Source organism: Lampetra fluviatilis, chromosome 21, assembly GCF_964198595.1.
Source record: "Lampetra fluviatilis chromosome 21, kcLamFluv1.1, whole genome shotgun sequence".
Lineage (NCBI taxonomy): Eukaryota > Metazoa > Chordata > Hyperoartia > Petromyzontiformes > Petromyzontidae > Lampetra > Lampetra fluviatilis.
The window spans coordinates 479,618-755,897 of NC_136295.1; the positions used below are offsets into that span (position 1 = coordinate 479,618).

The 276,280-nt window shown below is 48.0% G+C and overlaps 3 protein-coding genes across 9 annotated transcripts; 2 read left to right on the plus strand and 1 right to left on the minus strand.

Annotated features, from left to right (window-relative positions):
- Nucleotides 1-8,931: 8,931 nt before the first annotated feature.
- On the minus strand, nucleotides 8,932-52,224 carry LOC144938095 (uncharacterized). The gene is made up of 6 exons (XM_078865792.1): nucleotides 52,084-52,224; nucleotides 41,445-41,897; nucleotides 39,048-39,146; nucleotides 33,782-33,898; nucleotides 30,898-31,537; nucleotides 8,932-14,273 (listed from the first exon to the last, which is right to left on the minus strand). Exons 2-6 carry the CDS (start codon nucleotides 41,848-41,850, stop codon nucleotides 13,430-13,432), a joined length of 2,106 nt encoding a protein of 701 aa, XP_078721918.1. The 5' UTR covers nucleotides 41,851-41,897; nucleotides 52,084-52,224; the 3' UTR covers nucleotides 8,932-13,429.
- XXYLT1 (xyloside xylosyltransferase 1) lies at nucleotides 52,156-76,751 on the plus strand. Of its 5 annotated transcripts, XM_078865815.1 has the most exons (7): nucleotides 58,674-59,321; nucleotides 63,767-64,033; nucleotides 67,156-67,673; nucleotides 69,294-69,397; nucleotides 69,851-69,998; nucleotides 74,742-74,874; nucleotides 75,808-76,751. In XM_078865815.1, the coding sequence occupies exons 2-7, from the start codon at nucleotides 63,960-63,962 to the stop codon at nucleotides 76,202-76,204; spliced, it is 1,374 nt and encodes a 457-aa protein (XP_078721941.1). In that variant the 5' UTR covers nucleotides 58,674-59,321; nucleotides 63,767-63,959; the 3' UTR covers nucleotides 76,205-76,751. The 5 variants fall into 5 exon arrangements, with proteins under 5 accessions (XP_078721945.1, XP_078721941.1, XP_078721942.1 ...); XM_078865816.1 differs by lacking the exon at nucleotides 58,674-59,321 and having other exon boundaries at nucleotides 63,467-64,033; XM_078865817.1 differs by lacking the exons at nucleotides 58,674-59,321; nucleotides 63,767-64,033 and adding an exon at nucleotides 65,177-65,258.
- A 29,352-nt stretch (nucleotides 76,752-106,103) lies between these two features.
- On the plus strand, nucleotides 106,104-207,941 carry LOC144938118 (uncharacterized). Of its 3 annotated transcripts, XR_013637815.1 has the most exons (17): nucleotides 106,104-106,366; nucleotides 137,723-137,798; nucleotides 138,769-138,902; nucleotides 139,762-139,858; nucleotides 141,470-141,990; nucleotides 143,997-144,071; nucleotides 147,125-147,202; nucleotides 152,280-152,439; nucleotides 154,397-154,518; nucleotides 157,151-157,216; nucleotides 158,673-158,816; nucleotides 170,939-171,049; nucleotides 176,164-176,262; nucleotides 178,475-178,595; nucleotides 195,327-195,460; nucleotides 196,489-198,479; nucleotides 199,928-207,941. XR_013637815.1 is itself a non-coding variant. In XM_078865820.1 (16 exons), exons 3-16 carry the CDS (start codon nucleotides 138,783-138,785, stop codon nucleotides 198,247-198,249), a joined length of 3,609 nt encoding a protein of 1,202 aa, XP_078721946.1. In that variant the 5' UTR covers nucleotides 106,104-106,366; nucleotides 137,723-137,798; nucleotides 138,769-138,782; the 3' UTR covers nucleotides 198,250-207,941. The 3 variants fall into 3 exon arrangements, 2 of the variants coding, with proteins under 2 accessions (XP_078721946.1, XP_078721947.1); XM_078865820.1 differs by having other exon boundaries at nucleotides 196,489-207,941; XM_078865821.1 differs by lacking the exon at nucleotides 143,997-144,071 and having other exon boundaries at nucleotides 196,489-207,941.
- Nucleotides 207,942-276,280: the final 68,339 nt, after the last annotated feature.

Genomic DNA, 276,280 nt, shown 5'->3' on the forward strand with positions numbered 1-276,280 from the left:
TATGTCCACAGCAAACGCAAAGTCACTAAGCCAGTTCTTGTCGCTTAGCTCAGGGAATTCGTCAGATTTCCCCATCAACTCCAAAAATGCGATGATATCTTCTTTCAGCTCCCACACTCGTTGTAACACTTTCCCCAAACTTAACCAGCGGACACGAGAGTGGTAGAGCAAGTCCTGATGATCCGCATCAGTTTCCTCCAGGAACGTAATAGACTGACGGTGCTGAAGTCCCCTTGCTCGTATAAAATCACAAGTTTTACGACTGGATTCATGACATGATTAAGCTGCAATACAGACTTACACAGGGATTCCTGATGGATGATGCAAGGAAAATAAGATCCTGGACAGGGTTTTCGTCTTTCACTTTATCCTGGATTCTTTTCAGCAGGCCAACATTTTTTCCAGTTAAATTTGGCAATCCATCCATTGTGACATTGACAAGTTTACTCCAAGGTAGTGTCATTCTTTCGATGACAGCAGATACCTGGTTATACAAGTCATCTCCCCGCGTTGTTCCTTTCAGGGACTCCATGGTCAAAAACTCCTCTGTTTTCGCAAAACTGTCGTCAATGCCTCGGATAAAAATGAGGAGCTGAGCAGTGTCTTTTACGTCCGTACTTCCATCCAGTGCTAGTGAATATAATTCAAAGGAATCAGACTTTTTGTTTAATTGACTGCTTATATTTTTATCAATCAGTTCCACACGGCGAGTCACAGTCCTGCGTGATAAACTGACTTTATCAAATTTGCTTTTGATCTCCGGACACAAGATGTCTGCTGTCTGTACCATGTATTCTTTTACAAACTTGCCTTCGGAGAAAGTGGTAATGAGTGGTAATGTTGGTGAAAAGAAGTTTTTAAAGAAAATGTAAATCGAAGTGAAGAAGGAAATTATTGAAAAGTTTATATAATTAATAATTTTTCAAACTTTAATTGTTTTCTTTGCTTAAAACTCTTAAACAATTGTGGGGTCTCGTGAAATTCGGAGAGAACTCGGAGTTAAGTTTTGTTTGTTTTGTTGAATTACACAAAGCGTAACAGTTATGTATATAACTTTTGTTATATAAAATTCCTAGTAAGATATTAATTTTGTGATGTCATAACCCTCCCCCTCATTCAAGCCATAATTTAGAGAGCGAAAGCGCCGAGTACGTAAATCGCTAACATAAGAACCCGTTAATCTCTTCTCGCATCATTCATACGATGATGCGGTGAAGTAAACGTTCATACGATATTACAGTGAATGCTTCCAAAAACAATACTGTACCCAAATATTACTGTTAACTTACTTTCAATAGAAACATGAATTGCTCATACGAATATGCTCTCTCTCCCGGTCAAAGTGCGCCATCTATTGGGGAAATGGGGGCATTACAGGAGGAAGGTAAAATTTAATTTAATAATAATATTTGGACAAGTTCGGTGGGCCGGATTAAAAAGCCCAACGGGCCGCATAGGGCCCGCGGGCCGTCCTTTGCCCATGTCTGCTCTACACGGACATCCCGCAGCACTACGTCTATGTTCGAGACAACTGGCAGAAGCAGCAGAGAGGAGCTGACAAGATCGTGTCCCGCATGTACACGGTCAGCGTCAAAGATGAAGAACGTTTCTTTCTTCGAATGCTGCTGTTGCATGTTTGAGGTGCGACCAGCTTTGAGTCACTGCGAACCGTCGACGGAGTGATGTACGAGAGCTTCAAGGCAGCAGCTTCAGCACGAGGATCGCTGCTTGACGGATGCTGGCACCTACATGATGCCGAAGCAGTTGCGCGAGATGTTTGCTTTCATCTGCTACTTCTCTCAGCCCGCATCACCTCTCAAGCTGTGGGAGGATCACAAATTAGACTTAACTCTCGACTACATGCGAAGAAATGCCGACGACACCGCAATCAACAAAGCACTTCACGACATCAACAGCGTTCTGCAGTAGCGCGGATTCTCTTGCAAAGCTTGCCAACACCAAAGGGAAACCCACCGGAAGTAGATGTGTATGACCAAGTTGAGGAAGCAAACGAGGGCGCACGACGTCTCGCGATGCTCAACTGGAAGCAGCTTGACGCGTTCAACAAGAGAATGTGACGAACCGATGCTTCTATCTCGACGGTCCTTCCTCTACACAATTCTAATGGCGTACATCCGGGATTGAGGACAAATTGTACTGCCATTTGCAACGACAGACATCGCCGGAACAATGCTCAAAGGAGGACGTACTGTTCACAGCAGATTAAAGCTTCCAGTTCCCTTGCTCGACACTTCAGTCTCTTCCATGCGGCCTGCATCGCCACAAGCCAAAGTTCTGCGCAAAGTATTTTTAGGTTTTTTCGGTAAAGTCACGTAGGTAAAACATTAAAATTAATAAAAGTAAAATAAAATAAAAATCACGACGTTTCGGAGGCAACACAAGCTTCCGTCTTCAGGTGGAACCGTCACAGCCACGACAGCTGTATCAAGTAAATGAGAGCTACCACTCCGTTTATATAATGGTTGGAGAAGGGGGGGGGTAAGGGCCAAGTACAGCACACTTTTTATTAATATGGTAAGGTGAGGCTTAAGAGGGTGAGCCTTTGTTATGGAGAGGTACGGTTTGTGACTCAACCTGTGACAAGGAGAAAACCACTAAACATGGTAAACCTGTAATAGTTGTCTGTCAAATAAGATTGGCAAATGAACATAGTTAAATCTTTTTTGCATGGTTAATCACATCTTTCCAATGATTACTCAGTTTGTAACCGTCATCACGGTTGAAATTATGTCTGTGTTTGTATATTTGTACTAGCATAAGTACCCGGCGTTGCCCGGGTGAAAAATATATTTCTTAATAACCTTACATATATACACACCCTCACCACTCACCCTCACCATTCACCCTCACCACTCTCCCTCACCACTCTCCCTCACCACTCATCCTCACCAATCACACCCTCACCAATCACCACTCACCACTCACCCTCAACACTCACCCTCACCACTCACCCTCACCATTCACCCTCACCACTCTCCCTCACCACTCATCCTCACCAATCACCACTCTCCCTCACCACTCATCCTCACCAATCACACCCTCACCAATCACCACTCACCCTCAACACTCACCCTCACCACTCACCCTCACCATTCACCCTCACCACTCTCCCTCACCACTCTCCCTCAGCACTCATCCTCACCAATCACACCCTCACCAATCACCACTCACCACTCACCCTCAACACTCACCCTCACCACTCACCCTCACCATTCACCCTCACCACTCTCCCTCACCACTCTCCCTCACCACTCATCCTCACCAATGACACGCTCACCAAACACCACTCACCACTCACCCTCAACACTCACCCTCAACACTCACCCTCACCACTCACCCTCACCAGTCACCCTCACCACTCAACCTCCCCTCACCACTCACTAATCAGCACTCACAATCGCCACTCACAACCGCCCTCACCATTATATTTTTGCCCCAGTCAACGCCGGATATTTCCCATTCGTAGCAGTTGATATCAACTCTATAAGCAACTTATATTAAATAGGAAGCGCGATCCTAAAGTAATTTACAACCTTCGATTAGTCCTTTGTGCGATTCAAAGAATCGATTCCTGGCATGTTGGGGGTTTACATTTTGAATGATAGAGTTTCATTTTCATTGTTATTTTATTTTTTTATTTTTTCAGGAGTTTTTAATTACATTTTTGCCCCGGTCAACGCCGGATATTTCCTGTTCGTAGCAGTTTATATCGACTTTAACCAACTTATAGTAAACGGGAATCGTCCGAATCTAAAGGAATCTACAACCTTCGATTCCTTTGCGCGATTCAGAGAATCGATTCTTGGCGCGTCGGGTTTAAAAGTAATTACACAGTTGTTTTTTCATTGGTATGTAATGTTTGAAAGTTTTCATAAGATTTTAAATGTATTTTCCCCCCGGGCAACGCTGGGTATATCGAGTTTATACCACAAATGCGTGCGCATATTTTTAACGGGAATTAAAAATGGCGTCCACCCGGCAGCGAATGCGTCGCTACCCGTTGCCAGGGGCAACCGCCGTCCAATGAAACTGCGTATGGTCCGGCGACACACAGACACACACACACAGACAGACAGACAGATTTGCGATTTTATATATATAGATGGCTTCGTGTACAAACCGTTGATGGTAGCCAGGAGGTTTGCAGAGAACCTTGGTCTCGGAAAAGACAATTTCATGAGAGCCCACCGAGTTGTAGCAATGATCGGCAACGGCCGAAGAATCAGTTCTGCCGTGTTTCAGATCTGACTTGTGCTCGCGGACACGATCAGAAACATGACGTTTCGTTTCTCCAACGCCTGCTATGTATGGTAACGTGATAGTTTTGGTCGGAGTTTCACTCTCACATCCGCTGCTGTGTCCTCACCGAACTCCTAACAGATCTTATTTAAAGCCAGCCTATCACTAAACTCGGAGAGAATAAGGTTACTCCGATCTGAACTCGATAATTTAGACAAGACTCTCTTACAAACACATTTAATGTTAACACAAAAAATGTCACCTTCCGATTGGAACCACGTTGATAACATGACTTCTGCTTCTGCTGACTCAATGTCAGCCAAATGCAAAGCTAACCTGATTTCTAAATTCAACCTCCTATCTAAGAAGAAACCAGAGCCACACATCGCAAAGCTGGATGTTAACAAGACCGTGATTAATCAGAGTAACATCCCAATTTCTGACAATCTAAAAACGGTACTGGCCAAAGGACTACATTTCGCCGTCACCCCTAAATATATACCAGTAGAGGATATGATTTCTCAGATTGATGTAGCCCTCAGAGGCATGATCTGTTTAGAGTTTGGTGAGGACACATCAGCGGATGTGAGTGTGAAACTCCGACCAAAACTATCACGTTACCATACATAGCAGGCGTGACCAAAAAGATGTCCAACATTCTAAACAAACATAAGATCCAAGTCCGATTCAGTACAGTGCATAAAATCCGTGATTTGATTCCATCTGTGAAGGATGTCGTTCCTGACTTACAGTATCCTGGAGTCTACAAATTGAGTTGGATTTGTGGTGATTGCTACATTGGAGAAACGAAACGTCAGGTTTCTGATCGTGTCCGCGAGCACAAGTCAGATCTGAAACACGGCAGAACTGATTCTTCGGCCGTTGCCGATCATTGCTACAACTCGGTGGGCTCTCATGAAATTGTCTTTTCCGAGACCAAGGTTCTCTGCAAACCTCCTGGCTACCATCAACGGTTTGTACACGAAGCCATACAAATATACAAACACAGACATAATTTCAACCGTGATGACGGTTACAAACTGAGTAATCATTGGAAAGATGTGATTAACCATGCAAAAAAGATTTAACTATGTTTATTTGCCAATCTTATTTGACAGACAACTATTACAGGTTCACCATGTTTAGTGGTTTTCTCCTTGTCACAGGTTGAGTCACAAACCGTACCTCTCCATAACAAAGGCTCACCCTCTTAAGCCTCACCTTACCATATTAATAAAAAGTGTGCTGTACTTGGCCCTTACCCCCCCCCCCCCCCTTCTCCAACCATTATATAAACGGAGTGGTAGCTCCTGCAATCTCTCATTTACTTGATACAGCTGTCGTGGCTGTGACGGTTCCACCTGAAGACGGAAGCTTGTGTTGCCTCCGAAACGTCGTGATTTTTATTTTATTTTACTTTTATTAATTTTAATGTTTTACCTACGTGACTTTACCGAAAAAACCTAAGAATATGAATCCTTGCAGTCACGAAAGCTTCAAATCTAGAATTCTGCGCAAAGCCTGGCTCATCATCATCGACGAAATTACTATGCTACCGAAGAATGGACTTCGCTGCATCGACAAGCTCTTGTGCGAGGTGATGGGCAACGAGAAACCATTCGGCGGCAAAGTCTTCGTTGTAGGCGGTGACTTCCGACAGACTCTTCCCATTGTGCCGCGAGGAACGCGAACAGACATCGTTGAGTGCTGTATCAAGGCAAACTGGTTGTGGAAGTACTTCACGCAGCTCATGTTTACAACAAACATGCGCAGCGAGAGACAAAATGAGCACAACGAATGGCTGCTTAAAGTTGGAACAGGCAGCTTGCCCCCAATGCTGGGAATATTCGAAGAGGGCACAATTCAAATCCCGGAGCAGATGGTTGCAACGGGGGATTTAATCGAATCCATCTTTGGCAGCATTGGAGATATGTCTATAGACGACCTTTCGAAGCGAGTCATTGTCGCACCGACCAATGCACACACTCGAAATGAACTGCAAGATCATCGGACAGATGCCTGGCGAGCCCGCCATCTACTAGAGCGGCGATTCAGTCGTGAGCGAAGATCCCAGTGACACAATACATTTTCTTGTGAGTTTCTCAACGACCAGACGCCATCGGGAATGCCATCACACGTCCTGCTGCTGAAGAAGGGCGTCATCATCATGCTTCTGCGGAATCTCGACCCAAATAGATGACTTTGCAATGGCACGCGACTGATTGTTGAGAAATTTCATCAAGGCGCGGATCATCTCCGAGTGTAACCGAGGCGATTCGGTGTTGATTCCCAGAATCGACTTGGCCCCCACCGACACGACTTTGCCATTTGCTTTGCGACGACGACAATTTCCCATTATCCCTGCATACGCTATCACAATCAACAAGTCGCAGGGACAGACGTTCGATTACATTGGAATTGATCTGCAGACGGCAGTCTTCTCGCACAGCCATCTCTATGTCGCCCTATCTTGATGCCACAATCCCAAACAACTGAAAGTCCGCATCGAACCGAACCCCCAGCAAAGACATCTACTTAACAACGAAAGAAAATTCACATGAAATGTCGTTTTCAATGAAGTCTTCCACATGTAAAATTATATAAGCTTTTAATGAATAAATAAAATTCTCTAATTCAAAACATAATAAAATTCAGAGATGTTTAATTTCAAAACATCAAAACGGAGCATCGGGTGCTTGCGTGAATGCGTCTTCGTGTGCAAATTTTGTGACTTTCCTGGCCGAAGGCTGTAAATGGTTGAGGGGCGCCATAGGCACCCCCAAACAACCTAGTATTCTAATAAACGCACGCCCCCCAGTTAACACGCCAGCAGCTGCACGAACACGCGCGCACGGTTATATTTTAATATGTGCACGCTCCACAATTAATTCTACAGCGGCGGTGCAAACACGCACGTGCCGGCGGGTGGTTATATCCTACCCCGCGCCCGCACTAAAACTCACGCTCAGCGGCTGCGCGAACGCGCACGCTCCTGCTGGCGATTATATTCTAACATGCATACACACTGCGGTTCCGTGATTACTCTTCTGTGCACACCACCACTCACGCTAACGCGGTGCGCAGCAGTCCAACCGCGCCCACACCTGCAAGCGATTATATCAACGAGCACTCGTTTGCTCCTCTGCCCTCACTCGCCGCACGCCCGCCCACACAGCTACTCAACACACACATCACACTGCACCGATGCTCTGTGCTAACGTGTATTCACGGCGCAAAACCCTGCACTGCTAGGAGGGAATATTCTGCGAGCAGAGCCTAGCCTACTACTGCTATCCAAGTGCCCAAACACTCACACGCCCTATCACGTACCTCCATGCTGTACTCACGGCGTCGCGCGGATGCTGTGAGAGTCAGAGGGTGACGAAAAAACATTGTCTATTACTGCCTCGTAAGCAGCACTCGCTGGCATCCCACGGATGCTGCGAGCGGCTCGAGGAGGCAGGACGACCAAGCTGTTGAAGATAAATTATTAAGAAACGCTTTTCGCTCCCCTTTTTATCCCCTTGACTTTTGAAATCCATACTCTTTGGTTCTTTCGGTAGTCACGTAGGTGAAAATAAAATAAAATAAAAAATAACTAAATCACGACGTTTCGGAGGCAACACAAGCTTCCGTCATCAGGTGGAACCCCAGCAATTTTTTTTACTGTAGTGGGCAGAGAGAGCTGCATGTGACAAGCGATTATATTGGGTAAGAGCAAGGGAGGAGGGATGCAGGGGGGGGGGGGGCGTGTGGAGTCAGGGGCGGGGGTTAAGCTGTTGTCGTTACCCTAAAAATCGCTTGTCACATACAGCTCTCTCTGCCCACTACAGTAAAAAATAATTGCTGGGGTTGTTCCACCTTATGACGGAAGCTTGTGTTGCCTCCGAAACGTCGTGATTTAGTTATTTTAATTTTATTTTCACCTTCGTGACTTTACCGAAAGAACCAAAGAGTATGGATCCTTGCAGTCACGAAAACTTCAAATCTAGAATTTTGAAATCCAGTTACGTCATCCTGCGCCGCAATGCGATTTGTCCTGGGAGGATCGGCCAATCTCCTGGCACCGGGAAACCGCGGGACTTCCCACCTAGGGGCCCTTCGGATGAAAACCCGTTGTGCCAGGCGATCCCCTGCCGGGACACGACGTGTTTGTGCGCTGCGTGCGTGTGCTCAGGGTGGGGGCAGGGGAGAGTCGCGGCGCTTGCGGAGTTGCTCCGCGGCCATGGAGGTACACTATATATTTTGACTTAAGGGTTTATTTATTACTAATTTCTACTCATGCAAAAGCATAAAATGTCAATTCAACTCAGTTGTCAACATTCTTAAAATCTCCCAATTTTCTTGGTCTCAAACTGGAGTCTGTCGCTCTGCCCGACCTGAAGCACCAAGCCTATGACACTTTTCTGCTCATCAGCGGACGAAATGTAAAATGTAGCAGTGGCGGTATGGAACTTATTCATCCTGCAGCAGCTCACGTTCTCTGCAATTTCCCCTCTGCGTAAAAACCGCAGAAGGAATAGCAGCCGCTGTGAAGAGTGTTTGGTGTTGCAAGAAATGCCGATATGGCATACTGTCCCACTGACATTATTGGCGATTGCCTGTGTTATTAATGAGGGAGCTTAGCACATTCACACAAATCCAAAATGTCAAACAAAGATGAATTCGTCTTAAAACGTTTATTTTATTACCAATGTCAATTACAGTTTTGGAATATTAAAAAAATTTGATAACATCGTGACAAGTAGTAGTCTGAACTTCAGATTTATAACCGATTAATATTACAAAATATCCTTCGAACAGTCGTCGTATTAAATTGGTTTTAAATACGGTACTGATGGAATAAAACAATGTGACTGAAACCTGCCCAAGCACATGACACAACACAAATTAACTTTTCCGAGAGTTTAAATATCCACGAGTCAAGTTAGAAGTCATCCTAATGAGCATTATTAGTAAAAGTTTACCGTCTTTAAAACCCATTGTCGGCTCAAACTATCAAATGGGTTAACATATGGGTCACCATAACATCCAAGGGGCACAATACAAAACTTCCTGTGTAATAACATACAGAGTGCGGATTTAACAAAACACAGATGTACAGCATTGCAAAAGCTACCTGCCTTTTCCAGACCACCAACTCCAGAGAACTGACCGTGGCCATTTTGTCACTTAGACCAACAATGGGCACAGAGCAAACCAGTTGACAATGTTCATTGCAAACTCAAGTTCAGCCTCACTTGTGAATATTGGCAGTGGTGCACCAGTCGGGGACATAGAGAATGTTGCCACTCCTGCCAGCAATTTTACTTTTTGAAATCTATATTATTTACATTAGATTCCAAGAACACAGGATGAGATGTTACTATCCTTTGTGCAAGCACTTCCAAGAGTTCATGAACAGTGAGCCTGGTGAAATTTGGGGAGCGCATCTACAGTAGTGTACCTTTGGTTCCTAGGGTGTTTCGGCCTTTCACACTATACACCCTCCCCAAAGGCGGCCAGCGACAGGGTGATCAATCCTACACTTGCGTCCCATTCCCAATTAGTCATAGGAGTTGCCTTGTTGTTGATAGCCAACATCCCATGGGTTACGTTAATTAACATTAAAAAAATCTTAACTAATATGCTGTGATTTTTTTTCATGTAAATGTTTTAGCATTTTTGTAAATATTAAACTCACTATCTGGTGGGGCCTTCTCACATTGCCACCCCACATAGCCCATTTCTCTGGGCCGATGTTAACTACCTCGTCATGTTATACAGGCGGTCACGAGTTAGATCCAAACCCCGATGATGCCTGTATATTTGGAGTTGGCATGTCTCTCTCCCCGTGGTCGCGTGGATTTTTCTCTGGGTTCCTCCAGTTTTTTCCCTCTACATTTAGAATCAACATCATGAATTTAGAGTATTTGGCTGCTATACGATTCCACATGACAAGCCAATTTCTTGAGCTATAATTTGTGATAGCCAGGTCCCTTCTGAAAAAGAGTTACATAGCTCAGTGAGCCTTACCTGGTAAAAGAAAATATTTTTTTAGTTCAGTTTAATGTTGCACCAACTGTGCTACGATTTACTGATGGAAATTGTCCTCCATCCGACTGCGTTGGGTCGCTCGCCACACCTCACACACGACTGTACTGCAGACCTGGACAGTTCTCCCGCCCCTACGTCCACACGGTCACAGAAGAGCGCCTCCACTGCCACACCACTTCTGATAGCGATGCAGCAAAGCAGGCCCGCAGGAGGCTGGAGTGCTTATGACACACAAAGTGCTTGAGACAAAGCACAACACCTTGCCGAGCTTGTAAGGGGATCACAGACCATCGCGAGAACTGTGGTCATCCTCACGCAGTGACTTTGGGCTACCCACCGAATGAAGATGATCATGGCATCGCATGCTTTAAACTATGCCTTTGCAACTGTCTGGAATACTCTCCATTTGACATTACAAGTTCACTGGGACTGTTCACTTTTAAATTTATAATTGAAAACTCGTGTGTTTAGGACTGCTTTTTACGTATCGTCTGTTGTCCCTCCCCAAAACCTGATTAGCGCGGTTAGCTATGTACGGTACGAAAGAAGTGCATCACTCAGGTATTTTGAGCTGGTGGTCTGCATAAAGGCTGAGAGCATGTGTACATGCAAGGCTGCACACCTCTGTGTTAAATCTGTTTCCAGCCGGCATTAATATTTGCATTGCGATATTTTCTCGTCATTTACATGAGCATTGTTGACCAATATAGTTGAACACCTCGGCTTACAGGCCTCACAGACAGACATTGGGCAGCCCCACACTATTGGAGACATGGGCTTACGAGAGCTCGCTTGCATGTTATATCAAGCTGCAGACTGCCAGATGAGCCCAGTCATTACATCGTAAAATCTCTCCAAGTTGGACTCCAGTAAGCCACAATGGACAAACTCAGACTGAAACTTTGTTCGTACCCTATTCCAGTTGTTGCTGCTGCTACATGGTAATATTTGGCATTTTGCAGTTGGCGAAAGGAATCAGCAGTCCACACGGTGCAGTTCATTGCAGTAACCAGGCGTCTACGGTGTAACCAGGTCCCCATCGAACATGAGTGTTTATTACCCATTTTATTTTACCTGTGCCAAAATAAAAACCTAAACGAAGTAAATTGAGTTTGTATTAAAATAAATATTTAACAAACATTTCATTTGATTCATAAAATGAATGCTAAAAATGGAGAGCACTGCGGAGCCCGCAGTGGAGCAAGACAGTCGGTGGGGCCCGGTCCCCGCAGTTTCCCACGCACCACCCCCGGCGGCTCGCGCAAGATTTTCACTTTCCAAATCGGTGTTTAAAGCCAGTCGGGGGAATATACTCAGCCTTCCACCTCATCACGGTGAGGATACGCTTCTCTGAATAAACTGGAGTGATTTTATTTATGCAATTGTAAATATTTTATTATTCTGTTTAAATTCCTTGGTGTTAATTATACGTGAATGGAGCAAGTTCCTTAGTTCATTATTCTCAGCATCAGATACCTCCCCCAAAACACAGATAGGCTCCCCCAATGACTCCGATTACACATTTTGTATTTTCTGCTCCAATAATTTATGTATGCAGCTACTTTCAAGTGCTAAACTGCAGTTCCCTTGCAATTATAACCATATTATTACTACTACTCTTGTTTACCTAGGAAAAGCCGGAGTCTCAATACTTTTAAGGAAGGTCCTGCCATGTTTTCGCAGAAGAGGGCAATGTTGCTGTGTGTGATTCCAGTTGAGTAACTTACAGGTAATATTTCAGCACTGGGATGTTTGGACAACACTGCTTACATTGCATAATTTTTTTTTTTGCTATCGGAAGAAAGTGGGAAACTCAAGAGAAAAATCCACGCAGTATAGGTGGAGAATAAATAAACTCCATATAACGTGGTGCCCAAGTCGGGAATGGAACCGAGGCTCTTCTTGGTTTGAGGCATGGGTATCACCACTGCGCCACCCTGCCGTGTTGTCTGGGCTTTCTCGGCAGCCTGTGGTTGTGTCCATGAAATGCTGATGAGTTGTTCGGAGAGGATACGACATAATGCCATCATGCAAGGCCTTTCGTACAATGGAAAAAGCTTATTTTAAAAATCTCCAAGCATTAGGCAATTTCAAATCTTAACGTCTTACATTTTCACATTGCCAAGTCGCTGTACACAGTGGCAATCACCACGTGGAAGTTCCACGATGCTTCGCGTAAGTGACGTCGAAAAATGTAATCTAAAATTAAAAGATAAAAAAATGTAACTTTAAAATGTACAAAAAAATTACAAATCGCAGGATATACCTGTAGCAAGTTTTCTTCAGAAGTCCGTTACAACAAGCCTCGACTTGCCAGTGTGCCAATTGCAGGCTCCCTCAGCCTGTGCACACCTGCTCAGGGGATAACGATCGGCTTTAATCTTTAATGTGATATTTATCAAGCCTGCAAAGATCTGCAGGTTACCTGGAATAGATTCCAACATTTCGTTCGTTTCTCAGTCCGCATGTCTTAGTGAGGGTCCCAGAGGCAGCAAATTGAGGGCAGTCCAGACCTCCCTTTCCCTGGCGAGAAACTCTAGCTCTTCCTGGGGAATTCCCAGATGTTCCCAGGCCAGCTGAGCAACCTCGTCCCGCCAGCTGGGCCCGACCAGGTTACGTGGGTCACCCGGCCAAGAGGCGAACACAACCCCCAGGCCTGGCTCCAGGGGTGTGTCCCGGTATCCCTTGTCCGGGTGAGGTTCTCTTATTTTGGTATTTTTTTACCATTCATTATTTAATGACAATTTGGGGGAAGTCACAAATCATACACACACATTTCTGGGGGAAATCACAAATCATACACATTTCTGTAGGTGTGAATGGCTGATATACTACATGACTTAAGGAAAGCATTTAAAATCTAAGAATGAAACAATTCGGGCAAAACACATTCACATACATTTCACTCTACCAGACAAACAACACTGTTGCAATGGACTTCTGATATTAGCCAGCAAGCTGTTGGAATGATTGTCTGAACAATGGCACACTTTGCACATCCTGCATCATATGCCCAACCAAATGTAGAGTTCTCACGTAACATTTAGTAGCAGACAATACATCCATTATAGGAGAATGCCCAAAAGCCCCTTTCTCGGCAAGGTAGTCTCCCGGAAAATACATTACATTACTTTTAGTTCTGGTTGCAGGATCCCTGCAGTGAGGAGCTGGGTATCTCATTCATGTGGCTGCCAAACCCCTGGGCCATGCCGAATGCCTCGGGCATCATGGAGCCGTGCATCGCGTGCTCGTGTCGACCGTACTCCAGACCCATGTCCCGCCTGTCGAACACGGCGCTCATCGGCTCCGACTCCTGCATGGCCGCTGCCGCTGCGGGCATCTCCACAGCGCCGTCGGCGCTCTTCTGCAGCGTGGGAGGCGACGCTCGCTCCGCCCTCTCTCCATCCTCTGCCGTGGCTCCGCGCCCGTGGCTCCGGTAATGCTGGGCAAGCGTGCCGATATGTGAGAAACCTATGCCGCACTCCTCACAGATGAACAGCTTCTCGCCGCTGTGCGTCTTCTGGTGCCGTCGGAGGTGGTGCTTCAGCTTGAAGGTCATCCCGCACTCGGTGCAGGCGAAGGGCTTCTCGCCGGTGTGCATGCGACGGTGGCGCGCCAGGCAGAAGGACTGTGAGAAACGCTTGCCGCACTCCTCGCACGCGAACGGCCGTTCGCCCGTGTGCTTGCGAACGTGGACCATCAGGTGGGAGCGCTGAGAGAACTCCTTCCCGCAGTCCTGGCAGCGGAATGCTTCCTTCCCATCCACGGCCGACAGCTTGCGGGAAAGCCCTTTGCGGGCGTTCTTCCGCCGCGCAGGTTTTGCCGGCGGCCCAGGGCGATCGTCCTTGCGCAGGAACGGTAACGGCTCTTGGTCCGCCCGGCCAAAGCAGAGCTCCTCCGGTGTGCCCCCAGCCACCCCGCCTGGCAGGTCGTCATGATCTGAAAGGCCACCAAGGTTGCTGTTATACAGGATGTTGCTTCGGGCAAATTTTCACACATGCCATGGTGTAGCTGCGCTTTTAATCATAGCCAGCGCAACAATTCACACGTCACAAACACTATGGGCACACAGTGTAAGCAGGCTGACCACATGCGCTCACCCGCTATCAGCACCGAATCAGTGTACAGCATTTTTATGTTTTATTTTAGGAAAGTGTCTTTCGTGAGGCGGGGGTGATTCTCGTTCATACATATCAATATAAACACACAAGCAAAGGTGCAAAGGGGCAAGGGGAGCTGAGTTGAGTGGCTTGCAGGAGGGAGAGGTGAAGACATTCTGCCTCATCAAGACTCACAAGGGCTTCTATATTAAGCGCCGTCACGATGACAAATGCCAGGCTGACATTCCGCCTTAAAAAGTGACCGTGGAGCTTTCTATGATGGGTTTCCACCGGTGAGGATCACAAGAGAAAACAAATCCAAACCGAAGCTTCGTGCCGAACCAGTTAAGTGTTTCAGTGCAGAACTCCATGACAAGACACAAGACAACGCTTTAGTTCGGCTGCTTAATGGGACTCGAAAAATTTGACATCATTTAAAAAAGTTTTGATATTAAAACACCAGAAAAATTGCATGGTAATCATTCCTTGCTTGTTTGTAAACTTTAACTTTTAAGTCAGTCCTGTTCGTGGTATTTCCAACAATTAATAAGCTAGCATATTGATATATGATCAGCATATGAACATATACTTTTCGTGAACATAAATGAGCAGAAGCGCCAAATAGTTTGATCCATATGCAGCAAGGTTCCATGGTTTAAGCTCACACGGGCAGCCATGGATTAACACCGACAGCATCCGCCACCACATCCATCGCCACAAAGACCCCCCATGTAGCCTTAACAGACTGTTGGGGCAAGTGCTGTTAGCGAGCACCTATGAAAGATGGCATGGGGGATGGGTGGCCAGCACCACGCCTGGATACGTTTGTTTCTCCAGTGTCGATGTTTACACACTGCACCAGGTACTCATTTGAAGCTGAGTGAACCTCGGGGAGGCCCAGGAGCAGTTCAGATGATCTGTCACTGGTGTTGGCTGTAAGCGGGAATCGAACTCGGGTCACCCAATTCGTAGTGCAGCGTCCTCACCGCTACTACACGACCGCTCCCCCCACGTCACGCTGGCAGGAGGGACATGCAATCACTTAGATTTGCCTAATCCAACTGCAGTTCAATATCAACAATTATTTTCAAATATTTATAAAGTTCCATCATCTCTAATATGATTTATAAACGATGAAACTACTTGAGATAAATATCTTTTTCATGAGCTGTCAAGGGCCATTGCCCAAATCATCCCCTATTAAGAGATTTTTCCATGTAAGCCCACACAGTGTGACATGTGTTGAGTTTTTAGAGATAGAAGGGGTGGCTCAAACGGTCTCACCAAATGTTTATCTTTCATAAACAAAATGCACACCTAAGTTATTGTATTGTCAATGTATCTCAAACCACAAGTGATTTGCTGCCTGTCAGCTACAACGTATGCTCAACACCCTGGACGCCCTTGCAAACGAGATCTTCCATTGCAAGGGATTTCCCAGGTAAAATATTTTAATAAAAAAATAACCGGGTAAAAAAATAGGGGCAGAGTGATTGCAGCAAAACGTTCCAGTGTCCTGTGCCCTCTCTGAGGAAGAGCTGTGACTCGCTCTGGGAAAAGCAGCCACAAAGGTCAACAGTGACACTCTGCTGTGTTTATCTATGCAGTCAGAAACCACGGGACGTATATCGCGGTACCCAAGCTTTAACATGCACACAGGTCTGCATGCCCATACACTGACAAAATACAGCATCGACCATCTTTCATAAAAGCACATAATACTTTTGATGAGTGATAGCTTTATTCCAAAACATTGTGCCACTGTACAGTTGAACTCCAATTTTCCATCAACTAATTGTTGCCATGTGGATTATTTACAGGTCAAACAATTCTGCATTTTCTTTGCTAATTAAAATCAATCACATAAATCTAATGCTAACATACATCGCAAGGAACACTTCCACGTGTCTCAGAGCCCTGATGTGGCCTCAAACTATCACTAATACAATCAGCGTTCAATTAAACTCACTGCCAATGCATTGAATTTACATCCCAGAGACGAAACATACTGCAAAAACGTGGAATTTACAAAATGTCAACTTATTCTTAATGCACATTTTACAATCAGCACTAATGAGAAAAATCATTGTAGAAATGAAATGCATAATCTTGGCAAGAGCTACATTTGCAATTGGCATTATCATAGGAAATTAATTGACCTTGCCAGAATCAAGGTACCCTGTTCACCATCCTGGACGTTTCTTTACACAGCCTGAGGAATTTGAGATTATTAAAATAAGTAGTTTTGCAGATACTATAATTTCAAACTAAACTTAGTACTTAATTAAGCACGTTGTTATTAGTTTGATATTCACACTAACATAAGATGCACGCATTTAAAATTGTATTCTTCTATCACCAAGTTCGAGTTAAACACAATCCACTCAAAATTTTGACTTAAAACTTTCGTGACTGCAGGAATTCATATTCTTGGTTCTTTCGATAAAAAGCAATTAAAAAAATTAAATAAAAAAATTAAATAAAAATAACAATCCACTCTCTAACGTGAAACGCAGCGTGACATAAAATGACGCGATCTCTACAGAAGATACAATGTCACGTGACACCGAGATGTCAATTTAAGCATATCTAAGGTATGATGTTTCAATGCTAGAAGCTGAAGTTGAACATCTCATTTCGGCTGGTGTAAAATCAACAGTCAATTGCAGAGGATAACTCCGCACTGAAATGAGCGTACTTTGATCTTGATGTGATTCAATTATCGAAGCACAGCAGCTGAGACTGAGAACAAATGACAAACCATCAGCAAAGTGGCAGATGCTGGTGACGACCATCGCTATTTAAATTCAAGGCTCCCCTGCCTGAGTGACGTGACAGGTCGTTTTTACGGCATCCATCTACGAGGGCCGGTGCTCGAGCCCTCAGCAATCGGTCTCATCGACTCCACCAGCCGGAGACAGTAGCCCAAATCTTCTTGGTTCTTTCGGTAAAGTCACATAGAAGGGAAATAATAAAATCAAAATAAAACCTAATAAAATAATTCTCACGACGTTTCGGCTACAACGCAAGCAGCCGTCCTCAGGTGAAGAACAGGTCTATCGGGAAGACAGCGTCTGAATGAAACACCCCAGGCTTGGAGCGTATATTTAAGCTGGGTTGGAGGGGGAAGAGCGCCTTGACAAAAAAAAATTGCATATCAAGAGGAATTTAGCATATTTATGGGAAATGCAGATATGCGATTAGTCACTACTTGTGAAATGCGTAGGAGGTGGGCGGGGGGTTTCAAAGTCATATTATGCCCGTGCATTATGCAAGATTAGCAGCATCAAAGGGAGGGGATAGGGGTAGCATTAATAAAGGGAAGGAATGTTAATAGTATGTAGCTGCAGTAACTAAACCACCACGTAAAAAACTAAAGTATAAACTACATAGTATCATCAGTATACTAAATATACTCTCCAATAAGCTGAGCTACTAACAGTAAGTAATCCATTACAATTCTATGTCGCAAAAAATATAATATGCTTCCATCTAAACTTTTTTCTCTTACATCACACGGGTCTACCCCGTACTATATACAGCCATAGACAAACCCAACATTAAATTATAAACTGTATTACTATACACCACCCTATACCTTCGACTATACAATGTAATATTACACTATGTATTATCCCACCCTACTGTATACCACACTGCTGTATATTCACTATACAATTACGATACTATATATTACCTTATACATTGTATTAAACATTACAATTTTATACTATTTATTATTATACAATCTGCTATACACTATACCATTGACCGTCGCGTGAAAGATACTAAGAGGAAGCAACGAAATATGTCAATGGGAGAGTGGTGGTAGGAGACTTGCAGCGGAGCAAAGAATCCATTCTCTGCAGACAATACAAGATATATAGTCAATGCCAGTTAGTGGACTGCAGTCTGAAAGTCACCGTAAACGCGAACACAATCAGTTAAGATCCGAAATGGTTTATTACGTCCTTCCAATGATTGCTGAGCCAGAATCCATCTTATCGGTTGAAATTGTCTCTGTGTTTGTATATGTGGATCGCCTCATGAACGAATCTCTCATGGTAGCCAGATGGCTTGCAGATAACCTCTGTCTTGGAGAAGTCAATGTCATGTGAGCCCACTGAATTGTAACAGTGATCTGCCACGGCTGAGGTGTTTGTCCTACCGTGTTTCAGGTCTGCTTTATGTTCACGGATGTGGTCCGAGACATGTCGTTTGGTTTCTCCAATGCAACTGTTACCACAGAGGCAACTTAGTTTGTAGACGCCAGGGTACTGTATGTCTGTAACCACATCTTTTACAGACGGGACCAGATCACGGATTTTATGTACTGTGTTGAATCGGACCTGGATCATGTGTTTAATCAGGATTTTGGAGATCTTTTTTGTGACCCCAGCAATGTAGGGTAAGGTGATGGTTTTGAAAGGCTCCTCAACAGGATCCTTCTTGATGGTTGGAGTGATGGCTTTGCGGATTGTGTAGTTGAAGTAACCATTAGCCTTAAGAGCTTGGCATACGAGTTTGAGATCACTGGCAATGTGTTCCTGGTCGGAGATGCATTGGGCTCTATAGTATAGAGCAGGGGTCTGCAACCTTTAAGACATAAAGAGCCACTTGGACCCGTTTCCGAAGGAAAAAACAAACTGGGAGCCGCAAAACCATTGCAACTATTAAAACAAATATAACACTGCATATATTGTTTCTTACCTTATTGCTATATACAGGATCGTGCAGTCAGCTGTCAATCTGAATAAAAAAAGGACTTTTTCACTTAACAATGTAAAATATATTTTTGCAAATTAATAGCTAAATTACCTGGTTAATGGGATTTTTGCTCCTGAACCTCAGTGCACAGTGTCTGCACATCAGGGCTGTAAGACGTCACCTTCATTTTCACACAGGCTTGCAAGCTGTCATCTGTGAGGCGTGATCGATGTTTGTTTTTAATATAGTTCATGTTGGAGAAGACCTGCTCACATACATATGTGGAGCCGAAGATCGACAGGACTCCAAATGCATACTTTTTCATGTTTATATAAGTGTTGGGGATGGCATTCCATGTTTCGAATACAAGTTTGTCCTGTTTGGGAAGGTTTTCAATATCACTCCATTTATGATTCTGAGCCAGAATGGCCTTCTGACGGGCAACATCCTCAAGAGTAGCGGTCAAGCATTTGAACTTGGACACCCATATATCTTTGTCGGCTATATCAGCCAGTTCCATCTCAAGATCAGGTTGACTTACACCTGCAAATGCAGTCATATTCAATAGGGATGGATCGATCGCCAGGGGAGTGACAGGGAAGGATAATGTCGTTTTTTCCTCTCTGAACTCACAGAATCGTTTCCCAAACGAACTTTGCATTGTGGTGATTGCAGACTTGAAATATTCCAAATTTATCGTATCATGACTTTGTTTGAACTCTCTCAAAGAGGGAAAGTGAGACAGTGTACCTCTCTGTAAATCTTTGACAAACACTGTCAACTTGCGCTCGAATGCCAAAACCTCCTCCAGCATGTGCAGGGCTGTGCCTCCTTTCCCCTGAAGGGTTGTATTTAGCGTGTTTAGATGTGCTGTCATGTCTACCATAAAATGTAATTTTTCCAGCCACTCTGGCTGTTCCAGCTCAGCAAAGGTGAGCTCTTTGCTGCCCAGGAAGGTTTTTACTTCTTCCAAACATGTGACAAAGCAACGGCAACGTTATTGCCTGTCACCGGGCGGGCAGTGTGGAGCTGAGCGGCGACCTGTCAGCAGCGGCAACGCCAGAGCAGGTGTCACAGTGCGCCTCCTCCCCTCGCTAGCATCCGCCCCGGAGCCGCGGTCAAGGTTCAAAAGAGCCGCATGCGGCTCCGGAGCCGCAGGTTGCCGACCCCTGGTATAGAGTATTGATGAGGGAATTCTTCTGGGATGGATGGTGGTGGGAATCCGGTTTTAGGTAAGCATCCGTATGGGTGGCTTTCCTGTAGACAGAGTGGCTCATTGAACCATCAGGTCTCCTTTTAATTAGGACATCCAAAAAGGAAAGCTTGCCATCTTTTTCGACTTCCATGGTGAATCTGATGGCTGGGTGTATGGAATTGATGTGGTCGAGGAATTGGTCTACAGCAGGCCGGCCATGTGGCCAGATGACAAAAGTGTCATCGACGTACCTCTTCCATAAGGTCGGGCGTAGAGTGGCAGTCTGGATGGCGTCAGTCTCAAATTTCTCCATGAAGACGTTGACTACAACCGAAGATAGGGGGGAACCCATTGGGGTGCCCTCAGTTTGTTTGTAGAAAGTTCCATTCCAGGTGAAGTATGTATTGGTTAAGCAGTGTCTCACCAGGGGGGGTACCCCAGTATTCAGTCCTTGATGAACCAAGTCTTCAATGATTGCGATGGTGTCAGGTACAGGAACTTTGGTGAATAAGGAAACCACATAAAAACTGACAAGCAGGTCGTCTGGGGACAGGGAAATTCCCTTGATTGTCGATACCAGGTCAGTAGAGTTTAGTACCGCAGAGGTGGTTTTTCCAGTGAAAGGCCGCAGGATTTCAGACAAAAACGAGCCAGTTTGTAGGTGGGGGAGTTTATAGTAGAGACAAGAGGTGTATCTTCTTTATGTATCTTTGGCAAGCCATATAACCTTGGTGGCCTGGCTGCAGAAGGTTTCAACGAGAACTGTTTGGTTTGATCAATTAATGCGGTTGAATCAGAAATGATTTTGTTGGTTTTAATGACGAGGCTGTTGGTGGGGTCTCTTTTTATTTTTGTATAACTGCCATCGTTGAGTAGTTCTTGAATTTTGTTGTTGTATTCTATTTTGTCCATGATGCCAGTGGCATTGCCTTTGTCGGCTGAGAGGATGACAATGTCATCCCTCTTTTTTAATTGAGCTAATTCAAAACGCTCATCTTTGCTGATGTTGCTAGCTGGAATCTTAGCGTTTTTGAGGGTTGCAGCGATTTCAAAACTTGCTACGTCTGCAGCGATGTGACCCAGGCCCTTGAGATCCACATCTACTCGGGCAATGATATCATTAACTGATATGTGTCTAGGTGTGACTGCAAAGTTTAGTCCTTTAGCTAAAACGGATTTCAGACCATAAGAAATAGAACTGTTACTGCGATTAATTACGACTTTGTTAACGTCTAGCTTTTCAGCTTGTATTCTCCGCAGGGAATGGATTCTTTGCTCTGCTGCAAGTCTCCTATCACCACTCTCCCATTGACATATTTTGTTGCTTCCTCTTAGTATCTTTCACAATGGTATAGTGTATAGCAGATTGTATAATAATAAATAATATAAAATTGTAATGTTTAATACAATGTATAAGGTAATGTATAGTATCGTAATTGCATAGTAAATATACAGCAGTGTGGTATACAGTAGGGTGGGTAAAATAATACATAGTGTAATATTACAATGTATAGTCGAAGGTATAGGGTGGTGTATAGTAATACAGTTTATAATTTAATGTTGGGTTTGTCTATGGCTGTATATAGTACGGGGTAGACCCGTGTGATGTAAGAGAAAAAAGTTTAGCTGGAAGCATATTATATTTTTTGCGACATAGAATTGTAATGGATTACTTACTGTTAGTAGCTCAGCTTATTGGAGAATATATTTAGTATACTGATGATACTATGTAGTTTATACTTTAGTTTTTTACGTGGTGGTTTAGTTACTGCAGCTACATACTATTAACATTCCTTCCCTTTATTAATGCTACCCCTATCCCCTCCCTTTGATGCTGCTAATCCTGCATAATGCACGGGCATAATATGACTTTGAAACCCCCCGCCCACCTCCTACGCATTTCACAAGTAGTGACTAATCCCATATCTGCATTTCCCATAAATATGCTAAATTCCTCTTGATATGCAAATTATTTTGTCAAGGAGCTCTTCCCCTTCTAACCCAGCTTAAATATACGCTCCAAGCCTGGGGTGTTTCATTCAGACGCCATCTTCGCGACAGACCTGTTCTTCACCTGAGGACGGCTGCTTGCGTTGTAGCCGAAACGTCGTGAGAATTATTTTATTATGTTTTATTTTGATTATTTTATTATTTCCCTTCTACGTGACTTTACCGAAAGAACCAAGAAGATGAATCCCTGCAGTCACGAAAGCTTTAAATCGAAAGTTGCCCAAATGTCAAGCTGCTAGATCTATAACACAGCACCCCAGCGTGGTGGACAGTTGGAGGAATGCTGACAAACACAATTTCGCTCTCACTTTGGCTCTTCGCGCTCACCGCTGCGCAAAATATCCACAGAGGCAACAGAACGCTGAGAATAGAACCGCATTCAAGCGAGACCCATTCGCAAAACAATATCAATATCTTACCACAGGACTCGAGCCTAAACTCTAGAAAAGCTCTACCAGCTGCTAAAAACTACGCCTAAGAATAATGAAAACTCTCTTGGAAAATGTTGGCGAATAACCTGGATAGTGCACCGATATGGCACAAATACTACACGAAAGACCAAACTAAGGAATCAGCTCACTGGACTTAGCTCTATCATGACATTAAGCCCGTGCAAAACGCAGATCAGAACAGGAAGAGTCTGCACAAAAGGACGAGGAAAAACCCCAAAGCTGCAATTGTAATAACCAACCACGAGCCATGGACCGCCTACTATCTCTATGCTCGACATGCTCCTTCTCCACACGTCCAACAGACAACTGAATTTGACTGGCATGGTAAGACACCGTGACCAAATGTAGCCCTACCAAACAAGTGGGCCGTGAAAAACACCGCAAAATAAGCGTTCTGGGGATCCCAATTCATGCCAAAATACCATCGATATTTATCGTTTCAACTTGGACCATGCAGCATTCACTGATGCTTGAATAGAGACAACTCAATGGGGTGTGAGGAACCACAGAAAAACAGGGGAGGCAGCCACATGCAAGCTGGCACCAACAATTAGCCCAAGCTCCGCACCTCTTTGTACATGAAGGTGATATCAGCCAATTAACGAGTGTTTACCATACGTGAGGAACCGGAAGCACCAGCAGAAAACCCACACACGTGAGGGAGAAACGCTATCCCGTGCAGATGGAATAGGTCGAGTCCACATTTTTGCTATACTGCATTCTCCTGGTGAAACAGGGTATAAGTAGCACATCTTGTGGTGATCCACCTGTGGCGTAGTGCGTGAAGCCTTCCCCGTGAGCTGGAGATAGTGTGGTCAGACCAGTGTAGGAACGGGTTTTGGGAAGAGAACAAGCCAACCAGTTCTAGGGCAGCGTCGGCTCTTCATTGACGGACCCGTCTCACGGGATTGGCCCAGGGACCGCACAATGGGCTGCGCAGCCCTATAAAAGGAGTGCCCAAATCGGCAGTGTGGGGGCACGCAACTCAGGAGCAGCGGCGGCAGCAGCAAGAGTGGCTGGGCGAGCTCCCACCCTCAAAGAGCGACACGAGTGAGGACCAGGGGATCGTCACCAAGTAGGAGCTGAGTGCTGTCTCCAACTCGATAGAATAGATATCGGACAGGGAAACATTAGGTGACGGTATGATTATTGTTATGTTTCCAGCGACCGATCTGGGGAGTGAACCAGGGCCGGTGGGACGTCTAAAACCCCCAAGAGCATGCCAGGAGCATCAGGCACAGGGAAACAAGCGAGCTGCAGCCTGGCACTGACCAAGAGTGAAGTCGGGTGCTATCGGGTTACCAGGGTGGCTGCTTGGGTGGCCCACGGACATCTTCCACTGTCAGAGGACGGGTACTCTGCGAAGCAGAGTTGCATAGGGGAGAGAAAAACCCCTGGAGAAGGAACGAGGTATCTCTGAAGCAGAGTTGCATAGGGGAGGTGGACGACCCCCCTTCCCCAAAAGCTTCTGTGTGTCTCGGGAAAGCGGTAGGGACCGTAGGTGTGAGTGGATGCGTGTGGGTGATCTGGTATTGTTATTTGGTTGATGTTCGTTGTGGTAGCCTGCTCCACGGCATAACTCCTCTGCCTGGGGTGGTCGGTGTCAGCTCGGAGTAATAAAAAGCTGACATCCCTAACAGCCAGGACTCTGAGTGGTCGAACACCAGCACAACGCGATACACCCTGACCATCAGCCCTCCGGATTAGGCAACGTGACACTACCAACCCTCGCTGCTGCCTTCGCAGTGCTGGATTTACAGGCCACGTGCATCGCCGCAGCCACTACTGCCGGGCTAGACATCGGCACGCTTGAAATCTAGAACACTATGACAGGCATGTCCTTAACATGTCTGGTCATAAAATTACACATACATTACATATTATGAATACTACAAATTATCGTGCATTGAGATTGTTTTACTTTACTTATAGTTAGCAATCACACAAAACCTTACGAATGGAAGTGTATGTCCTCTTCCATGTGACGATGAACGTTGGAATTATCTCCGTGACCATGGCAGACCTTACGACGACATTTCCCCCAAGCTTCTCCAGTTACAACAAAAGTCCAAACCAATTTAAGAGTACAAGGTGACAGAGTTGACAAACTTGTATAGTGTCAGCTCACTACCCGTACAAGATTTAATACCTTCTCAAAATCAAATCTACGCAAGTTAACTTAAAAAAATGGCCATTTCTGTAAAAAAACTATCTTCGGGCAGTTTAAAAAAACCACAACAATGTATATTGCACTGTGTACTCAATTAAGGAAAGATATTTATTGAGTACTAATGGGCAGTACCCGGCATTGCCTGGGCGTAAAAGACACACACATGGACCCACACATGCACTTACACACACACACATGGACCCACGCACACACATCGATTCACATACATAGACACATGCATAGACCCACACACACATCGACCTACACACACGTGGACTTACACACAGACATATTGACTAACACACACACATCGATGCGCGCACACACACATCGACTTACGCACACACAGACACACAGAAACATTGACTTATCGACTCCCACATACACACATTGACATACACACTCACATATCGACGCACACACACATGGAACTACACACACACACATGGAACTACACACACAAACATATGGACTTACACACACAAACATATCGATGTACAGATACACAGCGACTCGCACACACACATCGACTTACACACAAACACATCGACTTACACACACATACATAGTGTCACACACATGGACCTACACACATATCGACTTGCACAAACACATCGACTAACACACACACACCCACGAACTCACACACACACATCGACGAACAAACACATCGACTTAAACACACACATACATAGACTCACATGCACATAGAATTACGCACACACATGGACTTACACACACATCGACTAACACACACACATGGACTGACACACACATACACGGACTTGCACAGACACAAGGCACACATACATATGGACTCAAGTACACATGGACGTACACACACTAACCTTTATATATACTAAATAAGTTTGTAATAGTTTTCTATGTAAGTGACTTTAGAGAAATAAGCAAGGGAGAGGGGAAATGCACGCGTGCATAATAAGTAATTAGGAGCGACTGCGAGGGTATTCCGCCATTTTGGTGCAAAAATTTGCCGCGAGCAAGAGCGGCAAACTAATGAAAGTCAACGAATACAAAATAAACCTAACCTACCTGGAACTGAGCAAATGCGCACCAATCAAGCGTAATTGACATAACGTCACTACTCAACCCCCCTACTGAGGGGCAAGTGTAAATGTTATAGAATGATAATGTAATTGAGTATATTTATTGGTTTGCTATTTGTGCAGTAAGTGATATTCGTGGCTGCTTATGCCTCAAGAGTCCAGAAAAAGGCTATTCTTCATAAACAATGGTTCATCCCTGTCATTAAATCTTAACCTATAAAAGGCAATTTGTAATGAGGAAACAGTCCTGGTAGAATATGATTGAAGGGAGCTGTAAATCTGTGTTACCTTGCGCAATGTCCACACGAAAGAGAAATCCCCCTTCATCCCCACCGAACACGTGAGTTGGTATGGTCGAGCGCGTGCTATGTAATAAATAAACGAAAACAGCACTAAATCGCTAATTAAACTACTTTAAAGGTGAAGGAATGTGAAATCGGAATAGCACTGGCTCAGCACGGGGCTTATGGCGTGCTACCTGGCTACTTTTTTTAAACGTAAACCCCACGGTGTGCGAGCAAAATCCTTCGCAAGTTTCGGCCACACACACACACGGACAAACAGACAGACAATGACATTTATAGGTAGGTAATTTACAGAAAATATGTCATAACAATTAAGTCCGCGATGAGAAATACAATTTAATCTATGATCTAGTTATTAATGCTTCTTACGGGGATCGTGCCGAGTTTCGAGTAAATGTAACCCTTACTCTGCTATTGCTTGTGTCGTCATCCAATGCCAGTACCAAAGCAATTCCTTTCCATTCATATTTTCATTAATGTGTATACCCAATGTTAAAAAGTGTCACATCTTATGACAGTTCACAATAAGCACCTTCCAACACCTCTCAACCACAATCATAAGTCTGTAATCTAATAAACATCTCTCTGTGTGTCTATGTTGTGTGTCTATTTCTCTGTGTCTGTCTCTCTCTGCTTGTGTCTCCGTGTCTGTGTTTTGTCTCTCTCTCAAATTTAGTTCTACCTGATGACGACTGCTTGTGTTGCAATCGAAACGTCGTATTCTATTATTTAATTCATTTTCTTTTTACGTGACTTACCGAAAGAACCAAAGAATAATTCCTGCAGTCACGAAAGCTTCAAATCAAGTTCTAACAAACACTTCGGTATGAACCACAAAAACCCCATCATAGCACTACACAAGTCGGAGTGTTTGTTGCATTAAACCCACTAGACACTGCTATATGCACGAACATGGGTCTATCTGCCAGGGCGCTGGTGGCTATACTGCACGTAGCCCTGCAATACAACACTGTGGAGGTAGCGAGGGCTGGTGGATCACACGCACATGCATTGTGAAACCCAATCCCTGCTCAGAAACCTCACCATCTCCTGGTTTGTCAGGGGTTATGGTAGAAGAGCAAGTGGATTAATGTCTGTCTCTGCAACGATTGGTGTTATCCACCCTTGCACAAATGCATTTCCTCTGGGTGCCCTGATTTACTCCCACGTGTCAGCGCTCATGAGTGGAGAGTTGGCCAAACATCCCAATTTAGGCCCAAACATCTTCGGAAAAAAATTGTTGCTGCCGGTTGCGGTTGTCTTCCGAAGAACTACTCTGGTTGTTTCCCGCGCAACTCGATGCGAAAACTGCGCTTACAAATCGTAAGGCGTTGTGAGATGCAAGGCGCACGAAAACTTGAGTTATTTTTAAAAAGGCGCCTTCCTTAAAGCGAGGCACATGCTAAACACATTGTTATTCTGCGATACGACTTTCGAAACGTGCAATTAGAACAATCAGGTTAATCTAAAACCATACATTTTGTGACACTTTAAATCTTCATCCGTGAATGCAGGCTGAACAGGTCCAGCACGTTTAAGTTTTTGTTTTTATGCGAAAGTCAGGCAGAGCCTTATCTGATGAGGTAGAGAACCTCACGTAAGCAAAATACTGGGCCCCAAAGATGTTTGTAGTCACACCCTGGAAAAGTTGAGCAGTCCCTTGTCAGTGGATTAAAGCAGTCGAAAGGGGCAGTAGGAAGAAAGGAGACCATTCAGGTTGCGGGGGTGCCTGGTTACGTGTAGCTTTATTGGTCATTAGACCGACTTTGAAGGTGACGAGACCATGACACTGGAACAGCCGATGTGGACCCATGTCCTTGACACTAGGACCTACCATGGAGCTGATCTGTCCATAACAGACTACCATCAGCTTGTCATCTGCAATATGTGCCCTGCATTCTTCCACTAGAGTGGTAGGTGTCTCAGCTAGTTGATCAAAGTTGCAAGCGAGAATTTCATCATTGCTTGCAGCAGGGGTTGGCATCGTCCCCCCCAAACCACTCTGATGACGAGGGGAAATGGGTGAGGTTCGGGACAGTGGCTCATGCAGCTGCATTGGCTGACAGAGGAGGTGTTCTGGCTTGCTGAGAAAAAGCGACAAGCCCACTCCCACCATCCACAGCATCCCACGTCGGAGAATTAGGTTTACCGGAGCCTTCTCTCAGAGGGATCAACCTCAACCAAGAACACAACACCATAAGAATATATTGCCCGGCTCAAAGGACATGTGCAGCTGCATAGCAGTGAAAACAAAGCGTACCGCCTAATAATGTCCCCCAATGGCAACATAGACAGCGCAAACATGGGTTGCTCAAATGGAGCCCTGTGGCACCCCACAGAGGAATAAAACCCAGACTATTCACTGTATCCTACCCTCGAGGTAAGGCCGAAACCACCTTAGGACAGTGCCGGACAATCCACAATTGAAGTTGAGGTACTCCAACAGCACGACATGGTCCAGTGTCGAATGGCATGGAGAGATCACGAGAACCAAGATAAAACGTATATTCCGATCTCTCGCTCTTTGGAGAATACAATATCAAGAAGCCATCTTGGTAAAAATCCTCTTCTGAAATCCTGACTGGAGAGAATCATGAAGCATAGTGCTTCTTTAGTGCCCATTCTGTTTCTCTTCCCTACCCTCGCCCCTCCACTCCTTCACCTACCCTTTCGTGATCCCCAAGTATCTTATATCGTGGTCACTCATTGCTCAACCCTTGCAAGCCCCTGCCCTCTAAATAATTCCATTTTGTCAGTGTTTTTTAAAACTACATCAAACGCCTTGAACGAAGGCGCTCCATAAGCATTAAATTAGATTAGCATTAGATTCGACACTTGGATAGACAAATCATTATCCAGCTGCTGTGCAACCAGCTTCTCAATAACCTAACCTAGAAAGGGCAGGTGAGACACCAGTCTGTAGTTATAAAGAATATCTGGCTCAAGGGAGGGACACTTCAACGATTGCCCGGACCAGTCTGATGTTATCCATGTACCCCACTGGACCATTATCCAGACTACAGTTGGCTGGCCGCTATGTCTGAATGATCCTCACAACATCCGTCATCTGGTCAGCCAGTCAAACCGGACAGACTGGTTACAAGTGTAAAGACAGTACAGGGGGCTAGCGGCCACAGTGGGTAATGACAGGGGAATTGGCAAAAGGATGAGACTAGGGGCCACAAGGGGTAATGACACGTTAACTGATAGTGGGCACAGGGGGTAATGACAGAATTAGCATGGGAAGAGACTAGGGGCTACAAGGGGTAATGACAGGTTAAGGAACAGACAGACAGGGGAATGATCTGAGGTCTACAAGAAGGATCAAGAATAGGGGCTGTTGCCAAATGATAGAAGGGGACAGGTGTGAAGTAAGGATCGAAAGCCAGCGAGAGAGTTCGAGACTAGGGGCGTGGCCAAGGGTCAAGGGATGGACCTGCTAGGGATAAAAGGGGTCTAGAGGAGAAACTCGGGGCTGTTGCTGGAGTCGGGGTCTTCGCTGTCAAGTGAATGTGTCTTCAGAAGAAGAATCATAAAAAATGAACCCGTAAAAACAAAGTTTTTCGCTATAAATCCTTTATGCGTGTTCAATGGGCCACAACCCAGCCCACATTGGTCTTTGAAACGGGCGGCTAGTCCTCTCGTCCTCTGGCTTGAGATGGCTGCCACCTATGGGTCAGATGATTGCCTGCCACCATTAAGCAATTGGTAATTAAATATAAAAAAAAATCCTAAAAAGTGGAAAATTTTGGAATTTTTCACGAAAATAAATTGTCACGCACAACGAGTCTGTGTGCAAAATGTCAGCTCGATTGGATCACGGGAAGTGGGTTAAAAAACGACCGAAAGATTTGCACGGTCGTAAGCGCGCAAGCAAGCGAACTTAATATAAAGGATTTAAAAAGGCAGTGTCTCCTGGAGTCGTTACACAAGCAACCTCCCATCCATCTCCACCGCACCGCTTAGAGGGGGGTCAGATAGATGCCAGACCTGACGGTGCCAATCTTAAATGAAAATAAATCGAGAACTTGTTGCGTCTGTACAAAGCTATGCACATAAACAAAAGAAAACAAACTCAATTGGGATTACACGCAACATCGCCCGCGGACTGTGAAACTACTGCAGACTGCCTCTGAAACACAGTACGTCCCCCCCTTTCGTGATAGCCGTGTACGGGACTACTACTACGCTTGCTTACCTAAGAATGCTGCCAAGTTTGTGGAGAGAAGGGTGATTTTGCTGCATGTCACCCAATTAGGTAATTTTCAGGTTATTTTACAGCATCGAGAAGTTTGGCCAATTACAGTAACATTGTGTGTGTGTGAGTATTTAGCTATGAGAGGAAACCAGAGAACTCATAGAAACCCAAACAGAACAGGGGAAGAACAAAAAAACTCTGCACAGAAAGGTGCTCGAGTAGGAAGTCAAACCCAGGACCTTCTTTCTGAGGCACAAGTATTATCAACGTGCCACCCTGCGAATACAAAACGTTCTAAAGTGTTATTATTATTGTAAAACGAGGGTGCAGGTGTGAGAAGGTGTTGTGGGCTATGGTGAGTGCTGGCTACGTGGCGGGGGGCATGCTGCACACGTGCCTGGCACCGGCGTGCGTGCGCAGGTGGTCCCTCAGGTGGTGGTTGAGGCGGAAGCCTCGGCCGCAGTGCTGGCACGCGTACGGGCGCTCCCCCGTGTGGGTGCGCGTGTGCCGCACCAGGTCTGACGACTGCAGGAAGCGCTTCCCGCAGGTGGCGCACGCGTACGGGCGGTCGCCCGTGTGTGTGCGCCCGTGGATCTGCAAGTACCGACGCTGCGTGAACGTCTGCCCGCACGACTGGCACTGGAAGGGTTTATCACCTGGGTATGCAGTGGCGGTGGCTTCATCAGCCTGCTGCTGTTGCTGGAGAGGAGCCCCCAAGTTGGTCGACCAATTACGCCGAACCTTGCGAGCTTTCTTTTGCCCTGGATGCTGCTGCTGCTGGTGCTGCTGCTGTTGCTGCTGCTGCTGCTGTTGCTGCTGTTGCTGCTGCGGAAAACGCCCATTTCCGCCACCTCCGGCAAAGTCATTTCCGCTGACCTCTCCAGAGTAGCCACAATTCCCATCATCTAAGTTCCCCAGATACCCATGGGAGGACTCCACATGACTGGGCTGCTCCATGACAGCCACTTTCCGGTCTTCCTGGTGCACCTCCGGCAAGAAGTAGCGTCCCTCTTCCCCGCTCACACCTTCATTCTCACCTGCACATCAACAGAGCATTCAGATTTCATCACACTGCTATACTTTTGAATTCTTTCTAGTTTGTATTTTCAAAGCTCTCATTAAAACCTCGCTCAATTTGAGAGAAACTTGTTCGCATTGATCAATTACAAGTTGTATAGCACCATTTGCTGCTAGCCGGTTGATGTATCGGGCCTCTGAGCCTGTGCTCAGGGACTGTGAATAAGACCAGCTTACCCACTATCCACTAGATCAAGCACAGAGAACAAAAATGGTGTGGGGCCACTAGAATGCAGGTTTATGGACATTAAGGAGATTATAATAAAGTTAAAACTTTATTAGGAATATATCCTTGTTCGTGCCAAACTAAGCGGTAGCTCGGAGATGTTAACTACCTTGCCTGGTATACAGGAGTTCATGGGTTCGATCCCGACAATGATGACTGTATATTTGGAGTTTGCGTTTCTCTCTCCCCTCAGTCATGTGGATTTTTCTCCGTTTTTTTCCTCCACATTTCGAATCAACAACACACGTTTAGAGCATTTGGTTGCTACAAATTTTCACATGATAAGCCGCTACGTTGAGCTATCAATTGTGGCCAGGTCACTTCTGGAAAAGAGCTGTATAAGCTCAGTGGGCCTTGCCTGGTAAAATTAAAAGAGTTTCGTTTTAAACTAGATTCGAAGCTTTCGTGACTGCAGGAATTACTCTTTGGTTCTTTCGGTAAAGTCACGTAGATAGAAATAAAATAAAATAATAATAGAATACGATATTTCGATTGTAATACAAGCAACCATCATCAGGTATAAATGAATGAGAAAACAAACATAGTAAACTTGGAAATATAATGCAATAACAACACAGTCAGCCAACAAAACAGTCAACACCCCACCTGATTGATTATATTCTTCCAAAGATTGTTAAATTCGAGAGAGAGACAAAACATAGACACGGAGACACAGACACACAAGCAGAGAGAGACTCACACAGAGACTCTCTATTTAAGGCCTCGACACAGAGACGTTGTCTTTCTGTGTGCCTATGTGTGTCTCTCTCTGTCTCTGTGAGTCTTTCTCTCTCTGCTTATGTCTGCCTGTGTGGGCCACCCTAGTTATTAATGTGCGTGGGTTAACCGTAAACATGGACGTCATTTGCTTCAAGTTGAAGAACCTGCGACGTCATTCGAAAATAGGTCATTGCGTGCCGGTGTCACGGTCCGAATTGACCAAATTCTAAAAATCACTCGCAAATTACTCAACTGAGATTCACATAGCAATCATCGCCCCCTACTGGCAGACTAATGCCCACTTGCAGGCCAGATGCTGAAGCACCTTGTATTGCACAGAGATGAGATATTAAGTTGCTTATCATGTGTGAAGCGCTCTCAGATGCCCTGACATAAAGAGCACTATAACAGAACATAATTATTTTTACTTTACTTCTGTCACAAGCACTGTAACAAATATCCAGATACTTTCTGGCTCACTCTACCTCCTGGGCTGTGGCTGTATGAATGCAGCAATCTGCAGAACAGCTACACTGTCAGTCTGCTCCAGTGACCTTCGTCAAGCATCATCGGCTGGATAGGGCTGCCTCGGCTGAGGCCAGTTTTAGTCACGTGTTTCTCCACCGTAGTTCATGCCTCATCCTCATTTAACTGAGTAATGGACCTTGGTCTTCCTGTGCTTAGTAGTGCTGATATCCCAGGATTATATACATTGGCACATGCACTGTGTAATGTAACAATAAACTGTTGCGGCACGAGTGGCCCCTGTACATCGTGATGTACTGTGATGCACTGCTCAGAGAGTTTGGAAAGAAAACTTCAACTCACAACATTAGAGCCCACAGCACAAATGGTGATACAGTTGATAGAAAAAAGTAAAGGGCACCACTGTCTCGCCTGGTATGCAGGAGGTCGTGAGTTTGATCTTGACCCCGACACCTGTATATTTGGAGTTTGCATGTTCTCTCTGTGGTCGCATGGATTTTTCTCCGGGTACTCTGGTTTTTCCCTCCATATTTAGAAACATGCATATAATGTAATTGGCGACGATAAATTTCCACGTGATGAGCCACTTCGTTGACCTATCCTTTGTGGCCATAGCTCAGTGGGCCCTACCTGGTAAAATCTAAATAGTTTAGTGATACAGTTTTAAACAAATATGTATTTATTAGGTAACCTGTGACTAAGAACATATAGGTAATGAGTAACCTCCAGATAATATGTATGTAATGTGTGGCAACAGAAGCTAAACCTGTACCTCTCCAGCGACCATCCTGCTCGATCTTGATCCCAGTCCAGCCTGACACGTGCGGCTTCTGAGAGGTCACGTCTTCAGCCCTCGCTACCGCTCGGCGCTGGCTTCCTCGTGCCTTCCCTGCCACAATTCCACAAACATACGCCTTAAAATTACACCAAACGTGCTAAACTTATCATGAACACAACACAAACTTCAAACCACAAAACTAATAAACAATGCACGGTGGTCATGCACCTCGGACCCCATTCAAACAAAAAGCCCGATCTCGCTTGGCTGATGAATGTTTAAAGCGAGAAGTCGGGTGCAGCTGGGGTTGGCATTGTGAAGTGGGCATGCAATTCAATGAATTAGTTGTGCATAACAATGCATTGGTTGCTGTGGTTGCTTAACGTTTTGTTACACAAGTCTTTTAATGGAAAATAACTGGACAACTCAAGACCGGAGTCTAACTTGACTTAAAAGCTTCGTAGGAAAGAGAACCCTGCAGAGAAAGGTCCTTGAGGTTGGCTCACAATGTGCCGGAGACATCCCCTACTACTCCGGGTGTTCATTCTACTGATCAGCTGTGCCGCACCAGCCACGGAACACGAGGTCAGACATACAAACTGCCTTCGTCTCCGAAAGAGCACAGACTGATGGCCAAGCTGTGGAGGTCCAATATGTAAGGCCTCCATTGCCTCACAGAAGATAGGAGAGACCTCCTCTTTATCAGGCAAATTGGCTATTGATTTCTCAAGCCTGTGTCACCCACCCACTCACCCACCCACCCACTAACATCAACTCTTGATGTTAGTACAGTAGAAGCTTAATTATCCACGTGCTTATTCGATTTGCGGATTAATCGCGCACCTTATATATTGACATAAATTAATAACTCATGGATTTTCCCTTCAGCCAAACTTAATATTCTAAAAACAGTTATACGTTGTTAATTTTGGGAAATGTTTATGAAAAGTCACGTGCTTAAACTGAACATATATGTGGCTCTGGTTAATCCGAAACCCACGTGATCACGTCTAGAGTACAGCAGTTGCATACATTTAAAACAGTGGGCAGAGTTTGGTTTATTTTGATTGCCGTGGCTCTGCTGTCCACTTAATGGGTGGAATCTTCTGCGCGGGACCAGGAAAGTTATCACTGAGCATGCACATCGATTGGTAATGCATACCTATATTCGTGGTTTTTGGCATAGAGATCCGTGGAAAATGAATATTTTTGGATTATCTGCAATTTTGAATTATCCGTAGCCGTCGTTCCCGTCATTAGCGTGGATAATTGAGAGTCTATTGTATATCCACACATGCCACCACTGAACTGTGGGCACAGCCCAGCAGTGGCTCGGGCGCTGTGAAAATCCGCCACCATCATGAGACCCGGCCGTACACCGTCATGACAGAGAGCCACCACTGAACATAGAGTGGAAGGCAGTGGAGAATCAGAGGAGGAGGTGGTGTACCACAGCTGTAATAAGTTGATAGCAATATGATATAGAGAATCAGGATTTGATAACCTGAAGAAACACAGCAGTGGAGTTGTTTAAGGAAGATCTGAAGATTTACAAGTTGTTGAAGAATCAACGTGTAAAGAGTTGTTCGAAAATAAGTAGAGATAAGGATGACTCAAGGAGGAGATCCACACACAAGAGAGAACACCAATTGCACTAAACTTTGCCAATCGAGCCAACGAGCTAAATAGTGACTTTATAACAAGTCCATGGACTATCATCATGGTGAAGATATCTGCCCATTTTTCACCTGATGGGGAAAAAGTGCTGTGCTGTCGACACCCACGAGGAGGTCGCATCTACACTTCGTCAGAATTCTGCGCCGATAGCATCGCTGCTTCTATGCTCTCATTAACAGCCCGCAACTGAGTCATCAATGTGACGGAGGCTTTCGTTCGTCCAGCTGACAGTTGCGGCCACTGCTGCCATGTGGCCGCGTTGGTGCGGCATCGCACTGCTCACGTCGACTGGAGGAGGTATCGCGCGCAACGGCTCCCACAGGCAAAACAAGACCCCCCCTCATTGACTGCGACTAAAGATACCGGACTATGCTTAAAGTCCATATGTAGAAGAGAGAAATACCCAGTGCGCACAGTTAACCGAGGGCAACCGAGGGCAAACAGGTGCGCATGTGCAACATGAAGTTGCACGAACAATCCGTCAGTTGTTAAGGGGCGAAGCAGGTGTAAACGGGGTCGACCGGTTGTGCACGTTGAGACCGGAGGTATTGCCAGGGAGACAGGAGATGAGGGTTGATCGATGGGCCAACAGGCGCCGGCCTGGCAAGAGCTTAAAGAGACGCACGAGAGGTCTCAGATAATTAGCAGAGGGATATAAGGGTGTGTGCGTGAGCGAGGGGGAATTGTTGCCAGGGACAAGAGTGAAGGCATCTCGCCGCTGCCGCTCCAGCCGTCAATGGGACATCAACCCACACGCCGTCGCCGGGCGGGTATTGGCTGATCCCCCCGCCTGGGACAGACAGGTGAGCGGGTCTGAGGGAGCGTAGGCGAGGGCAGCAGTGGAGATGTAGAGTTGCTGTGTGCGGAGACGCTGTTTGCAGAGTCGCGTAGAGCAGAGCTGCCGAGTGCAGGATAGGTGAGGTGAAAGATAGATAAGAGTGGGGAGAAGTTAAACATAAGTGACCGTATAGTTATAGGAGTGCCTACAACTGGTGCAAGAATAGGTGACTAAAGTGTAAGCAGGTGACTTGTTACAACGTGTCGGTGTGAGTAATTCTTGAAGACACTACGCATGTATTAGTGCGCATCACAATTACTTTGAGTCTGTGGTATCAAGTACTTATTCATTTCCTACTTTTGATCTTGGGTTGTTTAATGTTGATTGCTTTTGCATACAGAGCATTGCCTGATTTACTTGCTTTTTGATTCATACCAAAGCCTTCGTAACAGTATTCTATATAAGCTGTACCAAACACCCTTTGCATATTAATAACTGGTATTCTGACTTTTAATAAAGAAAATAGTTGCTTGTATTAAAATACTTTTTTATAGGTGTGGTTTACTAGTGTGTTCAATCATTCCGTTGCATGTGGCAATATCAAACGGATCCGGTTTTCATTGGTTACTGTCATTATTCAAATATACCCGAAACAACAAAACACTCAAATCATTGACAGGTGCTAATTGGAACAATAATTCTCTCCCGCTCCTGTCGCCAAAGGGAATGGGTGAGGTTTAGGCTCATTGGGTACCCCCAGTCCAGACTTCCACAGAAAACCTGGTTTACAGACATATTCCAGCTAGCTAAAAACAATCTATTTTTATTTTACCAGGTAACACCCACTGAGCTATAACGCTCTTTTTCAGAAGTGATCTGTTCATAAATTATAGCGCAATGAAGTGGCTTATTGTGTGTACATTTATAGCAGCCAAATATTCTCAATGCATGTTTCTAAAAGTGGAAGCATAAACCGGAGGACCAGGAGAAAAATCCACGTGATCACCAAATATACAGGCGTCTGGGTCAGGATCGAACCCACGCCCTCCTGTATACCAGGCGAGATAGTTAACATCTCGCCAACGTGGCACAAGAATGCAGCAGGACCACCCTCATTGTCTACACAACATCCCTCACACCCGAGAATGAGACCTACCAGAGCCTAAGCACCTCCAATTAGCACGTTTGGCTACATATAGTACAAAAGAAGGTTTGGAGCGCTGTGGGTTTCCTGCAAGAATAAGTGGTGGTTTGCAGATTGCCGGGAGATGGAAACTGCCTCGGCAGCTCGAGATCACAAATTACACTTGGTAATTGCTTCTCACTAAGTTCGAAACGTTTATGCTCAACCTGAAACAAGCAGTCCATGAGCCATTCTGACTTTAATCAGGCCGAATAGTACACGGAGCATAGAGAAACTTGAAAGATCTGTACACAGTCCCATCCCATCATTGGCTGGGTCATGTAGCTCACATGCCCAGCCACCAAATGCCCAACCAGCTTGTTTTGCTTGAAAGAGGGGAATAAATGGGTAAGGCACATGCCAGAGAAGAGATGGGCTGATGTAATATAGGATGACGTGGAGCTAACCTGGACTTGCCAATGACTGGAGCCAGCACTGTCAAGATCGACATCTGTAGAAGAGGCTTGTGAAGGACGCGACTGGGCAGTTGGGAGACATTTTCCCTCCAAAAACAAGAGTGGGAGGAGCAATGCTAACAACGAACGGAGCGGCAAACGGCTATCCATGTCCTCCTACCAGCGAGCTTTCCACACTTCAAGTGGCCTCCAAGTGCAACTAACCTGGCACAAACACAGTGGTGATGCCACCATCCCTTAGTGGTGAATAGCTACTCTTGTTGTTGCACTATTTTATATTTTTACGAATAAAAAATAATCTCACTGGTTAAAACATTAATGTACGGATATTAAGTGAATTGATATTTGGTGCATTAGCTTTGCCACTTCATTGTAAACGACTTTTAGGGTTTACTCCGGGCAGTGTGTGTTCAGAAATGACAACATGTGCTCTCATATAACATTTAATATATTGCTACTCTCGATGGTCAAAATGTGCCATTATAGAACAGAATGCCAAAACGGCACTTCTCAAAACAACAAACATGAACACCAACACTGGGTTATTTAGCCGACATGTCTAGTCACTGCATGCTCTTGCAGCTTCTGTTTGGCCAGATAATGTATGGATGTATGTTGAACTTCTTTCGCACCGGTTTGGCAACCGTGCTAATCAGAGGTGCAGAGCACCTTGATCAGAGTTAAAGGGGCTAAATGTGAGCGGCAAGGATATAGAAGTGATGGGCCGATATTGTACATGAGGCAGTGCAATTGGTAGGATCTGCAATGTCAAGATCAACCTCTGTCGAGGAGGCTCGTGAAATACGCAACTGGGCATATGTAGGCAGTTACCCTCCAACAATTACAGAAGGCAGAGGAGCCCTGGGTGGCTAAAAAGCAACAAGTTGGCACATTGGGGTATGCATTACTAATCATCTCAGTTAGTGAATCCCTAAAACCTGGCTTTGTCCTGGGACGTTTTGCCAACAAGCATTCCACACGTCATGTGGCTTCAAAGTACACCTAGCCCGCACAAGCACTGTGGTAACGTCACTGGTACTTGGTGACAAATAGTAGTTGTGTAAGTAAACTTGGGCTGCGGGACAGATAGTTTGACACCGGCACTTCTACATTTAGAACCCCTGACTACACCATTTCGTTATGAAGCCACTGGCTAGCAGGTGTCGCATATAAGAAGTGAGACACTTCTCTACCCCTTTTGCCTACCATGGCCATGGTGCCAAGCTGGGTTGGAAGCCGGGCTGCCTCCTGCTTCCCCCGCCTCCCCGGGTAGAGACTGCTCCTCTTCACTGCCGACCCTCTCCTCTGCAGGGAACAATGCGCACAGCTCAATGGCCAAGAAGCACACAGAACCTATTCACAAGCGCATTCTCAGCTGGCTTTCAAGGAAGGACGTCAGCGATCGGTGTCGTGAAAGCTGTGCGGCCTGTGGCGTCCCGAACAAGCAACTAATTCGAATACCCCTACCATGGGGTTGCGCAGCAGTAACACTTGTGCCTCACATCAAGAAGGACCTGGGTTCAATTCCCCACTCGGGCATCTTTCTGCGTGGAGTTTATTATCCTCCAGTTCGATATGGGTCTCCTTAAGGTTCTCCTGTTTCCTTCCATAGCAAAACAAGACAAACATCAATGGGTTGGATAAATATCCAAATGCTGAGAAAAATGCCTGCAAATGACTCAATTGGGGTTCCACACAGCAACATTGCACCATCTTACGAAAACTTAGCAAGACTCCCATGAAAAAGTCTCAAGATTCGGTGAGGTTTTCCACAGTAAGCTTGTGTAACAATAAACTGGCTTTAGCCTACGCAGGTGAAAGGACTGCGCTTCATCGCATTCGAACAACATAAGGTACGTGCGTGTGGAAATTTGATTAGCAGATGGAGAATGAAAGTAGCCACAGGACGTGATGTGCGATCTGTTGATCACAAAACCGAAAACTGCCCGTTATGCGCTTACACAGGAGGGATGTAAGCCATACATCAAGCAACTCTTGATGCTATCGAATGGATTTCCAGACTCATAGTTATGTTTTGTCAATTACTTTTCAAATGCTTTACAAATTGAAGAGTCAACTTTTTATTGTTTGGTCAACCTCTCGGTTTTGCTGTTTGACGTCTTTAAAAAAGGAATACATCTCAAAAACCCATCTGGTCAGTGATGCGTGCAACCTCATATATACGTTGGATCCCGAATAGATTTTATGACCGTATATAAAATCTTGAATAGCGTTAGTTTACATTTATAACAATCCAAATATACATTACTCTCTTCAACTGCAAATTCCATTGGCTGTGATTCAGGGAAGACTCTCTTAAGACTCTGATGGATGTTTTTTCCCAAGCTTTGTACGTCTGCTCACATTCTTATTCAGTCCCTCACTCTGTTTCTTTAATTTCCTCTGTTTTTCACCATATATCCTTCCTCCTCTGCATATACATCTTTGCCTTACTTTATTTGTCTTTGTCTCTCTCTCTATATATATGTGTCCCCATCTCCCTTTGCCTCCAGGGTAGCTCAGTGGTGACACTCATGCCTCACAGTAAAGAAGGACCTGGGTTCGTTTCCAACTTGGGTACCTTTCTGTGCAGAGTTTGTATGTTCTCCCCCTGTTCTGCATGGGTTTCCTCTGGTTGTCTGGTTTCCTTCCATTGCTAAAAAAAACCCACAATTTAATTGGTATGAGCCAAACATCCCAATGGTCAAAAGTTACCTTTAAGTACCTTCATTCGGATTACAAAAAACAACATCACCCCCGACTGCAAAAAACTTGCTGCCTAGGCCTGGTCTTTGGAACTCAGTCAGGCTTTCCTGGGTGAGCCAGACCGGCATAGTCGTAGAAATCTCTACCGAACTTGAGGTGGGGGCTGTGTTGGGGCTATCGCTGCCATTGCACACCCAGGGAGAGGGGAGTGCGGTGCATGAGGCAGTGTGGGGACAGGGAGAGGGGAGTGCGGTGCATGATGCAGTGTGGGGACAGGGGAATGTGGTGCAAGAGGCAGTGTGGGGACAGGGAGAGGGGACTGATGCAGGATGAGGCCTCAGCGTCTGTGTGAACGCGTCTCGGTGTGGCTCGACGTGGCTCTCGACAAGTGTAAACTGGTAAAAAAGTAACTGGTAACAGCTTTCACAGTCGGCGACTAGTTCCAAAAATCAGTATTCGGTCATTGTTTCCCGCAGACTTTTAGTAATGAAGTGCACTGATTGGCACGTGCGAACGTTTCAAACGGCACGGCGGCCGCAATCACCATGAGGTAAATTTCTCCCCCGTTTCTCAGATAAAAGGTAAATGCAGCTCTGAAATTGCATGCTAATGCACAAATGGGTGCTCAAGAGGGTATGCGGTCTACTCTTCCACGCTGACCAGACTTGTTGAAAGCTGTATACAATTCTATACATGCAGAAAGTTGGTAACCGGTTGACTGATTAATGCATAAACCATTTTAATAAGCCTACTCTAGAACCTGCGCAACCCTGGGGACCAAAATCATGAAATTAAGCGATAGAGCATCTCCCCTGAAATCTGAGGAGACAACTGTTACATTCATAGGACCATCGTCACAATTTATACTCATCGTAGACCCATCAATGCCACACCTACCGGTGTTCTGGGGCTCCTCTCCGTGCACCGCGTCCGTGTAGATGCAGCTGAAGCGCTGAGCCGACGTCTGCAGCTCCTGGCTCAACCCGTTGAGCATGCTGACGATGGCCTGCAGCGTGTCTGCCAGGGCGGAAGGGGCGGCCGCGGCACCGCACCCCAACCCATCTGCGCCGAAACCCTCCAGCACCTGGCGGAGGACGGCGTAGAAGGCAAACGGCAGGCGCTCGCGGGCGAGCGTGAACAGCTCGCCACGCACTGTGGGGTGGCGCGCGCATGCCAGCAGGGAGTCGTAGTCGGTGATGCCCAGCTCGGTCTCGAGCGCAGTGGCGTAGCGAGGGTTCATGCCCCGTGCCGCTAGCCAGCCGGGAAAGTCCTGACGCGGGTCCACCAGCACCTCGCAGGCCATCGTCTGCGACGGCGCCGGCTCTGCTTTCACGAGACGACTCGGGACAACTGCAGCAGCAACAGAGAGAGAGAGAACGGGACACGGACCTCAGACCTTGGGTTCTCTTGAGAATGTCTCGGGGCGACGGTCGCGCATAACCGGCAATCCAACACCATAGAGATGGCAAGGGTTGGTGACCGCACGCTAATTGCCGTACTAGCTGGGCAGCGAGGTCACTGCCTTAAAAGTGTGTGGTAGTACAGCAAGTGGGTTACTTTCCATCTCTATTCCATCTCTATTCCATCTATACGGGAATTGAGTGTTACTCCCCCTCGCACATGTGGGTTTTCTCTGAGCACTCCGGTTTCCTCCAACTCATGAACACCCTAATCGAGAGCCACGGAGATTCGGCAATTGTTGGTACTGGTTCTGGCTGCATTCCCACTTGTCTATGGTTTCCTGCGACTTTGAATAAAACAAACTGCACATATTACAAAAGTTGTGTTTTTTTATGATATACAATCTCACATGAAACTAAACTTAAACTATTTTATTTTCCCAGGCAAGGCACACTGAACGTTGTGACTATTTTTCAGAAGTGATCTCTCCAGACACATGATAGCTCGACGAAGTAGCTTATCGCGTAAATTTATAGCAACCAAATACTATAACGCATTTTTCTAAATGTGGAGGGAAAAACCGGAGGGTCCGGAGAAAATCCACGCGACCACGAGAACATGCCAACTCCAAATATACAGTAGGCGTCAAGGTCGGGATTGAACCGACGACCTCGTCACAGTAGAGCAAAAAAATCAGAAGCGCACTGCTAAGTTGGTCCTTTACCTTGCGGTTGGTATCCTCAGCCCCTACTTTCACTGCGTGTGACAAACTCATCACAAAATCATCATGAAAAGTATATTATTGTTGACATTTGGAGCAATATCCCTTCATAGCAAGATGTGTTTTTATCATTTTAATTCAGTGTTGTTGATTAACGAGTTGAGTCTTTATTTGTGCTCGTGCACCACTTGCAATGCAGTATCACCAAATAACGTTTCACCTAGCCCAGGGGCCCGCAACCTGCAACTCCGGAGCCGCATGCGGCTCTTTACCGACTGCTAAATGACAGAATGTATGTACTCGCATGTATCGTTTCTCTTGGAATATTGAGTTTTGTACCAAATTCGATCAAAATTGCTTCTTGTTACTTTGGTTGCCGACCCCTGACGTAGCCAGACGGTGGTGACTATGCAAGGCTTGGTAGAATACACCAATGTTGAGAAACTCCCTTCTCGTGGCTGTCGAGGTGCCATACCCTGGCTTTCCTAAAGAAGGCAGTAAAGCAAGTGGACTAATCCCAATCTGTTCCCATTTATATGGGCAAAGAGTGTTGTCCCGATTTCCTCCCACGTGTAAACATTCACTAGCAAAAGTACCCGGCGTTGCCCGGGTGAAAAATATATTTCTTAATAACCTTACATATATACACAGATGGGCTGCTACCCCTGCCCCCCCCCCAGCCACGATCTCCTGGGCCGCTGTGCAGTAATATGTACGGCCTATAATGTGGTGGGGTGTCGAGGCCTAGTACCGTGCAGAGCCTCCGGCCTCGCCTAAATTGCCCACCCGGCTGAGGCTGGGTACAGGGGCCGTTACCCCCCCCCCCCCCGCGCTACAATAGTACTGTCTAATCGCTATAATTTTATTATCTACCGACCCTATAATAGTAATTGCACACATTGTGGTGGGGGGGAGTGAAGAGGACGTGAAACTTTGATGAATTCACCTCAGAGTCGCGTGCTGGGTGTCGAGGCCTAGTACCGTGCAGAGCCTCCGGCCTCGCCTAGATTGCCCACCCGGCTGAGGCTGGGTACCGGGGCCGTTACCCCCCCCCCCCCCGCGCTACAATAATACTGTCTAATCGCTATAATTTTATTATCTACCGAGCCTATAATAGTAATTGCACACATTGTGGTGGGGGGGGAGTGAAGAGGACGTGAAACTTTGATGAATTTACCTGAGAGTCGCGTGTTAATGCGTGCGCATATTTTTTACGGGAATTAAAAATGGCGTCCACCCCGCAGCGAATGCGTCGCTACCCGTTGCCAGGGGCAACCGCCGTGGAAAACCAAACGGACCAATCGTGTCTCGCAAATCCCTCACATTTCGTCCAATGAAACTGCGTATGGTCCGGCGACACAGACAGACAGACACACACACAGACACACAGACAGACAGACAGATTTGCGATTTTATATATATAGATTAATTGGCCGAAAGCATCTTAAAATAAACACTCAATGCAGCACCATATTCAAAAACAGTAGTACAAATTAGTGTGGCTTTCCTGGATAAATAAGTAAATTATTATACGTGTGTGGCTTTCCTGGGCAATTAATTAATTACTTATTATATGTACTCTTTGGAGGGGAATTTTTATACTCTTTGTTTATTTCGGTAAAGTCACGTAGGTATAAAATAAAATAAATCACGACGTTTCGGGTGCAACACAAGCATCCTTCATCAGGTGGGAAAGCATGATGATTATTATACATTATGAGATATCTCCTTTACCAGTGGCAAAATATAGTAGTAGGTTTAAACCCTTTCAACTGGTACAAAAACTGACACCTTTATATAAGTCATCATGTTTGCAATAACCACAACACAAGCAGTCAAAATGCAAACAAATAGAAACAACTCTGATGATGATAATGATATGCACTGTCCTTATCATCATCAGAGTTGTTTCTTTTTGTTTGCATTTTGACTGCTTGTGTTGTAGTTATTGCAAACATGATGCCTTGTATAAAGGTGTCAGTTTTTGTACCAGTTGAAAGGGTAAAAACCTACTACTATTATTATACGTGTTTAGTACAAAGCTTATGGGACATAATACCATGATCTGCGCAATATCTCAAGCATTTGTCATATCTCGACCCCTCGGCTGCAGATATCTTACCATATTCTCTGCTGGAGTTTAAGACGGGTCACTACTTTTGGGTTATTTAACGTAACATTATTGCGGATACATTTGATGCGGGTAAACGTATAGGAAATATGATGCTCACAATGCATCCACTTACCAATAATAATAATAATCACATTTACATTGCGCTTTTCATCAAGGATCTCCAAGTGCTGCACAGGACAGCCTCAGTAGACACTCAGCATAAAAATAATAATATTATAAATACATTTTAAGAATAATTTACAAAATGAGGCCTTTTTTTACCAAGCGGAAACGTATAAATGGGTATAAATAGGTTTTTAAGGTTAATTTTTTAAATATCCAGACTCAGAGATCCTGATATCTCATGAACCATTTTCATTGATTTTACCCGAAATTAACTCTGTCACTTATGATTGCAAGTTGTTGCGAGACAGTGACTGCTTTAGTGTTAAAATATGGCGCTGTATTTTTAGGATAGTGTGTTTATAATATAATTTTATGTAGACATCCACATTTATTTAATATTTTTCTTCTGCAGGGCGTGATCTAACAATGGCTACAACATCCGAAAGAAGGAAATGCAGTAATGACCCAGATATCTTCTGCTACATCTGTGGCAGCTTCACTTTGCAGGATCAAAGGCGCAACATCAATACCTTTGTCAAGAAGGTTTATCTTGCCTACTTTAAAGTACGACTTGGAGACCAAGACAAAAATTGGGCTCCTCACAAAGTGTGTAAAACCTGTGTTGAAACTTTATGATCATGGTCTAAAGGAAAGAATGCTAAGCTGAAGTTTGGTGTGCCCATGGTTTGGAGAGAACCTACAAACCATTTGGATAACTATTTCTGCCTTGTCAATGTAAAACGTTTCAATAAGAAAAACAAACAACACTTACAATACCCAGATATCCCATCTGCCAGACGACCAGTTGAGCACTGTGAGGAAATACCTGTGCCTGTATTTACTGAGCTACCATAGATTGATGTTGAATCCCTCAGTTTACCTGCTTCTACAGATGATGATGCTCAGATCGAATATACGCCATCTGATGCAGATTGTGATAAAATGTCTCTGTTTAGTCAGCCTGAATTGAATGATCTTGTAAGAGATTTGTATTTGCCAAAGCAGTCTGCCGAATTGTTGGCCTCTGGGCTGCAAGCGAAAGGACTACTCAGACCTAGCACTAGTGTCTCCTTTTATTGTAACAGAGAAGCAGCACTGTGAAAGTACTTCCATTCAGATGGTCAACTTGTTTATTGAAATGATGTTGAAGGGCTTCTCCTCAATATGGGACTGCCCGCATATGATTCAAGTGAATGGAGACTTTTATTGACAGTAGTAAAAGGAGTTTGAAATGTGTGTTACTTCACAACAGGAATATATATGGTTCAATCCCAATAGGACACTCTGTAAAAATGAATGAAGAGTATGCCAACATCAAGATTGTTTTGGATAGATTGGAATACCATGGTCATGGATGGCTAATTTGTGTTGATTTAAAAATGGTTAATTTTCTGCTGGGTCAGCAAGGAGGTCACACCAAATACCCTTGTTTCCTGTGCTACTGGGACAGTAGGGCTACATTAGAACACTGGGTTAAAAAGAACTGGCCACCAAGAATCAGTTTGATGCCTGGTGACAAGAACATCAAGAATGAGCCTCTGGTTGATAGGAATAAAATAGTATATCCCCCACTGCACATAAAACTTGGGTTAATGAAGCAATTCGTCAAAGCTCTTGAACACACTGGAGACTGCTTCAGCTATATATGTTCAACCTTTTCAAGTCTCAGTGCCGAGAAGAAAAAGGCAGGAATATTTCATGGCCCTCAAATAAGAACACTCATCAATGGATTCCCACACTGTTACAACAATGATTGCGGCAGAGGCTAGAGCTTGGAATGCATTCTCTGATGTGGTGCGGAATTTCTTTGGGAACAGGAAAGCGGGCAACTATCGAGAGATTGTGGAGGAGCTGCTCTTGAGTTTCCAAGCACTTGGATGTAGAATGAGCATCAAGGTTCACAACTTACATAGTCACTTGGCCCAGTTTCCAGAGAACATGGGTGACGTGAGCGAAGAGCAAGGTGAACGCTTTCATCAAGACATTCAAGTTATGGAAGAATGTTACCAAGGCCGATGGGACTCAAACATGATGGCAAATTACTGCTGGTCCTTGATGAGAGACATTCCACAAGCTGTACATTGGAGATCGTCAAAGAAGAGGTCGTTTATGCAGATGTAACATCACTATTGTGAATGACCTTTTTGTACATATTTTTCTTATCCTCACAATTCAATTCTTACATGGTAATATGCATTCACTCACATTGATATGTAGTCACTCTCACAACTTTGTGCTACGGCTCATTAAATGTTTGTTTCATTATTATTGTATATTGTATCTTCTCTTATTCTTGTATGGATGTCTGTTTAGCTATTCGTATATGAGCATAAATTTGCTGTTTTTATTGAAAATGCAATATTTGATATCTCAAAAACCTGATGTGATAGACAAAAACTGATGCCAGATTTGGAATCAGCACCCCAAAATTACCTTAGAACCGTTAGAATACCTTATGCCAGAAAAAGTGTGTTGACCAGTGTTATGCTTCTCTATTCTTTCACTGCTACTGTAACGGTGTTGAGACAGCAGCTGCCATGGTTCACGAGATATCAGGATTTAATTCTGCTTTTCCACATGTTAATAAAATAAATACAAGGCGTCTGTGTACACGACCAGTAAGACATTTTCTCTCAAACCACTTGTTAAATCCAAACTGGCAGACGGATTGACGAGTAAATTGAGTGGCGAGCAGGTCGAGTTGCTACATAGTCCAGGTACAAGGTGTCAGGACACAGTCTAAGAAACACCCTCAACGTTTGGTTTCAAATTATTTAGAAAAAAAAATGTCTTATAACCTGGAGAATACAGCATATATGCCTGTCACATCTCACGAGTAGTATTCTACCTATGGCCTTTATAAATTTCTTCACAAACCAGAATCCTACAGCCAAGACTCCCTATTCACACTTTCAAATGAAGAGATATATAATAAGACATCCCTATATTTGACATTTTAAAAAAATATCCCCTTCTGGAGACCACTTCCAAGTGATAAAGCCAGAGAAAAATGTGGAGTAATTTGCTGCCCGACTTATCACCAGCCATGGTCAACCCTCTGTGGGATTAAGGCCCCCCCCCCCAAGCCTTTACAATCATTTACGATCTGTGAATGCAACAATCCACCTTATGGACTGATTCTCGGCATCACCATTGCAGTTAATAGGGGGTGCTACTGGACAATTCCCATACTCTCCAAAATAAACTTGATTCCTGCAGGAAACGTCGAGGACTAAACCATCACCACCACCCTCAGCATAAATACCATCATCATTTATCCACGGTTATTTCGGGGAAGTTGTGCAAATCGCCAAAATGGCCAATGGATAAGAGACAGTGGTCTAGGCACTTTAGATTTCCACAGATAAGCACAGGTAACAGAAGGAATTAGCCATGCACCTCCTCTTATCCATCACAACAATTACTGTAGATAACAGGAGGCATTTCCTGCGCTACTCTTTATTCATGTTTGTTCATGCTTTTGTAATTTTGGTGACTCAGGACACGTTTTCAAATGTGACTGCCCTGGCCTCTTGAGCTCTTCACCTCGTAATAAAATAATCAACTTGATTCACGCAATTGCTACTTCCAAGTGAACGGCTCGTATCCTGTGAACACGAGTTCTCAGGGATAGATTCGGACCACAGATAATACGAATTGCCAATAAGCCCGGATAATAGGGGAGGTAGTCGGAGGTCATAGTGCTGGACCCGGACCCATTTTGTATCCTGGGTTAAATTCAAAGCAGTCGCCTGCTATTAAACCAGGTTGTCAAATGTGGCAAGGTCACCTGTGAATAAAACAAAGCAATCACATTAAATTTGTTTTTGCACTTAATTTGGCAAAATTTCAGCTCGAAAATAAAAATAAATCTGAGTTTAGATTCGTCATGCGAAGAATATTACTATTGGTTGCAGGAAGGGGGGAGGAAAATGTACCTGACTGTGTACCAGAGAAGTCACTTAATAGAACTTCAGAGGTAGCTGCATGATATACACTTTCTTGGGCCGTTCCCTAATAATACAGGTTACACTTATCTGTGAAAGATAATAATTGGGATACTTAGCATCCTGGCAATCCCGACTGCTAAATTGTGAATGCATTTGGTTTGGAAATGACAAAAAAGTGATTTCGCCATGTGAACCTTATGGCGGGACCCCGGGGTCCCGAATAAACGGAAGCCAAAATCGTCATTAATTAATTTATTTTTGGCGACTCCGCCCCACCGCGCACATAAACGCCGCGATCCACCTGCCGTGGATCATTCTGTAGTCATGTCGTCCAAGCGCAGCGAGGACGAATGCGCATAAGAGCTGAACAAGCGAATGCCCTCCATGCTCGAGTATGGGCAGGATCATAAGTCTTATCCAAAGCTGCTCAAACTGCCTACACGACTTAAGTCCTTTATTTGTCATAACGTTATGCATAACACAGTGAAACTGCTCTCTTATCTTTATTATTAGTGACCTACCAATGTCTGCAGCCAGGATCAATCAATGACAATCCTAATACCTGCAGATATTTAACAGATGAGATGCGTTGAACCGTTAATTCCTCCTTTTTGATAATACTTCTCTTGTCCGTATGCATCTGTGCAGATAGGTTTTTTTTGCGGTTAAGCCATAGTCCCCACATACCGCTCGTATCAATGTGGATAAGAGGAGCGGCGACCCACTACTCTGTAGAGTAACATTTGTATCAATGCTTGTTACAACATGAACAGCGCATTAAAAACGCGTACTATTTTATGTACTGTTTACAAAATGTGTTCACAAATCCACATTGAGAAACACGATGATTGACAGAGGGGTATATACATTGTTTTTAGATAGTGTATTTAAATAGAGGTAATGCAGGTAAGTAGTTTTCAGTTTTAAAGGCATAGTTTAACAAGACAACACATGCCACCATCCTTCAAACCCATTGGTGAAAAAGAGCAAAGTTTTTGTTTACATTATGTTTATGCGAAACCCGGGGGCTTAGGAGCCATCCATTTAGTACGTACGCATGGAGGGGGGAGGGGGGGTTTAACCCAAATGCGTACGCTTACGTATGAGGGGGTCCATTGACAATGTACGTATGCGTAGGAAACGGGGGGGGGGGGGTGAAGCCTCAATAATAATTTGTCTACATTGGCCTTCAAACGAGTTAGATAGTCCGGCGGTGGACTGTTTGCTTAATTATGCCTTGATTGTTTCTGCGTGGATTAAATATCGGCCTTCTTGGTTCTTTCGGTAAAGTCACGTATAATGGAAATAATAAAATAATAAAAATAAAACTAATAAAATAATTCTCACGACGTTTCGGCCACAACGCAAGCAGCCGTCCTCAGGTGGAGAACAGGTCTGTCGAGAAGACAGACTCTGTCTTTACCGAAAGAACCAAGAAGATGAATCCCTGCAGTCACGAAAGCTTTACATCGAAATTAAATATCGGCCGTTCTATAGGATTCGGGTGGGGAGGAGGGTGCGCCAAGCATACGTACGCAGGTGGGAGGGGGGGGTAAAAAGTACGCGTACGTACAGGGAGGGGTGGAGGGGTCAAGTTTTGACAGATTTTTGTGTATGTACTAAATGGGTGGCCCCTTATGGGCACCCCGGGATCCCGCCATAAAGTTCATGTGTGTAATTATATAATTATTTCACGTTACTGTGAAAACATTAAGGTAATTATCTCACCCAGCATGTAGCCTTTGTAGTCGCACGGAGTGTGGAGGGTAGCGGTTTCAGGGTGTCCTGACACAGTACCCACGTGCTGTTATCTCCAGCTCTCTCCTGCTTCTTACACCTCATACGTCTTTATATTATCTACATACCGCTTCCGAACATCATGTTTTCTGAACACTACATATACCTTTTACGTCTTCTTTTATTTTGAATAAACTTCCCGTCATCCATTACCTTTTGAATATATCTCGTCTATCACACCTCACCCGCATACAATAATTGTTATGCATGAAAATAACTTAGTGGGGATGAACATGAGTGATGGTTTAAGTGAAGTTTCAAATGCATAACATAGACATTACAAACAAAGTATAGGGGCAAGACAATTCGTAAATTGGAAAATCACCAAAAGTGGAAATCGTAATTATGCGTCAGCACGCATGTAAATAGGTTATCCCTCACATTTAAACATTTTTAACCACCACAAAGATTATACACTTTCATACAATGCACCAATGAGCTTATTGCAGTCGGAATCTTACTTGGACACTTTATTAAATTATTTAATCGCAAAAAAACACAAAACTGCCAACTTGTTTCTGTGAGGTTCGTATTTAAAACGTCCCCACAATGTTTTAGTCACGTGTCCAGCTGAAATCACAAGCTTGGTACACGTATTGTTCAATCTGCGTTGGTTGCTTTGACTCACTACTTTCAGCAGGGTGCGGTTTCGCCAGTATTTGCCTGGGTGTTTTTTTCAGAATGTGTTTACACTCGTGTTATGTGTGCCAGTGTGTGATGTGTACCCGAGAGTAACGTGTGCCTGGGTTCGATGTGTGGTGTGTGCCTGGGTGTGATGTTTACTGTGTGTAGTGTGTGCCTATGTGTGGTGTGTGCCTGAGTGCGGTGTGTGCCTGAGTGTGGTGTGTGCCTGGGTGTGATGTTTACTGTGTGCGGTGTGTGCCTGGGTGTGATGTGTGCCTGTGTGTGGTGTGTACCTGAGCGTGATGTTTACTGTGTGGTGTGTGCCTGGGTGTGATGTTTACTGTGTGTGTTGTGTGCCTGTGTGTGTTGTGCCTGGGAGTGGTGTGTGCCTGGGAGTGTTGTGTGCCTGAGTGTGGTGTGTGCCTGAGTGTGGTGTGTGCCTGTGTGTGATGTTTACTGTGTGTGGTGTGTGCCTGGGTTTGGTGTGCTTGTATTTATCCGGATTGTGCATCGCGCTGTGTGGTTGTGGGGAGTGATGGGTGATAACTGGGTTGAGTCACACGAGGCACAGCGGTGGCTGCGAGGAAAGGACGAAGAGGCTCGTCGTGCAATCCCCGCGCTCACCACTCACGGTCACCCACCTCGCCCCCTCGCGTCTCACCCGCGCGCTTATTCTCTGAGACTATCACGCGGAGGCAAAACAAAGACCCAGGCTGGGCGACGCCTCCCGCCCTGCGCGGCGAGGGTCAGGCGAGGAGCGGACGCCTCCCTCCTGTCCCGTCTCTCCCCACCCCCCGCTCTCACCTCAATGGACGTCGCTCGTCAAGGTACGAGGCAGTCGATCCCCCCCGGCTCGCTCTCCCGTACCACCACCAACCCGCCCGCTCGCTCGTCCGCCGGGCCGAAGATGGCTCCGCGCGCAAAGAAGCAATTGGAGGTGGTGAGTCGCGGTTGAGGAGGGTGAGTGGCGAGAGTTAATGCCGAGGGCGAGTCCTGAGGGTGAGTGGCGAGGGTACGTGTCGAGGGTGAGTGTAGAGGGTGAGAGGAGAATGGGTGAGTGGTGAGGGTAAGTGGTGAGAATGAGTGGTGAGGGTGAGAGGGTGAGGTGAGTTGAGTGGTGAGGTGGAGTGAGTGCCGCGAGTTGCGGTGATGGAGGCGCGAGGCTCTGAGCGGAAGTGAGGGTGCGCGCGCGCGCGGCCGATCGTTGACGTCACTTCCTCTCAGCGCGTGCGCGGAGTTTCCGGTCGGTGTTCGAGCGCCTAGATGACGTCATTTCCGTTCAGGGCGAGGCGTGCGCGCGACCGGGTCACGTGTCCGCCGGTTGTAATGGCCACGCCCATCACCACATGTCACGCACGTGGTCTTCGAGACGAATGCAATCGATTCAGCACGAGACGGACGTTTTGGTTTACAAAGAGAATACACAATTGGAGTTCATCCACCTGGCATCTGCACACAAGCCACAGCGATTTCCTTCTCATCTTCTGTTTACAGCCCTGAGCCTGTGATGGAAATTCAAATTTCCATAGGGGCCGTCCATAAATTACGTCACGCACTTTGGGGGGGGGTGGGGGTCAGACATTTGTGACGATGTGTGACAACACGTTTTACTTAATTAAATAGACATAGCGGGGACGAGTATATCCAATCACTATTGATTTCCTCACAAAGTGGTCGTTATTTTATCAACCCCAGGTAGACGATAAAATGAGTCAACACCGAACCAGAGTTTGAACTCAAGTTTATTTAATTGCTCAATCTCCTCTGTGGACATACTCTTGGATACGTTACGTTTGTTGGCTACCCCCTCCTCTGCCTGCATTGCCCATAACGGCGCTGCCTCCACAGTGCACCGTGTAATAGCCTTCATGGCCGCCCGGCTCACCTCGAGATAGCCCTGTATTAGGATCACCCGGTGGGCCGGTCCATTCTGAGGGCCGGTGGGCTGGTCCATTCTGAGGGCCGGTGGGCCGGTCTGTGCAGGCAAAGAGGCACATGTGATCAGAGTAAAAAAATAAAAAATGACCTCTAGTCTGTACGTTTCATTGCTTATGTATGCTCTCAGTTGGCATGAAGTCCCATATTCGGTAGTCCCAAAGATCGTTCCTCACCAGCCCATTTGTTTTTTGCACCAGCCCATTTGTTTTTTGGACGAGCCCAAATGGGCCATTAAGATCGCACGGCAAAATTGCACAACCAATTAAAAACAATTGCCCATAGCCCGAATTTGGGCCGGTGCGTTTACAAATACTTGGGCCGATTTTAGTCCCAGTCCGTCACTGGACTCATCCGATGGTTATCACAAAGGTTGGTTCCCCCTCTGCACATCAGACCTGTGGCCAATATCTCCCTCTTAGGAAACCTTTGACCGAGGTCACCCGCTAGGCTTCCTGGGAAATAAATCTTTGGTGGAGAAGTGTGATATCGGAGCGATCATTTAGGGCTTGCACCACACGGCATGTATGGTGATACATGTCAGAGTCAGAATATGTTTTTATACTGAAGGAATCCGATGAGGGGCGGGTAAGAACGTTACAACAACAAACAATACAAAAACACGATAGTGCAAAATACAACAAAGGTAAACAAATCACCCAAACACATACAAATACAACTAAACCATCCCCATCCTATCTTGATTTAAATCTTTCGTGACTGCAGGAATTCATACTGTTTGGTTCTTTCGGTAAAGTCACGTAGATAAGAAAAATAACTTATAGATCATGACGTTTCGATAGCAACACAAGCCATCGTCTTCAGGTGAAACAATGCAGCAGGCGAACTGCTGAAGCAGGAGGAAATGTAGTGAGAGAGCTACTGCAACCAGAGGTTATATACGTTTGTGGTGGGTACAACCCAAGGGTAAGTGGGCGGGGCTAGGGATGGAATTTGCTAAATAAATGTGGATAAAATATATCGCATAAGCCAACGTTTGGTAATTGGCAGGTATGTTAGTGCTATTGAGATATTAAATTTGCCACGTTTCATGTGGCTAGATCAAACGGTTTAAATATGAGGTCACCAGATATGTATGTGTAGTGGCATAGAATAAGTAATGTAGCAGAATTGCGGTGGCTGCTGGCGGGGAAGGGGATCTGCGGCTTACAGCAGCCCTGACATCAACAGGCCAGGTTATACACCAGAGGGGGATCGAGGGGAAAGGTCACAGAAGGGGCACACCAAGAACCCGCTGGTAGGTTCGAGAAAGGGTGCGTGGCTGGGGTGGAGCCAGGCCATGCTGACAGTATAAGAGGGGCCCCTGTAGGGGACCTCGGGGCTGTCGTATGGAGTGGGATCCCCGTCGTGCTGCTGAAGTCTTCGTCACCATTCTTCTTGTTTTCACCATTTTTCTCGTCGTCTTCACCATCCTTCTAGTCGTCGTCTCTGTCTTCACCATCTCGGGGCATCACCAGTCAGGCAGCCTACCAACTGTCCTGACTCAGTATTGTCACTGATCATAGATGGACTTATTATGAAAGTGTTAACCCCGATGGTGCTTCTTAATAAAGAAGTGCCTCCAACTCTTCAGAAGTGCTAAAGAAAAACAATAAATTCGTCATGTCAAAGTTGGCCGAGAGAAATAACCCACCAATAGCGTCTTCTGGATACGAGGACGACGGGAATGTGATCCCCTCGACATACCTGGAATCTGGGACTCCGGTGATACGTCCCGAGGCTCTCCATCGCAGTGGAGCTGGTCGTCCAGCTCGGGTCCGTGGCGCCTGCCGGAGATGCTGCAGCACTAGGACAGGCGGATGGCTCGCCGCACCAATGCGGGAAACTGCGGAGGTCCAGCCCATGCGGGCCGCCGCCATTTTGTCTGCCATGAGCGCGGTGCAGCAAGCGACCGCCATTTTGTCGCCTGAGCGGGAAATTCTTCCCGACAAATTCAAGTCACTATCGGCGGCTTCTGCAGGGACGCTGTCTCTATGGAAGCGCCTGCCCACCGTCCGTGAGTTTGTGGCTGCGGGGGGCGACTGGACAGCCTTCCAGCGCCACTTCAAAGCTTCTTGCGCCCTGGTCGGGTGGTCAGACAAGGAGGCGCTACGAGCTCTGCCCATGGCGCTGGACGATGACTCCCTGGCGGTGTTTGAGGCCATCCCCGAGGCTGACCGGGCAATGCTGCCTCGGGCATACACTCAGATGGCTGCTATATTTGACCCTCCATCCAACGCGCGTCGAAGGTTTGTGCTGCGGAGGCGGGGTGAGGCTGAGATGCCTCTCGCCTTCCACAGCATGCTGCTGGCCTTAGGCCACGCAGCATACCCGCGGATGGAGCACACTGCGCTGGAGAGACTGCTGTCGCTGGCCCAGGAGTTGGGTGTCTCTCTTCCCGTCATGGAAGAGGATGACCTGTCGTCCCTAAAGGTGGCCCGCTGCATCCAGGACCACGTGGACTTATAGCGGTGGCCCGGGATGGCTGCGTGCGCGGGACTTTCGGGGGATGCGGGGGAGCTGGTGCTGTGGGAGCCGGAGTGGGCCTGTGCATCATTCGACCGAGGTCCACGCGGGAGGAAAATCGAGGGGCGACAACCGGAGCTGGAACAGCGAGAGAGGGGCCCCCTTCAAGCGTGGAGGTCCACAATCGCCTGCTTTAAATGCGACCAGCCGGGCCACATCGCCAGGGGGTGTCGCAACGGCACTGGATCGCTCTCCTTGCCTTCAATGTCCTCCACTCCGCCGACATCTGCTTCCTCTGGCCCGCAGGCGAGTCGCAATGCATCAGACACCTGGCCGCTATTGTCACATCATGCATCCCCCTTGTTGAGCGCGTCGGGTTCGCACACTGTCATCCCTCATCGTGTTTCGGCGCGCGAGTAACGGATTTCGGCGTCGAGCGGGTGGCTGCGGGGTGCGGGGCAGTGGAACGCGTTGGCACACCGTGTCGTGGCAGCGGCGGCGGGGTCATCAGTGGTAGTTGGATATGTTCAGGGGATAGAGCTGAGGGTGCTGATCGACACTGGAGCGTCGGCTACTATGATCTCGGAGCTTATTTTTAAGTTATTGCCACCGAGGTCCTGTTGTCTTAGCCTGGTTGCTAGTGCGTGTGTTGCCGCAAATAGCGGGAGTTTGGGCATTATAGGCCAAATACTGGCGAAAGTCCACGTTGGGGATATTGAGTTGACAGGGCCGGTGTTGGTTTCTAGGACTTTGGCTGTGCCCTGTCTTTTGGGCACCGATTTTCTCGGGAGGATGCTCCTCAAGATTTTGGTTGATCAGAGTTGTATTCAGTTGCCATCGGGATGGCAGTTGGCCTTTTTGAGGTCTCCGACCTGGTTAGAAATGGCCAACACCATGGTTCAGGCCCTGGCAAAGGAAACTGTTACGGTTCCTCCAGGCGCTCAGATGTTGGTGCCCTTGCGGTTGCGAAAGCAACTTGATTTGACGGATACCATTGAAGGGATCCATTTAACCCCTTTGAATAAGGTGATGTGGGGTCTCACGTTGGTTGGGGCCCAAACTATAGTAAGAGGGGACCAGGAGCCCTTTTTGCAATTGTTGAACGTTGGGCTGGGGGCTACGGTGGTCCAAGCGGGTACAGTTTTGGCCCACGCAACGGCCGTGCGCTGTGAGGAGGCCTGCCAGGAGGCTGGAGAGGTCGTTGCCATGGTGGAGCAGGGAGGCAAGTTGGATGGGGCTTGGATGCATGTGTTGTGTTGGGATAATCCTAAATTGTCCGGGGAACAGCGGGGCGAGTTGCGTGCCCTACCTCCGAGAATTTGAGGATATTTTTAGTCAGGGTAAATTTGATATTGGCCGCACGTCACTATTGCAACATTGCATCAACACAGATAACGCTGCTCCAATTCAGCAGAATTGATACAGGCTCAGTCCCAAGGAGAAGAACCACGCTCGCCAGGCAGTTGACGAAATGTTAGCCGCGGACATTATCTCCCCTTCCACCAGTCTGTAGGGGGCTCCCATTGTTTTGGTTAAAAGACGGGAGTATGCGTTTTTGCGTCGACTTCCGTAAAGTGAATAAAGTTTCTGTGGTGGATTCGTACCCGCTCGCCCGCATGGATGATTCCTTGGACGCTTTGTCGGGTGCGCGTTTTTACCGACCCTCAACTTGTTGTTGGGGTTTTGGCAGCTGCCCTTGGACGAAAGATTCAGGCCTAAAACCGTGCTCTGGACACCACAAGGGTTATTTCAATTTTACTACCTCCTGATGGGTCTTCACTCTTATCAGGGTGCGGGCAGCCAATCTTAAATTCAAACCACAGAAAGTTCCATCTTTTGCAAACGTCGGTGCGGTATTTTTGGCCACATTGTTCGTGGGTCCATGATACCACGGATCCCAACAAAACTGCGTGCCCACATGGCCAACCCCTAAATCGGTGGGTGAAGTCTGCAGTTTTGTCGGGTTCGCGTCGTATTATTGCCGGTTCGTCCCCAAGTTCGTGACGATCGCTAAGCCACTCCACGCGCTCACCGCCAAGGGCCAGATATTTTGGTGGTGGGAGGAGGAGGAGGCCGCGTTTGTCATGCTGCGCGATGGCCTCGCCAATAAGCCTCCCCTTGGATACCCTGATTTCTCTGTGCTCTTTGTGTTGGATACGGACACCAGCGACACCGGAATAGGCGCTGTAGTGTCCCAGGTCGTGAATGGTGTGGAAAGGGTTGTGGCCTATGGGAGCCGTGTGCTGTCCCCTGCAGAGCAGCGTTATTGTGTGACGCGCCGAGAATTGTTGGCCATAGTGCACTTTGTGCAACAGTATAGGCCGTACTTTTATGGACAGAATTTTGTCATATGCATGAACCATGCAGCTCTTCAATATGCCTTGCGGGTTGACCAACCTTCCAGGCAACCCGCTGGTTAGACATTTTGCAGGACTACTTCATGGTCACCTACAGGAAGGGCGTACGTCACTGCAACGCGGATGCGCTGTCCCGGTTTAATGAGTGTCGGCCGATGTAAACCATCAGCTGCGGGATTGCCGTGCGCTGTTGTCACGTCCATTGATGTTCCACCACCCACGACAACTGCTCAATTTTTTGTCTCACACACGCTGAATGGGGATGCCTCCAGTTAGAAGACGCCTCCTTGTTAAAGTTGTGGCGTCGCGTTGGGACGAGTGGTAGTAAAAATGTACCAACGGGAATGTCCTTTATAGCCCTCCCTGATGGGCTTTTGATGAGGTGGGATGAGGAGCTGCAACGTTATTGCATTGTGGTGCCGACTGCTCTGCGGGGTAAAATTACATGGGCTGTCCACGTGAAATTAATGCACCTTGGGGTGTGTAAAACTTTGCTGACATTGAAGCGTGAATTATTTTGGCCCGGGATGACGGATGACGTGTACCACATGGTCAGGGGTTTCACTGACTTCGCACGTCGCAAGCCGCCGCCGAGGCAGGTCCAGCCACCGCTACAATCTATTGTGGTGTCTTGTGTAATGAGAGAGCGCCACCGAGGAACGATGATGGGCTGTATAGGCACTGCTGGGTTATTCGTAGCCAATCAGAGTTATAGGTTCCATCTGGGCCAATGGTAATGGGCGAAGCTCTGGGGGTACGTTCGGGGGAAGCATTCGGAAGGTTCCAGAAGGGGGCATGGCTAGAGGCGGGGCTTAGCTCCGCCGAGAGTGATATAAGGAGAGGCAGGGAGAGGACTCGTGGTCGGTGTGGGTACCAGGAGTCCGAACTGCATCTCCGCCACCTTGTCACGCCACCGGCCACATGGCAACCTCTGGGGCAGAAGCCCTCTCTACTCCCTGCGCGCCGCCAGTCAGTGGCGAGCGAAGGAGAGAGCAAGGGGAGACGCACGGCAAGAGAGGACGAGGGAGCACGTGCCTTAGAGAGAGAGAGAGAGACCATCTGGAAAGGGGGTGCGGAGCCGAGCAGTGATTATTAATAAAGAAAAGACAAATACAGAATGACAAGGAGGATGAGATCTTCTTTCGCCCAGGGAGCACCCCCGTCGTCTGATTTAAGTGTGGCCTGCCTGGACACTATTCAAGTGGATGCCGTGCCAACCAAGGAACATTCTGCCTGGCGCCATCATCCTCCACCCAGCCGTCTTCCACTCCGCTGGGTCCTCAGGTGAGTCGCGAAACACCACACACTCAGCCCTTGCATCGCGTTCGTGCGCCGGGTCTGAGTCGCGTGTTGTCACTCCTTGCCAGGTTGAGGAGTATGAAAGTAGGGTTTTGGCGGGTAGGGGGTGGTCGCGGCGTCCGGGTCAGTCGTGAACATTGGGACATCATATGGTTGAAGCGGCAGAATCGTCAGCGATCGTGGGAACCATGCAAGGGGTCGAGGTACGAGTGCTCATTGACACCAGAGCATCCGCGACAATTATTTATGAAATTTGTTTGAAAATTTTGCCCATAAAATTATGTCACCTCAGCCCTGTTGAAATTCCATGTTTTGCTGCTAATGGTGGGTCATTGGGGATCATTGGTCAAATTTCTGCGACAGTCTGCATTGGTAACATTCGGATTACGGGGCCAGTGCTAGTGTGGTGCCACGATCACGGAGCAACTCTGCAAGCGCCGCGACTCCCTCCCGTCCTTAACACGCAGCGCATCCACGTAGTGTCCTAGCGGGGGGTTGCCTGGCACATCGGGTTTTAATCCGAAGGACCCCTAGGGGGATAGTCCCACAGTTTCCCGGTGCCAGGAGATTGGCCGACCCCCACAGGACAGGTTACATTGCGGTGCCCCTAAATTGGTTTAAAATTGTATGGGCGCAAAAAGAAAAGATTCCCTGGGTCAACCGCATTGAGTTACTCACATTGGGGGGAGGACGGAGGGTGGAATATTAGGCGTAAAGAGCAAGACCGAAAGCTAGGACTACTGGGCACAGGAGAACAATGAGAGGAAGGAACCCTGAGCAAGGCACCCTGAGCAAGGCACCCTGAGCAAGGAACTCTGAGCAAGGGACAATGGGTGGGGGCGTAACGGACGCTCCAGGTGATGGCAGGGCATCAGTTGTAAATCGAAAGGTGATTGGCTACGCGACGCCCTCTGGGCCTTTGAAGTTTAGAGTATAAAGGTGGGAGCCCCGGGACGATTGGGTCAGTTGTCTACAACCTCCGGCCCGTCACGACCCACTCCCTGCCTCCCGTCCTGCCTCTTCAAGCCGCTCACAGCATCTGTGTGATGCCAGCGAGTGCTGCTGCGAGACAGTGATTGGGCAAGTCTTCTCTCGTCCTTCTCCTTTCGACTCTCTCGGCATCCGTGGGACGCCGCGAGTCCAGTTTCAAGTCACGTGGTAGGACGTTTGAGTAGCTGGGTTCATAGGCAGAGTTACGCTAGGCTCTCCTCGTGAAATATCCCTCCTCCTCTGGGTAATGCGTATTCAAGTTTCAAGTTTCATTTATTTGTTATAGCCCTGTGAGCCATGCGGCTCTTGAGTCGGGTGCAACCGCAACAAACTAAATATGAACAGAGAACATCTTAAAGCGACGACGCACAACAGAAACATCCTGGATAACCCATCAAATCTTCCAGAAAAAAACCCACCGTATTATAACACTGAGTGCAAAGATCCCAGTGTGATGCAAGTCAAACAACAACAACCATAAGACAACTTAGATTCAAGCTACCAGGCCAACTCCGCACTTCCGCAAGAAACATGGCTTAACCATATGTTTTCGAAATCCCCAAAATAAAGCTATAAAATACAATGTAACAACAGTAATCATAGAAACTTTGATTCAAATTTAACAATAAACGATACACACAACATGTACGACCAAACCTGCAGACATATCCAGCATCATGAGCCAGTGTATGATGTGTGAGTGAGTCAGTGGTAGTGTGAGTGAGTGTATGATGTGTGAGTCAGCGTATGATGAGTGAGTCAGTATATGATGTGTGAGTCAGTGGTAGTGTGAGTGAGTGTATGATGTGTGAGTGAGTCAGATTATGATGAGTGAGTCAGTGTATGATGTGTGAGTGAGTCAGTGTATGATGTGTGAGTGAGTCAGGCAGTCGACGAGATGTTGGCTGCAGACATAATTTCCCCGTCAAACAGCCCGTGTGGAGTTTCCATTGTCCTGGTCAAAAAGCAGGATGTGAGTTTGAGATTTTGGGTCGACTTCAGGAAATTTAATAAGGTATCCGTGGCTGATGCATACCCGCTCCCACGGATGGGTGATTCCCTGGATGCCTTATCGGGGGTTCGGTTCTTCTCCACCCTTGATTTATTATCTGGATTCTGGCAGTTGCCTTTGGTTGAAAGTTCTAAACCAAAGACTGCGTTTCGTACTCCGCAAGGGTTGTCTGAATTTAACCGCCTCCCGATGGGGCTCCATTCCAGTCCAGCCACATTCCAGAGACTCATAGAATTGGTGTTGGCAGGACTTCAATGGGACTCATGCCTAATTTATCTGGATGACGTCATTGTGTTTGGATGTACGTTCAAGGAACATCTGCAACGGTTGCGTGCAGTTTTTATTAAGATGCGGGCAGCCAATCTCAAATTTAAACCACAAAAATGCCATTAGTTACAAAGATTCGTTCAGTACCTTGGACACATTGTGAGCGAATCAGGGATAGCTACTGACCCTGACAAGACGGTGTGCGTGTGCACGTGGCCAACCCCCAAGTCGGTGGGTGAAGTACGAAGTTTGGTCAGGTTCGCCCCTTATTACCGCCGGTTCGTGTCCAGGTTTGCACCAATCGTGAAACCTCTCCACATTATCACGACTAAAGGCCAAAAATTTCTATGGGGGAAGGAAGAGAAGGAGGCATTTGTCACGCTGAGGGATGGGTTGGTCAAGGCACCTCCCCTCCGATACCCTCATTTTCCTTGCCCTTCATCCTGGACACGGACGCCAGTGACATCGGAATTGGCGCCGTGTTGTCTTAGGCTGTAAATGGAGTTGAGAATGTTGTGGCATATGGGAGTAGAGTATTGTCCCCAGCAGAGCAGCGCTACTGCGTGACGCATCGTGAGTTGTTGGCCATCGTCCATTTTATACAGCAATACCGTCCGTACCTCTATGGCAGAGAATTTGAGGTACGCATGGATCATGCGTTGCGGGTCAAACAACCATCTGGGCAGCTCTCTCGGTGGCTAGAGGTCCTCCAGGACTACTCGTTTAAAGTCTCGTATAGAAAAGGTGTTCGCCACGGTAATACGGATGCATTGTCATGGCTGTCACCAAAGAACCAGTGTGCATGTCTCACGGGTGCGGTGCGGCGTAAACCCGCGGAGACAGGTTTGCTTCAGACTGTTGTGACGTCAGGGGATGTTCTCGATACTGCTGACGCATGTGACAATACTATCAGCCTCACGCACACTGAATGGGGGCGACTCCAGGCGGAGAACGCCTCCTTATTGAAACTGAGGCACCGCGTCGAGAGTGTTGAGAGTGAGAAGAGCCAACAAGGGTTGTCCCCTATGATTCTCAAAGGGGGGTTATTGATGAGATGGGAAGGAGAGATTCAATGCTATGGCCTTGTGGTGCCCATTGTTCTGGGGGGTCGGGCCGCACACTAACGATTGATACACCTAGGAGTGCAGAAAAGATTGTCAACCCTCAGACTCGATTTCTTTTGGCCTGGAATGTCGGGGGATGTTTACAATGTGTTAAAAGGGTGTGTGGAATAGGACGTCCACCCCTGGAATCTATTGCTGTGTCCCGGATAAAAGAACTCGTCGCGCTCGACGTTCTCGGCCCGTTCCCCACCACCCCACGGGGTAATAAATATTTATTGGTGGGGGTAGAGTATCTTTCTAGCTGGCCGGTGGCCTGGCCGCTGCCAGACCAGTCAGCTGTGGCCATTTCTCAAGCATTCCTTCACGGCTATATGTTAGTCCTTACGGACCAAGGCAAAAATTAATCATCAAAACTGTTGAAGGAAGTGTATGATCTGTTGGGCACCAAGAAGGTTCATACTTCACCCTATCACCCACAGACTGATGGGATGGTGGAACAGTTACACAGCATCCTGACATCTATGTTGTGTCAGTAAGTCAACAAAGCCCAGTCAGACTGGGACTTGCACATTTCGGGTGTTCTCGCCACCTATAGAAGGGCCCCTCACGCTTCTACCGGGTTCTCACCGTTTTTTCTTATGATGTACAATTGAATGCTGAGTCAAAAAGACAAAAGTTTATATGCCCGGCTCTAGGCTTTTGTTGGAGGCATGAGAGGCTTCTTGAGAAAATTCAGTCTTGCGCCAGTCAGCAAACGAAAGGCTAAGGAGGCTTCAGGAATCGACAACTAAATGGGAACTGGGGGATAGGGCTTGGCTATACTTCCCCCCAGGTACCGGTAGGTACCTCCCCCAAATTGTATAAACCATGGCAAGGCCCGGTCGAATTGATAGAGGTGAAGCGGCCGAAATGTGTGCGGATTCAGTTCGGTCGCCGGCATTGGTTCGTGCATCCAACGCGACTGAAACCGTTTTTCCCACCGGGCGAGATCTCTTCATCCCCACTAACCAACGGTCGGGTGTCTGGTGTGTCCGACCCGCTGGGGCGTGTGTCTGCGGAGGTTGTGTCTCAGGGGAGTTCTGGTTTTTCGCCCACAGGGTCCCAGCATCTAGCACCCTTGGAGCCACCGGTTGCACCCACAGGAGGTGGATTGAGGAGAGGGGAGCAGCCATCACACACTCCTTCTCCTCCTGTTGATTCCCCGTCGTCTTCTCGGGAGGTCCGGTGACAAGGACCCGTTCAAGGACCGTCCGCTTCAAATGACTTTCTTCCAATGTGCAAACTACCCCTATGCCATCTGTTGGTGGTCAAACTCGCGAGCTGGATGGGTTATTGGCTGATCTTGGCCCTTCTTGTGCTCGCAGGTGGTGACACGCATACGGGGGTAGGGTTGGGTTTTTGTTTGGAGGTTGGGTCAGTTTTTTTACTAACATTTTTTTCTCTCCCCTTCTCGGAAATTGTATGTATTGTATTTATTGCTCGGTCAGCGGTTGTTGTTATTACACCTTTACATTTTTGGGAGGCTTATTTCTGGGGTTGAGGATAGTTATGAGCTGGGACGGCTGTGTTTTATAAAGGGGGGGGGGGTGATGTAGTGACGTATATTGAGTCACTTCGCCCTTAGTGCCAGCTACTGAGAGATGAGTGCAACTGTGTGTATCACAGTCTCTCTCTGATAACCGTTGATGTGATAGGTGACGAGAATGGCAGGTGGTGGAACGCCCCAGAACTCTCTGGGCATATCCAGAAGGGGGCGTGGCTGAGGGCGGAGCAAGGCCATGCTCAGGGGATAAAAAGGGGGTTCTGGGAGCAGAATGGGGCTGTCTGCTGGAATCATCCCATTGGACTACGTTGCTTCGGTCTTCGGTCGTTACGTTCGACATCATCAGTAATTAAAACTAGCTTCATCAGGCGAAAGCCTGATGTAATTACTGGCGAAATGTCGTACTCCGATTGTAAATGTTGTGGCTTGGCTCTCCAACATACCGGTGTGCTGTACTAGTGACGAATTGGCATGTTCTATTTACTTGACAACCCTTACTCGTTGGCTGTGTCGAGTGGTGGCGGGTTTTAACGACACATTTATATAGTTTACGCGATCTAACCCAAACAAAAACCTATTATGGCTTTTGTTAACGTGGCACCAAAGCTATGCCACTTGAAATCAGACAATCAGAGTCGGTAGTCTGATTTAAAGCTTTCGTGACTGCAGGAATCTATACTCTTTGGTTCTTTCGGTAAAGTCACGTAGTTAGAAATAAAATAAAATGAATCACGACATTTCGATCGCAACACAAGCGGTCGTCATCAGGCAAAGGGGTCAGCCTCTAAAGGCAAACTGTTTATAAGGGTTTGGAGATTGGTCGGTTGCCCTGGTTCTGTTTTAATTTACAACTTTTCATGCGTTGGGCATTGGGATCATAGGATGGAATGCGCATCATCATTTGAATTATTATGGCCCGCCCCTTACCCCCATCGCCCCGCCCCTTACCCCGCCCGTTCATCATCCGGGCTCCCGCGCTGTGTCTGCTACGTCACGATTGAGGGTTAGGGGTCACAATCCGAGTCGCCAGGCCAAGAGATCGAGAGGTGAGCGAGCGTGAGATAAGAGTGGGGGGTGAGAGAGAGTGAGAGAGATTGAGGCGTGAGAGGGTGATTGTGAGAGAGAGGGTGAGTGTGAGAGAGGGTGAGTGTGAGAGAGGGTGAGAGAGAGTGAGGCGTGAGAGAGCGTGAGACAGGGTGAGGCGTGAGATAGAGTGAGGTGTGAGAGAGAGAGTGAGGTGTGAGAGAGAGTGAGGCGTGAGAGGGTGAGGCGTGAGAGAGGGTGAGGCGTGAGAGAGAGTGAGGCGTGAGAGAGAGAGTGAGGCGTGAGAGAGAGAGTGAGGCGTGAGAGGGTGAGGCGTGAGAGGGTGAGGCGTGAGAGAGGGTGAGGCGTGAGAGAGGGTGAGGCGTGAGAGAGGGTGAGGCGTGAGAGAAGGTGAGGCGTGAGAGAAGGTGAGGCGTGAGAGAGGGTGAGGCGTGAGAGGGTGAGTGTGACAGCGAGGGTGAGGTGTGAGAGGGTGAGTGTGACAGCGAGGGTGAGTGTGACAGCGAGGGTGAGTGTGACAGCGAGGGTGAGTGTGACAGCGAGGGTGAGTGTGACAGCGAGGGTGAGTGTGACAGCGAGGGTGAGTGTGAAGAGAGGGGATTGCATGCTTGTGGGGAGCGGTAGTGCAGCGGTTTTCGCGCTGCGTTACGAACCGGACAACCCGAGTTCGATTCCCGCTCACGCCTAACACCGGTGACAATCTGAACCGGTCCTGGGCCTCGCCTAGGTTGACTCGGCCTCAAATGAGTACAGCACCTGGTGCGGTGAGTAAACATCGCCACTCGGGAGACAAAGGCGGCCGAGCGTGGTGCTGGCCACCCACCCCCTCGTGGGCCGTGCCGTCCTTCATGAGGTGCTCGCTAACAGCACTTGCCCCAACAGTGTTAAATCCATACGGGGGGATCTTTGCTAGTTTAAACAATTAAATAGCTGAAATAAAGTACTCAACTTTGTTAAGTGTTCAGTTCTATTACACTGTCAACCACTCATTCTTGGGTCCTTGGATACATTTCTGTTTATAAATATAACCCCCACTTCTCAAACCACATCGCACTTCCATCGTCTATCCATGAGCATGTATATACGAATTATATGTTGATTGAACTATTGAGCTTGAGCAATATTCGACCTGCTCACAGAAGTGGTATTATTTAAGGTTGTTATCCAGTGTACCCAACGAAGAAGCAACTGACAACCCCCCGTGTGTCAAATACGCGGTGCTGCTCTGGCACACTTCGCCATCTCGACTGCCGTCTGGGCAACCTGCCCATTAAACCAGTATTGGAAGTCCATTTTTCCAGTGATTCACAGTGCAGTACAGTACTATGAAAAGCCACGCTGAGTTTCAAGAGTCTTGTCAAGTTTTCACAGTAGGGGGCGATATCTCAATGAAGTAACTTTGAGGTATTTTTTCTTCTTTTTATCCCATTGAGATGTGTTGGCGAATGCCGGATACGTTGCATGCATTTTTAGCTGTGGGGGTAAACTGGAGCCCCATGCACAACAGGGGGGGGAAACATACAAACCCCACACAAGGCACTGGAGTCAGGGATCAAGACCCATTCCCTTTTTACTGCGAGACGAAAGTTGCCACTGCGACACCCTGCCACCCAAAAATGTGAAGCACATTCACATTTCTGGCTGTCACTCATTCCTCATTCATTCAATCCATAATTTTCTGTCATCAAGGTCGTTTTCACCGAATTCACCCATCACCACCACAACTTATCCCCATTGATTCCTCTCAAATATTGTGTTCACCTCATGGCCATTACATCCACACATACCAATCTTAATTCTCTGGAAAGCGCCTTGGTTAACGTGCTATATAATTCCGTGAAGGTAAAAGATGTACTAATGTTCTGTGTCTGTCTTCATGACTCGATTTGGTCCCCCCAGCACCCAGACTGGCTTGCTCCAGATGGGAATTAGTCACTACGTGGGACGGGCCATGGTGCGCGTGGTGTCATCTCGCTGGTACCAGCTGCTGTGCCTAGCCATTGCGTCGCTCGCCGTCTTTGGATTCTACTACTTGGCCGGTGGGCAAGAGAGCTTCTCCAGCGCGACCCGCAAGCTTATGCTGCAAGCCAACCACGGAAAGGCCGGCGGCGACCATGTCGGCAGCCACAGTGGGGGCCAAAGCGGCATGCCTGTTGTTGGCGCTTCAAAGACCGATGGACCCGTGTTGAAACCCCAAATGGATGAGCAGTTTCAAAATGGCAAAAGCCGTGGTGAGGGTAACGTTCGCATGCCTTTGGTTGAGGAACCCACTGGTTTTAAAACAAGTAAGGCACAGCAGTTGGGTTCCACAGAGTACCACGTGTTGATGATGTTCACCAAGGTGAATCAGAAACATGATCTCCAAGAAAAGTTCAAGATATTTATGAAATCATTGGTGATGCACTCACACTTTGAAGGTAAATCGCATTATATTGACATACTATATATATTTCGATTTGTCATTGTTGTTCACTTTAAGCCTTATTGAAATGTAAATGATTTGGTGATACTGCGTTGGCGGTGGTGCGCAAGCACTCATCTCAACACGTTCGTCAATAACTGCCGTCAAAGGAAAAGTTAATGTGCAATCAAGATGAGCCATTGCCTGAAACATTGTCTATTATATACATTCCCTTTCATAGCAGTGTCATAGATGAATTATTTTTGTTGTTTATTGGAATACAGTTAAATAAACATGACATTACATTCTGAAGTATAATTACACTGCCTTGCACGTTGGAGGAGCGGATTAAGATAGAGCAAACTCGCAATATAGGACACAATTAGTCATCTTGTGTTTTACGGATGGTTGCAGATGATGGGCCTTGGTCAGGAAACAAACATTTTCTATCTTTACCCAGTGCTGCACTAGGCTGAGAGGTGTATTTCCAAGATAAATGTAAGACATAGATGTATTCATAATAGTTTAAAGATCTAGCCAAATATGAGAGAAGTGAGACATACAAGGCTGTGCAATTGCAGCACTGGAAAGCTGTATGCCTCCCCAGAACTAACGGTTATGTCACCCTAAGATAGTCTACATTGGTACTGTCGCTACGACCATGACTATTGTTCCCATAAACATAATTCTTAAGTTCTTCCACCTTTGTTCAGGACTCGGTCTACCAGATTGATTGTTTCACCTCCCTGTCATGTTCAACCACCACGCTGCAGGTCGCAACAACACACTCGTCCACTAACCCACTCACTCGCCCACTTCCTCACTTGCACACTCACCTCTTTATTGACCCACACACTCACTCATCCACTCTAACCAATTACAAATGTAATAGTGCTCTTTGTTGCTTACCGTTTGATATTTTGGGAATCGGGAATAATCAAAATTTATAGGGTGTACATATTTCACGAATTGGACATATTCAAACGAAAATTCGGAGGCGTGGGGCCAGAGCTCAGCCCCTCGTATGCAGCCTGAACATGTGCGAGCCTTGAGTTGCTGCTTGAATGCATATGCGCAGTGGGAAAGAGTTCCAGATGGCTGCTCGTGCAGCACCGAAGAAACGCTGCTCAACCGGTATCGTGCTGGTTGTGGGCACCATGAACAGATTGACGGTTATCCGTAGGAAGTGGCTGTTTGCTGTGGTCAGTAGAGTTGGAATGGTGAAGAGGTATGACGGGAGACCTTGAAAAGGATTGTGATGTTGTACTGCATCTTTGAGTTGATGTGGAGCCGGTTCAAGGTTTTTTGGGAAATGCTGCAGTTTGTTGAGGTGTTTTTCTGATGGAGGATGTGTTTTTGTAATCAAGGCGGGTGCTGATAATGCTGCACACCATCGTGTTTGCTGTGGCTATAGTCAACATTGGGTGGTGTGTTCCATTTGGCCCTGAGATGGTGATTGCATCTCTCTGTCGTTTTGAGGATGTGGTTGTCAAAGGTAACACTGAGGATATTAAAATTATTTATACAAATTATGGAATGTGATAATTAGTTTGTTTCACTGACTGTAAGAACAATGTATGTATAACTAATTTTTTGGACACCATTCTGATGTTGAATGCATTTATTTTCCTTTCAGAGAACGAATTACTTCATATGCACCTGGTCTGTGACGAGCCGAGCAGAGCCCTAGGGCAGAAGCTTCTCGATGCGTTCCTCGGGAAGGCTTCCTTTCATTCCAAGGTACATTTGGTTTAAAAAAAAATCAAATAGTTGCTCTACATGGGATGTACATGTGACTTCAGCCTGCTCAACTAAGATGTTTCTGTAATGTAACTTTATTGTGAATGCTTTATTTAACAATGTTTTTCCTGAGCCATTACAGGAAATGTATTTTATTTTAAATATATGTTTGTGCACTGTTTTGGATTGTTTTATGTTCCGTGATTATTTTAGCTCTTATTTCTGTTTGGTTTCTACTCTGAATCGAATTGGTTGATTTTTGTTCCTATTTCTATTTGCTTCATCTGTGTACTTAGTATTCATGTTATTCATTTTGTCATTTTGACGACCCAGGTCAGTTAAAATTAGACTATCCTGCCCTCTTTGAGTTCTCGTCTGGTTAACAAAAATCAGATTGCAACTGTCTTTAGCAAAGTCTCCCTACAAGTGATGTGTATTGACGTGTGTCTACAGGTGACTGTGCATGGTGTGGGACAGCTGGCTGAACAGCTGCATCCCATTGTGGAGCCAATGCAGAGCCACTTCAGTGCTGGCTCCGGATCTTACTTCAATGATGCCATCTTTTTTATGTCTGTTGCCATGCACCTCTTTATGCCACGAGGTGAGGGCAAGGGGAAAGTGGGGCCTCAGTGCTACTTGTGTTGCCTCTCGATCCTGATGTGTGAAATGTTACAGCGTGCTCCGTAAACCCCCAATAACCAGCCTGGTGGCTCAACTGTTGAGCAAATGGCTCTAAATCATGAGGTTGTGAGTTCATATCCTGCTTGGAGGTTGACTCGGCCCATCATCCCCTCTGGGGTCGACAAAATAAGCACCACTATTTGGGGAAGTTATCTGTGGTTGCCCTATGGATAGGCTTTCCCCAGCCATAGGAATGTGGACTTTCTGCCACAGATTTAGTGCTGTAAACAGATGAGCACCACCTAAATGCTCATATAGGAAGGAATTCACTCTGAACAGAAGTCCCCATTAGACAAAGGTTTGCTTAAAGAATATGACTTCACTGATGGTAAGAATACATAGAAATTCCTCTTATCCATCCTCTTGTTTGCTAAGATTTCTATAAAATGTATTTGTGGCAGCAGGGTGGTGGCACAATGGTAACTAAAAACTAAACTATATTTTATCAGGCAAGGCCCACTTAATTGTATAGCTCTTTTTTAGAAGCGACCTGGCCATCACAAATGATAGCTCAACGAAGTGGCTTATCATGTGGAAATTTATAGCAGCCAAATATTCGAAACGCATGTTTCTAAATGTGCACTTGCGCCACACAGCAAGAAGGGCCTCTTTCCAATTCCCAACTGGGGCGTCTCTCTGTGTGGGAACTCTATGTTCTCCTGTTCTGTATAGTTTCCTCAAAGTTCTCCCAGTTTCCCCTCATAACTTAGCAAAAAAAGTCAATCCCGATAGAAATTTGAAAACGTACCCATACGTTACTTGCATAGCAAGCATTGCCCTTCACTGGCTGACTGATGTCCCATCGCCGAGTAATGGGGTGCCATGGTGGCGAGATGCTAACTCCCTCGTCTTGTATACAGGAGGTCGTGGCTTTGATCCTCCGACCCTGATGCCTTATAGTTGTAGCTTGCATGTCTTCCTATGGTAGTGTGGCTTTTTCTCCGGGTCCTCTGATTTTTCCCTCCACATTTAGAAACATGTGTTTAGAGTATTTGACTGCTATATATTTCAAAATGTTGAGCCACTTCATTGAGTGATAATTTGTGGCCAGGTGGCTTCTGAAAAAGACCTATACAGTAAAACCTTGGATTGCGAGCATAATTCGTTCCGGAAACGTGTTCTTAATCCAAAGCACTCATATATCAAAGCGAATTTCCCCATAAGAAATAATGGAAACTCAGATGATTCGTTCCACAACCCAATAATACTGTATTCATATAACAATTATTAATACAAAATACCTTTTTATATTTCTATTATTTAAATTAATATAAAGTAATCAAATTCATGAATTAAATATAATCGTGGCTGGTCTGAGGGAGACGAGAGAGAGGAGAGGAGGGTTATTGTGTAGGACGACTTTCACTTGCAGTACAGTTACTAAAGAACAGTCACTACACTTGGACACAAAATTAAAAAAATGCTTTACACACACACGTGGTCACAACACTATAGTAAACGGTATACGCTCGCACGGATGTTGACTATACGAGTGAGGCACGCCGACTGAGACCGAGTATGGGAGACGATTACCCACAATCCCGCAGCGAGAGAGAGAGAAGAACCATTGGCTCAGTTGTGATCACGTGATGCTCGGCAGACAGCGTATACTGAACGTACTACAGTACTCGTATTGCAAGACCTCGCTCGTTTATCAAATTAATATATATAATTTTTGCTCGTCTTGCAAAACAATCACAGACCTAGTTAATCACAATCCAAGGTTTTACTGTATAGCTTAGTGGGCCTTCCTTGGTAAAAAAAATAGGTGTTGCATCATCTTTTGCGGCTCAGGGACAGCTACCAATAGGGGGCTCTGCTCTCTGAAAGAGAGAGCACAGTACACATGCAAGTTCATAGTAAGTGCAGATGTCATCCTTGCTCGTGTTGAGTTCATTTATGGCGGCTAGGAATGCATGCTCATAACAATGGATTGTGGCACACCAGACATTGTTTAGCAAGTGCAACTATTAACGACAGCAAGGGATTGTGGTAAAAAAAGCACAAGTTCGGTCAAAGTTTGATACTGCTGTTATATCTGGAGTGGAGTGGTGTTTGATCGTTCAGCACTCACCGATTAGCTCCAGTCAAAGACTCACCAGCGGTTAATTGCCTCCTTATCACTGTTCTATCGCTGCTACCATGGTTACTATTCTCGTGAACTTTATCGATAGACGCCTTAACCCATATTTTTATCCGATGTTATAACACATTTCGAATGTTAATATTTTGCAGTTGGCAAAATGTTGCTTAATTGTTCAGAAAAATTCAAACATTTGCCGTTTTACTTTCTCTGATTTCACTTAATTGCAAATTACTCAGTAGGGATTACACATTTCAACATCGCCCCTCAACTGGCAGACCGATGCCATTTTCAGTTTTCATTTCATTTATTTGGTATAGCCCTGTGAGCCATTTGGCTCTTGAATCGGGTGCAACTGCAACAAACAAAAACATGAACAAGAAAACATCTTAAAGTGACTATGCGCAAACAGAAAAATCCAGGAAAAGACAGCAATAATCTTCCAGAAAAAGCACCATACACCAACACTCTGTGCAAAAATCCCAGTGGGATGCAAGTCAAACAACAACAATCACAAGACAACTTAGATTAAAGCCATCATTCTAACTCCGTACTACAACAAACAAACATGGCCAAACCAAAAAACTTCTTCTAAATCACCAAAATAAAGTCATAAAAGCAATGTAACAGTGATCGTAGGAACTGTGACCGAAATTTCACAATAAACGACATAAACAACATGTACCACCAAAACCCTGTAGCCATAGCTGGCTGCCTGAGTCACTCCACAACAGTACCTTTAAAGATTAGCACACTAAATCAAAAACACAACATCATACTTTGCAGCGGTCATCCGGAGCGAAACATTTTATTTAGGCCACTGAATAGCAGTGGCAGCTAGGGGTGTACAACTCCTCTAGAGCAGTTTTGAGTGAAGATCTCATAGGTAGTGATTCAAGTTGCAGTTTATTGGCAATATTGACAACTTGCAGCTCAGCACACGGCAGATGCCTGCGCAGCGCGACTCACGACCTCCTCTTGATACCAAGATCCAGGATGGTCATGTCTATGCGCCGCTTCTCGGTGGCAACCCCAACAGTCTGGAACGATATCCCTCTGCACATTCGCAGCATCACCTCAATCGCCTCCTTCAAGAGAAACTTAAAAACTCACCTCTACAATCACGCTTTCGAGCGACTCTAAGCTTGGCTCCGCGCCTCTGAGTTGCGGCCACTACGTCTGCAAATTTGCGCGCGTTACAAATTGAACTATTATTATTAATAGCATTCCAGACCCTAGGGGCATCAATAGCTAAGGCCCTTCTACCAGTATTTATATGGCAATAAGGTAAATTTTGTTCTTTGAAACAGAGTGGAGATGCAGCAGGTAGTCTGTGGATTTTTTTGTAAGTACATCGTGAATAAATAAGATCTGGTGCACAAGCCGTCAAATATTAAGAGATGTTAAGCTGGCATTTCCATGTGATTCCAGGAGAGTGGAGGAAAAGTAGGCATTTTTTGCATGCCGTATTTTTTTAACGCATATATTCCTTAAAATCCTGTATTCTAGCCAGTCATTGATCAAATTACTTTTCTGAGCACCAGCTTGTATCCTGGTGCCGAGTCACGTGCCGCACATGGACAACTGCTGATAGGGGTGCCCGTGCAATGTTTGCAATGAGATGCAATTTAAGTCGCTTTTAAGTTGCTGAGGCAGTTAAATGCTGCGGTATAAATGCAAAGATGATTATTGTTATCAAGATTATAAAATAGGCTTTACACTTTCTGGCATGAATACAGGTGTTAGGATTCATCTTCTTGGTTCTTTCGGTAAAGTCACGTAGAAGGGAAATAATAAAATAATTACAATTAAATATAATAAAATACAATTGTATTTAATAATAAAATAAATACATAAAACATGTATGTTTTTACCGAAATAACCAAGAAGATGAATCCCTGCAGTCACGAAAGCTTTAAATCGAAAGGTGTTAGGATGTTCAAACACCAAATAACCACCTATTTCAAGGCATGCAGTCTGCGTTAACCACACATACTTTTGGTAAAAAATTCAAACAAAATCGACAATGCAAACGCCAACGCATCTATGGGTCCCATAGATATAACTACTGTTGCCAGTACTGTACAGTATTGCCAATAAATGGTCCCATGGATATGTCTGCTTAACCCGAGCTATTAACGTCCTTGTATCATTCACCTTTTGGCAGCCTTTGGTCTAGCACTGGTGAGACAAAGCCATCCAAGAGGCTGTCTCTGGTGTAGGCCAATCAGTTTTAAGGACAATGCGTACATGATCAAAGTATATTTTGTTTGCATGTTTTACTACAAGCATGTGTGGTTAATGCAGACTCATCACCTCTGATTCGCAAGGTTAGCTACGTACGGCGCAAAAGAAGTTCAACATACATACGTTAACACCTTGTAGGTGTCTATGTGGTGTTAGAACATCTTAACACCTCTGGTCTTTGTGACCAAAAGGGTAAAGCCTTTTTTATCTTGATACATTACTGGCAAAAATTGTCCCATAGATATTGTTATGTTTTGTCTTTTTCAAACAAACATTTTTCAAAGTTGACCATTTCCACCCTCCCCCACCCCCGGTTTGTGAACGACCGAGTAGAGATGGAGCGAATCGTGCAGCTGGATCTGGACTTGAAGCTCATGGCCAACATTCGCCTCCTCTTCTCCGAGTTTGATAAGTTTGGACCGGACGCTGTTATCGGCATCGCCCACGAGATGCAGCCTGTGTACAGGTGCACGGCATCGCAGAAACCAATAATCATCCACATTGTCAATTATGCAAGTATCGGTGAATACCGATATATGAACATCTTTAGAGGGACGCGGCCAAGGCTGAGCAGTCCTGATACCTTCTGTGGTCTACTGTCCCTGGCGTTGGCTAACGTATCCGCTTGGGATAGTCATCCTATTGGGTGACTTTAATTGCAGACTGGGTGATGATGTTAGTAGTTGGGTGGGTGGGAGTGGTTGGAAGGCCATGGGTCAGATCAGCTTAATAATAAGTGTAGGATCTACTAGATATCTGTACATGGGTTTGTAATCACCAACATGCTGTTCCACCTCTAACATTATTGGGTGCACTCTAAGCAAGGACATCTGCTGGACTATGTAGTAGCAGAACTGAATGTAAGCCCAAGTCATTGACATCAGGACCGACCGTGCAGCTGATCTCTCCACTGACCATCGGACTGTCATTCTTCCAGTGGTGGTGGGCGTCCACCTAGAACCCCATTCAAACCCACGCTAGCCTGGTATTCGTTAGTTGTTGAAATTTGCCTCCCATTTTTAAAGTGCAGATTAACCTTGCAATAATCATTAAACATTGCATGTAAAGAATTCAGGCAGAAAGAGGGAAAGCATTTCTGTGCGATGTAGTATTACATAATTGAATGTGCTGTATAAATTACTCAAATATAAATACACATTGCAATCATTGCCTCCTACCCACAGACTGACGCCTGCTCGCAGGCCGAGTGCCAAGTCACCTCACTACCCAGGGGCAGCTGCCCCCACTTTGGGTGCCTTTTCAGATGTGTTGAGATGACGTGATTGCAAGACATTTATCTGTGTGCAAAACACTGAGCTTGCCCTGGCATAAAGGAGGATGCGCTTTCAAAAACAAATAATTATTACTCTATACACATTACCGTCACATTTTCTTACAGGCATGCATTTTGGCAGTACCGCAAGGACCACCCTGGCACACACGTTGGCGAGCCGCCCGCGGACGGCTTACCGGGCTTCAACAGTGGTGTCCTGCTCCTGGATTTAGTTCGTATGCGGAACTCAGCCAAATACACGGAAGCCCTGACGCCGTCTGCTGTCAAGGACTTGGCGACCCGTTTCTCGTTTCGTGGCCACCTCGGTGACCAGGACTTCTTTACGGTATTAGGGGCCGCAGAACCTCATCTGTTCCACGTGCTGCCATGCGGCTGGAACCGACAGCTGTGCACATGGTGGCGAGACCATGGATATGCCGATGTGTTTGATAGGTACTTTGCGTGCGACCAACCGGTACGAATATACCACGGAAACTGCAACACTCCAATCCCAGATGAATAGATTCCACTTCTGAAATGACGGCAGGCAGAGACGCAAGTTTCCTCAACCTCAGCTGCACTACTCAACTGCACTTAGGGTTGGTGACCTAGCTCAGCAGTAGCGTGTTCTCCGCTTGTTTCATGCGTTCAGTTCAAATCCAGCGGCCTTCCTGATTAATACTGTATTTGTATTAAACGTAAACATCCTAGACTTCTTCACATTGGATGTTAAAGGTCATATGATGTCGTGCGCTAGAGTTGGAAACATTTTTGCTGCCTTTACTCCAAATTAGAAAACGTACCTGGAAACTACTCATTTGGAATATAAATATATAGCAGTCATCACCCTCCACTTTGAAAACTTGGCAGGTTGCTCCTGAAAAGGAGTCCATTGATTGAGGCGTTCCTGTTTTTACCAGAATGATAATACACTACTATAATCTATATATATAAAAGGGAAATTTGTGATTGTGTATCTGTTCAAAATCTTTATCGTACGTCCCGACATGCAACAAACTTGAAATTTGCCATGTGGGTACTTTCCAGACTGTACACCATGCAAAAATTATAAAAATAGACTTTTGTATTTTGGGGGGGGGGGGGGGGACGGGGGGGGGCGCAATAATGCATATATTTTGCATGGCACGTGAGCTGTGACGTCACATCTATCATGTGATCCATGTGCGGAAGCGTAACAGTGTGCCTGCTGATCGCGGGTAAAGTGAAATACAAATGTGTTGCAGGTCTAAGGCGTTCTTCGCGCAGCATTGCTTCATTATTTCGGTCGTTTACTGCCGTATGCACCCTGAAAGTTGTGTGTGTCTGCTGCAAGCGTGTATATGTGTACCTATGGACGCGCACGCGTTTGTGTGTGGGGAGCGGTAGTGTAGTGGTTAGCGCGCTGCGCTACGAACCCGGCGACCCGAGTTCGATTCCTGCTCACGGCCATCGCCGGTGACGATTATTTGAACCAGTCCTGGGCCTCCCCTAGGTCGACTCAGCCTCAAACGAGTAACTGGGGAGACAAAGGCGGCTGGGCGTCGTGAATCCAAGTCCCGGGCGAAGCCGGGTAGTAAATCTAGTGTATATATATTTCATGCAATATTTGTGGACTCTGAAATTCATGAGGAAATTCTCAATGAAATTGTAGCTCAAGTGCTACATTTGTCCATATTCATCGATGTCATTGTATAAATCTCATATACCGTTCTGTGTTCGTATTTTTTTATTTTAATGTTGAAAATGGGTTATTAATCATGGTAACACCTGGGGTAGTTCATTAGCCTGCTTCCATGTAATTGTAAAATGCACAAGCAGAACTGAGTCATCTTCCAGTTGAATGAAATATTTTAATGTATTGAATTTCCTTAATTTCCCAAAGTGGCAAAGCAACAAATCTATTTTTTAGATTTTTTAAAACTATTTCATTTGACCGCAAATTACAAATGCAAACGTGTTTAACTATCATCAATGTAAAGTAGTTGCATTCCCTGGGTAAGGATTTATAATGGCTTTACACAGCTCCTAAACTGGATTAACGTATTTTACCAAGGTTTTTGACAAATTACGGTGGTAAATAATATTATTTCGTTTTTTTTTATAATAAACAAACACGTGCTCTTTTGTTTACAGCTCACGAACTTCCTATTTGGAATGTGTCCGTGTTAGATGGATTGGAGCTCTGCTCGGTCCGGCACAGCGAGCACCTGATTCTGATTCTTTGAGTCCAACAAGAACTCTGTCATACACGATCTAGAGTAAGAATACGAACAAGTGCACTCTCGTTCAGACACAGCTACCTTAACCCTTTTCCGTTGCGAGATGTCTGCAAGTTGCAGGGTGTGGGTCCCATTAATTGCTTAATCTCACAACTCGCAAACGGTTTAACGTTAATTTTATTTAGAGAGGCGTAGCGCTGTTTTAAATACATTGTTACCTCAGAAAACTGTAGCAACACGACACACTCTGATAGCTGGCAACAAACGGCCACATTCTCTCCCGCATTGCCTTGTGGGAGCATCAGTACTGATGAAGTTATTTTAGTTTTTCCTCCGGTTCCGATGACTTCATCAGTACCGATGATCCCACAAGGCCATGCGGGAGGGAATGTGGCAATTTGTTGCCAGCTATCAGAGTGCGTCGTGTTGCGACGTACACCTACGTCATCGGAACCGGAAAGGGTCAACTTGCAAGAATCTCTCAAACTAAAAATGTGCCACCAGTCTTCACTTAAAATCTGTTAGTCGGGATTGAATACGGCACCCGTTAGCCTGTTGCTTGGCCTCTTCTGGACCAGAAGGCGCAGTCCATTAAAGATGTATTCATAAATGGCTGTGTTGTAAGACAAAAGGGCCTCCCTGAGAGTTTTCTTACAGACCAGGGCAGGATTTTGCTTCCCAATCGGTGGACGTATGCATGCAATATTCTAGGTACAAAAAATGTTTCAATCTCCCCATACCATTCTTCAGAGAGATGGGATGGCCGAATGACTAAACTGCCATGCCAAGTCACATGGTTATGCCAAGCAAACTGAGATGTGTGTGTCCTCGCTGTCCTTGCAGCATATTGTCTTCGCTCCACATGCAGCGCAAGAGTTCACCCCCCTTATGTATGCTTGGGATCCTACACAACCAATAAAAAACACATTTGAGCAGCATTCCCTCACACAACAGACGTCTTGGCTGGCATCCTTCGACCATTCCTTGTCACACGTCACACGGGATGAGAGACCACTCTTGCAATATCCGGCGTCTGCCCAAACCACCAATTCATGAGTTTGAGCAAAAGTCATATTTGGCCTCGGCCTCGATAGTCAATGACTTAGTGTGGTTACATCCGCAGCTGCCCACTGACATCCGGTAAATTGCATAGACCAACGGCAGGACCCTGTAAGGCCGCAATGTGGTCGCTGTCATTGGTTCATCCATCCTTGACGTCTGAAATGGTATGTCCATCAGATACTCTTCAACTTTCATCATCCACATCTGGAGGTTCACCAGATTTATCCAGGGTCCCCATCCGTCACATATCTGGCCATGAAGTTGCCAATTTCAACCAGCTCCGTTTCCTTCCACGGACCACCATAGGCGTTTTGTCGCTAATCTTCCGATAGCAGTTCCGGAATGAAGGGTCCTGCCATTGTGTTCGCCTTGGGTTGGTTGTTGTGTTGTTCTCCCCCTGTGATGTCGCGTTGCGGATGTCGGACTGTGCAGGGATGCTGTGGACTCCCCTAATGGAACATCTTCACTGGTTAGAAACATTTAGGCTGGCCTGCCTATGAACCATCCTGGGTTTAACCAGGCTGGATTGTGTGAGGAGCTCACAATTCCTTTAAAGATTTGGACAAAATCCCCATCGGTGAGCTCTGGCAGGCAAGGCTGCGTTGGCTGGGTCATGTAGCCCGCATGCCCAGCCACCACATGCCTAAGCAGATTTTGTACGGCCGGATAGAGGGGGCTAAACGGGCGTGGCACGGGCTAGAAAAGAGATGGAGTGATGTGGTACAAGAGGATGTAGAGTTGAGTGGACTTGCTAATGACTGGTACCAGCGGAGACTCGTGAAGGATGCTCCTAGGCAGTTAGAGGCAGTCGCCCTCCAGCCACAATTGAGGGCAGAGGAGCAATGCTCACAGCAATGAGCGGGGAGCCGGTCAGCTAAAACACATCAAGTTGGCACAATAGGAGGCATAGGTGGTGCATTGGCCAGTCATCTCAGTCGATCCATGGCAGAGGTCGCAAACGGGTTTTGATTCCTTACCCGTACCCGGCCACACCAGGGTCGCAAATGGGTACCCGGCCATACCCGTACCCTACCCGTACCCGGCCGGGTACGGGTAGGGTACGGGTATCGGGTACCTTATTGCGACCTCTGGGATGAAGCCATGTTGCAGGCGGGGGTGGGTTGATTCTAGGAACTTGAATTGTGAGAAGAGACAAGACGTTGGGAAGTGAGTGACAAACAGTTACCAGTGACTAACGGTCTACCCGTACCCGTACCTGGCCGCACCAGGGTCGCAAACGGGTACCCGTACCCGGCCGGGTACGGGTAGCCGGGTATTGGGTAGGGTATGGGTATCGGGTACCCGGTTGTGACCTCTGATCCATGGCAACTGGGTGTGCCCCGTGACCTGCCAGTGGGCGTTCGTCACTTCACGTGGCCTTAACGTGCACATAGCCTGGCAAAAGTGCCGTAGTGGCGTCACCACCACTTAATGGCGAATGGCGGTTGTTGTTGGGATGCTATGGAGTTCAATTATTTTTGGTTGCTGTATTATTTGTTTTATCTCTTTGTTTTTCTTTCTCCAAATCCATGTGGGTGTAATAAAGGACTCTTTCACTGTGTCTGTCTCCGTTGTCCTTTGTTTGGGTTCTTACAACTTTGCCCCACACGGCCCTCGCTCAGAGCCTTCCGCTTGGCAGCTTGACAGCTGCCGTCGCTCACGTAGCCTTTTCTCCCCGCTCCCGATGCAGCTCCGCTGCTGGCTTCCCTCTTAGCCTCTTCGCCTTTGTGCAGTCTCTCAGCTGCTCTCTCTGCAGCCCCACCGCTGCTCTCCGTCTCCCCCGTGCTTGGACACCGCTGGCCAACGGTGCCGAGTCCCATCCTGTGGCGATCGCGCCACTCTCCACCCTCTGCCCTGCGTGGCCTCCTCCCGTCTTTATTCTTACACTCTCCTCCCGTCTCTTCCGGTTACCGCCCTTAAGAGCTTTCCCCTCTCCCCCACGTGACCTAACCCCTCCCCCCGTTACGTCATATCCGCGAGGCCGTTTACGCCCGCATTACACCACCCTCCCCCGTGGAGAAAATTCCAGCCGTCCTCGGCTGAACAACAACAACAAGTAATGCGAGCGACCACCAACCATCAGACATGCAAGGATAACGAAGCATACAATAAATATAACAATAACAACAAGAACAGCATAAATCAACGAAAAGTAAGGGACTTCGACCGCGTGCGGGTCGCCGGCCCGTCCCGGACAGGCAGCGGCCCCCCTGCAGACCGAGAACGCGACGGGGTTTTAGGAGCGACAGGATCAAGACTGCCTGTCGCTATTGGAGGCCCCGCCAACGCCACGGTCCCGTTTTCCCGAAGGACCAGAGTCCGGGGTGTCCCGCAATCGTGTCTGCGGCGGGGTCGGAAGGGCGGCGGAGCTCGGCGTCCCCACAGCCGTGGTAGGCCCACCCCGAGCAGAGTCCCCTGTCTCCTGCAGTGTCACGGCCGGCTTGTCTGTAAAAGGCACGACAGGCGCTCTTGCAGGGTCAACAGGCACAGGCAAGGGTGCGTCGGCAGCAACAGACACCGGCAAGGCAACATCAGGAGATGACGCATCCGTTCGAGGGGCCACGTATGGTTTCAAGCGAGACGTGTGGACGTACCAACGCCGAGATTCGAACCGAACGCGTGCAGACTGTGGGTTGGGAACCTCGATGAGCCGAATAGGCCCTTGCCATGGTTTATGTAATTTAGGGGAGGTCCCTGGCCGCACCTGTGGGCAATGCAGCCAGGCCATGTCCCCCACCTTCCAGGGGCACTTCCCCTTAGAGCGTCGAGCGCACCGTTCGTTCCGGGCCTGGGCTTTGGCCATAGCCATGCGGGCCCCTTCCCGCGCCTCAGTGACGCGGCGAACGGTGTCCTGAATATAATCAGGAAGAGGCTTAATAGGTCCCCTCGCTCCTGTTCCCAACTGCACATCCATCGGCGGCACGTTTTCGCGACCGTACATAAGAAAAAACGGCGAATAACCTGTAAACGCATGCGGCGTCATCCGGTATGCCGAGAGTACCCCAGGGATATGCAAATCCCAATCCGCTTGTTTTTCATTCACCGTGTGACACAGCATGGCGGACAGAGTCCGATTCAGCCGTTCAACCATACCATCCGTCTGCGGGTGGTAGGGAGATGTCCGGATCTTTTTAGTTCCCAGAGCCGCGCACACTGCCCCCAACAACTTGGAAGAAAAATTCCGGCCCTGATCCATGAGGAGCCTCTCCGGCGCCCCCTTGTCCATAACGTACCCGAATATAAAGGCGTCCGTAATGGACGCCGCCGACTGGTCGGGCAAGGGCCAGGCCATCGGCCAGCGGGAGAGGTACTCCACCCCAACTAGCAAGTATTTATTACCTTTAGCGGTTGGCGGGAAGGGTCCCAAAATATCTAACTCCACCAGCTCATTAACTCGAGACACCCGAATAGACTGTATTGGCGGCACATATGGGTGTTTAGGCGGCTTCCGCCGGGCACAATCGGGACACGCGCGAACGTGCCCGACGACATCCGTCGTCATGCCGTGCCAAAAGTAATCTCGCTGCAACGTCAATAGGGTATTCTGCACCCCCAGATATAACAGTGTGTCGCAATGCAGAGTCCTTATCAATTCGTACCGCAAGGATGCCGGTACAACAAGACGCCAGCGTTCCTGTAACCCTTCCCTCCACATCAGCAGTCTGTCGTGGAGAGCGGTTCCCGGCGTTCCCCCGGAACCCGGTCCCCCACTCTCCTTCGCAGCCCGACTCCGCAGGGTCCCCAATGAATCGTCCAGCATTTGTTCCCGAATCCATACAGCCCTTGGAAGGTTCAAAATCCCATCGGCCGGTCCCGGCCCCACTGGAGCCTCAGGCACCTCGACCGCTAACGCAACAGGCCGAGGGGGCTGCTGGATCGGCGCACACCTATTGCTGCGGCAACCTAGAGAGCGCGTCCGCATTCACGTGACGCACCCCCTTCCGATGATGAATTTGGAAGGAAAACTCCTGCAGCGTGTCCAACCATCGCGCCAACTGGCCGGATGGTTGGTCCACCTTCGGAGCTGCAAAGCCGCATGATCCGCGCGCACAATAAACGAACGGCCGTAGAGATACGGTCGAAATTGGCGGAGAAAGTAGACAATAGCCAAAAGTTCCCGGCGAGTGACGCAGTAGCGGGTTTCGGCGGGAGACAAAACCCGGCTACCGTACGCCACCACGCGCTCCACACCGCCTTTGGACTGTGACAACACGGCCCCAATGCCCGTGTCACTCGCGTCCGTATCCAGAATGAAGGGGTGATCAAAATCTGGATAATCCAACGTCAGCGCCGTAGCCAACCGATCGCGCAGGACTTGAAACGCCACCTCCTCCAGCGGTCCCCAATCAAATTTTCGTCCTTTACCCGTAAAGAGGTGCAGAGGCCTCGCGATCGTTGCAAAATTGGGAACAAACCTATGATAATATGAGGCAGACCCCAAAAAGCGACGCACATCCCCCCACCGTGGCCGGGGTTGGCCAGTCACGGACGCACGCCGTCTTGTCCGGATCCGTGGCAACCCCGTCCGCACTAACGATATGTCCCAAATAGCGCACGGACCGTTGCAGTAGGTGACATTTCTTAGGTTTAAATTTCAAATTGGCGGAGCGCATCCTGGCGGACACCGCCTCCAACCTCAGTAAATGTTCGTCAAATGTGCGGCTGAAGACGATAATATCGTCTAAATATATCAGACATGTCTCCCACTGCAACCCCGTTAATACCAGTTTCATCAACCTCTGAAATGTGGCGGGGGCAGCATTCAACCCCATCGGAAGACAATTAAATTGAAATAACCCCTGCGGCGTACGGAAAAGAGTATTTTCCCGCGAGGACTCATCGAGGGGAAGCTGCCAGAATCCCGAAGAGAGATCCAGCGTCGAAAAGAACTTCGCCCCCGACAAGGCATCGAGGGAATCGTCCATACGCGGCAGGGGGTACGCATCTGCCACGGACACTTTATTTAATTTCCGAAAATCCACGCAAAATCGCAATTTCCCATCTTTCTTTTTAACCAAGACAACAGGCGCGCCCCATGAGCTGTTAGATGGAGATATTATGTCCGCAGCCAACATGTCATCCACTGCCCCTCGAACATGATCTCGCTTCGCCGGGCTCATCCGATGCAAGTTCAACCGAATAGGAGCAGCGTCCCCTGTGTCAATATGATGGGAAAGCAGGGAGGTGCGTCCCAAATCCAGATCGTCGGAGCTAAACACATCGGAATAACTCAACAATAGCGCGCGAAGCGCGGAACGTTGTTCCCCGGAAAGGGAAGAATTTTCTCCGCACAATTCGGCGATCCAGCGATTATCTGGGGCCGTAAAGGCCGAAACACCGGCAACCATCTCCCGACGGCCCAGATAGTCCTGGAACGTAAACGCTGTAGTGGCATGTGCCACATCCGTTCCAGCCGGTACACACACATTTTCCGTACTCCCATTAAGCACCTGCAAAAATGGCTGCTGGTCCAGCCGGATAATAGTCTGTGCCCCGACGAGCGCCGATCCGCCCGTTATAGTAGCGGACGGCGATAACAAAACTCCAGTTGCTCCCTCCCGACCAGGTACAGGTTTCCGATATCGCAAGGGGATAAGCATCTGTGAGCCAGGTGGAATGTCAACAGATACCTCGGACAGCGCCTGCACCTGGCCGACCGGACCAGGTCACCCCCATCACCCCCAGGGCGACGGCAGAAATGTAATTTTTCGACCCCCCGGTAATTCGATACAGTTTTGATTAATTCTAATTAGAATGGGCATTTTGGCCAGAAAATCAGTTCTCAACAAACACGGAACCGCAAGGGACCTCGAGATTAACACAATTCCCGAGGCCGACACTCCCCCGATAGATATATTGGCGTCCACCTGGCCCACAATGCCCATACTACCCCCGTTCGCCGCAACACAGGAATCGTAAACCGGACGCACGGCCTCTGATGGGATGCCCAACAGATGGAAAATTGCACGTCAACCCCCTGTATAGAACCCGGTACAGTGGACGAACCAGTAGCGGCCGCGACGACCCGCCGTGCCAATTTACGCCACTGCGTTACTGAGCGACATGGCCCAGTCGATGGCCTCCCGTTATTAACAACACCCGGATCGCGCGGCAATGGTGATGAATGAGGTGTCAAGCCTTGCCGGGTGTCTGGTGCGCACCGACTTGCCTGTCCAGGAGGGTCCTTCCGCGGCACGTCTGCTGTCGAGGCCTCCTGCTGGGGTGGTCCTGGGATACGGGCCCAGCAGTCCCTGGCGTAATGGCCCTTACGACCGCAGCGGAAGCACTCGATGTCGTTGCGCCGCGCCATAGGCCCCCCATCCCGACGCTCCCGCGTCGGCGGCGCAGATCGCGGCCCCGGTCCACCGCGAGCCGACCACTGCGCAGAGGCGGCTGTCAGCTCCTGCGGGCCTCCCCCCGTCAGGAACGTACACCGCCTTCTTGGGATCCCAACCCACAGCACCTCGACGATGGCCCCCCCCCGTCCACGCTGTGACTTGCTTCCAGCGGCGTAGATTAAACTGGGCATCAAGACACTTTGCGGCTGCCCGGGATGTCAGCTTCTCATGGCCACACACCGGCATAGGGATCCCCAAATCCCGGGACAGCTCGAGCATTTTGCCTAAAATGAGGGGTTCGAGTAGGTCAAGCTCCGTCTCCGGGTATGCAGCCATGGCTAACTCCAAGACAGCACCCCTGTATGCCAACGGCGACTCCTCGGGTGCTCACTGGCGTTGAACGAACCGGCGGTGAGCATCATCCGGCGGCTCGTACGCATCCGCCATCTCGTCAAAAACTCCTCTCAACGTTTTCTTTTTCTCGGCCTTTATGGAACGGAAGAATCGCACCGACTCGTCGTCGAGAAGAGTTGGCAGAACTTCCAGGGCCTCTGCGTCAGTCCACCTGGCGGAGCACACCGCCGCCAAAAATCTGCAGGCGAAAGCACTCCAGTCGCCACCGATGGAGAATTCTTTAACAGTTGTCAAATGACGGCTGCGACTCCTTGCTGCGCCGTCCTCAGCAGGTGACTCGTCGCGTGGCATATTCAAAATGGCGTCGCACCGCAACGTGTCCAAAATGGCGGCCCCCCGCCGCGGAGGGCGCAAGATGGCGGCTTCCCGCCGTTCTTCCCCTGCCACGCCCAAGATGGCGTCTTCGTGCCGCGTGGCAGATGGCGCTGGCAGCGCAGGCAAGACTGAGGCCTGCGGATCACCCCCGGGCCTCCCCGACGCCGTCGCCGGCGTGACGAGGTCGCACAGTTGCGCCAGCACGGTTTTCAAGGTCTCCAGCTGCACCGCCATCTGCCTCCATCGTAAGTCAGCGTCCTCCGGCGCAGACGGGTCCACCGACGCGGCGATATCTTGAACACCCGGACCCGTACTCGTTCCCGCTCGGATCTCCTCCTCCATCGCAGGCAGGTCCACCGCCTGAGGAAGGTCGTCGTCGTCGGATGATGTAGCAGACGATGGTGCAGGAATATTCTTTCTTCTGAGCTGTTTTGACATGCCGTTTCACTTCTGACACCAATGTAATAAAGGACTCTTTCACTGTGTGTCTCCGTTGTCCTTTATTTGGGTTCTTACAACTTTGCCCCACACGGCCCTCGCTCAGAGCCTTCCGCTTGGCAGCTTGACAGCTGCTATCGCTCACGTAGCCTTTTCTCCCCGCTCCCGATGCAGCTCCGCTGCTGGCTTCCCTCTTAGCCTCTCCGCCTTTGTGCAGTCTCTCAGCTGCTCTCTCTGCAGCCCCACCGCTGCTCTCCGTCTCCCCCGTGCCCGGACACCGCTGGCCAACGGTGCCGAGTCCCGTCCTGTGGCGATCGCGCCACTCTCCACCCTCTGCCCTGCGTGGCCTCCTCCCGTCTTTATTCTTACACTCTTCTCCTGTCTCTTCCGGTTAACGCCCTTAAGAGCTTTCCCCTCTCCCCCACGTGACCTAACCCCTCCCCCCGTTACGTCATATCCACGAGGCTGTTTACGCCCGCATTACATGGGTATTCGTGTTCTGTGCTATCTGTTTTCACAGTTGCGTCAGGCTGGGGGCTTGGGATGAATGGTAAATGAGGCTGTTAGAGCCGAGGATGGCTTATTCTCAAAAAAGTGGGGAGGGGGTGATGTGAGGGTCATGTAAAGACACTAACGTTAATTAATTAATTGCTCTATACTTGCTGGGAAGCAGGGCATGGTTGAGGGGTGCAAATGGGGGTGAGAGATGGGAAGACAGGATGACGAGGTTGAGGGATGGTAGGGGTAGGTGAGGGGGAAAGACAGTATTTGGAGGAGGATGACATTTTAGAAGTTTCAGGAAGGAACGGGCAAAAGAGGATAAAAAGGGGACTTCGAGAGAGCTCGTGGTCTGTCAGCAGTGAAGCTTCCTACGAGCATTCTGCATGCATTGTTGTGATTGGTGGAATCGATCGTCCAGGTGAATTTTTTTATTAAAATAAATCTCCCGCGCTCTCCCCTGGCTGCTGATTGGCTGCGAGTTTGTTCATGATGAGGCTACACCGACTCCGCACAATTAATTATGCCAGAACCCTACGCGTGAAGTTGGCATACACCACAACTCCTTGCTCTATGCCTTAATGAAACCCCACGAACCAGGGTGGTGATAGCCCCCTAGCCAGCACTGCATTTGACCTTTTCTAGCAGTCTGTGTTTTACAGCATCGCGCACTTTCAGATGCGCTTCTGCGGCCATCTGGAACACTTCCTTCCGATAATGGGCAGCCACTGGAGCTATGCACTTATAAATCGTCTAGATTAAAAACATTTCTTTACAACGACTTTTTGTGTTTAGTTTGTCCTTCCCCCACACCTCCGATTAGCATGGTTGGCAGCATATGGTGCGAAATAAGTTCAACATCAAACGTATAATATTTCTATTCCTGCCAATGACTTAACTCCGAAAAGTATGCGTACCTTCAAGCTAACAAAGACAAAAAAGAATAATAATTTAGAATTTGTAATGTGCACAGACAGAATTAGCACCGATAATTTCCCGAGTTCTTCGGTCCTACATTTGGACGTTTGGCCAATTCCACTCATGAGTGTGTATACAAGACGGAGGAAAGCGGAGCACCCGGAGAAAACTCAATCACGCACGGGGGCTAACACTCAATCCCCGTGTGTGCGTGTTGTGACCAATAGAAAATGGGGGGTGGGTTAAGGACAGGTCGGAATAACCGAGACGGAGGGTGGCAGGTGACGGAGGGACAAATGTCGCAGGTGTTTCGGCAGGAGTTGCTATGGCGGGAGTTGCTACGGGAATCAAATCCCAATTGTTGACAACGCCCATGAGGTGAGGTGGGGGGAGTAGTCCACCAGGGACGTGGTGGGAGTTACTAAAGGAAGGCAGAGGGGAGAGATGTGACGAGATGGGCAGACTCATGATATTTATACTGCAGGAAACCGATTAGCTATGAAGCTCTTTTTCACAGGGCGGGTCAGAACGTTACAACAACAATACAAAAATTCTAGATTTGAAGCTTTCGTGACTGCAAGGATTCATATTGTTAGGTTTTTTCGGTAAAGTCACGTAGGTAAAACATTAAAATTAATAAAAGTAAAATAAAATAAAAATCACGACGTTTCGGAGGCAACACAAGCAAAGTATCGGAAAGGTAAACAAATCACTTAAAATATAGATATAACTAAATAATGTTTTATTTTAGCAGGTAAAGCACACTGAGGTATTAACTTTCAGTAGCGACCTGGTTATCACAAATGACAGCTTAACACGATCTAACCCAAAAAACCTCTTATCAACGAGGTGGGTTATTATCATCACGTGCAACACACAACGACGACGAAGAACGGGTGGGGTGAGTGGCGAGGCGCAGGTGGATGTCCCAGCGGCCAGGCCACGGGACTCGTCTGGGGCAAGAGTCGAGCGAGCCCCGAGAGCAGTGGTGCTTAAACTTTTTTGCAGCCTTGCACCCCTTTCGTTCTTAATCGTTAAAACATGCACCATGTTAATACATCGGTTTTATGAAACAACGTAGTTGTACTTACGTGCCCGTTCTTAGTTTGTGTTTCGATGAGTTGCCTTCTATAAGAATCAGGCATGTCTCGCTCCCCCAGAAAGGGCATCTCGACCCACAGAGGATGCGCGCAGCCCAGGTTAGAAACCACTGCTCGAGAGAACCTGCAGCGCAGACTCGACGGAGACCTCGGTCAGAGGGCTCGTGTGTGAGCTGCACTCCACCTATCCGTACTGCGATACAGAGTAAACTCGCAACACACGTAGACACACGTAGTGTCCATTGCTGTTATTATTTCATTGCTGGCATAAAACAGTTGGATTTTATTAATAAATTGCTGGCCACCTGAACTCTTGCTTCCGGGTGGTCAATCCAAACTCACTGTACCGCCATACCCTGCACATTTCGGAGATGGCAGCCTCGACGCGCATGGGCAGCGAGGGGAGTTTTCACGATAGTCTTTTGTGATCCACCAACCCTTGCCGCACACTCACAGTGCTACATCACGGGTGCATGGCATGGTCACCAACATCCGGCAAATTTGATTTGTTTACGAAACTAGTTTTGGAAAGAGCCTCCACTTGCGGCTGCTTTTCCTCAAGGGGCACATTTGCTGGGAGAGCAGCGCGCGGCTTCCGGCGCTTATGTAAGTCAGATGTTGCGCCTCACCCCCCGACTCCGCATTCCGCTGAGATGTCATAGGCACCAGCAGAAGTCCTCCTCATCGCATGCGCTATCTACATTCTTTGAAAACCCCAGATGCTGACGCGCGCAAAGTGAAAATGAGCGAGAGTTGAAGATTCCCAGCCAGCAAAAGTATGTGCACTGGAATAACGCTTACAAAAATAATCGTCTGTTTTGTTTTATTTTCTCCATACTTCCAACTGTGGCATCGTCGCCGTATCACTAAACGATACGACTCGAGAGTCTCAAATACTCTTTCAGGGGGATCCTGCATTCGTATACTTGGCCACGTCTTTGTGTAAGCATTTGGCCACACGTGGGAATGAACTAAGAGCTACAGATGATGAGTAAAACATGAATTTCAATGATTAATTCCACGTGAAATCAAGTGACCCCCCTGTCCTTCCGGTAATGGGTGTATGATCGCCACACCTGGGCATACAACTGTATTTAAAGTTAGACATTTCCCACATGTACACGAGTGCAGCTTCAAAAAATGTCGCTTTTATTTCACCGGGTAGTTTTGTTCATTGGTTGTGTTCAGTTGTTACTGATGTGGATTTCCCATTCGGTAATCACATTTTCTTAAGTCTTTGAGTTGGTGGTCTAAACTATTGTGCTTCTCAGCCGTTTTATTCCGTAGTACACTTTCGAGCTTGCTCGATCTTCACGCAAACACCGAACCCAGACATACCCGTGGGCCCAGGTGGGGGGGGGGGTAGAAGCTGATAGATCATTCACAATCCCTGGTTTATCTTGTCGAGAACATGAAATCAAGTGGTGCCAATATCCGTGACAAGAATTTTCCCACTGCGAGAGCATATCTGTGTCTCCTTGTTTGACTGTGTGTGTCTCACGTGTATGTATTTGTGTTTGAGTCTGTGTGGGGTGCAGTAGTGTCGCGGCTCTCGCGCTGCACTACGAACCCAGCCCTCCAGAGTTCGATTCCCGCTCACGGCCAACACCAGTGACGATTATCTGAGCCGGTCCTGGGCATCCTCTAGGTCGACTCAGCTTCAAATTAGTATCTGGTGCGGTGCGTAAATATTGCCACTTGGGGGACAAAGGCGCCCGGGCGTGGTGCTGGCCACCACGCCCGGAACGGCACACGAGGAGGTGGGTGCGCCAACAATCTGTGAAGGCTATACGGGGGGGGTTACTCTTTGGTTCTTTCGGTAAAGTCACGTATAAAGATTAAATAATAAATTAAATACTAGCATACGACGTTTCGATTGCAACACAAGCAATCATCATCAGGTATAAATGAAATAGAAACACAAATCTAGTATACTTATAAATGTAATGTAATACAACAGAGAGTCGGATAACATAACAGTCAACACACTCAACACCCGACCTGGTTGATTACGTTCTTCCTGAGAATGCTAAATTTTGAGAGAGAGATAAAACACAGAACCAAAGACATATAGACAGACATATAAGCAGACAGATATCACAGAGATACATAGAGAGAGAACAAACATAGGCACACAGAGAAACCACGCCTATGTGTCGAGGCCTTAAATAGAGAGAGCGGGCGGGGGCGGAGAGAGAGGGAGGGGTTAGAGAAATTAGCATGTCAATGAGTAGCACGGTGAGTGGTACGGTGCGAAAGCTTGAAAAAATTTGGAGACAGGGAGAGAGACACACTAAATTAAATAACCTAGCAAAATTTCGAAATGTAATGTAATGCAACACAGAGAGACGGTCAACACACAATTAACGCATAGCCTGGTTGATTACGTTTTTCAAAGATTTCTAAGTTAGAAGTTAAGTGTGAAATTTTAAAGAGAGACATTCTCAGGAAGAACGTAATCAACCAGGTAGGGTGTTGACTGTTATCTTATCCGACTCTCTGTTGTATTACATTACATTTATAAGTATACTAGATTTGTGTTTCTATTTAATTTATACCTGATGATGATTGCTTGTGTTGCAATCGAAACGTCGTATGCTAGTATTTAATTAATTATTTGATCTTTATACGTGACTTTACCGAAAGAACCAAAGAGTAATTCCTGCAGTCACGAAAGCTCCAAATTAAATATACGGGGGGTATTTGTCTTTGTGTCTGTGTATATAAATGTGTGACGGAGCGAGTTTCAAATCGCCCCCACGAGAGCCAATATACGAAGTGTTAGTAACGGCACTGGGGGGTGAAGGTGACATGGGAAAAAACACATAAATCCTGCAGGGGCGTGGGTTAAAACCACGCCAATGCTGCAACTGCAAAGGAAGGGCAAACTGGCTGAAAGGTGAGGGAGAGGCACGTGAGAGACACGTGGGGAGGAGAAACAACCACCGGGTTGGAGTCGTTCCGAAAACGAAGCTTCCATCATGGCTGAGACCTCTCACCAGCTGAGGTGTTCAACCCAGAAAAACATGGGACATGCTGCTCCAGTGCTAAAGAACTCCAGTTATATACCAGTCACTCCAAGAATAATAAGTTCCTGACGCGATCAAATCAATCCACTCCACTGTAGTAAGTGCGTGGGCTAAGTCAGGGAGCACGTGGCCTCGCAGCATTCCTGTGACCAGGACTTCGGTCGCGGAGCCAGGAGCTGCACGGACTGCAAAGGCAAAGATCAGGTGCACGGTGGAACAAGGCGGACCTTTGACACCAGGGGATCTCATCAAACCTGACACTAATACTGCACGATACTTCGTCGTTAGGTGCCGTCCATAAATGACGTCACGCGATTTTGGATGATTTTTGACCCCCCCCCCTTGTCACACGACGTCACAAACAGTCAGACCCCCCCTCAAATATGACGTCACAAAGCTCTATTTCCCCCCCGCCCCCAAATAAACATGCTTCAAATCGCTTTAAACTATTGTCATTGTAGTGCGTATTTAATGTGGCGCTGCACTCTAATGTTGTATGAGAAAAATTTATTTTAAAAAGTACATTTGATTAAGTAGAACGTGTTGTCTATATTTATTTAAAGTTGCGTATTTTGATGTGACGTCACACATCATGTCTGACCCCCCCCCCTAGGTGCATGACGTCATTTATGGACGGCTCCTTAAGTCATCAAAACGGGACAATACGGGGGCAGTCTACATCCCATATCCACGGTACCCAGACGCCAGGATTATTGTGGTGGTCGCGTCGCTAAAATTATTTGCGGTGAGTACCATGTCTTCAATAATATCGGCGCTACGCCTCTGTAAATAAAATTAATACTGAACCGCTTGCGCGTTCCGAGATTCAATGGTGAACGGGACACCCACCCTGCAAATTGCAGACGTCTCGCAATGAGTAAGGGTTCATATCTCGTGTGTTGCGATGCAGAGACCGCACATAGATGTTGAGGTAGAAACAAGTGCAGCGACTCAAACCTGTAGAAACAGTACAGACCCACCTTCCGTTAAGTTCATAATCTCTGCTCTTTAAATACTAAACATTTCTATGAGGTCTTGGAGGAGGCAAAACACCTCAGCTCAAACAACATCACAAGACAAGGTGGGGGTTGGGGGTTGACCCTGCTGGTGCTGCTGTGCCTCAAACATTGGAGGAAGTAGCCACTCCTTGTGAGTGGTTGGCTGATGTGCCATCTCTTGAGGAAGTGCGAAGGGCGATCCAGAGCTTGAAACCAGGTAAAGCACCGGGTGGAGATGATCTCTCAAATTAACTTGTGAGGGAGGGTGGCGTGTGTGTGCCGATTGCCGTATGTGACATCATAACAAGGGTCGAAACTTTTCAAATGTGGTTTTGTTACCAGTTAAGGCCCACTTAGCTATGTCGCTCTTCTTCATAGGCGACCTGGCCATCACAAATGATAGTCTAACGAAGTAGCTTATCAAGTGTAAATTTAGAGTAGCCAGATACTCTAAACGCATGTTTATAAATGTGGAGGAAATAAACCGGAGAGCCCGGAGAAAAATCCACGCGACCACGGGGAGAGAGACATGCAATCTCCAAATATACAGGCATCAGGGTCGGGATCGAATACACGACCTGTATACCAGGTGAAGTAGTTAACATCACTGAGAAATATCTATTTAAACAAAATGTAGAAGTGTAATGCGAGCAAGGACAGGGTGGGCGCTGCCTCCGCACCACTCACACAGGCCGGTGTATTGGAGAGGCGGAGCCTGGTCGTCGGGGTGAGTGGGGGCGGAGACAAGGGCAGGATGAGAAGTTGGAGTTTGGGTCACGTGAGAGAGGGGATATCAGGGAGAGACGGAGGAGGAGCTGGGAGGAGAAGAGAGTGAATGACAGAGGGGAGCCACGCTGGCGGTGAGGGGAGAAGTGGCGCCATTGCCACGTTGTTGGGCCCGATAGGCGGACTGGGGTGAAGTGTGCGTGGGCAGCGGAGCGAGCGGGTGCGCACGGGAGAGAGAGAGAGCCAGAGCGGGTGTGGGGTACCCGACGGGCGGTGTGGCCCGAGCGGGTGAGGAAGAGCATACGGAGGGGCCGGAGGTGACGGCGTGGCGAGAGCTACACGGAGTGTGCGCGGGCGTACGGCGACGGAGAGAGAGAGAGAGCCACACGGAGCGTGCGCGGCGCGCACGGCGAGGGTCGGTGGAGGAAGAGCGGGTGAAAGGAAAAGAACCCAATAAAGGACCAACGGAGAGTGACAACGTGTGAAGGAGTCCTTTATTACACTGGTGTCAAAAGTTAACCAAGATGTCTAAGCATCTTAAGAAGAAGAACGTACCTGCACCATCCTTGGACAACGAAGATGAGCTTCGAATTGAAGAGGCGTTCCCGATGATGGAAGGAGTGGGCGGAGTGCGGACGGGCGACACGCCGGGGGTGCAAGAAATCGTCGGTGCGCTGGGGCCGTCTGCTTCGACGGGCGCCGAGGAAGGCTGGCGGCACGTGACTCAACTCGAGTTGCTGCGGGCCACGCTGACACAACTGTGCGCCCTGGTGACGATGGCGGTGAGGCCGGATCGCCCGAGTGGGGAGACGTCCGCCATTGGGGCCCACGCGACGCTTCCCGCCCTCTCCGCCACGCGGCAAGACGCCGCCATCTTGGGCGGGGCCGCGGGCGAAGCGCGGGAAGCCGCCATCTTGTCACCGCGGGAAGCCGCCATCTTGTCACCGCGGGAGGCCGCCATCTTGGCTATGCGGGAGGACGCTGTCGTGTCGCCACCGCGTCAAACACCATCGGCGGAGTACGGCAACTCGGGGTCCCGCAGCCATCGGCTGACGACGCTCAAGGAATTCTCCATTGGCGGTGACTGGAGTGCGTTTGCCTGCCGCTTTGAGGCGGCAGTCCGCTCGGCAAAATGGACGGATGCGGAGGCTCTAGAAGTCCTGCCGACGCTTCTGGATGACGAATCGGTCAGGTTTTTCCGTTCCATTAAAGCCGCGAGAAAGACTACGCTGAAGGCTGTATTTGAAGAGATGGCGGAAGCGTATGAGCCCCCCGACAATGCCCATCGCAGGTTTATTCATCGGCAACGGGCTCCGGAGGAATCTCCCGTCGCTTACCAGGCTGCCGTCTTGGAATTGGCTATGGCCGCATACCCGGACACAGAGCCTGACTTGCTAGAGCCTTTGATTTTAGGAAAAATGTTGTAGCTGTCCAGGGATTTGGGCATACCCATGCCTGTGTGCGGCCATGAACAACTGACTTCCCGGATAGCGGCTAAGTGCCTGGACGCGCAATTCAACCTGCGCCGTTGGAAGCAGGTAACAGCCTGGATGGGGAGCCCCAAGATCGAGGGAGGTGCTGCGGGATGGGACCCGTCCAAGGCCGTGTACGTGCCGGACGAGAGGGGGCCTGCGGAGTTGACGGCAGCCGCGACCCAGCCGCCTACTCGCGGGGGTGCGGAGTTGGGGCCGGGGCCACCGTTACGAGATCGCCAGGACAGGGGGGGCGCCGGACGGTGGCCCGACCTGTTGTGCTTCCGCTGTGGCCGTCGGGGCCATTTCGCCAGGGAATGTTGGGCTCGTCCTCGCCCGCCGCTCCAGCAGGAGGCCCCTGCCAAGGAGGCGACGCGTCAAGAACAACCACGACAGGCAAGTCGGTATGCATCAGACACCCGGCAGGGCCTGTCACCTCATGCATCACTTTCGCCGCAGGGTCCGGATAATTGTTACTGGCGGGGGAAGGCTGGAAGGGCCGCGTCGCTCGCTGACACAGTGGCTTAAATTGGCACGGAGGGTGGTTGCGGCCACTACCGGGTCGTCCACTGTGCCGGGTTCCATCCAAGGGGTGGACATGCGTATTTTGGTGGACTCGGGTGCGTCCGCGACCATTATCTCAGATGTTATATTTCACCTCCTGTCCATTCCTCCAGAGCGGGTGCGACCGGTTTACGACTTGTGCATAGCGGCGAATGGGGGAAGTATGGGCATTGTGGGTCAGGTGGACGCCAGCATTGCGGTTGGGGGGGTTTCGGTTTCTGGGACGGTGTTGATCTCTAAGTCCCTCGCTGTGCCCTGCTTGTTGGGAACGGATTTCCTGGCGAATATGCCCATTCAGATTAGGGTGGATCAGAATTGTATCCAATTACCGGGGGGCCGCCAAATTGCCTTCTTGCCATCACCCTGGGGCCAGTCCGTTCCTGACCGCCAAGTGCAGGCGCTCTCCGACATATCGGTTGATGTTCCACCTGGGTTGCAAATGCTTATTCCGCTGCGTTATCGGAAACCGGTGCCGGGAATCGAGGGGGCGGAAGGTGTGCTGTTGTCGCCGTCCAATGCTATAGCGGGGGGTTTGACGCTGGTCAGGGCGCAGACGATTGTTCGGCCGGGTCAACCCCCGTTTTTACAAGTGTTGAATGGGACCGCGGATAGTGTTAGTGTGCCGGCCGGAACGGTTTTAGCTCATGCTACGACTGCTTTCACGGCCCATGGGATGGGGGCCCCCGGGGCCTCGTAGGGGGGTCTCGACCTCCACGGCACAGGACGATCGCTGGATTGCAGAATTGTGCCGGGAGAATGTGTCCTTAACTGGCGACCAATGGTTCGCGCTTCGTATGCTGTTGGGAAAGTATCCCGACGTTTTTAGTTCGGACGATTTCGATTTGGGACGCACTTCTCTGCTCTCCCACCATATTGATACGGGGGATGCCGCTCCGATTTGGATGAACCCGCATCGGTTGAGTCCGTCGGAGCGGGATCATATACGGGGCGCGGTGGAGGATATGCTGGCCGCCGACATTATTTCCCCGTCCAACAGTCCGTGGGGCGCGCCAGTGGTACTTGTGAAAAGAAAGGATGGGAAATTGCGGTTTTGTGTCGATTTTCAAAGGTTAAGTAAAGTGTCGGTTGCGGACGCGTACCCCCTGCCGCGTATGGATGACTCCCTCGATGCCTTGTCTGGGGCAAAAAAATTTTCTACTCTCGATCTTTCATCGGGATTTTGGCAACTTCCCCTGGACGAGTCCTCGAGGGAAAAGACGGCTTTCCGTACGCCGCAGGGCTTGTTTCAATTTAATTGTCTCCCCATGGGCTTGAACGCCGCCCCGGCGACGTTCCAGCGATTGATGGAACTTGTGTTGACCGGTCTGCAGTGGGACACGTGTCTGATATATTTGAACGATGTTATCATCTTCAGCCGCACGTTTGAGGAACATCTATGGAGATTGGACGCGGTGTTTGCGAGGATGCGCTCCGCTAAATTAAAGTTTAAGCCTAAAAAGTGTCACCTGTTGCAGCGATCCGTGCGCTATTTGGGCCACATAGTCAGCTCGGACGGGGTGGCCACTGACCCGGAGAAGACGGCGTGCGTCTGGAACTGGCCGACTCTGGTCTCGGTGGGGGACGTGCGTCGGTTCGTCGGGTTCGCTTCTTATTACCGCAGGTTCGTGCCTGACTTTGCCACGATCGTGAGGCCTTTACACCTCCTTACGGTGAAGGGCCGGAGGTTCAGTTGGGGACCGGCGGAGGAGGTGGCATTTCAGAGCCTACGCGATCGGTTGGCATCGGCACCGACGCTGGACTATCCGGATTTTACTCGGCCATTTATCCTGGATACCGACGCGAGTGACACGGGGATTGGGGCCGTCCTGTCCCAATCTAGGGACGGCGTCGAACGCGTAGTAGCTTATGGAAGCCGCGTGCTGTCTCCGGCGGAGACCCGCTACTGCGTTACTCGTCGGGAACTCTTGGCCATAGTACATTTTCTTCGCCAATACCGGCCGTATCTATACGGCGGTACGTTTATTGTGCGCACGGATCATGCTGCTCTGCAATATGCCCTGAGGGTTGATCAACCATCTGGCCAATTGCCACGATGGTTGGAAACCCTGCAGGAGTTTTCATTTGAAATTCAGTACCAGAAGGGATCGCATCACGCCAACGCGGACGCACTTTCTAGATTGCCGCAGGGGTCCCCGTGCGCTTCTACTTTGGGCACAAATAGGTGCACGCGAGTTCCGCTGCCACCTCGGACGGTTATGTCCGCTGTGGAGGTGCCTGAGGCTCCCACGTGTCCAGAGCCGGCTGATGGGGTTTTGAATTTGCCACGTTTGGTATGGGTTCGCGAACAATTGCTTGATGACTCGCTGGGGGCCTTGCGGGGTCGGGCTGCGAAGGTAAGGGGTGGCCCGCTGTCCGATGGGACGTCGGGAGCTGCTCTCCGGGATGGCTTGCTGATGTGGAGGGAAGGCTTGCACGATCGCTGGTGGCTTGTTGTGCCGGTGTCGCTGCGATATGAATTGATTCGGATTCTGCATTCCGAGAAGTTGTTACATCTCGGAGTGCAGAAAACCTTGTTGACGTTACAGCGGGATTATTTTTGGCACGGCATGACGACTGATGTCGTCGGGTACATTCGGGCGTGCGCCTTTAAGATCAGCACACTAAATCAAAACACAGATCATACTTTGCATACTTTGCAGTGATCATCCGGAGCGAAACATTGTATTTTAGGCCACTAAATTGCAGTGGCAGCTAGGGGTGTACAACTCCTCTAGAGCAGTTTTGAGTGAAGATCTCATAGGTAGTGATTCAAGTTGCAGTTTATTGGCAATAGCATTCCAGACCCTGGGGGCATCAATAGCAAAGGCCCTTCCTCCAGTATTTGTACGGCAATAGGGAATGTGAAGCTGGTAAATGAGCGAAGACCTTAGGTCAAATTTGTTCTTTGAAACAGAGAGGAGATCCAGCAGGTAATCTTCGGATTTTTTTTGTAAGTACATCATGAATAAATAAGATCTGATGCACAAGCCGTCGAACATTGAGAGATGTTAAGTTTGACCCAATGTAGAGATCACAGTGGTGAGTCCTATATGGGCAGTTCAATGCAAATCTTAAGGCAGAGTGATACATTAAGTCAAGCTTCTTCAGTACAGTCCTTGGGGCAGAATTATACACGATGTCACGAGCCCGTTGTTATTCAAGAGGGGACTATGCTAACGCATGCATCGGCGGCGCAGAACTTAGATGTGGAGGTGTGCTTGGCAGTGAGCGAGGGAGATGTGCTGCCGCAGTGTGACGAGGAACCGGGCTGGTTACGGGATTTGTACGAGCGAAATGATTATTTGACACCCGAGCAGCGATTGCGTCTCCGTAAGCTGCTTTTGGAATTTAAGGACGTCTTTAGCTCGGGGAAATATGATGTTGGTCGTACGTCCTTGTTGCGGCATCACATTGATACTAGAGATGCACCTCCGATTCACTTAAATTCCCATTGTATAAGTCCGCTGGAGAAGGATTGTATTCGGAAAACGGTAGACGATATGTTGGAACAGGATATTGCCTCTCCTTCTTCCAGCCTGTGGGGGGCTCCCATCGTACTGGTTAAGAAACGTGATGGGTCCCTGCGATTTTGCGTCGATTATCGCAAGCTCAATAAGATTTCGGTAGCAGATGCGTACCCGCTTCCACGCATTGATGACTCATTGGACGCCCTGTCCGGCGTGAAATTTTTCTCGACCCTCGACCTCTTGTCGGGCTTTTGGCAATTGCCCCTAGACGAAGAATCTAAGCCGAAAACGGCCTTCCGAACACCGCAGCGATTGTTCCATTTCAACGTGTTTCCAATGGGGCTACACTATGCGCTGGCCACCTTCCAACGACTAATGGAACTCGTATTGTCTGTATTGCAGTGGGAGTCGTGTTTGATATACCTTGACGACGTCATTTTGTTCAGTAAAAATTTTGGAGGGCATTTGCAGCGGTTGCGTGCTGTGTTTGGCCGGGTGCGGGATGCCAATTTGAAATTTAAGCCCCAAAAGTGCCACTTGTTGAGGACGTCTGTCAAATATTTGGGTCATGTTGTCAGCGCGGCGGGAGTCGCCACTGACCCGGACAAAACGAGCTGTGTACGCACGTGGCCAGTGCCGAAAACGGTGTCAGAGGTGCGTAGCTTCGTGGGATTTGTGTCGTACTACCGCTGATTTGTCAAAGATTTTGCCACGATTGCGAGGCCGCTGCATACACTGACCGCCAAGGGTAAAAAGTTCCTCTGGGGTAACAAGGAACAGCGTTCAATTGAGATGTTTCGGGACGCTTTAGCAGACACGCCGCCGCTCGGATATCCGGATTTTACCGAGATGTTTATCCTCGACACAGACGCCAGTGATACTGGCATAGGCGCCGCCTTGTCACAGAAAATTGACGGGGTTGAAAGGGTTGTTGCGTATGGTAGCCGCGTGCTGTCCCCGGCAGAGCAAAAATATTGTGTAACGTGCAGGGAGTTGTTGGCAATTGTACACTTCGTGCAGCTGTACCGGCCGTATTTGTATGGCAGGGATTTTTTGGTCCGCACTGACCACGCGGCGCTGCAATACTCCTTGCGGATTGACCAGCCCTCGGGTCAGATGGCCCGTTGGCTCGAGGTCCTGCAGAGATACTCGTTTACGGTCCAACACAGAAAGGGGACGCGTCATGTCAACGCCGACGCTTTATCACGATTGCCTCAGCCGTCAGGCTCGTGCAGATGTACTGAGGGTTCGCTGCGCTGCGGTCCGCCGTTGCAGGGCATTCCGGCCATGGCCGCTGCAGCCGATTCTGTCCCAGCTGGTGGGGTCCCCGCCGAGGAATCCGGCTTACTGGGGTTGTCGCTGGCTTGTTGGACGCGCCTACAGGTGAACGATTCTTAATTGACCAGAATGAGGCTTCGGGCCTCCCGCTCTAAAGGGTCGGAGGATCGCCGCTTCCTTCGGCTCATCAACGCTCTCCTCATGTGGTGGGACGTCGTATTGCAAAAATTTTGTATTGTGGTTCCGTTATGCTTGAGGAGCAAACTCATTCGTGATATGTACGAGAAGCTGATGCATTTTGGGGAGAAGAAGACTGCGCTGACCTTGTGTAATGATTTTTACTGGCCGGGTATGCAAAACGATGTTCACCTGTTCGTTAAGGCCTGTCACGAGTGCACGCAGCGAAAGGTGCCGGCGCAACCATATCGAGTGCCGTTGCAATCGATACGGGTCTCACGCGTAAACAAAATTGTCGCCCTGGATATATTGGGCTCATTCCCCGTCACCCCGTGGGGTCACAAATATTTTCTGGTGGGTGTCGAGTACCTCACTTGGTGGCCCATGGCATGGCCATTGGTAGACCAATCGGCAGGGTCGATCGCCAAGGCCTTCCTGCAGGGTTACGTTCTCGATAAAGGCGCCCCAGAACACTTGCTCACCGATCAGGGCAAAACATTTTCCTCCCGCCTACTGAAATAAGTGTGTGACTCACTGGGTACGAAAAAAATTCGGACGTCCCCATACCACCCGCAAACCGACGAGCGCCTGCATAGGACGCTGACGTCTATGTTGTGCCAGCAGGTTAATTCAGCACAAACTGATTGGGACCTGTACGTTCCGGCGACCCTGGCCGCTTACAGGTTGGCCCCACACGCCTCGACGGGGTATTCGCCATTCTACTTAATGTATGGTCGGGAACCGGAGGCCCCAGCCCTGGTCAGGTTGGGCGTCCAAGCGAAGGGGAGGTCATCGGCAGTGCCTGCCCCCATGTAGGTGGCATTGGACCGTCTGAAGGAGGCTAGAGAGGCCTCACTGGGTAACACAGAGCAGAGGCAGGTTGCCAATGAATGCCTGCACGGTACTCAGCCTCCGCGGGAGCCATGGCAAGTGGGGGATAGGGCTTGGTTGCACTGCCCTATTGTGCTGGTGGGCACGTCCACAAAATTCCATCGACCCTGGCAGGGTCCCGTTGAAATTGTGGAGACTCGTCGGGACCAGAATGTACGAATTCGATGCGGCCGGCGGTTATGGCATGTTCACCCGTCGCGTCTTAAGAAATTTGTGTGATGCGTCATCTCCCATCCCGGAACGGACTGTATTAGATGTGTCCGATGAACCTGTGGTGCGGCGGCATGGGAACGCACCTCAGCAGTCTACCCTCGTGTGTCTGCAGGACCGTCGCTATTGACTCGGGAGAGGCTTTCTGGCAGGCTCTCTGGCCATGTGCCGGCTGGCCGGCCGCAACCTCGTGAGCCGCCCTGGGATGCAAGGGAGCGGAATGCGGTCGCGCCAGCGGATGATCGCTATTACGAGGGCTGGCATGCATCGAGGGCAAAACGCTGCCCCGTGCCAATGAGGGGGTGCTTCCTACCCTTGTCCCCTGTCCACCCAGGCCGGGGTGATGGACTGGCAGCGGGAACCCGCTCTCAAGGAAGGACTTTTCGTTAAATTCCGTTGCGCCGTGGTTGCAACGTTGTTGGGGGGGGGATCTTTTAATTGTATGTGGGGTTTTGTCGTGTGCTTGCCGCGTGATACTTTGGTTGTGCTTAGCCGGCTAATTCTTTATCATGGGGGGGGGGGGAGGTAATGTAGTGGTTTAACACGCGCCAAAGGGGGAAATTGCACATACGTGCGTGTGGAGTACAGTGAGGGCATATCGGGACATGCTGCTGTTACCAGGGGCCAACGGGTGAGTCGGAGACGGCCCGTTGGGCAATTAGGGATGCAGGGCTGTGATTGGCTAGTTGTTGTAGTTGGGTGTGAAGTGGCGCCTCCAAGTCTGGAAATGAAGACGGATGGCAGCGGGGGCTGGGGGCGAGGGGCGTCGGGGGAGAAGCCAACTAATTAATTGGGAATTAATAGGGGCGGGGATAAATACAGGGGAGTTTTGGAGTTGAGGGGAGTTGGAGTGGAGTCGTGCCTGGGAGTGGATACAAACGGTCAGAGCTGAAGACAAGGAGTAAAATAAGAAGTATAGAGTAGCAGTAGAGTAAAGGAAGAAGCATAGAGTAGCAGTGGAGTAAAGGAAGAAGTATAGTGTAGCGGCTAGAGTGAGACGGAGAAGCCGCGAGAGAGCGGCTGGAGTGAGACGGAGAAGCCGCGAGAGAGTGGCTGGAGTGAGACGGAGAGCTCACGAGAGAGCAGCTGGACTGTGTCGGAGGAGCGGAGAGGAGAGTCGGGAGAGACGGCAGAGAGGAGCGAGCGAGGCCGGTGGAGCGCGGCGAGCGAGCAGAGAACACGCCGGAGAATGATGCTGAGATGTGCTGCGTTCGTAGAAATAAAGTGACGACAGAAAAGCAAGAAGTTGTCTGCGTAAAGTACAGCACTACATAGGTATAAATTATGTTCAAGTTAAGAAAATGTAATTTGTTCGTGAACAAAAATAAAATTTGTAGTAAAGAATTGACAGATCGATGCGCATGCTCAGTGATAACTTTCCTGCTCCCGCTCAGAAGATTCCACCCACTAAGTGGATAGCAGAGCCACGCCAATCAAAACATAACTTCACCCACTGTTGTAAAGGAATGCAACTACAGTACTGTAGCGGCGATCGCGTGGATTTGGGATTAACCGGAGTACATATTGGGTTGGTTTAAGCACGTGACTTGTAATAAACATTTCCAAAACTAACAATGTATAACTGTCTTTAGATTATGAATTTGGGCTTTAGGCAAAATCCATGAGTTATTAATTTATGTCAAAATCTTAGGTTCACAGTTAATCCGCAAATGGGATCAACCGCAACGCAGATCATCAAGAGTTTACCGTATATATAGTTACTCGTGTAATTGGCCATCATATGATGGGTTCATAAAACTTACATTTAATGAAAAAGACAACTTTTTAGATTTATTAAATGTATTGAATAAAAAAGTGGCTCTATATATGTCATATTTGGTGTAAATTGATGATCATCTCCCAAAAGTTGAGATAAATTTTGTTGATTCAGCACTTTGATGCTTGTTGGATTTTTGCATCTTGACAAAGCAACATGACGTTAACTGGGAAAAAAACAAGTTTATTGAGATGAAGTACAACATACTCAAAAGGTTGCCCTTGTGATCTATTGACCGTGATAGCAAATACAGGAATGATTGGAAACTGTCTTCACTTCAAAATAACTGATAAATTCACATCAGACGGTGCCAGATCAATTCTGAGAATAAAGACAATATCTCCACGATTGGATTCTGAAATGATTTCAGCCACAACAAAATTACAGTGCATTTCACAAATCAGCATTACAATGGTTCCTTATTTCAAAACCAATATAAGAGGTGGCATTCCAGATTGTGTTAGTGTGTGCATAAATTCTACTGGATAATAATTTGTGACGTCACTCGGATCCACATAACCTACCCAGCGTTACACATAGTGTACAGTGTCAGGCGTTAGGCAGAGATCACCAAAACTATATTTACGGGTTAAGACATCCGTAGCTATTTCAGTAGAAGTGAATCTTGAGAAAGGAGGGGGGCCCACACAGTGCCGGATTATCCTAGTAGCGAAAGTAGCATATGCTACGGTCCCTGCACTTTCAAGGGTCCCGCGCTAAATGCTTTCAAGCTATCAATTCCGGTTCAGTGATTCTGCACTTGCTCTATTACTATAGTACTATACTGCCTTCAACTTTATGAACGACTGGGTGTTTAAGGTTAGCAATCTGTCGTATTATCTGGCTGTATAGCAACTGAAAAAATACAATTACTTTACTATGCAGGTTAAAAATTTGTGTTTTATTATTTGTGTTTGTTAGGGCCCCTTCATAAAGTATGCTACAGGCACCGCACTAGCTTAATCCGGCACTGGGCCCACGGTCGTATTTTGCATACCTCCCCTGTTGAAATAGGTGACTGCGCCCATGCTGCCCCTGTCTCTGCCCACGTACACTGCCCTAGTGCCTCCTTTCTTTGTCTCCATCCCCGAAGGCCCCTTCCAGTTTTGTGCTTTCTCTCTCTGCAATTGCTATCCTGTGACGGGATTATTATTTAATGCGGTCATGCTCTAACGGTGTTAACTTTACAATGTCCCGGGTTGACATTTTCCTCCCTTGGCCCCAACTCTGACCCTGAACTCTCCCCTCTTCTCCATCACCTGCTGCTGTCACTTCCCGTGCAATGTTTTGGGTAATTTGTTCATCTTTCCTGTACTTTTCACAACATCTGTGAAAAAAACCTTCATAGCTCATTGGATTCCTGCAGTCTAAACATATTCTAATTATGTTCTGTGGTAAGAAGACCTTCATAGCTCATCGGGTTCCTCCAGTATAAATATTTGAATAATGTTGCGCACCTTTGTGGCTTTGTTTTTAGCCTGCATTGGCCAGGTTTTCTCGTAATTTCGATTTGAACGAGTGAGCGACGTGGTTCAAATTTCACAATGTTTGTTCCATTTAGAGTCACGTGCCGGGTGGGTTTTACGCGTTATAAATATCTCCGTTAAATTGAGCAGCAGCGGGCCCATCAAACGACCTCTCTGCTCTAGTTCAGGTTTGGGTGGCAGCAGGGGAGGGTCCTTGACTCGATATCGCTGCGTGATCCCTAATTCGCAGGTAACTTCACGGCTTTGGGATATTCGGCCAATATCAGTTGCACACAGAAAAGGCGCCCGAGTCGAGAATCGAACCCGGGAAGTGTCACTGTCAGGCGTGTCACCACTGTGCTGCCTCTGAACAAAATATGCAAGCGGCTAATCCGCCAGCGCTCATTCACACAGACCCATATTCACCATCATCAGCCACACGGCCTTCTATTAGGGCATTGGTTCTTAACATTTACTGCAGCCTTGCACCCCTTTGGTTATCAAGCGTAAAATATGTTAATTAATACATAGCTTTGATGAAACAAAGCACAGTAGTCGTACTTACTTTCCCGTGCTTTCATTTGTGTTTGATGAATTATATTCTAATAAAAAAAATCTGCCCATGTCTCGTACCCCCAGAAAGGGCATCTTGCACCCCCAGGGGGTGCGAGCACCCCAGGTTAAGAAGCAGAGCCATTGTGAGTGAGGATGTTGCTATCTGATCATCAGCACGGCCACTTGGCTCAGGCGAGCCGGCGGTGACTCATCAGCAGCAGCGCCGGGCTCAAGGCGGCCGAGCCTGAGCGGGCGGACACGTGGCGACGTCATCCCCCTCTAGCCCCCACCTCGCACGTCCATCCGCCCCCCCCCCCAGCAATCTCCTCCATCCGCTGTGCGCCCCCCGCGAGCCTCCTCCCTCCCCCGTTCTGTCCCCCCCCACCTCTCCTCTCAGCCGCCACCCAATCCAGAGCCCCTCTCCTCCTGCTCCCTCCCTCCGCCCCTACCGCCCCCCATCCTCGACTCCTCTGCCGCCACCATCATCCCACCACTCACCCCCTCCACCCTCAGCACAGCCACACCCTCCCACCCTCCTCCGCCCCGCCGCGAGCTCTGCGGCTTTCGTTGGATGCGCGGCGTCTCCCCGCTCCTCCTCGTCCCCCTCCGCCCCGCGTCTCACTCCTCGCCTCGCCGGAGGAGCTCGTTGTGGTTGCGGCCCTGGATGAGCGTCTCCCGTCTCCTCCTCGTCGTCTGCTGCCCGACGCTTCCCACTCGCCATCTCTCCTCCTCGTCCACGGCCGCAGGACGAGGTGGTTGTGGTCGCGGTCTGGGTGAGTGTTTCCTTCCTCGCGAGATGCCGAGCGCGTCCCCTCGCCGCGGAGCTGGGGGGGTCGGGACCCCACCCCGAGCCGCGGACACGGAACGGGGACGAGGCGGGGGACAAGAGGGTGGCCCGGAGCTGGGCCCCGAGGTGGTGAGCGAGGCCCCGGGGTGGTGAGCGAGCGAGGAGGGATTTGTCAGTCCGTGTGCCCACTGTCTGTCTGTGTGTGTCTCCGTGTCCCCAGCGCGTGCTGGTGGTGGCACAGCTGTTGTGTAGTATGATGATGCTGCTGCCTACGCCCAGAATCGTAAAGCAGTGAAGATGGTTGATGATTCATCGCTCACCGATTCACAATAGTCACTCGCTCACAGGTCGTCAATCAGTCGCCTCCTTATTGCTCTTCTCTCGCAACGACCATGGTTACTTTTGCCGTGAACATCACTCGTTGATTCCTCCACCAATGTTGAGGACTCGGTCTCCCATTCTAACTGTTTCGTCTCGTCCGTACTGTTCAGCCACCACCACTGCAGATCACAAAAAACTCACTCGCCCATCCATCCATTCAATCACCCGCTCATCACACTGCAGGTCACAACACAAATCTTTCTGCTTCATCCCTCGCACTCCTGCACTTGGGAATTCCCTCCCATCGTATATTTTCCCAAACTAATAACCTTGCTCGATTCAATCAACGTATCAACTCTTATCTACGTTGATGACCGCTTGCTTGGACTGGCTGTGTGTGCGTGCACCGTAGAGGATAATGTTGGTGCAGTGGTTTGTGCAATTCTCCAGTTTCCCCCGGCCACAGCGAACATCAGTGATGAATATACGAACTAGTTATTTGAGTACCTGGTGCCGTGTGTAAATATCGTGTGCCGTATGGACCCTTCATAGATTGTCGCTGACAGCAGTTGCCCCAATCGCTTGTGTAGACTACGTGGGGGATCTTTGCCTTCATTTTGTACCGTGTACTTGGTCCAGTTTGGTCCGTGTATCCACATTGGTCGGTTGTAATGTTTCCTTATTTACGGCTGGGTCAGACTGATGACAGACATACGTGCTTGCTTATGCACACTATATGTGTGTGTGCCACCCTTGATGTTAGCTTTTCCAGCGAGTTGGTAACGTTGGCTGACTTGACATTGTAGAATGGACTCTGAACCTTGTAGCCTTCATCTGTCGTAAATGCATGGCAGTGCACTGCTTAAACCTGACTAGAACAGCGAGTAGTATAACTACTGACGCACTAAACGTGGCTGTGAACATTTGAGAAGGAAAGACATATCGGACATTTACCATCTTCAGCATTTTATGCAGTTTTGGGTGACCGAATGGTAGAGTGGTGATGATACTTCGTGGCTTACAGCAAGAAGGCGCTGGATTTGATTACGAACTCGAACGCATTTTTGCGTGGCGTTTGTATGTTCTCTCCCTGTTGTTGTGCATGGGTTTCCTCCGGCTTCTCCAGTTCCCTCTCTTAGCTAAAAACATGCAGTGTCACGAGTGTTGAACCAAACATCCAAATGCTGAACATGTATCTGCAAATTACTCGATTGGGATAATACGTCGCACCCCCCCCCGGCAGGGCATTCCTGGTTTAACAAGCGGCATTATATTATTAATCAAATGTAATTTTCGGTAAATACTTAGATTATTTTTTTGCAGCATGCCGGACATCCCTTGTAACAGGAAGGGACCCTGCCCCCAATTACTGTAGTCAGCCTCTCAGAGGTTTCACCACCATGTGCGTGAATCGGCCCATTCATTCACACAGTGGTGTGAATAGTAATACCACGCGATATGTTAATTACCTCCCCTGGTATAGAGGAGGTAGTGGGTTCAATCCCAACCCTGACTCCTGAGTTTGCATGGCTCTCCTGTGTGGTCGTGTGCGTTTAGAGTATGTGGCTGCTTTAAATTTCCACGATGATAAGCTACTTCGTTGAGCTGTCATTTGTGACCAGGTCGCTTCTGAAAACGAGCTAAATAGCTCAGTGGGCCTTACCTGGTAAAATAATTAAGTGTTTAGTTTAGTTGAATCAAGATGTATGCAACGTTAGGTGCCTGTGCATTATTGCTGCACTATACTACCATGCCCACCATGGGGAAACAATGACAGGATGCTTGGATTATACCTCAAGGATGACAATGACGTTTCACTGATTATAAGCATGGGGACAAAAACACGTTTTAATTTCTGACTGAATGTTCTAGGGTTGGGAGGCACACACACCACTGTAAACACAGCAGTTTGTGTGTACCTAGGATAGCTATTGAAATCAGTCGCTAAAATGAAAAGTACCTGAAATGTGCCTGTGGAATAAATTGTAAATGTGTTTGCGTACGAGGTGCTCTGACATACGGAAGTAAAAAGGTCATTTATAAAGATGTTAGAACGGCAACTGAAGTGGGCAAAGAAGCAGGTAGAGATGCATAATAAGGTTTTTTTCGGTTAGATTGTGGAAATATAAATGTGTTGTTAGCCTGCCACCACAGCCAATTCGTAAGGTTTCTCACGTAAACAAAACGTGCCAATTAGTTACTAGTTCAGTACACCAATGTGTTAGAGAGTATATCCACAATTTTCAATTTGAGTACGGCATTTATAATATTGGTCGTGAAAGCCTACGTGTCAATAAACTGAGGTAGAGATACATGCCGAGATAAAAATTTGAGAGACAAAGTGGAAAGCGTGGATTGGAGAACACCCAAAGGTTAATGACATCGGTGAATTAGTGAAGTAATGTAAGTGGGCTTGGGCAGAAAACGCCACAGCTTGAACGGATGATGGCCTAAATTTGATAATGAAAGTAACCTTTACAGTACCAATGTGCCTCATGAAGACGGTTGTTAACATGGGCTACTTGATTGCCATTGCCTCTGCGGATACACTTAACTGTAATACGTAGTATTTGGGCTGCTACAGGAACTGTTTCTAAAATTAGTGTTCATTGCATTCAGGTTATTTGAATGGTGGTGTCGTTTGTTTTGCTATGGAGACAGATGGTACAGTACTTTACAATCAAACTGGGAACACTTGTGTTGCCAGGTGCTTGTGGCAGTCTGTAATCCAGCATTGTATAAGGCAGCGAGGGTTGGTGGATCGCACAAATGTTGTGAACTCCCTTCCCGTGAGCGTACCATGGCTTGCCCGGAGGTGGCACAGCAACTGTGGACTAATCTCTTATCTGGCTCCATCTGTATGGGACATCACACGTGTGCTGTTCTCTGGCTGCTCCGGTTTCCTCCCACACGGATGAACACTCATCATTCATAGAATGAAAACATATTCATTTTATGCGCACCGCTGTGTGTCGCGGGATTGTGCGGCGGTGTGCGATGCAGTCTGCATGAATGACGCTGCTATGTAAAACACTTATTATTATTGTTTCTACTCTTCGCATTATAGTATGAAATATCGAAACTGGGATTTGGTCCAGCTGCTCCTAAACCCTGTACAGTTATGCTCCACGTTAGTGATCTGCCTTAGCGATATGCGTTCGTGATTGGTGTTCTGTGGCGAGATGTTATCTTCCTCGCCTGGTATGTAGGAGTTTGCGGGTTCGATCCCGACCCTGCTGACTATACATTTGGAGTCTGCATGTTTCTCTCCCCATGGTCGCATGGATTTTTCTCTGGGTGCTTTGGTTGTTCCCTGCACGTTTTAGAAATGTGCGTTTTCAGTATTTGGCTGTTTTAAATTTCCATACTGAGAAGCTGTTTTGTTGAGCTATGATTTGTGGCCAGGTCGCCTCTGAAAAAGAGCTACATAGATAGCTCAGTAAGCATTACCTGGTAAAAGAAAAAGTTTAGTTTTAGTATAATGATCCGCGTTCGTGATGTGGATACTACCTGGGATGAAGAGGGGGGTGGAGAAAGTGCATCGTGATGTGTTTGTAGGCAGCTAAGACATTCATGGGAGGGTAAATTATGCATTTTTACTGGTCAAAGTTGTTATTATCATGGAGAGTTTTACAGGTTATTTCCTGAAATACAGGATTGTGAACTTGGCTACTGTGCAGTAGATCTGAGATGGGGTAAATTGGGGTAGTAAGTTCACGATGTGACGTGACGCCAAGGAGGCGGATTTCTGCAGAGACTGAATCAAGGAGTCTGCATGTCTCCCCCACCCGTGGTCACGTGGATTTTTTTCCACCAGGCCCTCTGGTTTTTCCCTCCACATTTAGAAACATGCATTAAGATTATTTGAATTATTTTGCAGTGATACGTTTACACGTGATAAGCCACTTTTTTGAGCCATAATTTGTGGTCAAGTTGCTTCTGAAAAATAAGTTAAAACCTCAGTGGGCTTTGCCTGGTAAGATGAGGATGGTTTAGTTTCATTGGTATGTTTGTAGGCGATTTGTTTGCCTTTGTTGTACTTTGCACTCCTATCATCTTTTTTATTGCTTGTTGGAACGTTCTTACCCGCCCCTACAGGACATCCGTGAAAAAGTGCTTCATAGCTCATTGGATTCCTCCAGTATAAAAAAATATTCTGAAGGATGAACCAGCAAAATTCCAGTACTGGAGGGTGGTGTGTGGTTTTATTCGCATCTAAATATAACTGTCTTGTTATAGTCCACATTTCATTAATTTAAAACTGATGCAGTCAGCTGCCCTGAAATTGCATGTATGAACTAACAATGCACATGAGAAAAGGGACTGGGCAAGGAGATGCTCCCTCATGAGGCTTCTCTCATCAACATTAGAAGACATTTGCATTTCATTGAATTCGAAAAAGGCAAAAACACAATTAGAGAAAACGTGAACCCTGTTAGATTCGCTGTGACGACCATCATTATGGCAGCCAATGCAAATGAGCAGAAGGAAATAACTGAAGAACTTAAACACAGAGGGCTACAGAGTGGGGCTACAGATGCACACGGTGAAGGCAAAACAAAAGTGCAGCTCACGAAATGAAAGAAAATAATGGTTGTACTCTTTGGTTCTTTTGGTAAAGTCACGTAGAAAGAAAATAAATTAAATAATATAATACGACGTTTCTATTGCAACACAAGCAATCGTCATCAGGTAGAAAAGAAACCTAGTGAACTTAGAAATACAATGCAATCCTACACAGAGAGTCCGCTAACACAACAGTCAGCACCTTACCTGGTGGTTACGTTCTTCCAAAGATTGCTACATTTGAGAGACAGACACGGGGACACACAGACAGACACACAAGCAGAGAGAGACAACACAGAGACACAGAGAGAGAGACAACATAGACACACAGAGCCAACGCCTCGGTGCCGAGGCCTTAAATAGAGGGGGGGGGGCAGAGAGAGAGGTGGGTCTGCTGGAGCAGAGAAATTAGCATGTCGATGAAAGACCTGTGTGGAAATCCACCTCGCGGCGGCCGGGGGAGAGAAATACCCAGCAAGCCTGGTAAACTGATAGGTCCACACCACTCTGGATGAAGAGGGGCGTGGAGAAAGTGCATCGTGATGTGTTTGTAGGTAGCTAAGACATTCATGGGAGGGTTGGTCCACTCTGGTGTGGACCAATCAGTTTCAAAGACAATGCATATACTATCAGAGTAAGTTTTTTGTTTGCATTCTGACCACAAGTATATGTGGTTAATGCAGACATGATTCCTTGTAAAAGGTTTCTGTTTGGTGTTTTAACATCTTAACACCTGTTTTGTTGCCAGAAAAAAGGGGAAAACCTATTTTCATATTTTGGTACCGGCAAAGGAGGTCCCATAATGTAGGCTGATATAAGAGGCTAACAAAAAGGCAGGGCTCCAAAGTGAGGCACTCTCCTGAGAGGATGACCACCACGGAGAAGAAGCGATGACATCATCTCATCAGGGACATCATGGATTTTGGTATTGCAAAGCCGTGAAGGATGACTGTGACATGGGGTGCCATCATCCAGCAGTGGACTGTTCTCTAGTCTTGCGAATATGCCTTTTCAGGAGCTAAATGCGAATGTCGAGGTCTGCTGGCCATGATAGGTCTTCAGGAGAGAGTTTTAGGTTTTCTATTCCACCTTTGTTGAGGGAGCCCAGACTACAGGATTCACTTTATGGTCCTTAGTTTGGGCTGCGTGGCCACAATCGCACGACTGTGGCTTGTCTTTGATTTTTTTCATCCCCAAAGGAGGTGTGCACAGCTGCCTGTTGATGTTCTGATGCGGTTGATGGTAACACCCACATCTTAGAGACATGTCAAGGCCAAGCGTAACAGTGTACTGTTCATGGCTGTTGATGATGGCTATGATGAAATGTCACTGCATCGCGAGTTCCTGTAAAAAAACATAGCTGGGCATGTGCTTCACGAGGTCTCGAGAAGGGGGAAGGATATGAAGTAAAGTCTGTTCTCCTATAACGTCGCATGTTTTCATAATGCAAATTGGATACAACATGTTGAATGTATGAGGGAACACATTTTTTACAACACTGATGTGAATTGGATCTAACACGATTGAGCGAACAGAACTACATTGCGCGAGTAGGAATAAGCGGTCGTACGGCTGCCTCGGTGTAGCATCACACAAGGCATTGGGATGCTGCTGGATGCTTCTAAATGCTACTCATGCACCTCAGTCTTTGTTCAGCCTGCGTACGAATCTCACGTTATCGCGGAGTGTGCTGTACCCTATATTATATACAGGGTGTTTAAAAAAGATGGACCCGATTTGAAATCGCTATATCTCTCCAACCACGAACTGCCCATGAATGAAACGCTTACCACTTGAAAGGGCGGGGCATAGTTTCAAATGATTACCGCTAGATGCATCTCCCAGCGCACAAACAGCCCCTAGCCTCAGTCATTCGCAAGACACACTTCCTCAACGTTGAATAGGTCGCACAAGATCCCAAGACTTGGCGCTACACTTTTGGCCCCCAAGATCCCCAGACATCATACCCTGCGACTTTTTCTTGTGGGGATACATCAAAGACCGTGTTTTTGTGCCACCATTAGCGACTAATCTGGATGACCTCAAAAACAGAATCACGGCAGCGGTGAGTTCAGTGGAAGAAGACACTTTGAGAGACGTTTGGGACTAATTCAACTATCGTCTCGATGTTGTCCGTACAGCAGGTGGAGGGCACATAGAGCATTTATAAAATGGTTAGTAAAACTTGATAACTCATTCAACCGTTTGTCACTTCTCTGTAATTGTAACATTTTGCCATCGTGAAATATACTGCTTTGAAATTGGGTCCATCTTTTTAAACACCCTGTATTATTTATTATAACGAGATATTCCATAACGCTATGTTTTTCAGGAACTCAACTACCACCGCTTTCTAGGAGAACAGACTCTGTGGTGAGTTGTGACTGAATGACACTTCATAGAGAAGAGGCAGGCAGCCACAGGAGGCAGACGAGATGAGGAAGGTCTTGAGCCTGGACTTGAACAGACCAAGGGGGTTGGAAGCATGAGGGGCTGGGGTGTAGGGAGGAGGAGGGTTGTACGACACTGACTCTGTGTTTATGCGATCTCACCCATAAACCCAATTATTAAATAAGAGGATATTGATTTGGGCCATGTTTACTTAATCAGAGGGAGCAAGGCTGTGGAAGTGGAGCCACTTTAAAGTGGAGCAGCGTGAGGCATGGGGCAAGCTCATGGAGGATGTTTAAGACGATGAGGGTGATCTTGTTGCTGACTCGGAAATTAGGAGCCACTGCAGAGATCTTTATGCATTGTCTCTGTGTGGGCTCGTGTATGTGTACGAGGTTTGATTGTGGCATTTTGGATTATATGCACTTTGGAGAGTTATGGGAGTCAATGTGGAAAAATGCATGTATAAGTATCTTGGCAGCAGAATGGACAAAGTAGTAGATACAGGTTGAGGTTGAACGCAGTACAGAGTTGAGTGATGTGGCAGTAAAACATTTGAAGGGGCACCCCCAGTGGCTGCTGTCCCTGTGGGCGCAAGATAACTCGGCACCTGACCTGCAAGTGGACATTCATTTACCGGTAGGGGGCGATTATTGCTGCGGTGTGATCCCAATTGAGCAATTTGCGGTGTATTTTTTTGTTAATCTGGCAAAGGTGGCCCATAAGCCCCGGCACACAATGGCCTACTAATGTTTTTCTAATGACAGCATGGAATATTGAACGTACACTGGTACAGTGTGCATATTAAACTTCTTTCGCACCGCGCATAGCCAACTGTAATCACCGCGCTGGCCGCCAACTCGAGCTGTGAACCTCTGGAACAAGCGGCGAGCGAGCGCTGCTGCTGGGCCGTATAGCCACCCTGAGAACATGAACTCATCGCCAGTCATGTTGCAGTTTACGAGGTTCAGATCTTCAGTCTTCATCGAGCGATTTAGATTTAGGTAACATTTAGCTGCCAGAGAGCATCTGAACCCATACGGGATGAGACTACATCAAGGCTGCATGTGGGAGCAGACAGAGAGGTGGTTGTATGTAGACAGGGATAGAGACCAAGAGAAAGAGAGCGATGAAGACATGGCGATCTAGCGGAACAGGGAAATGCAGAGTAAACGGAGAGTATATACTCTTAGGTTTCTTTCGGTAAAGTCACGTATGTAAAATAATAATAATAAAATAATAATAAATTAAAATAACTCCATTAAATCACGAGAGATGGGGAGGCAGAGAGGGCAGAGTGAGAGTGCAGGAGAAGGGGTGACTTAGGTGGTGCTCGGACAAGCAAGGAGGTAATGAGGGAGGTGGGGCCTGGGGACTCGGGGGTCACATCGGGTCCCAGCATGTGTGTGTGTCGGCAAATGTGTGTCTGTGTGTTATAGAGAGCGGTAGTGTAGCGGCGACTCGAATTCAAGTATATCTCACGGCCAACACCAGTGACGATTATTGGAACCAGTCCTGTGCCTCCCCTAGGTCGATTCGGCCCCAAATGAGTACCTGGTGTGGTGTTTAAATATCGCCACTGGGGAGACAAAGCGGAGTGGTGTTTGCCACCCACCCCCTCGTGTCCCGTACGGGCCTTCATAGGTGCTCGCTAACAGTCTTTTAGAGTAATACGGGGGATATTTGTATGTGTATTAGTGAATGTCTGATACTGGAGTGGTGCACAGCACGGGAGTGTGAAGTGGTTCGTGTGGTGGTTTCTATGGTTGCAGTGTGATGCATGGTTTACAGTGCTGTGTAGTACATTCTGTATGTGGTGGTGTGTATTGTGGAGTGTGGTGTATGGGGCAGTGTGTAGGTGACGTGGTATGGGGGTGGGAGCACTGACGTTGGTCGGGTTTGGGAGCACTGCGGTTGGTCGGGTGTGAGTGGGGGGGTGAACAGGGGGGTGAGCGTGTGTGAGCGGGGGGTGAGCGTGTGTGAGTAGGGGGTTTATAAGTCTGTCAGTGAGTGTCTGTAGTTATGTTAGTGTGTACGAGGACCTGGTAACCCTTCCACCTGGTACTACTTTTCATTAAATACCACGGTGGAAACGCCCAACTAAGCTTGTGCCGATTAGCATGGTCGGCTCCATACGGTGCGAAAGAGGTTCAGCATACATGCGTGCTAGAGGCCCCAGAGGAACAGGCGTTTATGACGCCATCTGGCCAAACCCCATTTGGTGCAGCCAGACTGACCCCCCGCCCTACTCGAGGTTCCTAAAGGAGACCACTGTGGTTGGCCGCATGGGATGTTCAAACTCTCGCTGTGGAGGAAACACAGCCATTCCTCTATTGGGAGATGGACCGGTACCGCCTGGACCTCTGTGGTGGAATACAGGAGGTCTGGTGGACCGGCTCTGGCTACAGTCATTATGAGGGGTGGACAGTCCTCCACTCACGGCAAGGATTCATCTTCTTGGTTCTTTCCCTTCTACGTGACTTTACCGAAAGAACCAAGAACAGGGAGTGGCATTGCTGACATACAACAGAATGAATGGGGTGTGGGAGCGTGGAGGCGAGGGGTGGGAAGCCGTAAGTCCCAGGCTGCTGTGGGCTCATTTCCCATGGTGGTTGTGATTTCTTATGCCCTCACCGACGATGAACATTACACATGGGCCAGATCAGCTCAGTACCAACAGTAGGAGGTTGTTATATTTCTGTACACCCCATGGGCTTGGAATTTCCAACACGCTGTTCCGGTATCGGCGCATCCACACAACATCATGGGTGCATGCGAGGTCCAAGAAAGGACATCTGCTGCACTATATAGTGATGGAACAGTGGATGCGGGCCTATGTCCTTGACACTAGGAGCTGATCTGCCCACTGATTACCAGCTTATCATCTGTACAATGTGCCTGCCATTCTTCCACTGCAGTGGTGGACGTCCACCGAGTACTCTATTTAAATTTACAGTAGCTTGGTCTCAGCTCGTGAGCTCCTCCAGCAGGCAAGGATGCATTGTCTGGGTCACGTTGCCCACATGTCCAGCCACCACATGCCCAGCCACCACATGCCCAAGGAGCTTATGATTGGCCGGACAGAGGGAGCTAAATGTACGCGCAGCTTGGGTTGGAGAAGTGATGCATGTATGCGGTATGGTAGGATGTGGAGCTGAGAGGACTTGCAGAAGGCTGGTTACCAGCGGTTTAACTGGGCAGTTGAAGGCAGTTACCCTTCAACAACAGTGGAGGGCAGAGGAGTGACACTCACAACAATGAGCAGAGCGCCAGGCGGCTAAAATGCAGCAAGTTGGCACAGCAGGGGGCACAGGTGGTGCATCTGCCAGTCATTTCAGTCTACTCATGGCACCCGGGTCTATGCTGTGACCTCTGCTCAGCAAGCCTTCGACACTTCACGTGGCCTCATAGTGCACCTAGCCTGGTACAATCGCTGTGGTGACGTCACCACTTCTTGGTGAAGAATGGCGGCTGTTGTGTCAATGGTTGGGTGCATGTCAGTGAATGTGTGAGCAGCAGTAGTGCGGTGGTTAGCACGCTGTACTTTGAACCCAGCGACTTCAATTCCCGCTCATGGCCAACACCACTAACGAATATCTGAACCGGTCCTGGGCCTCCTCCAGGTCGACTCAGCCTCAAATGAGTACCTGGTGCGGTGTGTAAACATCACCACGAGAGGGACAAAGGCGGCTCTGCATGTGGTGCCGGCCACCAACCCCATCGTGTGCCATGCCGGCCTTGATAGGTGCTCACTAACAGCATTTCCTCTAACAGTCTTTGTCTTTGTGTGTGGGGGGAGCTGTGCTAAGATCCCAGCGACCCAAGTTCAATAGCCAATATCAGTGATGCATATCTGGATCTATTTTGGGCTTCCCTTAGATTGTCTCAGCCTTAAATGAGTACTGGGTGCCACAGTGTGTAAACAATACCTCTGGACAGACAGTGGGGTTGTGTGCAGTGCCGGCCTTCATAGGTGCTCGCTAACAGCACTTTCCCCAACAGCCTGTTAATAAGGCTATATGGGAGATCTTTGTGTATCATTGTGTGTGTGTGTCAGCAACTATTAGAAGTCAGAAGTTTATTACACGGTGAAGCCCATTGAGCTGTACAGCTCTTTATGAAGGGCAACTTGTCCGGGGCCTGTAACGCGTTTTTACTCGCAAGGAGCCAATAACACGACGATTCTGTTGCAGTGGAGACCTGGGAGAGATATCGGGCACAAGTCAACAATGTCAGTGGGCGTGAATGAAAGAATAAATTCTTCAAAACCACAAAAAAGCTTAAAATTCGAGAGTATAAAGCGTCACCTTTACCCCGCTAATTATACAATGCAATGCATCTGTGTGAAAACGCTCTTAAGTAGTTATTGTGGTTTGCTTCAAAAGAACACAAATATGGGTCTGATCCGAGTTGCGCTCCTTGTGTTCGGATCTGCTGGGGGTCTGTGTTTGTGTAACGTGCGTTATGTGTGTAGGTATTGTATTTTTTGCCTACCACCCAATGAATACCACTGTTGCCCAGAATGGGGTGCGGCTGATTGGCCGGGATGGGAGGGGTCAACTCGAGGGGAAGAACCCTCTCGTGAGGCACTCCTTGTTACACGAACGAAGTGAGATTGTTGACGAGCGTGGTCGTGTGGAATCGATGATGATGAGCTGGTCCCTCCCCCCCCCCACGATGAGAAGAGGAGACTGTAGTCTGGGAATCTCTTGGGCGCAGTAACGGGTTGATGGCGTTGATGATACGGCTTGTAACCGTGCGGCATTCGTGACTTGACGGTGCACGCTGTGTGGGAACACAAGTGGACCGCTGCAGGTGAGAATGTGCGAGCCGTTTGACAGGTTCTGTGTGTTGGGTAACAGACTCCTGCTGCTGCTGCCCTGAGGCGCTGTGTCGTGCACACTGGAAGCTGTGCAACAAAAAATTGCAGCCAGAGGGGTTTTGGCGCTGTAAATTATTGTTTCACTCATTACTGAGGAAAGCTTCGCTGAGTCTCAAGACTCTCTTTCACGAGGGTCCTGTCAAGTCTTTTTGCAATAGAGAACGATTTTTGCCATGTGGAATCCAATTACGCAATTTGCAGGTAATCGTTCAGTATTAAAGATGTTTGGCCAATACTACCAGTGACATTGTGTGTTTGTATTCTTAGGTTTTTTCGGTAAAGTCACGTAGGTAAAAAATTAAAATTAATAAAAGTAAAATAAAATAAAAATAAAAATCACGACGTTTCGATTGCAACACAAGCAATCATCATCAGGTATAAATGAAATAGCAACAAAAAATTCTAACCAGAAAAACTATAGACAGACATATAAGCAGACAGATATCACCAAGATACATAGAGAGAGAGATCGTCTCTGTTGAGTGGCCTTTACCGAAAAAACCTAAGAATATGAATCCTTGCAGTCACGAAAGCTTCAAATCTGGAATTGTGTGTTTGGTTTAGCTTTGGGAGGACAAGCGGAGATCCCAGAGTGTAAACCCTGCAGAACAGGGGGAGAGAACACACCGACTGAATGCAGAAGGGCGCCCGAGTCGGGGATCAAACCCAGTCCCTTCTTGCTTGAGGCACGAGTGTCCCCACTACGCCACCCTGATGGATCTATGTTGTCAAATGTACAATACTTGAAAGTGCGGATTTGTGGCTCATAGTAACTTGTTAAGTTATGGCTCTAAACTCATAAATGCGTGAAATGTATGGTCTGTGCTTTCCAGTCTAGCGCGTAAAGTCTTAATAACTCTGTTCATTCTGTCTGTACATATTAAAATTAACAGCTTTACCATTACCAGATGTTGGTTCAGTGAAGGCCCTATTATCTGTTATATGGATGTACTGTTTTACAATTCCTCTTATTCGCAACTAGCTTCCAAGTACCCGGCGTTGCCCGGGGGAAAATATATTTCAAAACTTCTCAAAACTTAAAAACATAACATATACAAATGAAAATAAAACTTTGATCATTACCTCATTAATTAAAATAAAACCCAACACGCGTTGGAAATAAAACTTTACGCTCGCGCGCCAAGATTAGGTTTTTTAAATCGCGCAAAGGAGTCGAAGGTTGTAGATTTCTTTAGAATCGGCCTATTCCCGTTTAATTGATACCACAAACGCTCACCAGATATCGATTGTCACGAGTCCCATATGCGGGTTGACGCCACACGCTTAATGGTAATTCCCCCCCCCCCCCCCCCAAAATACAAAAGTATTTTTTTATACTTTTTGCATTGTATACAGTCTGGAAGCTACCCACATGCCAAATTTCAAGTTTGTTGCATGTTGGGAAGTATGCTAAACATTTGTAAAAGACGCACATATTCACAAATTTCCCTTTTATATATATAGATGTAGTTGAGAAGTAATACTGCTATCCAAGTGGACCGCTCCAGATAAACGAAGATAACAGGAGTTACATTTTTACTTAACTTTTGTGACTGCAGAAATTAATATTCTTCGGTTCTTTCGGTAAAGCCACGTGGATAGAAAATAAAAATAAAGTGAATAAAAAAGAAAAAAGAAAAAAACAACAATGTAGACTGTAGCCTGGTTCTTAATCGGAGTGAGTGTACTGGTAATCTATAATGTAGAATGTAGCCTGGTTATTAAGTTTGGTGAGTGCACCGGCAGTCTATAATGTAACACGTAGGCTTTCGCGACCAATATTATTCATAATATAGGTTTTTAGGTCAGATCGCGTTATTTATAAATTTGTTGTAACCCTCCACCACCCGACACGGCGTAAGATTAAAAGAACACCAAAGAAACATTAAATTATCTCAAACACAACTGTCGGCAGTGGCAGAGCATGCTTGTCAACAAGGACACTCAATTGATTTTGATAACGTTGAAGTGTTGTGTCAAACTAATTATTACTGGCCAAGACTAATTAGGGAATCCATTGAAATTGAGAGAAACAGAAATAACTTCAATCGCTCTGACAGCTACAGGCTTAGTGCGGCCTGGAAGCGTATTATTAAATAAATACAATTACAATTCCGTATAAGGGAAACAAATACCAATGAATAACAATTGAATGATTACCAATCTATATATTTACAATACCCTCCCCCTCTTTGCCTCGAATCACTGCACCAGATTGAATTGAATTAAATGATGACGTCATCCTGATGCTGCTCTATTTAAGACCGGGAGCAACAGGAGAGCTTCACCATTCTTGCCCGATGAAGCTGATTGTAATTATCAGCGAAACGTCACACTCAGATTTCAAAATGCTGTTGATTCTCTCTTCAGCACACCGGTGGGCTAAAGAAGTCAATTATTTTGTCCTTTGAAAAACGTGACACATTTTTTACTGTTTGGCCGTGTCGGGTGGTGGAGGGTTACGACACATTTATAAATAACGCGATCTGACCCAAAAACCTATATTATGAGTCTATAATGTAGACTGTAGTCTGGTTCTTAACCTGAGTGAGCGTACTGGGAGTCTATAATGTACACTTATTATTGGTTCTTTCGGTAATAAAAATAAAATTAAAATAAAAAATAAAACCACGACCGAAAGAACCAAGAATAAGTCTACATTATAGACTGCCAGTACACTCACTCAGGTTAAGAACCAGGCTATAGTCTACATTATAGACTGCCGGTACACTCACCAAACTTAATAGCCAGGCTACATTCTACATTATAGACTGCCAGTGCACTCACCCCGATTAAGAACCAGGCTACAGTTTACATTAGTGTTTTTATTTTTTCAATATATATTTTTTATTTTTTTTATTCACTTTATTTTTATTTTCTATCTACGTGACTTTACCGAAAGAACCAAAGAATGTAACAGGAGTTATTTGCCCACGCTTCAATCAACGGGCATCTTCACCACAATCATCATCACCCGGCATCATCATAATCATCATGACCGGGCATCATCATCACAACCGGGCATCATCGTAATCATCACCACCCTGGATGAATCGTAGACGTTAGGCAGTTGTTACGCAATTCTTATGAGACATGAAGCGACCTGTGGATAACTCCCACTGTTAGCCGTGGTGGTTTGTTTGCTTGTTTTATGCTCCTCACAAACACTTATAGCTCAAGTAATGTGCTGTCACTTCCAGGTCGCTCCTCTTTGCCGTAAAACGCCCACGTGTAATAGGGAGGGACGATCCCGGTGTAGACGAGGGGAGGAATGATAGGCATTCTATCTGTCAGATCCTATAGCAAGATCCTATAGGGACAACTTGAGCCTCCCAACTCTCAGTCATGGCATTCAGGCGCCCCAGTGTGGTCACAGGTGTCTGCCGTGTGCACAAATGTTGATTTTGTTTTCAGACGATTTCAGTTTTCGGGGCCGGAGAGCGCATGGATGTGATTGAGAGACTAGTGGGCCAGCGGTGGGAGTGGCTGTGTCGTGTCGAACAAGAGTTCTCCTATCTAATGTCAGCGCTGTCCAAATGCTTTGCATTGAGGGCCAGATTGAATGATGTGGAATGAGCCAAGGCCTGATGTACAGTCGCCCCTTTGGGGACGCACTGTATTCATGCACAGTTGAGAAACGTTGATGTGTGATGGCTTTTTCTCGCACCAAAAAGTAGATTGAGTATTTTTATACTGCGTGACATTGGGACCGCTTTTACAGTGAACGATTCTCAATATTGCAGTGCAAGCGTTCGCTTGAGAATTGTCACTGGCTCGTGAACCCAGTCCCCTTTCCAATGTATTTTGGGGCGTCACTGTCAGGTGCAAGCAAATTCACCGTTATTAAGTGGGATTTGCCGGTTGTGAAACCGTGTCAGCTTTGCGACCTTATATGCGTCCAACTTTTGTGGGCTGTGCTGGGCCAGGGTGTTGCCACTTCACGGTCTCTCGAGACGACAGCAGCAGCAATGTTTCCCTCCCCCCCCATTGTGCATTAGCCGTGCTGCCTTACCGCGTGGCTAAAATGTAAGCACATGTGCTGCTGTGTTAAGGAGTGGTTGTGGGCTATGAATGCCTTCCAGTGATAAGCAAACCACGTACTGAAACAGCAGCTCTTTATGTGCTTTGGAACTTTACTTCGGTTCTCTGCTCATCAGTGGCTTTTCGTGTAATTTTTTGCTTTCCAATGCCTTCCAGACTTCTTCACTCAAATATTGCACTTCAGTGTTTTTTTTTAACATCACTACTTACAATGTTGTATTGCAGTTCATGCAGATGTCACTTAGCACGACCCCGTAGAATGCTGATTTTTTTTATAGTGTTCTATGTCTTGGAGAAAATTTAGAAAATCCAAAAGTCTAAAAAGCCGATGAAAAATAATAATAGGTTTTTTCCTTTCTGGCACTAAAACGTGAGGTGTTAAGATGTTCAAACACCAAATAGATCAATTTTTCAAGGCATCCAGTCTGCATTTACCACATACTTGTGGCAAAACACGCAAACAAACATGCTCTGATATTATTATAACTCTAACTAGATATAACTGCTCGACCCGAGCTATGTGTTCTGATACTTGCATTGTTTTTGTACTTTTCACCTTTTGGCGTTCTCTGGTCTAACACTGGTGAGACTAGACCATAAAGACTGCTGTCTTCTGGTGTAAGCCAAGCAGTTTAAAACAAAATGTTTATATTATCAGAGCATGTTTGTTTGCATTTGTTGCCACAACTTGTGTGGTTAATGCAGACTTGATGTCGTTCTCCATGTCTTGTGTGTGTGTAGTATGGTTCCAGGGAGACTTGGCAACGTAGTTGGAGGCACACGCTTATTTATTAACACCAGCACGTAACTCAGAAGCTTACAGTAACTGAAGGGGTATCGGCCCCTTCACCCGTCTACCTACGGAACACAACAGCCTAGCTCACACGCTAGCTTACACCTAGGTTACGGCACCCCGAATACCCAGACCCGCTCTTAGAAGAGCGTCGGTTCTGGGCTCTGGGGGCCACGCCGCTGGCTTGCCTGGTCGGTCCTGAAAAGGACAGCGATCCCAGGGAAGTCACAGCTTCTCGAGACGCTGGCCTTCCTCAAGAGATGCCGAGATAACAAGGTAATACCCATCGCTTTCACACTCATATCCGCTGCTGTGTCCTCACCGAACTCTAAACAGATCTTATTTAAAGCTAGCCTATCACTAATCTCGGAGAGAATAAGGTTACTCCGATCTGAACTCGATAATTTAGACAAGACTCTCTTACAAACACATTTAATGTTAACACAAAAAATGTCACCTTCCGATTAGAACCACGTTGATAACATGACTTCTGCTTCTGCTGACTCAATGTCAGCCAAATGCAAAGCTAACCTGATTTCTAAATTCAACCTCCTATCTAAGAAGAAACCAGAGCCACACATCGCAAAGCTGGATGTTAACAAGACCGTGATTAATCAGAGTAACATCCCAATTTCTGACACTCTAAAAACGGTACTGGCCAAAGGACTAAATTTCGCCGTCACCCCTAAATATATACCAGTAGAGGATATGATTTCTCAGATTGATGTAGCCCTCAGAGGCATAGGACACATCCATGCGGATGTAGCAAGAGCTGAAATAGCTACTATTCTTAAGAATGCTAAGAAACCCACTAGTAACATCAGCAAAAACGAACGCTCTGAACTCGCGGACCTAAAAAAGAGAGATGATATAGTCATCCTCTCGGCAGACGAGGGCAATGCCACGGTCATCATGGATAAAGATTCATACAACAACAAAATCCTGGACCTTCTTAATGATGGGAGTTACTCCAAAATTAAAAACGATCCCACTAAAAGCCTAACGACGAAAACCAACAGTATCATCACGAGTTCGACTTCCCTAATCGAACCAAGCAAACGTCCCTCTCTAAAACCATCGGCGGCAAGACCTCCCAGACTCTATGGTCTTCCCAAAATCCATAAGGAAGGCACCCCGCTACGACCCATTGTGTCGACGATAAACTCTCCTACGTACAAACTAGCCCGTTTTCTATCAGATACTCTGCTCCCTTTCACAGGCAAGACCTCTTCGGCAGTACTCAACTCAACCCAATTAGTTTCTATGGTTAAGGACATGGTACTATCTCCTGATGATATCCTCGTCAGCTTTGATGTAGTATCTTTGTTTACCAAAGTCCCAGTACCGGACACCCTAACAATAATTGAGGACTTAGTCCAACATGGATTGAATTCTGATGCACTTGCGCTGGTTAGGCATTGCCTCACCAACACCTATTTTACCTGGAATGGCACCTTCTACAAACAGAATGAGGGTACCCCTATGGGCTCCCCTTTGTCACCAGTTATAGCCAACATGTTCATGGAAAAGTTTGAATCAGACGCCATCCAGACATCTACCCTGCGTCCTTCCCTGTGGAAGAGGTATGTGGATGACACTTTCGTCATCTGGCCACATGGCCTCCCAGCATTGAACCACTTCTTGGACCACATCAATTCTAGACACCCATCCATCAGATTCACCATGGAAGTGGAGAAAGACGGTAAACTACCATTCTTGGATATTCTGTTTGAGATGAGGCCTGACGGATCCTTGGGACATTCTGTCTACAGGAAAGCCACCCACACAGATTCCTACTTGAAACCGGATTCCCACCACCACCCATCTCAAAAGAATTCTCTCATCAAAACGCTATACCACAGAGCCCATGGCATTTCTGACAAACACCACCTGACCGGTGAATTAAGACATGTACATCGGGCCCTCAGGATGAATGGATACTCTGACCGTACTATCCGCCAAGCTGTCTCTCCCACCACACAGAAACAGCCACTTGAAACTCCGACCAAAACCATCACGTTACCATACATAGCAGGCGTGACCAAAAAGATCTCCAAAATTCTAAACAAACATAAGATCCAAGTCCGATTCAGTACAGTGCATAAAATCCGTGATCTGATTCCATCTGTGAAGGATGTCGTTCCTGACTTACAGTATCCTGGAGTCTACAAATTGAGTTGCATTTGTGGTGATTGCTACATTGGAGAAACGAAACGTCATGTTTCTGATCGTGTCCGCGAGCACAAGTCAGATCTGAAACACGGCAGAACTGATTCTTCTGCCGTTGCCGATCATTGCTACAACTCGGTGGGCTCTCATGAAATTGTCTTTTCCGAGACCAAGGTTCTCTGCAAACCTCCCGGCTACCATCAAAGGTTTGTACACGAAGCCATACAAATATACAAACACAGACATAATTTCAGCCGTGATGATGGGTACAAACTTAGTAATCATTGGAAAGATGTTATCAACCACGCAAAAAAGACTTAATTACACTTTTTTGGACCATCTTATCTGACAGGCACTATTTTACTTTACTTTACCGAGTGTTAACATCCCCAGTTATTTTTTGGCAGTGCTCTCTTCATTGTTCAGCCAGCATTGGTATAAACATGGGCATTTTCGTTCTTTTGTCTATCATGTGTATCAGACCTCCCCTCCCCCCTCTCTGTCCATTGTGTTGGCGTGTGCAGCAGCAACCGCGTCCAAGCCGTCGTCCATTGTTTTGCCCCCCCCCCTCCCCCTCCCGATGCGTTGTACGTGGCACTCCGTGCCGTCTTTGAGCCCCGCCCCCCTCCCTCCCGATACGTTCCATTCATTGGCTACCACATTCTGATGAGCTCCCCCCCCCTCTCCTCCCCCCTTCAACTTGCTTATAAGGGATTACTTCTTGAATCATTGCCTCACTTGATGCAGCTAATTCGGCTGTGACGGTCCCACCTGATGACGGAAACTTGTGTTGCCTCCGAAACGTCGTGATTTTTGTTTTTATTTTATTTTATTTTCATTAATTTTGATGTTTTACCTACGTGACTTTACCGAAAAAACCTAAAAATATGATCCCAGGGAGTTCCAGGGCCGGTCTAGCTGGTCTTCTTTCTTCACTGGTTACAGCTTCACACTAGACCCCGAGCCCTTCGGCTCACCACCTTAAATAGCCATCTCCCCCCTGAGGGGAGGGGCTGTAGGGGATCCCAGCGTACGGCGAGGACGTCGCTGCGAGCACCTGCCCCGCGTACCGACGTAGCCACGCCCATTGTGTTTGTTTGCCATCCGCGGCAAGTCTAAATCCGGCCGTCCACAACAGCTCTACATGTGTATACTCATTCAATTTGTCTTCAACACAAAACCCTCATGTCCATTACTCTTCCCACACCACAGCACTCACGCCCAACGCTCGCCCCTGATGCCGAATTGCCAGCCTGACGCAGTCACTTGATCAGACCAAACAGTTCTCGTTGAAACCTTCTGCAGCCAGGCCACCAAGATTATATGGCTTGCCAAAGATACATGAAGAAGATACACCTCTTCGTCCCATTGTCTCTACGATCAACTCCCCCACATACAAACTGGCTCGTTTTCTGTCTGAAATCCTACTGCCTTTCACTGGAAAACCCACCTCTGCGGTACTAAACTCTACTTACCTGGTATCGACAATCAAGGGGATTTCCCTGTCCCCAGACGACCTGCTTTTCAGTTTTGATGTGGTTTCCTTATTCACCAAAGTTCCTGTACCTGACACCATCGCAATCATTGAAGACTTGGTTCATCAAGGACTGAATGCTGGGGTACCCCCCCTGGTGAGACACTGCTTAACCAATACATACTTCACCTGGAATGGAACTTTCTACAAGCAAACTGAGGGCACCCCAATGGGCTCCCCCCTATCTCCAGTTGTAGCCAACGTCTTCATGGAGAAATTTGAGACTGACGCCATCCAGACTGCCACTCTACGCCCAACCTTATGGAAGAGGTACGTAGATGACACTTTTGTCATCTGGCTAAATGGCCGGCCTGCTCTGGACCAATTTCTCGACCACATCAATTCCATACACCCAGCCATCAGATTCACCATGGAAGTCGAAAAAGATGGCAAGCTACCCTTTTTGGACGTCCTAATTAAAAGGAGACCTGATGGTTCAATGAGCCACTCTGTCTACAGGAAAGCCACCCATACGGATGCTTACCTAAAACCGGATTCCCACCACCATCCATCCCAGAAGAATTCCCTCATCAAGACCCTATACCATAGAGCCCAATGCCTTTCCGACCAGGAACACATTGCCAGTAAACTCAAACACGTACGCCAAGCTCTTAAGGCTAATGGTTACTCAGACTACACAATCCGCAAAGCCATCACTCCAACCATCAAGAAGGATCCTGTTGAGGAGCCTCTCAAGACCATCACCTTACCCTACATTGCTGGGGTCACAAAAAAGATCTCCAAAATCATGATTAAACACAAATCCAGGTCCGATTCAACACAGTACATAAAATCCGTGATCTGGTCCCGTCTGTAAAAGATGTGGTTCCAGACATACAGTACCCTGGCGTCTACAAACTAAGTTGCCTCTGTGGTAGCAGTTACATTGGAGAAACCAAACGACATGTCTCGGACCGCATCCGTGAACATAAAGCAGACTTGAAACACGGTAGGACAAACACCTCAGCCGTGGCAGATCATTGTTACAATTCAGTGGGTTCACATGATATTGACTTCTCCAAGACAGAGGTTCTCTGCAAGCCATCTGGCTACCATGAGAGATTCGTTCATGAGGCGATCCACATATACAAACACAGAGACAATTTCAACCGAGAAGATGGATTCAGGCTTAGCAATCATTGGAAGGACGTAATAAACCACTTGTGTTCACATCAGTGACACATCAGTGAACACAAGTGTATCCAATCCATTGGGAAATATTTGTATAGGCTGTGCAATGTATATTCACTTTCAGGGCCTCTGCTTGTAGAAATGCACATTATTGTCAGTAGCGAGTTGTACATTGGTGAGTGTCAAAGCAAAAAACGGAAATTACATCCGGGGCCATTACCGTGTAGGCCCTCTCGACATGGTTACACGACAACTGGTAAATGGGTAACCGATCACATCATTGGTTACCGGTCCACAAGTCAGGAACCTGCAGCCATTTCCTCTGGAACGTCGGGGAACGAACGTCGTGGATATGCTAGTGGCAGCACCGCATGGAGGGCCCCAAGCAGCGTGGCTGCCGTGGGTCAAAGATGAAGGGGCAGAGGCGCAGCCCGGCAATCGCTCGCTCATGCCACCGTGTACGGTAGGGCCTCCCCCACCAGAGGCGGAGGGGGGAGCTCTGAGAGAATATTTGGTCACTTCTATTCCACGTTGACAGGGATTTGCAGGAAGGGGGTAGGTCTCCACGTGAATCTTGCCAAGTGACTAACTGTGGAGTAGCCATTAGGCTGCTGGGTGAGGTAATTGAATAAATTAGAGACTGGATAGAATCACGACCTTTGGATTGAAAGTGAAGTGTGCGACTTTTAGACCGACACAGGCCTCTGCGCATTCTATTATAATTTGTATTTATATAGCGTCCTTTCCAGGGCGCTTTACAATGCAAGCCAGCGGCGGTGTGTATTGGTATACGCCGCTGTACACTGTGGAAAACATGCGGCAAATCTGTTCTAGACAGGGACTGCTGGATCGCTGCCAGCCGAGGCCCTTTCAAGAGAGTGGGGCCCTTCCAGAGCAGCACAATACGACTTTATGACATTCACTGTCTGCCGTCTAAGTCAATTGTGGGTAATAAATAGTACATCAACTTCACCAGTTTTTACCATCTCCACGAAAGGCTAAAAGGCAAATAGTCCGGAATGTTTTAACTTCTCCTTCTAATTGGCCCTTGCACTTGTCTATTTTGTGTCCACACCTCAAAAAATATAACACTTATATTCACATAGCTTCAGTTGAATATGTAAAAATATAATGTACAGGATTGTAAACTCTAAGAATATACTTACAGTGACATGGCATCCTAATTATTATCCACACAATGCGTGGCTCCATTGACTCTCCAACCCCCTCAAGCAGGCGAATCGTCATCCCACACCGCTTCTTCTGCTTGTCATACGGCTGCTGATGTAGATGCAAAGCAACAACTACAATTTTACATTGAGGTGGTCAAGCCAGAGAACCGCGTCAGGAGTAGAGTAGTGTATCGCTCTTCTTGGTTCTTTCGGTAAAGTCACGTAGAAGGGAAATAATAAAATAATAAAAATAAAACATAATAAAACAATTCTCACGACGTTTCGGCCACAACGCAAGCAGCCGTCCTACATGTCTCGGACCGCATCCGTGAACATAAAGCAGACCTGAAACACGGTAGGACAAACACCTCAGCCGTGGCAGATCACTGTTACAATTCAGTGGGCTCACGTGACATTGACTTCTCCAAGACAGATGTTCTCTGCAAGCCATCTAGCTACCATGAGAGATTCGTTCATGAGGCGATCCACATATACAAACACAGACAATTTCAACCGAGAAGATGGATTCTGGCTCAGCAATCATTGGAAGGACGTAATAAACCATTTCGGATCTTAACTGATTGTGTTCACGTTTACGGTGACTTTCAGACCGCAGTCCACTCACTGGCATTGACTATATATCTTTTATTCTCCGCAGGGAATGAATTCTTTGCTCCGCTGCAAGTCTCCTACCAACACTCTCCCATTGACATATTTCGTTGCTTCCTTTTAGTACCTTTCACGCGACAGTCAATGGTATAGTGTATAGCAGATTGTATAATAATAAATAGTATAAAAGTGTAATGTTTAATACAATGTATAAGGTAATGAATAGTATCGTAATTGTATAGTGAATATACAGCAGTGTGGTATACAGTAGGGTGGGTAGAATAATACATAGTGTAATATTACAATGTATAGTCTATACGCATTTTAGTTGCTGCAGCTCTATACTATTAACATTCCTTCCCTTTATTAATGCTAACCCTACTCCCTCCCTTTGATGCTGCTAAGCCTGCATAATGCACGGGCATATATTATGACTTTGAAACGCCCCGCCCACCTCCTACGCATTCCACAAGTAATGACTAATCCCATATCTGCATTTCCCATAAATATGCTAAATTCCTCTTGATATGCAAATTATTTTGTCAAGGCACTCTTCCCCCTCCAACCCAGCTTAAATATACGCTCCAAGCCTGGTGGTGTTTCATTCAGACGCTGTCTTTCCGACAGACCTGTTCTTCACCTGAGGACGGCTGCTTGCGTTGTGGCCGGAACGTCGTGAGAATTATTTTATTATGTTTTATTTTTATTATTTTATTATTTCCCTTCTACGTGACTTTACCGAAAGAACCAAGAAGATGAATCCCTGCAGTCACGAAAGCTTTAAATCGAAATTTAGTGTATCGCTGTGATGTCTCCTTCGTACTGGTAGATTTGGAATTGTGTCGTTATTTGATGTTTCGGTCTGTTCTGGATGACCACAGTCGCACAATACCGGATGTATTTATTTATTTATTTTAGATGTGTACATCAGGTATCCTTATCTCCTGCCATGGTTTGTGCGAATGCGGTTTATTGTGGATAATGAGGTTTGTGGAAGATCAAACCCCAGGGATCTTTGCGTTGAGGTCTTTCACAAGCTGTCTGTTTGAGTTTTTTTGAACTCAATTCAGCTCTCCAAGCTCTGTGGGAGCACATCTTCCTGAGTCCCAAGAACATCGTTGGTGGCAGCGTTTGCAAACTGGAGATAATGTCCGCTGAAATGTCACCATGATCTTGCCAAATCACCGGTGGATAATGTCCTCCCCCCCCCCCACGACACGTTGGTTGTAGTGGTTGTTTGGTTGTGGTGGTTGTTTGGTTTTGGTGGGGGGTGGTTGTGGTGGTTGTTTCGTGGTTGTTTCGTGGTTGTTTGGTGGTGGTGATGGTTGTTTTGTTGTGGTTGTTTGGGTGGTGGTTGTTTGGGTGGTGGTTGTTTGGGTATGGTAGTGGTTGTTTGGTTGTGGTGGTGGTTGTTTGGTTGTGGTTGTTTGATTCTAGATTTGAAGCTTTCGTGACTGCAAGGAATCATCTTCTTAGGTTTTTTCGGTAAAGTCACGTAGAAAGTAAAATAAAAACAAAAATCACGACGTTTCGGAGGCAACACAAGTCTCCGTCATCAGGTGGGACCGTCACAGCCAGATTAGCTGTATCAAGTGAGGCAATGATTCATAGTCTGATGAGCTCCCCCCTCCCTCTCCCTCCCCCCTCAACTCGCTTTTAAGGGATTACATCTTGAATCATTGCCTCACTTGATACAGCTAATCTGGCTGTGACGGTCCCACCTGATGACGGAGACTTGTGTTGCCTCCGAAACGTCGTGATTTTTGTTTTTATTTTATTTTACTTTCTACGTGACTTTACCGAAAAAACCTAAGAAGATGTGGTTGTTTGGTTGTGGTGGTGGAGGCGGTTTGGTTGTGGTGGTGGAGGCTGTTTGGTTGTGGTGGTGGAGGCTCTTTGGTTGTGGTGGTGGAGGCTGTTTGGTTGTGGTGGTGGAGGTTGTTTGGTTGTGGTGGTGTAGGTTGTTTGGTTGTGGTGGTGGAGGTTGTTTGGTTGTGGTGGTGGAGGTTGTTTGGTTGTGGTGGTAGTGTAGGTTTTTTTGGTTGTGGTGGTTGTTTGGTGGTGGTTGTTTGGTTGTGGTGGTGGAGGTTGTTTGGTTGTTGTGGTGGAGGCGGTTTGGTTGTGGTGGTGGAGGTTGTTTGGTTGTGGTGGTGGAGGTTGTTTGGTTGTGGTGGTAGTGTAGGTTTTTTTGGTTGTGGTGGTTGTTTGGTGGTGGTTGTTTGGTTGTGGTGGTTGTGTGGTGGTTGTGGTGGTGGTTGTTTGACCACTCTTCGTTGGCGCAGTAGTCCCGTATTTTCCCCCATATAGCCTGCATACGCATAAAATCTGCCGACGCATATACCCCGCAAAAATAGCGTTTTGTGTAAAACAAATTTCAGATAGGCTGCACCTCCATATACCCCGCATGCCTTCATATCTTTAACGTCGTTACCGCAGCTTAATTCCATCATAGTAATACAAAGTTTACATTTGTAATTCATTCCACTATCAATTGTTAACATTAAAATCATAACGTGCACAAAGAAAACAAACTAACCGGAAACGAGTGAACAGTATATATATAACAAAAGTAAATATCCAATAAATAGTAACACATAACTGGTAGATAAGTAAGTACAGTTTTAGCACTGGTAGATTGCGCACTGCGCAGATAATAGCGGCACTACGGTAACGCCATTGCCTTCTGGCAATAAAGCCATTGGAAGTTTGAAACAAAGCTCATGTTCGCGACTGTATAGTGCTCGGCTAATAGCAGCGGCCTAAGGGACTTGGCAATTATGATTCCACGTTGAGGAGACACTTGTTAAGGCCCTTCCCATTGTGCAATCCATAGCCTCAGCTGAAACTTTCACACCCCCCTACAGCCACTGAAGTATTACGGTAAACAAAGTGCACCCACTTAAAACATTGTCGTTTCATTGTAGAAACAATTTGAATAATTTAAAACGCGATACCATGTGCAATTTTAGTGTGAGTGGTTTATTCAGCAGTGATTTAGTCAAAGGTAAGTGTTGCATAGTGGATAGTCCTACCATGAAAAAATTAAACGAGTTATGACATGTCACACGTGTAAAATATTTTTGGGATAGCCCGCACCTCCATATACCCCGCAGGGTCTTGTTTGTAAAAAGTGGTATACCCCACGGATTATATGCGGGAAAATACGGTAATCACAGGTGGTGTATCGGCCAGTCATCTCAATCAGTTAACCCATGGCACTTTTGCCTGTCCTGTGACCTACCAGCGGGCGTTCGACACTTCACGTGGCCTTAAAGTGCTCGTAGCTTGGCACAAGTGCTGTGGTGACGTCACTGCCACTTCGTGGTGGATGGCAGTTATTGTTGTTGTGGCCACGCTTGCCTATGTAATGTAGTAACTCGGCGGGAGACGACTTCACGGGTAGCACACTCTTTTATTCACCAACTTCGTTACACAGGTGACTAACACCCACTGTAGTTACTCGGGTGACTAACACCCACTTGGTTACTCGGGTGACTAACACCCACTTGGTTACTCGGGTGACTAACACCCACTTAGTTACTCGGGTGACTAACACCCACTTAGTTACACGGGTGGCTAACACCAGCCTACCCCACACGGTTCTCCTGGCTACACCAACACGGGCTCTTACGCCCCGTAGCCTCTCGGAACACACCCAGCCGGGGTGTCCCTCTCGACTCTGGGTCCCACAGTCCCGACCCACATGGGCGTCGGACCACGGGTCCCACAGTCTCGCCTCCGAGCCACACAGGGCCCCGGTCCTGACAAGGACAGCGGGACTAGGGGTCTCAGGGCACTACCTCTTCAACTCCGTCTTCGATCTTCAACTGGTTAACAACAACCCCGAGTGCTCTCGCGCGTCCCCCTTTATGCACCTCCTGCGGACGTCGCTGAGAGCACCCCTCCCATTTGACCAATCACTGGGCGCTGGCTACGATCCTCTTTTCCCACCTCGTGTCAGCGCGCCTCACCACCCACGCCGCGCCGCCCCGTAATCTCTCACTCCCGGCGCGCGCGTCCACACCACGCCCACATCGCGTGCCCAACCCCGCACCCCGTGCCGCCCCGTGATCCATCACTGTCGGCGCACGTCAACACCACCACTACACCTACGCCTGTCAGGACGGGTCGGTGCTGATATCGCTGCCTATAGGGTCGCCACCTGTCTGGGCTTGACCCCGAAAATCCGGAATTTACGTCTTTGTACTGAGATCTTGGGGGTGTTGTCTTGAAGTTTGATAGAATTCTGCACGATTGATAGGCCTAGGCTCACTGAGAAATACGTCGAGGTTTTGGTCTGTGCAAGAGGGTAGCAACCTGATTTGTCCCTGATGCGAATTGTAGCAGGGAATCAATCTCTGGTTTCCACATACCCTATCTCACTTCATGTATCTCAGTATCATCTAACATTACTATTATTACACTTATTAACCCAGGAAATCCTCACCGTATCTCAACACTTTCCAGAGGGCCCTGCCAAGTTTCCACACTAGGGACGGTATTGCTGTGAATAATCCCGTTTGTATAATTTGCAGGGTTTTTTAGCTTTGGGATGTTTGGCCATTTTCAGTTGTGTTGGGTTTTTTTAGCTATGAGAGGAGAAAACTGGCGAACCCCTGGGAAACCCACGCAGAACAGGGGGAGCACAAACAAACTCCACACGGAAAGATGCCCAAGTCGGGAATCTCACCCAGGGCCTTCTTGCTGTCAGGCAGGCAGCGCCAGTGTTAAATAATAAATCCTCTGTGGCGCAAGTCAGCTCAGGCAGATTGTGTTTAGACTGATCGTGATGCAATTACAATTAAGTTACAGAAGCATGAAACAGACATAGGGTGACTATTGCACGAGTATGTAAACAGACAAATATATACGGGTCAACCTGTTCCTGTTGCAAAAATGTCTGCAAGTTGCAGGGTGGGTCCCATTCATCGCTGAATCTCAGAACGTGTAAGCTGTTAGCGTTAATTTAATTTAGAGGGGAATAGCACCGCTGCTTTCAAAGATGTTTTACTCACTGCAGAGGACCGCAGTGATATGACCACCACTCCGATAGCTAGCGACAAAACTGTGCCACTCCCTCCCGCATGGCCTTGTGGGAGCCTCATTACCGATAAAGTTATTTTATTCTCGTTTTTCTTTCGGATTCCTTTTCATAATGCTATCGGAATGGAATTGGAAGAAAAACTAATGACGTTTCCAGACGTCGACAGAGCAAGAAAGGGTGAAATGCAATATCAGGTTTAAGTTTGAAAGAATCGACAGCTTAGCTCATTTCTTTGTTCAGATTTTTCAGCAGATGTGTACTGCTGTCACCGGGGCGGCTACACATATGTAAGCATTTCAATTTGTACGGAATTTCAAAGATGTCAAAGCATGCTTTGCTTATTATAAGTCTGATGTAAAGAGCCGCCCCGGTGATTGTAGCTTTCCTGGGTGACAATTCAACTCGAGGATGGATTATCTCTCTCCCTCGTTGTGGTGAGAAAGCAGCAGCGTCTGAACGGCTGTGGGGTCAAGCGAAAAACACAACCACCGTGTAATCGGTATTGGACCAAATACAGCAGTGCTAAATAATTACCATGAAAATAGTTGAATGCATATTACACACAGCAGCGGCAACATCGCCACCTACTGCAAAAACTTGACATGATCCTCGTGAAAAAGTGTTTTTTAAATTCTTTCATGGGCCAACAAGTAAAATAAATATGAGCCCCAAACATAATTCTTGTTACCTAACACAATTCGTGAGTGGTGTGTGAGCTTTATATCATAATGGACATTAGTTGATCGATTCGTTGCTACACCCCTAATTCTAAGATGAGGACGGAACAGTTTGGTGATGGTTCTATCAAGGTGGCATTTTAAAGTTGGTTCCACAATGGCAGAAGTGCGTCAGTGTGTTCCTGGAATTATGTGACGAGAAGTGACAGTACAAGGATCTGCCGATAACCATTTTCTGCCAATAACCATATTGAATCTAACATGCTCAGTAGTTGTTCGCTCAGAGGCCCACAGACGAATGGGGAAGGCAGCCATATCTGCTACCAATTATTGCCCAAGTTGTGTGCTCCTCTATTTGGATGTTTGCCTAACTCCATTGAGTGTTTACACATGAGCTGTGTCAGTTACAGTGCCTATCTGTCTCTGTCAACACACAGACATTTAGTACAGGACTCGTATATACAGGTTTAAAAAATATTATCAAAATACATACTCTTTGGTTCTTTCGGTAAAGTAACGTAGGTAGAAACAAACAACCAGTTAAGGCATTACCTGGTTGATAACATCCTTCCAATGATTGTGCAATTTATATCCATCTTCTCGGTTGAAGTTTTGTCTGTTTATATATCTGGATGGCTTCATGAACAAACCTTTGATAGTAGCCTGAAGGTTTGTAGAGTACCTTGGTCTCGGAAAAAACAATATCATGCGAGCCCACAGCGTTATAACAATAGTCAGCTACAGCAGAGGTATTGGTTCTGCTATGTTTCAGATCTGCCTTGTGTTCGCGAACACGGTCCGAGACATGTCGTTTCGTTTTCCCAATGTAACTGCTACCGCAGGTACAACTCAGCTTGTTGACTCCAGGGTATTGCATGTCAGGAATGACCTCCTTCACAGATGGGATTAGATCACGGATTTTGTGTACTGTATTGAATTGTGCTTGGATCTTGTATTTGTTAAAGATTTTGGATTTTTTTTTGGTAACACCTGCTATGTATGGTAAAGTGATAGTTTTGATTGGTTTCTCAGGAGATTGTTTCTCCATGGTTGGAGAAACAGCTTTGCGAATAATGCGGTCCGAGTACCCATTCATCTTGAGGGCCTGGTGTTCCAGTTCACTGGCTAGGTGGTATTGGTCGGAGATGCAGTGGGCCCTATGGTGTAGTGTTTTGATGAGGGAATTCTTCTGGGCCGGATGGTAGTGGGAATCAGGTTTTAGATAGGATATGTGTGGGTGGCTTTCCTGTGGACAGTGTCCCAACGAGCTGTCAGGCCTCTTCTCAAACAGAACATCCAGGAATGGTAGCTTACCATCCTTCTCCACTTCCAAATCAAGATTATGAAAATAATATAATGAACTATTGATATCTGTCTTGTAACGCGTTAGTCTTTTGGAGGAGATATCTAATACAGTAGATAATTAATTATCTGGCGGCTTCGGGGGGGAAGGTGGCACCGAATTTTCAAAAATGCCGGATAATCACGAATCATGATTTAAAATGTGTTTGCGCATTATGTTTGTAGGTATTATGTGTATGGTTTTTTGTGTTTTAAATGTGTTTACGCTATGAAATTGGCGTAAATAAAAATACAAATAGACAAAAATAAATATCCTTATGTAAAAAGTTACTGTATTTACTGTACCGTACTTTCCACTCCAATCTCGAAGACTCGGCATGGGGTGGTGTACGTATTACTACTACGCTCTTGTTTCAACACAACCACGTGTTTGAAGATCGCCGGACCGATGCAGTCTTTGGAGAAGTTTTGCTGGTTTCGCCGGATCGGCCCGGGACCGCCGGATAATGTTGGAAGCCAGATAATCTCGCGCCAGATAATCGATGCTCAGCTGTATGTGACTAACTTACTGTAGTACTGCAGAACAATTGTGGATACTGTTACCACCATTATACTGGCATGGTATTTCTACTTGTCACTGTTGAGAATAGCATGCCTGTGGGTTTAGTTTTTTTACTCCATTCGTATTTTTGATTTGTTTTATTTTACAGGTAGAGGAGTCGAAGGTTCTGGCCTGAAAGCTCTCAACAGTCCGAGACGCTGACAGATCGATACGCACACATAGTGGTACGCACACACACACGCACAGCAGTACGCACACACACAGGGTGGTACGCACATGCACACAGACTGGTGCGCACACACCAGTACACGCACACACACAGTGGTACACGCACACACACAGAGCGGTACACACATACACAGTGGCACACACACAGAGCGGTGCACACACAGAGCGGTACACACACACACAGAGCGGTGCACACACACACAGAGCGGTGCACACACACACAGAGCGGTGCACACACACACAGAGCGGTGCACACATACAAAGTGGTATACACATACACTGGTGCAGACACAGAGCGGTACACACACAGAGCGGTACACACACACACAGAGCGGTACACACACACAGAACGGTGCACACACAGCGGTGCACACAGAGTGGTACACACACAGAGCGGTGTACACACAGAGAGCAGTACACACACACACACAGTGGTACGCGCACAGAGAGCGATACGCACACAGAGCGGTAGGCACACAGAGCGGTACACACACAGAGCAGTACACACACAGAGCGGTACACACACAGAGCGGTGCACACACACACAGAGCGGTGCACACACACACAGAGCGGTGCACACACACAGAGCGGTGCACACACACACAGAGCGGTGCACACACACACAGAGCGGTGCACACACACACAGAGCGGTGCACACACACACAGAGCGGTGCACACACACACAGAGCGGTACACACACACACAGAACGGTGCACACACAGCGGTGCACACACAGAGTGGTACACACACAGAGCGGTGTACACAGAGAGCAGTACACACACACACAGTGGTACGCGCACAGAGAGCGATACGCACACACACAGAGCGGTAGGCACACACAGAGCGGCAGGCGCGCGCGCTGAGCGGCAGGCGCGCGCGCTGAGCGGCAGGCACGCGCGCTGAGCGGCAGGCGCGCGCGCTGAGCGGTATGCAGTGATACAGAGCGGTATGCACACACACACACAGCGGTACGCAGTCACATGGAGCAGTCGGACGAGGAGCTGGAGCACCCAGCCGAGGAGGACAGTGACCACGATGATGCTGAAGATCTGGACAAGATGTTTGGGAACTGGCTGGGAGAGCTCGACACGCTCACCAAGGTGATGCAATTCCGGTCATCCACACTCTCACATACTCCCTTTGTTATGAATCCACCTAAACTCGAGGCCAGATGGTCCCACCTTATACAAGACATGAAGTAAGTTAGCAGGATGGAGGGTTGGGAGACAGGGACTGAGGAAAAGGTGCGTAACCACTGCAGATTAGACAAGAGCCGGATTCAGAGGGGTCGAAAGATAAAATGCTGGTTTAGGTCACCTCTTATGTTTTTCTTATCTTTGGCAGCTGTATTTCGCTTTTATCCCTCTTTACCCTTGCTTAAAAAAGTCACCCGTGCCCCTTTCCGTGGGACCCTGGTATGGTTTGGGGTAGCGAGCACCCGTTCCCCATCTTTGTATCCCCAGCTTTTTATAACCGGTTTCGCTTATGTTGATGGTGTGTACTTGCGTCACAACGTGACGTAATGGGCCCACGCATTAATACAAATAACTAAATAGTAAATAAACCACCTATAGCAAAACTTTTGTTTATTTTTCCAGGTGTAAGGCCCACTGAGGTGTGTAGCTCGTTTTCAGAAGCGACCTGGCTATCACAAATGATAGCTCAATGAAGTAGCTTATCGCGTGGATATTTATAGCAGGCAAATACTCAAAAACGCATAAAGTTGATTCTAAATGTGGAGGTAAATCTGAAGGACCTGGATAAAAATCCACGCAACCACAGGGAGAGTGAGAGAGACACACAAACTCCAAATATGCAGCAGGTGTCAGTGTTAGGATGGAACCCACCGTGTAGCATTACACCTATAACGAGGGTATAATCAGTCACCCTTTTTTCAAGTGCCGTGCTTATTTTTTTTATTTCCGAGACGTTGACCCCGTGCCTTGTTTGGTTTTTCAGGACTTGGACACGAACAAGGCGCCTGTGGCCAAACTTGCGAAGAATGAATCCAACTTGGCTAACTTCCGATACAGATTTTCAATGCATAACCTCCACGGTAAGTGCTGGTTTGGTATTGTGAATTCTGCAGGTCCGCTTTCACAGAGCACTCGCGGAATGGCTGTGTGAATTGTCTAGCAAAGGACTTATCGATTTTTTTCCTTCACGCCAAATCTTTCAGCATTGACTCAACGAGCGTTACTGCTGTAATGTAAAGCACAAATTCGGCCCCATGTTTGGGGTGCTGCACCCAGCTCCTAACTCACTGCACTCGATAGAATTGAACATTGAGCAGTAAAGGTGATTGATGATGCAGCACTCACTGATTCACTCCACTCACTCGCCTACTGGTGGTCAGTCATCTCCTCGTTACTCTTCTATCACTACTACCATGGTTACTGTTTCCGTCAACTTCATTCCTCCACCGATATCGATGACTTTGCCTACTGGACTGCCTGTTGCATTTCATCCACACTTTTCAAGCACAAACACACTTAGCCGCTCCCTCGCTCACACATTCACTCACTCACCTACTCAACCCTTCAACCCACTCACCCACTCTACCCCTCAACACTCACCCACTCTACCCCTCAACACTCACCCACTCTACCCCTCAACACTCACCCACTCTACCCTCCAACACACTCACCCACTCTACCCTCCAACACACTCACCCACTCTACCCCTCAACACTCACCCACTCTACCCTCCAACACACTCACCCACTCTACCCTCCAACACACTCACCCACTCTACCCTCCAACACACTCACCCACTCAACCCTTCAACACACTCACCCACTCTACCCCTCAACACTCACCCACTCTACCACTCAACACTCACCCACTCTACCCTCCAACACACTCACCCACTCTACCCTTCAACACACTCACCCACTCTACCCCTCAACACTCACCCACTCTACCATCCAACACACTCACCCACTCTACCCTCCAACACACTCACCCACTAAACCCTTCAACACACTCACCCACTCTACCCTCCAACACACTCACCCACTCAACCCTTCAACACACTCACTCACTCTACCCTCCAACAACCTCACCCACTCTACCCTCCAACACAATCACCCACTCTACCCCTCAACAGTCACCCACTCAACACTTCAACACACTCACCCACTCTACCCTCCAACACACTCACCCACTCACCCACTCAACCCTTCAACACACTCACCCACTCTACCCCTCAACACTCACCCACTCTACTCTTCAACACACTCACCCACTCTACCCTCCAACACACTCACCCACTCTACCCTCCAACACACTCACCAACTCTACCCCTCAACACTCACCCACTCAACCTTTCAACACACTCACCCACTCAACCCTGGTGTGCTCCACTCGTAACTAATTGGTATGTTTTTTTTATGGGACAAACCTTACTTTTTTGCTCTGTCGGGTAGTGGTGGGTTCAATGATGCATTGAGATTTACACGATCTAAACCCAAACTCCCTCTGAAGAATAGCTTGGAACGTTTGTTTTCTTGACAACTTCCGTTTTTTGGCTGTGTAGCATTGAGCAGGCAGTGTGACACACATAGGCACCGCCAATCATAAGTCATAGCACTGGTTGTGAAAAAAAATCTACGTGTTTTAAAAACACAGATCCGTGTTGACGCACCCCCCTTGTGTGTCCTCTCCAGAGGCGTTGAACCAGGGAGAGGAAGTGGACCTCGACGCTCTGATGGCTGACCTGTGCTCCATGGGCCAGGAGCTGGAGAACATCACCAAAGAGCCCTCGCAGCCTGCTGCTGCTCCTAAGCCTCCTGCGGCGCCGGAGCCGGTCAGGGCTATCCCTGCACCCGTAGCAGCGGGTGTGCGGGTCAAGCCGGCTTCGGCGAAGTCTCACGCCAAGGTCAACGCCTGCGACCAAGCACAGCTATCGCTGGAGGAGTTGACGGCGCAGCTGGAGCAGGCTTCCCTCAGCATCGAGGAGGCCGCTGCGTCCGTAGCTGCCCAGCCGGCGGTTATACACCCTCCTCAGCAGCAGCCTGCCCCCACGGACAGAGTCGCCCAGGAGTCCAAATCGGGCGACGTCAGCTCCGACTCGACATCGTCTCGCTCCAGCCTCGCCTCGCTTGCATCCAGCCAGGACTCGGAGCGGTCGCGCTCACGCGAGTCCGACCTCTCCCAGCAGGCCTCCATGACGACGCCCGTCAATGAGGTAATGGCGCAACGTCGCACAGCAGCGTGGCGCGTTGGCCCCCTCCCAGCGCGACACATCGGCTCCCTCCCAGCGTGATGCGTCGGCCGCCTCCCAGTATGACGCGTCGGCGCCCTCCCGCTTCCTCGGTGCCGTACTCAAGATGCTGGGTGCAATACCAAGCAAATACGTCCCATCTCTAATCGCTGTGGTTTGGCTGTGAGGATTGTTTTCCAACTTGCCTGTGGGTGCGCCGTAATGATCGTAATTGGTGCATCGTTAAACCGCTTGTGCACGTGACTGTTAAATTGGTTTGGCTGCGTCTGATGGCTCAAACTGTGCTTGACGAGACATGGCCGAACCCATAATTTTTTTTAATCGCTTAAAATGTGTTTACTTGTTGCCATTTTCCTCATCAACAGCTGCAATGTTCAAAACGTTGATGTGTTTTATTGAGCTGGGGACTGGGAGAGGAACAGCTGTTGTTAACCACCAACAATCACACCATCTCAGAGGACATTCAGATGAACCGAGTTGCACAATCCAATGCGGCATCATAAGGTGATGGTTAACGTTGGGGAAGAAAGCTCTGTCTACGTAGAGAAGGGAAGAATGGGTGCCAGGCAAATTACTGACCTTTGTATAAATGCATCAACAAGGAAGTCCCCAGATTAACAATCAGGTCCAGACACAGATATTGCATCATAATCAGAATCTTTATTTAGACTGGAGCGATGCTTTGCCTATATGCTCATCAGGTAAGTGCAGCATGATCATTGGTGAGCCTAAACAGTATAGCATTGGATATTGGTAGCATCAAACACTGTGGATAAACTCTGGTAAGAATATGATGATGGAGAAATTGCACTCTTGGTTAAGTGGCCAGAGAGATGAGCAGGATCAAGTCAGAAGTCTTCTTCTCATTCGAAAGAGAAGGCAGAAGGGTGTTTCCAAATTTCTAGAATTTTAGTCAGGATGTGGTTTGGGCCTTGTGATGCGGAAGTAGTTGAAGCCTGTGCCCCCAACAAATGCTTCAGAAGAGGATGCTGAGCGGTGTCTTTCGTGATCGTGACCAACCAAATAAATCTCGGGCGCTGCCACTTGTGCAGCAATGTGTATCTCATGTGGGGTCTTAAGCCATAATGTTGCTGTGATTGTTCTTACTTCTGTTGTAGGTTCTGCTGGGTGCTGGTTCTCAACCTTGTTTGCTTGCATGCTCCAAGTGTTGAAGCCCCTCTGCATTCTTAGTTAAATTATAACAATGACATCATTGCATTGGTTATCAAAATGGTTTATTTTCCCCATTTCTACCGAGCATCACCAAGAGCAAGAGCAATATTTATTATTGAGCTGCCACATGGCCTAGTGTAAGGGCAATCACCGTTGCAGACGTTCATGGTGTTACAATCCTGTTAAATACTACAGTGAATATTGACCATAATGCACCCCAGCTGGTTCACAGTGGACGTTAACGATCTTGCGACGTTCCATTGTGTGCTGGCGTCATGACTCAAATTTTCCAGAGTAAAAAAAAACCCTGCTAATTACTTAATTGAAATGTACACAGGAGTGTGTACGTATGTACATTCAACTTCTTTTGCAGATCACACGTAGCCAACCATCCTAATCAAGGTGTGAACATTTGGCAGGACCCTCTTGAAAAGGAATCGTGAAACTTAGTGAGGCTTTCTTGGGTAAACAACAATAATAAACAATAAATAAATATTCACCCTTGCTATTTTGCTGGTGTTACCGTGAAGCGACGTCACCTCAGTTAAACGGTGTCACTTGGTGTAACACGTCAAGAGCCGGCCGGGTGGTGGTGGTGCTAGTGGTTGGTGGTGGTGGTTGGTGGTGGTTGGTGGTGGTGCTGGTGGTAGTGCTGATGGTGGTGGTGGGTTGAGAATGCTGTTGCGCGTGGACTGGGCACCCTGCATGCCGTGGCTGATAACGTGTGAAGCCTCTTTGCCCATTGTGCACCCCTTCGCTTCGCCTTCTCTTCCTCTCGTGTTTCGCGCACACCCAAGCACCCGTATCTGGATAGGAGGACCTCAGTGCTTGTGCGAAACCTGGCGGGAAAACCCAACCACTTGCTGACACAGGTGACTGCTGATCCCAGTTGCGCCCCCCATTGGTGTTGCATGATCCTGCCACTCGCCCACCACCTCTATGTCTATGCTTTACTAACTTTCCTTTACAAAAAAGTATTAACAAATGCCAACACGAACACGATTGTATACTTGCACATGCTCTGTCTTGTCACCGCTTCGTGACATGCACTCAATGGCCCTGTTCAATTGCTGCATTTGTGTGTAGAGATTTTTGATTCATTCGTGCAGTCCGCTGGTCTGGATGAAACAAAAACATGAATAATGCTAAAACATTTTAATCCAGATAATATATCTATGTATTGTTTACCTATGTACGGTATTGTTTATCTGGATTATTTGTTTGTTTTTATCCAGGGCAGCAGATAGTGGATTTTTGATTTACTAAGCAAATAATAAAAATGCCTGGAGCATAAAATTAGTTCATATTATAAGGTTGCACTCATTATACCACACAAAGTACTTGCTACAAATGAACCACAACACCTTTCTAATTTCGTCAAGGAGCATAAACCCTCGTGCAAACTTCGATCATCCTCGCAGCAGCTTTTGGCTAATCATCGAACAAAGATGTCTACTGCATCGCTCGCTTTCAGATGCACTTCTGCAGCCGTCTGAAACGCTCTTCCGATATTAGGAAGCCACTGGAGCTATGCACTATTAAATCTAAATTGAAAATTAATTTCTTTAGAATATTATTTTTGTGTTTAGTTTGTTGCCCTTCCCCCATACCTCCGATTAGCACGGTTGGCTATGTATGGTGTGAAAGTAGTTCAACATACATTCAGTTTGGACATTTCGTGCGCTGTGGCTTAACTCATTCGTGCGGCTATTAATGAAAATGATCGAACGAAAACTTAAATATACTGTAAGAAGTTTGGAGATATCTAAAGAGGAGAACACATGGCATAGAGAGCATCCGCAGGTTAATGACATCCAAACTTAATTAAAAGGTAAGTGGGTTTGGCAGGACACTGCCCTAGAAGGGATGATGGCCAATGGCCAAGCATTATGTCGCCAGTGAGGAGATGGAGTGCTGAAATCTCATCATGTAAGTGTGTACAATGCCCAAGTATCCTTAGCACAATGGTTTCCGCACCATTTTGGCTAATATTCTTCAATGTAAAATATTGGTGAAAATACATTTTGTGAGAAATGTACATGTAAACATTGGACACTATATTTGAAATGCACAAACCTGTTGTTTTGGGGTAGTCTCATGGCCTAGCGGGAGCACATTTGCTGCTTTTTGCAGATGTTCAGAGGTGCATTGCAGTGGTTGCCCTGTTCATTACTGCAGGTGTATCAACCATAACATGCACGCCATCTGTTTTCACACAGGGATATTAAATATACCACATTAAATATATCCCATAATGTAATTTGTGAAGAGTAGGCCATTGTGTGCCTGTGTCATGGTCTAAATTTGACAAATATTTATTTTTTATCTATGGGACCTTTTTTGGGAGTATCAAAAATGTTGCAAAATAGTAATAAGTTTGACCCCTTTCTGGCAATACAACAGGTGTTAAGAGGTTCAAACACCAAATAGATTCCTTTTGCAAGGTATCAAGTCTGCAGTAACCACATGTACTTGTGGCAAAAAAATACTTTCTAAACAACTCATTTGGGTGTTACAGCGGCTACTCTACTTACGAACATTCGACTTGTGAACTTTCAGAGATACGCGCAAACCTGTCCGTATGTCCAATTGCCTGTTCGGATCAAGAGTCATAAATTCAACCGCTGCGCAATAGATGGCGGTGGTGGCATCTACATCTGCAGAACATGAAGAACCATTGGCATCTTCATATACAGGAGAGTACACAACTTTTAAAGCCATTCCCCATGTTTAGTGTACACGCCTACAGCATGTTTAGAATTGACAAATCGACTTAAGAAAAGACCAGGAATCTTAACTCGTTCGTAAGTAGAGGAGTCCCTGTACACAGCAACTATCGCCCCCTATTGGCAGTCCATGGAGCTTGGACATTGTTAGTGCCAGTTTCTGGCTGCCTACCCATTTGTACTTTCCCATGCCTCTTGTTAGAAAGCTGAGCACGTCAAAACGTGTTCAGCGTTGTGAGATTGTAACTTCCATGTTGTAAATATATAACTCATTGCATTGCCATTTCATTGCAACATTCCAAAAGCCAATCAAAGTTGGCAAGTTTAATTATATCTTGTAGGTTATAATGGGAGTTGATCATCCAAAACAAAAGTAAGCTCTCTACACTGCTGCCACTTGTAAATACATGGGCAAGACCTCTGTGAGTGCGGCTGTTCACTCAAAACCAAAATAAAACTGCCAATGGAATCTTATTATTTTTTGGTTCATCCTCTTGGACGTGTTTTCCCTCGTTTAGCTGCCATTCTGTCTCCAGCCTTGTCCATTGGCCATTATTTTAGTGACGTGTCCTGTCCATGCACACTTCTTAGAAGTCCACGTAACGAGTTTGTTCTCTGATCTATGAGTTCTGTCTCTCGGTGCAGTTCCCAACTTGCACATTTCCATACTTGTTTGTGTACTTTTCACTTTTGTTTGTCATTGGCCAGGTTCTGTCCCAGGTGTCATAGTCACCAATATGCACAGATTGACAACTTTTATCATAATAAACATTGTCGTGTTGCTTTTCATTATCAAATAAATGTTTCTAAATAATTTTAACCAGCTCGCACCCATATCACCTTTCATCAATTTGCTATTGGTCCATCTTCAGTAATAACCCATGATGCGTTCTCTGTTATGAAGATTATTACAAAACTATGAATGGTCGTATCTACGCTGTTGCATTGATGGAAGGCTGCGAGCATTCGTATGTATGTTGAACTTCTTTCATACAATATGTAGCCAACCGTTCTTATTGGAGGTGCGGGGGAAGGACAACAAAAACAACATGCAAAAACAACAAATGATTAAATTCTTATACATATACTTAAACTTCTAAGACTTTGTTAACAGACCCCTTCCTGGTTGACTAACGTTGTCACAGAAGGGAAGTTGCCTAGTGTAAACGAATGTGGTATGGGATTGTCCTCTTTTGTAGGAGGAACAGGAAGCCAAACTCAAAGCTGAGAAGATCAAAATGGCTCTAGAGAAAATCAAGGAGGCTCAAATAAAAAAGGTATGCGTGTGCTTACAATTTGATAGTGGTGTGCTTACATGCTAACAGTGGATTGTCATAGTGGAGTGTGCGCACATTGGCCTATTATATATCTGAGGCTTCATGGTGGAGAACGGTCTCTGAAGATGATATTTCGACATCCAGGCTCCTACCCACTGGTCACTTGGCTAATGTTAACAATTAGTAATGCCCGTGAGGGTCACAGTAGGTAATTAATAGAGTATTGGGGGTGAGCACTGTGTCCCCCTCTGCGATCTTCCCATAAGCCTCGCTCTGTTTGCTGCACTTTATTGCGGGCCACATTCAAGAGTTTTAGCAGCCAGCTGAAAGTAAAAGTTAGTGTTATTTTCATGCACTTGGATATAATCTAATTTAACTTATATTTACAGAGCGCCTTCACTCAAAGTGCTCGACATAACTTAGAAAACGATGGCAGAATGGAAAGATGTGGTTGACAGGGGTGTACTTGGGTTGAGGAATGAGTGCAGCGATAGAGGGGTACTTGGGGATCATGAAATTTTAGGGGAGGGACGGGAAGAAGTGGAGGGGCGAGAGGAGGGCAAAGGAAGAGAATGGACAATTGAGAAGAGGTGATGCTTTAAGAGAGGTTGAGAAGGACTGCTTAATGGACAAGAGGAAGTTGATTCTGGTGGAGGGGTGCAAAGACTGAGAACCAAAAACGGGATTGGGTACAGGGAGATAGAGGGACAGAGAGCGACAGAGAGATGTCTATGAACGAAGAGGACGAGAAGGGACATATAAGGAGATCAGAGTGGCGGGATGATGATGTGGGGCTTAGCCATGAATCGATTGTAAGAAAAGTGTCAGGGATTTGTAAAGACAGCGTTGTAGTGAATGAGAAGCCGGGGGAGTTGAAGCAGGAGAGGCGAGGCGTGATAATTAAAGAGAAGATTGAAAATGAATCTTGCAGAAGCATTTCTCAATTTTTTGGAGGGGAGTGAGGGTAAAGGCAGGGTGACCAAACATAAGAGTATTACAATCATAGTCCAGACAGTTAAAGATCAGAGAATGAACCAGAAGTTTGGCAGCAGAAATTAAAACCAGAGGGCGGATGTTCCTCCTGTTGAATAGATGAACGTGGCAGATGCAAGTAGCGGTGGAGATGTGGGTATGTAAACTGTGGGAAAGGTCAAAGGTGATGTCAACGTCGAGAGCAGAGGAATGGGGAGTGAGAAAGAAAGTAGGGAAGGAGATGGGTTGGTGGGGGAGGAGGAGAGTGAGAGGCAAGAAAGAGAATGATTGATGCTTTGGAAGGATTGGGACGATAGAGTGTTGCGCTATGCAGGATTGGATGGCAGCCAGATGGGATGTGATAGGAGAGGAAAAGTCATGGATAAATTAAGGAAAGAAGAAAATTGTGGTATCAGCATATAAATGACGAGGAAAGCGGAAAGAGGATATAACAGATTTAAGAGACAAACTATGCAGATAATAGAAGGGACACAGAACAAAACCCGGCAGAACACCGGACACTGAGATGGGAGTGAGCGGAAACGGAGTGATTTCAGGGGACTGAGGATGTGCGAGCGGGAAGGTGAGACTTGAGCCAAGAGAGGGTTTCCAGAAATGCCGAGGTAGAAGAGTGGAAATAAGAGTGGGTGCTACAGAAGGGAGATGTTAACTTCCTCGCCTGGTATGCAGGGGGTCGTGGATTTGATCCTGACCCTGATGCCTGTATATTTGGAGTTTGCACGTTTTCCCCATGGTCATGTGGATTTTTCTCCAGATCCTTTGGTTTTTCCCTTGACGTTTAGAAACATATATGTAGAATTATTTGGCTACTATAATTTTCCACGTAATGAGGGACTTCGTTAAGCGAACATTTGTGACCAAGTCACTTCGGAAACAGAGCTACAGTGAGGGAAAAAGTATTTGATCCCCTGCTGATTTTGTACGTTTGCCCACTGACAAAGAAATGATCAGTCTATACTTTTAATGGTAGGTTTATTTGAACAGTGAGAGACAGAATAACAACAAAATCCAGAAAAACGCATGTCAAAAATGTTATAAATTGATTAGCATTTTAACCATGGAAATAAGTATTTGACCCACTCTCAATCAGAAAGATTTCTGGCTCCCAGGTGTCTTTTATACAGGTAACGAGCTGAGATTAGGAGCACACTCTTAAAGGGAGTGCTCCTAATCTTAGTTTGTTACCTGTATAAAAGACATCTGTTCACAGAAGCAATCAATCAATCAGATTCCAAACTCTCCACCATGGCCAAGACCAAAGAGCTCCAAGGATGTCAGGGACAAGATTGTAGACCTACACAAGGCTGAAATGGGCTACAAGACCATCGCCAAGCAGCTTGGTGAGAAGGTGACAACAGTTGGTGTGATTATTCGCTAATGGAAGAAACACAAAAGAACTGTCAATCTCCCTCGGCCTGGGGCTCCATGCAAGATCTCACCTTGTGGAGTTGCAATGATCATGAGAACGGTGACGAATCAGCCCAGAACTACACGGGAGGATCTTGTCAATGATCTCAAGGCAGCTGGGACCATAGTCACCAAGAAAACAGTTGGTAACACACTACGCCGTGAAGGACTGAAATCCTTTAGCGCCTGCAAGGACCCCCTGCTCAAGAAAGCACATATACATGCCCGTCTGAAGTTTGCCAATGAACATCTGAATGATTCAGAAGACAACTGACCTCTGTGATTGCCAACAAGGGTTTTTCCACCAAGTACTAAGTCATGTTTTGCAGAGGGGTCAAATACTAATTTCCCTCATTAAAATGCAAATCAATTTATTACATTTTTGACATGCGTTTTTTTGGATTTTTTTGTTATTCTGTCTCTCACTTCAAATAAACCTACCATTAAAATTATAGACTGATCATTTCTTTGTCAGTGGGCAAACGTACAAAATCAGCAGGGGATCAAATACTTTTTTCCCTCACTGTACATAGCTCAGTAGACCTTACCTGGTAACAAAAAATAGTTTAGTTTTAGAGTGGGGTGATCAACAGTGTCAAAGGTGGAGGAAAGGTCCAGAATAATGATGCATGGGAGAAAATAATTTGCAAGATGGTTCTGTACATTGAGAAGGGCTGTTTTAGTGGAATAAAAAAGGGTGGAAACCAGACTGAAATTGAGGATATAGGGAATGTGAAGACATGTGGTGGGAGAGCCGGTTATGAACAAGGCGTTCAAGAATTGTTGCGAAGTAAGTCAAAGAAATAGGGTAATAGTTGCCAGGAATATTGGGGTCAAGGGAAGGTTTTACTGGTAGGAACGAAGTGAACCAGCCTACAATAGATTATATCGTCCGTCTGTCCGTCCGTGTAGCAACATCGCCCCCTACTGCAAACACTTGGCATGACCCTACAAAAACCTTTAGACTCAATGATGCTTTCCTGGCTAAACAAGTGTAACATTCCCTTATAATTCCCTCATAGCTTTTAATTAAAACATTTAAATTATAGAGGTTTTCCTGGCTAAACAAGTGTAACATTCCCTTATAATTCCCTGAGATAGCTTTTAATTAAAACTTTTAAATTAAAATTTAACTCGGCGGCCTAAAGCCTCGAACTACGCCTCAAACTCTCCCTTCGTATCGTACCCCCGCGTGTGTGCAAGGGAGTTAATGTTTTACAATGTTACATTCCCTGATGCTTTTAAATAGAAACATTTAAATTTAAAGCTTTTACATAAATAATAAAAAAACATTTAAATAAAAAATTAACTCACGGCGGCCTAAAGCCTACAGCTAGGCCTAAAGCCTAGAACTAGGCCTCAAACTCTCCCTTCGTATCGTACCCTCGCGTGTGTGAAAGGGAGTTAATGTTTAACAATGTTACATTCCCTGATGTTTTTAAATAGAAACATTTACATTTAAAGCTTTTACATAAATAATTAAAACATTTAAATTAAAAATTAACTCACAGTGGCCTAAAGCCTACAGCTAGGCCTAAAGCCTAGAACTAGGCCTCAAACTCTCCCTTCGTATCGTCCGATTAGGTGTAGCAACATCGCCCCCTACTGCAAACACTTGGCAGGACCCTACAAAAACCTTTAGACTCAGTGGGGCTTTCCTGGCTAAACAAGTGTAATAATACATTATGTTTATATTCTTTGGTTATTCGTTCCTACCAGCCCACTCCGCAGGGTCCTGTTTTGAGAAGAAAAATAACGGCAGATTTTAAGTTGGAGGAGGAAGACACCACTGGAGAGGGGGAAATTGAAGAGGGACACGAGGTAGGGAAGGATACGGGGAGGAAGAAAGGAAGAAGGGAGGCAGGAATGGGCTTAAGGGGTGAAGAGATAGGGGGTGAGTTTTGTAAATGGCTGTGGAGAGCTCCGATGAATATGTCGGGGTGGACGTGGAGAGAGAGGGGGTGCAGTGATGCGAGGAGAGGAAAGTGAAGAAGATGGAGCAGTGATAGGCAGAATGGACGACTGAATGTGCTCAACCTTAGAGGAGAAATGGTGGGGGGAAGGCCAGAGCAGAAGAGAGCATTGGGTATTGGGAGGAAACGATCCGGTAGAATCAGAGGGATGGTGCAAGTTGTTGATGGTGGCAAAGAGTTGATGATGGGCAAGGCAGAAAGGACATTGTGCAGTGTTGCAGATTCAAGATCTGCAAAAAATTTAGAAAACAGGTTTGCTGCGAGGGTCTGGGCTGAGTGTGGGAGGCTTTCCAGCAGCGCTCGGCTTTGAGGGGGGCAGAAATCCATGAATAGAGGGCCACGGGGGGGGGGGGGTAAGTGGGGAACGCAGAGCAGCGAGGGGTGCTGGGAGAGGAAGGGAGAGTCAACGCAAGAGTAGAAGTGGCAGCGTCATCGTGAAGAGAGGAATAGTCTGTGGGAAGGAAGGCTTAGGACTGAAAGGAGATTAGCCAGGAAGGATTGAGAGCACGGAGACTGCGGCAGTGGAAGAAGGGTGGGGGGAGGGGCAGATAGAGGTGGAAGGGATGCGTGTCATCTGAAAATGTGTGGAGGTTAACCCTGTGTTTCTCTACACCTCTGTTCTAAATCTGTTTGTTTCTATCTGGCATACATGTGTGATTGTGACGCTGCATGTTCCGTCTCTTGCTGTTTGCGTGTGTTGGCAGCTGGTGGTTCGCATTCATTTAACGGATAGCAGCTCAAAGACGATGATGGTGGATGAACGTCAGACAGTGCGGCAAGTCCTCGACAGCCTGGCGGAGAAGTCCCACACGGACGGCAGTCCGGACTGGTCCCTGGTCGAAGTCATTCCAGAATTACACATGGGTACACAGCACTCACCGATTCACAACTCTGATCACTCTCTCACAGATGGTCAGTTTCCTCTTTATCACTCATGTATCGGTACTACCATGGTTACTGTTCCTGTGATATTCTCACTCATTCATTCGTTCCACCCACTGACTGTTTAATCTCATGCAAACTGTGTTTAATCCCCCTGACGCTCACGACGCACAATTCCCCTGGCGCTCACGACGCACAATCCACCTGGCACTCACGACGCACAATCCACCTGCCACTTGCTGCCTTGACCCACCTCATTTGCTTGCATTTTAACATCCAAAGTTAAACTGTACTTTACGCTTTGGACTCATTTCCGGCACTAACACACTTGCAGGCGTTTCCCCCACGCATTATTATGGGTCTAAAATGCTCACAAAAGCACACGGAACTAAGGCAGAGCAAGAGAGACTGAGGTGGAGTAATAATGACGGTGGGCGGGGCGTGTTTTCTTAAAAACTGGCGAGCTCTGCGTGGCTCTTGAGCTTATACCGTGATAACATTGGATAATACATTCTTAAAAGAAAGAAAAAATCGACGTAAAAAATGTAATCGTGACCATGATAATCTAATCGTGGGGGGAGTGGGGTGCGCTTTGGCTCAGAGCGTATGTCGCTCTCATTGACTGACCAAATGTAAACAAAGATCTGTTTGATACGTAGGCTTTCGCGACCAGTATTTTTAATTAAAAATGTTGGGTTATATCGACACGTGTAAGAACCCGTGACCACTAGACACAGCCAATTAGTAATGTTTGTCACATAAACAAAACGTGACAATTATTTACTAGTTCAGCACACCGGTGTTTTGGAGAGTTAACCCACAACATTTACAATTTTAGTACGACATTTCGCTTGTAATTACATCCAGCATCATCGGGAGATTTTGCCAGACTTAAGCATAAGCCTCCATGGTACTCCAAGAAACAGCTGAAAGCCTGTCCATTGTGGGATATACACAGGGATATTGCAATGCCCGTATTGTTTACAAATGTCTTCAGCTATGTGGCGATACTCTAAATATAACAATAGTATTCATCATAGAAAGATAGATAAAGTTGTGCGCTTACCAACGTAATGGAACGTTTGTCCCTGCGACTTGTTGATTGTGATAGTGTATGTGGGGAAAATGGGAAATTGTCATCGTCGCAAAACAAATGGCAAAGTCGGGTCGGTGGGGGCCAAGTCGATTCTGGGAATCAACACCGAACCGCCTCATTCTCTCTCTTAAGCGTTCATCATATTCATCATAGACATATAGAGAAAGTTGTTTATATATAACTATCATTTTACATCTGGAAGACTTAATTGAAAACGACATTTCGTGTGAATTTTCTCTCGTCGTTAAGTAGTTGTCCTTGCTGGCGGTTCGGTTTGATGCGGACTTTCACCTGTTTGGGATTGCGGGATCGAGATAAGGTGACATAGAGCTGCTGGCCGTGTGAGAAGACCGCCGTCTGCAGATCGATTCCAATGTAATCGAACGTCTGTCCCTGCGCCTCCGTCGTTCATGCACGGGCGCGTAGGTTTGCAGCGCCCCCTGCATGAAAACGACGGGAAGTGCAGCGTTCATCATATTCATCACAGATATAGTTGGGCGTTTATTTGATTAATTGCAAGACATTCCCAAAAATATATTTGGAGTCGATGATAAAACAATGCGTACATAGGCACCCACAAATACATGCACACAAATAACGTTACCAGTACGTTCTGTGTTGCATCGATAATGAGCCAGATATTTCACTTATCAGTGCAAACTGAGGTGGCTGTAACTGTCTGTGGCCAACAGAAGTAAATTGCGTGACAACCATTTGAAATGAGCAGCTTATCAAATAATTTACTCTTAGCTTCACAATACATTGGTATGACCAAAAACGTTGCTGCTACCGGGTGGTACTGATTTCCGCTGTGGCTCCTTGGACTGCTGTGCTGCTTTGCAGAGCGCTTTTTTGAAGACAGCGAGAATCTGGTGGAGAACCTGCTGAACTGGACACGGGACAGCCCCAATATGCTCATGTTTGTGGCACGCAAGGAAAAGTACGCCATCTTTAAAAACCCGCAGGTAAGGCGCACGCATTAGGTACCGATGGCACACACATGCATTGTGCCCAAAGAGAGTCGGTGAATCTTCACACCTTGTGCTGGTTCAGTGTGAACATGAATGTATCCTGTTGATCTATTATATGGCAGAAATATGCTGATGATACACAATTGTACATCGCAGTGAAGTCAAAGTTAGATATGGAGAGCCTCGGTAACCTCAAAGATCACATGCAAGCGGTGCATGTGTGGTTTGCACGAAACGAAATGCTGCGCTCAGGCAAAAACATTTGTGGGAGTATCAGGTATAGCGGTCACTGACTCCAGGATTCAGTTTTCTACTCCTCTCAAGAGCCTCGGCACCATACTCTACCAGAATGTCGTTTGATCACCACGTGCAAAATATAGTTAGGTCCTGCAAATTTCTTATCGGAACTTCACAACACATTCGATCACGATTGAATCATGGCATAGACAACACGGTGGTGTGTAGCGTAGTATCGACAAGGCTCGGTTATTGTCACGACTCTACGGGACGTCTAGCAAAACATTACCAAGCTGTAGCATGTATAAAAAATTTTGGCACGTGTTGTGATGGTAGTGCTCATCGAGCTGCATTGGCTTCCGGTTGCTGAACAAATACATTATGAGATCGCACTCATTACACACAAAGTGCTTGCCACAAATGAACCACACTACCTTGCTGATCTCGTCAAGGAGCATAAACCATCACTCGAACTCCGGTAATGCTCGCAGCAGCTTTTGGATAACCATAAAAAAAGATGGTTACTGCATCGCTCGCTTTCAGATGCACTTCTGCCGCTGTCTGGAACGCTCTTTTTTCCCGATATTAGGAAGCCACTGGAGCTATGCACTTTTAAATCTACATTGAAAACTCATTTATTTAGAACTGCTTTTTGCGTGGAGTTTGTTGTCCTTCCCCTGCACCTCCAATGAGCACATTTGGCTACGTACGGTGCGAAAGAAGGTCACCATTCGTACATATACATACATCTGTCTGTGCACACGAAATTATTTTTTTAGTCATTTCATTAGTCACACCAGCCTTCGAGGAAGTGCTTAATTTTAGGAGCGTTTCAACACTGAAGGCCATGTGCTTGATGGGCACCTAACGTGTTTTTCATGCGGAGGGACATATATGGGAAGGAGGTAAATTGTCTGCTTATTTATCGTGTTGCTTATCTTCTCAACCGCAATGCTTATTGTTGCTGTGTTTAGTGGTCAATTGGATCTAGTGGAATGGGATCGTGATCGTGGGGCTTGGCCTCACAGCAAATGGGCCATGCTGGACCCCACATGTACGTCCAAACAACTCTCAAATGCCAGCTGAGAGCCGGCTTTGAGGGAAAAATGATATTTCACCTTTGATCCATCCAGAGTGGTATAGGATATTTATTTATTTGGCAGCAGGAGGCACAATGGCAATACAGTGGTACCCCAGAGGTCGAACTTAATTCGTTCCAGAAGGCCATTCGAACACCGATTTGTTCGAACATCGAATTCATTTTTACCATAAGAATAAATGTAAAGGACATTAATTTATCGAGACACAAGAAATATCTCATAAAGCATTTTTACACGAAGTTTACAGTAATTACATGAATACAATTATACAGAAACACAATAAATAAATGGAATAAATGAATAAATATATGGAACAAATGAAATAAATGAACATTGAACTTCACTTTACCTGTAGTAAAGAGAGTTGATGGCTTGAGTGGAAGGTGGTGAGGAGGAAGAGGTGGTAAAACCTTTGTCTGGGCAAGCGTCATGCACGCTGGCTATACGCATCTCAGCCGTACAGGTTCTTTCAAGTCGCGATTGCCCGTTCGACCTCCGAATTTCGTTTGGTTTCCGGGGCAAAAAATGTTCGGAAATATCGTTCGAACACCGATTTGTTCGAGTTCTGGTGTGTTCGATCTCCGAGGTTCTATTGTACTCATGCCTCACATAAAGAAGGGCATTGATTTGATTTATCAACTCGGACCCTTTCTGTGTGGAGTTTGTATAATCTAAACTAAACGATAAAAACTATTTTTTATTTTACCAGGTAGGGCTCGCTAAGCTATATAGCTCTTTTTCAGATGCAACCTAGGCCACAAGTGATAGCTCAATGAAGTGGCTTATCATGTGGATATTTATTGCAATCAAATACTCTGAACGTACATTGATTCTACATTTGAAGGGAAGATCTGGAGAAAAATCCATGCGACCAGGGAGAGAACATGCAAACTCCAAATATACAGGCATTGGGGTCTGGATAGAACCTCTTGCATACCAGGCGAGGGAGTTAACATCTAGCCACCACGGCGCCCCTGTATATTCAACTCCTGTTCGGCACGGGTTTACTCTGGGTTCTCTGATTTCTTATGAGAGTAAAAAAATAATCTTAACTGGCATTGACCAAACATTCCAATGCTGAAAAATTACCAACAATTACTCCATTGGGATTAAGACGCAGCAGCAACATCGCCCCGTTGTTGCAACAAAAACTTGGCGCGATCCTCCTAAAAAATTGTCTTGAGACTCATTGAGGCTTTACTGGGTAAACACGTAACACAATAGCAAATAATGAATAACTGATTTTATGCGAGATTTATGATTTTGATGCTTCACTGCTCTTTATCTAGAACTACCTTCTGGGCACAAATGAAACGAGTGAGATGGCAGATCGCAATAAGGAGGCTCTGCTGGAGGTAAGGTCATCGGACGTCTGCATGGGCGGTGACGTGGTCCAGCGGAAGCGCGTTCACTTCTCGTTGTGGAGCGTTAGCTGCTTGTTGTGGAGCGTTCGCTGCTTGTTGTAGCATGTTGAAGGCTTCTTTCCAGAAACTATAACATTGTATATAAGATGAAAGTGGTTGAGATAAAGAGGTATTATTAAAAGTCGTGGTGTAGTTATAGTGACAGTAGAGCAGGCGGAAGGGGTTAAGAAGGGGTAGGGATAGTGATAGTGGTTGGTGTAGTGATACGGGTAGGGGTAGGCCTGGTCGAAGTTGGGGGGCAGGGAGTAGCAGTAGCAGGATGATGGGCTGGGGGAGAAGAGATGGGGGTTGTTTTAAGGGAGGAGTGGAAGCAGGTGAGTGAAGATGATTGTTTTATGTGCAGTGGGAGTTGGTTCCATTTAACTTGAGCGAGAGAGCGTGACTGGGTGCAGGGTAGTGAGGGAGGCACAGAGAGGGATGGTAGAGATGGTGAGCGTAGAGGACAGGATGGGATAGAGTAGTGAGAGATGAGAGGTCAGGCAAGACCATGGAGGGATTTATCGACTAGAGTGAGACATTTAAACAGACAGCAATAGTAGACAGGGAGCCAGCTGAGTTAAGAAAGTCGTATAGCAGAACGGTAACAATTGTAGGGCGGATTAAACTATAAATATTTTTTATTTTACCAGGTAAGGCCAACTGAGCTGTAATAGCTCTTTTCAGAAGGGACCTAGCCACAAGTGATCACGTGGAAATTTAAAGCAGCCAAATATTCTAAACGCATGTTATTGTGGAGGGAAAAACCGGAGAACCCAGTGAAAATCCACGTGATCACGGGGAGAACATGCAAATGCAAAATATACAGGTGTCGGAGTCCGGATCGAACCCACAACCTCCTGTATATCAGGCGAGGTAGTTAACATCTCGCCACTGTGGTGCCACAGGTTAAAATGATCCTGGCTGAGGAATGTTGTATCTGTTGGAGAGGAGCGAAGAAGCTGTAGTTGGCAAGGAAGCCGAGAAGAAGAGTTGTTGTGATGTGAGGGAAAGTGAGGGAGTGCATCAGGAGTTTAGCAACAGAGTGAGATGAGGGGAAGTGCAAAAAAATGTGTTGCCATGTGGTTGTCCTGTGGAGAGACTCGTTCCCACCATAGGAATGTGGAATTTCCACTCCGAGCTCACGGCTATGAAAAAAGATCAGTGCTACTTCGGTCCTGATTTGAGCAGGAAATCACTGCCTTTTGAATTCAAAGTTCATGTTAAATGCTATCCATATTTTTGATAAGGCTTTCAAAAGCAGTGTAAGTAAAAAAACAATGTGAATGCGGAGGTTCTGAATATTTTGTTCCAATTAGATTTTTTTTTTTCCATACCTTCAATTTCAATCATTTCAAAACGTGTTTTGACGTGCCATATCGTCACTCTCTGCGCATGCGTCGCGCTGCAGGAGTGTTTCTGTGGCTCCACTGTGACGGTGCCAGAGCTGGAGGGAGTGCTGTACCTGAAGGAGGATGGCAAGAAATCGTGGAAGAAGCGTTACTTCCTTTTGCGAGCATCTGGCATCTACTACGTACCCAAGGGGAAGACCAAGGTTGGTCAGTCAGAAGTTCGGGTGACATTTGTGTTCCGTTCCCCCCACCCCCAAGCCAGCATGGCCGCCTCACGTTTTACGCACGTGTAATGTATGTGTAATGTAGTAACTCGGCGGGAGACGACTTCACGGGTAACACACTCTTTATTTTACCAAACTCGTTCACAGGTGACTAACACCTACTTTGTATCTCGGGTGACAAACACCCACTTAGTATCTCGGGTGACAAACACCCACTTAGTATCTCGGGTGACTAACACCCACTTAGCTATTCTGGCGACTAACGCCCACTGAGCTATTCTGGCGACTAACGCCCACTGAGCTATTCGGGTGACAAACACCCTCTTAGCTACCCTGGCGACTAACGCCCTCTTAGCTACCCTGGCGACTAACGCCCACTGAGCTATTCTGGCGACTAACGCCCACTGAGCTATTCGGGTGACAAACACCCTCTTAGCTACCCCGGGCGACTAACGCCCACTGAGCTATTCTGGCGACTAACGCCCACTGAGCTAATCGGGTGACAACCACCCTCTTAGCTACCCCGGGCGACTAACGCCCACTGAGCTATTCTGGCGACTAACGCCCACTGAGCTAATCGGGTGACAAACACCCACTTAGCTACCCTGGCGACTAACGCCCCCCGAGCTATTCTGGCGACTAACGCCCACTGAGCTATTCGGGACACTCCCTGCCCGGGGTGTCCGTCTTGACTGTGGGTCCCCAGCCCGACCCACGTGGGCGTCGGACCCCGGGTCCCACAGTCTCGCCTCCGAGCCACACAGGGCCCCGGTCCCCACAAGGACGGCGGGACTAGGGGTCTCGGGGCACTAGGTCTTCAGCTCCGTCTTCGGGTCTTCAACTGGGTAACTCTCCCCGAGTGCTCTCGCGCGTCCCCCTTTATACCTCACCTGCGGACGTCGCTGCGAGCACCCATCTTATTCGACCAATCACTAGGCGCTGGCTACGATCCTGTTTTCCCACATCTCAGCGTGCCTCACCACCCACGCCGCGCCGCCCCGTCATCTGTCACTCCCGGCGCGCGCGTCCACACCACGCCCACAACGCGTGCCCAACCCCGCACCCCGCGCCGCCCCGTGATCCATCACTATCACAGTCGGCGCACGTCAACACCACCACTACATCACCCCCTACCACATAGCTCGCAGCCGACCCGGCTGCTATAAAAATATACAAACCCCCCTGTGTGCCCCGTAACACAACACAACAACAAGAACAACAACTAACGTAACAACACAACACGACGCGAACACTACCATCCGCAACCATCAACCACTGCCACCGCGACAATAGAACAATATATACAAACCGGCGAGTGACAATAGCAATGTGTATGCAGAAAGAAAAATAAATGGAAATTTTTTTTTTTTCTTTTTCGACTCGTGCAGCGTCCCATTCTTTCCGAGCGTCCCTACAACGGGACATTACCCCGGCAGAGGGGAACACCGGGCGAGCTCGGTGTTGAGAAAAAAATGTCTTCATGAAAATTGTCGTGCCCTAGCCCGAGTCCGCCTTGCCGGTCCGTCGTACGGCACCAGACGCGGTTGAACGTCCGGTGGTGCCGGCAGTTCAGGAAGACATTGGCCAGGCATCGAGGACCCGTGCGTGCCGCGGGGTTCAGGTTCCCGACGGTCAGCAGCCGTCAAGCCCGAGGCACCTGGGGGTGGGTCAGGTGGAGACACGTGAGGAGCAGCCTGCGACACCTCCCTCCCCAAGTCGACGGTCACATCACACGCCCGGTCGTTACGGCACAGAACGGGGTCACACGGTGCCGCATAGGGCTTCAGTCGGGAGGGGTGCACGTACCAACGGCGTTTTTCCCATTTAATCTGTATACTCTGGGGTCGTGCAACCCGCACAATTTCCACCGGTCCCCTCCAAGGTCTCAACAATTTGGGGGACGTAGCCAACGGTGCATGTGGACAATGCAGCCAGGCCTTATCGCCTGGTTTCCAATCATGCGTATGCACCCTCCGCCCATGCAATCTCTCGTTCGCGATTTGCCGAGACCGCGAATTGAACCTCGCCGCCTCCCGCGCTTCAGTCAATTTGGCGATATTAAATTTGATGTGGTCAGCCAATTTTGATTTTGCACGTGGCTGGGAAATCCCCAGTTGGACGTCCATGGCCGGATCGGCCTCCCGCCCATACATAAGAAAAAATGGGGAAAACCCCGTCGCCGCATGAGGGGCCATTCGATAGGCCGCGAGTACCCCCGGCACCTGTAAGTCCCAATCAACCTGATCGTCGCAGACCTGTTGGCACAGCATAGACGTAATCGTCCTGTTCAGACGCCCAACCATCCCGTCAGTCTGCGGGTGGTAGGGGGAAGTACGCACTTTCATTGTACCCAACAGATCGCACACCTCGCGCAACAAAACGCTCGAAAAATTCTTTCCTTGATCCGTCAGCAAGCGTTCGGGGGCGCCCTTGTCCAAAACATAACCCTGGACGAAGGCGTCCGCCACCGCTGCAGCCGACTGGTTGGCGAGTGGCCATGCCATGGGCCATCGGGTGAAGTATTCTACGCCAACCAGCAGGAACCTATTTCCCCTCGGTGTAGCAGGAAAGGGCCCCAAGATGTCCAACGCAACCAATTCGTTTGTGCGCGAAACTTGAATGGATTGCAGCGGTGGATTAGCTGCCAATGGTGGCGGTTTTCTTTTGGCGCACCCTACGCATCCCTTAAGAATGTTCGCCACGTCGTTACCCATCCCCGGCCAATAATAGTCTCGCTGGATTAGGGCGAGCGTTTTGTGAAAACCCAGATGCATGAGCCGTTCATGAGCTGCCAGAACGACCCTACCCCGCATAGCAACAGGCACAACGAGCACGTGACGCCGGGACATGTTGTCCCACTTCATCAAAAGGCCCTGTCTGCACACCCAGGAACCGACCCGCGCATCCCCTAGCTCGGGAGCGCCAACTTTTCGACGTAGCGTAAGTAGGGAGCTGTCGGACATTTGGAGACGGCCCCACTCAATGAGGGGCAACGACAACAGCGAATCCCTCCCCGTGGGAGCGTCGACTCCCAATTGCACTTTGGGCAAGTTAGCAGAACCGGCACACAACGAGTCCAACCACTCTGTCCCCTCGTCACTTGGAGGATGCGACTCGACAGTGAAATCTGCTTGAGCCCCGAGCCGTTCCTCAACGGGTAGCGGCGCGGCGTGAGCCAGCACCGTTCCCTGCGCAATTACGGCCGGCCGCGACCCCGTATTCAGCACCATTTCGAACGGCTCACTGTCCCCTCTCACCATGGTTTGAGCAACCGCTAAGTCGAGGCCCCTTCTGGCCCTGTTAGACGGCCCCAACAGCACCCCCTGTGCCTCCGCACCCCCCTCGAGTGGTTTCCTCAACCGAAGGGGTACCAACATTTGCGATCCCGGGGGCACCCGTACAGTCTGAGTTGCCAGCGCCTGCACCGTCGCACAAACCGTGCGTATTTTGGTAGGGCTCGTCAAGAACGCAACCCGCCGACCTGACGGAAGCTCAATGCAGGCCTGATCTATGAGAATTTTGATGGGCATTTTGGACAAAAAGTCCGTACCTAGCAAACAGGGAACGGCCAGCGATGATGATACAAAAATAGGGCCCGCCAATTTGATGTCACCAATGCAAATAGTCGCCCGAATCTGGCCGATGATCCCCAGGGATCCCCCATTCGCCGCATAAAATGGCACGTCCACTGGCAGAAGGGGTCTACTTTGGACGGGAAGAATGTTATAAATAAGGTCCGAAATGATAGTGGCCGACGCACCCGTGTCCACAAGCACCCGGATCTCAACCCCGTCAATAAACCCCGTTACCACGGACGACCCGGCCGACGCAGCCACTATCCTGTGGGCCAATTCGGACCATTCGACTGCTTGCGGGCCGTGTACGGACCCCCCTCGCCGAAATGAACCCCCGGCACCCAGCCGCGAACCCCCCACCGCCAAGCGGCGACCCGAATGTGCCGTGTTTGTGGACCGAGCGTGTGAGGTGCCGCGACTTGCCGGGTTTTGTTGGGATGACTTGTGGGCCTGGTCGTCGTCCCGACGTGGTCCTGTGGCGCGCTGACGCGGGGCCCGGCACCCGGCTGCGACGTGACCCCGAAGGCCGCAGTTGTAGCAGACGACGAGGGACGTCGTAGGTTTCGGTTGCTCCAGCTTGCGGGATGAACGTGTGGGCGAACGACCTCCCGTTCTCCACTCCCCCGGACGCGATGCAGCGAAGGCCTGCTCCTGATCCGCAGCTGGCTGAGGTTCGGCGATCGTGGCGGCCAGTGCCGCGTACCCCGCCAATTTGCAGACGACCCCCGGCTTGCGTTTGAGGACCTCGTACGCGTGAATGCTCGTGGCGATCGCCAGGGAGCAGATATCCATTTCGTCCGCCACATTGATGGGGACCCCCAATTCGTGGGCCAACGCCAGCAGCTGCTCCGTCACCATGGCGTCCTTCCCCTCCTTATCCATGCGGGGAAAAGCTGCGTCCGCCAAGGCGAGCAGTGCCGTGCGATAGGCGAGCGTCGTTTCTCCAGCCACCTTCCGCCGATCGTAGAACTGGTGGCGACACGTGGAGGGCGGTCCGAACACCTTCGCCATCAGGTGTAGTGCGGCCTAGAGCGTAGAGCGGGACGACCTTGCAGCAGATGTGAAGGCTGCAAGCGCGTCGTCGTCGAGCATCGCTGGCAACGCACGCAGGGCAGTGGTGTCGGACCACCCCGACATCTCCTGATGAGCGAGGAACCTTCGTTGGAAGGCTCCCCAGTCGCCCCCATCCGCCTTGAACGCCGACAGCGCGGGCAATCTTTGCTGGAGGACCCGATCGTCGTCGACGTCGGAGAGATTTTCCCGCGCTCCGCTGTAGTTGTGTAAAATGTCGGCTCGGTTGTCAGGCGCAAAATGGAGAGCTCCGGCGCGCGCTGATGACGTGGGCTGCGCTGAGCGGAGGTCTCCGGTCACGTGGTGTCCGTGTTTCCCGCCAATCGATGGCGGCCCCTCAAAAACGGCGGCAACTTCCAGACTTTTGGCGCGAAGCGCCTTTTGGCGGGATCCCTCCAACGTCGCTTTCTCCACCAACCCCGCAGCCGTTTTTCCCCTCGCCGGAACGGAGATGTCCGCCAAGACAGCGGCGGCGGCGAGTAGCAACTCCGCCAACCTGGAGTGTGCGTCTTGGAGGCTGGTGTCGGAGGCGAGCGGAGTGTCGGCCATCACCGCGAAGTGCTGCATCGGCGGCAACTCCTCGTCCTCTCCTCCCGAGGTTGGTGTCCCCGGTACGCCGTCGTCTTCCCGACCTCGCTCGTGGGTACGGGTAGTCTTCCTCGTGTCCATTCTTCTTGAAGACAGGTTCACTTCTGACGCCAGTTGTAATGTAGTAACTCGGCGGGAGACGACTTCACGGGTAACACACTCTTTATTTTACCAAACTCGTTCACAGGTGACTAACACCTACTTTGTATCTCGGGTGACAAACACCCACTTAGTATCTCGGGTGACAAACACCCACTTAGTATCTCGGGTGACTAACACCCACTTAGCTATTCTGGCGACTAACGCCCACTGAGCTATTCTGGCGACTAACGCCCACTGAGCTATTCGGGTGACAAACACCCTCTTAGCTACCCTGGCGACTAACGCCCTCTTAGCTACCCTGGCGACTAACGCCCACTGAGCTATTCTGGCGACTAACGCCCACTGAGCTATTCGGGTGACAAACACCCTCTTAGCTACCCTGGCGACTAACGCCCACTGAGCTATTAGGGTGACTAACACCCTCTTAGCTACCCTGGCGACTAACGCCCTCTTAGCTACCCTGGCGACTAACGCCCACTGAGCTATTCTGGCGACTAACGCCCACTGAGCTATTCGGGTGACAAACACCCTCTTAGCTACCCCGGGCGACTAACGCCCACTGAGCTATTCTGGCGACTAACGCCCACTGAGCTAATCGGGTGACAACCACCCTCTTAGCTACCCCGGGCGACTAACGCCCACTGAGCTATTCTGGTGACTAACGCCCACTGAGCTAATCGGGTGACAAACACCCACTTAGCTACCCTGGCGACTAACGCCCCCCGAGCTATTCTGGCGACTAACGCCCACTGAGCTATTCGGGACACTCCCTGCCCGGGGTGTCCGTCTTGACTGTGGGTCCCCAGCCCGACCCACGTGGGCGTCGGACCCCGGGTCCCACAGTCTCGCCTCCGAGCCACACAGGGCCCCGGTCCCCACAAGGACGGCGGGACTAGGGGTCTCGGGGCACTAGGTCTTCAGCTCCGTCTTCGGGTCTTCAACTGGGTAACTCTCCCCGAGTGCTCTCGCGCGTCCCCCTTTATACCTCACCTGCGGACGTCGCTGCGAGCACCCATCTTATTCGACCAATCACTAGGCGCTGGCTACGATCCTGTTTTCCCACATCTCAGCGTGCCTCACCACCCACGCCGCGCCGCCCCGTCATCTGTCACTCCCGGCGCGCGCGTCCACACCACGCCCACAACGCGTGCCCAACCCCGCACCCCGCGCCGCCCCGTGATCCATCACTATCACAGTCGGCGCACGTCAACACCACCACTACATATGTAACTGAGGCGCACACGCACCGTTCTTGGAGGCAATGCGTTTATTAACAACTTTACTGTAAACTGGGTTCTGTTACTAAGTGTGGCTAACTCTAGTTAGGCTACTCACTATGTGCGTGTCTGTTAGCTGGATCCCTAAAACGAACCCCGAATCCCCCTTACGCTCCCCCTTTATCCCTTGGCCCCGGCCCCGCCCCTTACTGTATCAAGGCCACATGTCCTTGCCTGTCCAATCGGGCCCATTTCGGGACACATGCCCTTTAGCTCGTCCAATCGAGCACCGCTTCCGGTCACGTGCCCTTAGATCGTGCTACCCGTGGAGGTAGGCCTCGGCAAGGTAAGGTAAAAGTTAAAAGGTAAAAACAACGAGCCTACCTTTACCCTACCTTTTACCTTACCACAATACAATCACTCTACCCTACCTTTTACCCTTTAGCAGGTAAGGTAAAAGGTAAAAAGCAACGAGCTTACCTTTACCCTACCTTTTACCCTTACCCCATACAAATTACCCGATTACAGGGTAATTACTAGGCAACTACTACACATGAACAAGGTTTATAACGGTAAATGCTAGGTAGAGCGCTTTATTCAAATAGAATACTCTCGATGATTCCAATTTTACACGCTTTCTTTTAACTCACACTGTTGTTGTCGTTGTTGTTATTGTTGTTGTTGTATCCTCAAATCTTGAAACTCAATTTTTACCCACTTCCTAATGTGGTATCGACTGCAAACTTGGTATACGTAGGTCATACTGATGACAATACTATATCCTATCATAAAAAATATGTTTTTAAACATTATTTTTTATATTTTATGTTTCGGCTTGGGTCTAATTGTCCACAATCAACTGACGTTTGCTGTAATTGGCCACGGTCCCTTACGTTATGGCAAGCTTCGGGGCCACTTCCTGGAGTCGTGGAGTTCTGCCATTACTCGTACGTTTCATAAAAGCGTGTTTTTAATAAAGTTTGTTTTAATATTACTTATTAAATGTAGGCCACGGACTGCGCCACGGAGCTTTTAGCGGTAAACAAGGTACCGTATTTACCGGGTAATATTTTGCGCTACCTTTACCCTACCGGGTAATTCTTCCGAGCTACCTTTACCCTACCCTTTAACTTACCTCTTGGCATGTCGACACCTTTACCCTTTACCTTTACCCTTTTACCCGGTAAAAAAGGTAAATTACCTTACCTTGCCGAGGCCTACGTAGAGGCATCTGTGTCTCTACACACGTTTAACGTAGCGAGATTTTAGAAATAGCGCATTCAATTAATTTACACTTATTTTTGTTGCGTGCGCACTGTTATGGAAATAACGCGCTCCAGGGCATCGGGCCACGGTATACGGGGAACACGTTGCGAGCTCATCGTTAGGCAGCAAAGTTCAGTCGCGATGCTGCCTGAGGTGCAGTACGGCAACCACAAAGCACGGGCAGCAGCATCAGTCAGTATCTCACGAACCATTTTTAAGATCTTGTCCCGCATGAACTTTGTGTTGCATACATTTGCCTACCAATATTTCCGGTAAACATCTTCACTACATGCTAAAAATATTTTTGGTTTGCTTAATTATTATTTTCTTAAAATTGGCTGTTGCTATCTTTAATACATGTATGCTTGTGTTGTAAATATAATATGTTACTGTAACCAGTGAAATATGTAGACGTGAGAATGAGGTTCGATAGCATGCTTTCCCTAACTGCAAACCACTTCCTTTTTTTGTTATGGGAAATTACTGTTTAATTTACACGATTTTGAGTTACGCATCATTTTTCAAGAACACAAGCCTCACGTAAAACGAGAGGGAGCCGTAATATGATTCCTCTAAGAGTTTTGGGTTATGCAATGTAATGATTTGACTAAACTAAAACTATAAAGTTTGTTTTATTTACCAAGTGAGGCCCACTGAGCTATATAGCTGTTTTTTCAGAAGTGACCTGGCTATCCCAAATGATAGCTCAAAGAAGTGGATTATCATGTGGAAATTTACAGCAGCCAAATACTCTAAATACATGATGTTGATTCTAAATGTGGAGGAGAAAACCAGAAGACCCAAAGAAAAATCCACGCGATCATGGGGAGAGAGACACACAAACTCCAAATATACAGGTGTCAGGGCTTGGGATAGAACCCACGACCTTCTGCATACCAAGTGAGGTAGTTAACATCTCGCCACCATGGTGCCCCAAATCTGAATCTAAAAACCCTCTGCTACCCGACACAGCCAAAGTGTTTAATGTACCATTTATTATATTTTCAACTTTTACCAGTAATCCATAATCAACGTTTTTGGGTTTAGATCGCGTTATTTATAAATGTGTCATAACCCTCCACCACCCGACACGGCCAATCAGTAAAAAAGTGTCACGTTGACAAAGGACAATTAGTTCACTGCTTTAGCCCACCGGTGTGTTGAAGCGTGAAACTACAACATTTACAATTTGAGTACGACGTTTCGCTGGTAATTGCATCCAGCATCATCGGGCAATTCGCCAGAATGGTGAGGCTCTGCTGTGTCTTCCGTTCTTATATAGAGCAGCAGCAGAGTGACGTCATCATTAACTCATTAACTCATCAGGTGCAAAGATTTGAGGGGGGGTTATTGTAATTATATACTAGATTAGTAATCAGGCTATTGTTACGATGCGAGTTGTAGATTAGTAATCATTTGGCATGTGTTTTATTGTGATTATGCTACATTAGTAATCAGTTAGTGTTTGTTTCCCTTATAAGGAATTGTAATGTATCTTATTTAATAATACGCTTCCAGGCCGCACTAAGCCTGTAGCTGTCTGAGCGATTAAAGTTATTTCTGTTTCTCTCAATTTCAATGGATTCTCTAATTAGTCTTTGCCAGTAGTAACTAGTTTTACACAACACTTCAACGTTGTCAAAATCAATTGAGTGTCCCTGTTGGCATGCATGTTCTGCCACTGCTGACAGTTGTGTTTGCGATAGTTTAATATTTCTCTGGTGTTCTTTTAGTCTTACACTAACGTTACGCCCTGTCTGTCCAATATAGCATTTGCCACATACACAATTAATCCGATATACACCTTCTGTTGATAATTTAGGTAATTCGTCTTTAGTGCACGTTACTAGTTGTTGATTTTTGTGTACTGTACCAAATCTTACTGTAATGTTTTGCTTTTGCAAAACACGGGCTAATTTGTCAGTAACTCCTGAGATGAATGATATTTTTATTGTTTTGATAATCTGATCGCTTTCAGCAGTGTTGCTTTGCGATCGTGATTTGGCATTTAGTGCTCTGTTAATTTGAGCATTATTGTAGCCATTCTGTCTTAGTGCTTCTTTAACATGTTTAATCTCTCTCACTAGACTTTCACCATCTGACACTGTTTTAGCCCGATGTATGAGCGTCTTGATAAGAGAGGATTTCTGAGCTGGGTGATGATGTGAATCTGCATTCAGATAGGCATCAGTGTGCGTTTGCTTTCTGTAAACGCTGTGTGTTATTTTACCGTTTAGGCCATGCCCAAGTAAAATATCTAGGAACGGGAGTGTGTTCACCTCCATTTCCATGGTGAACTGAATGGCCGGGTTTTGTGCATTGAGATGATTTAGAAAATCGTTAAGTGTATCTTTGCCATGTGGCCAGACAACCAAAGTGTCATCCACATATCTAAACCAAAAGGATGGTTTTAATGTGCTCGAGGCAAGTGCTCTGGTTTCAAAGTTTTCCATGTACAAATTTGCTATAGCAGGAGATAAAGGAGATCCCATTGCTGCTCCCTCCCTTTGTTTAAAGAATTCGCCTCTCCATAACAGCGAGTTTCGGAATATCTTTTGGTAAACCTGTATTCTTTACCAGTGTATCAAGTAATTTAAGCGACTCGCTCACTGGAACCTTAGTGAATAGCGAAATCACATCAAAACTCACCAAAATATCATTAGGGTTAAGTTTAATATCTTTGATCATATTCACAAGATGTTCTGAATTTCTTATGAATGATGATGTCCTACCGATGTAGGGCTGTATTTGTTTAGTTACATATTTTGCTAATTTATATGTGGCAGAGCCAATTGTACTGACTATGGGTCGTAAAGGGATGCCGATTTTATGGATCTTAGGTAGCCCATACAGTCTAGGTGGTTTTGAAGCCCTTGGCTTAATTAGGAATTGCTCATTTTTTGGGATTAATGAATTTGCAATGATTGCAGTAGTCTTACGTTCCAAAGTATTAGTTGGATCTCGTTTAATTTTAATGTAGGTAATTTCCTCTAATAAATCTTTAATTTTATTATCATAATCGGCTCGTGACATCACTACAGTAGTGCGGCCCTTATCAGCTGCTAGGATTTCAATATCTTTATTTAGACGAAGCTCTCTTAAGGCTTTTGCCTCGTTCGAGCTAATATTTACTTTTGGTACTTTACTATTCTCAATTATTTTGGCAACCTCGTGTCTAGTCATCTCTGCCTCATTATGTGGAAGGAGTCTTACTGCTGATTCTACCTCAGCAATTATCTCATCCACTGGAATTGTGCGTGGGGTAACGGCAAAGTTAAGGCCTTTAGAAAGGACAGAAATCATGTCAGTGGTTAAATCAGTGTTAGTCAAGTTCATTACGGTTTTGTTTTTAAATTGTTCGTTTTTAATAGGGATTTGTTTATTGTAAAGTCTTTGAAATTTGTTAATTTGGTTAGCATTTGTTAGATTAAACACATTATCAGCCGATTGTTGTGTTATAGTATCGATTATATTCCAATCATGCACGGACACACTATTGCTTATATTTAAGTGTAAATGCTTTAGCGTTTCAGAAATGTTGGATAATTCACTCCTATTGTGTTGTATTCTCTCTATTAATAATAATTCGCTAGCTTTGTGTAGTATTTTGTTAGCTTTAGAAGACTTTATGTGATGTGTTATTTTAACTGCGTTTGGTATTACCTGATTGGCCGTGTCGGGTGGTGGAGGGTTACGACACATTTATAAATAACGCGATCTAAACCCAAAAACGTTGATTATGAATAATATTGGTCGCGAAAGCCTACGTGTTTTACCAGTAAGTTGAAGAACAATTCTCGCAACCAAATGCAGCAGTTGAGTCAGACTGTCTGCTTAAGAGTGCGGCATCAAGCATCATCAGGACAAGATCCAGGAAGTCAGAGTAACAGTCTGGGAAGTTGGAGTATCATACTTCCTGGATTGTAGTGTCAAGTTAAACGCCGTGTATCTCATGCTGAATGTGCCTGAGAAGACTTGTTCTTAAACTCAGCGGTGAGTTAAAACAATGATAATTGGCCTTTTTCTTTCAGTTGTGTTGGATGGGAAAGGGTTTAGCATGATGCAGATTTGGTCAAGCCATTACGTGGCCTAATCCAAAAATCTATTAAGAATCCTGGAATATTTTTTTTTTTGCAAATGTGTCCATGGAGATTACGCGGATTAAAGCAACTATGACGATCACATTGCTGTTGTCGGAATGTTGGCTGCCAAAAGTATTCCAGTTGTGCGATTAATACAGTGATTGGATTTAATATTTTTTGCACGTGTGTTTAATTTTCAGACATTGCGTGACCTGTCCTGCTTCATTCAGTTTGATCACGTGAGCGTGTACTATGGTCAAGACTTCCGGACGAAATACAAAGCTCCTACGGAATACTGTTTTGCCCTCAAGGTGAGCTCTGCAACGTGATCATGGTCAACCTTTCCTGATATGTATTGGCTTCAGCATTACACCCCTTGATTCACTAATGTTGGGAACCTATTATGTATAAGTGGTTAGAGAGATATATTTTTTTATACAATTTATAACTTTAGGCTGACCCTGCAGAATTATTAACAACCTCTGGGCCATACATTTTGTGGCCAACTTACTGGCTCAAGATTGTAAACAGGAGGTCAGCTCTCCTTTAATGGTAACAACCTTGCTTGATAAGCAGGAAGTTGTGTTGTCACATCTACGTCTCTATATAAGTGTAGTGAGTCCAACTAGTCGCAGACGTTATCTTGGGAGCAACACTATTTATTACGCAACTTTAACACAACATTCCACAATCTACACTCGGGTCTCGAATGACCATCTTAACCATGCTACGGCAGAACTAGACACGGTTCGCTATCCCGGCCCGGACCACAAACGGGGTCCCGGACCGCTTGGCTAGAGGCTTCTTCTTCCCGACGTGGATCTTCATACCAGCACACGAAGAACCCCGAGCTCCTCACAGGGCCCCGTTTTATCCCCCTGGGCTGGCGCTGGCTCCGCCCTTCGCCCCGCCCACCTTCCAGATCTCTCGACCTCTTTCTCGAAGGCCACAGAGAGCTCTTTTATATTACGTTACCCGCCCAGTGGCCCCCATCCACCGGTGGCCCCCCTCCAATATCATCCGGTCACGTGTCAGCAGGTCAACCAGTGTATTATGCCCCAACGTAACCCTGGCTGGCTGACGCTCCCTCACCGGGAGCCCGCACCGCACACTGCTCGCGGTGCCTCCGCGCTGACCAGCGCTCACCCAAGCCCCGCTAGGGCTGGTACTACGCCCCGTTGGCGAGCTACACATAATGTCAGCACATTATCCGCCGTGGCTTCGTAAGCCCGGCACCACACAGTGACAATCACAGTCACTACATATTCTTAGGTTTTTTCGGTAAAGTCACGTAGGTAAAACATCAAAATTAATGAAAATAAAAAAAAAAATCACGCCGTTTCGGAGGCAACACAAGTCTCCGTCATCAGGTGGAACCGTCACAGCCGGATTAGCTGCATCAAGTGAGGCAATGATTCAAGATGTAATCCCTTAAAAGCAAGTTGAGTGGGGGGGAGCTCATCAGAATGTGGTAGCCAATGAATGGAACGTATCGGGAGGGAGGGGGGCGGGGCTCAAAGACGGCACGGAGTGCCACGTACAACGCATCGGGAGGGGGAGGGGGGCGGGGCCAAAAGGATGGACGACGGCTTGGACGCGGTTGCTGCTGCACACGCCAACTCATTGGACAGAGGGGGAGGGGAGGCCTGATACACATGATAGAAAAAGAACGAAAATGCCCATGTTTATACCAATGCTGGCAGAACAATGAAGAGAGTACTGTTAAACACTGGGGATGTTAACACTCGGTAAAGTAAAGTAAAATAGTGCCTGTCAGATAAGATGGTCCAAAAAAGTATAATTAAGTCTTTTTTGCGTGGTTGATAACATCTTTCCAATGATTACTAAGTTTGTACCCATCATCACGGTTGAAATTATGTCTGTGTTTGTATATTTGTATGGCCTCGTGTACAAACCTTTGATGGTAGCCGGGAGGTTTTCAGAGAACCTTGGTCTCGGAAAAGACAATTTTCATGAGAGCCCACCGAGTTGTAGCAATGATCGGCAACGGCCGAAGAATCAGTTCTGCCGTGTTTCAGATCTGACTTGTGCTCGCGGACACGATCAGAAACATGACGTTTCGTTTCTCCAATGTAGCAATCACCACAAATGCAACTCAATTCGTTCTTTCTATCATGTGTATCAGGCCTCCCCTCCCCCTCTCTGTCCAATGCGTTGGCGTGTGCAGCAGCAACCGCGTCCAAGCCGTCGTCCATCCTTTTGGCCCTGCCCCCCTCCCCCTCCCGATGCGTTGTACGTGGCACTCCGTGCCGTCTTTGAGCCCCCCACCCCTCCCTCCCGATACGTTCCATTCATTGGCTACCACATTCTGATGAGCTCCCCCCCCCCTCTCCTCCCCCCTAAACTTGCTTTTAAGGGATTACATCTTGAATCATTGCCTCACTTGATGCAGCTAATCCGGCTGTGACGGTCCCACCTGATGACGGAGACTTGTGTTGCCTCCGAAACGTCGTGATTTTTTTTTTCCATTAATTTTGATGTTTTACCTACGTGACTTTACCGAAAAAACCTAAGAATATGAATCCTTGCAGTCACGAAAGCTTCAAATCTAGAATTAAGTCACTACATAAGGAACGAAACAGGTGGACTTCTCCACCATCCTGGCTGTCGCCTGATGAAGCTTGTTGTAATTACTGGTGAAACGTCATACTCAGATTGTAGATGTTGTGGCTTGGCTCTCCAACACACCGGTGTGCTATACTAGTGACGAATTAGCATGTTCTGTTTACGTGACAACAATTACTGTACATCCTCTAAGAAGCCAGTCACCCAGGAGGAGATAACCCAGACCAAAGTTAAACTTGACAGACTCCTGAATGAGAAAATCACCACCCTTTGTCTGAAATTCAAATTTGCCTTTCAGCGGCTCCTCCAATTCCACAAGAACATTATTTTCCAGACTGGAAAATGCAATTTAACCCCTTGCGGCAATGATTAGAGCCACAATAGAGATTTGGGAAATTGCATTTGGAGCAAGAGAGCATAAAATCAAGCTACGTGCAGAGTATATCCCTCTGACCCTCTCTGAAATCAAAACCTCAATCCCAACACTTTTTCAGAGAATTGAGGTTTTTGGAATGGCCTCAGGATACAAACTCTTCATTGATAAATCAGAGGCGATGTCCCTCGCGCTCGCCAAGCCTGCTGCCTTTATCCGCCCCTTCCATTGGAGCCCCCTCTCACATTGACTATCATGACGTCGTTTCCAAAGAAACTTTCAGGCAAACTTTCCCCTCATATGACAAGAAATCAAGGCTTCTCTCCTCGATTGGAATACGTTTTTTTCCCTTCTGAATTGAGTTTACCTCCTGAAAATGATGGTTCTACCCAATATTCTTTACCACTTTCTGATGATCCCAACAAGAATTTGCACATTTCTCCATTAATCTGTGGCCACAAACTTGTTAGTATAGATTACCAGACTATATCCTCCGCGAAGGGAAAATGAGAACTTGCGATCTCAGACTTCTGTAAATATTAACTGGCTAAATAGGAGTATTTCGATTTAAAGCTTTCGTGACTGCAGGGATTCATCTTCTTGGTTCTTTCGGTAAAGTCACGTAGTAGGGAAATAATAAAATAATAAAAATAAAACATAATAAAATAATTCTCACGTCGTTTTGGCTACAACGCAAGCAGCCGTCCTCAGGTTTAAGAACAGGTCTGTCGGAAAGACTGTCTGAATGAATGAAGAACAGGTCTGTCGGAAAGACAGTGTCTGAATTCATTCAGACACTGTCTTTCCAACAGACCTGTTCTTCACCTGAGGACGGCTGCTTGCGTTGTGGCCGAAACGTCGTAAGAATGATTTTATTATGTTTTATTTTTATTATTTTATTATTTCCCTTCTACGTGACTTTACCGAAAGAACCAAGAAGATAAATAGGAGCACTTATACAAAGTTATATTAATCCAGGCAGTCTTTGAGGTACTGGGAAGGAATAGGTAGAGGTATCAGTAGCTCCACGGGGCTTGGCAGGACCAACCATCATCTCCTTACCCCAAGGACACAGTCGCTCGCTTTAATCCACTGGTCAGCCAGCTGCACGATGTGGAGAATCGCTCGGATGTCAATGCTGTGTCCGCCTCAAGCATCCAGCCCCACTCGGCCACCTGGGGGAACCTAAGCATCTGCATAAATAACAAAGATGGTGTGGACTGCCTCTCCTGCAGCAATGCAAATATTAAAATAATTTCCGGAGCTGCTCATGGGGTCAATACTTTTCAAAACATCGGAACCATGAACGATATTCCTAATTTACACTTTTTCAGACACCTTACATATCAGAAGCACCATCAACAAGACCCAGAACAAAGACTTAACTACTAAACCCCGAATTGATAACCTGGCTTTGGAGTGGTAGAACTACATATACAATTGCAGAATCCTGCAATATCCCGCCATCATATAACAGGCCAATCAAATCCAGAACTAAGGTGCTATGGGATGGGATATGTGCTAACCCCATCAGACTTTCAGTCACTATATAATAGTCCCAGATCTTCCCTCCTAGGGACCATCTAATTACAATTTCCACACGGCACTTGCGGCACCAGCCAGGAGTGGCGCTCATTCTATAGCGACGTCTCATGAGATGCCGACGAGGCGCGGCCCGAACGTGCGAGCGTGTGCTCCGGTCTTGCCCGGACATCGAAGAGTTTTACACCACTACCATCGAACAATTAAATAACAAAAAAAATCATATAACAAACATCACTCCGTCAATTAGAGGTCTCACTTTTAGGAATCAACCCTCGCCGAGGCTTCTCGAAAAGTCAATATGCTGCACTCAAAACATTTGATGTAGCAGCAGGTAAAATTATACAAGGCATCTGGAATTCCTTTTTTACCTGCTTTGTTTATCGGTTAGCTTCTCGGGACCACCTGTGGGGTTACTGTGCTTAAAGGAAACGAGGCAGATCCACTCTTAGATAGCCCATGGGCTCAGTGCTACCAGCTGCAAATTCCTTATAATCGAACGTGATTCTCCCTCAGACAGCGCATGCAGCTCCCTGCTCTCGCCCCCCCCCTTCTCCTTCCTCACCCCTCATATATTTAAAATTCCAACGATGGGCTCCATAAAGAACGCGTACGACTTGTAACTCCGGCCGGTATGTTTATTGTTTGAGTGGACCATGTGTTGGTGAACCTGATTAAAGAGAATAACAGCATCATTATTATTTCTTCCATACCTTGAATTTCAGTAATTTTCGAGCTATTTTTTGTTTGTTAAGTTTAGCATTTTTGTTTAATATTCAAATTGAAAGGTAATTCGACACAGTGGAAATGTATTTAGTCATCCATGCTCAAATAAACCGAGCCCTAAGTAAAACACACGTCTAAATAATACAAAACAGCGGCATAAATGGAACGGGAAAATAAGTGTATCGTCTCTGTTCACAGCATCCACAAATTCAGAAGAAGTCTCAGTACATCAAGTACCTTTGCTGTGATGATGCGAGTGGGCTGCAGCAGTGGGTGACTGGCATTCGTGTCGCCAAGGTGGGTCTCCATCGCATCTCCTGCCCCCCACCCCCCAGCATCTTGCTCGTAAATGGAAAACACGAACAGTATGCACGATACAAATGTGGCTTTTTAATTCCATGCTCCCTCTGTTTTGCATGGTCAAAAGCACTGACTTTGTTGTCTATGCTAATTTGGTGCTCTGTCTGAGCGGCAGGTCCAAGGCCGACATCGTCTCCATCCCTCCTCTGTTCTCTGCCCTCTTCATGTCCACAAATGCCCCCTTCCTTCAGCTCCTCCAACATCCCAACCGTTTCGTTCTTTCCCCTTCATTTTTCCTTCTATAACGTCCTTCGTCAAACGGTCCCCGCATATAATTTGTCCAATCCGGTTCTTCTTTCTCCCCCTGGTGACTTCCATTGGTGTTTTTCTTTCGTTAATGCTATTCAAGATATCTTCATTCGTCTTCTCTGCTCAGATCATTCTCTGCATCCTTCTCCATATCCACATCATGAACACTTCTAAACTGTCTCATTTTGTCCACATGTCCTCTCGATTCAAAGCTGTGCTCTGCACCGTTGTGATAATTTCCCTCTTGACAATTTTTCTTATCCTTATCGACAACTCTCCCCTGTTACCAAATTCCTCTTGCCAACCAACCCTTGATATTATTTCTGCTACACACCCTTCATCTTCCGTGATCAATATCTTTACCTATGCTATACCCGGTTTTCCAGCAACTATGATATTTATCTTCCTTTACCCTTCCTTGATATTCAAGTTACAACTTAGTTTCATGAAATCCGATTGTAAGTAAAAAAAAGAAAGAGAGATAATTATGCAACTATGCGAACGTTGGCAGAAGGGTCTCCAGCAGGGGGAGCTCCGCTAACACCACCCACAGTCTGTCCTCTTATAACTCAGTGGTAGTTGCATTCCTGAAGAACACCATGTGATGGAAAAATCGCGCTATAATATATAATATAGGGTGTAAAGCACAGTCCATGATAACACGTGAGATGCGTACGCAGGCCTAACAAAGAATAAGGCGCGTGGGTAGCATTTAGAAGCATCCAGCAGCATCCCAATGCCTTGTGTGATGCTACGCCAAGGCAGCCATGTAACCGCTCATTCCTACTTGCGCAACATAGTTCTGTTCATTCAATCACGTTATATCCATTGTGCATCCGCCTTATAACAAAAATGCATTCCCTAATACATTAATTGCCTTATATCCATTTTACATAATGAAAACACACGGCGTTATAGGAGAACAGACTGCTCGCCATGCCGGTCACACGTCTTGAAAGACGTAGAGTTACCCACACTTTACCCCACCACACACAGTCTCTGCTGACCAGCTAACCACTGAGTCTCCATTACAATGCTGAGTGGACACAGCCAGGGGCAGGTTTTGGGCCACTTGCCCTGTTATTGGCAACTGCAGCACCTGGAAATGGAATTCCACCGGTGACCTCCGGCTTTCAAGCGCAGCGAGCTGACCATTAATTTGCTGCATCACATGACTCGTTAGTGTTTTACAAACTGTGTCTAATTTCAGTTACGTTTGCAATTTAGCTGACATTCAATTTCAAGTGTGTCCATATCGCACATTCAGTAAGTTGATGTTAAAGCAATCGATGGTGAATAATGAAATTTGTAGACCAGGTATGTTACATTACGTCTTAGAAACTATCCAATGTTTTATGGGATGCATACGATGCACGTACTCAAACTATTATTTATTTATATGTTGTTACCCTGGAAGGCCTTATTGAGTCCCAAAAATATTTTTCAGGAGGTTTCTGCAAAATGTTTTTTGTCATAGCGAAAGTATGATCCAAATTGCTTAATTTTCAGGTATTTTTTTTTGCATTGACATGTTTGGCCAATACCTTTGACAGTATGTGAGGAAACCAGAGAAGCTGGAGGAAACCCATGCAGGACAGAGCGAGAGAACAAACAAACATCATGCACAAAGGTGCCCAAATCAGGAATCAAACCCAGGCCCTTCTTGCTGAGCAAACATTTGTTCCCAATGCGCCACCCTGCCCACCCATCGGCCATATTTTATTATGTTTTATTTTTATTATTTTATTACTTCCCTTCTACGTGACTTTACCGAAAGAACCAAGAAGATATTTGTCTCCTTGTTAAAATCCTTTGATCCTGTGGGGCTCGTAGGGGAGTAATGATGCCTCTTAATAATGGTGTGTACAATAGAGACAATGGACTTGTTTTATTTTTATAGTATGGGCGCACGATGTACGACAACTATCAAGATGCTTTGAAGAGGGCCGAGGTGACCTCGGACTGGTCATCCCTCTCCTCCTCCAGCATGAAGTCCGCTTCAAGCTCTGGAAGCATTCCGGGTACGTTGCTTCCCTGGGAGCCTGAGTACAGAATGACATGTGCTGTTATAAAATTTGCTTCAGCCAAATCTTGCCATGACCCCGATTCTATGAGGGAGTTAAGATGGCTAAGCATTGTAGAGTTAGGAGAGAAGTTGGGGATAGTCAAGGACCAATTTTAAGTTGATTTTGTCAGTCAACCAATATTTTTATAAAATAACAAATATTTACAACATTCATGTAGAAAAAACATTAATAATAACGTGAATTACATTTCGATTTAAAGCTTTCGTGACTGCAGGGATTCTTCTAATTGGTTCTTTCGGTAAAGTCACGTAGAAGGGAAATAATTAAATAATAAAAATTATACATAATTAATACAATTCTCATGACGTTTCGGCCATAACGCAAGCAGCCGTCCTCAGGTGAAGAAAAAGAGCTGTCGGAAAGACAGCGTCCTAATGAACACTGCTAAGCTTGGCAGCGTATTTTAAGCTGGGTGGGAGGAGGAGAGCGCCTTGACAAAGAGTTTACATGTCAACAGATGACAAATGCAGATATGGGATTAGTCACTCCTTGTGGAATGTGTAGGCGGTGGGGGGTCTCAAAGTCATATTATGTGAGTGTATTATGTAGGATTAGCAGTAATGAAGGGAAATTTTAATAATAAAGAACTGCAACAGCCCAAACCACCGCGTATCAAGCTAGTGCATTATGTGGAAAACAAAAAAGGAGTTTCTAAAGAACTACACATACCCTACTACCATACAATAAACCGATGTGAAAAAACTAAATATAAACTACATCAATATAATCAATGTACTCAATATACTCTACAATAAACTGAGCTGTTAACATTAAGTTACTGGGTATACACTGCACTATATAATGACTACCATATAGTAAACTGATTAAAAAAACTATAATATAAACTACATCAATATAATCAATAAACTAAATATACTCGCCAATAAGCTGAGCTACTAACAATAAGTCATTATAAATTACACTTCTATGTCGAAAAAAGTGGCGGGTTTTTTCTTTAACGTTAGCACCACGGAAAGCGGCGAGCATTGTTCAGACGGTCGAGTCCATCTATGCTCGGAACGGAGGAGGGGGGAGATAGAGAGAAACAACCATGGTGCGCTATTTTGTCCTGTGCTGCGTTACAACTATACTACAAACTAGACTACTATACATGACAATATTATACCTTCCAATCTAAACTACACCGTATGATATTGTATACACAGCCCCAATATAAGCTCTATCATTATGCATTATATTGATATGCCTCCAACTACACTTTTTTCTACATCACACAACTATACACCGTACTATACACTGCCATAGACAAACCCCAACATTGAATTATACACTGCGTTACTACCTTAGACTATACATTGTAATATTACACTACTAGCTGTACTACCCGGCTTCGCCCGGGACTTGGATCCACCACACCTGGCCGCCTTTGTCTCCCCAGTGGCAATGTTCACACACCACACCAGTTACTCGTTTGAGGCTGAGTCGACCTAGGGGAGGCCCAGGAGCGGTTGAAATAATCGTTACCGGTGGTGGCCGTGAGGCGGAATCGAACTCGGGTCGCTGGGTTCGTAGCGCGGCGCGCTAACCACTACACTACAATGCGCGGGTCACTTGACAGATTTGACGTCACAGCTCACTTGCTGTGCAAAAAATATATTCATACGTGAGCTCCCCTCCAAAAAACAAAAACAAAAGTGTACTTTTATAATTTTTGCATGGTGTACAGTCTGGAAAGTACCCACATGGCAAATTTGCAGTTTGTTGCATGTCGGGAAGTACGCTAAACATTTTGAACAGACACACATATTCACAACTTTGCCTTTTATATGTATGGAGATGTATTATTCTACAAACCCTACTGTATACCACACTGTTGTATATTCACTATACAATTACTATACTATATATTATCTTATACATTCTATTAAACATTACACTATTGTACTATTTATTATTATACAATCTACTAAACACCATACCATTGACTGTTGCGTGAAAGGTACTAAGAGGAAGCAAAGAAATATGTCAGTGGGAGAGTGGTAGTAGGAAACTTGCAGCGGAGCAAAGACTCCGATCCTTGAAGAGACTACAAAAGCTATACAGTCAATGCTAGCGAATGGAATGTGGTCTGAAAGTCACCGTAAATGTGAACACAATCAATCAAGACCCGAAATGATTTATCATGTCCTTCCAATGATTGCTGAGCCAGAATCCATCTTCTCGGTTGAAATTGTCTTTGTTTGTTTCTGTGGATGGCCTCATGAACGAATCTCTCATGGTAGCCGGATGGCTTGCAGAGAACCTCCGTCTTGGAGAAGTCAATGTCATTTGAGCCCACTGAATTATAACAATGGTCTGCCACGGCTGAGGTGTTGGTCCTACCGTGTTTCAGGTCTGCTTTGTGTTCACGGATGCGGTCAGAGACATGTCGTTTGGTTTCTCCAATGTAACTGCTACCACAGAGGCAACTTAGTTTGTAGACGCCAGGGTACTGTATGTCTGGAATCACATATTTTACAGACGGGACCAGATCACGGATTTTATGTACTGGGTTGAATCTGACCTGGATCTTGTGTTTATTCAGGATTTTGGAGATATTTTTTGTGACCCCCGCAATGTAGCGTAAGGTGATGGTTTTGAATGGCTCCTCAAGAGGATCCTTCTTCATGGTTGGAGTGATGGCTTTGCGGATTGTGTAGTCGGAGTAACCATTATCCTTGAAAGCTTGGTGTACGTGCTTGAGTTCACTGGCAATGTGTTCCTGGTCGGAGATGCATTGGGCTCGATGGTGTAGAGTCTTGATGAAGGAATTCTTCTGGGATGGATGATGGTGGGAACCCGGTTTTAGGTAAGCATCCGTATGGGTAGCTTTCCTGTAGACAGAGTGGCTCATTGAACCATCAGGTCTCTTTTTTATTTAGGACATCCAAAAAGGGTAGCTTGCCATCTTTTTCAACTTCCATGGTGAATCTGATGGCTTGGTGTATGGAATTGATGTGGTCGAGGAATTGGTCTAGAGCAGGCCGGCCATGTGGCCAGATGAAAAAAGTGTTATCCACGTACCTCTTCCATAAGGTCGGGCGTAGAGTGGCAGTCTAGATTGTGTCAGCCTCAAATTTCTACATGAAAACGTTGGCTACAACCGGAGATAGGCGGGGGTCACAAAAAAGATCTAAAAAAATCCTGAATAAACACAAGATCCAGGTCCGATTCAACACAGTACATAAAATCCGTGATCTGGTCCCGTCTGTAAACGATGTGATTCCAGACATACAGTACCTTGGCGTCTACAAACTAAGTTGCCTCTGTGGTAGCAGTTACATTGGAGAAACCAAACGACATGTCTCGGACCGCATCCGTGAACACAAAGCAGACCTGAAACACGGTAGGACCAACACCTCAGCCGTGGCAGACCATTGTTATAATTCAGTGGGCTCACATGACATTGACTTCTCCAAGACGGAGGTTCTCTGCAAGCCATCCGGCTACCATGAGAGATTCGTTCATGAGGCCATCCACATATACAAACACAGAGACAATTTCAACCGAGAAGATGGATTTTGGCTCAGCAATCATTGGAAGGACGTGATAAACCTTTTCGGGTCTTGATTGATTGTGTTGACGTTTACGGTAACTTTCAGACCGCATTCCATTCTCTGGCATTGACTATATAGCTTTTGTATTCTCTTCACGGATCGGAGTCTTTGCTCCGCTGCAAGTTTCCTGCTACCACTCTCCCACTGACATATTTCTTTGCTTCCTCTTAGTACCTTTCACGCGACAGTCAATGGTATGGTGTTTAGTAGATTGTATAATAATAAATAGTACAATAGTGTAATGTTTAATAGAATGTATAAGATAATATATAGTATCGTAATTGTATAGTGAATATACAACAGTGTGGTATACAGTAGGGTTTGTAGAATAATACATCTCTATATATATGAAAGGCAAAGTTGTGAATATGTGTGTCTGTTCAAAATGTTTAGCGTACTTCCCGACATGCAACAAACTGCAAATTTGCCATGTGGGTACTTTCCAGACTGTACACAATGCAAAAATTATAAAAGTACACTTTTGTTTTTGTTTTTTGGAGCGGACCTCAAGAATGCATATATTGTTTGCACAGCAGGTGAGCTGTGACGTCAAATCTGTCACGTGACCGGCGCATTGTAGTGTAGTGGTTAGTGCGCCGCGCTACGAACCCGGCGACCCGAGTTCGATTCCCGCTCACGGCCACCACCGGTAACGATTATTTCAACTGCTCCTGGGCCTCCCCTAGGTCGACTCGGCCTCAAACGAGTAACTGGTGTGGTGTGTTAACATCGCCACTGGGGAGACAAAGGTGGCCAGGCGTGGTGGATCCAAGTCCCGGGCGAAGCCGGGTAGTACAGCTAGTAGTGTAATATTACAATGTATAGTCTAAGGTACAGGGTAGTGTATAGTAACGCAGTGTATAATTCAATGTTGGGGTTTGTCTATGGCAGTGTATAGTACGGTGTATAGTCGTGTGATGTAGAAAAAAGTTTAGTTGGAGGCATATCAATATAATGCATGATGTTAGAGCTTATATTGGGCTGTGTATACGATATCATACAGTGTAGTTTATATTGGAAGGTATAATATTACAATGTATAGTAGTCTAGTTTGTAGCATAGTTGTAATGCAGCACAGGACAGAATAGCGCACCATGGTTGTTTCTCTCTATCTCCCCCCTCCTCCGTTCCGAGCATAGATGGACTCGTCTGTCTGAACAACGCTCGCCGCTTTCCGTGGTGCTAATGTAGTGGTGGTATTGACGTGCGCCGACTGTGACAGTGATGGATCACGGGGCGGCGCGGGGTGCGGGGTTGGGCACGCGTTGTGGGCGTGGTGTGGACGCGCGCGCCGGGAGTGACAGATGACGAGGCGGCGCGGAGTGAGTGGTGAGGCACGATGAGATGTGGGAAAAGAGGATCGTAGCCAGCACCCGGCGATTGGTCGAATAAGTGGGTGCTCGCAGCGACGTCCGCAGGTGGGGTATAAAGGGGGACGCGCGAGAGCACTCGGGGAGAGTTACCCAGTTGAAGACCCGAAGACGGAGCTGAAGACCTAGTGAAGCCGAGTAGCTCAGTGGCGTTAGTCGCCGAGTAGCTAAGTGGATGTTGGTCATCCGAGTAGCTCAGTGGCGTTAGTCGCCGAGTAGCTAAGTGGATGTTGGTCATCCGAGTAGCTCAGTGGGCGTTAGTCGCCAAGTAGCTAAGTGGGTGTTGTCACCCGAGTACTAAGTGGATGTTGGTCATCCGAGTAGCTCAGTGGCGTTAGTCGCCAAGTAGCTAAGAGGATGTTGGTCATCCGAGTAGCTCAGTGGGCGTTAGTCGCCAAGTAGCTAAGTGGGTGTTTGTCACCCGAGTACTAAGTGGATGTTGGTCATCCGAGTAACTCAGTGGGCGTTAGTCGCCAAGTAGCTAAGTGGGTGTTTGTCACCCGAGTACTAAGTGGATGTTGGTCATCCGAGTAACTCAGTGGGCGTTAGTCGCCAAGTAGCGAAGTGGGTGTTTGTCACCCGAGATACAAAGTAGGTGTTAGTCACCTGTAACCAAGTTTGATAAAATAAAGAGTGTGTTACCCGGGAAGTCGTCTCCCGTGGAGTTACTACATTACAACTGGCGTCAGAAGTAAACCTGTCTTCAAGAAGTATGGACACAAGGAAGACTACCCGTACCCACGAGCGAGGTCGGGATGACGACGGCGTACCGGGGACACCGACCTCGGGAGTAGAGGACGAGGAGTTGCCGCCGATGCAGCACTTCGCGGTGATGGCCGACGCTCCGCTTGCCTCCGACACCGGCCTCCAGGACGCGCACGCCCGCTTGGCGGAGTTGCTACTCGCCGCCGCCGCTGTCTTGGCCGACATCTCCGTTCCGGCGAGCGGAAAAACGGCTGCGGGGGTCGTGGAGGAAGCGACGGTGGAGGATTCCCGCCAAAGGGCGCTTCGCGCCAAAAGCCTGGAAGTTGCCGCCGTTTTTGGGGGGCCGCCACCGATTGGCGGGAAAGACGGACGCCACGTGGCCGGACACCTCCGCGCAGCGCAGCCCACGTCATCGGCGCGCGCCGGAGCCCTCCATTTTGCGCCTGACAACCGAGCCGACATTTTACACAACTCCAGCGGAGCGCGGGAAAATCTCTCCGACGTCGACGACGATCGGGTCCTCCAGCAAAGATTGCCCGCGCTGTCGGCGTTCAAGGCGGATGGGGGCGACTGGGGAGCCTTCCAACGAAGGTTCCTCGCTCATCAGGAGATGTCGGGGTGGTCCGACACCACTGCCCTGCGTGCGTTGCCAGCGATGCTTGACGACGACGCGCTTGCAGCCTTCACATCTGCTGCAAGGTCGTCCCGCTCTACGCTCCAGGCCGCACTACACCTGATGGCGAAGGTGTTCGGGCCGCCCTTACACGTGCCGCCACCAGTTCTACGATCGGCGGAAGGTGGCTGGGGAAACGACGCTAGCCTACCGCACGGCACTGCTCGCCTTGGCGGACGCGGCTTTTCCCCGCATGGATAAGGAGGGGAAGGACGCCATGGTGACGGAGCAGCTGCTGGTGTTGGCCCACGAGTTGGGGGTCCCCATCAACGTGGCAGACGAGATGGAGATCTGCTCCCTGGCGATCGCCACGAGCATTCACGCGTACGAGGTCCTCAAACGCAAGCCGGGGGTCGTCTGCAAATGGCCGGGGAATGCGGCACTGGCCGCCACGATCGCCGAACCTCAGCCAGCTGCGGTGCAGGAGCGGGCCTTCGCTGCACCGTGTCCGGGGGAGTGGAGAACGGGAGGTCGTTCGCCCACACGTTCGCCCCGCAAGCTGGAGCAACCGAAACCTACGACGTCCGTCGTCTGCTACAACTGCGGCCTTCGGGGTCACGTCGCAGCCGGGTGCCGGGCCCCGCGTCCGCGCACCGCAGGACCACGTCGGGACGACGACCAGGGCCACAAGTCATCCCAACAAAACCCGGCAAGTCGCGGCACCTCACACGTTCGGTCCACAAACACGGCACATTCGGGTCGCCGCTTCGCGGTGGGGGGTTCGCGGCTGGGTGCCGGGGGTTCAATTCGGCGGGGGGGGTCCGTACGCGGCCCGCAAGCAGTCGAGTGGTCCGAATTGGCCCACAGGATCGTGGCTGCGTCAGCCGGGTCGTCCGTGGTAACGGGGTTCATTGACGGGGTTGAGGTCCGGGTGCTTGTTGACACGGGTGCGTCGGCCACCATCATCTCGGACCTTATTTATAACATCCTTCCCGTCCAAAGTAGACCCCTTCTGCCGGTAGACGTGCCATTTTATGCGGCGAATGGGGGATCCCTGGGGATCATCGGCCAGATTCGGGCGACTATTTGCATTGGGGACATTAAATTAGCGGGCCCTATTTTTGTATCATCATCGCTGGCCGTTCCCTGTTTGCTAGGTACGGACTTTTTGTCAAAAATGCCCATCAAAATTCTTATTGATCAGGCCTGCATAGAGCTTCCGTCAGGTCGGCGGGTTGCCTTCTTGTCGAGCCCTATCAAAGTGCGCACGGTTTGTGCGACGGTGCAGGCGCTGGCGACTCACACTGTACGGGTACCCCCGGGATCGCAAATGTTAGTACCCCTTCGGTTCAGGAAGCCACTCGAGGTGGGTGCGGAGGCACAGGGGGTGCTGTTGGGGCCGTCAAACAGAGCCAGTAAGGGCCTCGACTTAGCGGTTGCTCAAACCATGGTGAGAGGGGACAGTGAGCCGTTCGTAATGGTCCTGAATACGGGGTCGCGGCCGGCCGTAATTGCGCAGGGAACGGTGCTGGCTCACGCCGCGCCGCTGCCCGTTGAGGAACGGCTCGTGGCTCAAGCAGATTTTACTGTCGAGTCGCATCCTCAAAGTGATGAGGGGACTGAGTGGTTGGACTCGCTGTGTGCGGGTTCTGCTAACTTGTCCGGGGTGCAATTGGGAGCATTGAGGGGTTTGCTCATCGAGTTTGCTGACGTGTTCAGCAAACATAAGTACGATATCGGCTGCACTGACCTGTTGCGCCACCACATAGCTACAGGGGACGCGGCCCCTATTCGTCAGAATCCTTTCCGGCTCAGCCCGGCCGAGAAGGAACATGTGCAATCGGCGGTTAATGATATGTTGGCGGCCGATATCATTTCGCCCTCTTCTAGTCCGTGGGGTGCTCCTATTGTCCTAGTAAAGAAACAGGACGGGTCCTTGCGGTTTTGTGTCGATTTCCGCCGCTTAAACAAAATCTCGATGGCGGATGCGTATCCGCTCCCCAGGATGGATGAGTCGCTGGATGCCTTGGCGGGAGCGCAGTTTTTTTCCACACTCGATCTGCTTTCTGGATTTTGGCAATTGCCACTCGATAACGAGTCTAAACCTAAAACTGCTTTCCGCACACCTGGGGGCCTTTTTGAATTCAACCGTTTGCCCATGGGCTTACATTCCGCCCCCGCCACGTTCCAGAGACTCATGGAATTGGTTTTGTCAGGCCTCCAATGGGATACCTGTTTGATTTATCTTGACGATATTATCGTCTTTAGTCGGACTTTCGAGGAGCACCTCCAGCGACTGAGAGCGGTGTTCCTCAGGATGCGTTCCGCTAAGCTAAAATTTAAACCGGCTAAATGTTTTCTGCTTCGGGAATCTGTCAGGTATTTGGGCCATATCGTGAGTCGTTCAGGGATCTCGACGGACCCTGCTAAGACGCATTGCGTCAGCTCATGGCCAACGCCAACCTCGGTCACGGAGGTTCGTAGTTTCATTGGTTTTGCCTCCTATTACCGTCGTTTTGTCAGGCAATTTGCCACCATAGCCAAGCCCCTGCACGCTTTGACGGCTAAGGGTGTGAGGTTTCACTGGGGGGCAGAGGAGGAGGATGCGTTCTGCTCCCTCCGTGACGCTTTGGTGCAGGCTCCCCCCTTGTGTTACCCCGATTTCACACAACCGTTTTTGCTTGACACGGACGCCAGCAATACGGGTATCGGGGGGGTGCTCTCACAGTTGGTCGGGGGGGTTGAACGGGTGGTCGCCTACGGTAGTAGGGTTCTTTCCCCCGCAGAACAACGCTATTGCGTAACTCGTCGTGAATTGTTAGCCATTGTGTTTTTTACACAGCAATTCAGGCCGTATCTTTACGGCCGTCATTTTACGGTCCGGACGGACCATGCGGCTCTACAATACGCTATGCGCGTGGCGCAGCCATCGGGCCAATTGTCCCGATGGTTGGAGGTCCTTCAAGACTACCAATTCACGACGATTTACCGAAAAGGGTTGCGGCACTCAAACGCGGACGCCTTGTCGCGGTTGCCGCCGTGCACGGACTGCACATGTTTGTTGGGATCAGCGCGGTGCAAACCCCCGGTCGCCGGCGCCCCGGGAGTTGCGCTCGCCGCCACTGACACCCCGGGAGAGGACGCCCCCACGGGGAGGGATTCGCTGTTGTCGTTGCCCCTCATTGAGTGGGGCCGCCTCCAGATGTCCGACAGCTCCCTACTTACGCTGCGTCGGAAAGTTGGCGCTCCCGAACAAGGGGAGGCGCGGGTCGGTTCCTGGGTGTGCAGACAGGGCCTGTTGATGAGGTGGGACAACATGTCCCGGCGTCACGTGCTCGTGGTGCCTGTTGCTATGCGGGGTAGGATTGTTCTGGCAGCTCATGAACGGCTCATGCATCTGGGTTTTCACAAAACGCTCGCCCTAATCCAGCGAGACTATTATTGGCCGGGGATGGGTAACGACGTGGCGAATATTCTTAAGGGATGCGTAGAGTGCGCCAAAAGGAAACCGCCACCATTGGCGGCTAATCCACCGCTGCAATCCATTCAGGTTTCGCGTATAAACGAATTGGTAGCGTTGGACATCTTGGGGCCCTTTCCGGTTACACCAAGGGGAAATAGGTTCCTGCTGGTTGGCGTGGAATACTTCACCCGATGGCCTATGGCATGGCCGCTCGCCAACCAGTCGGCTGCGGCGGTGGCGGACGCCTTTGTCCAGGGTTATGTGTTGGACAAGGGCGCCCCCGAACGCTTGCTGACGGATCAAGGGAAGAATTTTTCGAGCGTTTTGTTGCGCGAGGTGTGCGACCTGTTGGGTACAAAGAAAGTGCGTACTTCCCCCTACCACCCGCAGACTGACGGGATGGTTGAGCGTCTGAACAGAACGATTACGTCTATGTTGTGCCAACAGGTCTGCGACGATCAGGTTGATTGGGACTTACAGGTGCCGGGGGTACTCGCGGCCTATCGAATGGCCCCTCATGCGGCGACAGGGTTTTCCCCATTTTTTCTTATGTATGGGCGGGAGGCCGATCCGGCCATGGACGTCCAACTGGGGATTTCCCAGCCACGTGCAAAATCTAAATTGGCAGACCACATCAAATTTAATATCGCCAAATTGACTGAAGCGCGGGAGGGGGCAAGGTTGAATTCGCGGTCGCGGCAAATTGCAAACGAGAAATTGCATGAGCGGAGGGTGCATACGCATGATTGGAAACCAGGCGATAAGGCCTGGCTGCATTGTCCACATGCACCGTTGGCTACGTCCCCCAAGTTGTTGAGACCTTGGAGGGGACCGGTGGAAATTGTGCGGGTTGCACGGCCCCAGAGTATACAGATTAAATGGGGGAAACGCCGTTGGTATGTGCACCCCTCCCGACTGAAGCCCTATGCGGCACCGTGTGACCCCGTTCTGTGCCGTGACGACCGGGCGTGTGATGTGACCGTCGACTCGGGGAGGGAGGTGTCGCAGGCTGATCCTCACGTGTCTCCACCTGACCCACCCCCAGGTGCCTCGGGCTTGACGGCTGCTGACCATCGAGAGCCTGAACCCCGGGGCACGCACGAGTCCTCGATGCCTGGCCGATGTCTTCCTGAACCGCCGGCACCACCGGACGTTCAACCGCGTCTGGTGCCGTACGACGGACCGGCAAGGCGGACTCGGGCTAGGTCTCAACAATTTTCATGAGGACGGGTTTTTTTTGTGCTCTACACCGAGCTCGCCCGGTGTTCCCCTCTGCCGGGATAATGTCCCGTTGTAGGGACGCTCGGAAGAAAAGGGGACACTGCACGAGTCGAAAGAAAAAAAAAAAATTTCCATTTATTTTTTTTTGTGTATACACATTGCTATTGTCACTCGCCGGGTTGTATATATTGTTCTGTTGTCGCGGTGGCATTGGTTGAGGGTTGCGGATGGTGGTGTTCGCGTCGTGTTGTGTTGTTAGCTTAGTTGTTGTTCTTGTTGTTGTGTTGTGTTACGGGGCACACAGGGAGGGTTTGTAATTTTTGTAGCAGCCGGGGCGGCTGCGAGCTATGTGGTAGGGGGTGATGTAGTGGTGGTATTGACGTGCGCCGACTGTGACAGTGATGGATCATGGGGCGGCGCGGGGTGCGGGGTTGGGCACGCGTTGTGGGCGTGGTGTGGACGCGCGCGCCGGGAGTGACAGATGACGAGGCGGCGCGGAGTGAGTGGTGAGGCACGATGAGATGTGGGAAAAGAGGATCGTAGCCAGCACCCGGCGATTGGTCGAATAAGTGGGTGCTCGCAGCGACGTCCGCAGGTGGGGTATAAAGGGGGACGCGCGAGAGCACTCGGGGAGAGTTACCCAGTTGAAGACCCGAAGACGGAGCTGAAGACCTAGTGAAGCCGAGTAGCTCAGTGGCGTTAGTCGCCGAGTAGCTAAGTGGATGTTGGTCATCCGAGTAGCTCAGTGGCGTTAGTCGCCGAGTAGCTAAGTGGATGTTGGTCATCCGAGTAGCTCAGTGGGCGTTAGTCGCCAAGTAGCTAAGTGGGTGTTGTCACCCGAGTACTAAGTGGATGTTGGTCATCCGAGTAGCTCAGTGGCGTTAGTCGCCAAGTAGCTAAGAGGATGTTGGTCATCCGAGTAGCTCAGTGGGCGTTAGTCGCCAAGTAGCTAAGTGGGTGTTTGTCACCCGAGTACTAAGTGGATGTTGGTCATCCGAGTAACTCAGTGGGCGTTAGTCGCCAAGTAGCTAAGTGGGTGTTTGTCACCCGAGTACTAAGTGGATGTTGGTCATCCGAGTAACTCAGTGGGCGTTAGTCGCCAAGTAGCGAAGTGGGTGTTTGTCACCCGAGATACAAAGTAGGTGTTAGTCACCTGTAACCAAGTTTGATAAAATAAAGAGTGTGTTACCCGGGAAGTCGTCTCCCGTGGAGTTACTACATTACACTAACGTTAAAGATAAAACCGCCACATTTTTCGACATAGAAGTGTAATGTAAAATGACTTATTGTTAGTAGCTCAGCTTATTGGAGAGTATATTGAGTTTATTGATTATATTGATGTAGTTTATATTTTATGTTTTTTATCAGTTTACTATATGGTAGTCATAATATAGTGTAGTGTATACCCAGTTACTTAATGTTAACAGCTCAGCTTATTGGAGAATATATTGAGTAAATTGATTATATTGATGTAGCTTATATTTAGCTTTTTCACATCGGTTTATTGTATGATAGTAGGGTATGTGTAGTTCTTTAGAAACTCCTTTTTTGTTTTCCACATAATGCACTAGCTTGATTACGCGGTGGTTTGGGCTGTTGCAGTTCTTTATTATTAAAATTTCCCTCCCTTTATTACTGCGAATCCTACATAATACACTCGCATAATATGACTTTGAGACCCCCCCACCGCCTACACATTCCACAAGGAGTGACTAATCCCATATCTGCATTTGTCATCAATATGCTACATTCCTCTGTTGATATGTAAACTTCTTTGTCAAGGCGCTCTCCTCCTCCCACCCAGCTTAAAATACGCTGCCAAGCTTAGCAGTGTTCATTTGGACGCTGTCTTTCCGACAGCTCTGTTTCATCACCTGAGAACGGCTGCTTGCGTTGTGGCCGAAACGTTGTGAGAATTTTATTTTATTATGTTTTATTATTTTATTATTTCCCTTCTACGTGACTTTACCAAAAGAACCAATAATATGAACGTGAATTACATTTATAGCGCATATTATGAATAATAACATGTATATAATTTCCAATACACGTAAATAAGCAGCCACAGACTTGCTGAACGCGCGCAGAGCAATGATGTCACGGTGGCCATGTTGCATGGGGTTGTCTGCCCGGCAGTTTGTTGGCAGTAAAAGGGGGACGACGACGACCTCGTCCATAGCAACGGCAGCCACGTCCCAGACTCACTGGAACTTGCATATCTACTTTAAACAAAACGATGTTTAGCCTTGCGGAATTTCGGAGTTGACTACAATTGCGGCCTGCTGGATTTCAGAAGCAATTTTTGTTCTCCATCCCCTGGTTCTTAAAGCTGCCTTGCATGTTTGTATACACGAAAATAAAGGCAAAGACAAAACATCCCCCCGTATAGCTTTATCAGACTGTTGGGTCAAGTGCTGTTTGCAAAGACTTATGAAGGCCGGCACGACACACAGGAATGGGTTGTCGTACAGTAGTCCTTCGGTTAACAGTGACATCGGTTCCCGGTTTTTCAGTTAACGTTTCACCTCCCATAGGACTCCCCATGGTTTCGACTTATATAAAATGTTAATTAACAGGATGTTTACGTTATGCACGCGGGCACCAATTTCAGCCAATCCGAGCACTCATAAGTGGGGCTGAACCATGCATAAGTCAATCAGCAACGCCCATTTATGAGCGTTTAGACCTTGACTGCCTTTGTTTACATTACGCTTTCTGTTTTGGCAGTGGAAACGGCTCTCTTACATACTCAGTGATTTTTACTTATTTTTCAACTTATACGTGAATTCGATTAAACACTTGCTGAGCACAGGCCAAAAGACCCATAATGTAAAGCGGCCAACAACAAACATCACTATAATCAAATCTGTATTAAAGCTTTCGTGACTGCAGGGATTCATCTTCTTGGTTCTTTCGGTAAAGTCACGTAGAAGGGAAATAATAAAATAATAAAAGTAAAACATAATAAAATACAATTCTCACGACGTTTCGGTCACAACGCAAGCAGCCGACCTCAGGTGAAGAACAGGTCTGTCGGAAAGACAGCGTCTGAATGAACACCACCAAGCTTGGCAGCGTATATTTAAGCTGGGTTAGGGGAGGAAGGGCACCTTGACAAAGGAATTTGCATATCAACAGATGAATAGAGCATATTTATGGAAAATGCAGATATGGGATTAGTCACTACTTGTGGAATGCGTAGGAGGTGGGTGGGTCTCAAAGTCATTATGCCCGTGCATTATGTAGGATTAGCAGCAACAAAGGGAGGAGGTAGGGTTAGCAGTAATAAAGTGAAGGAATTTTAATAGTAAGGAGCTGCAGCAGCAAACCACCACGTAAAAAACTAAAATATAAACTACATCAATATCAATATACTAAATATACTCTCCAATAAGCTGAGCTACTAACAGTAATTCTAGATTTGAAGCTTTCGTGACTGCAAGGATTCATACTCTTAGTTTTTTCGGTAAAGTCACGTAGGTAAAATTAATAAAAATAAAACAATAAAAATCACGACGTTTCGGAGGCAACACAAGCTTCCGTCTTCAGGTGAAACCGTCACAGCAAAATATCTATACCTTATATAGTGGTTAAGGGGGGAGGAGCCAGGAAGGGCAGCGGGGGAGGAGGAGTTGTGAAGTGGTCAATTACTGCTTTTGTTATACTGCTGGGTGGGTAAATGAATTAGATACGATTAAGCCGCTCTTTGTTATGCTGTTTGTGCGCAAGTCACTGTGGGATGAATGGACTCGTGGTCAGGGACGTGTTGCGCAAGTATCTGTGGATGTACATAATAGAAAAGGAGCGGAAATGCCCATGTTTTTACCAGTGTTGGCTGACAATAAAGAGTACTGTTAAACGTTAGGGATGTTAACACTCGGTGAAGTAAAATAGTGCCTGTCAGATAAGATGGTCCAAAAATGTGTAATTAAATATTTTTTGCATGGTTGATAACATCTTTCCAATGATTACTAAGTTTGTACCCATCATCACGGTTGAAATTATGTCTGTGTTTGTATATCTGAATGGCTTCGTGTACAAACCTTTGATGGTAGCCAGAAGGCTTGCAGAGCACCTTAGTCTCGAAGAAAACAATCTCATGAGAGCCCACCGAGTTGTAGCAATGACCGGCAACGGTGGACGACTCAATTTTGCCGTGTTTCAAATCTGACTTGTGCTCGCGGACACGATCAGAGACATGACGTTTCGTTTCCCCAATGTAACAGTCACCACAGCTGCAACTCAGTTTATAGACTCCAGGGTATTGCAAGTCAGGGATGACATCCTTCACAGTCAGGGATGACATCCTTCACTGGAATTAGATCACGGATTTTATGTACTGTACTGAATCGGACTTGGATCTTATGTTTGTTTAGAATTTTGTGACCACCAGTCCATTCATCCCACAGTGACTTGCGCACAAACAGTATAACAAAGAGCGGCTTAATCATATCTAATTCATTTACCCACCCAGCAGCATAACAAAAGCAGTAATTGACCACTTCCCAACTCCTCCTCCCCCGCTGCCCTTCCTGGCTCCTCCCCCCTTAACCACTATATAAGGTACAGATATTTTGCTGTGACGGTTTCACCTGAAGACGGAAGCTTGTGTTGCCTCCGAAACGTCGTGATTTTTATTGTTTTAGTTTTATTAATTTTACCTACGTGACTTTACCGAAAGAACTAAGACTACTAACAGTAAGTCATACATTACAATTCTATGTCCCAAAAAATATACTATGCCTCCAGCTAAACTTTTTCCTTACATCACACGGATCTACCCCGTACTATATACTGCCATAGACAAATCCAACATTAAATTATATACTGCATTACTATACCACCCTATACCTTAGACTATACATTGTAATTTATTATATATTACAATGTATAGTCTAAGGTATGGGGTGGTATATATAATTTAATGTTGGGTTTGTATATGGCAGTATATAGTACAGACCTGTTCTTCACCTGAGGACGGCTGCTTGTGTTGTGGCCGAAACGTCGTGAGAATTGTATTTTATTACGTAAAATTTTTATTCTTTTATTATTTCCCTACTACGTGACTTTACCGAAAGAACCAAGAAGATAAATCTGTACTAGTTCAGGAGTTATAACGTTTGTTGAATTAAGTGAGGTTTACATGAGAAGTCGGGAAAAGGGATGATGGGAGGGAATTCCAAAGTGGAGCAGTGTAAAGGAAGAAGCAGAAGGAGAAGCGTAGTGACCTGCAGTGTGGCAAGTAGGTGGTTTCGTGAGTGGGTAGGTGGGTGTGATGTGAGCTGAACTGTGGTTGTTGAACAGTGTTGATTAAAAATAAAAAATAAACTGGCAGACCCAAGTCCTTATAATGGGTGTTGTAATTAATGTGTCAAATTCACGGGAAAAATAACAATGTATGCATCATAACAATAACAATATAGTAGCAATGAAAGAGTGATGAGGAGGTGACTGACTGACAGTGAGCGTGTGACTTTAGTGAATCGGTGAGTGTCGGATCACAAATCGCCCTGAACTGCTTTACATTGCATTCTATCAAGTGCAGCGAGGCAGGAACTTGGCTCTCTCTACCCCAGATAATCATCACTGCTCAATATTCCCCACAGCGAGTAGCAAAAGGCATCAGCTTGAGAGAAGAAACGCTCGGCACATGTCCTGGCACGGGGACACCACGAATCCACGGACGCATTTCCCTGGGGGGGCCTGCCATGTTTTCATCGCCCGTTTCTCATGCAGAGTCCCATTCGGGCCACACGGAAGTGGGCATGTCGGACGCGACGTCGGGGAGCCACACACGCTCCCAGAGCATCGTGAGCACCATGTTCTCGGAGGCCTGGCGGCGTGGCACTCAGATAGAGGAACAGAGCAAGGTGAGCTGCTTGCTCTTGAGCCCTGCATTGGAATTTCGCAGCCATTAACGGCACGTGTTGAAGTAGTTACAGTGCCTTAGGTGACTCGCAATCATCAGGTTCACATCCGGGTTTGAGGGGTGGTCATCTTGGCCCATCATCTCTCGGGGGGGTTGTTGATGTTGTTGATGCTGTTGATGCGAACATTCATCTTTTTGTTGTTAATGTTGATATATCATTCTTGTTGATGTTCTTTTGTGATATGTCAATTAGTTAAATTACTGTTATGTCATTATTATTGTCTATGTTGTGATTGAGAGCAGGCCAGAGAGGAATTCACTTTAGTTATATTCCTCGCAAATGTGTGGCTAGTGCTTGTATATAGATAACTGTATATACAGCTCGAATGGCTCCAGCATGTCAGCTGTATTTACTCTCCAACAATGATTAGGGATAGTGCTTTTACACTTCCTGGTCTTAATAAGCACACCTGAGATTTCCTACACAATATATACATCGGGCGTTGCACCTTATCTCGCTGCATTGCAGCTTAGATAATTGGAATATTTAAAAAGGTCTCCATTGTTTTGGTAAAATTTCTGGCTTACCCGAATCCAACTCTGTGAGACTTTGCTGTAGGTCCTGTGTGTGTGTGTGTAAGGCCCTTGGCTTGCTGCTGCTCATCAATGTCTCTTGAGCTGAAACTCAGTTGTGAGTTAAAAAAGCTTTGTCGTAGTTTGCTCAATATATTGCAAGCATTTTAATGTTTAATTATCTTTTTCGTTTAACATTCCTATGTGTGTACTTGTATATTACAAGGAATGAATCAGTATTTGCTCTCAAATTAAAACTCCTTAGGCGAGCACTGATTTTGGAATAGCTGTAGTGTAATAAATATTCATAATAATTAGTATATGATTAGATTGGCACATATCAGTTGCTGCAATTGTGAATGTTCATGGCATTTTCAACTACAATTGGGTTTTACGTTGAATGTAACGTGGACACATGTATCTGAATGCTAACCTATCCCCTTGTTTCCTTAACAGGAGAGGCATGCAAAAGCTGAGGGTGACAGCAAGGCGAATGCCATTCCACCTCCCCCTCTGTCAGGATTGAAACCTCCTTTTCAAAACTGTAGCATCCCTTCAGTTCTCCCACCCACCCACCCCGACTCTCTACATCTGTCGATAGGACCTTTACCACCACCTCCCCCTCCACTGCCAGCGAGCTTCACTAAGCTGCCAGGAGTTCAGGCGATGCCTCTACCCCCACCACCTCCATCTATGCCAACATTGTCTCAGCCACCAGTGAAACTTGCTGCTCCTGCCCAGGTGATTAACTACTCTGTTAAACTGTCCACATCGGCTGTGAATACCTCCCACATACCTCCTGTGGCACTGCCAGGCCATGCATTGTCAACACAACCAATCCCTCCTCAACTGCCACCGTTTCCCGCGGTAACTCAGCCTGCAGTCAAAGCCTGCAAAACACAGCCACCAGTGCAGATGTCTGCATGCCAGGCCCCACCTCCTCCACCCCCACCTCCTCCACCCCCACCTCCTCCACCCCCACCTCCTCCACCTGCTAATGCCTACCCTCTGGCAGCACACTCACAGCTTGGCCTCAGTGCTCGATTCCCCACTCCAGTCAGCAACAACCATTCCACGTTTCCACTTAGCCCGCCAAGACCAGATGAGGATTTTCCACCTCCGCCTCTGGCTTCTGACACACAAAAGGGCTTCCTACCCTTTCCCCCTCCACTGCCCCCTCCTAAACAAATCCCACATCACCTGCTTCCCACTAGCATCCCTGGGGAGAGAGTGCCCAGTTCACCCTCGCATGGGGCTTCACCACGCTCTGGCAAGAGGCCGCCTCCTACCCCACAACGGAATTCTAGTGTCAAGGAATCAAGAGCGGGCGTGGCATCTGCAGGGGAGAGAATGGGTGTGACCGACACCGAGCAAACGTCAATGAGCAGTGCTCCCTCCACACAGGCCAAGCCTGGGAAGTTGAACTTTGCAGCAAGGAATATTCCTATCGTCTTCCCACCACCTGGGAGCAAGCTCAAGTCTGCTGTGACGTCTCCTGAGCTGCCGCCCCCTCCACCTCCAGAGGAGGCAGACTTTCCTCCGCCGCCATTTATTAACGTAGATTGCTTACCCCCCCCTCCAGAGCTGCCTCTTCATGCAAAGCAGCCCTCAGGGCCCCCAGCAACAATGCCCAAGCCACCACCCGTGCACATGCCTCAGGCCTCCAAAGTGGCCTGCGGTCAAGAAAGTCCTCTCCGCAAACAAGCCGCCCCCTCCAGCCACGAGGGACCAGCTCCGTCCCCGCCCAAACCCTCCTCTACCAAGGCAGCTTTTTCACAGAAAAAAGTGGCACCGCCCACGCTGCCCAAACGCAGCGACAGCACACGGCTCTCTGGACAGGCAGATGCCCCGGGCTCTCCACCAGTGCTCGTGGCGGAAGCCCTTGATGCATCCAACCCAGGAGCCCCGGGTAGTCCCAGCGCCCTCTCGGCCGCCTCGCCATCGAGCTCTCCGGGCCGGCCAGGTGGTCTGGCACAGGCCAGTTTCATCGCCGATCTCAATCGCACCTTAAAGCGCAAGTCCCTGAAGCAGCACGTGGGCTCGCCCATGCATGGGCCGGATGACACGACCCTGCCACCGCCACCGGCGGAGCTCCTGAGGGAGCCCGACAGCCCGTCGGTCTCTCCCGGTGTCTCGAGGTACGCCACGTTGCGCCGAGCAGCGGCGCCGCCACCGCCCCCCAAACGGGACAACAGCACCCGCCTCACGCACGACTAGGGTGCAAGCGTCGTTACGCGCCGAGCTTCTTACACGACCAGAGTGCGAGTGTCTTTTCGGGCTGAGCCGCATGCGATGCTTGCTCCGGTGGGGAGTGGTGCGCACGTGCACACAAGTGACGCGGGAGACTCGTGGCCTCTGCATGAACGTCATACGCGCCGTAACTCAGGCAACGGATGTACGCATCATCCCAGTGTTTGCCTCTCCCTGTACAGTGCGTCGGTGCTGAAGTAAGTCGTGAATTTCTCTTTGCTCATTCTGTCATCACTCATGTCAGTTCGCTGCAGTAACCAGAGACCAACCATGCATCCAAACAGACCTTCCAGTTCTATTTGTCATCGCTTGCGTTAAGGGAATTCACATGTCAATTGTTTTATGTGTGTCCATACACCTATGCATGGTTTTAATGACAAAGCTTAATGAAGTGAATTGCACAGCTGTACAATTCGAAGGGTAATGGGGAAATTATATAAAAGGAATACAGTTCATTCTTGTTACATTAATCCCAGCATTTATTTGCAAAGTTGAAATACAGATCTTAATTTAAAGCTTTTGTGACTGCAGGAATTCATATTCTTTGGGTCTTTCGGTAAAGCCACGTAGATATAAAAATTATTTTTAAAAAGTTTTATGACGATTGCTTGTGTTTCGATCGAAACGTCGTGATATTTTGTATTATTTTTCTATCTATGTGGCTTTACCGAAAGACCCAAAGAATATTTAAATACAAAGCTCAAATACAATTTACATTGTCACTAGTCATTGCTCGCCCAAGATTTGTATTTTGGCAACATGTTTCGGGAGCATTCGATAAGCGCTATCCAAAGGTTATTGTTTCACAATATACCCCCTTAAACAGCGAGGCATTGTCCAAACCACTGAATCCAAACGTTTTTTTAAACGTGCATTGAAATGTAAAACACGCATTATCCAGTAGGCCTTCGAAGGCAGTGATCACATGGTAGATGCGTTTATTGTTGAGGGCACAGAAATCGGTATACTGATCATAAGGCTGCGTTCACGGCACGGCACATTTCAAGTGCAGCAACGTTCCACGTGCTGTCTCGTAAAACCTGCCTAAGGTCTTAAATGTCTTGCGTGTGGTTTGCGATTATGTAGTTGAGCTAAACTAGCCTTCAACTAAATTTAACTATTTTGAGTAATACTCTGTAATCCCTTGTCTTCACTTATGATACGGATAGTAGTTCACTCATTTTTATTTTAAACCAAAGATTATAAGGCTGTACATATTAGCCAAAGAGGTATCTTCATTTGGGATTTTTTGTTACTGATTTTATCAAATACAAGTAAATGATAAACAAACACTGTTTGGACTCAAACACAGCAGATTTAAAAACAACACTTTTTATAATTACGTTAACTTTTAGACTCAAGTAAAACGATTGCAATGTCCTGGATACCCTATTGTGTTGTGGTAATTGCAAATAATTTCGGTGGCTGCGTGAGAGACCGTTCTGTGAACGTGCCGCGTGTAAACCAGACCTGTTTAAACATGGAATGAGGAAGTACTTTGTACTCGCATTATCATCTAATTTCTCACTGTTTCTTTTATTTCTTCATATAATTTCATGGCAAAATCAGGAGGCACGCTGGTGTCAGCCATATTAGAAGTGCAATGCCTCGCTTGCAATATTTTGTCCCTATTTTTAATCCACAGGAATCATTCACATCGGCAGGGCATTACGATGGTGGAATGATGTTACTGTGATGAGTCCTAAAACCAATGTCCTTCCAGCGAAATCGCACCGCTCCACATTAATGTCGTGGGTGCTGATTGTGACTATAGGTGAGCAGAATTATCATGCAATTACCCATGCGCGTAACCACTTTAGTTGACAAAACTAAATGCAGGATATCGAATGCATTTTAAAATAGGATGATTTCGTCACAGTCTGATCGTGTAGTGTGCCAGACCTCAGGGCTTGTGGCAGCATGAGCAGCGATTTGTTATGGGGTCGGCAGCAGGAATTAAATTGTCATCATCATATAATTTATTTCACCTCAATGCCATTAGCTCCTCATCTACCATCATTATCTTATCACTGTCAGCTCTTCTGATATAAGCATCAGCTGTAGTGTCTCCATCTGGTGAATGCAGTCTCAAGCTGCTGCCATTCTGCTAAGCGATGGTTCCATCTCGCTCATTAGGAACTGACCTCGTTGTTCCATCTGCTGCACAGTGGTTATCTTCACATGTATTATCTCCTTGGGCTGCCATTCAATCTCTATACTCATCCAGGCGTACCTCAGAGTGAGCACAGACACCACAAGGGGGTTTCATTTCATAGAAATGTTGGAAAGAGATTTTCACGAATTTCATGGTGATATGAAACTGACTTTAATCATTTCAAAAATATATTTTTTGTATTTTTTTTTAAGATTTCTACGAAAGGTCATTGAAGATGTCTCTCTCTTTCCAATTGTAATACGTTTCTTGTCGTAGTAAATTGTACAAAATTTTGCTAGTGCCATGGTGACGCAGCGCTGAGTCGAGACAGGAGTTACCCAGCCAGTCTGCATGGCAATCGCTCGCTATTAAAAAATACACACATACTACATGTCAACTAACATCGTTTTTTGTTTTGCTTACGGTTAGATAGTAGACAACGTTGTGTTCATCTGAAATATTGAAAATACTCTAAGTTATTTAAATACAATTAATGCCATTTATATCAGGTATTTATGGTGATTACATATCCTTAATGATGGCCTTCATTGTTTATTTGTAACTTCAATTGAGTAAAACTTGTTTTTAAGAATGCATGTCAGACAAAATACTGTTCTATATATTTTTTTATAACACAATAGCAACGTGAAGACAAAACTAGTGGCCTACAATGTATTTTCAGTTTCAATTTAATGGCATGCATTAGAGAAATTGTCTTTTAACTGAATCTTCACAACACATTTCCATCCAGCAGTGGCATATACATGAAATTTAAGGTTTATAAAAATTCTACAAGATAAATGAAGTATGCAGGCATTAAATCACCCCACATGAAACTGCAGCATTAATGGCATGTTTATCAACCATCAATTCATGAAAATTTCACATTCTTTTTTTTACTCTGTCAAAATGTCAAATAATACATTGTGACACCACAAAGTGTGTAAGGTATATACGGAGGCACCGTGTAGAGTTGTTATTGGTTGAGTGGAAACTTGTATCGGTGAAAGTCTCCCTCAAATTGCAGAATCCGGCATTGTACAAGGATCATTAGACTTCCATAATAGAGGTTATTTTGGGTTAGATCGCGTAAATATTAATGTGTCGTTAAACCAGCCACCACCACCAGACACAGGCCATTAGTAAGGTTTGTCTCGTAAACAAAACGTGCAAATTAGTTACTAGTTCAGCACACCGATGTGTTGGAGAGTCGAGCCACAATTCTGGCTGTCGCTTGATGAGGCTGGTTGTAATTACCGGCAAAACTTTGTACTTGAATTGTAAATATTGTGGGTTTACTCTCCAACACACCGGTGTGACAAACTGTACAAACTAGCCTTTTGCCCGTCTTAAGGACGGGTGTATTGCAGTAAATCTGATACTTGCTAGTGATAAGCAGACCGCGAGGTGCTATTCATTGCATTAACGCGTGTGCAATTTGTAAGGGTGCGGTGACACAGACCTATTTCATTTTAAGGTTATAATCTCTTGTTCATCATGATGTCCTTTTTACTTTGATGTCTCAATAGCGTTACGGAGATCGCGTGACGTGAGGGTTCTGCCTTTGTAGTGAGGGTTGTGAGTTGACGCCGAGGAGTGGGGGGGGCAGGCGCCTTGGCCCCCCATGTGGAGTGACGTCAGCCGCTAATTATTATGATTGGGGGGGGTGTCCATTTGGAGGACGTCAACTGCTCATGAATATTAACGAGGGGGGCTGGTCGATGTGGAGTGACGTCACGAGCATTAAGGACAGACATTCCTGGGTGATAATAGTAGGTATTGGCTGAGTTGGGTGGTGGCGGGTTTAACAACACGATCTAACGCAAAAACCTCTTATGGATAATATTGGTTGCGAAAGCCTACGTGTTAAGTTGACATTATTAGACTTGACACAAGCTTCGATTTTTTTTGTGGAATTGATACTGAAGTCTTAAAATATTTACATCACTGACTGGTGTCTGTACAATAGGCTCAGACACATTTTGCTCCCAAACATCAAATTGCAGTGAAGTGATCAATTGTGTTGATGTAATGATTGTTGTTGGTCCAGCTGTTCATAAACATCCAGGGCATTGGTAATGTCACTGGCTCTTCAGTAGCGTTAACATTTTATACGCGTGATATTCTGGCATCTTTTTCATGTTTAGATAGTGGTCTCGGGTGTTAGTACGAGTGCACTCTTTTTTAGTGGAATATTTTAGAGGCTGAAAGAGTGTGTCAAGGTTCAGAATGGAGTTCTGATGCCCTAGTTTATATCGGTGGTCGGCAATCACCTCTCTCTGACTTAAATGATCGCTACTGAGCTGTATTGAAGAATGGGGGAAATTAGTTTCGACGCTGTTGTCATTGGGCACCGTAATTAATTTTAGTGCTAGAATGTATAAATAGTTGAGGCACCAATGTATTAATTAAATTGTGTTGCAATAGCAACTGTGACGTGAGATGGGATACTTGAACTCGGGATTGGTTCAGGTGGATAATAAAGCCTTGTGCTTTAGGGGATCGAGTGCAAGGTGCACTTGGTATGCACACGTGTCACTGAGCACCTCAATGTAACTGGGGGAGTCATGAGTACAGGATTTTAAAACGATACTCCCACAGGAATTGTCAGATGCATTAATCCATATTTAAGGTATTTGGTACTAATCTGCTATGATTTTTGGTGGCTTATTGTAAGTGTTCCTTACATAACGGGCATACCAGTCTTTCACAGATTCGCAACCCCATTGCACTCCACCACAGACTGCCACTCCATACCTGCCAGTTGTCTTCAATGAAATATAAAGTGAAACACGACTCATTGCGCATATATCCCATTGATGAAATTGGAGAGTAAGATCTCGTTGAGTATAACAGTTAGAATTTGTTAGGCCCATATGTGCACAGCAGCTCACACTGTGTGAAACCAAACTGAAGCCTGCGGCAGGTGCCCTTCACTATGGCAACCACAATTTATATACAACTCACAAATGTAACCAACTTAGTTGACCTTGCACTTTAACATTGCAGAGATGAACACGTGACGTCCTCTTGTACAAATAATGGAAAAGACCTGGGTGCCCAAGGTTCTGATCGTGTGTGTGCTGGCCAATCTAATGATTTCCTGTTTTTCGATATCTCACAAGGTAGGACGTGTTGGCCTCTGATAGCTCTGCACCATCAATGATGGTTCTCCCAACTTCACCACGACCGCAACAGTGGTGTGCGGCTTTTAAGAGGGCAGAGCAGTGGATGTACTACAGCAGTGACTCATTACTATCTCAAAACTTTTGACACGTATCACTATACCTGTTTGGCTTTTAGAGGGCGTCAAGACATTGACTTGATAATGGCACCGGATCCTAAGCCTGTCACCCCCATGCAAATCTTGCTGTGTGCTTGTGAGAGAATCTGTGCTTTGTTATTTTTTATCCTTTTTGACTTTCTAATGTGATGCTTTAAAGTTTTTGAAAAAAGTCCATGGGGTGGTACTGAATAAGAGATAATGTTTGTCTTGCATCCCACCATATGTAAAAAAGAGAAACACCATTGGGTTCCATCAAAAATGGGAAAATTGGATGCAGGAGATCTTGGGACCGAGTTTAAATGTTCATGGCTTATACTAGTGATGTCGGGGCATATGTCTAAAGAGAGGGCTTGTGAAGGATGTGTTTGGGAATTCCCAACAATCGCATGTTTTTTCAAACCGAGCTGTCAGCAAGCCTTCAACTCTGCCCTCATGGCACATAAAGACTGGAACTTATCAGACATCACAACTAGTTTTGATGAATACAGGAATCCCCCCGCTATATATAAGGGTTGCGTTCCTGGGAAATGCTACTCAACTCGAAATTACTTAAAGCGGACTCATTTCCCATCGACGTAATTTTTAAATGGCGGGTTGTGTTCCTAGCTGACAATTTTGGGAGAGAAATACGTGACTAAATGTCGTGAAGTGCACACAAATGCATATGATTATAGGTTAATATACATATTAACTAATAAATAATACAAATAACTAGGTAAAACTTGCAAGATATGGTTAAGAAGCTTGCTGATCGATGGGCAGCAGTGGTAGAGTTTTGCAGATGAAGGGGCAGGTTCACCGGCCTATTCATCTGATGATGAAGCTGGAGCCACGGGAATGTCCACCAGAAATGAAGCTGCCTCTCCTCTGGGCTCTTCTCCGGACCATCTGGCTCGATTGCAGAACGGTGAACAAGTCTGTCCAAAGACAGCTGGATATCATTTATCTTCTGCTGCTGCTGGTACAGCTTCGTGTAGCAGTAAATGGCACTGGTCAATGTTCATGGTGGTATCGTTTCATTGGCCTCTTCCTCAGCTCGTTCCAGCTGTACCAGATCATTTGACAGCTCCTCATCATTGCACAATCTTTCATGCGAAACATTACACTTGTAAGGAAATGTGTTCCCTAAGCAGCCACGTATCGGCGAAACAACGCAAATTTCGTCAAAATATAGCGGGGGATTCTTGTAACAGCGTGACAACGTGATAAAAAGCTGTTGAGATATTAATGTAATCAATGTGCAGGTTGCTTTCAAGAAATGTAGACCCTGATTCCCATCATAAAGTTCACCATACATCTTTGTTAATTTTGCCCTCTGTTGGCTGTTTTTTCCATGTTATACTGGAAAATGTCCGAAGCATCACCGCTTCCTTGTCAATAGTAATTACCTGCAAGGTCAAGTTAAAAGGGCACGCCAAAGCTGAGCAAGGGTCACGGAGCCAGCAATGGGTCGGTAATGCAGTTATGTTTATCCAGCAGAATGTGTGGACCTATGTGATGTATCAACGGAATGCTGCCTCGATAACATTCTCATCCATTTCTTGGAGGAAACTGACGGGTCATTATTTAGGGGAACCTGGAACTGGTAAACTGTTTAGTCATACCCTTAGCTGCTGTTGTGATGCTGACACTATTAAAACGTTATAAAATCACCCACTGACACCCTGTCTTGTGGGTGTGGTGGTGTTATTTAGTGCACCAGGGACTGGAAGGTAGGGTTGGTTGATCTCATTGAGTTAATGTGTTGTGCTTCCTAGGTTAGTAGAGTAAACTCTATCTGTGAGGGTAAGGTTCTTGAAAACGCTGCAGAATCCGCGCATGCATAAACCTTGCTCATTTGGGAAAAATTGGGTTACGTTCCTGGTACGAGTGGACATGGTAAATGTTTAATAACAATGGCTACAATAAATACATTATAAAGAACACTTTAATAACTTTTTATGATGATTTGACGATGATGGAGGTGGTGGTGATGGTGAGGAATTCAGGAGGATAACTCCTCGGGAGATCCAAGTGTTTGATAACAACGCCCACACAGTTATCATTTTAGCACTGGGGAGCGATAACCGCAAACACTTTCCCTGATTGCAATCACGTTCTTTTTAATGGACTTCACAGTCGACTCATAACAAAATATATAAACGAGTCGACTAAGTATATATAAAGTAAAAATGTACAAGAGCAGGATTACTGTGACACTGAGAACTCAGCAGGCAGCAGAGGAGTTGTGCTTAATCTTCGCAGACAGTTTCTAGCGTAACATGTACAGTACTGTACTATAGTAACATTCTGCGTGCTTGCAGACCACCCACACCGACGTGGGTGGTCTGTCAGCACTCCGTACACTCGCGAACACTGGAGTCCGGCGGGTAGCGAATAGGGAATTAGTATACATTTAGTAACTCGTGAATATGCAAAACTCGCGAATCCAGAACTCGCACATCGCAAGGGTTGACTGTACAGAAAGTAGGTTACTGTCCTTTATATAGATGTTACTGTTGTGTAGAGTCAGGTTTCATACAATACTAAACAATTGGTCAAGAGTTTAAATGAAGGACGTTCAAGTAAAACCTACTTATTGTTACTGTTGCAGATATTCATAATGCTGAAATGCTAATACTGTTTTTGTCATTCATAATCTTATTAGAAATATTGGAAGTAATGTGAGTATTCACAACCACTACATTTTAGGTCATGTATTTTGGTGGCTGGGGTAATTCCAAGGGCTTATTACGATGACCGTTAGCCTCATTCAGCTGGGAGAGGGCAGCAGCGCTGGCTACGTGGTTGCATTGGACAACAAAAGCTCAGTAGCAGTTAGGTAATCGTTTTATGGAGATGTCAGCATGCGCCACAAGAGCTATGGTAACGGAGTGTAGTTCACGCCTCATTTTGACTGCACCTTTCCGTTTTCATCACCGTTTTCCAAGATGGGGAATTAAGGCCTGTAGTCGCTGAAATATGCCAAATGTGGGTTTGAGTGTTTTACACCTACATTTAACTATCCTTATTTTCTATGAGAAGGTTAATGCATATGGATAACAATGTCTGCACAGTGCACGAGCATGCATGTGACCGAGAATGATCTCCATTTAAATTTTGACTTCAAACTTCCGTGAATGCAGGAATTCATTTTCTATGGTTATTACAGTAAAGTCACGTAGGTAGAAAAAAATAATAAGATAATACGAATAAAAATGTAAATAAAGTGAATAAAAATTATCACGACGTTTCGATCGCAACACAAGCAATTGTCATCAGGAGAAAAAAAGAGGGGGAAAGCTGCTGAGGCAGGCTGTTTATAAAGGTTTAGAGATGGGCAGGGCAGCTAATGTTAATGTATTGGAACCAAAGAAAGGGGCAGCCCTGTGTTATGGTGTTGAGGTGTCTTATGGGTATCAGACTGGTTAACTATGAAAAGTAATTTGGTATCTGCATATGAGCCTCCATAACCACATTGTTTATAAACATTGATGTTCTCTGCCATTATCTATCCACTGATGGATGAAGGCATCTCCGTTGCCATTCGTCATGGTCCTTGCAATGCGACCAATCCATCTCACTCCTGCACATGAGCTATGCACATCCACCTCCATCTCCACAGTAGTCCTCTCAGAAGTTGATATAGACGTATTGTAATTCCAGTAACATCTCTGAAGCCATTTGTCTACAATCAACACTTGTGTCCCAATGTTTTTGTTCTCCAGTGCAGCCCCTGGAATTGTCATGGAAAATGAGACACAAAGCATGAGAGTCGTGGACAACCAATGTATCCCCATGACCTCACAATCAAACGGTAACCAGGTGGAAGCATTCTATATTTCATGAAACTGAGCTTCTTAAGCATTAATAATTTTAAGTTGAATTTTCCATATTATGGGATACTGATGCACACAGAATGAGATATTTGCTATGCTTTCCACTTGTGAAATAAGCCTTTAAACAAATGTGTTTTTTTTTTAATTAAGTATGACATTATACGAGGCTAAATGGAGATATATGCAATATTTTACGTATTGTTTTACGTTACGTATAGTTTATCATTGTATCGCTTTTGTTAGCGATAAGGTTGGCTGCGTTTTTATGTTGCTGCATGATGTCTATGGGACTGGTCTGATTGTTGTGAGTTATAGCAGTTTAATGGCTGTTGGGTATTTTAGCTACAGTTAAACTAAGAGTATGATGTGATTTTTACATTCTCTTACAAAATAAATGCAATTGTACAAAATCTGAGTTTTGAAAGTTTTTACGACTGACTATAAATGATGCAAGACATATAAGGGGTGTATTATAGCTGGTAGATTACACTGTGTAACAATTAGTTTTTGTTCCTGGGTAGTAAGTCTTATTTTCGAATTGCTTGTGCCTCAAAAGTACAGAAAATGACTATTATTCCCCATAAACTTTGCTTTTGTGGCCAGGACAGTGATATTTCTAAATGTACCTATTTTGCAGAACATTCCAGATAGATTCAGTGCTGAATAAACTTGGAGTAACTTCTAGAACATTCTAGAACTTTCCAGTAATATAAATATTAGTATAAATACAGGGGCCTTAAGCCCACCAGTTCAGTTTAGTTCCAGCTGCCGAAGTGTATACATATCTACATTTTTCTGAGATGGCATCAAGAGGCTGCAAGCATCCGGCAGACACATTTTGCTATGTCTTTTTTATTTTTAAATGTTTTACAATTTTCAATGTTATTGAAAAAATATATCATATATGAAAAATGTTGCGAAAATCTCTTACACATTAGTCATGAGTGAAATAAATATTTTTGTAGGATGGTATAGAGGTGAAAAGAGAGCCATTAAGTTCGCTATCCCAATAATTTGGCGGGAATCCACTGACCACTCAAGCAACTGCTACTTCTGCATGATGGACCCTTCCAAACGTCGGACTGGCAAGAATGCACCTGATATGACGTATCCGGACCTTCCTTCATCCATCGCCCCATTGCCACACTGCCATGAGCTCCCCATAGCCACTCCTCCGGAGAGTGAGCAGCCATCTTTAGAAGAGGGAAGCAAGTCAGAGAGCGAGGAAGACGTAGATCCAGATGACAATTTCAGAGGTGGAGCTGAGGAGAGAAACCCATACTACCCTAACCAAAAATACCTAAAACGACTTGATCAGAGATCTTGGTCTCACCAAGTCCAATGTCGAACTTTAGACGTCTAGGCTCAAGCAGTGGAACTTGTGCGGCGTGGCCACTCAGCCCAGGGGCGCCATGCTGCGTGCATGGCTCGGCACACAGTGCAGCTGCTCAACGACCACTTCTGCGGAGGAGGAATAATGCCGTTGTAGAAGGCCACAAGATGCTGGAACTCACTTCAAAAGGCTCGATGATACAACTCTCTTTCTCTCCCCCCTCTGCTGTCTCCCGAAATGTCTCATGGTCACATTCCGCACTTGAGATGGTATCGCCCCAATATTCCAATCGTTTGGCTACCTCCCGATTCAGTCTGGAATTCATTTCCAGATCACACTCGGCATCCTGAAGGTCCTCTATCCTTAATCGTGACTCCCAAGCGTCCAATGAGAGATAAAAGTGCATCTGCACTTTCCTCTCTTATTCCATCTCTCGAGGAGCAATCCACCTGAATGCACAACCATTACCACCACCTCCATCGTCGTCAAATCATCATCATAACCAACAATAAAAATACGTTGTTCCTTATGTATAATATATTTATTGTAGTTATTATTAAACATTTACAATTTCCCCCCTATGTTAACTTGTACCAGGAACGTAACCCCATTTTTACCGTTTAACAAGGTTTCTACATTCACGAATTCGTGAGCGTTTTCAAGAACATAACCCTTGGGGGATAAAGGGTTTACCACAGGGGTACAATTAGGGAGTTCGCAGTATGTGCGATGCTTAGGTGCCCAGTCGGCCACAAGGTCCCCGGTATAGCCTTAACAAACTGTTGGGGCAAGTTCTGTTTGTGAGCACCTATGAAGGCTGGCACGGCACACGATTGGGTGGGTGGCCAGCACCACGCCCGACCGCCTTTGTCTCTCCAGTGGCGGTTCAGACAATCGCCACTGGTGTTGGCCGTGAGCGAAAATCTACCCGGGTGGCCAGGTTCATAGCACAATGCACTAACCGCTGCACCACCGTTCCCCACACAAACAAAGATCACCCCCGTGTAGCCATTAACAGAATGTTGGGGCAAGTGATGTTCGCGAGTGGCACATATTAGCGCCAGAATGCCGGTCGTGGTGGTGGTTGTGACAAGCCAGAGAGAGGGATGTTAGGGAAAGGTTACAGAGGGGGCACGGGAGAGAAGCCCAGAAACATGCGAGTCGGTTCTGGAAAGGGGGCGTGGCTGGGGCGGAGGGAGGCCACGCTGGGAGGGCTTCGGGCTGTTGTGTGGAGTGGGATCCCGTCGTGCTGCTGGAGTCTTCGTCGCCATCGACTTCTTCACCTTCTTGGCGTCGTCAGTCAGGTAGTCTGCCAGCTATCCTGACTGGGAGCTGGAGTTTATTGTGGACTTTGAAGGCTGTTCATAAATAGTGCTTCCTACTCCTAGTGTCTCCGAGTCAATCACTACACATGTTTAACTCTTGGCAATAACGGTCACAATTTGCATACATGTTAAATTATTGATAATACATAAATAATAATAATCAACAACGGTACGTCAGGAAATATATACATCTAAACTGATTTGAAGCTTTCGTGACTGCAGGAATCCATACTCTGGTTCTTTCGGTAAAGTCACGTAGGTATAAAATCAAGTAAATCACGACGTTTCGGGCGCAACACAAGCGTCCTTCATTAGGTGGGAAAGCATGATCCAATGCTGAGGCAGACTGTTTTAAAAGATTTGAAATGGGTGTAGCCCAAGGGTCATAAATAAGTGGGCGGGGCTAGTGATGTTAATGTGAGAACGAAGAGCGGCCTCCTCGACGAGGGCACAGAAGTGGCTATGTTAATGTTAAAGATTAGCATGCTAATGTAAGAACGAAGAGTGGTGCAATCCAAAGGACATGAGAGTGCAATCCAAAGGACATGTGAGCATGAGAGTGCAATGCAAAGGACATGTGAGCATGAGAGATCTAAGAGAGAGGCATAGAAAGAGACAGAGTCGTAAATAACATCTGACTTTACCTGGTTAATAACGTCCTTACAATGATTGCTCAGTTTGTACCCATCTTCTTGATTGAAGTTGTGTCTGTGTTTATATATCTGGATGGCTTCATGAACAAATCTCTGAAGGTAGCCAATAGGTTTGCAGAGTACCTCCGTCTTGGAAACATCTATTTCGTGTGAGCCCACAGCATTGAAACAATGATCAGCAACGCCAGAGGTATTGGTCCTACCGTGTTTCAGATATGCCTTATGTTCACGAACGCGGTCCGAGACATGTCGTTTCATTTCCATAATGTAACTGCTGTCGCAACCACAACTCAGTTTGTAGACACCAGGGTATTGCATGTCAGGAATCACATCCTTTACAGATGGGATTAAGTCACAGATTTTGTGTACTGTTTTGAAACGAATCTGGATCTTGTGTTTAAGATTTTGGAAATATTTTTGGTAACCTCTGCTATGTATGGCAAAGTGATGGTTTTTGTTGGATCCTCAGAAGGTTGTCTCCCCATGGCTGGATGGCATCTGTCTCAAATTTCTCCATGAAAACATTCGCTACCACTGGCAATATGGGAGAACCCATTGGGGTACCCTAATTTTGTTTGTAGAAAGTACCATTCCAGGTGAAGTATGTGTTGGTAAGGCAATGCCTTACCAAAGTTGGTACATTTGGATCAGTCCTTGTTTAACCAAGTCTTCAATTATTGCAATGGTGTCAGGTACAGGTACATTGGTGAACAGAGAGACTACATCGAAACTGACAAGCAAATCATCTGGAGATGTCCTTGATTAGAGAAACCAAGTGAGCTGAGTTAAGTACAGCTGAGGTGGACTTGCCCGTGAATGGAAGCAGGGTCTTAGAAATCGGGCCAGTTTGTAGGTGGATGAGTTAATGGTGGAGACGATAGGATGGAGCGGGGTACCTACTTTGTGGATTTTTGGAAGGCCATAAAATATGGGTGGTCTCGCAGCTGAAGGTTTTAGGGAGCTCTGCTTGGTTTGATCGATTAGAGAAGTCGATTTAGTGATGGTATTTTGTTTTTTTTGTGGCTAGGCGGTTGGTGGTATCTCTGTTGATTTTGGTATAGCTGCCATCTTCTTAGTTCTTTCGGTAAAGTCACGTAGAAGGGAAATAATAAAATAATACAAATAAAACATTATAAAATAATTCTCACGACGTTTCGGCCACAATGCAAGCAGCGTATATTTAAGCTGGGTTGGAGGGGGAAGAGCGTCCCCTCCAACCCAGCTTAAATATACGCTGCCAAGCCTGGTGGTGTTCATTCAGACGCTGTCTTTCCGACAGACCTGTTCTTCACCTGAGGACGGCTGCTTGCGTTGTGGCCGAAACGTCGTGAGAATTATTTTATTATGTTTTATTTGTATTATTTCCCTTCTACGTGACTTTACCTAAAGAACCAAGAAGATGAATCCCTGCAGTCACGAAAGCATTAAATCAAAAATAGCTGCCATCGTTAAGAAGGTAATGAATCTTCTTGGTTCTTTCGGTAAAGTCACGTAGAAGGGAAGTAATAAAATAATAAAAAAAAATAAAACATAATAAAATAATTCTCACGACGTTTCGGCCACCACGCAAGCAGCCGTCCTCAGGTGAAGAATGAAACACCACCAAGCTTGTAGCGTATATTTAAGCTGGGTTGGAGGGGGGGAGGTGGGAAGAAGAGCTCCTTGACAAAATAATTTGCATATCAAGAGGAATTTAGCATATGGAAAATGCGTAGGAGGTGGGCGGGGGGGTTTCAAATTAATATTATGCCCGTGTATTATGCAGGATTAGCAGCATCAAAGGGAGGGGGAAGGGGGGTAGCATTAACAAAGGAAAAGAATGTTAATAGTATGTAGCTGCAGTTACTAAACAACCACGTAAAAAACTGAAGTATAAACTACATAAACAACTAAAGTATAAACTACATAGCATCATCAGTATACTTACTATACTCTAAAATAAGCTGAGTTACTAACAGTAAGTAATACATTACAATTCTACGTCGTAAAAATTATATAATATGCTTCCATCTAAACTTTATTCTCTTACATCACACGAGTCTACACCGTACTATATACTGCCATAGACAAACCCAACATTAAATTATATACTGTATTGCTATAAACCACCCTATACCTTATACATTTTAATATAACACTATGTATTATTCTACCCACCATAATGTGTATCACACTGCTATATGTTTACTATACAATTACGATACTATATATTACTTTGTACATTGTATTAAGCATATAAATGTTATACTATTTTGTTATTATACACTGTACCATTGACTGTCGTGTCAATGGGTGAGTCGTGGTGGGAAACTTGCAGCAGAGCAAAGAATCCATTCCCTGCGGAGAATACAATGCCAGTGAGTGGAACGCGGTCTGAAAGTCACCGTAAACGTGAACACAATCAGTTAATATCCGAAATGGTTTATTACGTCCTTCCAATGATTGCTAAGCCAGAATCCATCTTCTCGGTTGAAATTGTCTCTGTGTTTGTATATGTGGATCGCCTCATGAACGAATCTCTCATGATAGCCAGATGGCTTGCAGAGAACCTTTGTCTTGGAGAAGTCAATGTCATGTGAGCCCACTGAGATATAACAGTGATCTGCCACGGCTGAGGTGTTTGTCCTACCGTGTTTCAGGTCTGCTTTATGTTCACGGATGCGGTCCGAGTAGAGTATAGTAAGTATTGTAGAGTATAGTAAGTATACTGATGATGTTATGTAGTTTATACTTTAGTTGTTTATGTAGTTTATACTTTAGTTTTTTACGTGGTTGTTTAGTAACTGCAGCTACATACTATTAACATTCCTTTCCTTTGTTAATGCTACCCCCCTTCCCCCTCCCTTTGATGCTGCTAATCCTGCATAATGCACGGGCATAATATTAATTTGAAACCCCCCCGCCCACCTCTTACGCATTTTCCATATGCTAAATTCCTCTTGATATGCAAATGATTTTGTCAAGGCGCTCTTCTTCCCACCTCCCCCTCTCCAACCCAGCTTAAATATACGCTCCAAGCTTGGTGGTGTTTCATTCTTCACCTGAGGACGGCTGCTTGCGTTGTGGCCGAAACGTCGTGAGAATTATTTTATTATGTTTTATTTTTTATTATTATTTTATTACTTCCCTTTTACGTGACTTTACCGAAAGAACCAAGAAGATGAATCCCTGCAGTCACGAAAGCTTTAAATCGAAAGGTAATGAATGTTGTTGTTGTTGTAAGTGGTTTTGTTCATGATGAGTGCATTGCCCTTGTCGGCTGAGAGGATGACAATGTCACGTCTGTTTTTTTAATTTAGAGATTTCAAAACGCTCGTCCTTGCTGATGTTGCTAATGGGTTTCTTAGCGTTTTTGAGGATAGCGATTTTAGATCTAGCAAAGTCTGCCGGGATGTGTCCCAAGCCTTTGCGGGCTATGTCGACTTGGGCAATTATAACATCCACTGGGATGTGTTTAGGGGTGACTGTGAAATTCAACCCTTCAGCTAGTACCGATTTTAGGCAGTCGGAAATTGGGATGTTACGATGATTGATGACAATCTTGTTAACATCTAATTTTTTAACGTGTGGTTCTGGCTTCTTTTTTGGACAGGAGGTTGAATTTAGCGATCAAGTTAAGGTCACGTAGGTATAAAATAATATAAATCACGACGTTTCGGGCGCAACACAAGCATCCGTCATCGGTGGGAAAGCATGATCTGCTGCCAGGGCATACTGTATTAAAAGGTTTGAAATGGGCGTAGCCCAAGGGTCATAAAGAAGTGGGCGGAGTTAGTGATGTAAATGTGAAAATGGAGAGCGACATCCTCGACGAGGGCTCAGAAGTGGCTATGTTAATGTGAGAGATTAGCATGTTAATGTGAGAGATTAGCATGTTAATGTAAGAACGAAGAGTGGTGCAATCCAAAGGCATGAGAGTGCAATCCAAAGGACATGTGAGCATGAGAGATCTAAGAAGAGGTAAGGCACTGCCTTACCAATACATATTTCACCTGGAATGGTACTTTCTACAAACAAAATTAGGGTTACCCCAATGGGTTCTCCCTTATCGCCAGTGGTAGCGAATGTTTTAATGGAGAAATTTGAGACAGATGCCATCCAGACATCCACCATACGTCCTTCCTTGTGGAAGAGCTACGTAGATGACACGTTCATCATCTGGCCACAGATGATGAACGTGCATGCCAGCACTGAACCAATTTCTCAACTACATCAATTCCATACACCCGTCTATCAAACTCACCATGGAAGTGGAAAAGGATGGCCAGCTACCATTCCTGGATGTTTTGATTGAGAAGAGACCTGATGGCTCCTTGGGACATTCGGTCTACAGGGATGACACGCACACGGATGCCTATCTAAATCCTGACTCCCACCCCCATCCAGCCCAGAATTCCCTCATCAAAACACTACACCATAGGGTCCGTTGCATCTCCAACCAGCACCACCTAGCCAGTGAGTTGGAGCGTGTACAGTAAGCCCTCAGGATGAACGGATACTCGGACTGTACAATCCACAAAGCTGTCTCCCCAGCCATGGGGAGACAACCTTCTGAGGATCCAACCAAAACCATCACTTTACCCATACATAGCAGGGGTTACCAAAATATTTCCAAAATTTTAAAGAAATACAAGATCCAGGTTCGTTTCAACACAGTACACAAAATCCGTGATTTAATCCCATCTGTAAAGGATGTGATTCCTGACATGCAATACCCTGGTGTGTACAAACTGAGTTGTGGTTGCGGAATCAAATACATTGGGGAAACGAAACGACACATCTCGGACCGCGTTCGTGAACACAAGGCAGATCTGAAACATTGTAGGATTAATACCTCTGCCGTTGCTGATCATTGTTTCAACGCTGTGGGCTCACACGACATTGATTTTTCCCAAGACGGAGGTACTCTGCAAACCGACTGGCTACCTTCAGAGATTTGTTCATGAAGCCATGCAGATATATAAACACTGACACAAATTCAACCGAGAAGATGGGTACAAATTGAGCAATCATTGGAAGGACGTTATTAGCCAGGTAAAGTCTTAACTGACTGATGTTTCCATCTTACCTGCCTATGTCAGCTGTTATTTCTGGCTCTCTGTGTCTCTCTCTATGCCTCTTTCTTAGATCTCTCATGCTCACATGTCCTTTGGATTGCACTCTCATGCTCACATGTCCTTTGGATTCACTCTCATGCCTTTGGATTGCACCACTCTTCGTTCTTACATTAACATGCTAATTTCTCACATTAACATAGCCACTTCCGTGCCCTTGTCGAGGAGGCCGTTCTCCGTTCTTACATTCACATGCTAATTTCTCACATTAACATCACTAGCCCTGCCCAATTCTTTATGACCCTTGGGCTACACCTATTTCAAACCTTTTAAAACAGTCTGCCTCAGCAGCAGATCATGCTTTCCTACCTGATGATGGACACTTATGTTGCGCCCGAAACGTCGTGATTTATTTTATTTTATACCTACGTGACTTTACCGAAAGAAGCAAAGAGTATGGATTCCTTCAGTCACGAAAGCTTCAAGTCAAGATTGAACCGCCTCCACCGGGAGGGTTTCCACACATCTGTTAGAGCTTTTAACAGGCAGCGGGACAAGAAGGCGTAACTAATCGAGTCGCTAACCTTCCTAAAGAGATGCCGTGATTACAAGGTAATACCTATCGCATTTACACTCATATCTGCTGCTGTCACTTCTCCTAACGCTAAACAGATCTTGTTTAAAGCCAGCCTATCACTAATCTCAGAGAGAATAATATTGCTCCGATTTGAACTTGATAATTTAGACAAGACTCATACAACCACACCTAATATTAAGAGATAGAATGTCCACTTCTGATTGGGACCATGTAGATAACATGACAGTCTGCTCTGATAATTTCAATGTCAACCAAATTTCAAGTTAACTTTATCGCTAAATTCATCCTCCTGTCAAAAAAGAAGCCAGATCCACACGTTAAAAAGTTAGATGTGAACAAGATTGTCATCAATCAGAGTAACATCCCAATTTCTGACAGCCTAATATCGGTACTAGCTAAAGGGTTGAATTTCGCAGTCACCCCCAAACATATCCCAATGGATGATATAATCTCTCAGGTCGACGTAGCCCTCAAAGGCTTGGGACACATCCCGACAGACGTTGCTAGAGCTGAAATTGCCACCATCCTTAAATATACTAAGAAACCCATTAGTAACATCAGCAAAGACGAGCGCTCTGAACTCACAAAATTGAAAAAGAGGGATTACATAGTCATCCTCTCGGCCGACAAGGGCAATGCTACTGTCATCATGGATAAAACCACATACAACAACAAAATCCAGGACCTTCTTAATGATGGCAGCTACACCAAAATCAACAAAGATCCTACTAACAGCCTGACTACAAAAAACAATACTATCGTTACCAGTTCGACTTCTCTAATCGAACCAGTCAAACAGATCTCCCTAAAACCTTCTACTGCTAGACCACCCAGATTCTATAGTCTTCCTAAGATCCATAAAGAAGGTACTCCACTTCGGCCCATCGTTTCCACTATCAACTCACCTACCAACAAGCTGGCCCGTTTTATGTCTGATACCTTGCTTCCATTCACTGGCAAGACTACCTCAGTAGTACATAACTCAGCTCACTTGGTCTCTCTGTTGTATATGTAGGCCTTTTTCCAAAATTTTATATTAAGAATATTTCTGGCAATTTTTTTTTATAATCGATAAAAAATTAAACAAACACCCTCAACCCCGCTACCTCCCACAAGCCACACCAAGCATCTGGAGGTCATTAAGAGCCATTAAATAATAAACTCCGGAGCAAAGAGGGGTTAACGATGATCTGGAAAATCTCCAGATTGTCAAAGGACCGCATGACATGACCTCCCTGAACGTTTTGGACAGTTCACAAACAAATCTCCAGAGCTGTAAAACACAGGCACATAGCAGGGACAAACGGACATTACAACTGGCGTTTTCTTTAACGGTAAAAGTTCGAAACTTAGCAAAAATAACAAATTGACATTATAGACTGCAGTTTATATTAGTGGCTTTATTATTACTTATTTTATTTCACCCTTATTCAACTCATATATTGTATCTCATTGTATCTTTCTATCTACGTGACTTTAGCAAGAGAACCAAGGAATGTGAATTCCGGCAGTCAAGGAAGCTTAAGTGAAAACTTAGTTATATCTCCAACCTCAGGATATCAAAATATAACTCGAGAATAAAAAGCACGGATCCCTGGATACAGACAGGGAGCAAAGGTTAATAAAACCCTTGAAATACCAGAGTTAACATCCAACGGTACATTACAAATCTTGGTTAAACATAAACCAAATAATAATCATGAGGCATTAGACCTAGGATAACTCAAAAGAGATACAAGGAAAATAGGTCAAACACACAAGACCAGATAATATGTATTCCATGGAATCGGAGCCTCCCTGGCCGCCTTTGTCTCCCAACAATGTGACACAACACATGATCGTAATAAATGCGTATTAAGGGGGAGTGCCTCCCCTCGATATAGCAAACACCACAAAGGCAGACAGGGGGGAGGGAATGCAAACAAAAACATAAACATGGTGATCGAAAGCAGCCAGTCAAAGGTCAAAAGGTGGGGAGGGGGGCAGCCAGGCCGCTGTGGCCACGGGAGGAGAACGAGACAGAGGGAATCTGTTTTTTTTTCCGCAAGAGACGCGCAGAGGGGAGATAATTTCATATATTAACAAGGACAGATTATGCAAGGCAATCTTGCAAGGGGCAGGCGTCCAGGGCATGGCCTCGAGATCAACCATGGGTGTCGTGTCTCGCAGAGAGAAGGGACGATGTGTTGTTAAGAGTTGAGTTCGGCATGAACCGGCAGAGTATCACTGAACGTTTTATTCTACATTTATCCTGATGTTTTGAGTCGCTTGCAGAATCAAGGATTGTGATAAGTTGTATTGTACTAAGCTATCAGAGTTGTGTAAGAGGTGTGCTAATACAATTTACAAGTTTTGAGAGTGAGTGATCCAGCCAGCGACGAGCAGCTCACAGCAAGAGCCCTCTTGGAAGAAGGGCGGAGAGCACGAAAGTTGAGCAACGACAAGGTGAAGCCCTGAAGGAAGGGTGGGAGAGGCAACACTGAATGTCAGCGTGAAACTGGCAGCTGTCCGCCAAAGGAGAGCGAACGGAGCAGTGGAAAGAGCCTGAGCCAGCGCAGCCCTGAAGTAAGGGAGGGAGAGGCACCAGCGGGTGCCCGTGTGAAGCTGTCCTCTGCACGCCAAGGGCGAAAGCAAGGAGAGAGAATGGAGCAGTGGAAAGAGCCTAAGCCAGTACAGCCCTGAAGTGAGGGCAGGAGAGGCACCAGTGGGTGCCCGTGTGAAGCTGGCAGCTGCACGATAAAGGAGAGAGCACGGAGCAGGGGAAAGAGCCTGACCAGCCGCCCGTGAGCAATAGTGACAGCACTGGCGAGAGCGCCATGGGTTCGACCCACACACACACCGACAAGCACCAGCTGGGAACCAAGACAAGAGTGAGGAGCGGCGACCAGCGGACGAGCTGCGAGCGCTATCTGACGACGGAATCATCGCGCACCGCCGACGGCGAGCATCGCGACAACTCAACCAACCAGCAGTGGAGAGAGCTGGCAACGCCAAGAGGAAGAGTGTTGGCACAGACAAGAGCGCCGTGTGTTCAATACACACACACACACCGTCCCAGCGGCCCTGCTGGGAACCCAAGGTATTTTCAGCACAAGGAACGCCGTATCGCGTAAGCCGCCAAGTCAACAAGTGGCAAAAGAAGACCACACACATAACACGCATATCGGGACTAATAAGATTGTTCCATAAAGTTATCTTTGTGTTTCAATAAGGGTTGCCATTCCAAGGTGGTGCATTAAATATCAGCTGATCGTGAAAAGTATTGCTGCCCTTCGAGATACATGAATATGATTGTTTAGAAATATTTTAGTCATTCGTTTTCGTTAATTGCATAATCTTGCCATGAATTAATGATAACTACTCTTGCTTTAGGCACAGGTTCCTTTATTACTGTTTGTATGAATATTGTCACATTCATTTTTAAGGACTTTTTCCCATCGCCGTGTATGCTCGCTTTACTCTGAGGAGATCGCACGCCCGGGGTACGCTGCCGAGATTATTGATGACCTCGCCGCCGAGAAGGTCCAGCAATATTTGGCTGGCACCTCGTGGTGGCAGCCCGATGTGGGCTGCGCACGCCTCCCCTTTAACACTCTTGTCAAGCGCGTGCATGCGAGAGACTCTCCAGTGAGCGCACGCAGTTCCGAGGGCTGGGATGAGAGCGCGCCATCGTGAGCCTGCTTTTAGAGGAGGAGGAAGAGCTCGCCAGGACAGTAAGGGGGTGGGCAAGGGAGCCCCCGGGACCCCTTGAGACAACCCCGGGGTGGATAGCAGGGATACAGATTGGCATAGGGAATATAGACAGCGAGGTGACCCAAGTACGCGAGGAGGCGAACCGAAATATGAAGACCGTCCAGTCCGAGGTGGGAGAGCTACGTTCCACGGTAAGGGGGGTAACCGGGCGGGTGTCTCAATTAGAGGCAGTGCTCAAACAAATGCGCACTGGGAGGGGAAGGGGGAGTGAGCAAGGGGCCTCCTATGGAGCCACCACCCTTCCCCGGGCATGCCATATATGCGGCCAACGGGGGTATCGCGTGAGGGACTGTCCCCAGATCGCCCGAGCTAGACAAACGCCAAGGTCAAATACCAAGGCCTCCCTAGAGAGGGGACTACCAAGGGGTGCAATCGACGTGGTCCCAACACAAATAAACTGTAATGGTAATTGCGAGCGAGTGACCCCCACACAGATTCCGGCCACAGTACACAAAAACGCGGTGACTTTGGGCAACTGGCTGCGGGAGCTGGTGGCAGCAATCACGGGGGCCACGGCACTGGTGGAAGGGAAGGTGAACGGGCGGCATACCCTGATTCTGCTGGACATGGGGGCGGTGGCCTAACTCATGAGCGCCACACACTGCAGCGTGCTCGGGGTTGACGTGGGCCGCCTGCAGGCCCCGGATTGCGCGCTGCACATTGCAAGCGGAGCTGGGATGGGGCTGCTGGGGAGGGTCACCCTTGAGGTCCGTCTCGGACACTAGGTGTGTACCCAGGAGTTATATGTCTCGAGTGTGTTGTGCCATGAGTGCATTGCAGGTACTGACCTCCTGGAAAAGTTGGGGCTCAACGTGCAGCCCCGCCAGCGATGCGCCACTGTGGAAGGCAGCGGGGAGCGGATTCCGTTCCTGGGATAAGAGCCGGGGCACCCCTGCTTCGAGCCCGTGGCCGCTATCCTGGCATCAGCCGTCACCGTCGGCCCGCTCGCCGAGATGCTGGTACCAGTGGCAACACCCTACACCGACCCCGCACACCGACCCTCGGGTGAGGTAATGCTGACTCCTCACCCGGAGTTGGCGGCACGGTACGGGGTTGTGGGATCGTCCACACTGGTAAACACAGATGGGGACCGACTGTTTATGCGGGTATTTAACCCCCACAGTACCCGGCAATGCTGCGACGGCACACCATGGTAGCCACAGTACACCCCCTGCACGCACTCCACTTTAACGATTCAGTGTTTGCCCTCTGGGCTGAGGACCCCTACCACCTCGAGTACAACCTGGCGAGTCGGCCCGATTCCCAGAGCCAAGGTCATCCCACTACTTGACGCATTACATGTGCCCTGGGCAGATTTACCTAAGGGGGCGGCCGATCAGCTGCGTGGGTTATTGCGGGAGTACGCCGACATGTTCAGTGAGCACGATTCGAACGTGGGCCGGACAGACCTCATTAAGCACCAAATTGACACAGGTGCTGCCTGGCCCGTTAAACTCCCCGCATACCGAGTGGGCACACCTGAGTGGGCCCAGATTAAAGAGGCAGTCGTGGATATGCTCCGCGATAACATAATCCAGCCTTCAGCGAGCTCCTGGTCTGCCCCGGTTGTACTAGTGACGAAAAAGGATGGGTCGACCCGGTTTTGTGTTGATTATCGAAAGTTCAACGCAGTCACCCTTGGCGATGCCTTCCCCATACCCCGCATCGATGACACCTTTGACAGCCTCGCAGAGGCGCGGTATTTTTCCACCCTCGATCTAACGTCCGGGTACTGGCAGGTGAAGATGGCGGAGGAGGATCGGCCAAAGACCGCATTTATCACCCCGTTGGAACTGTTCAAGTTCCGAGTCCTCCCATTCAGACTCACTAACGCGCTGGTGACATTCCAGCAGTTGATGGAGTTGGTGATGCGGGGCTTGCAATGGAAACAATGCCTAATTTATCTGGATGATGTGATAGTGTTCAGTAGGTCCCTGTCTGAGCACTGGTCCAGGTTACGGGAGGTGTTCCAACGACTGCGAGCAGCCCATCTCAAACTCAAGTCGCGTAAGTGTCAAATTGTGCAGCGCGAGGTGGGGTACCTCGGACACTGCGTCAGCGAGGCAGGGGTGCACACCGATCCGGAAAAGGTACGCACCGATCCGGAAAAGGTACGCGCCGTAGTGAAATGGCCACGGCCAAGGAACCTGATGGAGATCAGGTCATTTTCGGGGCTAGCCACTTATTATCGTCGATTTGTGAAGAGATTCAGCGAGATTGCATGCCCCCTCACCCAACTCACTTCCCCTAAGAACCCCTATCAGTGGACGGAGGCCTGCCAGACGGCCTTCACCACCCTCAAAGACCACCTCACCCATACCCCAACCCTGGCTTTCCCCGATTTTTCCACCGATTTTATTTTAGACACCAACGCCTGCAGCAGTGGGCTGGGCGCGGTGTTGTCACAGGTGCAGGATGGGACAGTGCGGATCATCGCATACGCCAGCCGGACCCTGATTGGAGCCGAACTGAATTATTGCGTGACCCGTCAGGAACTGTATGCCGTGATTTTCGCGTGTAAGCAGTTCCGGCCGTATTTGTACAGCAGGAAATGTCTCGCGCGCACTGACCATTATGCTCTGCAGTTCCTCCTCACATTCAAGGAGCCGTGGGGGCAGATGGCCCGGTGGCTGACGCAGTTGCAGGAATATAACCTGCAAATCGAGTACAGGGCTGGGCGGACGCACGCAAACGCGGACGCCTTGTCGAGGTGACTCGCGGTGTGCGCTGAGGCAAGGGTGGAGGAGGCCTGCCCGTGCTTCACGGGGGGACGCTGCCGACAGGTAACGGCCCCCCAGGAGCGCGCTGAGACTAACCCCCCTCTGGTGAGAGAACGTGCAGTGTGTGCCACAGAGACAGAAGGAGCCAGGCACCCAGTGGACCACCCGGCGGTCACGGAGCCCACACATTCTGCTAGCTTGTCCACTGCTAGCCTATTACTATATGCTCTGCTAGCTTCTCCACTGCTAGCCTATTACTACACACTCTGCTAGCTTCTCCACTGCTAGCCTATTACAATACACTCTGCTAGCTTCCCTACTGCTCGCCGTATCACACTCACACTTAGGATTCCGCTAGCCTCTCTACTGCTAGCCTGTCTACCCTCACTCCTCCATCCTCGCCCTTGCCTCCAGTGGGGGATCAGCCAACACCACTGGAGAGGATGAGGTGTGGAGAGCGGAGTCCCGGACTTCTCTTGAATTCTCTCTTGTCTTCACTCCCACCAACTCAACTCCTCTTCCTCACACGTTCCTCTTTTATCTTCCTCCTCATTAAGTGCTCCCAGATGGCGCTCATTAAGCTGGCATCCTCCTCACGCCTCACGCACGTGTTCTCTTCCTTATCGCCACTATCTCTCGCCTACGTGGCACCTACTCTACGTATGCACTTTCCCTAATTGCTGGCGTCTCTCTGTCTGTTGTCATCCAGGCCACCCGCTTGCACCTGCTTATCCTTAGCTGACCGCACTGTCTGCAAACCCGCACATAATGCAACCGCTATTTGCAAACCCCGCGCGCGTTACGGCACTACATACGCACAGTCCTCCTCCCAACTCCCCCATTGTCTACTCTACCCCCCCTCTCTCCCCCTATATCTACCCCCCTCTCTGTCCCCCTATCTCTACCCCCTTCTTCCCCCATTGTCTCCCCGCCCATGCTGTGTACACACAGTCCCCCTCCAAACTCCCCATTGTTTGCACCTATATTAGCACTGGCTGACTGGCTGCCCCGTCCATGCTGTTTACGCTGCACAAGCTCTCCTCCCCCCCCCAACTCTCGTCCCCCGCCCACTCACTTTGGAAACCCTTATAAGTAGTTACATTTAGAGGCTTGCCTTCTTTTATCTCCGTCTGATGAAGACCACCTTACAAAAGGCAATATCTAGACATGCAGCTCTTTGACCAAGCCCCGATAATTCACTGGTCTACAATTTCAGAGATGAAATACGCTGTTTATTATCGATTTTGATGTGATGAATTCGAATATGACAATTAAAATAACTGATTGGCTACTGTTCCCAAGATATTTACGTTTTAAAATTTTACGTCTGTATATTATGTAGATTGTAAATTGTAAACCTTGGTCTTTTAGAACCCCCCCTCTCTCTCTGCCCCCCCCTCTCTATTTAAGGCCTCGACACAGCGGCGTTTTTTCTCTGTGTGTCTGTGTGTGTCTCTCTTGGTGTGTCTCTGTGTGTGTCTGTCTCTGCTTGCGTGTCTGTCTATGTGTCTCCGTGTCTGTGTTTTGTCTCTCTCAAATTTAGCAATCTTTGGAAGAACATAATAAACCAGGTATGGTGTTGACTGTTGTGTTACCTGACTCTCTGTGTTGTATTGCATTATATTTAAAAGTTTACTACAATCAGTTTCAACGACAATGCATATATTATCAGTGTTTTTTGTTTGCATTCTGACCACAAGTATTGTGGTTAATGCAGACATGATTCCTCATAAGAAGGTTTCTGTTTTGTTGTCAGAAAAAATGGGAAAAACCTATTCTTATATATTTTACTATGTTTGTTTTCTCATCCATTCTTACCTAATGACGGTTGCTTGTGTTGCAATCGAAACATCGAATTCTATTATTTAATTTAATTTCTTTCTACGTGACTTTACTGAAAGAACCAAAGAGTAATTCCTGCAGTCACGAAAGCTTCAAATCAAGTTTGAACCACCTCTACGGGGAATGATTTCCACACTACTCACACTTAACTTCTAATTTAGCAATCATTGGAAGAACGTAATCGACCAGGCTATGCGTTAACTGTTGTGTTAACCGACTCTCCATGTTGCATTGCATTAAATTTCCAAATTTTACTGAGTCTGTTTTCTCAAACTTCCCATTTCTCTCTCTAAATTGTGCCAGGTTTGTTTGTTGATCGGTCAATTTCCCTCCTCCAGCCGCTACGGGGAGGATTTCCACACAACTCTCTCATTGACATGCTAATTTCTCTACCCCTCCCCTCTCTCTGCCCCCCCCCCCCTTCTCTCTATTTAAGGCCTCAACACAGAGGCGTTGTTTCCCTGTGTGTATGTGTGTCTCTCTCTGTGTGTCTGTCTGTATCTCTGTGTCTGTGTTTTGTCTCTCTCTCATATTTAGCAATCTTTGGAAGAACATAATCAACCAGGTAGGGTGTTGACTGTTGTTTTAGATGACTCTCTGTGTTGTATTGCATTATATTTATAAGTTTACTACAATCAGTTTCAAGGACAATGCATATATTATCAGTGTTTTTGTTCGCATTCTCACCACAAGTATTGTGGTTAATGCAGACATGATTCCTTGTAAAAACGTTTAAGTTTTGTTGCCAGAAAAATTTGAAGGGGAAAAACTATTCGTATATTTTGGTACTGGCAAAGGAGGTATCATGATGTAGACGCTTACCCCGAACTCTCATTACTTTGATAATGCATTGTCTTTGAGCTGTACGCCTTTTGGCGTCCTCTGGTCTAGCACCGTTTGAGACGAGGCTCAAAAGAAAGCTGTCTCTGGTGTGGACCAATCAGTTTCAAGGACAATGCATATATTACACTGGTCAACACACTTTTTCTGGCATAAGGTATTCCACCGGTTTTAAGGTAATTTTGAGGTGCTGATTCCAAATCTGGCATCAGTTTTTGTCTATCACATCAGGTTTTTGAGATATCAAATATTGAATTTTCAATAAAAATAGCAAATTTATGCTCATATACGAATAGCTAAACAAAAAGATAAGATACAATATACAATAATGATGAAACAAACATTTAATGAGCCGTAGCACAAAGTTGTGAGAGTGACTGCATATCAATGTGAGTGAATGCATATTACCATGTAAGAATTGAATTGTGAAGATAAGAAAAATATGTACAAAAAGGTCATTCACAATAGTAATGTTACATCTGCATAAACGACCTCTTCTTTGACGATCTCCGATGTACAGCTTGTGGAATGTCTCTCATCAAGGACCAGCAGTAATCTGCCATCATGTTTGAGTCCCATCGGCCTTGGTAACGTTCTTCCATAACTTTAATGTCTTGATGAAAGCGTTCACCTTGCTCTTCGCTCATGTGACCCATGTTCTCTGGAAACTGGGCCAAGTGACTATGTAAGTTGTGAACCTTGATGCTCATTCTACATCCAAGTGCTTGGAAACTCAAGAGCAGCTCCTCCACAATCTCTCGATAGTTGTCCGCCTGTTCCCAAGGAAATTCCGCACCACATCAGAGAATGCATTCCAAGCTCTAGCCTCTGCCGCAGTCATTGTTGTAACAAAGTGTGGATCCCTGATGAGTGTTCTTACTTGAGGGCCATCAAATATTCCTGCCTTTTTCTTCTCGGCACTGAGACTTGAAAAGGTTGAACATATATATCTGAAGCAGTCTCCAGTGTGATCAAGAGCTTTGACGAATTGCTTCATTAACCCAAGTTTTATGTGCAGTGGGGGAAATACAATTTTATTCCTATCAACCAGAGGCTCATTCTTGATGTTCTTGTCAACAAGCGTCAAACTGATTCTTGGTGGCCAGTTCTTTTTAAGCCAGTGTTCTAATGTAGCCCTACTATCCCAGTAGCACAGGAAACAAGGGTATTTGGTGTGACCTCCTTGCTGACCCAGCAGAAAATTAACCATTTTCAAATCAACACAAATTAGCCATCCATGTGTAATAAAGGACTCTCTCTCAGATGTCGATCTCCGTTGTCCTTTATTGGGTTCTTAGAGTCTCCGTACCACGGCGTCTCGCTCAGGCCCGCGTCCCGCTCGACGACCTCTCCACAGCCCTCGGCTGCTCCGTTGTGCAGGCTCCCTGCTGTTCCAATATGCAGTCTCACTGCTGCCCCGTCAGGCAATCCTTGCAGCCTCACCGCTGCCCCGCTATCTAGCGTCACTGCTGCCCCTTTCACAGCTAGCCTCTCACTGCCCCGTTAGCTCTCTTCGTCTGACACCGATGGCCGTCGGTGTCGACGTCTCCCACCGCGTGGCAACCGCGCCACACTCTCCGTCTTGCCCAGCGTGGCCTCCTCGTATTTCACTCCGTCTCAACTCCCCTTTCCCCTTCCAGTTCTCTCCCTAAATCCTCTCCCCCACGTGACCCTAACTCCACCCACTCCCCACGTGACCCAGACTCCCCCCCCCCCTCAATCCTTGCTCGCATTACACATGAACATGGTATTCCAATCTATCCAGAACAATCTTGATGTTGGCATACTCTTCATTCATTTTTACAAAGTGTCCTACTGGGATTGAACCATATCTATTTCTGTTGTTAAGTAACACACATTTCAAACTCCTTTTACTACTGTCAATAAAAAAGTCTCCATTCACTTGAATCATATGTGGGCAGTCCCATATTGAGAAGAAGCCCTTCAACATCATTACAATAAACAAGTTGACCATCTGAATAGAAGTACGTTTGTAGTGCTGCTTCTCTGTTACGATAAAAGGAGACACTAGTGCCAAGTCTGAGTAGTCCTTTCTCTTGCAGCCTGGAAGCCAACAATTCAGCAGACTGCTTTGGCAAATACAAATCTCTTACAAGATCATTCAATTCAGGCTGACTAAACAGAGAAAATGTTATCACAATCTGCATCAGATGGCGTATATTCGATTTGAGCATCATCATCATCATCTGTAGAAGCAGGTAAACTGAGGGATTTAAAATCAATCTCTGGTAGCTCAGTAAATACAGGCACAGGTATTTCCTCACAGTGCTCAACTGGTTGTCTGGCAGATGGGATATCTGGGTATTGTAATTGTTGTTTGTTTTTCTTACTGAAACCTTTTACATTGATAAGGCAGAAGTAGCAGTTATCAAAATGGTTTGTAGGTTCTCTCCAAACCATTGGCACACCAAACTTCAGCTTAGCATTCTTTCCTTTAGACCATGATCGCAAAGTTTCAACACAGGTTTTACACACTTTGTGAGGAGCCCAATTTTTGTCTTAGTCTCCAAGTCGTACTTTAAAGTAGGCAAGATGAACCTTCTTGACAAAGGTATTGATGTTGCGCCTTTGATCCTGCAAAGTGAAGCTGCCACAGATGTAGCAGAAGATATCTGGGTCATTACTGCATTTCCTTCTTTCGGATGTTGTATCCATTGTTAGATCACGCCCTGCAGAAGAAAAATATTAAATAAATGTGGATATCTACATAAAATGATATTATAAACACACTATCCTAAAAATACAGCACCATATTTTAACACTAAAGCAGTCACTGACTCGCAACAACTTGCAATCATAAGTGACAGTTAATTTCGGGTAAAATCAATGAAAATGGGGTATGCCGATAGCATAAAAATGAGATGTGATAGAGCAAATCTGAGATCAGATTTGGAATCAGCACCCTGAAATTAGTCTAAAACAGCTGCAGAAGTCCAGGCCAGATTTTTTTTTTGTTGACCAGTGTTATCAGTTACACCATTGGAACCGCATTTGCCAGTAAAAAATATGATAATTGTTTTTTACCCTTTTATCTGGCAACAAAACTGACACCTTTTTTTTACAAGGAGTCATGTTTGCATAGACCACAATACCTGCAGTCATAATGCAAACAAAAAGCATAACTCTGATAATGTATGCACTGTCCTTGAAGTTGATTGGTCCACATCCGAGACAGCTTTCCTTAGAGCCTAGTCTCACATGGTGTTGGACCAGATGACGCCAAAAGGCGCACAACTCAAAGACAATGCACCACCAGAGTATGAGAGCTCAGGGTAAGCATTTACACCATTGGAACCTCATTGGAACCACATGACTCCTTCTAAAAAAGGTGTCAGTTTTGTTGCCAGATAAAAGGGTAAAAAAACAATTATCAGTGTTATCAGTCTTCTTGGTTCTTTTGGTAAAGTCACGTAGAAGGGAAATAATAAAATAATAAAATAATAAAAATAAAACATAATAAAACATTGTTTTATTATGTTTTATTTTTATTATTTTATTACTTCCCTTCTACGTGACTTTACCGAAAGAACCAAGAAGATGTATCCCTGCAGTCACGAAAGCTTTAAATCGAGTGTTATCAGTGTTTTTTATTTGCATTTTGACAAGTATTTTGGTTAATGCCGACATAATTCCTTGTAAAAAAGGTTTCAGTGCCAGTAAAAAGTTGAAAACCTATTCTTATACAGTGAGGGAAAAAAGTATTTTATCCGCTGCTGATTTTGTACGTTTGCCCACTGACAAAGAAATGATCAGTCTATAATTTTAATGGTAGATTTATTTGAACAGTGAGAGACCGAATAACAACAAAAACATCCATAAAAACGCATGTCAAAAATGTTATAAATTGATTTGCATTTTAATGAGGGAAATAAGTATTTGACCCCTCTGCAAAACATGACTTAGTACTTGGTGGGAAAACCCTTGTTGGCAATCACAGAGGTCAGACATTTCTTGTAGTTGGCCACCAGGTTTGCACACATCTCAGGAAGGATTTTGTCCCAGTCTTTGCAGATCTTCTCCAAGTTATTAAGGTTTCGAGGCTGACGTTTGGCAACTCGAACCTTCAGCTCCCTCCACATATTTTCTATGAGATAAAGATCTGGAGACTGGCTAGGCCACTCCAGGACCTTAATGTGTTTCTTCTTGAGCCACTCCTTTGTTGCCTTGGCCGTGTGTTTTGGGTCATTGTCATGCTGGAATGCCCATCCACGACCCATTTTCAATGCCCTGGCTGAGGGAAGGAGGTTCTCACCCAAGATTTGACGGTACATGGCCCCGTCCATCGTCCCTTTGATGCGGTGAAGTTGTCCTGTCCCCTGAGCAGAAAAACACCCCCAAAGCATAATGTTTCCACCTCCATGTTTGACGGTGGGGATGGTGTTCTTGGGGTCATAGGCAGCATTCCTCTTCCTCCAAACACGGCGAGTTGAGTTGATGCCAAAGAGCTCCATTTTGGTCTCATCTGACCACAACACTTTCACCCAGTTGTCCTCTGAATCATTCAGATGTTCATTGGCAAACTTCAGACGGGCATGTATATGTGCTTTCTTGAGCAGGGGGACCTTGCGGGCGCTGCAGGATTTCAGTTTTCTTCACGGCTTAGTGTGTTACCAACTGTTTTCTTGGTGGCTATGGTCCCAGCTGCCTAATATCTCTACCCCCCCCTCTCTTTCTGCCCCACCCCCCCTCTATATTTAAGGCCTCGACACAGATGCGTTGTTTCTCTCTGTCTATGTGTAGTGGTGATACGCGCTGGGGTGAGGATCGTGTGGCAGCGCGTATTGATTGGCTGTGTGTGTTGGTGACGCGCGCTGACGGTGAAGGATCATAGGTCAGCGCGGGGTCATTGTGAGGCGGTGATTGGCTGGGTATCAGTGACGCGCGCTGACAGCGAAGGGATCGTGTGGAAGCGTGTGGGGATTGGTCAACTAATGGGGTGCTCACGTCGCGGTCCGCATACGCTCCGTCTCCCGGGAGGGGAGGCTATATAAGGCGGTGCGCGCAGGCGCACGGGGAGTTGGTAACCAGTGAAGACAGAAGATGGAGGAGGAAGAGATAGGGCCCTGAGACACCTAGTCCCGCCGTCCTTGTCAGGACCGGGGCCCTGTGTGGCTCAGAGGCGGGATCTTGGGACCCGGGGCCGGACGTCCGTGTGAGGGCCGGGCCGCGGGACCCAGAGGTCGAGACCCATGCCCAAGCTGGGGTGGGTCTGTAGTGCCACGGACGCTACGGGGCTGGAGTGCCCGTGAGCGTGTACCGTGAGCTGTAGTAACCACGCGTGTCAAGTGAGCGTGTAGCGTGAGCTGTAGTAACCACGCGTGTCAAGTGGGACGTGTAGCGTGAGCTGTAGTAACCACCAGTGTCAGGTAGAGTGTGTAGTGTGAGAAATAGTGACCACACGTGTTATTGTGGAAGACAAGTGAAAATAAAGTGTGCTACCCGTCAAGTGGTTTCCCGCCGTCATTCAGATACTTCAACTGGCGTCAGAAGTGAAACAGTCTTCCAGGCATGGATACAAGGAAGACTCGTCGGACTCACGGGATTGACTACGAGGATAACCACGACGACTCGGGCCAGCAGGCATCGGGGGGAGAGGACGAGGAGATGCCGACACCGCAGGACCCACCGGGGCCGCCGGACGAGCGGCTGGGGGCTGATGCCGGACTCCGCGAGGCGCACTCCCGTCTGGCAGAGCTGCTACTAGCCGCGGCGTCCATCCTGGCGGAGATCACCACGTCGGGAGGAGCGGGGACGTCGGCGGACATTCAACGGGCTCGCCTCACAGATTCCCGCCAAAATGACTTGGCAGTTCCCGCCATTTCAACCACGCGGACGTCTTTTGGCGGGAACGGCGAGAACCACGTGGCGGGAGTTCTCCAAGCGCGCCCGCTTACGTCATCAGCGCACGCTACGGACCGCCATCAACCACCCGCCATAGGGGCCGCCATCTTGCAGACCGACGGTGCGGCGGAGAGGAGCCACGTGGCAGAGGACGACCTCATCTTCCAGCAGCGCCTTCCCACGTTGACAGCCTTCAAGGCAGAAGGCGGGGACTGGGGCGCATTCCAACGCAGGTTTCTGGCGCATCAAGAAATGTCGGCCTGGTCCGACGCTACGGCGCTGCGGGCACTGCCTGCCATGTTGGACGACGACGCGCTAGCGGCCTTCAGGTCCGCACAGAGGTCGGACCGCTCCACACTTAAGGCTGCGTTGGGCCTCATGGCCAAGGTCTATGGACCTCCTTCGGCTTGTCGCCATCAGTTTTACGAGCGACGGAAGGCGGACACGGAGACCGCGCTCGCCTACCGCACGGCGTTGTTGGCTCTCGCCGACGCCGCGTTCCCTCATATGGACGAGGAGGGCCAGGATGCAATGGTCTTGGAGCAACTGCTCAAGTTGGCGCAGGACCTGGGGGTCCCCATCAACACGGCCGACGAGGTCGACATATCTTCATTGCGGGTCGCTACAAGTATCCAGGCGTACGAGGTCCTCAAGCGTAAACAGGGTGTCGTCTGCACTGCTGCCGTGGCCTCAGCTCCGGGCCCGGTGGTCACCGAGCCCCAAGTCGTCTGCCCACGGGAGGAGGCGTTCACCGCTGGATGACCGGGGGACTGGAGGTCGGGGGGTCGTTCGCCTCTGCGATCGGCCCGCAAGCTGGAGCAACCGAGACCTCCGACGTCCCTCATCACATGTTACAACTGCGGCCTCCGGGGCCACGTGGCGTCCGGTTGCCGCGCTCCACGTCAGCGCGCCATGGGACCTCGGCTGGACGACGACCAAGGCCCCAAGTCATCCCTACTACCCCCGGCAAGTCGCGGCACTTCACATGCTCGGCCTACATGCACGACACACATGGGCCGTCGCTTTGCGGTGGAGGAGGGCCGTTTAAGGGTCGGGGATTTGGTTCAGAGAGGGGGGTTCGTGCAGGACCGGGGGGACATTAAATGGTCTGAGTTGGGTCACAGGATAGTGGCTGCGTCGGCGGGTTCATCGGTCGTTACGGGATTCATAGACGGGGTCGAGGTCAGGGTGTTAGTGGACACGGGGACGTCGGCGACTATAATTTCCGACCTCATTTACAACATTCTCCCCGTCCAATGTCGACCTCTGCTTTCGGTGGACGTGCCATTTTACGCGGCAAATGGGGGCTCGTTGGGCATTGTCGGCCAGATTCGGGCATCCATTTGCATAGGGGATATTAAATTGTCGGGTCCTGTTTTCGTCTCCTCTTCCTTAGCAGTTCCTTGTCTGTTGGGCACAGATTTTTTTGGCTAAAATGCCCATTAAAATTCTCATCGATCAACGTTGCATTGAGCTACCATCGGGTCGCCGTATTTCATTTTTGTCGAATCCAACGGAAATTCGGACGGCGTGCGCTACGATACCAGCGCTGGTGACACAGACCGTGCATGTGCCCCCGGGTTCGCAGATGTTGATTCCACTCTGGCTGCGGAAGCCATTGGGTGGGGAGACCTCGGAACAGGGCGTGCTTTTGGGTCCGTCAAATAGGGCTCTCAGAGGTCTGGATTTGTCGGTGGCTCACACGTTGGTTCGGGCTGACAAGGACCCGTTCGTTATGGTTCTAAACGCTGGTTCGCGGCCGGCCGTTATTCAGCAGGGCACTGTGCTTGCTCACGCGGCACGGGTCCCTGCGGAAGAGCGCCTTGTTGCGCATGTTGATCCGGTCCCGGCGCAGAAAATTCGATCGGGGGAGGACCTTGAATGGGTCGATTCGCTGTGTGCGGACTCAAAGGATTTGTCAGGGGTACAATTGGGTGCGCTGCGTGCTTTGCTGATTGAATTCTCTGATGTGTTCAGTAAGCACAAATATGACATTGGGTGCACGGACCTGTTGCGCCACCATATTGAAACAGGCGATGCGGCACCGGTCAGGTTAAACCCCTTCCGGCTGAGTCCTGCCGAGAAGGAGCACGTTCAGTCAGCCGTCAACGATATGCTGGCGGCCGACATCATTTCGCCTTCATCCAGTCCTTGGGGAGCACCTATCGTGCTGGTTAAAAAGCAGGATGGGTCATTGCGATTTTATGTAGATTTCCGTCGCCTGAATAAGATCTCCGTGGCTGACGCGTATCCGCTCCCCAGAATGGACGAGTCCCTGGATGCATTGTCTGGTGCGCGGTATTTTTCTACTCTTGATTTATTATCGGGATTCTGGCAGCTGCCACTCGACGACGAGTCTAAACCTAAGACAGCATTTCGGACCCCAGGGGGCCTGTTCCAGTTTAACTGGTTACCCATGGGACTTCACTCCGCTCCCGTGACGTTTCAGGGCCTTATGGAGTGGTTTTGTCGGGTCTGCAATGGGATACTTGCTTGATTTACCTAGACGATGTCATTGTTTTCAGTAAAACGTTTGAGGAACACCTCCAGCGGTTGAGAGGGGTGTTCTTGCGGATGCGATCGGCTAAATTGAAATTTAAACCGGCCAAATGCCACCTTCTTCGAAAGTCCGTGAGATACTTGGGCCACATTGTCGATTCTTCGGGGATCTCTACCGATCCCGCGAAGACGAGCTGTGTCAGTTCATGGCCAACGCCCAAGTCGGTTTCTGACGTACGCAGTTTCATTGGTTTTGCTTCCTACTACCGCCGATTCGTTGAGCATTTCGCCACCATTGCAAAACCCTTGCACGCTCTAACGGCAAAAGGAGTCAAGTTCCGATGGGGGCCGGAGGAGGAGGCCAAGTTCTGCTCCCTCCGGGACGCCTTGGTGGGTGCCCCGCCCTTACGTTACCCTGACTTTACAAGTCCGTTCTTGCTAGACACGGATGCTAGCAACACGGGCATTGGGGGGGTGCTCTCACAGGTCGTTGGGGGAGTCGAACGGGTGGTCGCCTATGGTAGCAGGGTTTTGTCGCCAGCGGAACAGCGCTACTGCGTCACCCGTCGCGAGTTGCTGGCTATTGTTTTTTTTGTACAGCAATTTAGACCGTATCTTTATGGCCGTCATTTTACGGTCCGGACGGACCACGCGGCGCTTCAGTATTCATTGAGGGTCGCCCAACCCTCGGGCCAATTGTCAAGGTGGTTGGAAGTCCTCCAGGACTATCAATTTACGACCACTTACCGTAAGGGGTTGCGCCACACTAACGCGGATGCCCTGTCGCGATTGTCGCCTTGTCCCAAATGTGCGTGCTTAATGGGGTCGGCGCGCTGTAAACCGCCAGGTGTTGTAAGCATGGGTGCGTTGGCCGCGACCGCGAATGCGCCGATGGGTGACGCTCCCGCTACCCCTGAGGGAGGGGACTCGCTGCTCTCACTGTCTCTGATTGAGTGGGGCCGTCTCCAAATGGCTGACAGCTCCCTGCTAGCGTTGCGTCGCAGGGCGGGGGGTCCCGAGGAGGGCCGAAAGCAAACTGGCTCCTGGCTGCTCAAGCAGGGCCTCCTAATGAGATGGGACAATTTGTCCCGGCGGCACGCACTCGTCGTGCCTTCCGCTATGCGGGGAAAACTTGTCCTGGCCGCACACGAACGCCTCTTGCATTTGGGGGTAAACAAAACACTTGCTCTGCTTCAGCGTGACTATTATTGGCCGGGGATGGGGAGCGATGTGGTAAATATACTGAAGGGGTGTGTAGACTGCGCCAGACGGAAACCACCGCCCGTGGCGTCAAATCCACCGCTGCAGTCTATTCAGGTATCGCGCACTAACGAGCTCGTTGCGCTCGATATTTTGGGGCCTTTTCCAGTCACGCCTAGGGGTAACAAGTACCTGTTGGTTGGTGTGGAGTACTTTACCCAGTGGCCTATGGCGTGGCCACTCGCCAACCAGTCGGCGGCGGCTGTGACGGACGCCTTTGTCCAGGGCTACGTCCTGGACAAGGGGGCTCCCGAATGCTTGCTGACCGACCAGGGAAATAATTTTTCGAGTAAATTGCTGCAGGAGGTGTGCGACCTTTTGGGTACTAAGAAGGTGCATACCTCCCCGTACCACCCACAGACGGACGGGATGGTGGAGCGACTCCACAGGACTTTGACTTCTATGCTGTGCCAGCAGGTGTGCGAGGCACATGTTGACTGGGACCTGCAGGTCCCGGGGGTCCTCGCCGCGTATAGAATGGCCCCCCATGCAGCAACGGGATTTTCCCCATTTTATCTGATGTATGGTCGGGAGGCCGACCAGCCCATGGAAACTCAGCTGGGACTTTCCGCGCCACGAACGAATTCAAAATTGGCCGAACATATTAAATTTAACATTGCTAAGCTGACCGAGGCATGGGAGGCCGCACGGCTAAATTCGAGGTCGCAGCAAATCGCCAACGAGCGCTTGCGTGCACGAAAGGTGTCCGTGCACGATTGGAAACCGGGCGATAGGGCCTGGCTGCACTGCCCTCAGGCACCTTTGGCTACGTCGCCTAAATTGTTGAGGCCATGGCGGGGACCCGTGGAGGTCGTGCGGGTTGCACGCCCCCAGTGTGTTCAGATAAAATGGGGAAAGCGCCGTTGGTACGTTCACCCCTCCGGGCTGAAACCGTTCTCGCCTCCATATGGCCTCCCTTTGTGTCGTGAGGACCGAGCATGTGACGTGACCGACGACCCGAGGAGGGAAATGTCTCCGCCTGATCCTCACATGTCTCCGCCTGATCCGCTCCCAGGTGTCTCGGAACTGACAGCTGCCGACCACCGGCGGCCGGATCCCCGCGACACGGCCGGTCCTTCCAGGCCCGATCCGTGCCTTTCGGGGCTGCTGGAGCCACCAGACGGTCGTCAGCGTCCCGTCCCATACGATGGACCGGCCAGGCGGACTCGCGCTAAGTCGCGCAACTTTTCCTGACCAACTGAATGGGGGCCGATGCGGCCGGAGCGTCTCGTCACTGCGTTCCCCATCCGCTCGACCGCTCTATCACCCCGGTTGAGGAACGAGCGGAGGGGGGATCGATAGTTACAGAGACACTGGACACGTTTTTTTTCTCGGAATTACTTTTATTGTATTGTTCGTCGGTTTGTACATAGGTTGTTGTCTGGTGTTGTATGTTGTTGTTGACTTTTTATTGTATTGTTCGTCGGTTTGTACATAGGTTATCGTCTGGTGTTGTGTCATTGTGTTGGTTGTTGTTGTGTTACGGGGCACACTGGGGGGTGGGGATTTTGTTGTTGTTGTTGTTGTGTTGTTTAGCAGCCGGGCCGGCTGCGAGCTATGTGGGAGGGGGTGATGTAGTGGTGATACGCGCTGGGGTGAGGATCGTGTGGCAGCGCGTATTGATTGGCTGTGTGTGTTGGTGACGCGCGCTGACGGTGAAGGATCATAGGTCAGCGCGGGGTCATGGGTTGTGAGGCGGTGATTGGCTGGGTATCGGTGACGCGCGCTGACAGCAAAGGGATCGTGTGGAAGCGCGTGGGGATTGGTCAACTAAGGGGGTGCTCACGTCGCGGTCCGCATACGCTCCGTCTCCCGGGAGGGGAGGCTATATAAGGCGGTGCGCGCAGGCGCACGGGGAGTTGGTAACCAGTGAAGACAGAAGATGGAGGAGGAAGAGATAGGGCCCTGAGACACCTAGTCCCGCCGTCCTTGTCAGGACCGGGGCCCTGTGTGGCTCAGAGGCGGGATCTTGGGACCCGGGGCCGGACGTCCGTGTGAGGGCCGGGCCGCGGGACCTAGAGGTCGAGACCCACGCCCAAGCTGGGGTGGGTCTGTAGCGCCACGGACGCTACGGGGCTGGAGTGCCCGTGAGCGTGTACCGTGAGCTGTAGTAACCACGCGTGTCAAGTGAGCGTGTAGCGTGAGCTGTAGTAACCACCAGTGTCAGGTGGAGTGTGGAGTGTGAGAAATAGTGACCACACGTGTTATTGTGGAAGACTAGTGAAAATAAAGTGTGCTACCCATCAAGTGGTTTCCCGCCGTCATTCAGATACTTCATATGTGTGCGTCTCTGTCTCTGTGTGTCTCTGTGTGCGTATCTCTCTGCTTGTGTAGTTGTCTATGTATCTCCGTGTCTCCCATAGGGTTCAGTGATAATCATTCAGACTCCCATAGGGTTCAATGTTAATCACCAAGGCCCACAGAGCCAGACCAAAGCTCCCATAGGGTTCAGTGTTAATCACAGAGACTCCCAAAGTGTTCAGTGATAATCACTGAGACACCACAGGGTTCAGTAATAATCAATTAGACTCCCCTAGGGTTCAGTGTTAATCATTGAGACTCCCATGGGGTTCAGTGTTAATCACTGAGGCTCCCATAGGTTTCAGTGTTAATGCCTGAGGCTCCCATAGAGTTCTGTGATAATCACTGAAACTCCCATAGGGTTCATTGTTACTCACTAGAGGCCCACAGAGCCAGACCAAGGCTCCCATACAGTTCAGTGTTAATCACTGATACTCCCCAAGGGTTTTGTGATAATCACTGAGACTCCCATAGGGTACAGTGATAATCACTGAGAATCCCACAGGGTTCAGTGTTAATCATTGAGACCCACAGAGCCAGACCAAGGCTCCCATAGGGTTCAGTGTTAATCAATGAGACTCCCATAGGTTCGGTGATAATCACTGAGACTCCCATAGGGATCAGTGTTAATCAGTGATTCCAACAGAGCCAGACCAAGGCTTCCAAAGTGTTCAGTGTTCATTACTGAGACTCCCCATAGGGTTCAGTGTTAATCCCTGAGACTCCCAAAGTGTTCAGTGTTAACTATTGAGTCTCCCATAAAGGTTCAATGTTAATCGCTGAGACTTCCAGAGGGTTCAGTGATAATCACTGAGACTCCCAAAGGGTTCAGTGTGAATCACTGAGAATCCCATAGCGTAGCGTGAAAATCACTGAGACGCCCATAGGGTTCAGTGTTAATCACTGAGTCCCACAGAGCCAGACCAAGCCTCCCAAAGGGTTCAGTGATGATCACTGAGACTCCTAAAGGGTTCGTGTCACTCACTAGAAGTCCACACAGCCAGACCAAGGCTCCCATAGGGTTCTGTGTTAATCACTGAAACTCCCAAAGGGGTCAGTGTTAATCACTGAGGCTCCCAAAGGGTTCCGTGATAATCACTGAGTCTCCCATAGGGTTCAGTGACAAACACTGAGACTCTCATAGGGTGCAGTGTTAATCACTGAGGTCCACAGAGGCAGACCAAGGCTCCCATGGGGTTAAGTGTTAATCGAGGAGACTCCCAAAGGTTTCAGTGTTAATCGCTGAGACTTCCAGAGAGTTCAGTGTTAATCAATGAGACTTCCATAGGGTTTTGTGATATCCATTGAGACTTCCAGAGGGTTCAGTCACTGATACTCCCATATGGTTCAGTGTTAATCACTGAGGCCCACAGAGCCAGGCCAAGGCTCCCATAGGGTTCAGTGTTATTCACTGAGGCTCTCATAGGGTTCGATGTTAATCGCTGAGACTTCCAGAGAGTTCAGTGTTAATCAATGAGACTTCCATATGGTTCAGTGTTAATCGCTGAGGCCCACAGAGCCACACCAAGGCTCCCATAGGGTGCACTGTTAATCACTGAGACTCCAATAGGGGTTTGTGATAACTACTGAGACTTCCAGAGGGTTCAGTTACTGAGACTCCCATATGGTTCAGTGTTAATCGCTGAGGCCCACAGAGCCAGACCAAGGCTCCCATTGGGTTCAAGGTTAATCACTGAGGCTCCCATATGTTTCAGTGTTAATGACTGAGGTTCTCATAGAGTTCCGTGATAATCGCTGAGACTCCCATAGGGATCATTGTTACTCACTAGAGGCCCACAGAGCCAGACCAAGGCTCCCATAGGGTTCACTGTTAATCACTGAGACTCCAATAGGCTTTTGTGATAACTACTGAGACTTCCAGAGGGTTCAGTTACTGAGACTCCCATATGGTTCAGTGTTAATAATTGAGGCTCCCATAGGGTTCTGTTTTAATCGCTGAGACTTCCAGATGGTTCGGTGTTAATCAATGAGACTCCCATAGGGTTCAGTGTTAATCACTGAGACTCCCATAGCGTAACGTGAAAATCACTGAGACGCACATAGGGTTCAGTGTTAATCACCGAGGCCCACAGTGTTAGACCAAGGCTTCCATAGGGTTCAGTGTTAATCGCTGAGACTTCCAGAGAGTTCAGTGTTAATCAATGAGACTTCCATATGGTTCAGTGTTAATCCCTGAGACTCCCAAAGTGTTCAGTGTTAACTATTGAGTCTCCCATAAGGTTCAATGTTAATCACTGAGACTCCCATAGAGTAACGTGAAAATCACTTTGACGCCCATAGGGTTCAATGTTAATCACTGAGTCCCACAGAGCCAGACCAAGCATCCCAAAGGGTTCAGTGATGATCACTGAGACTCCTAAAGGGTTCGTGTCACTCACTAGAAGTCCACACAGCCAGACCAAGGCTCTCATAGGGTTCTGTGTTAATCACTGAAACTCCCAAAGGGGTCAGTGTTAATCACTGATGCTCCCAAAGGGTTCCGTGATAATCACTGAGTCTCCCATAGGGTTCAGTGACAAACACTGAGACTCTCATAGGGTGCAGTGTTAATCACTGAGGTCCACAGAGGCAGACCAATGCTCCCATGGGGTTAAGTGTTAATAGAGGAGACTCTCAAAGGTTTCAGTGTTAATCGCTGAGACTTCCAGAGAGTTCAGTGTTAATCAATGAGACTTCCATAGGGTTTTGTGATATCCATTGAGACTTCCAGAGGGTTCAGTCACTGAGACTCCCATATGGTTCAGTGTTAATCACTGAGGCCCACAGAGCCAGGCCAAGGCTCCCATAGGGTTCGGTGTTATTCACTGAGGCTCTCATAGGGTTCGATGTTAATCGCTGAGACTTCCAGAGAGTTCAGTGTTAATCAATGAGACTTCCATAGGGTTTTGTGATATCCATTGAGACTTCCAGAGGGTTCAGTCACTGAGACTCCCATATGGTTCAGTGTTAATCACTGAGGCCCACAGAGCCAGGCCAAGGCTCCCATAAGGTTCAGTGTTATTCACTGAGGCTCCCATAGGGTTCAGTGTTAATCGCTGAGACTTCCAGAGAGTTCAGTGTTAATCAATGAGACTTCCATATGGGTCAGTGTTAATCGCTGAGGCCCACAGAGCCAGACCAAGGCTCCCATTGGGTTCAAGGTTAATCACTGAGGCTCCCATAGGTTTCAGTGTTAATGACTGAGGCTCCCAAAGAGTTCCATGATAATTACTGAGACGCCCATAGGGTTAATTGTTACTCACTAGAGGCCCACAGAGCCACACCAAGGCTCCCATAGGGTGCACTGTTAATCACTGAGACTCCAATAGGGGTTTGTGATAACAACTGAGACTTCCAGAGGGTTCAGTTACTGAGACTCCCATATGGTTCAGTGTTAATCGCTGAGGCCCACAGAGCCAGACCAAGGCTCCCATTGGGTTCAAGGTTAATGACTGAGGCTCCCATAGGTTTCAGTGTTAATGACTGAGGTTCCCATAGAGTTCCATGATAATCACTGAGACGCCCATAGGGTTAATTGTTACTCACTAGAGGCCCACAGAGCCAGACCAAGGCTCCCATAGGGTTCACTGTTAATCACTGAGACTCCAATAGTGTTTTGTGATAACTACTGAGACTTCCAGAGGGTTCAGTTACTGAGACTCCCATATGGTTCAGTGTTAATCATTGAGGCTCCCATAGGGTTCTGTTTTAATCGCTGAGACTTCCAGATGGTTCGGTGTTAATCAATGAGACTCCCATAGGGTTCAGTGATTATCACTGAGGCCCACAGAGCCAGACCAAGGTCTCCCATTCGGGTCAATGTTAATCACTGAGGCTCCCATAGGTTTCAGTGTTAATGCCTGAGGCTCCCATAGAGTTCTGTGATAATCACTGAAACTCCCATAGGGTTCATTGTTTCTCACTAGAGGCCCACAGAGCCAGACCAAGGCTCCCATACAGTTCAGTGTTAATCACTGATACTCCCCAAGGGTTCTGTGATAATCACTGAGACTCCCATAGGGTACAGTGATAATCACTGAGAATCCCACAGGGTTCAGTGTTAATCATTGAGACCCACAGAGCCAGACCAAGGCTCCCATAGGGTTCAGTGTTAATCACTGAGACTCCCATAGGTTCGGGGATAATCACTGAGACTCCCATAGGGATCAGTGTTAATCACTGATTCCAACAGAGCCAGACCAAGGCTTCCAAAGGGTACAGTGTTCATTACTGAGACTCCCCATAGGGTTCAGTGTTAATCCCTGAGACTCCCAAAGTGTTCAGTGTTAACTATTGAGTCTCCCATGAGGTTCAATGTTAATCGCTGAGACTTCCAGAGGGTTCAGTGATAATCACTGAGACTCCCAAAGGGTTCAGTGTTAATCACTGAGTCCCACAGAGCCAGACCAAGCCTCCCAAAGGGTTCAGTGATGATCACTGAGACTCCTAAAGGGTTTGTGTCACTCACTAGAAGTCCACACAGCCAGACCAAGGCTCCCATAGGGTTCTGTGTTAATCACTGAAACTCCCAAAGGGGTCAGTGTTAATCACTGAGGCTCCCAAAGGGTTCCCTGATAATCACTGAGTCTCCCATAGGGGTCAGTGACAAACACTGAGACTCCCATAGGGTGCGATGTTAATCACTGACGTCCACAGAGGCAGACCAAGGCTCCCATGGGGTTAAGTGTTAATCGAGGAGACTCCCAAAGGTTTCAGTGTTAATCGCTGAGACTTCCAGAGAGTTCGTGTTAATTAATGAGACTTTCATAGGGTTTTGTGATATCCATTGAGACTTCCAGAGGGTTCAGTCACTGAGACTCCCATATGGTTCAGTGTTAATCACTGAGGCCCACAGAGCCAGGCCAAGGCTCCCATAGGGTTCAGTGTTATTCACTGAGGCTCCCATAGGGTTCAGTGTTAATCAATGAGACTTCCATATGGTTCAGTGTTAATCGCTGAGGCCCACAGAGCCAGACCAAGGCTCCCATTGGGTTTAAGGTTAATCACTGAGGCTCCCATAGGTTTCAGTGTTAATGACTGAGGCTCCCATAGAGTTCCATGATAATCACTGAGACGCCCATAGGGTTAATTGTTACTCACTAGAGGTCCACAGAGCCAGACCAAGGCTCCCATAGGTTTCAGTTTTAATCACTGAGACCCCCATAGGGTTCAGTGTTAATCAACGAGGCCCACAGAGCCAGACCAATGCTCCCATAGGGATCAGTGTTAATCACTGAGACTCCCATAGGGTTCTGTGTTAATCACTGAGGTCCACAGAGCCAGACCTAGACTCCCATAGGGTTCGCTGTTAATCAATGATACTCAAATGGTTTTGTGATAATCACTGAGACTCCTTTAGGGTTCAGTGTTACTCTCTAGAGACCAAGGCTCCCATAGGGTTCGGTGTTAATCACTGTTCAGTATTAGTCGCTAAGACTCCCATCGGATTCCGTAATAATCACTGAGGCTCCCATAGGGTTCAGTGTTCAACACAGAGGCCCACAGAGCCATACCAAAGCTCCCATAGGGTTCAGTATTAATCACTGAAACTCCCAAAGGGTTCGGTGTTAATCACTGAGATTTCCATAGGGGTTAGTGTTAATGACTGAGGCTCCTATAGAGTTTTGTGATAACCACTGCGACTCCGATAGGGTTCAATGTTACTCACTAGAGGCCCACAGAGCCAAACCAAGGCTCCCATAGGGTTCACTGTTAATCACTGAGACTCCAATAGGGTTTTGTGATAACTACTGAGACTTCCAGAGGGTTCAGTTACTGAGACTCCCATATGGTTCAGTGTTAATCGCTGAGGCCCACAGAGCCAGACCAAGGCTCCCATTGGGTTCAAGGTTAATCACTGAAACTCCCATAGGTTTCAGTGTTAATGACTGAGGCTCCCATAGAGTTCCGTGATAATCACTGAGACTCCCATAGGGTTCATTGTTACTCACTAGAGGCCCACAGATCCAGACCAAGGCTCCCATAGGGTTCGCTGTTAATCACTGAGACTCCAATGGGGTTTTGTGATAACCACTGAGACTTCCAGAGGGTTCAGTCACTGAGACTCCCATATGGTTCAGTGTTAATCACTGAGGCCCACAGAGCCAGACCAAGGCTCCCATAGGTTTCAGTGTTAATCACTGAGACCCCCATAGGGTTCAGTGTTAATCAACGAGGCCCACAGAGCCAGACCAATGCTCCCATAGGGATCAGTGTTAATCACTGAGACTCCCATAGGGTTCTGTGTTAATCACTGAGGTCCACAGAGCCAGACCTAGACTCTCATAGGGTTCGCTGTTAATCAATGATACTCAAATGGTTTTGTGATAACCACTGAGACTTCCAGAGGCTTCAGTCACTGAGATTCCCATATGGTTCAGTATTAATCGCTGAGGCCCACAGAGCAAGACGAAGGCTCCCATTGGGTTCAAGGTTCATCACTGAGGCTCCAATAGAGTTTTGTGATAATCACTGAGACTCCTATAGGGTTCAGTGTTACTCTCTAGAGACCAAGGCTCCCATAGGGTTCGGTGTTAATCACTGTTCAGTATTAGTCGCTAAGACTCCCATCGGGTTCTGTAATAATCACTGAGGCTCCCATAGGGTTCAGTGTTAAACACAGAGGCCCACAGAGCCATACCAAAGCTCCCATAGGGTTCAGTATTAATCACTGAAACTCCCAAAGGGTTCGGTGTTAATCACTGAGATTTCCATAGGGGTTAGTGTTAATGACTGAGGCTCCTATAGAGTTTTGTGATAACCACTGCGACTCCGATAGGGTTCAATGTTACTCACTAGAGGCCCACAGAGCCAAACCAAGGCTCCCATAGGGTTCGCTGTTAATCACTGAGGCTCCAATAGGGTTTTATGATAACCACTGAGACTTCCAGAGGGTTCAGTCACTGAGACTCCCATATGGTTCAGTGTTGGACACTGAGGCCCACAGAGCCAGACCAAAGCTCCCATAGGGTTCAGTATTAATCACTGAAACCTAAGTAATGTATAGATAGTTATAGGAGTGCCTACAACTGGTGCAAGAATAGATGAATAAAGTATAAGCAGGTGACTTGTTACAACGTGTCGGTGTGAGTACATTTTTAAAGACACTACAGTATTACAGTACTCTACTTTACACTACTATAAACGACACTGGTGTAATGGGAGGGTACCAGAGGTGGGACAAAGTCATTGTTATGCAAGTCCAAGTCGAGTCGCAAGTCATCAAATTCATGACTCGAGTCTGACTCGAGTCCAAGTCACATGACTCGAGTCCACATCTCATAGGTGGGACAAAGTCATTGTTATGCAAGTCCAAGTCGAGTCGCAAGTCATCAAATTCATGACTCGAGTCTGACTCGAGTCCAAGTCACATGACTCGAGTCCACACCTCTGGAGGGTACACCTGGGTGATTAAGTGGTCACACCTCATTGATAATGATTGACTCGACCGGTCCAGGCCCATAACCAATGGGGAGAGGAGTAGGGGCGTGGCCCTGACGTAATGCGAAGGTTACACCTGGAAGGAGATGATTGGCTCTGCTGGCTTCAGCCACAGACAATGGAGGGACGAGTTAGGGGCGTGGTCCTGGGACCGTAGGATGGGATCTGTAAGATTCCAGGGAGGTTACCCAGGACTAGCTGAGAGGCACCACGTGCCCCAGGGATTAAAAGGGGTGGAGACGGGCAACACGTGGTGAGAGCTGGAATGAATGAAGGGGGAAGCCACGTGGGAGCGCGGGGTCCAGAGCCTGCCACGTGGCCGCGACAGTCATCTCTCTCACTCTTTATCTCTCCCTCTCACGCTGTCTGCCAACAGCGTGAAGGAGCCAGATAGCAGAGGAGCCCGTACGATGAGAGCTGTGGAAGAAAGCTAATAAACAACACTGATTACAGAAGTTGCCTCCGCGACCTTTATTACATTGGTGTCAGCAGTACATCTTGAGACCGTTTGGACCACTAGTCGAAATGTCCAAGCACCAGAAGAAAAGAAACCCACCGGACCCTCCATCGGAAGAAGATGACGATGCGGACAAGGACGAGCTGCTGGGAGCAACGGGACCGCTGCCGCCGTCTGCCGCTCTCCCCGACGCCGCGCAACGACGACAGGCCGGCGAGGAGGCGTCTCCAGCTGCGGACGCAGGGTGGCGACGGGTGACGGTGGTCGCGTCATCTGCTGCCCTGGGTCGGCCTCATGGGACGCATCCAAGGGCAGACGACCAAGATCTCCAGCGTCCGCCATTGCACCTGCTGCGGAGGAGGAGGCCGCCATCTTGGGCGGGGCCGCTGCCACACGGCGCCGGCCGCCATCTTGACGGAGCCGCGTGCTGCGCGGGTGGCGAGAACGAACATGCCCAAGGCCTCCGATAGTAACCGCAGCCATCGCCTTCCTCAAATTAAAGAGTTAGTCGCTGGAGGCGACTGGAGCGCATTCACGTGGAGATTCGAGTCCGCCGTCCGATCGGTGCGGTGGACGGAGTCGGAAGCGCTGGAGGCTCTACCTACGCTGTTGGACGACGTGTCCTTAGCCGTTTTCTGCTCCATCCCGGCGAGTAGGAAGAAGACGCTACAGGACGCCTTCACGGAAATGGCGGAATTTTACGAGCCACCATCGGCTGCTCATAGGAAATTTATGCAGCGGCGTCGAGGACCGGAAGAATCACCCTTGGCGTACCGTGGTGCGCTGTTGGCGCTCGCTATGGCCGATCTCCTAGATCCTCTCATCCTTGCAAGAATGATTGAACTATCCCAGGAATTGAACATCTCACTGCCGGTGTGCGGCCACGAGCCGCTGACGTCTCGTTGGGCTGCACGCTGTTTAGACGCCAAATTCAACCTGAAACTCTGGGACCAAATGGCGGCATGGACGGGAGACCCCGAGAAAGACGGTCAACCGTTGGGATGGGCTCCGCGTCATGTCGTCCACATCCCTGACGACTCCAGCGACGACGATGTGATTGCTGCCGCTCCTCGATGGGTCCCGCAATGCCGGCGGGACGTACAGCACGACGGGGCCGGAAGCCCACAGCCGGGGGGCCCGAGACGACCGACCGCCGGGCGGCCACCACATGTTTAAAATGTGGCCGATGGGGCCATTTCGCCTGCGATTGTCGGCGCCGACTTCGACCTTCTCAGCTCCCATCGGGCCTCCCTCCATCTCTTCCACCGGACGCGAATCCACGGTATCCTAGGGCAAGTCGGCACACATCGGACACCCGGCAGGTCCAAACACCTCACGCATCCACTCGCACCCCTGTTTGTACTTCTGATGGTAATTGTGGACCAGCTGGGTCAGTGCCGCACACGGTTACTCAGTGGAAAAAATTGGCTCGGAGGGTGGTGGCAGCCGCATCGGGGTCCTCCACGGTACCGGGTACTATTGAAGGGGTTGATGTGCGTATTTTGGTTGATACCGGTGCGTCTTCTGTCCATCCCTACGTCGCGGATCCGACCGGCTAATGATGCATGCATTGCTGCTAATGGGGGTAGCATGGGTATCCTGGGACGAGTAGATGTATGCATTGCTATAGAGAATATCACGTGTCAGGGCCGGTTCTGATTTCGCGTTCGTTGGCTGTTCCATGCTTGTTGGGCACCGATTTTCTTCGTCGGATGCCCGTTAAAATCCTTGTTGATCAAGCTTGTTTGGAAATGCCAGGGGGCAGTAGGATGTCCTTCTTGCCATCCCTGTTTGGCCGGTCGCACCCAGGGAACACCGTTAACGCAATTGTTGATGTCATTGTCGGGTACACAGATGCTCATCCCGCTGCGTTACCGGAAGCGGTTGGAGGCTGTGGACGGAGCGGTGGGTGTGTTACTGTCCCCGTCGAACTCCGTGGCTAAAGCCTTCTCCCTTGTTGCGGCTCAAACTATCGTTCGGCCTGGGCAAGCCCCGTTCTTACAAGTGTTGAATGGGGGCCCGGACCGAGTAGTCGTTCCGGCTGGTGCGGTATTGGCCCATGCCACTACTGATTTCACTAGCTGTGATGGCGACCAACCCAGAGTAATTGGCCGCTGGCGTGTCACGGCCCACTTATTCGGACGATCGATGGATCGCCGAATTGTGCCGTGAGAATGCATCTTTGTCATCCACGCAGCAGAACGCATTGCATTCATTATTGTCAAAATACGCCGGCGTTTTCAGTAGATGATTTTGATTTGGGCCATACCTCGCTCTTGTCACACCATATCGACACCAGTGCGGCAGGACCGATTTGTATGCACCCTCACCGCATGAGCCCTGTGGAAAGTGAACACGTGCGTGGCGCGGTGGACAACATGTTTGTGGCCGATATCATTTCGCCGTCCAACAGTCCTTGGGGCACGCCGGTGGTGTTGGTTAAAAAGGATGGTGGGATGAGGTTTTCTGTTGACTTTCACCGATTGAATAAAATATCCGTGGCAGATGCATACCCCCTGCCACGGATGGACGATTCGTTGGACGCCTTGTCGGGGGCGAATTTTTTTCTGCTCTCGACCTGTCATCAGGTTTTTGGCAGCTCCCCCTCGATGACGCATCCAGACTGAAAACGGCGTTCCGCACACCGCAAGGCTTGTTTGAATTGAACCACCTACCCATGGGCTTGAATGCCGCACCGGCGACGTTCCAACGTCTGATGGAACTGATACTAGCAGGGCTGCAGTGGGAAACGTGCCTCATATATTTGGACGATATCATTGTAGTCAGTCGCACCTTCGAAGAACACCTTCAACGGCTGGAGGTTGTCTTTCAGAGGATGCGATCGGCTGACCTCAAATTTAAACCAAAAAAATGCCATCTATTGCAACGTTCTGTCCGTTACCTCGGATACATCGTCAGCTCTGACAGTGTGTCGACTGACCCTCACAAAACGTCATGTGTTCGTGAGTGGCCGACGCCCACTTCAGTGGGCGACGTGCGGCGGTTCACAGGCTTTGCATCCTACTATCGCCGGTTTGTTAAGAATTTCGCGACACTGGCAAAGCCTCTGCATGTCCTGACGGGAAAGAATCAAAGATTTAAATGGGGCCCGGAAGAAGAACGTGCTTTTCAGTCTCTCCGGGATCGCTTGGCCACCGCTCCAACACTCGACTACCCAGATTTTTCCCAGCCGTTCATCCTGGACACGGATGCTAGCGACACCGGCATCAGGGCCGTTTTGTCGCAACGGAAAGACGGGGTTGAGCGAGTGGTGGCATACGGCAGCAGGGTTTTGTCTCCTGCCGAAACGCGCTATTGCGTGACTCGCCGGGAATAGCTGGCGATCGTCCATTTTGTTCGCCAGTACCGGCCGTACCTGTATGGGAGGAAATTCCTTGTGCGCACTGACCATGCTGCCTTGCAATACTCATTAAAATTGGAACAACCGTCCGGTCAATTGGCTCGATGGTTGGAATTGTTGCAGGAATTTTCCTTCGATATCACATACCGCAAAGGTACTCACCACGGCAATGCAGACGCTCTTTCCAGATTGCCCTTGACCCCTCCCTGTGCCTGTCTGACGGGTACGCACTGCTGTGCAGCGCTGCCTACCCCGCCCTGTCCAGTTATGGGTGCGATGTCGAAGGATGACGTCCGGTATACACCGGTTGGGGCCGACGGCACGCTGCATTTGCCACACTCGGTGTGGCTGCGCGAACAAAGGGCTGATGCCTCTTTGGCTCCACTGCGGGATCTGGTTGGGAAACCGAGATCTCACTTGTCGGGGTGGAAATGGCAGTTGTTTACTGACCAGGCAGGGTTGCTGATGTGTACGGATGGGTTGTCGGACCGTTCATGCCTGGTTGTGCCGTCATGCCTTCGCCATGATCTGATCCACACGCGTGCAGAAGACATTGCTCGCGATGCAGCAAGATTTCTTTTGGCTGGGCATGACGGCAGATATCACCAGCTTTATTCGGTCATGCCAAGATTGTGCGAGGCGGAAACCACCACGCCAAAATGACGTTCCGCCCTTGCGATCGATCGAGGTATCTCGTATTAATGAGCTGGTTGCTCTAGATATCCTCGGCCCGTTCCCTCCGTCGGCTAGGGGCAATAAGTACCTCTTGGTTGGGGTCGAATATTTTTCTCGTTGGCCTATGGCCTGGCCTCTGTCGGACCAATCGGTCTCATCCATCACCGAGGCTTTCTTGAATGGATATGTGATGGATAAGGGAGCACCTGAGAAGTTGCTCACAGATCAAGGATGTAACTTCTCCTCTAAATTGCTCCGAGACGTGTGCGCTGCTTTGGGTACGAAGAAAAGCCGCACTTACCCTTACCACCCGCAGACGGATGGCATGGTGGAATGATTTAACCGCACCCTTTTGGCCATGCTTTGTCACACGGTGAGCGAAAACCAGACCGATTGGGACTTGCACATACCTGGCATCTTATTGGCGTACCACATGGTCCCGCACGCGTCCATTTTTTCTTATGTATGGCCGGGAAAACGTGCCCCCGATTGATGTGCAACTTGGTGCGACGGGAAAAGAACCGTCCCCTTCCTTGCCCGACCACGTGCGGGACTCGCTTCGACGGGTTACGGAGGCGCGGGAGGCCGCCAGGAGTGCAACGGCCCGTACGCAGGCACGGAACGAGAGGTACGCGTGTCGATCGCGACGTGACATGCCTTGGTCGGTGGGCGATGTAGCGTGGCTCCATTGCCCTCAGGTGCCTGTGGGTACGTCCCCTAAACTGCACAGGCCTTGGCGGGGGCCTGTGAGGTTAATGGAAGTTCGGAATCCCCAGAGTGTTCGCATCCAGTACGGACATCGTTGGTATGTTCACTCGTCGCGTCTCAAACCTTATTTTGATCCACGCACTGGCCCTTCATCCCCACTTGTTGACCTGCCGGGGTCTGACGTGCCGGATGTGCCGGATGTGCCACTTGCCTCGCCAATTGATCCCCAGCGGGGTCGTGTTCTACCCCCCGCAGACACACAGGTCCTGAAGAACATCGAGGCCCCGGACGACCAACCTCCAGCGGGGCATGTTCCATCTACGGAGGACGCTGAAAAACCACTCCTTCTCCGCTGCAACAGTCGGCGAGGCAACCACGCTCAATGGAGGGAAAGGGACCGGCGTCGCGTACGCGATCAAAGTCCCTCACGTTTCGCTAACACCGTTGCCATTGCTGTCTGTCGCCATGTTGTTACCGGACTACAGGGGCACCTTAATGTTATGTCGTTCTTTCATCACACATCGTTTCGTGCCCTAAGATGTTTTAATTCAACTGCGCATTGTTTAGCGCCCTACTCCCCTTACCTTGTTACGCGTCATGGACGCCCTAAACATTATCCACAGGAAGTTGCCCATCACCCTTTTTCCCAGCCGAGACGTCTGGCTTTTTACACGGCGGGGGGGGGGGTGATGTAATGTGAGGGTACACCTGGGTGATTAAGTGGTCACACCTCATTGAACAGGACCCTGCGGGGTGGGCTGGTAGGAACGAATAACCAAAGAATATAAACATAATGTATTATTACACTTGTTTAGCCAGGAAAGCCCCACTGAGTCTAAAGGTTTTTGTTGGGTCCTGCCAAGTGTTTGCAGTAGGGGGCGATGTTGCTACACCGAATCGGACGATACGAAGGGAGAGTGTGAGGCCTAGGTCTAGGCTTTAGGCCTAGCTGTAGGCGTTAGGCCGCTGTGAGTTAATTGTTAATTTAAATGTTTTAATTATTTATGTAAAAGCTTTAAATGTTTCTATTTAAAAATATCAGGGAATGTAACATTGTAAAACATTAACTCCCTTTCACACACGCGGGGGTACGATACGAAGGGAGAGGTTGAGGCCTAGTTCTAGGCTTTAGGCCTAGCTGTAGGCTTTAGGCCGCCGTGAGTTAATTTTAAAATTAAATGTTTTTATTATTCATGTAAAAGCTTTAAATTTAAATGTTTCTATTTAAAAGCATCAGGGAATGTAACATTGTTAAACATTAACTCCCTTGCACACACGCGGGGGTACGATACGAAGGGAGAGTGATAGGCGTAGTTCGAGGCTTTAGGCCTAGCTGTAGGCTTTAGGGCGCTGTGAGTAAAATTTGAATTTAAAAGTTTTAATTAAAAGCTCTCTCAGGGAATTATAAGGGAATGTTACACTTGTTTAGCCAGGAAAGCCTCATTAATTTTAATGTTTTAATTAAAAGCTATCTGAGGGAATTATAAGGGAATGTTACACTTGTTTAGCCAGGAAAGCGTCACCAAGTCTAAAGGTTTTTGTAGGGTCATGCCAAGTGTTTGCAGTAGGGGGCGATGTTGCTACACGGACGGACGGACATCGGACGGACAGACGAACGATATAATCTATTGTAGGCTGGTCCACTTCGTTCCTACCAGTATAATGATTGACTCTACCGGTCCAGGCCCATAACCAATGGGGAGAGGAGTAGGGGCGTGGCCCTGACGTAATGCGAAGGTTACACCTGGAAGGAGATGATTGGCTCTGCTGGCTTCAGCCACAGTCAATGGGGGGACGAGTTAGAGGCATGGTCCTGGGACCGAAGGATGGGATCTGTAAGATTCCAGGGAGGTTACCCAGGACTGGCTGAGACGCACCACGTGACCCAGGGATTAAAAGGGGTGGAGACGGGCAACACGTGGTGAGAGCTGGAACGAACAAAGGGGGAAGCCACGCGGGAGCTCGGGGTCCAGAGCCTGCCACGTGGCCGTGACAGTCATCTCTCTCACTCTCTATCCCTCCCTCTCACGCTGTCTGCCAACAGCATGAAGGAGCCAGATAGCAGAGGAGCCCGTACGATGAGAGCTGTGGAAGAAAGCTAATAAACAACACTGATTCCAGAAGTTGCCTCCGTGACCATTATTACACTAGTACAGTACACTACTATTCACTACACTACTATACACTACACGATTATACACTACTATACTATACATTACACTATACACTACACTACTCTCGGCTACACCGCATCGTCATCATCATCGTGCGGCGCTTTCAAATGCGCTGCTTCGGTGGCCATCTGGAACGCTCTTCCCTTCCGAAGCCACTGGAATCTGTGCCAGGGTATGGCTGCAACTTGACGAGAACCCATGGGTAGCAGGAGTGAGATGGAACAGATGGAGATTAGTCCACACATGGGCAACAGGGAGGGAGATGGAACAGATGGAAATTAGTCCACACACATTTGTAGCAGGGAGTGAGATGGAACAGATGGATTCTAGATTTGAAGCTTTCGTGACTGCAAGGAATCATCTTCTTAGGTTTTTTCGGTAAAGTCACGTAGGTAAAACATCAAAATGAATTTTATTTTCATTCATTTTGATGTTTTACCTACGTGACTTTACCGAAAAAACCTAAGAAGGGGAACAGATGGAGTTTAGTCCACACATGGGAAGGAGGGAGTGAGATGGAACAGATGGGATTAGTCCACCCACTCTGCTGTACCGCCATATGCTGGCAGAGCCAGCTGGGATGTTGCAATTTCCCCATGATCTCACTTCTGACTCCGCCACTTCCCAAAACCAACCACTTCCTCTGTCACTCGACCTGGCCTCCAGTCCAGCGAATGTCATTCGGCATGACTCATGAGAAGATTGCCTCTGTGAATTTTCACTCGGTTGAGCTATCGTTTTGCAATGGCCAGGTCGCTTGTCTGGGTCTCTGTGTCGTGTTGAGACTATGGATCTCTGTATGGTGAGTCTGTGGGTCTTTGTGTGATGAGTATGTGGGTCTCTGTGTGATGAGTATGTGGGTCTCTGTGTGATGAGTTTTTCGGTCTTTGTGTGGTAATGAGACATCACTCATGAGCGCTGCACAGATGGGTCGGACAAACCACTGACACCTCAATGCAATTCACAACATTCGTTTCAGTCACCAGCAGTTTAATCAGGAGGTTCACATTCGTAACAATTTAATCTTTAAAGAGCGGATTAGAGGTTTTGTGCGTGTGTCTCTCTCTCTCTGCGGCTGCCTCCTCCACGTAACTCACTGCTTGCCTGGATATATCAGCTGCTCATCACGGTCCCACAGACCTGGAGGCAGGGAACTAGTCCCGACACTCCCGCTGCCATTGCTTCCACTACGTGAGGCCCAGGCCGTGTCACGTGACCGCGCGATGACCACGACGATGAAGGCCACGTAGAAGCCCACAATGCACAGCACCACGGCGCCTACGAGCCACGCGGTGGCGTTGAAAATGGCGGCGGCGCGTGCCACCCGGTGCGCACCGCGGGTGTCGCCCACGTAACGTCGATCCCTCGCCTGGGGGAGGGGCGGAGGGGTTGGGGTCATGACGTGGTTAGATCCCGTGACTTTATTCTCTGCACCCCGAGTCTCTGCACCCCGAGAGTGCACACACCACGCACACACACCCACACCACACCCCGCACACACACCCACACCACACCCCTCACACACACACCCAAACCACACACACATCCAAACCACACACACCCCTCACACACCCCTAACACACCACACCCCTCACGCACACTCCACACAACACACCTCCACACACTCCATACACCTTACACACACACACCCCACATGCACACCACACACCCCCCTCACACACACCTCACACACCTCACACGCACCCCACACCCCACACCCCACAACCACGCACCCCACACAGACACCCCTCACACACACCCCTCAGACACACCCCACATACCTCTCACACAGACCCCACACACCCCTCACACACTACAGACACACACCCCACACACCGCCACACTACACACACTCCACACACGCACACCACACACACCACATACACCCCATACACACCATACACACCACACACACACCCCACACAACCCCCCCACACCTCACACACCCCCACAACACGTGCCCGTCACCTTGATTGAAAGCACCGTGGCTACGACTCCCAGGCAGAGGCAGTTGCAGTAGACGAGGCTGAAGAGAGACACCGCCAGCAGGTCCCTGACTCGCTCCGTCCCCAACGTCGCCGCTTCGACGTCCGTGTCACCCCCACCCCCCCCTTTGTCGGCGGCGACTCGCGAGTTAAGGGGCCCCTCGGAGGGGGGGGCGGAGGGGGTGGAGGGGGAGCCCCCCACCACTCTCGACTTGGGCGGTCGAGATGTGGGGCGAGAGACGTCGAGACCCATGGCGCGCGTCTTCTCCAGGAGTAGTGTAGTAGTGTATTGTTGAGTAGTCGTGTAAGTGTATAGTGTGGTAGTATAGTGTATAGTGTAAAGTAGGAGTGTGCAGTGTAGTGTCTAGTGTAATTTTTAGTGTATTGTATAATGTAGTGTAGAGTAGCGGTGTATTGTAGAGTAGTGGCGTAGTGTAGAGTTGTGATGTATAGTGTGGTGTATATTGTGCAGTGTATAATGTGTAGCAGTGTGGTGTGTAGTGTGGTGTATGTTGCGCAGTGTACGGTAGTGTAGTGTATCGTGTATTGTATGAACTTCTAATGGCACCGGACGTATCCAACCGTGCTGATCGGAGGTGCGGGCGTAGGACGACGGCACTGGCGTGGATGGTGAGCCAGGTACTGACACGGGACGATGCGAGAGAGATGTGGTGAGCGTGGGTGGTAGTTAGGGTGCTGAAATGGGGAACTCGGTTTCTTAACGGACATGCGTGCGCACGTTTAGGTCGACTCGGCCTAAAATCGCCAGCCGGTGCGCCGGTGGGTGGAAGAAACGACAAAAAGTCGCCACTCGGGGAGAGAAAAAGGCGGCCGTGCGTGGTGGTGCTGGGCGGGCGTGGTGGTGCTGACCACCCACCTGCCTGTGTGTGTGCCACAGTGGCGGCCGTCATCGGCGGTGCTGCTGCTGCTATTCGCAGCTCACAGCACTTACCCCGACATCCCTTTTACAGGCTACACGGGGGACCTTTGATGTTGTGGGTGAGTGGGTGAGTGAGTGGGTGGGTGATTGAGTAAGTGGGTGGGTGATTGAGCAAGTGGGTGGGTGGGTGGGTGATTGAGTGAGTGGTTGATTAAGTGAGTGCGTGACTGGATGAGTAATTGGGTGAGTGAGTGGATGAGTTGTTGATTAAGTGGGTGAGTGAGTGGGTGAGTGGTTGATTAGGAGGGTGAGTGAGCGACTGGGTGAGTGGGTGATTGAGTGAGTGAATGGGTGGTTGCATCAGTGAGTAGTTGATTAAGTTAGTGAGTGACTGGATGAGTGAGTTAGTGGGTGAGTGAGTTAGTGGGTGAGTGAGTTAGTGGGTGAGTGAGTGACTGGATGAAGGAGTGGCAGGGTGAGTGGGTGAGTGACTGGGTTAGTGAGTGGGTGGATGAGCGAGTGAGTTAGTAGGTGAGTGGGTGTGTAATTGAGTGGTTGGGTGGATGAGTGGTTGATTAAGTGGGTGAGTGAATGGGTGAGTGAGTGGGTGAGTAAGTGGATGAGTGGTTGATTAAGTGGGTGGGTGAGTGAGTGACTGGTTGAGTGAGTGGGTGATTGAGTGTTTAAGTGGGTGAGTGAGTGGTTGGGTGGATGAGTGGATGATTAAGCGAGTGAGTGAATGGGTCGTTGGATCAGTGAGTCGTTGATTAAGTTTGTGAGTGAGTAACTGGACGAGTGAGTGAGTGGGTGAGTGAGGGAGTGAGAAAGTGAGTGGGTGGATCGATGAGTGAATAAATGTGTGAGTGAGCGAGTGAGCAGGTGAGTGGCGGAGTGAGTGATTTATTAAGTGATTGGGTGAGTGAGTGAGTGAGTGAGTGGATGAGTGGTTAATTAAGTGGGTGGGTGAGTGAGTGACTGGTTGAGTGAGTGGGTGATTGAGTATTTAAGTGGGTGAGTGAGTGAGTGGTTGGGTGGATGAGTGGATGATTAAGCGAGTGAGTGAATGGGTGGTTGGATCAGTGAGTCGTTGATTAAGTTTGTGAGTGAGTAACTGGATGAGTGAGTGAGTGGGTGAGTGGGTGAGTGAGGGAGTGAGTGAGTGATTGAGTAAGTAAGAGGGTGGGTGAGTGAGTGAGTGCATGAGTGAGTGGGTAGGTGCGTGGGTGAGTGAGTGAGTGGGACAGTGAGGGAGTGAGAAAGGGAGTGGGTGGATCGATGAGTTAATAAATGTTTGAGTGAGCGGGTGAGTGGCGGAGTGAGTGATTTATTAAGTGGATGGGTGAGTGAGTGACTGGTTGAGTGAGTGCGTGATTGAGTTTTTAAGTGGGTGAGTGAGTGAGTGAGTGGTTGGGTGGATGATTAAGTGGGTGAGTGAGTGACTGGATGAGTAATTGGGTGATTGAGTGAGTGAGTGGAGGAGTTGTTTATTAAGTGGGTGAGTGACTGGGTTAGTGAGGTGGGTGAGCGGGTGGATGAGTGGTTGATTAGGAGGGTGAATGAGTGACTGGGTGAGTGATTGAGTGAATCGGTGGTTGCATCAGTGAGTAGTTGATTAAGTTAGTGAGTGACTGGATGAGTGAGTTAGTGGGTGAATGAGTTAGTGGGTGAGTGAGTGGTTGGGTGGATGATTAAGTGGGTGAGTGAGTGCCTGGGTGAGTAAGTGAGTGAGTGAGTGGGTGATGAGTGAGGGAGTGAGTGGTTGAGTAAGTCAGAGGGTGGGTGAGTGAGTGAGTGGGTAAGCGGGGGAGTGATTTATTAAGTGGGTGGGTGAGTGAGTGACTGGTTGAGTGAGTACGTGATTGAGTTTTTTAAGTGGGTGAGTGAGTGAGTGGTTGGGTGGATGATTAAGTGGGTGAGTGAGTGACTGGGTGAGTGAGTGAGTGAGTGAATGGGTGGTTGGATCAGTGAGAAGTTGATTACGTTTGTGAGGGAGTGACTGGATGAGTGAGTGAGTGGGTGATGAGTGAGTGAGTGGGTGAGTGGGTGAGTGGGAGAGTGAGGGAGTGAGAAAGTGAGTGGGTGGGTAGATGAGTGAGTAAGTGGATGAGTGAGTGAGTGAGTGGGTGAGTGAGTGGGTGAGTGAATTAGTGGCTGAGTGAGTGACTGCCTGAGTCAGTGGCTGAGTGGCTATGTCACGTGCCGCTGGCACTCGGAGACACACACGCAAAAGAAGAGACATGGGGATGCATTAGGGCGGCCCCGGTATATATCAGGTTGTAGGTTCGATCCTGATCCTGATGCCCGTTGTATATTTGGAGTTTGTATGTTTCTCTCACTCTCTCCTTCGTCATGTAGATTTTTTCCGGCCCCTCCTGTTTATACTCCACACTTAGAAATAGGCATTTAGAGTTATTGGCTGCTATAGATTTGCACGTAATAATACACTTAATTGGGCTATCATTTGTGGCCAGGTCATTTCTGAAAAAGAGCTATATATCTCAGTGGGCATTATCTGGTAAAGTAAATGTGATGCCGCCGCCACGAAGCCGCTCGGCGGGTGCCCCATCCCCGACCTCGCCACCACCAAGTGACAGAGCCGACCCTAGCGTCCCCCCACCTCACCTCACATGAACACACCCGCACGCATTCCCCCCCCCCCCCATAGAGCTCCGAGGGGAAGTCACCTGGCCGACCGGTTTTAATCCGAGAAGCCCTTATCGGGATAACTTTCACGGTTTCCGGTGACCAGGGAATTGGACGACCTCCCCCGATGCTACTTCGCGGCGCTGCGAACAGCATTAAGATTGCAAGGTCGCAGCGAGGGGCCACTCGGCCACTGCGGTTGAAACGCACCCCCCACACCCACACACGCATCGACGAGGCAGGCAGGGGAGGGACGGGACGGCATAATTAGCATGACAACAGGGGCTCTTGCGCGTAGTCGCTGATGGTTAGGATAATTACACTCGAGCGCGTAGGCGCCATTATTAAGGAAATTAGGAAAATTAAAGGATAAAGCTGGAATTGCGAATAATCAAAGAGGCCACTCGGGCGCATAGTGCACAATTGATGGGGCAAGTGGTGGAGACATGCGGAGGCTCCGCGCTTAACTTCCACAGCAGGCCTTGGTGATGGACGCCGTCGCATAATTTGCATAACCAAGGCACCATGCATGAGAAAGGGATTAATTAGAATAAACGCCGCAACACGCAGCGCATCTGATTAGCATAGCAAAGGCGCCCGGAACCGCCGCACGCGCCCTAACGGGTGCGCACCCATTGTTAAAGAAAAACTGGGAGGGGACCACCACAGGCGGAGCAGCATCCCTTTGATGTAGGGATGATAAAAAGGGGGCGAAAACGGGAGATCCCTGTCTTGCTCCAGCATCAGGCCACGAGACGCTCTCCAGCCCAGCGACCCGGACGTCCGTGCGACGCATCGAGGTACGCTGCGAGCACGGGATCAACGGACCGCCGTGGGCACCTAACCGTGAGTAAGAAGGTGAATTAGGATCATAAGCAGATAAATCGGGAATAGGCATAAAGGTATCAGCGTAGGCCAGCCTCGTCGATTCATACTGACTCAACAACAAGTCCCAGGTAGCAGACAATAAATCATTAATAGCTCATCGTGGCCTCGTGCGATCACGCTGAGAAGTGTGAACGCGTGTGGTGCTGTGTATACAGTGGCTCGCCACGTGGGAGCGCTGCGCAGAGTGGCGCAAGAGTGGGTGTCGCGTGTGGAGCTGCGTGTGTGCGCGTACGTTCACTACGTATAGGATACAGGTGCGCGATTGGTAACGTGGTTATTCGGCGTGGAGGCGAGTACTGCTCAGGGCTGTAGACGGGCATACGTATACTCGTAGCGAGTGAGTGTTGCGCGAAGCTGCGTGAGGGGGAGTATAGGGTTTGATTGATGATGCTGTGCGTACGTATGCTCGCAGCGTGGGAGCGTTGCGCGAGGCTGTAACAGTAGGGGCGTCGCGTTCGAATGCCGGCGAAACCCTAGCGGGTATTAGGGCGGTGCGGTAACGCAACCGGAATAGGGGATGCAGGTGGGGACGACCCCGGGGGCCAACGGCCCCCATATATTGGTGTCAGAAACGGGACGATCCCCCGCGCCCCCAAGGGAGAGAGGCCCCCCAACCCAGGGTAAATTAGAATGCACATTCACGGGCAAAGGGATTCCATCATGGAAATCGTTTGTCCGCAGCATCAGGGGGGCTAAAAAGGTTAATGGGTGGACAGATGAGGAGGCATTGCAGAAGTTAGAGCTACATTTAGATGGGCGGGCAGCTGACTTTGTGGAAGCGTTGCCCGCAAGCGCACAAACTCAGTGGGAGGAATTAATGTGCCAACTCGAACGGCGCTTTGGCACGTATGACGAGGAGGAGGCGCAGGCAGCCTTAGAGGCATGCCGCCGCCAACCCGGCGAGGATCTGCGAGATTACGCCGAGGACGTACGCACGCTGACCCAGCTCGCGTACCCGAAGTACGAGGCAAAAATAATTGAGGGCCTCGCCGCCGGTAAAGTCCAGCGATATTTGGCACGCACCCCGTGGTGGCAGCCAAATGTAGACGGTGCACGCCTCTCCTTTAACACCCTCTTTGAGCGCGCGCGCAAATGCGAAAAACTCTCGGATGAGCGCGCGCAGCCTCGAGGGAGGGGACGAGAGTGCGCCATAGTGAGCCTACTCTCGGACGAGGAGCTCGCCATCGCAGTAAGGGGACGGGCAAGGGAGCCCCAGAGACCCAGCGAGACAACCCCGGGGTGGGTAGCCGGGCTACAGACCGGCATAGGAGATATACGCGAGGAAGCGAATAGAAATATGACCAAACTGCTGTCCTCCGTTGAGACCATCCGGTCCGAGATAAGGGAACTAGACTCCACGGTAGGAGGGCTAACTGGAAGGATAGCCCGACTAGAAGCAGAGTATGAGCAGCAGCGCAATGGGGGAGGAGGGAGTGGGCAGAGAGCCCGCTACAGAGCTGCCACCCTTCCCCCAACATGCCATATATGCGACCAACGGGGACACCGAATGAGGGACTGTCCTCAGGTCGCTCGAGCTAGATAAGAGCTAAGGTCAAACACTAAGGCCCCCCTAGAGAGGAGACCACCTAGGGGTGCAATCGACGCGGTCCCGATACAAATAGACGATAAGGGGAATAATGGCGAGAGAGTGATCTCCACACAGGTTCCAGCAACAACACTCCAGAGCGCGGTGACTCCTGGTGACTGGCTGCGGGAGCTGGTGCTGGGAATCACGGGGGCCACGTTGCTGGTGGAGGGGCAGGTCAACGGACGCCGTACCCAGATCCTGCTGGACACGGGGGCGGTGGCCTCGCTCATGAGCCGCCTGCAGGCCATGGACCGCGCACTGCACACGGCGAGCGGAGCCGGAATGGGGCTACTGGGGAGAGCCACCCTAGAGGTCCACATAGGCAGCCAGGTGTGCACCCAGGAGTTCTACGTGTCGAGTGTGTTGTGTCACGAGTGTATTGCAGGTACCGACCTCCTAGAAAAGCTGGGACTCAACGTGCAACCCCGCCAGCGATGCGCCACCATGGAGAGCAGCGGCGAGCGGATTCCGTTCCTGGGACGAGAGTTGACGCGCCCCCGCTTCGCACCTGTGGCCGCTATCCTGGCGACGGCAGTCACCATCGGGCCGCTCACCGAGATGCTGGTACCGGTGGCAACATCCCCCACCGACCCCGCTCTCCGACCATCAGGGGAGGTAATGCTAACTCCTCACCCGGAGTTGGCAAAACGATATGGGGTCGTGGGATCCGCCACGTTGGTAAACGCAGATGGGGACCGATTGTTTATGCGGATGTTTAACCCTCACAGTACCCCTGCACGCACGCCACTCTGACGACTCGGTGTTCGCACTCTGGGCTGAGGACCCCGGTCGTCCTGAGGGTGACCAGGACCTGGCCTGGCGAGTCGGCCCGACTCCCCGAGGCGAGGTCGTTCCCCTGCTCGACGCGTTACATCTACCATGGGCGGATTTACCTAGGGGAGAGGCCGATCGGCTGCGCGAGTTACTGCAGGAGTATGCCGACGTGTTCAGTGAACACGACTCGGACGTGGGTCGGACCGACCTTGTTAAGCACCAAATTGACACCGGTGCAGCCCGACCCATCAAACTCCCTGCGTACCGAGTGGGCGCACCCGAACGCGCCCAGATCAAAGAGGCGGTTGGGGACATGCTTCGCGATAACATAATTCAGCCCTCGGCGAGCCCCTGGTCAGCCCCGGTGGTACTAGTAACGAAAAAGGATGGGTCAACCCGGTTCTGCGTCGATTACCGTAAATCGAACGCAGTCACACTCGGCGACGCCTTCCCCATACCCCGCATCGACGACACTTTTGACAGCCTCGCCGGAGCGCGATATTTTTCCACCCTCGATCTCGCATCCGGGTACTGGCAGGTGGAGATGGCGGAGGAGGATCGGCCGAAAACCGCATTCACCACCCCGATGGGACTATTCGAGTTTCGAGTACTCCCGTTCGGACTCACCAATGCGCCCGCGACGTTCCAGCGGCTGATGGAGTTGGTGATGCGGGGCTTGCAATGGGAACAGTGCCTGATTTACTTGGATGACGTGATAGTGTTCAGTAGATCTTTGTCTGAGCACTGGTCCAGGTTATGAGAGGTATTCCAGCGACTGCGAGCGGCTCATCTCAAGCTCAAGCCACGTAAGTGTTACATCGCACAACGCGAGGTGTGGTACCTCGGGCATCGCGTCAGCGAGGCAGGCGACGCACCAAACCGGAGAAGGTACGCGCCGTAGTGGAGTGGCCACGGCCAAGGAATCTGACGGAGATCAGATCATTTTTGTGGCTCGCCACCTATTATCGTCGATTTGTAAAGGGATTCAGCGAGATTGCACGCCCCCTCACCCAACTCACTTCCCCTAAGCACCCCTATCAGTGGACGGGGGCCTGCCAGACGGCCTTCACCACTGTCAAAAACCACCTCACCCACGCCCCCACCTTCGCTTTCCCCGATTTTACCACCGATTTTATTTTGGACACCGACGCCTGCAACAGCGGGCTGGGCGCGGTGTTGTCACAGGTGCAGGATGGGACGGAACGAGTCATCACGTACGCCAGCCGGACCTTGAGTGGGGCCGAGCTGAACTATTGCGTGACCCGCCAAGAGTTGTACGCCGTGATTTTTGCGTGTAAGCAGTTCCGGCCGTATTTGTACGGCAGGAGATGTCGCGTACGCACTGACCATTATGCTCTGCAGTTTCTTCTTACATTCAAGGAGCCGCGGGGGCAGATGGCCCGGTGGCTGGCGCAGTTGCAGGAGTACAACCTGCAAATCGAGTATCGGGCCGGATGGACGCATGCAAACGCGGACGCCTTGTCGAGGCGGCCCACGTTGTACGCCGAGACAAGGCCGGAGGAGGCCTGCCCGTGTTTCACGGGGGGGCGCTGCCGGCAGGCAACGGACCCCCGAGAGGCCGCGGCCACTGATCCCCCCCCAGCAAGAGAAAGTGCAGTGTGCGCCACAGAGACCCTCACAGGTGGCACAGAGGATCCCGTCGACCGCCCGGCAAGCGCGGGACCCACGGCTCGGGGCCCGGCGGACCACACCGCCCCGATCGGACGGATCCAGGAGGACGTCGGCTGCGCCTTCCTGGGCCTGAACGACGAGCAGCAGAGACAGACCCAACAGCGGGATCCGGATCTGGCGGCGGTGGAGGCGGCACTGCCGGAGGGAAAGAGCGCCCTACTAGGACCCTGGAGCGGTTTGTATGCCCGGTTGTGTGTGCAGAACGGAGTGGTACGGGAGTTAACCGAGGCCGGCCAGCCGGGGTGCATCTGTGTTCCTGCCCAGGTGCGACCTCAGCTGCTACGGCTGGTGCATGACCACCCGCTCGGGGGCCATGACGGGGAATGACGCACTCGAGAGACCCTGCGTCGCCAGTATCTCTGGCCCAGATTGGCACAAGACGTGGCCGCCTGGGTACAGGGTTGCCGCGCCTGTCAACAGTGCGGGCCGAAACCGAACCGCTATCAGGTACCCCTAAGGCCGTTCCGCGTCAGCCGCACAAACCAACTGGTCGAGATCGACCTACAGGGGCCATTCCCGCGGTCCCATCGAGGCAACCGGTATATCCTAGTCGCGGTAGAGTATTTCACCCGCTACCCCGTGGCAGTGGCCATCCCTGATAAAACGGCCCTGGTGGTGGCCCGGGCATTCGTGGAGCATTACGTACTTAAGCATGGGATCCCAGAACGAGTTCTCACCGACCAGGGTAGCGAGTTCGAGGCCGAGCTGTTCCAGGTACTGTGCCGAGAATTCGGAATCCAGAAGGACCGAACCACAGCGTACCACCCCCAAGCAAACGGTATGGTGGAGCGCATGAATCAGACCTTAGCGGGGAAACTCAAACGTATGGCGGCCGCAAATCAACGGGATTGGGACGAACACCTCCCCTACGCCCTTTTCGCCTACGCCACCACCGTACACATGTCGACGGGACAAACCCCGTTTTTAATGATGTTCGGCCGTGAGTCTCGTTTACCCGCAGACCTGCTGTTCGGCGTTCCTTCCCCCCAGCCGGAGGAGGGAAGCCGCCCCGTGGAACACCTGATGGAGACCCTGCGAGAAGCCCGAGGCCGAGCATACTCGCAAGGGGAAGCCGCGCATCGGCGGCAAGAACAGGGCTCCCGAACCCGCATGGAACCCCCCTTATTCCTGACCGGCGCTAAGGTATGGCTACACACCCCTCGCGTCGGGGCCGGGCAGGTGGGGAAACTGACGACCTACTGGCAGGGACCTTGGACCGTGGTACGGTATTGATCCAAGGTGGAGAGAGAGGACGCAAAACGGTGGTCAACGTCCGCCGTTTAAAACCATGGAGAGTAGCTCCGGCGGAGGAGATCCCCGCCGCCGGAGTACCGCGAACCCACGGGACCCCCACACCACCCAGGCACGAGGCCCTCGTGCAATACATGGGCCCCGCGGGACCCCCAGCCCCGAGGCGCCCCGGCCCCGCCAGGGGAAGACGGCCCCTAAACTCTTCTGCTTCTGAGTTTGTACCCCAGCCTGCAGGTACCGAGGGACAGGGAGAGCCGTTGGAGTGGAGGAGAAGGCCACCGCAGGAGCTACAGAGGACGGAGCCACCCACCCTGAGACCAGCCACGAGGTCCGGACGGACTCCTCGGACCCCGCAGCGTTTCCTCGTGAGCGCGGCCCAAGCAAGGTGCTCCAGTCAACCCGGGATGGGGACTGGCACCTCGGGGGGCTATGTGATGCCGCCGCCACGAAGCTGCTCGGCGGGCGCCCCATCCCCAACCTCGCCACCACCAAGTGACGGAGCCGACCCCGGCGTCCCCCCACCTCACCTCACATGAACACACCCGCACGCATTTCCCCCCCCCCCATAGAGCTCCGAGGGGAAGTCACCTGGCCGACCGGTTTTAATCCGAGAAGCCCTTATCGGGATAACTTTCACGGTTTCCGGTGACCAGGGAATTGGACGACCTCCCCCGATGCTACTTCGCGGCGCTGTGACCAGCATTAAGATTGCAAGGTCGCAGCGAGGGGCCACTCGGCCACTGCGGTTGAAACGCACCCCCCACACCCACACACACATCGACGAGGCAGGCAGGGGAGGGACGGGACGGCATAATTAGCATGACAACAGGGGCTCTTGCGCGTAGTCGCTGATGGTTAGGATAATTACGCTCGAGCGCGTAGGCGCCATTATTAAGGAAATTAGGAAAATTAAAGGATAAAGCTGGAATTGCAAATAATCAAAGAGGCGACTCGGGCGCATAGTGCACAATTGATGGGGCAAGTGGTGGAGACATGCGGAGGCTCCGCGCTTAACTTCCACAGCAGGCCTTGGTGATGGACACCACCGCATAATTTGCATAACCAAGGCACCATGCATGAGAAAGGGATTAATTAGAATAAACGCCGCAACACGGGCGCGCACCCATTGTTAAAGAAAAACTGGGAGGGGACCACCACAGGCGGAGCAGCATCCCTTTGATGTAGGGACGATAAAAAGGGGGCGAAAACGGGAGATCCCTGTCTTGCTCCAGCATCAGGCCACGAGACGCTCTCCAGCCCAGCGACCCGGACGTCCGTGCGACGCATCGAGGTACGCTGCGAGCACGGGATCAACGGACCGCCGTGGGCACCTAACCGTGAGTAAGAAGGTGAATTAGGATCATAAGCAGATAAATCGGGAATAGGCATAAAGGTATCAGCGTAGGCCAGCCTCGTCGATTCATATTGACTCAACAACAAGTCCCAGGTAGCAGACAATAAATCATTAATAGCTGATCGTGGCCTCGTGTGATCTCGCTGAGAAGTGTGAACGCGTGTGGTGCTGTGTATACAGCGGCTCGCCACGTGGGAGCGCTGCGCAGAGCGGCGCAAGAGTGGGTGTCGCGTGTGGAGCTGCGTGTGTGCGCGTACGTTCACTACGTATAGGATACAGGTGCGCGATTGGTAACGTGGTTATTCGGCGTGGAGGCGAGTACTGCTCAGGGCTGTAGACGGGCATACGTATACTCGTAGCGAGTGAGTGCTGCGCGAAGCTGCGTGAGGGGGAGTATAGGGTTTGATTGATGATGCTGTGCGTACGTATGCTCGCAGCGTGGGAGCGTTGCGCGAGGCTGTAACAGTAGGGGCGTCGCGTTCGAATGCTGGCGAAACCCTAGCGGGTATTAGGGCGGTGCGGTAACGCAACCGGAATAGGGGATGCAGGCGGGGGCGACCCCGGGGGCCAACGGCCCCCACATAAACAAATAGCCGAGTGGCTAGGTGAGTTATTGAGTGAGAGAGTGGCTGAAGTATTGAGTGATTGAGTTCGTGGTTCAGTGAGTGACCGAGTGGTTGAGAAAATGAGCGAGCAAGCAAGTGGGTGAGTGGCTGAGTGAGCGGCTGAGTGCGTGGCTGAGTGAGTGGCTGAGTGAGTGAGTGGTTGAGTGAGTGAGTGATTTGCTAAGTGAGTGAGTGATTATATGCTTAGGTTTTTTCCGGTAAAGTCACGTAGGTAAAACATTAAAATTAATAAAAGTTAAATAAAATAAAAATCACGACGTTTCGGAGGCAACACAAGCCTCCGTCTTCAGGTGGAACCGTCACAGCCACGACAGCTGTATCAAGTAAATGAGAGATTACAAGAGCTACCACTCCGTATATATAATGGTTGGAGAGGGGGGAAGGGCCAAGTACGGACACAGCAGCGGATGTGAGTGTGAAAGCGATGGGTATTACTTTGTTATCTCGGCATCTCTTGAGGAAGGCCAGCGTCTTGAGAAGCTGTGACAAATCTAGAATGAGTGGTTGAGTGAGCGGTTGAGTTGCTGAGTGAGTGAGTGGCCAAGTGGTTGAGTGGTTGGGTAGTTGAGTGGCTGAGTAAGTGGCAGGGTGAGTGAGTAGTTGAGTGAGTGGTTGAGTGAGTGAGAGGTTGCGCGAGTGAGTGAGTGGCTGAGTGAGTGAGTGGCTGAGTGAATGAGTGACTTGAGTGATTGAGTGGCTGAATCAGTGACTGCCCGAGTGAGTGCCTAAGTGGCTAAGTGAGTGAGTGATTGAGTGGCTGAGTGAGTGGCTTAGTGAGTGAGTGAGTGGTTGAGTGGCTGAGTGAGTGAGTGCCTGAGTGAGTTAGTGGATAAGGGAGTAAGTGGCTGAGTGAGTGAGTGGGTGGATGAGTGAGTGAGTGGGTGAGTGAGTGAGGGAGTGAGTGGTTGAGTAAGTGAGAGGGTGGGTGAGTGAGTGGGTAGGTGTGTGGGTGAGTGAGTGGGTGGATGAGTGAGTGAGTGGGTGATTGAGTGAGTGCATGATTGAGTTTTTAAGTCGGTGAGTGAGTGGTTGGGTGGATGAGTGGATGATTAAGTGGGTGAGTGAGTGACTGGGTGAGTGAGTGGGTGGTTGGATTAGTGACCAGGTCTGTCGGGGAGACGCCGTCTTCACCTGAGGACGGCTGCTTGCGTTGTGGCCGAAACGTCGTGAGAATAATTTTATTGTTTTATTTTTATTATTTTATTATTTCCTTTCTACGTGACTTTACCGAAAGAACCAAGAAGATGAATCCCTGCAGTCACGAAAGCTTTAAATCGAAATTTTGTAGCATTCTTCGTAAAGTTCGCCAATCATGTCTTGTTATTACTTTTCACTGCTCGTGAAAATGACCATGTCATCAGCAAATCTGAGCTGGCTAATGCTTTCACCATTCACGTTTAACTTTTTTTTATTCCTTCATTTCTCTATTATGACATTTTGCCACACGCACTTGTGTTATCTCAATAACGTTTGTCTATTAAAACACAACACAGCTCCATGCGTCTTCACGAACCACCGATCACAGCAATCGGCTCCTGAAACTATGTAACTTTTTATTTGTCGTGTAAGCTTTCATTGAACTGGTGGAGCAGTATGCGTCAGCTCAGCGGATGGGCGCCATGCCCTGCATAGAGAGCGCCCTTGTGCAGGTGGTGACGCTGGCGAACCAGCAGGCCAAAGAGGCGGCGCAAGCGCTCTACCGGGAGGCGATGGGCCCGGTCGTGCGTCCCCCTCTCTCCACGCTGGAGCTCAACGCGCGGCACCAAGAGAGCGTGGAGGCGGCCGTCGCGCTGTTCCACAGCCGCTCCGTGCTCGACAAGGACCACGCTCACGAGAAGGAGCTCATGGTCAGTTTGAGTTTCAGCGCAAGTTATTCTTTCTCTCTGTTCGTCATCTTTTGTTCTGTTTCATAAAAGTATAATAATGATCATAAAGAATTGTTTAAAATGTGTAATGTCACACGGTTTTCGTTCGCCCTGAGAGAAAGAGAATACATTTGTAATAATACTCTTGGAGACGACTTGTGGAATCGGTCCTTTTATTTATTCCAGTTCACAAGTACTCCCCGTTGCTGGCAGGCAACGGGAAGTGGGCAGACAGACCACAAGAGATGCACCGCCACGTGGCACTCGGAGCCCCACTCGCGCGTGGCCCCTCTCTTCCTTCGTTCTTCGTCTGACCACGTGTCGTTCATCTCTCCCCTTATTTAATGCCTGGGTCACGTGGTACGCTCCAGCCAATCCTTGGTAGCCTGCGCCGAATCTTCTAGATTCCCCATCAACTCCCGGGACCACGCCCCTGACTTGTCTTCCCATTGGCTGAGGCCAAGACCAGCAGAACCAATCACCCTAGCTGGCACCCCTCGATCACGCCAGGGCCATGCTCCCAGGCTCTCCCCCATTGGCTGTAAAGCAGGCCCGGCAGAGCCGATCACCACGTGAGCCGGACATGGGCTCTTATTACACATTGGAAACCACAGGCAAGCAGTAGGGCAACCTCGAGCTGGTGCCAACAATTTCCTGAGCTCTGTCGTTCAATATTGGGATGTTTGGCCAAATTAATCACCCCTAATCTTAAGCTCAATATAGCTGCTGAGCATATAGTATTATTGTAGAGCTGAAATGAACAGCTGACGCATTCATATAATTAAAAATATGTTGAATACTTGATTACTCAAAATGCAATTAACAATGCCTGACATTGCACCTCTGCTGCTGATGACATTGATTTAGCTGTTCCTTCTGTAAAAGAGCTTTTTTAAAATTTACTTTCGAAGAATAACGACAGCATAGTCCGTACACAACATATGATAAATTTTGATATGGATACCACGTTACACAACTTGTTTTCAATATCTGAATATCTCTGCTCTGATTTAATTTTAAAAAGCAATCACTGAACTTTACAAGGGGCTGATTATGAAAAATGCAGAAGAGTCACAATGCAAGTGGAAGGAACGCCTTCTGCAGCTGTACCAGCCCATGAAAGTGAAGGTGCAGCAGCGTGAGTGCTATCGGCCAGGAGGATTCCAGGAGTACCAGCCCTTGATGGAGAATCTCCAGGAATAGTATAACAGCACCCTGGGACTGGGCATTGTGGTAAATCCCTCTTAAAGCCTCACCTGTTACATTTCCACCCCAATTGTCAATCAAGTCATTTTAAATACATGTTTTGAGAAGAAGACATGCCATGGTGTAATGGTGAGAACAGTGGACTTACAATCGAGAGGTGCATTCAGTGGGCAGAGCGCTTTGGCATGGAGCTATACGGCGGTGGACGTTGGCTCTTATTGAGTGGTGGGTTTAGATGCTAAGTGCAGTGTGGTTGCCTGATGTCACACCACCATTGTGGTGTGACATCAGAGCCTACATGGACGACATTACAACATTGACCACCACTGTCCCATGCACCAGGAGACTGCTCAGAAAACTCGGGGAGAACATCAGCTGGGCCCGTATGAAGATTAAACCATCCAAGTCACGCAGCATCTCGATTGTGAAGGGAGTACTCTCTGACCTGAAATTCTTCATCGGAGACGACCAAATCCCAACAGTGTCTGAGCAGCCGGTAAAAAGTCTTGGAAGGTGGTATGATGCAAGCCTGAAGGACAAAGACCAGGTGCAACAGCTGCGCAAAGACATCCGTAGTAGCCTACAGTCCATCGACAACACCCAGCTACCTGGAAAGTTAAAGGCCTGGTGTCTGCAGTTTGGTCTCCTACCCCGGGTATTGTGGCCCCTAGCAGTGTATGAGGTTTCAATCTCAACAGTGGAGAAGATGGAAAGAGGAGTCACAGGCTACTTAAAGAAGTGGCTCGGAGTTCCACGATGCCTTACCACCATAGGCCTCTATGGAGATGGTGTCCTCAAGCTGCCCCTCACCAGTCTAACAGAGGAATTCAAGTGTGCAAAAACCAGGCTCCAGATGACACGGAATGAATCTCGAGACCCAGTGGTGAGCAACAACGCGCCGACCTTGGCAACTGGGCGCAAATGGAGGCCAGGGAAAGCAGTCCAGGAGGCAACAGCAGCCCTCAGACATGCTGACATTGTGGGTCATGTTCAGCAAGGGAGAGGAGGCCTTGGGCTAACTAGCCGTGCTGCTTGGAGTAAGGCCACTGCACCAGAGCGGCGGAAGATGGTAGTGCAGGAAGTACGCCATCAGGAGGAGGCTGCAAGGTGGGCCAAGACAGTCTCTCTTGCCAAACAGGGACAGTGGACTCGATGGGACAGTGTGGAGAAGAGGAAGATCAGCTGGAAGGATCTGTGGGCCATGAAAGCGAGGCAGTTGAGCTTTTCCATCAGAGCAACATATGACGTCCTTCCAACACCAGTTAATCTTCACCAATGGTATGGTGAAGATCCGGACTGTGCCCTCTGTTCCATGCCAGCCAACCTCAGGCACATTCTCACAGGGTGTAAAACAAGCCTCACCCAAGGACGCTACACTTGGCGTCACAACCAAGTCCTTAAAAACCTTGCATCCGCCCTGGAGGACAAGCGAGCTGCCACCAACTCCCTACCACCCCCAGCAGCATCACACCCCTTACGGACGACCTTTGTCCGCGAAGGGGCTAAACCACCGAAGAGCGGCTCTACACCATTAGAGCGAGACCAGCTGCGCTTGGCCAGCGACTGGAAAATGCGAGCTGACATTGGCCGGCAACTTGTGTTTCCTCCGGAGATCGCAACCACCACCCTAAGAACTGACATGGTGCTCTGGTCCCGTTCGCTCAAGAAGGTCTTCATCATTGAGCTCACAGTACCCTGGGAGGACTCAGTAGATGAGGCTTATGAGCGAAAACATCTGCGCTATGCCGATCTAGCTGCCGAAGCACGGCATCATGGCTGGAACACAGAAGTCCGACCAGTGGAGGTGGGCTGCAGAGGTTTTGTGGCAACATCTACAACCAGACTGCTTAGAGACCTGGGAATTAAGGGCCAGAGCCAGCGTTCGGCAATCAGAGCTGTATCGGAGGCAGCAGAAGGCAGCAGTCAGTGGCTCTGGATGAAGAGGAAAGACCCCAGCTGGGCCCCGAAGTGAGAGGGCCAGGAGGTATGCGGTTAACAATGCTTGACTCAGGGAGGAGGACGCCCCTGCCATGCATAGTTCCATGGGATGTTGGCTATCAACAACAAGGCAACTCCTATGACTAATTGGGAATGAGACGCAAGTGTAGGATTGATCACCCTGTGGCTGGCCGCCTTTGGGGAGGGTGTATAGTATGAAAGGCCGAAACACCCTAGGAACCAAAGGTACACTACTGACGATGCGCTCCCCAAATTTCACCAGGCTCACTGTTCATAAACTCTTGGAAGTGCTTGCACAAAGGATAGTAACATCTCATCCTGTGTTCTTGGAATCTGAATCTGGAACCCGTGCTCCTGAGGATGCTCTCTGGCCTCGGGCTTCTTCGAGGTCAACGTCAGAGATTGCATCGGCACCATGGTTGCAGAAGTGGTAGTGGCTGCCGTTCACAGGTCAACCTTCAACCAGCCATCTCCTCTAATCCCTCGACGCCTCACCTCTACGGATCTTCACATCCACCTTCACACATCCGCCTCGGCCTACTCAACTCACGCTCCATTACCAACAAATCAGCCCTGATTCATGATACCATCTCGGACCACCACATCGACCATTTGCTCATTACTGAGACCTGGTGCAGGCAAGACTCCCTGCCAGCCATCTCTCTGGAAGTTGCACCCCCGGGATTCAAGGTTCTTCATAAACCTCGCACAACTAACCACCGGGGTGGTGGCTTAGCGGTCGTTTACAAGGCACACTTGAAAATTAAAGAGCTCTATCTACCGATGGCTACCGCCACCTTCGAGGTCCAGTCCGTATCCTTCACTACTAACAATGAGTGCTTTTCCATCATTTCCATCTATCGCCTTCCAGATGGCAGCATCAATACCTTCTTAAATGAACTTTCGGAATTCCTTTACCTCATTCCTAACCCATATCACAGGCTCGTGCTTACATGTGACTTTAATTGCCCCGGCAATACCCCAGCCTCCATCGATAGTCACCTTGAGTCAACCTTGGCCTGTCATAACCTGGTCATCACAAACTCAGGCCCCACCAGAGCTTTCTCAACAAATGTTGAGAGCATGCTCGACCTGGTTCTGGAACCTGACCAGCATCGACACATCACTGCACTGGGAGTTTTCCAAACTGGTTACTCCGACCACCGCCTCATACTTTTTTCCCTCCAAATTCCCAAGCCAATCACCATCAAATTCACCCGCAACTCGCGTAATTTCAAGGGTATCGAGTTTTCTGCTTTACACCACCTCCTTACAAAATTTTCCTTCAATGTTATCCCCATCATCGGATCCAATCGTCTGCGCTCTCCAACTAGAAGCTGACATGAGGGCGGCGCTGGACAAACTGGCTCCATTAAAATCACGAACCGCTAGGCAGTCTTCCCACGACACTCACTGGCTCTCAAGAGACGCCATAATTGCTCAGCGAACCAGGAGGTGCCTTGAAAGTATCGCATCCCGCAGTGGTCTACCTGCTGATCGACTTGCCTACAGAGTTGCCTGCAGGAAAACTAACAAACGTATCCTTGTCTCACGCTCTTCCTACATTGAAGAACGCATCAAAATAGCAACCGGAAAACCGCGATTCTGTGGAAAACCCTCAAAGATCTTCTACATCCTGGTAGCACAATGGTCCCTCACCTTAGCGATCCCCTAGCCTCAATAAAACTTGCCACCTCTTTTAATACTTACTTCACCAACAAGCTGATCACCATCGCAAACTCTTGCACGTCTACCCACACATCGCACCATTGTACCCCGCTCAAGTTACCTGAAATTGTAAGCACTCACCCAGACACCTTTCTAACTACGCTCAAGCCGGTGTCTACAAAAGACGTTTTCTCTTTAATTGAATCACTTTAATTGAAGTCATCTCCACTCGACGTGCTCCCAGGTTCCTTGTTCAAGCAATGTGCTCCGGAACTCGCCATCATGATCAGGAACATCACAAATGCCTCATTCTCTATGGGGTATTTTCTGTCCAACCTCAAATATGGCCTGGTTTCTCCCTTGTTAAAGAAACCAAGTCTCGACCCGGATGACCCATCTAGTTATCGTCCCATCACTAATCTCTTGAACCTCTCTAAACTCTTTGAACGACTATCCCTTGCCCAGCTAAAACCACACATCACCACTTCTGCAAACTACTGCTGCTTCCAATCAGCTTACCGTCAAAACTACTCCACAGAAATAGCACTCACTAGAGTGCTCGATGACATTTTAACGATCATTGATTCCGGCTCCATTGTTGCACTTGTAAGTCTGGACATTTCGTCAGCCTTTGACACCATCACCCACTCGCTCCTTTCTTCCCTCCTGAATGTGGCTCAGCACTCAAGTGGATAGTTTCGTACCTTTCTGACTGGCAATCTTCAGTCAGGGTGGGTACGTCCACATCGCCGGAAACAAAAGCATTATGCGGGGTTCCCCAGGGCTCCGTCCTAGGTTCCCTGCTCTTCACAGCCTACGCTTCCCCGATTGGCCGGCTCATCGCAAGCTTTGGTGTTAAGCACCACTCATACGCGGATGACACTATTCTATTCACCGCCATCGATTCTAACAATGCATCTGGATTCGAGAAGCTCTCGGAATCTACCACCACCTTGCAACAGTGGTTCACTACACACAACCTAGCCCTTAATCCGAAAAAGTCAGTGACTATTATGTTAGGTACCAAGCAACGTCTCAACTCATCAGCACTCCCAACACACACACATCTTCGGTCACAGCATCAGGTTCACCGATCACTTCAGCTACCTCGGTGTCATCCTAGATTCAACTTTATCCTTCGACCGTCAAACCAATCATATCATCAGTTCATGTAACTTTCACCTGAAGGTTCTCAGACACCTACGTCCTCTCATCTCCACTGAAATTGCCAACACATTGGCATGTTGCATAGTTGGGTCTCGCCTTGACTATTGCAACTCCTTCCTAGTCCGGACCTCCACTGGCAACTTAAAAAAACTTCAAAGACTACAAAACAACCTAGCACGCGTCATCATTGGCCACACTCATCCCCATCTCGACTCACTTGCCTGTCTCCGTGCCCTCAACTGGCTACCCATCGCCAGTAGGGTCATATACAAGAACGCCTGTTAAATTTAGATTTAAAGCTTTCGTGACTGCAGGGATTCATCTTCTTGGTTCTTTCGGTAAAGTCACGTAGAAGGAAAATAATAAAATAATAAAAATAAAACATAATAAAATAATTATCACGACGTTTCGGCCACAACGCAAGCAGCCGTCTTCAGGTGGAGAACAGGTCTGTCAATTAGACAGAGTCTGAATGGCACAATCCAGGATTGGAGCGACTATTTATGCTGGGATGGAGGGGCGAAGAGCGTCTTGACAAAATAATTTGCATATCAAGAGGAATTTAGCATATTTATGGGAAATGCATATATGTGATTAGTACTACTTGTGAAATGCGTAGGAGGTTTGGCGAGGGGTTTAAAGTCATTATGCCCATGCATTATGCAGGATTAGCAGTATCAAAGGGAGGGAGTAAGGTTAGAATTAATAAAGGGAAGGAATGTTAATAATATGGCGCCGCAGCAACTAATATGCTTACTGACTATACCTTGTCATATTACACTATGTTTTATTCTACCCACTCAACTGTATAGCACACTGCTATATATTCACTATAAAATTACGATACTATATATTACCTTATACATTGTATTAAACATTACACTTTAATACTATGTATTATTATATAATATGCTATACACTATACCATTAACCGTCGCGTGAAAGGTACTAAGAGGAAGCAACGAAATATGTCAATGGGAGAGTGGTGGTAGGAAGCTTGCAGCGGAGCAAAGAATCTATTCCCTGCGGAGTGCATATCAAGAGGAATTTAGCATATTTATGGGAAATGCAGATATGCGATTAGTACTACTTGTGAGATACGTAGGAGGATTGGCGAGGGGTTTAAAGTCATTATGCCCATGCATTATGCAGGATTAGCAGTATGAAAGGGAGGGAGTACGGTTAATAGTATAGTGTATAGCATATTATATAATAATACATAGTATTAAAGTGTAATGTTTAATACAATGTATAAGGTAATATCGTCTTTTTATAGTGAATATATAGCAGTGTGCTATACAGTTGAGTGGGTAGAATAAAACATAGTGTAATATGACAAGGTATAGTCAATAAGCATATTAGTTGCTGCGGCGCCATATTATTAACATTCCTTCCCTTTATTAATTCTAACCTTACTCCCTCCCTTTGATACTGCTAATCCTGCATAATGCATGGGCATAATGACTTTAAACCCCTCGCCAAACCTCCTACGCATTTCACAAGTAGTACTAATCGCATATCTGCATTTCCCATAAATATGCTAAATTCATCTTGATATGCAAATTATTTTGTCAAGACGCTCTTCGCCCCTCCATCCCAGCATAAATAGTCGCTCCAAGCCTGGAGCGTGCCATTCAGACTTGACGGACCTGTTCTCCACCTGAAGACGGCTGCTTGCGTTGTAGCCGAAACGTCGTGAGAATAATTTAATTGTTTTATTATGTTTTATTTTTATTATTTTATTATTTTCCTTCTACGTGACTTCACCGAAAGAACCAAGAAGATGAATCCCTGCAGTCACGAAAGCTTTAAATCGAAATTTAAGTGTAGGGTAGCAGTGGAGTAGAAGAAGAAGAAGTGTAGGGTAGCAGTGGAGTAGAAGAAGAAGTGTAGAGTAGCAGTGGAGTAGAAGAAGAAGTGTAGGGTAGCAGTGGAGTAGAAGAAAAAGTATAAAGTAGCAGTGGAGAAGTGTAGGGTAGCAGTGGAGTTGAAGAAGTGTAGAGTAGCAGTGGAGTGGAAGAAGAAGTATAGGGTAGCAGTAGAGACGGAGAAGCTGAACGAGAGTGACAGTCGGAGTGAGACGGAGAAGCCGAGAGAAAGCGACGGCTGGAGTGGGACGGGGAAGCAGAGAAGAGAGTCGGGAGAAACGGAGAGAGGGAGGAACGGAGTGAGCGAGGCCTGCGGAGCGCGGTGAGCGAGCGGAGAACGCGCTAAAGGATGGTGGCAAATTGTGCTGTGTTGGACAAAATAAAGTGACGACAGAAAAGGAAGAAGTTGTCCGCGTAAAGTTCAGCACTACAAATACATTTGATTACTTTATATTAAATTTAAATAAAAA

What these genes read in the sequence shown, in the direction of transcription:
- LOC144938118 (XM_078865820.1), top strand. Translation starts at nt 138,783, where the DNA reads ATGGAGCAGTCGGACGAGGAGCTGGAGCACCCAGCCGAGGAGGACAGT. An exon ending in AGGAGGCTCAAATAAAAAAG is followed by an intron (nt 147,203 to 152,279) that starts GTATGCGTGTGC and finishes GTGTGTTGGCAG; the next exon opens with CTGGTGGTTCGCATTCATTT. An exon ending in CTGGCATTCGTGTCGCCAAG is followed by an intron (nt 176,263 to 178,474) that starts GTGGGTCTCCAT and finishes TTATTTTTATAG; the next exon opens with TATGGGCGCACGATGTACGA.
- XXYLT1 (XM_078865815.1), top strand. Translation starts at nt 63,960, where the DNA reads ATGCCATCTGTTGGTGGTCAAACTCGCGAGCTGGATGGGTTATTGGCT. An exon ending in GGCCCTTCTTGTGCTCGCAG is followed by an intron (nt 64,034 to 67,155) that starts GTGGTGACACGC and finishes TGGTCCCCCCAG; the next exon opens with CACCCAGACTGGCTTGCTCC. An exon ending in GCACCTCTTTATGCCACGAG is followed by an intron (nt 69,999 to 74,741) that starts GTGAGGGCAAGG and finishes ACGACCGAGTAG; the next exon opens with AGATGGAGCGAATCGTGCAG.
- LOC144938095 (XM_078865792.1), bottom strand. Translation starts at nt 41,850, where the DNA reads ATGGCCTGCGAGGTGCTGGTGGACCCGCGTCAGGACTTTCCCGGCTGG. An exon ending in GCAGGATGGTCGCTGGAGAG is followed by an intron (nt 31,538 to 33,781) that starts GTACAGGTTTAG and finishes GTTGATGTGCAG; the next exon opens with GTGAGAATGAAGGTGTGAGC. An exon ending in CGCACGCACGCCGGTGCCAG is followed by an intron (nt 14,274 to 30,897) that starts GCACGTGTGCAG and finishes ATTTGCCCGAAG; the next exon opens with CAACATCCTGTATAACAGCA.